Raw genomic sequence first — 235,485 nt, 5'->3', positions numbered from 1 at the left:
ATGAGCCAGGACGTGCCCAGCCGCAACATGAGCCAGGACGTGCCCAGCCGCAACATGAGCCAGGACGTGCCCAGCCGCAACATGAGCCAGGACGTGCCCAGCCGCAACATGAGCCAGGACGTGCCCAGCCGCAACATGAGCCAGGACGTGCCCAGCCGCAACATGAGCCAGGACGTGCCCAGCCGCAACATGAGCCAGGACGTGCCCAGCCGCAACATGAGCCAGGACGTGCCCAGCCGCAACATGAGCCAGGACGTGCCCAGCCGCAACATGAGCCAGGACGTGCCCAGCCGCAACATGAGCCAGGACGTGCCCAGCCGCAACATGAGCCAGGACGTGCCCAGCCGCAACATGAGCCAGGACGTGCCCAGCCGCAACATGAGCCAGGACGTGCCCAGCCGCAACATGAGCCAGGACGTGCCCAGCCGCAACATGAGCCAGGACGTGCCCAGCCGCAACATGAGCCAGGACGTGCCCAGCCGCAACATGAGCCAGGACGTGCCCAGCCGCAACATGAGCCAGGACGTGCCCAGCCGCAACATGAGCCAGGACGTGCCCAGCCGCAACATGAGCCAGGACGTGCCCAGCCGCAACATGAGCCAGGACGTGCCCAGCCGCAACATGAGCCAGGACGTGCCCAGCCGCAACATGAGCCAGGACGTGCCCAGCCGCAACATGAGCCAGGACGTGCCCAGCCGCAACATGAGCCAGGACGTGCCCAGCCGCAACATGAGCCAGGACGTGCCCAGCCGCAACATGAGCCAGGACGTGCCCAGCCGCAACATGAGCCAGGACGTGCCCAGCCGCAACATGAGCCAGGACGTGCCCAGCCGCAACATGAGCCAGGACGTGCCCAGCCGCAACATGAGCCAGGACGTGCCCAGCCGCAACATGAGCCAGGACGTGCCCAGCCGCAACATGAGCCAGGACGTGCCCAGCCGCAACATGAGCCAGGACGTGCCCAGCCGCAACATGAGCCAGGACGTGCCCAGCCGCAACATGAGCCAGGACGTGCCCAGCCGCAACATGAGCCAGGACGTGCCCAGCCGCAACATGAGCCAGGACGTGCCCAGCCGCAACATGAGCCAGGACGTGCCCAGCCGCAACATGAGCCAGGACGTGCCCAGCCGCAACATGAGCCAGGACGTGCCCAGCCGCAACATGAGCCAGGACGTGCCCAGCCGCAACATGAGCCAGGACGTGCCCAGCCGCAACATGAGCCAGGACGTGCCCAGCCGCAACATGAGCCAGGACGTGCCCAGCCGCAACATGAGCCAGGACGTGCCCAGCCGCAACATGAGCCAGGACGTGCCCAGCCGCAACATGAGCCAGGACGTGCCCAGCCGCAACATGAGCCAGGACGTGCCCAGCCGCAACATGAGCCAGGACGTGCCCAGCCGCAACATGAGCCAGGACGTGCCCAGCCGCAACATGAGCCAGGACGTGCCCAGCCGCAACATGAGCCAGGACGTGCCCAGCCGCAACATGAGCCAGGACGTGCCCAGCCGCAACATGAGCCAGGACGTGCCCAGCCGCAACATGAGCCAGGACGTGCCCAGCCGCAACATGAGCCAGGACGTGCCCAGCCGCAACATGAGCCAGGACGTGCCCAGCCGCAACATGAGCCAGGACGTGCCCAGCCGCAACATGAGCCAGGACGTGCCCAGCCGCAACATGAGCCAGGACGTGCCCAGCCGCAACATGAGCCAGGACGTGCCCAGCCGCAACATGAGCCAGGACGTGCCCAGCCGCAACATGAGCCAGGACGTGCCCAGCCGCAACATGAGCCAGGACGTGCCCAGCCGCAACATGAGCCAGGACGTGCCCAGCCGCAACATGAGCCAGGACGTGCCCAGCCGCAACATGAGCCAGGACGTGCCCAGCCGCAACATGAGCCAGGACGTGCCCAGCCGCAACATGAGCCAGGACGTGCCCAGCCGCAACATGAGCCAGGACGTGCCCAGCCGCAACATGAGCCAGGACGTGCCCAGCCGCAACATGAGCCAGGACGTGCCCAGCCGCAACATGAGCCAGGACGTGCCCAGCCGCAACATGAGCCAGGACGTGCCCAGCCGCAACATGAGCCAGGACGTGCCCAGCCGCAACATGAGCCAGGACGTGCCCAGCCGCAACATGAGCCAGGACGTGCCCAGCCGCAACATGAGCCAGGACGTGCCCAGCCGCAACATGAGCCAGGACGTGCCCAGCCGCAACATGAGCCAGGACGTGCCCAGCCGCAACATGAGCCAGGACGTGCCCAGCCGCAACATGAGCCAGGACGTGCCCAGCCGCAACATGAGCCAGGACGTGCCCAGCCGCAACATGAGCCAGGACGTGCCCAGCCGCAACATGAGCCAGGACGTGCCCAGCCGCAACATGAGCCAGGACGTGCCCAGCCGCAACATGAGCCAGGACGTGCCCAGCCGCAACATGAGCCAGGACGTGCCCAGCCGCAACATGAGCCAGGACGTGCCCAGCCGCAACATGAGCCAGGACGTGCCCAGCCGCAACATGAGCCAGGACGTGCCCAGCCGCAACATGAGCCAGGACGTGCCCAGCCGCAACATGAGCCAGGACGTGCCCAGCCGCAACATGAGCCAGGACGTGCCCAGCCGCAACATGAGCCAGGACGTGCCCAGCCGCAACATGAGCCAGGACGTGCCCAGCCGCAACATGAGCCAGGACGTGCCCAGCCGCAACATGAGCCAGGACGTGCCCAGCCGCAACATGAGCCAGGACGTGCCCAGCCGCAACATGAGCCAGGACGTGCCCAGCCGCAACATGAGCCAGGACGTGCCCAGCCGCAACATGAGCCAGGACGTGCCCAGCCGCAACATGAGCCAGGACGTGCCCAGCCGCAACATGAGCCAGGACGTGCCCAGCCGCAACATGAGCCAGGACGTGCCCAGCCGCAACATGAGCCAGGACGTGCCCAGCCGCAACATGAGCCAGGACGTGCCCAGCCGCAACATGAGCCAGGACGTGCCCAGCCGCAACATGAGCCAGGACGTGCCCAGCCGCAACATGAGCCAGGACGTGCCCAGCCGCAACATGAGCCAGGACGTGCCCAGCCGCAACATGAGCCAGGACGTGCCCAGCCGCAACATGAGCCAGGACGTGCCCAGCCGCAACATGAGCCAGGACGTGCCCAGCCGCAACATGAGCCAGGACGTGCCCAGCCGCAACATGAGCCAGGACGTGCCCAGCCGCAACATGAGCCAGGACGTGCCCAGCCGCAACATGAGCCAGGACGTGCCCAGCCGCAACATGAGCCAGGACGTGCCCAGCCGCAACATGAGCCAGGACGTGCCCAGCCGCAACATGAGCCAGGACGTGCCCAGCCGCAACATGAGCCAGGACGTGCCCAGCCGCAACATGAGCCAGGACGTGCCCAGCCGCAACATGAGCCAGGACGTGCCCAGCCGCAACATGAGCCAGGACGTGCCCAGCCGCAACATGAGCCAGGACGTGCCCAGCCGCAACATGAGCCAGGACGTGCCCAGCCGCAACATGAGCCAGGACGTGCCCAGCCGCAACATGAGCCAGGACGTGCCCAGCCGCAACATGAGCCAGGACGTGCCCAGCCGCAACATGAGCCAGGACGTGCCCAGCCGCAACATGAGCCAGGACGTGCCCAGCCGCAACATGAGCCAGGACGTGCCCAGCCGCAACATGAGCCAGGACGTGCCCAGCCGCAACATGAGCCAGGACGTGCCCAGCCGCAACATGAGCCAGGACGTGCCCAGCCGCAACATGAGCCAGGACGTGCCCAGCCGCAACATGAGCCAGGACGTGCCCAGCCGCAACATGAGCCAGGACGTGCCCAGCCGCAACATGAGCCAGGACGTGCCCAGCCGCAACATGAGCCAGGACGTGCCCAGCCGCAACATGAGCCAGGACGTGCCCAGCCGCAACATGAGCCAGGACGTGCCCAGCCGCAACATGAGCCAGGACGTGCCCAGCCGCAACATGAGCCAGGACGTGCCCAGCCGCAACATGAGCCAGGACGTGCCCAGCCGCAACATGAGCCAGGACGTGCCCAGCCGCAACATGAGCCAGGACGTGCCCAGCCGCAACATGAGCCAGGACGTGCCCAGCCGCAACATGAGCCAGGACGTGCCCAGCCGCAACATGAGCCAGGACGTGCCCAGCCGCAACATGAGCCAGGACGTGCCCAGCCGCAACATGAGCCAGGACGTGCCCAGCCGCAACATGAGCCAGGACGTGCCCAGCCGCAACATGAGCCAGGACGTGCCCAGCCGCAACATGAGCCAGGACGTGCCCAGCCGCAACATGAGCCAGGACGTGCCCAGCCGCAACATGAGCCAGGACGTGCCCAGCCGCAACATGAGCCAGGACGTGCCCAGCCGCAACATGAGCCAGGACGTGCCCAGCCGCAACATGAGCCAGGACGTGCCCAGCCGCAACATGAGCCAGGACGTGCCCAGCCGCAACATGAGCCAGGACGTGCCCAGCCGCAACATGAGCCAGGACGTGCCCAGCCGCAACATGAGCCAGGACGTGCCCAGCCGCAACATGAGCCAGGACGTGCCCAGCCGCAACATGAGCCAGGACGTGCCCAGCCGCAACATGAGCCAGGACGTGCCCAGCCGCAACATGAGCCAGGACGTGCCCAGCCGCAACATGAGCCAGGACGTGCCCAGCCGCAACATGAGCCAGGACGTGCCCAGCCGCAACATGAGCCAGGACGTGCCCAGCCGCAACATGAGCCAGGACGTGCCCAGCCGCAACATGAGCCAGGACGTGCCCAGCCGCAACATGAGCCAGGACGTGCCCAGCCGCAACATGAGCCAGGACGTGCCCAGCCGCAACATGAGCCCGGACGTGCCCAGCCGCAACATGAGCCCGGACGTGCCCAGCCGCAACATGAGCCCGGACGTGCCCAGCCGCAACATGAGCCCGGACGTGCCCAGCCGCAACATGAGCCCTGGTCTGGTGGGTGTTTATGTATGAAGTATCTTGTTGTCTCCAAAGATTTGAAGAGCTTTAATGTTCATATAACTATTCTTGTAATAAACTTTTAAACTAAATATTTGTAACTGTGTGTGTTTTTTTTTTTTTTTTTTTTTAACATGGGTCTCAGGCAGTTTATCCCCACGATGGCGTGGTTTTGGAGCTGGAAACCGGGCTCCAGAGTGTAAAGCTATCAAAACGCATCTCGTACGCTTCCATCTGAATAGCATATAAAGAATACTTCTCCAGCGATGACTTATCTCGATGACAACACGTTGTCGCAGTTTGATGACTTATGCTCCAGTTTTTGCATGACTGTGCGAAGCGCCAGTCTGTCAACAATAGCGTGTAGCCGTCTTGTCTGTAGCGATTAATTGGGTTGCCGTAATAGTTTATGAGAAATTTAGACGCTACTGAGGGGAGTTGTCATTTCCTCAGCAACCTCTGGGGTACCACGTTAACTTTGCAAAATAAAAGATAAAAATCCTATTAAGTATTCATAATCTGAAGTTGCTACTTTAGTTATGGAGTTTTTTGCTTTCGTAAAATAATTACTAATCCACTCAGTCGGCAGAACTGGAGTTTCTAGACAACAAATGTATTTAGTAAGCACACATCTATCAGTCACAGCCCAACTTATTAATGAAATGGAATAAAACATGCAACCTAAGATAAAAAGGTAGGTTGGGTATAAAGATGGAAGCGTTTTGACCCATCAATCCTTTTGTTTGAATAAAAATATTGCACAAGTATATGGTCAGATTGCAATGCTAGGGCAACTTATGGACTGGTAAAGTCGCACGGAAGAGACAGACTATGAGCGTCGATCCTTGGTTGAATGCTGGAATGCTGCACCAGGTCTCCGGTTGGTGGTGTTAGAGTAGACAATATTTGTATTGCACTCTTTGCGTGTTCAATTAACTGAATGGTGAGATTCTGGTGAAGAAGTCCCTTTGCAAAGGTATAGTTATTCAGAAGCTTCTGATCACACAAAATGAAGACACTCAAGCAGTGTTCCGTTCAGATTGTGTGTCCCTCCTTCTCTCGCACACAGTTTTTTATTGAAAAGTGGGTGAATACGAAAAGTCTCCTTTCTCCTCCCATGTGCATGTTCCCATGAGTACAAATCAGATTAGACTTGAACAATAATAAATCAGCCTGTCCTTGGACTCTCTTCGACCGACTGAGACTGGTACTAGCTATACTCCCTTTAGATAATATAGAAAAGAAACTTGTTACCCTTCTCAAAAGAGAACAAAGGACTATAGATTGGCTTAACGTATGAATTAACTGTTGTCTTATATTTATATCTTTATAACTAATATCCAAAACGGTTAAAATATAAATTGAAACTGAAAAACAATGTTAATAATCCAACAGTGGCGAGGTGCACGCGCGGTGTGGAAGCCGCGGCAGGTCCTTGGCTGACGCACGTCCCGGTTGGTGGTGATGTGCTTGTGTGGTTGAGAGGCCGCAGTCAGTTATTTGGGCGCTGCGGGGCCTTGGGCATGCGCAGGGTGGTTGTGAGTTCTTGCTTGATGCGTGCTTTAGGACGCACGTTGTGGCTCAAGTCTGGGGCTCAAAGGAAGAGGCCGCGGTGTCACCCTCAGCGACCACGTTTCTAGTTATGATCAGGAAAAGTTCATGGGGCCAGACGTGGGGTGATGAGCGGAGGGAAGAGAGACAGAAGTTCCTTCACGCACTGGCTTTTAAACTGTGTCCCAGGGGGCCGATGGTTTGGTCCCGCCTCTTCCGTGCGCATGAAGCAGACTTGGTCGACTGAGACCAAGCTTTTGGGGTAGTATTTGATAATTTTTTATCAGAATTGACAAGCCAGATGCTTCATTTATCATTCTGAACACATTTCAAACATTACCGCGATCATAAAATTATTGAATCTGCTAACTTTACTAATTAGCTAAACTTAGGTGGCTACAGAAATTACACACATTATTCATTTGAGATAGACCTACAGGTTGTGTACAAAGATAAACAACAGGAGTCACTTACAATTACATAGAGTCCGTGTATGTCCCGAATTATGTAGACTTCAGATTAATTAGGAGCGGCAGGATTCTTGAAGATAACCGATAGTGACCGCTGGAGGGCACTGTTGTACCATATAACTTCCAAGAGGCATTGTTTAAAAAAAAACCCACATGGTTAATTCCTGTGGATAGACCAGACCATAAAAGATGGTCTGGGGACTGATAAGCAGTCCTCAGACCAAACAGGCTTTCAGGTCTGTCGGAGCTGTGGTATGCGTTTCCTGGGGGTTATAAAACGAAATCCAGTCCCTGCTGGAGGAAAACTCAAAGAGTCATTTTAAACTGAAAACAGAGTTAAGACACGCACACACATTCCCCAGGCAAATAAAATAGAAAAATTGAGGGTGACAGGCAAGATTCGTTACACGTTGTTTTGCACAACCTCGTTAGCTTGCGTACGCAGCAAAATATTTTGCTTCTTTATTCCCATGTTCAACAAGCGGTGTTGTATTTGAATCACTCGCCATTGTCACTTCTCCTGTGTTCGTCATGTTGCTTCGTTGCATGCAAGCCATTTTCTGTAAATTGCAATAAAGTTAAAAAAAAAAAGTGTTCTTTGCAGATTCTTCTTCTCCGCTTTCCGTGGCTGCGCTACAGCGCCACTCCAGACTTGGCATATACATTACAGCCGTTAAACGTCCTCAGCGTCTTTTGGACACTCGTATGTCTTGAAGCGTTTCTGTGTGTACAAGATTTTTTTTGAGGAAAGAAGCCGGATTTGCTTCTGTCTGGACGTGGCCTTAAACCTACGTTCTCTGTGCATCGAAGACATGTCAATGTCCTTGTGCTCAAGACATTAAATTTCCTAATTTTCTTGAAATTGGTTGTTCTTGCCCACTTTCGTCTTCACGGCAGGTTGTGTGTGTGTGTGTGTGTGTGTAGGGGGGTGGGGGGGTTAAAAAAATGTCCACTTGGTGTACAAGAAATATGTAGAAAGCTGTCATGAGAAAAGTAAGTGGTAAGTGGCAGTCGACCCATTGGGTCTGACACTATCTGCAAGCACCACCAGAGACTAACTACGTTAACGGAGTTCTTCTTCAGGTTTCCATAGCATAAAGTTGGCAGTGAAACGTGTAAAATTCATAATCAAACCATCTGCTTTCTCTATAGTGTGTCTTTATTAGGGGTACAAGAGAGCTGTAGCCTATCCCAGTTGACTTTTGGCGAACGCCGGTGAGATGCACCCTGGATTGGTCGCCAGCCAATCACAGGGTCCAAACAGAATAGACACTTTTTTGTCACGAGTCACTTTGTAGTTTGGGTTTTCTTAGAAGGCTTTCGAGCTTGTCCATGATTTGGATTCAATGTTGAAACAACAAAATGGTGAGAATATTCAGGGTAACAACCCTTTTCAAGTTCTATGTTGTGTAATTATAAACTTAAATTTTGCAGCGTCTGTGCAAATGATAAAGTCCAGCCACAATACTCTAAACTAGTTGCGCTTATCCCCTTTTTGTGTTCAGTGTTTTGTTACAATTTAAATGGCAACTAATGTAGACTATTTTGTGTCAGCCAAAGCGGAACTGGATGACCAAGCAAGCCGCAATGTGCGCAACACCCAGCAGCAGAATGTGAGCTCAGGTCACCAGGAGCAGAGAAACCGCCAACTGAACAATTCCTTCAGCCAGAAAGAGCACAACTACAACATGAGCAACGTTCAACAGAATGTCCTCGACCAACAAAGCTACAACATGAGCATGAACAACCAACAGAGTGAGATTCTACCACAAAACGGCAACATGAGCAGCACCTACCAGAATGACAAAATGGATGATGTTGGCGCGCCAGAGGCTGAGTTTGTTGTCAATGTTTGATTTGTGCTGTTTCATCTGTGTGGAAAATAAAGGCATGGAATTCATTATTTTATTTAAAGGCTTTGAATCTGAGGAAAAAGCTGAGTGCGTCAGTACCCAAATTGTTTATACCTTGAATAGTTCATTAGCCTGATCCAAAAATGTGTCTTCAAGCTTTGATTCAAGATGAGGCTTCATGGAAAGAGGTAGAAATACGCTTTTGGGTGTAAAATACACAATTTTAGTGACTAGTTAAAAAAATGTCCACTTGGTGTACAAGAAATATGTAGAAAGCTGACATGCGCCTGAGCTATGGTAACCCATAAGTGCAATGATACAGTAAAACCTGTGGGGGCAGCACAAAGGTTTGACTTAGAGGTCACATAGTGGACCCTGGGCTCTAAATTTGAGACCGCTGTCCTAAGCGCTCTCAGCAAGCAGAGTCACCGCTGGCCTTCACTGTGGTAGTTTTAGTAGCCCAGGAGAGGTGATCATCAATCTGCACGCCCAGAAATCAAATGTAGTGTACTCTCTCCACATGGTTGCTATTTATTTAGAGCGGTGACGGGTCAGCTTTAAGCCACTCTTAAACCAGTTGACTTTTGGCGAACGCCGGTGAGATGCACCCTGGATTGGTCGCCAGCCAATCACAGGGTCCAAACAGAATAGACACATTTTTGTCACGATTCACTTTGTAGTTTGGGTTTTCTTCAGAGGGCCGTTATGATTGTGTAGCACCCACATCAATGTAGGATTGCCTCATATTACATTTACTGTATACAACAAAACAACGAATGAATCTTTCATTTTGGAATCAGAGGCCAGTAAAAACTGTTGCTGTTAAATATCTTTATTTCTCCACTGTGGGATAAAAAAAATAAAGGTGTAAAGGTGTATCTTAATATCTAATTTATTTTAAACTGGGGATTGGTAACCAAAAATTAAGGATAAACACAAGTTGATGCACATAATTTGTTTCAGTGGGCCACATAAAGTGATGTGGTGGGCAAGATCTGGCCCCCAGGCCATGAGCTTGACACCTGTTTTCTACTTTTTAAATTAAAAAATAAAATGAAATACTGAATCCAACAATTCTTAAATGTAACAATTTCTTAGATTCAATGGTTTCTAATGTGAACATTATATAAAATAACCCCCCCCCCCCTCACACACACATATATATCCATATCAATTGAGGTTTACTTTTTGTTTTTGTTGATGTAGCAATGTTGCAGAGGTAGTCCTACAAGTGATGCTAATTAGAGCCAATCAGCACCTGCTTTGGGCACTTGTCACCTACTATAAAAGCTCATGCGGTTAGTCCTTTCAACTGTCCCTGAAGCGATGGCTCCTGTTTGGCTCCTTGTTGTGCTGGCACATGCTGTTTTAATGGACAGAGGTGAGCAACATGTTTTCATTAGTTATTTTTTCATTTCAGTGTGGTTTGTGTATGGAAATGAGTTTGTCTGTCTGCAGGCCTTTGTTTTCCACCTGGACCAGCTGAATCTGATGCAGGCCTTCAAAAAGGTGAGCTAAGTTAGAGCGTTATTTATAAAATAAGTGTTGGATGTTAACTTGTTTTGTTTAAAACAGGTGCACTGCCTGATGTTTCATTTAAGGGGGTTTATGAATATCTCAAGTCTTTGGACTCTGCGTTGATGCAGCAATTTAAGGAAAAATAGGGTGGCTTCAGTTATGTAGTTCAGGGATATATGTATACTTTTTTTTGTTTTTGTTTTTATTTTTTATTTTTTTTAAAGACTGCACATTTTAAGTTAAGAGAAATCACTGCACACAACTAAACATGACTAATTAGACCGCCTTATATCCTTGAAGTTCATTTTAATGCTTGGCACTTTGTAAAGTGGTATCCTTTTGACCAACAGACCAAGACTTACTGGTCACTGAAGAAGTGGAAGTGGCACTTGATGCTGTGCTTAGCCTGGGGAAAGTTTTACACCTGGATGAAACCAAAGGGCTCCAAACTGAGTCAGGCATTCATCACAATATGAGTGACAACAGTGCAGGACACATGAATATGAGCCACGACCAGCCCGTCCGCAACATGAGCCACGGCCAGAATGATGCCTTCAGCCACGGCGACCAGCCCGTCCGCAACATGAGCCACGGCCAGAATGATGCCTTCAGCCACGGCGACCAGCCCGTCCGCAACATGAGCCACGGCCAGAATGATTCCTTCAGCCACGGTCTCCAGGACGGCGACTACCAGAATGATTCCTTCAGCCACAGCCTCCAGAATGATGCCTTCAGCCACGGCCTCCAGGACGGCGACTACCAGAATGATGCCTTCAGCCACGGCCTCCAGGACGGCGACTACCAGAATGATGCCTTCAGCCACGGCCTCCAGGACGACGACGATATGATGGGTTTACAGAAAGATCGAATGGCCCGTGACAACTCTGTGGCTGTTCCTGTATGATGTATTTATTTTGTTGTGTTGAAGAGCTTAAATGTTCCTAACAATTCTCATAATAAACTCTTAAACTTGATACTTGTTTTTTTTGTTTTGTTTGTTTTTGTTTTTTTAAACAATCTGAGTAGCACAGACTAAAAACAGGGCTCTTATACTAAAGTTGCTTGTGCATTCAATACATTTTTTTTTCCTTCTTAATAAAGAGCTCAGTATTGTTCATTCGGAAATGTCAACATCATTGCTCTTTATTTTTTTTGTGCGTGTATTTGTTAGCTCACCAAAAAAACCTATTAGAAAAAATCTCATACCGTTCACCTAAACCGAACACCGCTGTCAAGAGACCCGAGGGGACCAAAGAAAACCAAGGAAGGTGAAATCCAGCACTGACCAGGCACCACCCACCAGAACTCCTCCCCAACCCCAACCTCAACCCCAATCCAGACCCCAACAAATCCAAAAAACAAAATCAGGGAGTCCTCAAGAGACCGAAGGAGAGATTGAGAAAAGGAAGGAAGGACAGACGTAGCCGCGTGAGATCCACAGACACCAGCCTCCACCGATTCAATGACCTGAGGAGGAAACGGATTGTGTCTGAGTTTCGGTAGATGCTGGTGTGGTGGATCTGGCATGCATGAAAATCTCCACCAAAGAGGGGAGCCGTCGACCCCTGCCGGAACAGAGCAAGCGCAACACCTCAGGGCCCCCCAGGCCGCGGCAGTGCCAAAGGAAGACCCCCGGGCCCCGCCAGGGCCACCGGCCGAAGAGCAAACCCAGGAGCAGGAGCGCCCCCCGCCCCAACACGGCCCGCGCCCCCGACCCAACGCAGCAGAACGGGGCACTGCAGGCCCGCCAGGCACCCCACCGGCCCCCAACCCCTGCACCCCCCACGACCCCCCGAAGTTGTAGGGTGAAGACGGTGTGTTTCCTCCCTACCCCACCCCCCAAAGTGTGTTATGTGCCCTATATGTCTATAAAAGTGTATTGTGCAAACCTAGTGTAGTGAGTTAAGAGGAGCGACCAGCGGGGCCCTCCCCAACCGGGCGGGGGCAGGAGGCGCACCGGCCCACCAAGCCCCCACCCACCCCACCGGGACCCCGGCGGGCATATGGGACCCATCCGGCGTGGCGATAGGGCTCGCCCCCCGGATACTGGGTCCCACCCGAGGTGCCAAGACGCCCACTGGAGCGGGGCGGGCACGACATCAAACCCCAGCCACCCCCGCCGGCCCCCGTAGCACCGAGACCCGGGCCATGGATGGAGCCCCGGCCCAGGGGAGGGGAAGGAAGGCGTACCGGGGAGGGGGAAGGGAGGGGGGAAGGAGACGACAAGAAGGGCAGGGGGCAGCGGCAGGGCCGCAGAGAGAGGGGGAGAGGAGGAAGAAGGGTGACGAGGGAGAAGGGACAGGGAGGCGGAGGACGAGCGGGGAGAGGCGAGGAGGGAGCGGCAGCAAGGGGGAGGAAGGGGGAGGGGAGAGGGAACCACCGGGCACCCCGGCGGTCCACAGGCCCCGAACCGCGTCGCCGGGCCCAGAGCGACGGACCGCGCCGGAACGGCGCCGCCCCCGACACCAGGGAAAGCCCCGCAACGCAGCACCCCCCAAGAGACCCAGGGAACGGCCAAGACGCAGCCGCCACCCAGCAGGCAACAGAGGGGCAGACCCGCCCACGCCCAGCCAGGGGGGACAGCACCCACAGAATTAACCCACTGGCATGCCGTGAATCCGAATGTCAACCCCAGGTGCCCATGGGAGGCGAATCCGCTCGATCCCGCTGGCAGCAGCCGGGTTCCTGACTATAGAAACACAACCATTAGTTACAAATTGCCAAATACAGAAACATCAATGCAAGTTATAACGCTGCTGTGGCTCTCGCTAACAGGCAGAATTAAGTATACAAGTTTAGGTTAAAAAATTCTATATACGTAGACCATGTTTCTTTAAATTTTGACATTTGGTTTTTATTTGAGGCAGATGTTTTTTCCATTAAAATATGATTTATGAGGAGGTTAGACCATTGGTCGATATTCAAAGTTTGTTTATTTTTCCAGTTAACAAGAATTGTTTTTTTTGCGATAGTAAGGGCTACAAGTATAGATTGAAATTGTTTATGTGGTAAGTCAGTTGCTGTTAAGTCACCTAGCAAACACAAGTTTGGAGAGAACGGTATCCTACAGTCCAAGACAGCGGAAAGTTTTTCTAAGACTTTAGTCCAGAAACACATAACCGGAGTACATAACCATAAAGCATGAAAATAAGTGTCTGTAGTGTTTTGTAAACACTGGAGACAAATGTCGGAGTCTGAGAGTCCCATTTTCTTCATCATATATTGAGTAATGTATGTTCTGTGAATAATTTTATATTGGATAAGTTGTAAATTTGTGTGTTTTGTCATTTTAAAAACGTTTTCACAAACTTGAATCCAAAAGACAGATTCCGGAGCTATAGACAAGTCTGTTTCCCATTTCGAGATGGGTAAAGATGTTTTATCAGTATATGAAAGTAACTTATATATTTTTGAGAGTTTTTTTGTTGTTGTCGGAGAAAGCTTGGTAATATCTTTAGCTAAAACAGGCGGTTGGAGCGTACCCTGGAGTGTTGGAATTTGTTTCTTTATCATACTTTTAACTTGCAAATAATGTAAAAAGTTTCCGTTTTTTATTTTGTATTTTTGGAGCAAGGATGTATATGATATAAACATATTATCTGAGAAGAGATGGTGGAGATGTGTAATTCCTTTCTGCTCCCACACATTCAAATAAAACGATTGGTTGTTAATTTGAAAGTCGGGGTTATGCCATAGGGGAGAAAGCCCGCAGGGCTCCACTTGGGCTTTTGTCATTTCTAGTGCCTTCCACCAGGCAGTCAGGGTGGCGGAAATCATTGGATTTTTAAAGCAGTTATGTCGCTTAATCGATGTTGTAATAAAGAGTAAATCTAGGAGTCTGAGGTTATTACAATCCTTCTGTTCTAGTTCCAGCCAACAGTTAGTCTCTCTATTGGGTTGTGCCCATAAAATAATATATTGTAGCTGGTTGGCTATATAATAGTGCATAAAATTTGGTGCCTCTAGACCTCCTTTGGATTTATTTTTCTGAAGAGTAGATAGACTAATCTTTGCTTCTTTTTTTTTTTCCAGTAAAATTTTGTAACGGCTGAGTCCAACAACTGGAACCAGTTAGCCGTAGGTTTAAATGGAATCATTGAGAAAAAATTGTTTATTTTGGGTAAAACTTTCATTTTAATAGTGGCTATTCGTCCTATTAGAGAAATAGGAAGATTATTCCAGCGCTCCAAGTCACTATAAATGCTATCCAGAAGTGGAGTGAAATTTAAATTAACTGAATCAGTTAATTTAGGTGAGATTTTTATGCCTAAGTATTTTAAATTACCTATAGGAAATGAGTAGTATGGGTCCTGGCTTGCAGGGTTCCATGAATTTTCTGTAATAGGTAGAAGTGTTGATTTTGTCCAGTTAATAGAATAGTCTGATAACTGTGAGAATTTAGTTATTAAGTTAAATACTTCCCCTAACGAAATAGCAGGCTTTTCTAAATAAGGTAAAATATCATCGGCATATAGATTAATTTTATGTTCTGTTACCCCAGAGTGAATTCCTTGAATCATTCTTTCCTGGCGTATGGCTAATTCAAGCGGTTCAATAAATATTGCAAATAATAAAGGCGATAGTGGGCATTCAATACATGTTTGATGTCACTGTGCTCAGTCAATGCATTGCTTGATGTCCTGTCCAAATCGCTGCTAGGAAGGCTGTGTCCACACGGAATTTGTGTGGGATATCACAATGAATGAGAAGCTGTTGACAAGCTGAGCTGGTTGGAGGGTTAGGCAATGTGGAAGTTTCAGATGGAGCATTTTCTGAAAGCTAAAGGACTTTGGGAGTATGCTAACGCACGTGCAAGCTGCAGATGCCAACGCACAGGCTGAATTCGCAAAACAGAGCAAAGGCCTTACTCCATGATGGTGCTGAAAGTGAGTACTCAATAAGTTGCCAGAGTCCCAAAGGGGCGTGGACAACGCTGAAAGACCATATTGAGAGAGAGATACCTTGGCTAATAAACAGTTTTTGAAGAAAATGTATTTCTGATGTGACATTAAGGAAAGAGATTGTTTGACTGAGCATTTAAAACAAATCTGCAATAGGAGCTGTAATTGAAAAAAAAAGACTAAATTGTAACATTTTTGGGAAGTTTGCCACCAAGTTATGCTACAATGCTAGTGCTAACCACAGTGGTGGTGCATCCGCCATGTCTTCACAATTCCATGCAACTGTTCAGGATAACTCCAGGACAGTGAGAGCAGAAAAAACAAGCACTTGGAGGTGTTACAAATCTGGACAAGGTCATATCAAGTGCGACTGTCCAAACTGGAAACAAAACGCTAAAAAGAAAACTCACAAAGCTAAAAGCATGTGTGAAGATGATTTGTCTGAAAGTGCCTTTGTCATGAAATAAATAGTCAACTGATAAATCACAAGACGAATGGTTGATTGATTCAAGGGCATCAAAGCACATGACATGTAACAAGGGAATATGTCAAGAATACCAGCAGTTCTCAAAAGCTCAGTCTGTGAAACTAGGTGATGGGAGGGTGGTTGACGCCCTTGGAATAGGAAACGTCAACATGAAAATGACTTTCAAAATAAGTGACTTAAAAACCATTACAATGTATGATGTTTTGTATGTTCTGAAGCTATCTGGGAATTGATTCTCAGTTGGAGCAGCTACCAAAAAGGGGTAATACAGTAAAGTTCAAGAACTGCTACATATGTGGATAATATGGAACTCTCCTAGACTTTATCAGTCTGTCACAGAGCTTCACTAGCAACTACTATATGGCACCAGCGCCTGGGACACATCACCAAGTTGAAAGAACTAAAAGATCAGACGCTCATACAAGTCAATTGGAGAAATACGATCCAAATGCAGAATGCAGCTTGTTCAGAGTGATGTCTGTGGTCCCATGCAGACGGAATCTATTGGTGGCGCAAAATATTTTGTGACCTTCATAGATGGTTACTCGAGATGCTGCAAGGTGTACTTCATGAAACAGAAGCGTTAAACAAATTAAAACAATTTGAGAGAACATTCTCAAACGAGTGTGGACAAAGAAACACCCTACGAGAGATGGTATAGGGAAAACCCTGACATTAGTCACATGAAAGTGTTTGGCTGTATTGCTTATGCACATATTCCTGATGAAGACAGACAAACTGGACAAAACCGGAATTAAAAAAACAACTGGATAAACATGGAGAGAGATGACAGCGAAACACAAGATGAGATAAGCTGATGGAACTGTTAGAAGTGACAGGATCAAAAAGGCTCCCAAGAGGTATGGATATGAGTTCGCTGAAACGGTTACTATTGATCATCGTGCCAATATTTGCCATGTGACAGAGCGAGTCACAATGAAAGAAGCAATGATGAGTCCCTATTTCAAGGAATGGCAGGAGGTAGCTGATTTGAATATGAGTCGCTGTTGGAAAATGAAACTTGGGACTTGGTGGGTCAACCAAAAGAAAGAAAGGCAGTAGGAAGTCAAGTATCATAGCAATGGATAAGTGGAGAGATACAAGTGTAGACTTGTCGACAAAGGCTACTCACAGTTGTATGGTACTGACTACTACGAGACTTTTTCACCAGTGGTACGATTCAGTTCTATTACTGTCATTTCCTATCCAAAACAACTTGCATGTGCACCAGATGGATGTTCTAACTGCATTCCTAAATGGACACCTGGAAGAAGAAATCGATATGGAGCAACCAGAGGGATACATCAAACCTGGGCAGGTACACCTGGTATGCAAGTTGAAAAAAAATAATTTATGGACTGAAGCAGTCTCCTCGTTTTTAGAGTAAAGCATTCACTCAGTTCAAACAGAGCACATCCAACTCCTGTGTGTTTGTGAGAAGACAAGAACTTGAGATACTTGCTGTTTGTGTGAATGATCTCATTCTGATAACACAGTCAAATGAGAACATGAATCTGCTAAGAAATTACCCTCAGTGAGCGCTACAAGATGAAAGATATGGGTGAGCTGTCTTATTTTCTAGGCATCTCTGTGATCCAAGACAAAGAAAAGAACTGTATCTTTCTTAATCAGAAGCATTACATTGAAGCCATACTCAACAAATATGGAATGGCAAATCCTGTAGCAACTCCTGCTGACACCAAATTGAGGAAGAGTGATGGTGTCAGTAAGCCGGTGCATCAACAGAACTATCAGTCGATGGTAGGAAGTCTACTGTATGCTGCAATGGCCACGCGAGTTCAACGCAAATCCAGATGTGTCACATCTGACTGCTGTGAAGAGGATATTCCGATACTTGAAGGGGATGGCAAATCTTTCTCTCAAGTATGAGCAGTCATGCACGGATGCTTTGGTCGGATTCTCGGATGCTGACTGGGCTGGAGATCAGGATGATCGTTGCTCGACAACTGGAAACATCTTTCTACTAAGTGGAGGAGCTGTAAACTGGCTTAGCAAGAAGCAGGCAACAATTGCACTTTCAACAGCTGAACCGAATATGTCGCACTTAGTCATGCTGCTCAAGAAGGTATCTGGTTGAGACGATTGCTGAGGGATCTTGGGATGAAGGCAATGTCTACAATAATCTTGGAGGGCAACCAAGGAGCAATTGCAATCGCAAAGAATCCTGTGGAACACTCAAGAACTAAACACATTGACATTCGCTACCACTACATCCGTGAATGTGTCCAGAATGTGCAAATTGAGCTGAAGTACTGTCCAACAAATGACATGAAAGCGGATATATTGACCAAGCCACTTACTAAACAAAGATTTAAAAAATTTAGGAGGGAAATAGGACTATTTCCGGTTAGGGACAGGTGAACTGGTCAAAATAGGCATTGAAATATGTAAAAAAAAGAGTTCCAGAATTTGATTGTGAATGTGAAATATGCCTAGAAATGTATTTTCTTGATTTTTTTTTCAAAGGGAGCACAGCAGTAATTTTATTTAAATCGTCCAGAAAGATGCTATTGTAAAATTAAGTGGGAGTGTTTTTGTACAGTAATTAGGTGGTGTTGTTAATCCATGCTATTGTTAGAAATCGTTTCTTTGATTTCTGCGTGTTCAAAATAAAACTCAAAGTTGAGATCTCGTGAAGAAGTTTTGCCAGCTTTTATTCAGAATTCTGAAGTCACTTTAGAACCTTGCTCAAACAGCATCTGGTCTAGAAGTGTGTCCTCTCTTTCCGCTCTCCCTTAATTATACAAAAACAGTTTACTCCCCCCTGTCATCTTGTTCTGTCAGCAGAGTGAAATACACTACTTGATAATCTTACTTCAGTTCCTATCTTAATCCACTCAAGATGTGGGTAAACAATTGGCCCCCGGCGCCTCCTTGCACCAGGGATTTTTATGGACCGACCTCTGATTGCATTTACAGACATACCCTCATTTAGATTGAATCAGAAACCTTACTTCCCCAGGGAAGAGAACAAAGACTATAGATTGACTAACATATGAATTAACTGTTGTCTTATTATTACACATCTCTAACTAATATCAAAAACGGCTAAAATATAAATTGAAACAGAAAAACAATGTTAATAATCTAACACTATCTATGGATAACGACGTTGCAATGGACATTGAGGTTGCAACTTGCATGTCTTGTTTCCACTGTATGTTGTTGCGCACTTTACAATAAAGAAAGCTAGACGCTGCGCGTTCAATACTAAACACTCAGCAAGTGGAGTCAACCACCAATTATCTGGAGGGAGGGAGCAACCCGGCGAGTAGGAGCTAGTGGGAGCGTTGACCAAAAGTGGCTAGCAAGAACTCACAAGAGTGGCTAACAAGCGGTTAGCGGGAGAAACAAGCTAGCAAGACCAACGCAGAGGCAGCGACGGGAGCCCGAATCGCGGTTCTAAGCGACGACCAGCTGTGGAAGGTAAGCGGTGGTTGACCCAATGGGTCAGACACTAGCTGCAAGCACCACCAGAGGCTAAATACTTTCACACAGTTGTCCTTGGGATATCCGTAGCAGAAAGATGTCGGCGAAACATGTCGGCCTCCTGTAAGGTGTGGCGTAACCTATGTGAAACAATTAGCCATTACTTTAAACTATGATTATATATTTTTTAAATGTACATTGATAAAAATATTTTTGGCATCCTATTGGAATTAATAGTGGGTTTTTAAAATGAATGAATTATGAATTCACGACTATAGGCTGCTAGATAATATTTTCAGAATGTAAAAATAGGGGAAAATTCGGAATATTTCTCATTTATAGCTTAATAAGCCATGAATATACTGGTCCGGCACACTTGAGATCAAATTTGGGTGAATGTGCCTGTGAATTAGTGTCAATTTCGTCAATGAGAACTAAACAAAAATAATTTCGTCAACATACATTTTTCATCAGACTAAAACTAGTCTAGACTAGATTAAAACCCTCATTAATACATTTTACTTAAATTAAATTTACTTCACTGGATAAAAACCGGACAAAAATCTATGGACATTTTAGTTCATGAACAAAAACGAGTCGAAAATTCAATTTTGTAATATCTTGTCGCTGCTAATCTGTCATGTGACACACAATGACACACACCCTTTTAATTCTGAAGATAACGTGTGCAACATGCACAAACACATGGGACAGACAGGAGGTGGATTCATGGTGAAAAGTAAAACAAAAACAAAAAAAGTAAATTATAGTTATAACGTAACATTAATCCAACGGCTCTAATGTTCCAACAATAATATCTATAGCTATTGATGAGTTATTAACATTGTTTTTCAGTTTCAATTTATATTTTAGCCGTTTTGGATTTAGTTATAGCAGTATGGCTCAATGAATAGAATTGTATTCTTATCTGTCTCACTCTCAGAAGAAGGGCAACGGGTTTCTTCCATTTGCTATCTTAAAGGGAGTTTAGTCTAGTACCGGTCTCAGCCGGTCGGAAGAGGGGAGGCACAGGCTGATGTATTGTTTTTCTCTAATCTGATTTGTATTCCTGGGAACTTGCTGAGGGAGGAGACTTTTCGTATTCACCCACTTTTCAATAAATAATGATGTGCCGGAGTAGAGAGGACACACAATCTGAACAGACCACTGTTTGAGAGAGTTCAATTGTTGTCATCAAAAGCTTTTGATACCTTTGCAAAGGGACTTCTTCACCAGAATCTCACCATTCAGTTAATTGAACACGCAAAGAGTAGAATATAAATATTGTCTACCTTAACAAATGGTGATTCCCGACGCTGAATTATAACGAATGGTGACCTCCGCTGTATTCTAACGGATGGTGGTATTTTGACGTGGAGCAAGCTGCGGCGTTCACGGACGGGCGGAACTTCTAGGCCTAAATAAATAAAGTACGGTAAGTGGAGACTTTTATCCACGTAGGGAGGTTCTGTCTGTTTGGGTCCGCTGCAACTGGTTTTTCGTCTTCCAAATTGTCTAAATTTTAAATGAGATCTGTGTGAACAAGTTGTAGTTTGATGTCGTTCTATTGTGAGTTGGGATAATTCCGACGATATTGAACTAAACACGTCGTGGGGTGGTGCATTTTTAAGTGACGTAAATGTAGACCTGAAGAGATAAAGCTTTTTATATACGGGATGAAGTAGTGGATTTAATTTGTTAATTTGTTTTGTTTTTCGTCACGCTACGAAGAATCCTTAGACCATAATATATATTGAATAAAAGGGTTTGCCGGATGACGTAAGAAGTCTTTCTTTTTACTAAGGATCACGAAGATTATGGTATGCGCTCTGCCTTTTTTGGCAGTTTGGCCGATTGGGGACTAGCATCATATTTGCTCATGACTCTTGGTGAGAACGTCCATTTACACGTAATATGTTTTTTGAAAAAGCGCCTGTTTGAAATTGAACAGTATTGAGGGGTCCAGGTTGATTACAGTAATAATTGGATTTGTGTTACTGTATTTGCAATCGAGAGATTACGTGAATTTTATTTTATTTTTTGGCGCTCCTACGATTGTAGTTTTGGGGTCAGGATTACCGTATGAATTCCTTTTGTTCTACGGTTTAATTCGGTAGCGTGTGACAAGTTATTTTGAAAATGAGCGCCTTGCAAAAATTTTGCAATATATGGAGAACAGTTTAGCTCAGCGGGATTGGATAACCGCTGTGTATAAACGAGAGGTCACGCGATTCTTATGTGTGTCTGTTGTGTGGCCATATGTGTTAACCTATTGAACTATTATACTAAAAGTGAGACGTCACTGTATTGATAAATATTAATACTACTTGCGTAGAATAGAAACCGAAAGTAAAAAATAGCCTACAAACAAAATGGAGGGCGATTTCGACCCGGATACAGAATGGTTTGTCCTGAATGCGCTTCCGGTTCATAGTCGGGACTTGTGAGTCGCAGCCATGCGGAAAAAATAAAAAACGTCGATGAAAAACGAAAAAACAAACTATGGATCGATTGTATAAAAAGCTTTCGCTGGACAAAATGGTACGTCAGACTTTTGTATTTTCTTTGTTGGTAATGATGTAGTGGCTGCATTTGATGCTAAAATGACTCCAGCATTTGTGGAGCAGTTTACGGGTGATTTGTTCGAAGTTAACCCGTTTACTGAAATCACCGTACAAAACTGCGGTTTAAATGCCATAAGATTTGTAGACAACGAATTGGTAGAATAAAACCGTTTATTATTTTCTAATGATTAAAGAGTGTGTGCGTATGTATTTGAGTGTGTGACCTAGCTTCTAAAAGGTGGGAGCTATTATTGTGATTGTGAGTGAGAAATGTGCATATGGTGGTTTTGTTTGTTTTTCTTCAATATCTTTAACTAAGTTTGGTGTTGTTTTTGTGTGAGATGAAACTGTTGTGATAGTGGCGTTTGTTTTATTAATGGGAATGTGGTAAAATAGGTTTTGCGATGTATAATGTTAAGATCCCCCCCCCCCCTCGTTTCTAGGTTAGAAGAAAAGGAGGGGGCTGTGGGTTAGAGCATAATGTGTCCTTGTAATGGGACTTTTTCTTTGTCAAAATGGTAAGAGAGGAATGATAAACAATAAAAAATAAGTAATAGTATTTGAAAGATATTGTTGAGTTTTTGTAGAAGAATATTAAATTAGTGTTTTATTTTTTATTTTTATTTTTTTTTAGTGACTGAGCCAATAGTCTTTACACTTTAATGATTGATGAAGATGGTTAATTTGTTAACTTTCCCTTTTCGGGACAAATGAATAAAGAATAATGATAAAATAATGGTATTTTGTTTGAGCTGTGTTGAGTTGACATAATTATGCCTACATCTGTACAGCTGTGGCTAGAAGTAAGATAGTTGAATAAGAAGTTATAAATGTTTTTGAAATTGACATAATGATAATGATTTTTAATATTTGTTTTTTCTCTGAGTGTGTCATTTCAGAAACTGATGTTTGAGTTCCAAGGCAGATGAGGGTTTGATGGCCTTCACTGATTACAAACTGCGAACGGGATGCGCCCCAGCTGCTGATACGTTGTATTTGCAAGTATTGCTAGTAGCTATTTTGAAGGGGTATTTAAAAAGAAAAAGAAAAAAAAAGGCTGTTTTTTTACGAAACATTTTTGAGAAAGCAGGAAGTGAACTATCTTGCTGTGATCCCATTTCCTCAGTCTGGCATTGTAGTGCATTGGATCAGCCGGGTGCATTCGTTGGTCGAGGTGAGCGCCTGGAAGGACCGAAAATGTGTCATCGGGTCCACATTGCAGACAGCGTCTGAATGGATGTGGCAGAGATCAAAGGTCAAAAGCCGCAGAGCAACAGTCTTCTCCTCCTGTGCCTAAAAAAACATGATGCTCAACTTCCACAATGCCCAGTGACTGTGTACAAGCCTCATTACAGAGATGTCTCCTCTCATCGAACTTTGTCTGACACAGCCCCGCCCTGAACATTGACTTTTGAAAGCTGGTGGTCTGACTGGGATGCGACCCTTCAATCAGTGAAATGCTGCACGGTATATGCAAGGCATTTTTAATGTGTTGAATGGGGAACTGTGATCTATAGCAAGATATTTCAGGAAATTGAAAACGACATATGTAAATTTGAAATGAGGGATTGAGAAAATTTATTTCAATCTATAGCTTACTAAATTTTTGCCTATATTTTTGGGAGAATCAGTTTCTGAATTGGTACAATGGGAATTTTATTAATATGATATGATACGATATACTTTTATTTTCCCCGTGAGGAACTTTTTCCTGGACTTTGTCCAGCTGCAGCTACAATATAGGAAAAATAATAGAATAAAATGAGTAGTAACAAGTAAAAGACTAACTAAGAGTTTGATGGTTAATTTTAGATTTATTTTTTTTCACAGCACTGTGATTTATGAATCCCAGAAATATTTTGTGTGCTGTGTTTTTTATGAGCCCCACTAATATGTAAAAGAGGTGAAGTTGTTTGTTTGTTGCAGTTTGAAGATAATTTTTAGTTTGATTAAATCTAGGAAATGGTAGATATTTGTAAGTTTTGTGTAATTCGTATCCTGAATTAGATTAATATGGTTACCTCTATTTTTTATGGCCCCAAAGTCATCATATATTAGTGTCTTAAATTGTATCTGCTTGTGCTCTTATTTATTGTGTTTTGTAGCTCTTTTGTTTACCTCATAGCCTGATTTAGAGGGTTGTGTTATTTACGACGTCTTTTGAGTTATGAGGTCTCTATTTTATCCTCCCTTGATCTTGATGTGTTTGAAAAAATCAGATCTTTGTCAAAATGAGGGAGTTTATGTTTAAGAAATTAACCAATGTAGACGAATTAGTAGATTAAAAAAAAATGAAAAGGTTTTGAAGTGATAATCCACAGTTTGAATATGAAGAAATCTACCAGAGGAAATCGAGCAAAGTAAGTCTGAAGCAAGCAAGGACAATAATGCATATTCGCCGGATGAAGGTAATTATATTATATTATATCTTTTATTTTAGAAAAATGGAATGTTTGGAGCCCAGTGTTTGCAAAAGAGTATATATAATATGAATATATGTGATTCCTTTCAGGATGGTGAAAGGCACAGTTATGCAAATTTAGAACAAATTTAGTCGTGGTAAAAAATTACCTATTATTGAACAAAACCTATTTGAAAAATAAATATTTACAAGCTCTGTCTTATATTAATGAATGAGCGAATGTCATTCAACTCAATCAAAGGCTGGGCTCTATTTTAATGTCACAAAAATAGATCTTTTCCTGTTCCAACAGCACAGGACCTACGGATCTTAACCAAATAACATTTACTAATCCCAACTAACAAAACTATCAGGGTTTTTCCTCCAAATAAAATTTATATGGGTTTATGAGAAGACTAAAAACATATTCCGCTCTCAGGTTGATAACGGAAAGGAGAGACGAAATTCCACAACTGGTCTACAAGGCTGCCGGCTATCTCATCAACTGATGATCATCAATCTTATCACCTCCGACCTGGGAGCCACGTCAGCTGACCCAGTGTTCGGTTCTGGAGCGGCCGTTTGGACATCGTTTTGACATCATTCAACGGATCAAGTCAAGTGCCTTTTCCTGGGCAATCATCACGAGAATCACATTTGCAGGCAATCTATTCTGGGGATCTGCAAAAAGCTGACAACGTCATCTTCTCATTCAACAAAGAACTTCATCACGAGATGGCTTCAAAGAACACATATTTGTCTGCCGATACATTGCGGCACTTTTTAATGAACAACATTTTATGTTAAGCCTCACATATGCTATGCTTATTCCACTAAAAATCTTTTAAATGTATCAAATTGTTTTTTAATGTCATATGATTGCTAAACTACCTCCTCTCCTGCTAAAGGGATGTTTTAATGATAATTATTTCCACCACACAACCATTGAGAAAAAAAAAATGTTTTAATGTGTTGAGCTCTCATGAGCTCAAATGAGGGAATGATGAGTTATTAACATTGTTTTTCAGTTTCAATTTATATTTTAGCCGTTTTGGATTTAGTTATAGCAGTATGGCTCAATGAATAGAATTGTATTCTTATCTGTCTCACTCTCAGAAGAAGGGCAACGGGTTTCTTCCATTTGCTATCTTAAAGGGAGTTTAGTCTAGTACCGGTCTCAGCCGGTCGGAAGAGGGGAGGCACAGGCTGATGTATTGTTTTTCTCTAATCTGATTTGTATTCCTGGGAACTTGCTGAGGGAGGAGACTTTTCGTATTCACCCACTTTTCAATAAATAATGATGTGCCGGAGTAGAGAGGACACACAATCTGAACAGACCACTGTTTGAGAGAGTTCAATTGTTGTCATCAAAAGCTTTTGATACCTTTGCAAAGGGACTTCTTCACCAGAATCTCACCATTCAGTTAATTGAACACGCAAAGAGTAGAAAATAAATATTTGCTACTCTAACACTATCTAATGCTGGCTAGCTTACTAGCTCATAGCATGGAGCCATAGTAGCCACTTATTGATATACTGTAATTGTGTGTCAAGCTGTTTTCATCAAAAATATGAGAGAAAAAGTTATGTGAAATGGTTTTAGATACGAAATGTTCAACATAATCTGCTGACCAAAAAAATAATACAGGGGTTAAGTGATTGTCCTGACTAAAACTAGATTAAAACGTTGACAGTTTTTGTTGACTAAAACTATAGACAAATACAATTATGTTTTGTTTGACTAAAATAAAGACTAAAATGCTAGATTTATAGTTGACTAAAAATGGACTAATTAAAAACGGGATGAGGTTGACTATGATAAAAACTTACATGCTTGATTGAAACTGGGCTAAAACTAAGATTGAATTAAAAAATGGCGGACAAAATTAACACTACTGCGAACAATAGCTCTGCTTATAGAAAAATATTTGTTTACATGTTTTTTTTTACGTCTCTTTTTTCAAATTATTATTTTTGTTTTTATTTTTTGTAGCTGTGCTGATCCTCTCCTTTGTCATACAGAAAATTGTGGATCTGCAGGCGCGGGGCTAAAATGGTGTTAGGTATAGCACCGTCATAAATTTGCATTGCCCCTATATAGACCCTCCAAGCATTGTATTTTACATTTTAAAATACTTTGATTCAAAACATGAAGAAGTTCATAAGTAGCCATTGTGTTCCAATCCAATCCTTGCTTCCATGTTTTTGCGGCACCGGTACGTTTGGGAGGGGGGCTGGGGGTTGTATTTATATCAGTTTAATATCGAACAGACTTGCAATGTGTATTATGCCGTCACTGACCCCCCCCCCCCCGATAACTTTGTAACACAAGTGAAGTGATGAAAATCAAGTTTTTTTGTTTTTTTTTAAACAGTTTTCCTCTTTAGCAGGGGAGTTTATAGTGTGACAATTTATTTAATTTGAGTGTAAGTGTATTTACTTTTAATATATATATTATATAAAACATGTTACATACATAACCACAAATAACTCAATATAGACTTGAATCCATACAATTTGAGGTTGACTTTTTTAAATATTGTAACGATATTGCAGTAGCACACCTGGCGCTATTTAGAGGCAATTAGCTTCAGATGTGTGGTCACTTGCCACCTGCTATAAAAGCTCACGTTAACAGATGTCTTCACAACTGCTCACTGACACAATGGCTGCTGTTTTGCTCGTTGTTCTGCTGGTGCATGCATCCATGATGAACCCAGGTGATATTAACCTTTTGAAACCAAATTTGTGTGAAAAACAGAATGTCTGTATCCTGTTCATGCTGAACTAAATGTGTTTGTCTGCAGGGCTTTGTGTTCCTCTTCCTGGCACTGAACATGATGACTCCAATTCTGGGTTAACGGTTAATCTCGGTGAACACAATTTATTGTTGAATTGAGTCGTTTTCTGATAATAAATTATTATTATTATTATAAATTATTTGCTACAGATGAATTTCCACAAGATTCTTCACTTGGGGAGGTATTTCACCTTCTCCAGGCTTTGAATTTGATGTTGAAGATGCATACTAAAGGTAAAGTGGAGTGAAATCAGCTTTCTAGTCCTGTTTGTTACTTTTTTAGAATGTAAGGGAAATGGTAATGTACTGAATAACTTAATTTTTTTTATTATTAAATTCAGATTGCCCAACAATGATTAATTAATTTTGAAATGACAAATCGATGCAGGTTCAGAAAATATTAATGCAACTAAATAACACTATTTAAATTGCCACATTTTTTTTAAAGGCCAAATGTCTATTTTAGTAATCTGTAAAATGAAGATTGAATGAGGCTTCTGGTGCTTTTTTAATTTTTTTTATAAAGGTCACTACTATGATGACTCTTTAAGAAATGACCATCACAATGCCAACATGAGTGAGGACCTGCATAGCGACGACTTCAGAAATGACAATCAGAGCACCAACGGGAGTAACGAGGACTACCAGAACGACTCCAACCATGATGATCAGAGCTCCAACATGAGCAACGACCTCCAAAATGACATGAGTGACAACATGAACCATGACGATATGGTCAGCAATGACCAGCACAGCGGCAACATGACAAAGAGGCACCAGAGTCAATCTTTACCCCCAAGCAGCAGCTACCTGAAAGAAAAAATGGATGATATGGACTCGCCGGACGACATGTCTGTTATGAATGTTTGAAGTGTACAGTTTTTATGCTGTCTGGAAAATAAAAGTGGAATTCATAAAGTTTTTGAGATTTTGACTTTTATACAGGTGCATAATAGCATTGAACAATCTAAAATCATGCTGATATAGATTTATATATATTTTTGATGATTTTGTTACATGACTGCTTTTTGTTAACACTGGGACAGCCAGTATGACATTCTTTGAGATTTTGTCTGACCCTAAATTCCACTGGGCGCCAAATACCAGCAAGCTAAGCTTACTGTTAAGTCACTTCAGGATCATCGTGATCACATGAAATTGATCTTTACATTGAGCAGACACCTTTTTAGAAAGCCTTGCGGACTGTGTCAAATGTATTATTTTTTGTATATGTTGTGGGCCGCTGGAAAATAGCTGGTGGGCTGCAGATGGACTCTAGGCCATAGTGTGGGCACCCCTGATTTGTACTCACATTCTCACCTATGGCCAATGTAGGGCCCTTTAATAAACTTACCATGTATATTTTTGAATTTTGTCTGAGCTCCTGGAGAAAATTTGTTTACAAAAAAAAGTAATAATTCAATGTACTTGAAAGAGGAAAAAAAAAACCTTCTTTGAAATGTATTTAATGCAAGTACAAAAGTAGATTTTTATTTTTTGCTGTCACTTTCATTGATAAGAATTCTCTTAAAGGCCATGTAAGGTGAATGTCGGGCTTGATCTCAAGATTTTCTTGCATTGCATTGAGGGTTGGTTGAAAAAAGATAATCATCCTGTTTTGTCAATGTAAAAAGTAAAAAATAAACCACAGAGACTTGAAAATCTACTCATGTATAGTGAGAAAATATCTGTTCTTTTTACTTTTTATTTACATTTACATTACATTGCTTGAGAAAGCCCATTGAAATATAAGCATGAGGAGAAGATGCAAAATCCACACTGGAGTGCCCAACTTCACTGTGAGGTAGACATACCAACCACCAGATGGCGCTACCTCAATTCTAATCATGAATCACAACAATATATACACATTATTCAGTTTACTCCCAAAATGTGATCATATACACTCAAAGATGCATACAATAACCAAAATCAGGATTAACTTGGATTTGCCATCAATCAAGGGTGACTTAAAAAAAAATAATAATAATAATATTTTGCAGTGCAGTACACCTGTGGCTAATTAGTAGCATTAGAGTCAATTAGCAGCAACTGTGGTCACTTGCCACCCACTATAAAAGCTCCTGTTGTCTGTCCTCTTTACAACTGTTACTGTAGCAATGGCTTTTCTTTGGCTCGTAGTCATGCTGGCGCATGCAGTATTCATGGACAGAGGTATTTTATTATTATTATTATTATTATTATTATTATTATTATTATTATTATTTTTTTTTTTTTTTTAAACCAACATGTTTATGTGCCCAAAAACTGAAATGTGTTTGTGTGCCTGCAGGCCTTTGTGTTCCTGTCAATGCTGAACTAGATGAAAAAGGTTTGGCAGCTTAGGTCAGAACATTATTAATAAATTTAATTTATATCTTTATTACAACATCGATTAAGCGCCATAACTGCTTTAAAAATCCAATGATTTCCGCCACCCTGACTGCCTGGTGGAAGGCACTAGAAATGACAAAAGCCCAAGTGGAGCCCAGCGGGCTTTCTCCCCTATGGCATAACCCCGACTTTCAAATTAACAACCAATCGTTTTATTTGAATGTGTGGGAGCAGAAAGGAATTACACATCTCCACCATCTCTTCTCAGATAATATGTTTATATCATATACATCCTTGCTCCAAAAATATAAAATAAAAAACGGAAACTTTTTACATTATTTGCAAGTTAAAAGTATGATAAAGAAACAAATTCCAACACTCCAGGGTACGCTCCAACCGCCTGTTTTAGCTAAAGATATTATCAAGCTTTCTCCGACAACAACAAAAAAACTCTCAAAAATATATAAGTTACTTTCATATACTGATAAAACATCTTTACCCATCTCGAAATGGGAAACAGACTTGTCTATAGCTCCGGAATCTGTCTTTTGGATTCAAGTTTGTGAAAATGTTTTTAAAATGACAAAACACACAAATTTACAACTTATCCAATATAAAATTATTCACAGAACATACATTACTCAATATATGATGAAGAAAATGGGACTCTCAGACTCCGACATTTGTCTCCAGTGTTTACAAAACACTACAGACACTTATTTTCATGCTTTATGGTTATGTACTCCGGTTATGTGTTTCTGGACTAAAGTCTTAGAAAAACTTTCCGCTGTCTTGGACTGTAGGATACCGTTCTCTCCAAACTTGTGTTTGCTAGGTGACTTAACAACAATTGACTTACCACATAAACAATTTCAATCTATACTTGTAGCCCTTACTATCGCAAAAAAAACAATTCTTGTTAACTGGAAAAATAAACAAACTTTGAATATCGACCAATGGTCTAACCTCCTCATAAATCATATTTTAATGGAAAAAATATCTGCCTCAAATAAAAACCAAATGTCAAAATTTAAAGAAACATGGTCTACGTATATAGAATTTTTTAACCTAAACTTGGATTTTAATTCTGCCTGTTAGCGAGAGCCACAGCAGCGTTATAACTTGCATTGATGTTTCTGTATTAGGCAATTTGTAACTAATGGTTGTGTTTCTATAGTCAGGAACCCGGCTGCTGCCAGCGGGATCGAGCGGATTCACCTCCGATGGGCACCAGGGGTTGATATTCGGATTCACGGCATGCCAGTGGGTTAATTCTGTGGGTGCTGTCCCCCCTGGCGGGGAGTGGGCGGGTCTGCCCCTCTGTTGGCTGCTGGGTGGCGGCTGCGTCTTGGCCGTTCCCTGGGTCTCTTGGGGGGTGCTGCGTTGCGGGGCTTTCCCTGGTGTCGGGGGCGGCGCCGTTCCGGCGCGGTCCGTCGCTCTGGGCCCGGCGACGCGGTTCGGGGCCTGTGGACCGCCGGGGTGCCCGGTGGTTCCCTCTCCCCTCCCCCTTCCTCCCCCTTGCTGCCTCTCCCTCCTCGCCTCTCCCCGCCCGTCCTCCGCCTCCCTGTCCCCTCTCCCTCGTCGCCCTTCCTCCTCCTCTCCCCCTCTCCTTGCGTCCCTGCCGCTGCCCCCTGCCCTTCTTGTCGTCCCCTTCCCTCCTCCCTTCCCCTTCCCCGGTACGCCTTCCTTCCCCTCCCCTGGGCCGGGGGCTCCATCCATGGCCCGGGTCTCGGTGCTATGGGGGCCGGCGGGGGTGGCTGGGGTTTGGTGTCGTGCCCGCCCCGCTCCGGTGGGCGTCCTGACACCTCGGGCGGGACCCAGTATCCGGGGGGCGAGCCCTATCGCCCCGCCGGACGGGTCCCATATGCCCGCCGGGGTCCTGGTGGGGTGGGTAGGGGATTGGTGGGCCGGTGCGCCTCCTGCCCCCGCCCGGTTGGGGAGGGCCCCGCTGGTCACACCTGTTAACTCACTACACTAGGTTTGCACAATACACTTTTATAGACATATAGGGCACATAACACACTTTGGGGGGTGGGGTAGGGTGGAAACACCGTCTTCACCCTACAACTCCCCTCCAATTTTAATACACCACACAACTTGTGGGTGGGGGGCTTGTGGGGGTGCCATCGGTTGGGGGCCGCAGTATAGAGCAGTGCCCTGTCCATGTCGCCACCCCGCCCTATCTATTTTTTTTAATGCACCACATACACTCAGCAACATGCTTGGGTGGCGGGTGGATCGGAGCGTGGGAATATCATTTCCATCGGCTCCGGTTCACCTGCTCCTAATTTTAATGCACCACACACACACACTTGTATATACACTGGGTGGGGTCACATTCACGGTTTAGGGGTAGAGTTCGCCAGTCCGCGAGCTGGCGGACTCAGTAACAGGGGTTAATTTTCACAAAGAACGCTGGGGTGACGACCGGGGCCTTCCCCCGCTGGGCCTGGGGTTCGGGGGTGTCGGCCGCCCTCCGGTGCCCCCATCTCCCCCTTCTGCCCCCGGTGTTCCGTCCTTCCACACGGCGGGGGGTGGGGTGGGCGCGGCTGCCCTCTCCGCTCCGCTGTCCGGCCCCTCTTCGGCGCCGGTGCCTGGGTGCGGGTGGTCCCCGGGGGCTGGGGGTCGGGGGTTGGGGGGCTGCCGGTTGGTCGGGGGGGGGGCGGCTTTGTTGGGGGGGGGCGGTGGTGGGGGTTGCGGGGTGGGGGGTGCTGGGGGATTGGGGGCGTGGGGGCGGCTGGGGCTGGGTTGGGGTGGGTGGCGGGGGTGGATGGGGGGCGGGGGGTAGTGGGGGGGCGGGGGTTGGGGGCCGGTGGGGTGCCTGGTGGGCCTGCAGTGCCCCGTCCTGCTGCGTTGGGCCGGGGGCGCGGGCCGTGTTGGGGCGGGGGGCGCTCCTGCTCCTGGGTTTGCTCTCCGGCCGGTGGCCCTGGCGGGGCCCGGGGGTCGTCCTTTGGCGCTGCCGCGGCCTGGGGGGCCCTGAGGTGTTGCGCTTGCTCTGTTCCGGCGGGGGTCGACGGCTCCCCTCTTTGGTGGAGATTTTCATGCATGCCAGATCCACCACACCAGCATCTACCGAAACTCAGACACAATCTGTTTCCTCCTCAGGTTATTGAATCGGTGGAGGCTGGTGTCTGCGGATCTCACGCGGCTTCGTCTGTCCTTCATTCCTTTTCTCGGTCTCTCCTTTGGTCTCTTGAGGCCTCCCTGATTTTATGTTTTTTGGATTTGTTGGGGTCTGGATGCTTCTTGGGCTGGGGAGGAGTTCTGGGGGGGGGGGGGTGTCTGGTCGGTGCTGGATTTCACCTTCCTTGGTTTTCTTCGGTCCCCTCGCGTCTCCTGGTGTTCGGTTTAGGTGAACGGTATGAGATTTTTTTCTAATAGGTTTTCTGGTGAGCTAACAAATACACGCACGCACGCACATACACATACTCACCCACACACACAAAAAAAAAAATAATAATATATATATATATATATATATGTATATATATATGTATAAAAAAAAAAAAAAAGAGCAATGATGATGACATTTCCGAATGAACAATACTGAGCTCTAAGAAGAGAAAAAAAAAGAATTTTTTTAAAATAAATTTAAGTCCGTTTATAATTTAAGACTCAATTTATTTGCAGATGTCTCCTTTAAAGAAGATTCACTGAAGAAGGCTTTCGAGCTTGTCCATGATTTGGATTCAATGTTGAAACAACAAAATGGTGAGAATATTCAGGGTAACAACCCTTTTCAAGTTCTATGTTGTGTAATTATAAACTTAAATTTTGCAGCGTCTGTGCAAATGATAAAGTCCAGCCACAATACTCTAAACTAGTTGCGCTTATCCCCTTTTTGTGTTCAGTGTTTTGTTACAATTTAAATGGCAACTAATGTAGACTATTTTGTGTCAGCCAAAGCGGAACTGGATGACCAAGCAAGCCGCAATGTGCGCAACACCCAGCAGCAGAATGTGAGCTCAGGTCACCAGGAGCAGAGAAACCGCCAACTGAACAATTCCTTCAGCCAGAAAGAGCACAACTACAACATGAGCAACGTTCAACAGAATGTCCTTGACCAACAAAACTACAACATGAGCATGAACAACCAACAGAGTGAGATTCTACCACAAAACGGCAACATGAGCAGCACCTACCAGAATGACAAAATGGATGATGTTGGCGCGCCAGAGGCTGAGTTTGTTGTCAATGTTTGATTTGTGCTGTTTCATCTGTGTGGAAAATAAAGGCATGGAATTCATTATTTTATTTAAAGGCTTTGAATCTGAGGAAAAAGCTGAGTGCGTCAGTACCCAAATTGTTTATACCTTGAATAGTTCATTAGCCTGATCCAAAAATGTGTCTTCAAGCTTTGATTCAAGATGAGGCTTCATGGAAAGAGGTAGAAATACGCTTTTGGGTGTAAAATACACAATTTTAGTGACTAGTTAAAAAAATGTCCACTTGGTGTACAAGAAATATGTAGAAAGCTGTCATGCGCCTGAGCTATGGTAACCCATAAGTGCAATGATACAGTAAAACCTGTGGGGGCAGCACAAAGGTTTGACTTAGAGGTCACATAGTGGACCCTGGGCTCTAAATTTGAGACCGCTGTCCTAAGCGCTCTCAGCAAGCAGAGTCACCGCTGGCCTTCACTGTGGTAGTTTTAGTAGCCCAGGAGAGGTGATCATCAATCTGCACGCCCAGAAATCAAATGTAGTGTACTCTCTCCACATGGTTGCTATTTATTTAGAGCGGTGACGGGTCAGCTTTAAGCCACTCTTAAACCAGTTGACTTTTGGCGAACGCCGGTGAGATGCACCCTGGATTGGTCGCCAGCCAATCACAGGGTCCAAACAGAATAGACACATTTTTGTCACGATTCACTTTGTAGTTTGGGTTTTCTTCAGAGGGCCGTTATGATTGTGTAGCACCCACATCAATGTAGGATTGCCTCATATTACATTTACTGTATACAACAAAACAACGAATGAATCTTTCGTTTTGGAATCAGAGGCCAGTAAAAACTGTTGCTGTTAAATATCTTTATTTCTCCACTGTGGGATAAAAAAAATAAAGGTGTAAAGGTGTATCTTAATATCTAATTTATTTTAAACTGGGGATTGGTAACCAAAAATTAAGGATAAACACAAGTTGATGCACATAATTTGTTTCAGTGGGCCACATAAAGTGATGTGGTGGGCAAGATCTGGCCCCCAGGCCATGAGCTTGACACCTGTTTTCTACTTTTTAAATTAAAAAATAAAATGAAATACTGAATCCAACAATTCTTAAATGTAACAATTTCTTAGATTCAATGGTTTCTAATGTGAACATTATATAAAATAAACACCCCCCCCCTCACACACACATATATATCCATATCAATTGAGGTTTATTTTTTGTTTTTGTTGATGTAGCAATGTTGCAGAGGTAGTCCTACAAGTGATGCTAATTAGAGCCAATCAGCACCTGCTTTGGGCACTTGTCACCTACTATAAAAGCTCATGCGGTTAGTCCTTTCAACTGTCCCTGAAGCGATGGCTCCTGTTTGGCTCCTTGTTGTGCTGGCACATGCTGTTTTAATGGACAGAGGTGAGCAACATGTTTTCATTAGTTATTTTTTAATTTCAGTGTGGTTTGTGTATGGAAATGAGTTTGTCTGTCTGCAGGCCTTTGTTTTCCACCTGGGCCAGCTGAATCTGAAGCAGGCCTTCAAAAAGGTGAGCTAAGTTAGAGCGTTATTTATAAAATAAGTGTTGGATGTTAACTTGTTTTGTTTAAAACAGGTGCACTGCCTGATGTTTCATTTAAGGGGGTTTATGAACTTCTCAAGTCTTTGGACTCTGCGTTGATGCAAGGTGAGGAAAAATAGGGTGGCTTCAGTTATGTAGTTCAGGGATATACTTAAGTTTTTTTCTTTTATTTTTTTTTAAAGACTGCACATTTTAAGTTAAGAGAAATCACTGCACACAACTAAACATGACTAATTAGACCGCCTTATATCCTTGAAGTTAATTTTAATGCTTGGCACTTTGTAAAGTGGTATCCTTTTGACCAACAGACCAAGACCTACTGGTCACTGAAGAAGTGGAAGTGGAACTTGATGCTGTGCTTAGCCTGGGTAAAGTTTTACACCTGGATGAAACCAAAGGGCTCCAAACTGAGTCAGGCATTCATCACAATATGAGTGACAACAGTGCAGGACACATGAATATGAGCCACGACCAGCCCGTCCGCAACATGAGCCACGGCCAGCATGATGCCTTCAGCCACGGCGACCAGCCCGTCCGCAACATGAGCCACGGCCAGAATGATGCCTTCAGCCACGGCGACCAGCCCGTCCGCAACATGAGCCACGGCCAGAATGATGCCTTCAGCCACGGCGACCAGCCCGTCCGCAACATGAGCCACGGCCAGAATGATGCCTTCAGCCACGGCGACCAGCCCGTCCGCAACATGAGCCACGGCCAGAATGATGTCTTCAGCCACGGCGACCAGCCCGTCCGCAACATGAGCCACGGCCAGAACGATGCCTTCAGCCACGGCGACCAGCCCGTCCGCAACATGAGCCACGGCGACCAGCCCGTCCGCAACATGAGCCACGGCCAGAACGATGCCTTCAGCCACGGCGACCAGCCCGTCCGCAACATGAGCCACGGCCAGAACGATGCCTTCAGCCACGGCGACCAGCCCGTCCGCAACATGAGCCACGGCCAGAACGATGCCTTCAGCCACGGCGACCAGCCCGTCCGCAACATGAGCCACGGCCAGAACGATGCCTTCAGCCACGGCGACCAGCCCGTCCGCAACATGAGCCACGGCCAGAACGATGCCTTACGCCACGGCGACCAGCCCGTCCGCAACATGAGCCACGGCCAGAACGATGCCTTTAGCCACGGCGACCAGCCCGTCCGCAACATGAGCGACGGCCAGCATGATGCCTTTAGCCACAGCGACCAGCCCGTCCGCAACATGAGCCACGGCCAGAATGATGCCTTCAGCCACGGCTTCCAGGCCAGCGACGACCAGAATGATGCCTTCAGCCACGGCGACCAGCCCGTCCGCAACATGAGCCACGGCCAGCATGATGCCTTCAGCCACGGCCTCCAGGACGGCGACTACCAGAATGATGCCTTCAGCCACGGCCTCCAGGACGACGACTACCAGAATGATGCCTTCAGCCACGGCCTCCAGGACGACGACTATATGATGGGTTTACAGAAAGATCGAATGGCCCCTGACAACTCTGTGGCTGTTACTATATGAAGTATTTATTTTGTTGTGTTGAAGAGCTTAAATGTTCCTAACAATTCTCGTAATAAACTCTTAAACTTGATACTTTTTTTTTTCTTCTTTTTTTTTTTTTTAAACAAACAATCTGAGTAGCACAAACTAAAAACCAGGGCTCTTATACTAAAGTTGCTTGTGCATTCAATACATGTTTGATGTCACTGTGCTCAGTCAATGCATTGCTTGATGTCCTGTCCAAAACGCTGCTAGGAAGGCTGTGTCCACACGGAATTTGTGTGGGATATCACAATGAATGAAAAGCTGTTGACAAGCTGAGCTGGTTGGAGGGTTAGGCAATTTCTAAAAGCTAAAGGACTTTGGGCGTATGCTAACGAACGTGCACGCTGCAGATGCCAACGCACAGGCTGAGATCACAAAACTGAGAGCAAAGGCCTTTCTCCATGATGGCCTGAAAGTGAGTACTTAATAAGTTGCCAGACTCCCAAAGGGGTGTGGACAACGCTGAAAGACCATATTGAGAGAGAGATACCTTTGCTAATACACAGTTTTTGAAGAAAAATATATTTCTGATGTGAAATTAAGGAAAGAGATTGTTTGACTGAGCATTTAAAACAAATGGAGCTAACTGATCAGCTATCTGCAATAGGAGCTGTAATTGAAAAAAAAAAGAAGACCAAATTGTAACATTTTTGGGAAGTTTGCCACCAAGTTATGCTACAATGCTAGTGCTAACCACAGTGGTGGTGCATCCGCCATGTCTTCACAATTCCATGCAACTGTTCAGGATAACTCCAGGACAGTGGGATCAGAAAAAAACAAGCACTTGGAGGTGTTACAAATCTGGACAAGGTCATATCAAGCGCGACTGTCCAAACTGGAAACAAAAAGCTAAAAAGAAAACTCACAAAGCTAAAAGCATGATGTGTGAAGATGGTTTGTCTGAAAGTGCCTTTGTCATGAAAGAAATAGTCAACTGATAAATCACAAGACGGATATGTCAAGAATACCAGCAGTTCTCAAAAGCTCAGTCTGTGAAACTAGGTGATGGGAGGGTGGTTGACGCCCTTGGAATAGGAAACGTCAACATGAAAATGACTTTCAAAATAAGTGACTTAAAAACCATTACAATGTATGATGTTTTGTATGTTCTGAAGCTATCTGGGAATTGATTCTCAGTTGGAGCAGCTACCAAAAAGGGGTAATACAGTAAAGTTCAAGAACTGCTACATATGTGGATAATATGGAACTCTCCTAGACTTTATCAGTCTGTCACAGAGCTTCACTAGCAACTACTATATGGCACCAGCGCCTGGGACACATCACCAAGTTGAAAGAACTAAAAGATCAGACGCTCATACAAGTCAATTGGAGAAATACGATCCAAATGCAGAATGCAGCTTGTTCAGAGTGATGTCTGTGGTCCCATGCAGACGGAATCTATTGGTGGCGCAAAATATTTTGTGACCTTCATAGATGGTTACTCGAGATGCTGCAAGGTGTACTTCATGAAACAGAAGCGTTAAACAAATTAAAAAAATTTGAGAGAACATTCTCAAACGAGTGTGGACAAAGAAACACCCTACGAGAGATGGTATAGGGAAAAACCTGACATTAGTCACATGAAAGTGTTTGGCTGTATTGCTTATGCACATATTCCTGATGAAGACAGACAAACTGGACAAAACCGGAATTAAAAAAACAACTGGATAAACATGGAGAGAGATGACAGCGAAACACAAGATGAGATAAGCTGATGGAACTGTTAGAAGTAACAGGATCAAAAAGGCTCTCAAGAGGTATGGATATGAGTTCGCTGAAATGGTTACTATTGATCATAATGCCAATATTTGTCATGTGATAGAGCAAGTCACAATGAAAGAAGCAATGATGAGTCACTATTTCAAGGAATGGCAGGAGGTAGCTGATTTGAATATGAGTCGCTGTTGGAAAATGAAACTTGGGACTTGGTGGGTCAACCAAAAGAAAGAAAGGCAGTAGGAAGTCAAGTATCATAGCAATGGATAAGTGGAGAGATACAAGTGTAGACTTGTCGACAAAGGCTACTCACAGTTGTATGGTACTGACTACTACGAGAATTTTAGTGACTAGTTAATATTCTAGGATTTAACAAACTGCATCATACCCTTTTGAACTTATTGTGGAGTAGATCTTTTCCTCCGTGTGTTCGATTTCTTTCTGTTGGTGAGAATGTTGTTTATCTGAATACAGATCAATGAACAGTTCCTTCGAAGCTTTTATTTCTACAGAATATTCCGGGCACAAGTTAGTTACAGACAATGGCTGTAGCCTCTCACAAAGGCGAAGATTACAGAAGACTTACAATATTCTTATATGATCTTGAAGGGCGGTACCACACAGTTTCCAGTAAACAGCTCACAAAGTTAACCGGACCTACACGATAACATTCAAGGACACTATTCAAAGCCCATTTGAGGAATAGAGGTTATTCAGTCATGACTGTACCTGGCAGAAATTGCGATAACACTCACAAGGATGCATCCGCAGAACAAAGCTCTACTGAGGAAATGAGGAAATTAAAACAGTTATGACTAAATCTGGGCAGAAGATACATTTCAATCCCCCTTTCAGACTCGAAAGAGTCCGACACATAAAATGAACAAAATTGAAAAAAAGGTACTTGCATCGTCGCAGACGGCTGGCGCAACATTAAGCAAGGGTTGTGTGGAAAGATTGGACATCACTTCATCTATCATCTTATCAGTAGAATAAGAAGCAAAAGCACGCAACAATGAAACATCCCTTTAGCAGTGAGAGAAGGTTGTTTAGCAGTATGTGGCATTAAAGAACAATTTGATTCATTGAAAGATTTTGCAGTGGAGTAAGCATATGTGTTCCACATGTTGATAGTTAAGGGATGTCCCCTGTCCATGGGGTGCCAGGGAGTTTGCGCAGAATCAATACTTCGCTTAGTACGATGTGTTGTGGTTACGTTCAAGGTTGTACTGAGGGGCTTCCAAGAGATACCAGATTGGCATAAAAGTCAATATGAGAAAGAGTGTCATGATGTAGCAGCAGATGGAGATGCGTTCCCACTTCGAAGCCATCTCGAGATGATGTTCCTGGGTTGCTGCTGGAGGGTGCTGTCAGCTTCTGTAGGACCTTAGGGTAGACTGCCTGGTCCCACGATGAGTCACCGGGATTATTCTGCCCGTATACCGTGAACTCAACCTTTAATAGAACGACGTCAGTGGGAGCCGGTTTGCTTCTCGGTTGTTGTTGGGTGATTGCCTGGTGCAGGGACAATGGCTCCAGCCGGTGTCCTTGCCGGCCGGGTGGAGGAGATGTGATACCACGTATCACCTTTTCCGTGCAGGCGAACTGCAAAAGATGTCCTCTCCGTCACCTTGTGGGGTCTTGTCCACCTGGGCTCAGACCATTTTCGTTGAATTACTTTCAACCATACATATTCACAATCATTTATTTCTGAAGGAGCATCTGGTTGTTTTTTTGTTAGCTGGGAGAAAGTAAATGTTAGTTGTTTGAGTTCTGGAGGCCCTGGAACGTGCGTCTCTTCCAATGGAGCTGTTGGAGCCGGAAATGGTCTGTTGGTGTGAGTCCAGCCTTTGGCTGAGTTTAGTGACATTCGCACATTCATTAATGCAACAGGAAGAGCTTGTAGCCAATTCAAATTTGATGAGGCCAGTGCCTTAGCCAATTTTTCTTTAATATTTCTATTAATTCGCTCAACCTGTCCTTGGGATTGGGGATGATACACTGAACCAAATGTGTGTTTTACTCCAAATGCCTTTTTTTACTGCTTGTAGATGTTTGTTTTTGAAATGGGTTCCATTGTCTGATCTAATTTTTCTAGGGAACCCATGTGATGGTATGTAATGATTAATCAAATGTGTTACTACGATATTTTCTGTTTCTGGTTTACAGGGATATGCCTCTGGCCATCCTGAAAATGAATCCACTATTACCAGCAAATATCTGTATCCTGATACTGGTTTTATCATGTCAGTGAAATCCATCGAAACCACCTGACCAGGAGCAATCACATCCGGATCATGAGTGCCCTGGGGAGGTTTAGATGTAGGCATACTGTTATACCTGTTGCAAACACTGCAGTCCTGCAGTTCACTTTTAACAATTGATCCCGTGAAAGGATGCCACCAGGTGTGTAGTCGTCTCAGTATTTCTTTCACACCTACATGGCATGTTACATGGGCTTCAGAAATTAGATTTTTCAATTGTTTCTGAGATGGAATGCATTTACTTTCTTTTCTCCATATACCTGCTTCATCTTTTTGTCCCCCTTTGGACATCCACACACTTTTTCTTCTGGACTGGCTAACTCCTGCCACAGTTTAACTGTGTCTGTGGTTACTTCTTGTCCTTCCACTAATCCACTTTCGCTCACCATCAATTGTAATGTTGGGCTGTAGCCCGCCGCTTCCTTTGCCGCTTTGTCTGCTGAATAATTTCCTGCTGACACAAAATCATTATTTTTTGAGTGTCCTTTACATTTTATCACAGCTACTTTAGGCAGTAGTAAGGCGTCTTTTAACGCAAAGATGTCTTGATGGTCTTTAATAGGTGTCCCTGTTGCAGTCATGAAGTCATTTCTTTGCCATTCTGCCATGCCGGTGTGCACAATTACATGTGCATACGCAGAGTCAGTGTAAATGTTTACAGTCTTTCCTTGTGCTAACTTCAGTGCAGTTGTTATGGCCACTATTTCTGCTCGTTGAGCTGACTGTGGCCCTGTGAGTCTCTCTGCCACTATCGTGTCAAAGTTTGTTCCTATCATTTGTGTTACAGCAAAACCTGATTGGAGTCCTTTGTCGCCTTTAAAACAACAGCCGTCCGTAAATAACGTCAAGTCTGGGTCGTCCAGTGTTGTGTCGTAAAGGTCTTTTCTCAGTTAGTTTTCTTCCAGAATTCGCTGAGTGCAGCAATGGGGTTGTCCTTCTAACAGGCCTTCTGCCTGCCATGTTAATTCCTTTATGTATAAACAAAATGTGGGGTTGTAGTTAGACCTATCAATTTTGCAAAGAACCCCTGCTTTTAGTAATCCTTCAATAGTTACTGAGATGCCAATTTGTCCTTCTTCCTTCATGGGGTACTGTGGTACCCAAATGGAGTCGGGTTTCATTTTAAAAGTTACTTGAGTAACATTACATAGGCCTACATCAGTAGGGTCAGTAGACCACAGTGTAGTAGGTAAGGATTGCAACATGTCACCAGCAAGCTCGCTGTCAGATGTTTCTCTTCCATGATGTCGGTCCAAAAGTTGGTGTTCCAAAACAGACATAGATGCGAATAAATCTGATTTAATCCAATAGGCATCAAGAAATTTGGTATACAGCAAGTCTGTATGTAAAGAGGGTTGCCAATCAGTTGCTTGTGTGCAAGACAGGACGAATGGACCCAAATCTTTCGCCGTGTGCTGGGATGACACCATCAGTGAAACATGAGGATGACACGGAGGCATAGATGGATCAGGTGGATTTGCCATCCTATACCATTGTGATTGTTCTTCAGTCAGAACAACTGAATAAGCCACACCAGGTTTGCCTGCAAACAGATCACCTACACGCAACTCCTAGGTGTTGCCATCAATTAGTTGGAACGCTTCACTGTACATCTCATCACCATATCTGTCATAGAAAAGAGTGCAATGCATACAGTCAGATACCATATCATACGATCTGAGATTACGAACCCAAGAAGACCAAAGAGTCCAAAAATTCTCAACATCCCTACATCCGGAGGAATCAGTGTCAATCTTTGCCCAGTAGTTCCTGCAGACCTTGGCATTTGGATTCAGGGCCCCATCATTGCGGAAACTGTCCATCAGATGGCGGCAGGAACTGCTGGTTTGGCACAGGCGGATACTGCTGCTGGGTTGGAGCTTCGCGCTGTGGGGCGTTCTGTGTTTGCGGTGAGGGGCAAGCACGTCCACTCGGCTGGTTGTAGCCGCGCCCTTCTTGCTGACGCCTGCCTCCTCTGCCTCTCCAGCCTTGTGGGCGTTGACGACAGTCATGAGCCCAGTGTCCAGTGCAGCCACAGTTGTAGCACTGGTTCCGGCCCGCCGAAGCCTTGTTCCAGTCGGGCTGTGGATTCCGACCCATGAATGGACCTGACTGATACATAATACACTCAGACATAACAGTTGGTGACAAGTTAACAGTAGAAGCCGTTTCTTCAAGTTTTGTAATTGCTTGATTGCTAATTGTGAATCAGTATTCCTATGTTTTTCTGTTTTTGACTCTTTTTCTTTAGCATACCTCCTCAGGTGGTGTTTCAGATGAGACAGCCACCGGGTGTGGTCTGCACCGGGAAGATCAGGATTCACCTCCATGGCCTGCACAACAGCCTTTGGGACACCTTTCAGCACCGCTGCTCTAAAAACTTGCGAATATAGCGCAGAGTCAGTCGGCAAGTGTCCAGTTTTCAATGAATATTCTACAAGGGCATGGTCAATGAATGCCGCAGCCTCCTCGTCAGCTTTTGGAGCGAACACCAAGTATGAAATGACAAGCTCAAGAATAGGAAACAGTTAGTCAAGCGCTGAAAAAAGTGGCAGGTAATTATCTCGTGAGAGGGCCTCACCATCCATTAAAGAGGACATCCCTGAATTTTTCATCAACATTTCTAGTTGTGTCAAGAGCGCGCGCACATCCTCTGCGGTTAAAATCTGCCCTGTAGCCGCTCTCTGCACAGATCTCAACCTATTTTCACCCCCCGCCTGCATTGGGGGAAGTTTCTGCATCAACACACTTAAGTCAGAGGGTAAGTAAGGTTTATAAACCATGGCAGAGTTTCCTGTAGCGGGGTCAACTTTTGCCATCATTGGGGCTTGAAAAATTGTCTGAGAACGCGTCACTGATCTTTGAGGAGTACTGTCTGAGAGACGTCCAGTCATGCTTATGTCTTGAGTTTGGTCAAGTGCAGAATCAGGGCGTGTCCCTGTCACTGTCTGAACTGCACATATCTGCAATGTGATAGCTGTTCACCAATAAAATAGAAGTTTCTTCAGTCATTTCCTGCTCTCGTTGCCTAAACAATTCATCTTGTTCAGCCTTCAATATACGGTTTTGTTCCGTTAGTTCATCGTCTGCAGCTTTTTCAAAGCGTGTAAAAATTGCACGCCATTTGCTGCGAATTAACTGGGGTACTTCAGAGTGTCTAGTCAGTTCCAAGCCGAAAGCTCTTGCTTGGTTCAGTTTCTCCTGTGGCCCTTCATTCATATGCAATACTTTGTCAAAATTTTCCTCCAATTGTCTCAGAGAGGCGGTTACGCCTGCTCCCAAGCCGTCAGCTGCAGCTTGTACCAAAGATTCTCGCAGCTGAGGGCTACTTTCAGAACTTTTACCATTCCAGTCAACATGAGGCTTCCCCCATTTACAGTTAATATGGGGGCTTGCATATTTTGCAGCATCTGAAGAGCATCCCCATATGGGGACTCAGTAAATGGGTTAACGGGCGCAAACACACTTTCCCTGGACGGCTCGGCATACGGCAGCGGTGCAGTTGGCGGCATAGTCACACTCATATTTGCTTCTTTCTCTTTTCCTGCTTCTCTCACATCCTTCCTAGACTGTTTCAATGCACTACCCATTGCCATCCTTCTAGTCTTAGCCATCATCTTATCTACTTTTCTACAGTTTTCTCTGACTTTTCTTCCTCTTAGAGACAACCTATTTGTCCTTTGTACTTTTTTTCAAACAACTTTCTTTTCTTCACGCATGCTTGTTCCACCTCTTTCATCAATGACACCAAACAAGCGGCGGTTGACAATGAAGGAAACCATCCACCCTCACAACAAGTTTTCATCCAGTTATTCAACAATTCTTTCTCTCCTTCTCTATCTTTTTCAGCCCACCCCCCCCCCCCCCCCCAACATACTTCACACGCATTTTTTTTTACGTGTTCACTCAACAACATGTTCTGACCATGGTTTGGAAGAACACGTAGGTCAAACCATTCGGTTTTGCGGTCAAATTCTCCCTCCATTTCTATATTATTTATTTATTTACTTCCTTCCTTATTTATTTATTATAATTATTTATTATTTTATTTTTGTTACTTCATTGACATATTTTGTGGTACCACAGGTATACACATAGGCCTTCTCTTTTTCCTTATTCAAAGACACTTGCTTATTCCCAAACAAAAGTGTCCGAGCCTTAATTTCTCAGAAGTGGTCAAACTATTCCTCTTAATTCAAAAGCACTTGACTAAAACCAAATTAAAGCACTCAAACCCTAATTTATCAAAACCACTCAAACTTCTTATTCTCTTATTTCTCTTCACTCAGTTATTTCTTATGCGCTTATTTCTTCGTAATGTTACCTCATAAACAAGGATTTCAGTTTCTAAGATTCTAAAATAGAACGAAACAACCTTGTTTTTTAATGTCTTAGTAAAATCCAAAAACAAGGATTTCCTGTTTCTAGGATTCCATAATGGAACGAAACAACCTTGTGTTTCAGATTTACTCATATCTGTTCACTTAGATTTCATATACAATTTAGTCACAAATTAAATTACACGAAAACAGGTCTCAGAGTAGTCAACAGACAGAAAATCAACTAGGAGGATAAATGTCCTCTTACCTTTAATTACTTTGGCGCCAGATGTTCTGTCTGTTGACCAACAACTCAGCCCGAAATCACGTCGGGGTCACCAATTGTTGTGGAGTAGATCTTTTCCTCCGCGTGTTCGTTTTCTTTCGGGTAGTGAGAATGTTTGTTATCTGAATACAGGCTGGAGATCGATGAACAGTTCCTTCGAAGCTTTTATTTCTACAGAATATTCCGGGCACAAGTGAGTTACAGACAATGGCTGTAGCCTCTCACAAGTGCGAAGATTACAGAGGATTTACAATATTCTTATACTATCTTGAAGGGCGGTACCACACAGTTTCCAGTAAAAAGCTCACAAAGTTAACCGGACCTACACGATAACATTCAAGGACACTATTCAGACACCGAACAAAGCCCATTTGAGGAATAGAGGAGGTTATTCAGTCATAACTGCACCTGGCAGAAATTGTGATAACACTCACAAGGATACATCCGCAGAACAAAGCTCTACTGAGGAAATTAGGAAATTAAAACAGTTATGACTAAATCTGGGCAGAAGATACAATTTATTCTCTCCTGTTTTGACTTGTTTCGCTTTCAAATGTTACTGCTTGAACTATAACAAACCCCATGTAATTAGGGTCAATTTTATTGGAGACCCTACACACCATGGCATACATAACATGTATCAAAGTGCAAAATATAATTTCATCCATTTTAACTAAATTCTGCACACACAAAATATAGGACACTAATAAACTACAATACATTACAAAGGTGAATTTTGAAATGAGACAAATCGGGTATATTAATTTGTTGATTACTGTATTTTATCCATATACATCTTAAAATAAAGCAATTCATGACAAATTAATTGTCCATCTATTTTCTATAGCACTTGCCCTCAGTAGGTTTGTGGGTGAGCTGGAGCCAATCTATGATACCTTTTGGACAAGGTAGACTCCGGATGAGTCACCAGCCAATTGCAGGATACAGAAAAATAAGCATTTACACTCACATTCTCTACTTAAGCAGAATTATAGATACTTGTGTGAAGAAAGAAAAGAAAAGAAAGAGAAAGACTGGTAAAAGTAGAAGTACTAATTCAATGTCTATACTTAAAATAGGTAAAAAGTACATACTCTGAAATGTATTTACTGCAAGTAAAAAAGTTTAAATACATTTTCACCATTAGTTATATTTTTTCTTTGTGACAATTCTCTTAAATAAGGCCATGGATTATCTATCTATCTATCTATCTATCTATCTATCTATCTATCTATCTATCTATCTATCTATCTATCTATCTATCTATCTATCTATCTATCTATCTATCTATCTATCTATCTATCTATCTATCTATCTATCTATCTATCTATCTATCTATCTATCTATCTATCTATCTTCACTGAGAATATATATAGTTGTACATTTTTCAACTTCTTTCCAAATTTTTATCAAGTTCAAAAGGGATTTAACATGGATTTAAATCCACATTAATCTAGGGTGGCATTTAAATAAATAAATAAATAAATAAAGGTATTTATGTTGGAGTTGTACGGCAGGTGTTAATTAGTAGAATAAGAGCTAATTAGGAGCAGCCATGGTCACTTGCCACCTTTTATAAAAACTCACGTTGTCTGTCATCTTTGTAACTGTTACTGAAGCAATGGCTGCTCTTTGGCTCTTGGTTGTTCTGAGTAATGTGTTTTTGATGGACACAGGTAAATAGATGTTGTTTTTTGGGAAACCCAATTTTTTTTTTAATCAATATGTTTGTTTTCCAAAAGCTGAAAATTGTTTGTGTCTGCAGGACTTTGTGTTCCAGTTGATGTTAAACAAGTTGAGTCCAATGCTTGGTTAAAAAAAGGTATGTCGAGTCGGAATGTTTGATCAATTTAAGTATGTTTGTCATTTAAGACTTGATTTATTTGCTACAGATGTCTTCCTCAGTGATGATTCACTTCAGCAGTCTTTTGAACTTGTCCAGGCTTTGGATTTTGTGTTAAAACTACACCATAAAGGTGAGACTATTCAGGGTAACAACCCTTTCCAAGTTTTAAGCTGTATTTTCACATGGCTAAATGGAAATTAGAATTTTGCAAGGTATTTACAAAAAAAAGAAGGCAAATGGTCTAAACTAATTTTCTTGACATTTCTTCACCACAGAAGCTCTATCACCCATCTGCCAGTCACTGACCTAAATTTAAGATGGCAGTTGTTTGACATGAATGCTACAGTCCACCTTTTTTATATTCATTTCCAGTGTTGTACTATTTAATTTGAATAGCAGCTAATGTGGATTATTTTGTGTGAAGCTAAAGTGGAACAGGATGACCGAGCAAGCAACATCCAGCAGCAGAATGTGAGCTCAAGCCACCAACAGCAAAGCTACAACATGAGCAGCAGCCAACTGAATGTCAACCAACAGCATGGTAACATGAGCAACGTCCAACAGAATGTCCTTGATCAACAACGCTACAACATGAGCATGAACGGCCAACAGAGTGAGATTCTACTCCCCAGCAACATGAGCAGCTACCACAATGACAAAATGGATGATGTTGGTGGCTGGCGAGCCCTTTTTGTGAAGGTTTGATTGTACAGTTTGCTATGTTTCATCTGTCTGGAAAATAAATAAATTAAAAGTATGACTTGGTGTTTTAAGTACTTCAAAGGATACAAGCTGCTTGTAACTCTGTACACAAATGTATCTTTGTAGCTTGAACCTGTCATTTATTGGCCTGATCAAAAGATGTAGCTCTGTCTGCTAGTGATGGATAAATGAAGCTTCATGAAGCACTTGTTTTTTGATTCGCTGGATGGCACTCTTGCTTTAAAGCTAATTTAATGAATTTCCACTGCACTAGTCTTTCTATTTAAACCAAGAGAACCATCTACAGGAGTAAAATATTGCAAGTGCTTCATTCTGATCACAAATTAAGCTTGGGTTTTGGAGTGGTTCCATGGCAAAAGCTACAAATATGCTCTAACTCAACAATTCACATTGTAGGATTCAATGAGAATCTGCATAATGGCCTCTTGTAATCCTGTTTTAGTTTTAAAGTGCTATATAAAGAGTTTCACTTAAATGTACTGTGCTTGAACTGTAATGTACTCTATGTACTTCTACAGTGTGTATACTCATGTCAAAGTGCATAATGTAATTCCATCCATCTATTCTAACAAATCGAATTCTACAAATGGAGATTTACTATTGAAACTTCTACAAATATATTTTTCCAATTAAAATGGTCAAAGTCACAATATTGTGTCCTGATGGACAAAATTGGGCATATTCATCTGCTGATTGCTGTATTTTTATCTATATAAATCTTACAATAAAATTTTGGGTGTAAAATTGACAATCCATCTCTTTTCTGTTGTGCTTGCCCTCACTAGATTTGTGGCTGAACTAGCGCTGATCTAAGATAACTTTGGCCCATTGCAGGGTAGAGATAGCGTGTATAAACATTCCACTCACATTCTCACCGCCAAGACCAATGTAGTAGGCCGTTTAATGAATTTAATAATTTACTATTTATGTTTTTGAAATGTGGGAGGAAGTCTATGTATTCGGAGTAAACAACAGTTAGCAAAACATGCTCAGTATTTAACTCTTTGACCGGCAAAAACTTTTAATAACGTTTAGTAAAATCCAAATGAGCACCGCCAAAGACGTTAAAAGACGTTCACTATGTTTTTTTTTTTGTTTGTTTTTTTGAAATGGGTGAAGGAAAGCCTTGTAGGAAAGTATCAAGCAGGTCGAGTTAGTATAATGACTATTTTTGGGCACTAGATGGCAGCGATGACTCTCTTTGGACAAGATCGGATAGGCGTTAGTAGAAGACGTGAGGCGGAGCTAGAGCGTTGAGGGGAGAATGGCTGAGAAAGCGAAAATGGCGACCGGTTGCAAGCAGCTCACGCTTGAGCATTTTTTTCAAAGACGAAAAGCATCGACCAATGCTAAAGAGCACATTAATGATGATGATGGTGACTCCGAGTTTGACGCCGAAGTTGGAAGCATTGACGCGGCGGCTTCGATCGCGTCGTAAAGCCTCACCGGCTAGCGATGCTAACGGCGGAAAACGAGCACTTCTGCACAGGCGGACGTTCAATCGTACGATGAAGAGTACCCCGAGTCCAATGCATATTCATCGGAGGAGTGGGTACAGTCTGATCACGGAGAAGACAATGGTTCTGGACTACGATGCCACCATGAGTGGAGTGGATAAGATGGATCAGAACATCTCTTACCACCCGGTATAGGAACTGAAGGACATGAGGAAGCCAGACGTAACACCAGTATCATGATCCTGAGAGTAGACTTGATGACAACATGGCCAAACACACACTGCAGTATATACCTGCTACTCCCCGGAAAAAAAGGCCGGCAAGAAAGTGCACGTGAAGGGACAATCGCAGTGAAACTAATCTGTGGTGCAAATCCTGCTGCGTCCCCTTGCACGCAGGGGAGTTTTACACAATATACCTCACAAAAAGAAAAACTGTGTAGTTGAAACATCCACACAATTGTAAATAGTACCACAGTTGCACACATTTGTAAATAGTTTGCCAAATTGATTTGTCAATTTGTTACACTGTTGATTGTAAATAAACGTATTTTGCTATCAAAAAACACTTTTTCATTGTTGATGGTAGTGTTTTACAGAAGTAAAGCACTGTTTAGGTGTTTGTGGCATCATTCATGGAAAAAAAGGTGTCAAATTCACTAGAGTGCATGAAATAATATCGTTTCACAAAAAGCTTGATTTCTCCGTATTTTGGTCCAAAACAGAGCATTTGAATGAAACTAACCTATTTTCTATTGTTGATTACTGAAAAACGGAATAAGGTAGAAACAAACTTTCTTTTTCTGATGAAAGATGAGAGTTCAATCTTTCATTTGGTAGTATCTGTGTTTCCATAGTCCAAACACAAACATTTTTGTGGACCTTGAAAGATCAGTCAAAATGCTGGCACCCACATATCCTCTTTTCTGAAAATGCTTGGCAGTCAAAGAGTTAAGCAGAATTATGGATACTTTTGTAAAAAACAAACAATCAAAAAGACTCATAGAAGGACTAATTCAATGTTTATACTTAAAATAGTAAAAACGTATATAGACTAAAATGTACTTTCAGGTTTTTTGGGTGGGTGGGGTGGGGGGTTATTTCGACCCCCAAGTTCCCAATCAAGACAATTTTCTTGCATCATGTTCTCAACTGTTGTGGTTGGAAAAATAATTACCCTATTTTGACAAAGTAAAAAGTAAAAATAAATACTCAAGTAAAAGAAAGACATGAAAAATCTTCTAACCTCTAGGTGGTGCTGCCGCAATGATAAACATGAATCACAAAAAATATGTAATTTTCAGTTTTCTTCCCAATTTGTGTCAAATACAGAATCCAAGGTGCATAAATCACCAAAAGGTGCTTAACTTGCACTTGAATCCATAGAGTGACATTGTTTTCATATGCTAGTATATATGGTATAGTTGCAAAGCAGGTGTTAATTAGTAGAATAAGAGCCTATTAGCAGCTGCTGTGGTCCCTTGCCACCTGCTATAAAAACTCGTTGTGTCTGTCCACTTGACAACTGTTACTGAAGCAATGGCTCCTCTTTGGATTGTGGTTGGTCTGGTGCATGCTGTCTTGCTGGGCAGAGGTAAGCATCAACTTTTTTTGAAGCCAAAATGTTTGTGTCTTCAAAAGCTGACTTTTGTCTGTGTGCCTACAGGCCTGTGTGTTCCTGCTGGAGCTAAACAAGATGAATCCAATGCTGGACTAAAAAAAGATATGGCAGGTCAAAAAGGTATTGATGAATTTGTTTTGATTTCCTTATTTGCTACAGATTTCTCCTAATAATGGTTCACTAAAGAAGGCTTTTTAACTTGTCCGGTCTTTGTATTCCTGTTTGAAATTTACTGAAGAAAAAAAAAAAGTGGCAGTTCAGGGTCACTGCCCTTAAAGTTCTATGCTGCTTTTTCATGAATAAGTAGAAACTTGAATTTTGCAGGGTCTTTTACAAAACAACAAATTGAAGGCAAATGTTGTCACAATCTTTTTAAATGTCTATTTGAATACAGATGGGGGAAATCCAGGTCCAGAAAGTTATAAACCCTGTCAGTTTTGCTATAGCCACAGACTATTGTGTAATTTGAATGATAACTAATGTGAATTATTTTGTGACGCAAAACCAGTAGCCAAAGTGGGACTTGATGACCAAGCAAGCCACAATGTGAGCAACACACAGCAGCAGAATGTCACTTCCAGCCACCAAGAGCAGATCAACGGCCAACTGAACAATTCCTTCAGCCAGCAAGAGCACAGCTACAACATGAGCAACGTCCAACAGAATGTCATCGACCAACAAAACTACAACATGAACAGCCAACAGAATGAGATTCTACCACCGAGCGGCAACATGAGCAGCTACCAGAATGACAAAATGGATGATGTTGGCTCGCCAGAGGCCGACTTCGTTGTCAATGTTTGATTTGTGCCGTTTGCTATAGATGTTGTGATGTCTAATCTCTGCCTGGAAAATAAATAAGTGAAATTCAATAACTTTTTATTTTTATTTTATTTTATTTTTACACTGACTTTTAAAAAGGTGCATTGAAATGAATACTTGGTGGGGACAATCCCTGGAAACTAAGTCTTGAGTACTAGTGTTTTTTTTCACTGAAAAGTCTTTGATGTGGGGAAAAAAATCTAAAAGGTGCATCAGTACACAAATGAATCCTTATAGCTCAAATCTGTAACTCATTCACTCCCAGCCATTTTCACTTAAGCAACCCCCTTCGCTCCTGGCTGTTACACTGGCGTTTGCAAGGTCCACAGAAAATAGTGTTATTAAACATGGAATCTACCAAAAAAAGATTAGTTACTTGCAGCATTGTAATATAGCTAAGTTTTATTATTCACAAACCTGTTGAATAATGGCAAGCTCTTGTTGCAACATGGCCCTGGCTGATCTTTTACTCTGCTGCCACCTGCTGGCCGTTTTCTGTAATTACCATTGCTTAAGCAACCTCTTCAGGTCAGAAGTGGTATTAAAGCTTTTTGTAAGATCTAGCACAAAAAAAAAAAGTTTTGGGGTTTGAATGAGGTAATTGGCCTGCTAGAGAAAGACAAATGATGCTTCATGAAGCACTTGTGATATTTTTTGACTCTTCTAGATGGCACTCTTGATTTAAAGAGGAAATTTAATCACTTTCTGTTACACTAGTCTTTAAAGCAAGAGCACCATCTGGATGAGTAAAAATATCAAGTGCTTGAAGAAGCTTAATTTTCCTATCATTTTGTTTCTTTGAATTAAGTTTGGGTTTTAGAGTGGTTAAATGACAAAAGCTACAACTACACTAATCTACTGGAAGGAAATGCCACATGCTAATACCGACAAGTTCATGTCTAATGTTTATATTTTCAATCAATCAATCATCCAAAGGTCAATTTTGACAAATTCAGAAAACTGTTCTGAGACTACATCAGGTGCAATCATTTGTCGATTATTGCATTTTATCCATATTACAATCAAATGTGGTGTTATGGTGGGAATCTGACTTACATTTCAGATGTCGCAGGTTCAATTCCAGGCCCCAACCTTCCTGTGTGGAGTTTGCATCTCTGCCTCCGGTTTCCTCACACATAAAAAAACAAAACAAAAAACATGCTAGGTTAATTGAACACTCTGAATTATCGTTCTTCTATGTGTAATTGGCTGGCAACCACTTGCCAGTTAATTGAAGGTGATGAGTTATTAACATTGTTTTTCAGTTTCAATTTATATTTTAGCCGTTTTGGATTTAGTTATAGCAGTATGGCTCAATGAATAGAATTGTATCTGTCTCACTCTCAGAAGAAGGGCAACAAGTTCTTCCACTGCTATCTTGAAGGGAGTCTGGTACCGGTCTCTGTCGGAAGAGGGGAGGCACAGGCTGATTATTGTTTTTCTCTAATCTGATTTATACCCATGGGAACAGAAGGGGGGATTTTCTTGTATTCACTGAGTTGTAAACAAATGTACTGTGGGCTGATGGGAGGAGACTTTTCGTATTCACCCACTTTTCAATAAATAATGATGTGCCGGAGTAGAGAGACACACAATCTGATAGAACACGCTTTGAGTGTCGTCAATTGTTGTCATCAGAAGCTTCTGTTTTAATGATACCTTTGCAAAGGGACTTCTTCACCAGAATCTCACCATTCAGTTAATTGAACACGCAAAGAGTACAATACTTAATATTGTCTACTCTAACAAAGGGTAGCCATAAATAACCATTTATTACATTGATCACAGTCTCACCTATGGCCTGTAGGCCCTTTAATGAACAAGTCAATGTTTTTGAGTCTGAGTTCTAAGTACAAAAGTTTAATTGAATTTTTACAATTTTGGTTTTAGTTGTATTCGCCCTTTGATTACAAAAATTAAACAAGGCAATCGATGAGGAATATTTCGCTGCTCTAAATTCATCTTTCCCCAAAATATTACAGCTCTCAGTGTTTTATGTGTGCTCTTGACCCTAATTTGACAAAGTAAAAATAGATATTGAAGTACACCACAGACACCTGAAAAATCGATTTCCCTTTCTCAGAAAGCCCATTTAAATGCAAGCATGAGGAGAAGATGCAAACTCCACATTGGAAGTGGTCTGAGTGACTGACTTCACTATGAGGCATACATGCTAACCACTAGATGGTGCTACCTCAATGATAATCACGGATCACAAAATATACATTTTCCGTTTTCTTCCTGATTTGTTTCAAATGCAGAATCCAAGGTGCAAACAATAACCAAAAAGGGGCTTAACTTGGATTTGAATCTATATTATTATTATTATTATTAATTCATTAATTATTATTATTATTTTTTTAAATAGGCTTATGGTATGTTGGAGTGGTCAAGACTGCAATTAGAGCCAATTAGCAGCAGCTGTGGCCTCTTGCCACCTGCTGCTATAAAAACTTGTGTTGTCTGTCAGTCCTCATCACAACTGTTACGGAAGCAATGGCTGCTCTTTGGCTCTTGATTGTTCTGGCGCATGCCCTCTTCGCGGACATAGGTAGGTATATATATTTTTTGCCTGGGTGAGAGAAGCCCAAAATTGTGTTGAAACCAAAATGTTTGTCTTTTCAAATGCGGCAATTTCTTTGTGCCTGCAGGCCTTTGTGTTCCTGTTGATGCTAAACAAGAGTCCAATGCTGGGCTTAAAAAAGGTATGGTAGGTCCGAGCATTGATAAATTTAAGTCTCTGCTTGTGAGTTGTAAAACTTTATTTATTTGCTATAGATGTCTCTCACGATGATTCTCTCAAGAAGGCTTTTAAACTTCTCCATTCTTTTGATTCAATGCTGAGACAACATAAAGGTGAGAATATTCAGGGTAGCAACCCTTTTCAAGTTTTGTTTTCACGTGAATAATTAGAAACTTGAATTTTGCATGGTTCTTACAAAATAAGGTGAGAGCTGGGGTCCATTAAGTTAAACCCTGTCAGTTTGGCTTTCGCCACAGGTGTTTCTACTCAACAATAGAACCTATCCACCAATGTGCCATTTTCTGGCATAGTTTTGAAATCACTGCTATAGTATGTTAATTGGAATGGCAACTAATGTGGAGTTCTTGTGTGAAGCAAAACCAGCAGCTAAAGTGGAACTTGATGACCAAGCAAGCCACAACGTGAGCAACATCCAGCAGCAGAATGTCATCTCCAGCCAACCGAACAATTTCTTCAGCAACCAGCAGAGCTACAACATGAGCAATGACCTCAGCCAACAGTTGACCAATGGGCAACAGGAGAGCTACAACATGAGCAATGCCCTCAGCCAACAGTTGACCAATGGGCAACAGCAAAGCTACAACATGAGCAATGCCCTCAGCCAACAGTTGACCAATGGGCAACAGCAAAGCTACAACATGAGCAACAACCCAGCAGCTCAAGTGGATTTTGATGACTACGCAAGCCACAATGTGAGCAACAGCCAGCAGAGCAGCGGCCAACTGAACAATTTATTCACCCAACAGCGCTACATGAGCAATGGCCAACAGAATGCCTTAAGCCACCAGGAGAGCTACAACATGAGCAACGGCCAACAGGTTGTCGTCAGCCAACAGAATCCTATGAACCACAACCTGAGCAGCAACTTTCTGAATGACTTCATGGATGACTCTGCAGAAGTGTATACTGTCAATGTTTGAATGTGCTTGGCGTGATGGCTATAGAATGATTAAATACATGGAAATAATCCGTTTGTGTATACTTCTTTCAAAACTGTCTCCCCAGGTTCTTAAGTAGGTGTATCTTTTTAATTCAGTCGGCCAAAACAAGTGACACTACTATATCTGTGCTTCTGACTTTACCACTTTGCACCCTTGGTGGTGGTAGAAAAACAATTTTATGTTTTTCCGTGTTCACAATGTTGATTATCAAACTCAGACAATGAGATCGGTGAAATCAGGATTTATTTCACATAAGCTTATGGAGTTGCAGCCAAAATGCTGCCATTTCCCCCCACATGTGTGCCCTTCCTCCTCTGAGCAAGTCACCAATATCATTTCGTAATTCTTCAAACCCCTCCCAGTCTTCTTCGTCCAATCCTCAGCCGTTCTTCTCCTTCCCAGACAGATACATCAATACACTCACCAAACTTCCCCCTCCTACAATGTTTTCAGAGCAGACCTAGATGTCCCTTCCCCCTGACCACAATGATGTTTTGCAAATATAAGAATTTGAGTTCGTTTTTCAAAGCAGACCTGCTGATGCCTAGTTTAAACAAAGAAATCTAATTAACACATTCACTCTGCTCTCAGTACTGTGAAGAGAAAACCCCCTCTTCACCTTAAATTCCCCCACAGACATACTGAGTAAATTAAAGCAATTTTGTCCACTTCTAATTAGTAATATAAATCAAACATTTATAATTAATTTCAGTGGTTACACAATTCCAGAAGACTGTTACTTTTTCCGCACTCTGCTACAGATAACTTGCTGTATGCTCAAAATGTTTTTTGTAAAATGCTTTGCAACTAACTAGTCAACCATGTTTCATTGGGCGAATATGTATCCTCACCTGTGCAGCTTAACTTTCACTGCCATTGACGGCTATAGAGTATTGACAAAAATTTGCACTATTTCTATTAACATTTTTTTCCCCCACTTTGGTTAAGAGTATGATAACTTGGAAAAAACAATATTGTACAGTTAAAACAGATATAAAATTTGATTAATTGTGTGACAATGATTCCCCATTCCTGGTCCTCAAATTGGGATGGTAATGCAGGTTTTAGAGGTTTCTGTCCTCCAACACATCTGACTCAGACAATCAGCAAGGTGTGCAGAAATCTTATCACAATCCTGATCTTTAGAATCAGGAGTGAAGATGGAAACATCTCAAACCTGGAGGACTGAAGTTCTTGAACAGGATAGGGGAAAGCTGCTCTATAAGGTTAATCAATCTTAAACCCATCAGAGATATGGGAAGTTTGCTCTGGCCCTCCTCGGTCATCTTGTAGCCCTGGCGTTCCTCGTCATGTTGTGGCTCTGGGATTTGCTCTGGCCCTCTGTTGTCATATCTCACACACACACAGGGAACTCTATCTACTGTACCATCTTCGCTAAATCCATGCCAGCAATATGCAAGACAATACATTTTCACTAGATGGCAGAAGCTACAAAAAACAGCATAGCCTTACGTTGTAAATCAGGTCACTATTAGTTATTGACAACCAATTGGCTGTAATTAGCAACAGCTGTACCACTGCACTGCAGCGTTAACAAAAACAAAAAAAAATCCCAGGTCTGTCTGTATGGATTTCAATGCGGAACTTTTTTGTGTGCAGCTGCGGGCAAGCGATTAAGATGATCGCCTCCCACCACGTGGACCCAAGTTCAAATCACCAACCAAAAAGGACAACAAAAAAAAAAGGTCAACTTGACTATGCTTAAGAGCTGAACTGTTGCATTGATGCAATTGAAAAAAAATATTTTAAATAGAGCATAAGCACTATAATTTGACAATGATGAATTAAAAAAAATTGACTTAAGTTGAAACCAAACCAAAGTATACCATGACTATACAAGTATTAGATGTGCATATTTTAACACCAAAACATCACAAAGCATTATTTTATTCTAATGGGGAAAAAAGACAATTCAGTCTATATTAGTCCATGATTTTTTGTTTTTTCAAATCAGCATGCGAGTCTTGCATTGCACCTGTCATTACCTTAATGACAAATGAGCTTGAAAAACATCCATGTAAAGGACTATAGTATGTTTAATCATGTTTAGTCAAGTCAGAATATCCATGTACACATTTAAAAGCGATACACATGTTATCCATGAATGCATTTAAAATGTCCTGCACAGTATCGACTTTTTGGGATAAAGATCTAATTTGGTGTGTTCAAGTACATCACAAGTATCTATAGCCATCAATTTGTCAATTTTCAACCTGTCAGACACTCATCCCCGCACCAATGTCATATTCATAACATTAAAGTGTAGAAGCTGCATAAGACCCAAGCTAAAACAGGGGTGTCCTCAGTGTAAAACAATGTTCATGTGACAATGATTCCCCAAAGCTGGAGAATCATGCAGGTTTTAGAGGTTTCTGTCCTCCTACACACCTGACTCATACAATCAACAAGGTGTGCAGAAACCTTATAATCCTGATCTTTAGAATCAGGAGTGATGACAAACATCTCAAACCTGGAGGACTCCACCTCTTGAACAGGATTTGGGAAGTCTGCTCTACAAGGTCAACAAATCTTCTGTCCAGAGATATGGAAAGTTTCCTACTACAATTTTGACAAGTGAGTTTTATTAAATAAAAAGTTACTCAGAAGATAAAATTTGAGCCATTTTATTCAGTTGATATAGACACTTCAAACATTAACTACCAACACAACATCTGCAGAGTCATCCTCCATTATGTCACTCAGTTTGAGACCCTCATCACTCTGGTGTTTGTTGCTTTGCTGATAACTGACGCTGTGCTCCGTGAACCATGAATCAAAGCTCTGGCCTTTGCCCCGGCCGTCCTCGGTCATGTTGTGGCTCTGGCCTTTGCCCCGGCCGTCCTCGGTCATGTTGTGGCTCTGGCCTTTGCCCCGGCCGTCCTCGGTCATGTTGTGGCTCTGGCCTTTGCCCCGGCCGTCCTCGGTCATGTTGTGGCTCTGGCCTTTGCCCCGGCCGTCCTCGGTCATGTTGTGGCTCTGGCCTTTGCCCCGGCCGTCCTCGGTCATGTTGTGGCTCTGGCCTTTGCCCCGGCCGTCCTCGGTCATGTTGTGGCTCTGGCCTTTGCCCCGGCCGTCCTCGGTCATGTTGTGGCTCTGGCCTTTGCCCCGGCCGTCCTCGGTCATGTTGTGGCTCTGGCTGTCGCTCTGGCGCTCCTTTGTCATGTTGTGGATCTGAGCATTGCTTTGGGCCTCCTCGGTCATGTGGCTCTGGCGCTCCTTTGTCAGGTTGTGGCTCTGAGCTTTGCTCTGGTGGTCCTCCGTCATGTTGTGGTTTTCATGGTCATGGCTGAAGGAGTCCTTTTTGTCATCAGTGTCCACTTTTTGGGTTGAACGTTTGACTTCATCCCACCCTAAATCAAAGTCTACATTAGTTGCACATTAAGAAAATACAGAGAATGCAACAATAGTTAAGTTTAAATAAAACATGCTTTATCTTTAAGAAATAAGACTTCCTCAGTTACTTTGAGCATTCAGTCTTTATCTAGTGAGAATTTGTTTTGGTTCAGAGACCATGTTAGCCAGCAAGGGGACTGGGGGGAGTTGTCATGGCTCATCTGTCTGCCTAACAAAGTCAATATTACAGCGTTAACTGCAGAGCAGGGATGTCAAACTGCAGCTGATTCCAATTAAAAGACTCATTAGGCTGATTATGAATCAGCTGTGTCAAAGAAGGGAAATATCCAAAACCTGCAGGACTCTGGCCCTTGAGGACTGGATCTCACCATCCCTGCTGTAGACAATTTTGTCTTGTGTTACTATGAAATATTTGATTGACGGTCTAGTCATACTGTTATGCTATTTGAATATAAAATAAGCAGTATCTTACCACTTTGGTAGTTTTTACAGAATAACATTTTTGAGAACCAAGTCACATTATTTTTTAGTCATGTTCTAAAGTAACCAGTGCTCAAGTGAAGGATTTAGGCTACTTTACCCACCTGTTGAAACACCCAAAAAGTTTCATGTTAACACTAAACAGGACAGATTTCCCATCATGTAAAGCAATTTGATTAGTTGAGATCAATAACACACACGCATAATAAAACATGCCTTGGCTCAATCTTAATCAGAAAAGAGTCACTCTAATGTTCTTACCTTTAGTTTGTTGCTTTAACATTGCATCCAAAGACTGGAGAAGTTCAAAAGTCTTTTTGAGTGAAACATCATTGGCAGAGACATCTATAGGAAATGGGAAAATAAATGATTACAGAAAATCTCACTCAAAGATCATGTTCTCAACTGGCACACCTGTTTTAAGCACATTGGATCCAGCTTGTGTTGCACCAACTGAAAAACAAAGGACTCACTTGAGCTTTTGGTGAAAAAACATTCAATTTCTAACGCAAATTTAATAATAATAATAATAATAATAATAATAATAATAATAATAATAATCCACATTACCTCCACCCATCAAGAGTGCATTCACCAGAACAACCAAGAGCCAAACAGTAGCCATCGCTTCCATGACAGTTGCGAGAAGGATGGATTAGATTAGCTTTTAAAGCAGGTAACAACTGCAGCTAATTGGCTGTAATTAGCAACAGCTGTACCACTGCAATGTAGCTTTCTTTTTTTCTTTTTTCTTTTTTTTAAATGTCCAGGTCTGTCTGAATGGTCAATGCTGAGCTTCTTTGTGGGCAAATGGTTAAGATGATTACCTCCCACCAGCGGGAGCCAAGTTCAAGTCAGCAACCATCTGAAAAAAAAAAAGAAGAAAAAAGAAGAAAAAAAAAAAGGTCAACTTGACAAAGCTTGACAGCCTGTGAAAAAACTGAGTTGTATTAAAGCAATTGAAAATAGACTTTTAAAATGCATTCTAAGCATTTTAATTTGACATGAATAAAAAGAAAATCACACACAGATTATATATATATATATATATATATATATATATATATATATATATATATATATATATATATATATATATATTGTTAGAAATCATTCCTTTGATTTCCTGCGTGTTCAAATAAAACTCAAAGTTGAGATCTCGTGAAGAAGTTTCTGGCCAGCTTTTATTATTCAGAAATTTCCGAAGCCTATTTGGATCCTTGCTCAATCAGCAGTGACCGCAAAGTGTGCCTCTTGCTCCCTGCTCTTGCACACTTATACAAAAACAGTGTTTAGAAATAATACTCCCCCCCTGTCATCTTATCCTGTCAGCAGAGGGAAATACACAACTTAGAATCCTACTCTGTTCCTATCTCAGTCCACTCCAGATGTGGGTAAACAATTGGTCCCCGGCACCTCCTTGCACCAGGAAATTTATGGACAGACCTCTGCTTGCACTTTCAAACATCCCCTCATTTAGATAACTCAGAAACCTTACTAGACATTTCTTTCCCAGGGAAGAGAACAAAGGACTATAGATTGACTAATAAATGAATTAACTGTTTTCTTATTATTACACAGCTCTAACTAATATCAAAAACGGTTACAATATAAATTGAAATAGAAAAACAACAATGTTAATAATCTAACAATATATATATATATATATATATATATATATATATATATATATATATATATATATGAAAATAATAATTTTCAATCAGCACATAAGTCTTGTATTGCAGCTCTCTTTACCCAAATTAAAAATAATGAGTTTGAAAAGCATCCATGTAAAAGATGTAAAGTATGTTTAATCAAAATTTTAGTCAAGTCAGAATATGCATATACACATTTAAAAGCGATCAGCATACAATTCATGAAAATTACTTACACGGCATAGACTTGTTTTTTTAGAGTTAATTGCATGGGGCGGTGTGGATCAGTGGTAGAGTAGTAATCTCCCAACCAGGAGGTTGTGTGTTCTATGCCATGACATTCTGACTGTGTCGAAGTATCCTTGAGCAAGATACCCGGTACATGCATGTTGTTGGAATGTGAGAGGAAGCCCAAGAAAACCACAAGTAGCAAAAGTACTCACATTCTGTACAAGTATTTGTGCTAGACTGGTAAAAGAAACAAGTACTGATTTAACTGTACTTTATTGACAACCATGAATCACAAAAATGTTCCCCATTTCCTTACATTCTTTTATCAAATGCGGATTACAAGGTGTGACCATATGTTTATTTCAAGGGCTTAAATAAAAGACTAAACATTATTTACCCAAAATTAGTTCAACATATGTTTAAATCCACATCAATTGAGGTTGACATTTTTTTTCACCCATGTAGTAACTAGCACAGCTGGTGCTAATTAAAGTCAATTATCAGCAGCTGCGGTCGCTTGTCACCTGTTATAAAAGCTCATGTTGTATGTTGTTCTTTACACCTGTTACTGAGAAGATGGCGGCTCTTTGGCTCTTGGTTGTGGTGCAGGCTGTCTTCATGGGCAGAGGTACTATATATATATATATATATATATATATAGTAAATATGCATCTGTTTTAATAAATCTGAGTTTTTGTGTCTCCAGATGCTTAAATCGTGTTTGTTTGCAGGTCTTTGCGTTCCACGTGGTGCTGCACAAGGTGAATGTAATACTTTGCCAAAAAATAAAAAAGTGCAAAGGGCGCAAGTGCTGATTAAATGTATATTGAGACTTGTTGTATTTGCTACAGATATGCTTCATGATGTTTCACCCAAGTTTTGGGAACTTTTTGAGTCTTTGGATGCCATTTTGAAGCAACATGCTGAACGAGGTGCAAACTTTATTTATTTTTGGTCAATTTGTATCAATTCACTCACATTTACTGCATAACTTTTCTGTATGAACTTGTGGCAAAGTAGTTTTAAACTAAGTACTGCGAGTTTGCAATGGCTCAAAAGTAAGTATTTCAAAAATCATGGTAGGAGGACTCAACCTGAGTACCCTCTAACACACTTATTTTACAGTTATGCTACTTTTTAATGAATGCCTTTTTTTTGTTTCCTTTTTGTACAATGTGCAGCAAAAGTTGAACTCGGGGACCAGGGCAGCCACAACGTGAGCCACGACCAGGGCAGCCACAACGTGAGCCACGACCAGGGCAGCCACAACGTGAGCCACGACCAGGGCAGCCACAACGTGAGCCACGACCAGGGCAGCCACAACGTGAGCCACGACCAGGGCAGCCACAACGTGAGCCACGACCAGGGCAGCCACAACGTGAGCCACGACCAGGGCAGCCACAACGTGAGCCACGACCAGGGCAGCCACAACGTGAGCCACGACCAGGGCAGCCACAACGTGAGCCACGACCAGGGCAGCCACAACGTGAGCCACGACCAGGGCAGCCACAACGTGAGCCACGACCAGGGCAGCCACAACGTGAGCCACGACCAGGGCAGCCACAACGTGAGCCACGACCAGGGCAGCCACAACGTGAGCCACGACCAGGGCAGCCACAACGTGAGCCACGACCAGGGCAGCCACAACGTGAGCCACGACCAGGGCAGCCACAACGTGAGCCACGACCAGGGCAGCCACAACGTGAGCCACGACCAGGGCAGCCACAACGTGAGCCACGACCAGGGCAGCCACAACGTGAGCCACGACCAGGGCAGCCACAACGTGAGCCACGACCAGGGCAGCCACAACGTGAGCCACGACCAGGGCAGCCACAACGTGAGCCACGACCAGGGCAGCCACAACGTGAGCCACGACCAGGGCAGCCACAACGTGAGCCACGACCAGGGCAGCCACAACGTGAGCCACGACCAGGGCAGCCACAACGTGAGCCACGACCAGGGCAGCCACAACGTGAGCCACGACCAGGGCAGCCACAACGTGAGCCACGACCAGGGCAGCCACAACGTGAGCCACGACCAGGGCAGCCACAACGTGAGCCACGACCAGGGCAGCCACAACGTGAGCCACGACCAGGGCAGCCACAACGTGAGCCACGACCAGGGCAGCCACAACGTGAGCCACGACCAGGGCAGCCACAACGTGAGCCACGACCAGGGCAGCCACATGCAGAATGATTCCTTCAGCCACATTCCCCAGATTGATGAGAGTGACGATGTCTCAGACTTCCTGAATGATAGAATGGTGGACGACGTGGCAGATGTTGTGACAGTGAATATTTGACATGTGCTCTTGTCTTGATGGCTGCAGCTTTAATAAAGGCATGGTTGTGTTCAACCTTGCATTTGATTAATTTATCTGACAATTGAAAAAAAATTTTTATTTTTTTTTTATAACCTTGTTACTTTCTTAGGGAGTGGTGGACATAAGTCACACATAATATACAGGTTGTTTCTGTAGAAACTTTTTGTGTGTGACTTTAGTGGTAGCCTGCTAAAGTGCTGCCCCTAAAATACTAGGCTTTAAGGTTGTTGTTTTTTTGGTGCTCTAATCACTTGGCATGATTGCATGGTCTCCACTTCTTACAAATGCATTGCATCTTGGCTTGATTAATGTAATGCATTATATTTTGGCCAGCCAGTCCACACTTAAGCTTAACTAGTTTGGAAAAATGCTACTGCTCACTGGTGCATGTAAAAGGACCCTATAACTCCAAGAATAGCCTCTCTTCACTCCATGTCAAGATTCTTTTAGTTTTAAAATCTTTAACTGGTCTTGCTTCACTGTACCTGCTCAATAACTCTGGTCGGTGGACCAGACATGACTGGAGGTGCCGAGGACTAAGCGGAGGCTCTATGACTTTTGACTCTGCATGAAATTTGTCATTGTTTAGTGTTTTTAACCCCAAGATGGCAAAGCAAAACCTACTTTAGAACTTTCTCTTTCATGCTGTCAGGAATATTTTGACAGAGTAAGGAATATGACGTTTTCAAATGTAAGGAGCAAAAGTAAAAAATTATTCAAAACGCATATATTGTTTTGTTTTTTTTAATCCTTGATAACAGTTTCTCTTTTGCACAGATGACCTGCCTGAAGAGATTAAAGGCAAACAAGAAAATTAAAAGCCTTGAAATAAATACTGTAAAATAGAATATGTGATAGTTACCTAAAGTATTTACAAAATATATTACATCATAGCATATGATGAATAAACGGTTGTAACGAATATTGCCCGTCACCCTAATTTTTTTCCTTTTATTGGCCTTTTGAAACATTTCCCCCTGGGGAATGTGTGTCCTCAAACTAACCAGAGACAGTTCAAAAATATATCACATTCTTTTGAATTTCCCTCCAGCAGGGGCCTGGATTTTGTTTTTACAACACACAGGAAACACATACCTCAGCGCTTACAAACCAGAAAGCCGGTTTAGAAAGCAAACTAGCGATAAGACTGCTTATCAGCCCCCAGACCATCTTTTATGGTCTGGTCTATCCACAGGAATCAGCCATGTGTTCTTGGAAACAACGCCCCTTGGAAGTTCAATGGCACAACAGTGCCCTCCAGCGGTTATCCTCAAGAATCCTGCCGCTCCTAATTAATCTGAAATCTACATAATTCTGGCCATAAACGGTCTCTATGCACTTGACTGACATCAAGTGACTTCTGTTGTTTATCTTTGTACACAACCTGTATGTCTATCTCAAATGAATGATGGTGTAACTTCTGTAGCCACCTAAGTTTAGCTAATTAGTAATGTTAGATTATTAACATTGTTTTTCTGTTTCAATTTATATTTTTCAAAGTGTTTTTGATTTTAGTTAGATATGTTACAACTGTTCCCCATATGTTAGTTAATCTATAGTTTTTGTTATTTTCCTTGAGGAAGTAAGGTTTCTGTGTCCATTCAAATCAGGGGTGTTGGGAACTGCAGATCAAAGGGCGTTCATAAATATCCCTGGAGCCCAGGAATTGAAGTAAGATAAAAATGAGAGGTGTCTGACCAAATGGCCGTCTGCGTGAATCCCTGGTGCCAGGAGGCTCCGGGAGCCAATTGTTTACCCACATCTGTTGTGGACTAAAAGAACTGAATGGAAGATAACCTAATTGTATTTCACTCTGCTGACAGGACAAGATGAAAGGGGGGGCACAATCTCTTCCTCAAAGGCTGTACTCTGTGTGGGGTTTTATGGGGGCTGGCAGAAAGTGTCACATGGGTTGCTCTATGTCTGTAGGGACAAAAGGTACTTCTTTGTCAATGAAGGGGGAGGGAACTGTTTTTGTATAAATGTATGCGTGTACTTTGAGATGGTTACATTTTCTTGGACCAGAGCTGTTTGAGCCAGGTTCTAAAGATGTCTTTCAGACTCTGAAATCAAGCTAGCAAACTTCTCCACGAGACTTCAACTTTGAATTTTATTTGAACACGCAGAAATCAAAGAAATGATTTCCAACAGTAAGCTTAGCGGATTCAATAACTTTATCGCGGTAATGTTTGAAATGTGCTCAGAATGATAAATGAAGCATCTGGCTTGTCAATTCGGATAAAAAAATTATCAAATGCTATCCCAAAAGCTTCGTGTCAGTTGACCAAGTCTGCTTCAGCGCACGGAAGCGGCGGGACTACTGCCCGACCCCCTGGGACACAGTTTAAAAGCCAGCGCGCAAAGGAACTTCTCTCTCTTTTCTCCCTCTTTGCTCTTCCTGCCCTATGAACTTCTCCTGACCATCACTAAGAAACGTGGTCGCCGAACACGCTGAGAGCGACCACGCGGCTTCTTTCTTTGAGCCCCAGAGTTGAGTCACAAAGCACGCATCAAGCAAGGACTCGCAATCAATCTGCACGTCCCAAAATGCGCGTCTGCTCCTGCCGAGAGCCGACCCACTGACCTTCCGCTCTCTGAACCCTGCAGCGCCCCGCCAACCCGGTCCCACGACGGCTGTAAGGCACCGAGCCGCTGCGCGCCAGCGACCCATTTCTGTTTCAGCCGTGCGCCTGAGACGCCCCACAGTGCCCAAACCAACTGGCTGAGGCCTCTCAACCGCGCAAGCACATCACCACCAACCGGGACTTGTGCCAGCCAAGGACCTGCCGCGGCCTCCACGCTGTGCGTGCACCTCGCCAACAACCGGAGACCTGCAGCGGCCTCTCAGTCGTGCGCCCATTACCATCATCCAGAGAGTCCAGTGCAGCATTCCAGTTTTCTTCAACTGAGGATCGACGCTCGCCGAGTGTCTCTCTCTCTCCTGTACAACTAAACCAGTCCGTAAGTTGCGCCTTTATTGCAATCTGACCACATACTACTGGTGCAAAGCTTTGATTCAAATATAAAAAGTAAAAAGTACAGGTCAAAACGCTTCCATCTCTATTCCCCATCTACCTTTTTCCTCTACCTTTTTTTCCATCTGAATTAGTTAGGTTGCATGTTTTCTTTTTATCTTTGATTCGTTAGTCTGTGACTGATATATGTGTGTGTTTACTAAATACATTTGTTGTCTAGAAATTCAATTTCTGCCGAATAATTTGTGTTTACAGAGTGGATTAGTAATTCTCTTATTAAAGCAAAGAACCCAAATGATTAACTAAAGTAGCAACGTCAGATTATGAATACTTGATAATGGGATTTTTATCGTTTATTTTTCTCCTGCAAACAAGCAAAGTCAACGTGGTGCCCCCAGAGGTTGCTGAGGAAATTACAACTCCCCTCAGTACCGTCTAAAATTTGCGTTTGCCATTACGGCAACCCAAATAATCGCTACACGGTTCATATCATAACACAATAATTCAGTATAGATCCAGTACTTTAAAAAATAAAAGAAAAAAGTATTTGTACTGCGTTTCTTCCCACTCCCGGAGAAAACCAAGGAAACCATAAAAGCATGGTTAGAAAAAAACGAACTTCATACAGGAGGTTGCCTGAATTGCTATCTGACCCAGCATCTTGACTGCGAGGTAGACATAATAACCACTAGCATACTGTGCTGCCTTGATGACAATCATGAATCACAAAAAGACAACTTTTGTTTCATTTCATTATTTTATCAAATGCAGAATCAAAGTTGTGACTATATGTTTATTCCAATGGCTTGAAAAAAGTTCTTAACATTATATAAATGTGTAACAATTATAGACCAGTCACCCTCAAATTTTTTTCTTCCTTCCCTTAACATTTCACTCTTGGAAATATGCGCTTAGTCAACCTAGGGTGGGGGGAGATGCCTCCGCTCTTTCCTTTTCTACCTAAGCCAGAGACAGTCCAAAAGAGATTACACTCTTTTGAAGTCAACCACAGGCCATGTCATCAGGATGTGAATGTTTGTTTTTCACCAGCCAGAACCACGACTTTATGGCACCAAAGTATTTTATCGGAAAGCTTCATCTTCACCCCTGCTGATATTGCAGACTGGCAGTCTGCAACCTCTTGTAAAAGTCATAAAACAACATGGGCCAAAAGGTCAGTTGGAATCCTGGTCAGTACATTCCAGCCTTCTTGGAGGTTACACGTGACCAGAGCGCCTTCAAGTGGTTACGATCGGAACTACCCTCACATGAAACACCTACAATCCACAAAACAATCTTACACATTTCACATAAGAAATTCATCACATACAAGTGAACTTACGCACAACTGAATGTTTCACATCATGTTTATGTATGAAAAAGGAATGTCATGTATATTTCAACAGGAATGATAATGGTAAATCAAGAGATTATTTAGTTACTCCAGAAAGAACGAAATTATCTCATAATACGTTATTAGTTGATATGTGTAACGATAACATGTTTTGCTTGGAAGAACTTGACCTGCCAGCCTGACCAAATTTAATTCTTAATCATTATTCTTTAAATCATTTGGAGTTTAAAAGTCTCTAACTTGGGTTGAGCCAAAAGAGGGGACGGCACACCCCCTTTGATGGACCAACCGCACAACTTTAAAACAGCCGGCGCGACCTTTATTCAGCGCTCTCGTTTCCGGCCCTCTACCCCTGCTTCATTCGCCTTTTTCACCCCGTCTGACCCAGAACTGACAAAAGGACTCCCCTGTGCCATGCCATGTGGTTAAGAAACGTGGCATGGGCAGCCGCAACCTGAGCCACGACCAGCCCAGCCGCAACCTGAGCCACGACCAGCCCAGCCGCAACCTGAGCCACGACCAGCCCAGCCGCAACCTGAGCCACGACCAGTCCAGTCTTTGGATGCCATTGTGCAGCAACATGGTAAACAAGGTGAGGAACATTTGGGCAAACGTTGTTTTCTATTCTATTTCCCCGCCAACATTTTAACTTAACCATGGCTTGTGTTTTACAATTTATATAAATAAAATACCTGTAAAAATTTTTATCACAACTCTATTTACTCAAATTTACATGGCGTGAAAAATCTAAGCTTTCTTAATTCTGTGGTGCAAGCTGCAGCCCGGGGGCCATATTTGGCCCACCGTCCATTTTTTTTTTTTTTAAGCAGCTTGCGCATATACGTTTTAATTTTTTGTAAAAAAAATTAATTCATTTGGGGGGGCGGGCGGCAAAGCCATATTAGAAATTTAAAATGGAGCAATTTGAATGGTCCAAGATTAGATTCAGCTGCTGCACACTGGAGGGGTGGATCTATTTAAATGGGATATAGGGCCCCTGGCCATCCCAAAACCCATTTCACCACAAAAAGCTTCATATTTTGGGTAATTGGTACGTTCATGTAAAATTAAGTGGGCCTCAGCCTTGCATCTTTATATTTTTCTGTATGTGGCCCACAGAGGAAAAAGTTTGGGGCAGCCACGACGTGAGCCACAACTAGGGCAGCCATGACGTGAGCCACGACCAGGGCAGCCACATGCAGAATGATGCCTTCAGCCATGAAATATGGAGCTTGAAATTGAGCAAGGACCACCAGAACGACACAATGAGCCACAACTCCCAGAATGATGAAAATCTTGAAGACCGTGACGATGTCTCAGACTTCCTGAATGACAGAATGCTAGATGACGACGTGGCAGATGTGTCAGTGAATGTTTAATGTGTGCTCTTGTCTTGGTTGCTGAATTTGATGACTTGACCTTTAAACCCCCCCCCCCCCCCCCCACTTGCTGTCGACGGCAGATGACATAACCTGTGCTGAAAAAATGGATTACGACCAAGCTGTGATTGGTCGTAAGCTATTTCCTTAGCACAGGTGATGTTGGCAGAAAAATTTAAAGTATTGATCATGAAAACTATTAATGAGGTTATCACAATTATAGACAAAGTATCTTGATGTTAAAAATGGAACTAGTCAGTCCAGTAGCCTACAATAAACTTGAGCTGCTGTCAAAACTTTTCTTTCCCGATTCATTTATTTGATCAACAGAAATGCAGATAAAAGGAACGTTCCTCCCCCTGGGCAAACAAGCCAATCAAATGCGTAAGGTGAAGCAACATGCACTGTGACCAGCCGGCCCACAACGTGGACCGCGACACCCAGGATGATGCCTTCAGCCATGAACCATGGGGTTTGAACTTGAGCAAGGGGCACCGGAATGATGAAAATCTACTCTGGTCACGTGTACATTAAAATACAACAGGGTAGTTCCAGAATTGAGGACAATTTGTCCCATCAAATTTTAAATCACCCATATAGAAACTGTTAGTATTTTGAGTAAATTTACTTGCCCAGATACTGAAGAGGGTCTTCTGCCCAGATTTAGTCATAACTGTTAATTTCCTTATTTCCTTAGTAGAGCTTTGTGAGTGTTATCGCAATTTCTGCCAGGTGCCGTCATGACTGGGGGACCTCCTCTATTTCCACATCAATGGGCCAGTGGCTGTGGTTGAAGTCAATGTGTTTGAATGATGTCTTTGAAGTCTTATCTCATGTCCGGTGAACTCCGGGTGGGCTGTTTGCTGGGGGCTTTGTGGCACCGCCCTTCATGAGAGTATAAGAATGTTGTGTCTGTAATCTTGGCATTTGTGAGAAGCTGCAGCCATTGTCTGTAACTCACTTGTGCCTGGAATATTCTGTAGAAATAAAAGCTTTGAAGTAACTGTTCATCGGTCTCCAGCCTGTATTCGGATAAGCAACATTCTCACTACCCGAAAGAAAACGAACACGAGGAGGAAAAGATCTGCCTCCTAACAATACCAATCTAAAAGCTTATTTTTAAATGCCTAAAATCTCACGCACTCCCTAAAAATGAGTTTCTCTTCCCAACTGACCACATTTTAAATCTCAAAATTTGAAATAATGTTTTTTGTGTCATAGTCTGTCAGAATATTGCTCACATATTAATTTTTGCACCACAGTTGGATGATTAAATCAAATTTTCTCGAGTATGAGATGATGAAAAAGTAAATCTTTAATCCAATGTGGTACTATAGGAGGAGATTTATCTTTCCATTTCAAAATAAATAAGTGGTGTGATTGCAAGGTTGATAAGGTGATAACTCTTTTGCACCCTGGCAGGTAGTCCAAAACCTTCAGATCCAACCCAGCACCATCAGTGGATTCATGGGTAATTTTTACCCCAAGTACAACAGAAAGCGTATTATAAATACTATGCCAATAATGTTGTATCCTGGGGCAAAACAAAAATCTTGACAATATGTTCTATGAAGCCACTCTAGTCTAAATATGGTATACTGGTTATTATTGCGTTAGTGGAATATGAATTAAATAGCAAAATCCAGCAGTTTTGATCAATATTAGAAGGCGGCCATTTTGCCACTTGCTGTCGAGTGAAAGTGGCATCACAGTTGCTCAGGTCTCAGGTAACAACCAATCACAGCTCAGCTTCAGAAAACAGGTGAGCCGTGATTGGTCGTGGTCTCCGAGACGCCACCCTGGAGAGAGGTTCCGGGCATGTCCCATCGGTGGGAGGCCCCCGGGGACGACACAGAACACGCTGGAGAGATTATGTCTTTTGGCTGGCCTGGGAATGTCTTGGGATCTGGATGAAGTGACTGGGGAGAGGGAAGTCTGGGCTTCCCTGCTAATGCTGCTGCCACCGTGACCCGACCTTGGATGGATGGATAATTCTATCCTGTTTTAGCCATTTCATTACCAATTTTGATGTGTGTTTGGGGTCATTGCCCTGTTGGAACATCCAATTGCGTTCAAGACCCAACCTTTGGGCTGATGATTTTAGTTCATCTTGAAGAATTTGAAGGTAATTCTTCTACTGCATTATACCATTTACTTTCTGTCAAGTACCAAGTCAGGTCAATAGTCAGGTTTCCATCCAATTGTTTAGAATTTTTAAAGCAAATTTACTGAAAATGCGCAAAACTTTTGTCTGTTTCCATCTGTTCTTCTGTTGCGAATATTGAGAGGGACTCCGCCGCTGTAGGTGGCGGTATACACCATAGAGATGCGATCCACCAGTAGTTTAAAAGAAGAAGAAGAACATGCGATCCACCAGTAGTTTAAAAGAAGAAGAAGAACAGGAAGCGACGGCACCGTGCAATGACATATGAGTTTGTTTTTGTAATTTTTAATAAACTGTAGCGTTTCTTTGCTGTTTTACATCTAAAATTGCATAAATATCTGCTTCTTCAATTCCAAAAACGATTTCTCTTTCGTCATCCCACAAAAATATACATTAACATCCGACATTGCTTCTTTTTTTTTCACCTGACAAAATCTTTGTTCATTTTAAAAATAATAATAATACTAAAATTGACTGTTCACAAGAAAACAGGTTAACAATCTTTGGAGATTACACAAATGAAGCATCATAGGAGAAAAACATACAAGATATTTGACAATTTACTGCTTTTCTTACTGTTGATTAATTTTATAGCTTTGAAAATGGATTTCAACTCCAGAAGGAAACACACAAATCTGGGGTAAGACTTGGACATTTTTTGTTTGTGAATAAAAAACTTAGGATAAGGAATAACAAAATAAAATACATATTCAAAATTATTGTCTTCTGTGTTACTATAGTAGCAAACTACATCTTTTAGATTAAGATCGTAAGGGGTTTTAGAGGCTTTAAAGAAGAAAGCTACTAAGGCCCCGTCCACACGAAAGCCAGTTTCAATGTATCCTCACATGTTTCTTACCGTTCAGGCCGTTCGTCAACACGATGGCACGGCTTCGGAGTTTGACTTTTGAAACCGGGCTCCAGAGTGGAAAGATTTCAAAATGCCTGGACACCTTTTTTTAAAATTATTATTATTATTACTTTTTTTTTTTTGCCACTCACACAAACACGCACACATACGAACACGGTCTTTCAGGCGGGGATCAAACCCACGCCAACCTGTAGGCAAGTGACAGTACCACTCCGCCACCTCGAGCCCCCGTCTGGACACCATATGCAGGATACTCCTCCAGTGATGACGTAATGGTCGCAGGTCGGCGACGTGTCACAGATTGATGACGTATGCGTCTCGCGTGACTGCGCGCGAACCACCAGTCTGCCAACAACAATGGCAGCTAGCCGTGTCGTAGTCGTTTTGCGCAACCTCCTTAGCTTGCTTATTCTTTTGCAGCAAAATATTTTGCTTCTTTATTCCCACGTTCAAGAAGCGGTGTTGTACTTGAATCAGCCACCATTGTCACTTCTACTGTGTTCGTCTTTTTCATGTTGTTTTGATACATGCAAAGCCATGTTTGTTCTGTAGATTGCAATAAAGTTAGAAAAAAAAAGTGTTTGTCTTTTTCGCTGATTCTTCTTCTACGCTTTCCGTTAACTCCCTGTGGCTGTGCTACAGCGCCCCTTCAGACTTGGCATATACATTACAGCCGTTAAACGTCCTCAGTGTCTTCTTTTGGACACACGAAAGTCTTTAAATGCTTCTGTGTGTACGAGATTTGTTGAAGGAACGAAGCCGGCTTTGCTTCCGTCTGGACGGAGCCTAAATCACACCAAAATTGTTTAGTGATTTCACAATCAAAAAATTAATGAGATACTGTTTCAACTTAATTTTCACAAAAAGAAAAAAGGTTGCTAATATCGACAAATTTGGATATAAAATAATTAGTAGGATGTATGTTATGCAAAATATTAAGATGCACTACTTTGACTTTATTAGTAATACAATATTTCCTCTAGGCACAATTTTGTTCTTTTTTTGTAGAATCTGGCGTATGTTTATAATTACGCTTTGTGTCTCTTAATTCAATTCCATCAAACTTCAGAACAGGAACAGTTCTATCATATTTTAAATGGTTTGCTATAGGTTGAATCAGGCCATTAGGAATTACACGTACTACTAAATTAAAGGTCTTGAAAGGAACTGGAAAATTATGTACAGACATGAATTGTTCATAAAACAGCATATTACCAGATTCATCAAATAAATTGCAAACGTGATTTATTCCTTTTTCATACCAAGTATAAAGGAATACAGATTTGTTTCTGACAAGTATATTAGAATTGTTCCAAAAGAAAGTTTTGGGGGGTGAAAAATTGTGGACAAAAGCCAAAACCCAAGCAAGGGCTTGTTGATGAAAATGTAATAACTTGATAGGCAGTTTGTTTGGCAAAAAATTACACTGAAGAAGAAAATCCAGTCCTCCAAATTTGTTGAAAATATAATTAGGAATAAAATACCAGATTGAATATTGTCCGACCTTGCAAACGTACGCGTGACGTAATATTCGGTCAAAACGTGCGACGTGTATCCGGTCTTGTCAGCGTTTATTTGCAAAACCTGTTTCAATAGTCAAAATTTGCATGTTCCTTTTTATTTGATACACTTCAAACTCCACCCCTTCCGAGCTATAAAACTTTTTTTTGTGAATTTTGGACCCTTTATCAAATTTCTAGTGTTTCCATTCAGTTTTATTTTCGCATTTCTTGAAAATTAGAATAAAAATAAGTGGATAGAAACCCAACTAGTGTTATGTTTTTTCAGATCCATGCTTAGCTCTTGACATTCCCATTGTAGTGTTTGTATTCTATGATCCCTATTAAAATGGCCTCAGAGCTGTAGTCACCCATAATCACAAGTTAATAAGGGGCCATGCTTTCTTTTCATTGACAACTTTTTAAGTCACCAATATTGCTCATTTATATTGCTGTATGTATATTTTTGACCCAGCAGATTTGGTCCCTTTTTAACCCACAAGTTAAAAGAAACAACCTTAATTTTAATGACAAAGTACCTGTATTATGTGTCCCAATCACTATCATAGAAAAAGAGTTATAGAAATAACAGGGAATTAAAGAAAGCCATGTTCTCTACAAGAGTATGTAAACTTGATCACAACTGAACATTTAACTCTATTCCCGTTCTTTTGGAAAACTGATATCAAGTCCATAACAGATACATAGCCTTCTACCATGCAAGAAAGTTTATAGTTATTGGGTTCTGTGCATGTAGCGGGACTCTCATTCTATATATGAATTTTTTTAAACAAGTGTTGCCACAGTCATGACAGCAATAAAATAAAATTAGGTTAGTGCCAGGACAAGTAAAATCATACGTTTAAGGGTCATTTAAAATTTTATGGGACTTAAATTGTCCTAAATTCTAAAATGATCCTTTTGTTTTGTTCATGTACACAACTTGAATTTGTACAAGTACCGCCATCCCCTTTAAGTAAAAGAAAGACAATCAATTACATGAAATCTAGCACTTCCATGACTTTATTAATAATTCAGCCACTCTGACAAGAACACACATCAAATATTCACTGACACGAGGGCCGGCACGTCCTGGCTCATGTTGTGGGCCGGCACGTCCTGGCTCATGTTGTGGGCCGGCACGTCCTGGCTCATGTTGTGGGCCGGCACGTCCTGGCTCATGTTGTGGGCCGGCACGTCCTGGCTCATGTTGTGGGCCGGCACGTCCTGGCTCATGTTGTGGGCCGGCACGTCCTGGCTCATGTTGTGGGCCGGCACGTCCTGGCTCATGTTGTGGGCCGGCACGTCCTGGCTCATGTTGTGGGCCGGCACGTCCTGGCTCATGTTGTGGGCCGGCACGTCCTGGCTCATGTTGTGGGCCGGCACGTCCTGGCTCATGTTGTGGGCCGGCACGTCCTGGCTCATGTTGTGGGCCGGCACGTCCTGGCTCATGTTGTGGGCCGGCACGTCCTGGCTCATGTTGTGGGCCGGCACGTCCTGGCTCATGTTGTGGGCCGGCACGTCCTGGCTCATGTTGTGGGCCGGCACGTCCTGGCTCATGTTGTGGGCCGGCACGTCCTGGCTCATGTTGTGGGCCGGCACGTCCTGGCTCATGTTGTGGGCCGGCACGTCCTGGCTCATGTTGTGGGCCGGCACGTCCTGGCTCATGTCGTCCTTGGCTGCCAGTTGAAATTCATAAAAAAAAAAAAAATTGCAGTTCAGATTTAAAAATAAAATAGGGCACGAGAGAAGCGTTATCCAACACTTAACTTGAGTATCTCAAAGAAAACTTCGCACATGCTAGTTTTATGGATTAATGGTTAAACAAATTTGGTTTGGTTTAGACTTGACTCAGTCACATTTCAATCCAACATGACCATCTCAATTAAACAGAACCAAGCAGTCTAATGGCCATTTTTACCCTCACCTTTATTTTGCAGCTTCAACACAGAATTCAAAGCCTGCAGAAGTTCAAAAGCCTCCTCAAGTGAAACATCATTGGATGTCACATCTGTAGAAAATACAAGTCTTAGTTATTACAAACAGAGATTTGATTAATCAAATGTTGTTACCTAGCACGGCTCCCGTTTTAAGCCCAGCACTGGATTCATCTTGTAAAGCGCCAGCTAGAAAACAAAGGCCTCATTTCAACATTTGGGGAAATAAACGTTCATTTTAAAAACCAAACAAACATACAAATTGTTACCCATTTACCTGTATCCGTCAAGAGCGCATGCGCCAGCACAACCAAGAGCCAACCAGCAGCCATCATGTCAGTGACAGTTGTGAAGAGCACAGACCGCATGAGCATTTAGAGCAGGTGACAGGTGACCACAGCTGCTGCTAATTGGCTATAATTAGCACCAGAGGCACCTGCTATAAAAGCACATACGGTCAGAGCACATAACAACTGTCCTTGAAATGTTGGCTGCTTTTTGGCTCTTGGTTGTGCTGGTGCATGCACTCTTGATGGACACAGGTAGTGGTTAACAATATGTGTTAAATTATTTTTGTGTTTGCAATTAATGTTTATTTCCCCCAAATGCTAAAAGGAGGTCTTTGTTTTCCAGCTGATGCTACATCAGATGAATCCAATGCTGGGCTTAAAAAGGAAGCTGTGCTAGGTAACATTTGATTAATCAAATCTCTGTTTGTGATAACGAAGACTTGTAATTTCTACAGATGTGAAATCCAATGATGTTTCACTTGAGGGCGCTTTTGAACTTCTGCATGCTTTGAATTCTGTAATGAAGCTGCAAAATAAAGGTGAGGAAAAAATTGGGGTTTTGGCCATTGGACTGCCTGGTTCCGTTTGATTGAAATGGTCATGTTGGATTGAAAGGCAAGCCTAAACCAAAACAAATTTGTGCAATAATTCATGCATAAATCTAGCATGTGCAAAGTTTTCTTGAAGATACTTAAGTGTTTCATCAAAAATGTTGACAATTTATTCAAAACTTCAGAAAGTAAAATGTAGTATTATGCCAACAGGCGGATGGACACAGCACATTTTAATAGTTCTGCATAGTGGTTGGAAATCATGACTGTAGTGACCTGTTTTTAAATTATCTGAAAGGCAACTTTTTTTTCCCAACTGGCAGCCAAGAATGATGCTATGGAGGACCACCACGCCAGCGGCAACGTGAGCCACGAGGACCACCCCCACGCCAGCGGCAACGTGAGCCACGAGGACCACCCCCACGCCAGCGGCAACGTGAGCCACGAGGACCACCCCCACGCCAGCGGCAACGTGAGCCACGAGGACCACCCCCACGCCAGCGGCAACGTGAGCCACGAGGACCACCCCCACGCCAGCGGCAACGTGAGCCACGAGGACCACCCCCACGCCAGCGGCAACGTGAGCCACGAGGACCACCCCCACGCCAGCGGCAACGTGAGCCACGAGGACCACCCCCACGCCAGCGGCAACGTGAGCCACGAGGACCACCCCCACGCCAGCGGCAACGTGAGCCACGAGGACCACCCCCACGCCAGCGGCAACGTGAGCCACGAGGACCACCCCCACGCCAGCGGCAACGTGAGCCACGAGGACCACCCCCACGCCAGCGGCAACGTGAGCCACGAGGACCACCCCCACGCCAGCGGCAACGTGAGCCACGAGGACCACCCCCACGCCAGCGGCAACGTGAGCCACGAGGACCACCCCCACGCCAGCGGCAACGTGAGCCACGAGGACCACCCCCACGCCAGCGGCAACGTGAGCCACGAGGACCACCCCCACGCCAGCGGCAACGTGAGCCACGAGGACCACCCCCACGCCAGCGGCAACGTGAGCCACGAGGACCACCCCCACGCCAGCGGCAACGTGAGCCACGAGGACCACCCCCACGCCAGCGGCAACGTGAGCCACGAGGACCACCCCCACGCCAGCGGCAACGTGAGCCACGAGGACCACCCCCACGCCAGCGGCAACGTGAGCCACGAGGACCACCCCCACGCCAGCGGCAACGTGAGCCACGAGGACCACCCCCACGCCAGCGGCAACGTGAGCCACGAGGACCACCCCCACGCCAGCGGCAACGTGAGCCACGAGGACCACCCCCACGCCAGCGGCAACGTGAGCCACGAGGACCACCCCCACGCCAGCGGCAACGTGAGCCACGAGGACCACCCCCACGCCAGCGGCAACGTGAGCCACGAGGACCACCCCCACGCCAGCGGCAACGTGAGCCACGAGGACCACCCCCACGCCAGCGGCAACGTGAGCCACGAGGACCACCCCCACGCCAGCGGCAACGTGAGCCACGAGGACCACCCCCACGCCAGCGGCAACGTGAGCCACGAGGACCACCCCCACGCCAGCGGCAACGTGAGCCACGAGGACCACCCCCACGCCAGCGGCAACGTGAGCCACGAGGACCACCCCCACGCCAGCGGCAACGTGAGCCACGAGGACCACCCCCACGCCAGCGGCAACGTGAGCCACGAGGACCACCCCCACGCCAGCGGCAACGTGAGCCACGAGGACCACCCCCACGCCAGCGGCAACGTGAGCCACGAGGACCACCCCCACGCCAGCGGCAACGTGAGCCACGAGGACCACCCCCACGCCAGCGGCAACGTGAGCCACGAGGACCACCCCCACGCCAGCGGCAACGTGAGCCACGAGGACCACCCCCACGCCAGCGGCAACGTGAGCCACGAGGACCACCCCCACGCCAGCGGCAACGTGAGCCACGAGGACCACCCCCACGCCAGCGGCAACGTGAGCCACGAGGACCACCCCCACGCCAGCGGCAACGTGAGCCACGAGGACCACCCCCACGCCAGCGGCAACGTGAGCCACGAGGACCACCCCCACGCCAGCGGCAACGTGAGCCACGAGGACCACCCCCACGCCAGCGGCAACGTGAGCCACGAGGACCACCCCCACGCCAGCGGCAACGTGAGCCACGAGGACCACCCCCACGCCAGCGGCAACGTGAGCCACGAGGACCACCCCCACGCCAGCGGCAACGTGAGCCACGAGGACCACCCCCACGCCTGGTTCCGTTTGATTGAAATGGTCATGTTGGATTGAAAGGCAAGCCTAAACCAAAACAAATTTGTGCAATAATTCATGCATAAATCTAGCATGTGCAAAGTTTTCTTGAAGATACTTAAGTGTTTCATCAAAAATGTTGACAATTTATTCAAAACTTCAGAAAGTAAAATGTAGTATTATGCCAACAGGCGGATGGACACAGCACATTTTAATAGTTCTGCATAGTGGTTGGAAATCATGACTGTAGTGACCTGTTTTTAAATTATCTGAAAGGCAACTTTTTTTTCCCAACTGGCAGCCAAGAATGATGCTATGGAGGACCACCACGCCAGCGGCAACGTGAGCCACGAGGACCACCCCCACGCCAGCGGCAACGTGAGCCACGAGGACCACCCCCATGCCAGCGGCAACGTGAGCCACGAGGACCACCCCCACGCCAGCGGCAACGTGAGCCACGAGGACCACCCCCACGCCAGCGGCAACGTGAGCCACGAGGACCACCCCCACGCCAGCGGCAACGTGAGCCACGAGGACCACCCCCACGCCAGCGGCAACGTGAGCCACGAGGACCACCCCCACGCCAGCGGCAACGTGAGCCACGAGGACCACCCCCACGCCAGCGGCAACGTGAGCCACGAGGACCACCCCCACGCCAGCGGCAACGTGAGCCACGAGGACCACCCCCACGCCAGCGGCAACGTGAGCCACGAGGACCACCCCCACGCCAGCGGCAACGTGAGCCACGAGGACCACCCCCACGCCAGCGGCAACGTGAGCCACGAGGACCACCCCCACGCCAGCGGCAACGTGAGCCACGAGGACCACCCCCACGCCAGCGGCAACGTGAGCCACGAGGACCACCCCCACGCCAGCGGCAACGTGAGCCACGAGGACCACCCCCACGCCAGCGGCAACGTGAGCCACGAGGACCACCCCCACGCCAGCGGCAACGTGAGCCACGAGGACCACCCCCACGCCAGCGGCAACGTGAGCCACGAGGACCACCCCCACGCCAGCGGCAACGTGAGCCACGAGGACCACCCCCACGCCAGCGGCAACGTGAGCCACGAGGACCACCCCCACGCCAGCGGCAACGTGAGCCACGAGGACCACCCCCACGCCAGCGGCAACGTGAGCCACGAGGACCACCCCCACGCCAGCGGCAACGTGAGCCACGAGGACCACCCCCACGCCAGCGGCAACGTGAGCCACGAGGACCACCCCCACGCCAGCGGCAACGTGAGCCACGAGGACCACCCCCACGCCAGCGGCAACGTGAGCCACGAGGACCACCCCCACGCCAGCGGCAACGTGAGCCACGAGGACCACCCCCACGCCAGCGGCAACGTGAGCCACGAGGACCACCCCCACGCCAGCGGCAACGTGAGCCACGAGGACCACCCCCACGCCAGCGGCAACGTGAGCCACGAGGACCACCCCCACGCCAGCGGCAACGTGAGCCACGAGGACCACCCCCACGCCAGCGGCAACGTGAGCCACGAGGACCACCCCCACGCCAGCGGCAACGTGAGCCACGAGGACCACCCCCACGCCAGCGGCAACGTGAGCCACGAGGACCACCCCCACGCCAGCGGCAACGTGAGCCACGAGGACCACCCCCACGCCAGCGGCAACGTGAGCCACGAGGACCACCCCCACGCCAGCGGCAACGTGAGCCACGAGGACCAGGCAGATGTGTCACATTTTATGAAACTATTTGACTTATTGAGCCATTTTCAGCATTAATTTCCTTTACTGCTTGTCCTCACAAGGGATGCGGGGTACCATTTTCAGCAATAAAGTTAATATTTTGTCCAAAATTTGATGACCGTTAACGCCCCCACACACATACTTGCTGTCGACTGAAAATGACATCACCTGTGCTGAGGAAATGAATTACGAACAAGCTGTGATATGTTAGCTATTTCCGTAGCACAGGTGATGTTGACAGAAAAATTTAAAGTATTGATCATGAAAAATTAAAATTAGATTATCACAATTATAGACACAGTATCTAGATGTTAAAACTAGCTTGAGACAAGTGTCTACTTTTCTTTTCTGATTCATTTATTTGATCATCCTCAACCGAAATGCAGATAAAATTCCTCCCCCTGGGCAAACAAGCCAATCAAAGGCGTAAGGTGCCAGTGGTGTGGGCGGCTGGGGCTGGGTTGGGGTGGATGGTGGGGTTGTGGGGGGAGCGGGGCTGTGGACCGGTGGGGTGCCTGGCAGGCCTGCAGTGCCCTGTCCTGCTGCATTGGGTTGGGGTGCGGGCCGTGTCGGGGTGGGGGGCGCTCCTGCTCCTGGGTTTGCTCTCCGGCCGGTGGCCCTGGTGGGGCCCGGGGGTCGTCTTTTGGCGCTGCCGCGGCCTGGGGGGCCCTGAGGTGTGTTGCACTTGCTGTGTCCTGGCGGGGGTCGACGGCTCCCCTCTTTGGTGGAGATTTTCATGCATGCCAGATCCATGCATGGATCCGCCAGGGCCACCGGCCGGAGAGCAAACCCAGGAGCAGGAGCTCCCTCCACCCCAACACGGCCCGCGCCCCCAACCCAACTCATTAGAACGGGGCACCGCAGGCCCGCCAGGCACCCCACCGGCCCCCAACTCCCGCCATCCACCCCAACCCAGCCCCAGGCACCCCCCTTCCCCCAACAAAGCCCCGACCCCACCCCGACCAACCGGCAGCCCCCCAACCACCGACCCCCAGCCCCCGGGGACCACCCGCACCCAGGCACCGGCGCCGACGAGGGGCCGGACAGCGGAGCGGAGAGGGCAGCAGCGCCCACCCCACCCCCGGCCGGAACGTGAACACCCTGGGAAGAGGCCCATATATATTCATATCATATATAATCTTTTGCAAACACTGGGCTCCAAACATTACATTTTTCAATTGTTTCTGAGATAAAAGATATAATATAATATAATTACCTTCATTCGGCGATATGCTTCATCTATTGTCTCCTCTTCAAACTTACTTTTTTGTTTCCACAGCTTGATCCTCTTTTGTAGATTTCTCACATTCAGACTGTGGATTATCACTTCAAAACCTTTTTATTTTTGAATCTACTAATTCGTCTACATTAATTAATTTCTTAAACATGAACTATCCTGTGTACACACCCTCCTTTTGACAAAGATACATTCCAGATCTTTTCAAACACGTATGGTATATCAAAGAGAGGACACACCAAGACTCCGTAGCTCATAAATAAGGAATACCAGACTATAGCTTTCCGCAAAAGACGTCGTAAATAACACAAGCCTTTAAATCAGGCGATTGTGAGGTAAACGAGAGAGCTTCAGGTCATTGCAATTAAAATGAGCACATACAGAAACAATTTGAGACACTGGTATGTGAGGACTTTGTGGACATGAAAAAATAGAGGTAACCACATTAATCTAATTCAGGACACAAATTACACAAAACCTACAAATATCTACATTCTCAACGAGTAAAACAAACGTTTTATAATCAAAAGCAACAAAAAATGACAATACTCCTAGATTTAAGCAAACCGAAAATTATTCTCAAAATGCTAATCAACCACACCTCCTCTACAGATTAGTGGGGCTTGTAAAAGCACAGCAAAATACATTACAAAGAGTAACATCTGTGGGATTCATAAATCACAGTGCTGTGAGAAAAATCAAAAATTAACCAGCAAACTCGCTGTTATTCGTTAAATTCCCATTGCACCAATTCAGAAACTGATTCTCCCAAGAAAATAGGCACAAATTTAGTAGGCTAAACCCAATAATAAAATAGAGTAATTAAGATTGAAATACATTTTCCCAATCATCCCATTTCAAATTCACAAATGTTGTTTTCAATTTCCTGAAATACCTTGCTATAGATCACATTTCCCCATCCGACACATTAAAAATGCCTTGCATACAACCAGTGTACCATATCAAAGACCGAAGTGTCGCATCCCAGTCGGACCACAAGCTTTGAGTAGTCAATGTTCAGTCCTGGCCAGCAGATGGCAGGGCGGCGGAAATGTCAGGCAATGTTCAAAGCAGGCATTGAGATGTTCACTAGAGTCAAAACAGCCGTAGGGGAGATGTCTCTGTAACGAGGCTTGCACACAGTCACTGGGCATTGTGGAATTTGAGCACCATGATTGTCGGTCACAGGGGAATGACTTTGCTGCGGCGTGAAGCTCTTTGACCTCTGCCACGTCGACCCAGACGCTGGAGGTTGCTGTCTGCAATCGTGGACCCGATGACACATTTCGGCCCTCCCAGGAGGCCACCTGACCAATGAATGCACCCGCCTGATCCAATTCACTTCAAACGACAGACCGAGGAAGATGGGATCATAGCAAGATAATTCACTTCCTGCTTTCTCAAAAATGTTTCAACTATACCATAGCTTGTTTTTTGGGAATGCCCTTCAAAATAGCTACTAGAAATACTTGCAAATACAACGTATCAGATGCTGGGGCGCATCCCGTTCGCAGATTGCCATCAAACCCCCATCTGCTTTGGAACTTAAGCATCAGTTTCTGAAATGACACACTCAGAGAAAAAACAAATATTAAAAATCATTATTATTATTTCGACTTCAAAAACATTTTTAACTTCTCATTCAACTATCTTAAATCTAGCCACAGCTGTACAGATGTAGGTATAATTATGGTAACTGAATATAGCTCAATACAAAATGCTATTATTTTTCATTATTCTGTATTCATTTGCCTAGAAAAGAGAAAGTTAACAAGTTTATTTTCTGTATCAAAAGTAGTATAGTGTAAAAGACTTTCTATTCAGTCACTAAATAAAATCGAATCTAATATTTTTCTACAAGAACTCAGCAATATCCTTCAAATACTGTTATCTATTTTTATTTTTTATCATTCTTCTCTTACCTAGAAAAGAGAAAAACTTCCATCACGAGGACACATTATACTCTAACTCCTATCTCACACACACACAGTCCCCCCTCCCCTTTTTTTAGAGACAAGGGGGGAGCGGAAAAATAAAAAATCTTAGCATTATCACATCGCAAAACCTATTTTACCACATTCCCATTCGAAAAACAAACGCCATTATCACACCAGTCTCATCTTACTCAAAAACAACACCAAACATACAGTTAAAGATATTGAAGAAAAACAAACAAAATATCAATACGCACATTTCACACTCACAATCACAACCCACCAGGGTATTCCCCACCTTTGGTACCTAGGTCTCACACAATTACACAACAATTCTCTCAACTGCTCAAACTTTTGCAAGCACATACGCACACACTTTATTAATTTAAAAATAATAAACGGGTTTGTTCTGTCAATTCGTCGTCTGCAAATCTTGCAGCATTTGAACCGCAGTTTTGTACGGTGATTCAGTAAACGGGTTAATAGCTTCCAACATATCTCCCGTGAGCGGCTAAACATATGCATGCGGAGCCGTTATATTAGCATCAAAATCAGCCACTGTATCATCACCAGCTTCCATCAAAGCCCCCCGAGCGATTTTAGCGGAACTGCCCAAAGCCAACATTCTAGCATTTCTCATCATTCGATCCACATTTTTACAATTTTGTCCGACTCTTCTACCATTCAAAGAAAATACAAAAGTCCCTCGTACCATTTTGTCCAGCGACAGCCGTTAATTCAATCAATTAAAAAAAAAATCATTTTTCGCCGATGTTGTTCGGCATGGCTCCGACTGCAACCTCGGAACATTCTTAACTTGTGCATCCAAGAATAAGTTCCGACTATGAACCGGAAGCACTTTTAGGTCAAACCATTCGGTGTCGCGGTCAAAACCGCCCTCCATTATTTATTTTAATTATTCACCACTTCAGTTAATATTCTATTCAAGTCGTATTAATATTTATCAATGCAGTGACGTCTCATTTGTAGTATGATAGTACAATAGGTTAAATTTATTCGACAACGTTACTCGTTCCTCACCTCAAAAAACAAAATAATTTCATAAGAACAACACAGACGCCCACAAAAACGTACACACATAACAGACATTGAACATACATAAATAACGAATCACGTGATCTCTCGATCGAACAAACAGCGGTACAAACCCAATCCCCGCTGCATCAACCTGTCCACCCTCAATACTGCTTAATTTTAGCAGGGCGCGCATATTTAAAATAACTCATCACGTGCTAGCGGACTCTCGTCAGAGGTAAAATCAAACACTCTGGAGTGGTCCTGTCCCAAAAGAACTGCTAAAGCAGGCGCACTACCATAACCTCTAAAATTCCTAGTGGAAGAAAAAATCTCCGCGTCACTCCATAGCCCTTCAAAATTTATTAAATAACTGTTATGGTCTAGCGATTCCCTCGTAGCGGAATGGAATAAAACAAAATAAAAAACGCTACTTCAACCTGTGGTCAAAAAATGCTTCTTCAGCCGCGCATAACTTCCGGGCCAGCACTTCCGTGCTCCACCCCACGTATGTGTACAGTTCAATGTCGTAGTAAAAATCCCAAATCATGGACTCCGCGTCCCTCTGTTAATTGAACGACATCAAACTACAACTTGTTCACACAGACCTCATGTAAAAATTTAGACAATTTAGAAGACAAAAATCAGTTGCAGCGGTCCCAAACAGACAGAACTTCCCTACGTGGATAAAAGTCTCCACTTACCGTAATTAATCATTTAGGCGCCTAGAAGTTCCACCCGTCCGTGAACGCCGCAGCTCGCAATCGACAAGAACATCCGGGGTCACCATTTGTTAGAAATAATTTCTTTGATTTCATGCGTGTTCAAAATAAAACTCAAAGTTGAGATCTCGTGAAGAAGTTTCCTGCCAGATTTTATTATTCAGATATTTCCGAAGCCACTTTGGATCCTTGCTCAATCAGCAGTGACCGCAAAGTGTGCCTCTCGCTCTCTGCTCTTGTACACTTATACAAAAACAGTGTTTAGAAAAAATACTCCCCCCCTGTCATCCTGTTCTGTCAGCAGAGTGAAATACACAACTTGATAATCCTACTCCGTTCCTATCTCAGTCCACTCCAGATGTGGGTAAACAATTGGTCCCCGGCACCTTCTTGCACCAGGAAATTTATGGACAAACCTCTGCTTGCACTTTCAAACATCCCCTCATTTAGATAACTCAGAAACCTTACTAGACATTTCTTTCCCAGAGAGGAGAACAAAGAACTATATATTGACTAACATATGAATTAACTGTTGTCTTATTATTACACAGCTCTAACTAATATCAAAAATGATTAAAATATAAGTTGAAACAGAAAAACAATGTTAATAATCTAACAATATGTAAACTTGATCACAACTGAACATTTAACTCTATACCCGTTCTTTTGGAAAACTGATATCAAGTCCATATCAGATTCATAGCCTTCTACCATGCTAGAAATGTTATGGTTATTGGGTTCCGTGCATGTTGCGGGACTCTCATTCTATATCTGAATTTTTTTTAAACAAGTGTTGCCACAGTCACGAGAGCAATAAAATACAAAAGGAATAAATAAAATAAATTAAGATTAAAATAAAGTAAATTCATACGTTTAAGGGTCATTTAAAATTGTATGGGACTTAAATTGTCCTAAATTCTGAAACGATCCTTTTGTTTTGTTAATGTACACAACTAGTACCGCTATCTCTTTTATTAAGTAAAAGAAAGAAAGTCAATTACATGAAATCTAGCACTTCCATGACTTTATTAATGCTTCAGCCACTCTGACAAGAAGACACATCAAATATTCACTGACACAAGGGCCGGCACGTCGTGGCTCATGTTGTGGGCCGGCACGTCGTGGCTCATGTTGTGGGCCGGCACGTCGTGGCTCATGTCATCCTTGGCTGCCAGTTGAAATTCATTAAAAAAAAAATTACAAAAAAGAAAGAAAAAACATTTGCAGTTCAGATAAAAAACAAATATAAATATATATATTTATTTTTTATAAAGAACTCAGTATTGTTCATTCGGAAATGTCATCATCATTGCTCTTTATTTTAAATTTTATATATATATATATATATATATATATATATATATATATATATATATATATATATATATATCTCAGCGGAGCGGATTGGGCAGCCGCGCCCACCCTACCCCCCGCTGCGTGGAGGGACGGAACACCGGGGCAGAAGGGGAGATGGGGGCACCGGAGGACGGCCGACACCCCCGAACCCCAGGCCCAGCGGGGGAAGGCCCCGGTCGTCACCCCAGCGTTCTTTGTGAAAGTTAACCCCTGTTACTGAGTCCGCCAGCTCGCCACCCGCCTCCCAAGCATGTTACTGAGTGTATGTGGTGCATTAAAAAAAAAATAGATAGGGGGGGGGGACACGGACAGGGGACCGCAGCACTGCTCTATACCGCGGTCCCCAACCGATGGCACCCCCACAAGCCACCCCCCCCCCCCAGTTGTGTGGTGCATTACAATTGGTGAGTTGTAGGGTGAAGACGGTGTTTCCACCCTACCCCACCCCCCAAAGTGTGTTATGTGCCCTATATGTCTATAAAAGTGTATTGTGCAAACCTAGTGTAGTGAGTTAAGAGGAGCGACCAGCGGGGCCCTCCCCAACCGGGCGGGGGCAGGAGGCGCACCCGCCCACCAAACCCCCACCCACCCCACCGGGCATATGGGACCAGCCCGGCGGGGCGATAGGGCTCGCCCCCCGGATACTGGGGCCCGCCCGAGGTGCCAGGACGCCCACCGGAGCGGGGCGGGCACAACATCAAACCCAAGCCACCCCCGCCGGCCCCCGGAGCACCGAGACCCGGGCCATGGATGGAGCCCCCGGCCCAGGGGAGGGGAAGGAAGGCGTACCGGGGAGGGGGAAGGAGACGACAAGAAGGGCAGGGGGCAGCGGCAGGGCCGCAGAGAGAGGGGGAGAGGAGGAGGAAGGGTGACGAGGGAGAAGGGACAGGGAGGCGGAGGACGGGCGGGGAGAGGCGAGGAGGGAGAGGCAGCAAGGGGGAGGAGAGAGGGAACCACCGGGCACCCCGGCGGCCCACAGGCCCCGAACCGCGTCGCCGGGCCCAGAGTGACGGACCGCGCCGGAACGGCGCCGCCCCAGACACCAGGGAATGCCCCGCAACGCAGCACCCCCCAAGAGACCCAGGGAACGGCCAAGACGCAGCCGCCACCCAGCAGCCAACAGAGGGGCAGACCCGCCCACGCCCAGCCAGGGGGGACAGCACCCACAGAATTAACCCACTGGCATGCCATGAATCCGAATATCAACCCCTGGTGCCCATCAGAGGCGAATCCGCTCGATTCCCGCTGGCAGCTGCCGGGTTCCTGACTATAAAAACACAACCATTAGTTACAAATTGCCAAATACAGAAACTTCAATGCAAGTTATCACGCTGCTGTGGCTCTCGCTAACAGGCAGAATTAAGTAACCAGGTTTAGGTTAAAAAATTCTATATACGTAGACCATGTTTCTTTAAATTTTGACATTTGGTTTTTATTTGAGGCAGATATTTTTTCCATTAAAATGTGATTTATGAGGAGGTTAGACCATTGGTCGATATTCAGAGTTTGTTTATTTTTCCAGTTAACAAGAATTGTTTTTTTTGCGATAGTAAGGGCCACAAGTATAGATTGAAATTGTTTATGTGGTAAGTCCGTTGTTGTTAAGTCACCTAGCAAACACAAGTTTGGAGAGAACGGTATCCTACAGTCCAAGACAGCGGAAAGTTTTTCTAAGACTTTAGTCCAGAAACACATAACCGGAGTACATAACTATAAAGCATGAAAATAAGTGTCTGTAGTGTTTTGTAAACACTGGAGACAAATGTCGGAGTCTGAGAGTCCCATTTTCTTCATCATATATTGAGTAATGTATGTTCTGTGAATACTTTTATATTGGATAAGTTGTAAATTTGTGTGTTTTGTCATTTTAAAAACATTTTCACAAACTTGAATCCAAAAGTCAGATTCCGGAGCTATAGACAAGTCTGTTTCCCATTTCGAGATGGGTAAAGGCGTTTTATCAGTATATGAAAGTAACTTATATATTTTTGAGAGTTTTTTTGTTGTTGTCGGAGAAAGCTTGGTAATATCTTTAGCTAAAACAGGCGGTTGGAGCGTACCCTGAAGTGTTGGAATTTGTTTCTTTATCATACTTTTAACTTGCAAATAATGTAAAAAGTTTCCGTTTTTTATTTTGTATTTTTGGAGCAAGGATGTATATGATATAAACATATTATCTGAGAAGAGATGGTGGAGATGTGTAATTCCTTTCTGCTCCCACACATTCAAATAAAACGATTGGTTGTTAATTTGAAAGTCGGGGTTATGCCATAGGGGAGAAAGCCCGCAGGGCTCCACTTGGGCTTTTGTCATTTCTAGTGCCTTCCACCAGGCAGTCAGGGTGGCGGAAATCATTGGATTTTTAAAGCAGTTATGTCGCTTAATCAATGTTGTAATAAAGAGTAAATCAAGGAGTCTGAGGTTATTACAATCCTTCTGTTCTAGTTCCAGCCAACAGTTAGTATCTCTATTGGGTTGTGCCCATAAAATAATATATTTTAGCTGGTTGGCTATATAGTAGTGCATAAAATTTGGTGCCTCTAGACCTCCTTTGGATTTATTTTTCTGAAGAGTAGATAGACTAATCTTTGCTTCTTTTTTTTTATTCCAGTAAAATTTTGTAACGGCTGAGTCCAACAACTGGAACCAGTTAGCCGTAGGTTTAAATGGAATCATTGAGAAAAAAATAGTTTATTTTGGGTAAAACTTTCATTTTAATAGTGGCTATTCGTCCTATTAGAGAAATAGGAAGATTATTCCAGCGCTCCAAGTCACTATAAATGCTATCCAGAAGTTGAGTGAAATTTAAATTAATTAAATCAGTTAATTTAGGTGAGATTTTTATGCCTAAGTATTTTAAATTACCTATAGGAAATGAGTAGTGTGGGTCCTGGCTTGCAGGGTTCCATGAATTTTCTGTAATAGGTAGAAGTGTTGATTTTGTCCAGTTAATAGAATAGTCTGATAACTGTGAGAATTTAGTTATTAAGTTAAATACTTCCCCTAACGAAATAGCAGGCTTTTCTAAATAAGGTAAAATATCATCGGCATATAGATTAATTTTATGTTCTGTTACCCCAGAGTGAATTCCTTGAATCCTTCTTTCCTGGCGTATGGCTAATGCAAGCGGTTCAATAAATATTGCAAATAATAAAGGCGACAGTGGGCATCCTTGTCTTGTGCCTCTCTGTAGAGTAAAACTCTTAGATATAATCCCATTAGTAGTAACAGTATCTTTAGGAGAATCATATAATACTGACACCCAGTGAATAAATGACTTCCCGAAGCCAAATTTATTTAAAACAGCAAAGAGGAAGGACCAGTTAACTTTATCAAAAGCTTTTTCTACATCCAATGATATAATAACTGCCTTTTTATAATGCCGCTGTGACATACTAATAAGGTTAAAGAGCCTTCTAATATTATTAGTAGAGTGACGCTCTTTAATAAAGCCTGTTTGGTCGCTATGAATGATTGTCGGGATTACTGTTTCTAATCTAGATGTAAAAGCCTTAGTGATAATTTTAATATCAGTGTTAATTAGTGAAATCGGACGGTAACTTGATGGAAGGGTGGGGTCTTTTTCTGGCTTTAATAAAAGTTTAATTGCTGCTGTATTCATGTGTGGGCATATGTGACCATTAGTTTTAATTTCTGTTACTACTCTTAAGAATAGTGGAGCAAGCATTGACCAGAAGTGCTTTAAAAATATAGCCGGATAACCATCCAGGCCAGGTGCTTTGCCATACTATCTAGAGCACTGTACAACTCGTTTATAGTAAGTGGTGCATCTAACATATCTTTATATTCAGTAGTTAACTGAGGTATGCCTCAATATGCTCTGGGTTAGGCTTATTAGTTTCTGAGTATAGGTTGTGATAATAATTATAAAAAATTTGATTAATTTCTTCTGGTGATTGTGTACATTCACCAGTTGTCGGCTCCCGTTATAAGCTCAGCATTGGATTCATCTTGTAAAGCGCCAGCTGGAAAACAAAGGACTCATTTCAACATTTGGGGAAATAAACGTTAATTTTAAACACCAAACAAACATACAAATTGTTACCCATTACCTGTGTCCGTCAAGAGCGCGTGCGCCAGCACAACCAAGAGCCAACCAGCAGCCATCATGTCAGTGACAGTTGTGAAGAGCACAGACCGCATGAGCTTTTAGAGCAGGTGACAGGTGACCACAGCTGCTACTAATTGGCTATAATTAGCATCAGAGGCACCTGCTATAAAAGCACATACGGTCTGTGCTCATCACAACTCTCACTGGAATGATGGCTGCTTTTTGGCTCTTGGTTGTGCTGGCGCATGCACTTTTGATGGACACAGGTAGTGGTTAACAATATGTTTTTAATCAATTTTGTGTTTGCAATTAATGTTTATTTCCCCAAATGCTAAAAGGAGGTCTTTGTTTTCCAGCTGATGCTACATCAGATGAATCCAATGCTGGGCTTAAAAAGGAAGCTGTGCTAGGTAAAATTTGATTAATCAAATCTCTGTTTGTGATAACTAAGACTTGTAATTTCTACAGATGTGAAATCCAATGATGTTTCACTTGAGGGTGCTTTTGAACTTCTGCACGCTTTGAATTCTGTAATGAAGCTGCAAAATAAAGGTGAGGAAAAAATTGGGTGTTTGGCCATTGGCCTGCCTGGTTCCGTTTGCTTGAAATGGTCATGTTGGATTGAAAGGCAAGCCTAAACAAACAAATTTGTGCAAGAATTCATGCATAAATCTAGCATGTTCAAGGTTTTCTTGAAGATACTTAAGTTTTTCATCAAAAATGTTGACAATTTATTCAAAACTTCAGGAAGTAGAATGTAGTAATATGCCAACAGGTGGATGGACAGAGATTATTGTACCTTCTGCCAGCTAGTGGAAGCACATTTTATTAGTTCTGCATAGTGGTTGGAAATAATGACTGTCGTGACCTGTTTTTAAATTATCTGAATGGCAACTTTTTTTTCCCAACTGGCAGCCAAGAATGATTCTATGGAGGACCACCACGCCAGCGGCAACGCGAGCCTCGAGGACCACCACGCCAGCGGCAACGCGAGCCTCGAGGACCACCACGCCAGCGGCAACGCGAGCCTCGAGGACCACCACGCCAGCGGCAACGCGAGCCTCGAGGACCACCACGCCAGCGGCAACGCGAGCCTCGAGGACCACCACGCCAGCGGCAACGCGAGCCTCGAGGACCACCACGCCAGCGGCAACGCGAGCCTCGAGGACCACCACGCCAGCGGCAACGCGAGCCTCGAGGACCACCACGCCAGCGGCAACGCGAGCCTCGAGGACCACCACGCCAGCGGCAACGCGAGCCTCGAGGACCACCACGCCAGCGGCAACGCGAGCCTCGAGGACCACCACGCCAGCGGCAACGCGAGCCTCGAGGACCACCACGCCAGCGGCAACGCGAGCCTCGAGGACCACCACGCCAGCGGCAACGCGAGCCTCGAGGACCACCACGCCAGCGGCAACGCGAGCCTCGAGGACCACCACGCCAGCGGCAACGCGAGCCTCGAGGACCACCACGCCAGCGGCAACGCGAGCCTCGAGGACCACCACGCCAGCGGCAACGCGAGCCTCGAGGACCACCACGCCAGCGGCAACGCGAGCCTCGAGGACCACCACGCCAGCGGCAACGCGAGCCTCGAGGACCACCACGCCAGCGGCAACGCGAGCCTCGAGGACCACCACGCCAGCGGCAACGCGAGCCTCGAGGACCACCACGCCAGCGGCAACGCGAGCCTCGAGGACCACCACGCCAGCGGCAACGCGAGCCTCGAGGACCACCACGCCAGCGGCAACGCGAGCCTCGAGGACCACCACGCCAGCGGCAACGCGAGCCTCGAGGACCACCACGCCAGCGGCAACGCGAGCCTCGAGGACCACCACGCCAGCGGCAACGCGAGCCTCGAGGACCACCACGCCAGCGGCAACGCGAGCCTCGAGGACCACCACGCCAGCGGCAACGCGAGCCTCGAGGACCACCACGCCAGCGGCAACGCGAGCCTCGAGGACCACCACGCCAGCGGCAACGCGAGCCTCGAGGACCACCACGCCAGCGGCAACGCGAGCCTCGAGGACCACCACGCCAGCGGCAACGCGAGCCTCGAGGACCACCACGCCAGCGGCAACGCGAGCCTCGAGGACCACCACGCCAGCGGCAACGCGAGCCTCGAGGACCACCACGCCAGCGGCAACGCGAGCCTCGAGGACCACCACGCCAGCGGCAACGCGAGCCTGGAGGACCACCACGCCAGCGGCAACGCGAGCCTGGAGGACCACCACGCCAGCGGCAACGCGAGCCTGGAGGACCACCACGCCAGCGGCAACGCGAGCCTGGAGGACCACCACGCCAGCGGCAACGCGAGCCTGGAGGACCACCACGCCAGCGGCAACGCGAGCCTGGAGGACCACCACGCCAGCGGCAACGCGAGCCTGGAGGACCACCACGCCAGCGGCAACGCGAGCCTGGAGGACCACCACGCCAGCGGCAACGCGAGCCTGGAGGACCACCACGCCAGCGGCAACGCGAGCCTGGAGGACCACCACGCCAGCGGCAACGCGAGCCTGGAGGACCACCACGCCAGCGGCAACGCGAGCCTGGAGGACCACCACGCCAGCGGCAACGCGAGCCTGGAGGACCGTGACGATGTCTCAGACTTCCTGAATGACAGAATGGTAGATGACGACGTGGCAGATGTGTCAGTGAATGTTTAATGTGTGTTCTTGTCTTTGTTGCTGCAGCATTAATAAAGGCTTGGCAGTGTCACGTTTTATGCAACTACCTGACTTATTGAGCAATTTTCAGCATTCATTTATTTTACTGCTTGTCATCACAAGGGATGCGGGGTACCGTTTTCAGCAGTAAAGTTAATATTTTGTCCAGAATTTGATGACTTGACCTTTAACCCACACACACCTGCTGTCGACTGAAAATTACATCACCTGTGCTGAGGAAATGACTTACGAACAAGCTGTGATTGGTCATTAGCTATTTCCTTAGCACAGTTGATATCGACAGAAAAATTAAAAGTATTGATCATTAAAAATTAGGTTATCACAATTATAGACAAAATATCTTGATGTTAAAACTGGCTTGAGACAAGTGTCTACTTTTCTTTTCTGATTCATTTATTTGATCTTTCTCAACCCAAATGCAGATAAAGTTCCTCCCCCTGGGCGAACAAGCCAATCAAAGGCGTAAGATGCCAGTGGTGGCAAATGCCCTATACAGAGATATATATATATATATATATATATATATACACAGGACTGAGTTTATGTTGTTTGTATGCATAAATTAGTTCTGGTTTCCTGGAATGTTTGTGGTGCTTGCTCACAGACAAAAAGAATATTAACTTTAGACCATCTCTTAAAATTAAAAGCAGATATTTGCCTCCTACAAGAAACCCACCTACAAAAATCTGAAGAAAAATTACTTATTGATAAGAATTTTAGCCAAGTGTACTCTGCCCCTTATACCAGTAGACAAAGTGGAGTCTGTATACTCATACATAAAAATTTACTCTTTACTCTAAATAATACAACAGACCTAAAGGGCCGATACATTATTATTCAGGTGACTATATTTAATAAAATATATACATTTGGTAATTTATATGCCCCTAATAATGATGATCTGGCCTTTTTCCATGAATTTTTCTCTAAGATGTTTGAATTAGCAGCGAACTCTTATTATTGGAGGAGACTTTAACAGAGTCTTAAATCCATTAATAGATCGTTCTAATAAAACATGTATAAGGCGATTACAATCTACAAAAGTAATAGGGGAATATATGGATGACTTTGGCCTCGTTGACAGCTGGAGACTTAAAAACCCAAATAAGAAGGAATTTACCTTCTTTTCCGCTGTGCACTGGTCTTTTTCAAGAATTAATTTTTTTCTTACAAATAACGCTATTGCTGATAAAACTGTTACAAAAATACATCCTAATTTGACAAAATTATAAGAAAAGAGTGGGCAGACTTTTTGGAAATAAATGACTCTCCAGGCCTATCTCCATCTCTTCTCTGGGAAGCAGGGAAAGCAGTAATTAGAGGTAAAATTATATCATATTCATCTTATAAAAAGAAACAGGATCAAAAATTTCTGGCTAATGCTTGCTCCACTATTCTTAAGAGTAGTAACAGAAATTAAAACTAATGGTCCTGGGGGGCCCTGAGGTGTTGCGCTTGCTCTGTCCTGGCAGGGGTCGACGGCTCCCCTCTTTGGTGGAGATTTTCATGCATGCCAGATCCACCACACCAGCATCTATCGAAACTCAGACACAATCTGCTTCTTCCTCAGGTCATTGAATCGGTGGAGGCTGGTGTCTGTGGATCTCACTCTGCTTCGTTTGTCCTTCCTTCCTTTCCTCAGTCTCTCCTTTGGTCTCTTGAGGTCTCCCTGATTTTTTGGATTTGTTGGAATTTAGATGTTTCTGGGGTTGGTGAAGAACTCTGGTTGGTGGCCCGGTGGGTGGTGTCTGGTCGATGCTGGATTTCACTTTCCTTTGTTTTCTTTGGTCCCCTCGGGTCTCCTGACGGCGATGTTCGGTTTGGGTGAACAGTATGGGATTTTTTCTAATAGGTTTTTGGTGAGCTAACGAATACACACACACACTCGCACGCACGCACATACACATACTCACCCACATAAAAAAAAAAGAGCAATGATGATGACATTACCGAATGAACAATACTGAGCTCTTTAAAAAAAAAAAGGCGTAAGGTGAAGCAACATGCGCTGTGACCAGCCGGCGCACAACATGAACTGCGACACCCAGGATGATGCCTTCAGCCATGAACCATGGGGTTTGAACTTGAGCAAGGGGCACCAGAATGATGAAAATCTACTCGGGTCACGTGTACATTAAAAAACAAAAGGGTAGTTCCAGAATTGACAATTTGTCCCATCAAATTTTAAATAACCCACATAGAAACTGTTAGTATTTTGAGTAAATTTAGTTGCCCAGATACTGAAGAGGGTCTTCTGCCCAGATTTAGTCATAACTGTTTTAATTTCCTTTCTTCAGTAGAGCTTTGTGAGAGTTATCGCAATTTCTGCCAGGTGCCGTCATAACTGGGGGACCTCCTCTATTTCCACATCAATGGGCCATTGTCTGTGGTTGAAGTCAATGTGTTTGAATGATGTCTTTGAAGTCTTATCTCATGTCCGGTGAACTCCGGGTGGGCTGTTTGCTGGGGGCTTTATGGTACCGCCCTTCATGATAGTATATGAATGTTGTAAGTGTCTGTAATCTTGGCATTTGTGAGAAGCTGCAGCCATTGTCTGTAACTCACTTGTGTACTCACTGTAGAAATAAAAGCTTCGAAGTAACTGTTCATCGATCTCCAGCCTGTATTCGGATAGCCAACATTCTCACTACCCGAAAGAAAACGAACATGCGGAGGAAAATATCTGCCTCCTAACAATACCAATCTAAAAGCTTATTTTTAAATGCCTAAAATCTCACGTACTCCCTAAAAATCAGTTTCTCTTCCCAACTGCCCTCCAACTGACCAAATTTGAAATCTCAAAATTTGAAAGAATTCTTTTGGTGTCATAGTCTGTAAGAATATTGCTCACATATTCATTCTTGCACCACTGTTGAATGATTAAAAAAATGTCAAAGAATGCTCCCACACCCGATGAAACTTTCACAACCACACATCAAATTTTCTCAAGTATGAGATGATGAAAAAGTAAATCTTTAATCCAATGTGGTACTATAGGAGGAGATTTACCTTTCCATTTCAAAATAAATAAGTGCCATGATTGCAAGGTTGAGAAGGCGATAACTCTTTTGCACCCTGGCAGGTAGTCCAAAACCTTCAGATCCAACCCAGCACCATCAGTGGATTCATGGGTAATTTTTACACCAAGTACAACAGAAAGCGTATTATAAATACCATGCCGATAATGTTGTATCCTGGGGCAAAACAAATCTTGACAATATGTTCTATGAAGCCAGTCTAGTCTAAATATGGTATACTGGTTATTATTGCGTTAGTGGAATATGAATTAAATAGCAAAATCCAGCAGTTTTGATCAATATCAGAAGGCGGCCATTTTGCCACTTGAGTGAAAGTGGCATCACAGTTGCTCAGGTCTCAGGTAACAACCAATCACAGCTCTGCTTCAGAAAACAGGTGAGCCGTGATTGGTCATGGTCTCCGAGACGCCACCCTGGAGAGAGGTTCCGGGCATGTCCCATCGGTGGGAGGCCCCCGGGGACGACACAGAACACGCTGGAGAGATTATGTCTTTCGGCTGGCCTGGGAATGTCTTGGGATCCCGCTGGAGGAGCTGGATGAAGTGACTGGGGAGAGGGAAGTCTGGGCTTCCCTGCTAATGCTGCTGCCACCGTGACCTGACCTTGGATAAATGGCAGAAAATGGATGGATGGATAATTCTATCCTGTTTTAGCCATTTCATTACCAATTTTGATGTGTGTTTGGGGTCATTGCCCTGTTGGAACATCCAATTGCGTTCAAGACCCAACCTTTGGGCTGATGATTTTAGTTCACCTTGAAGAATTTGAAGGTAATTTTTCAACTGCATTATACCATTTACTTTCCGTCAAGCACCAAGTCAAGTCAATAGTCAGGTTTCCATCCAATTGTTTAGAATTTTTGAAATTTACTGAAAATGCGCAAAACTTTTGCCCGTTTCCATCTGTTCTTCTGTTGTGAAAATTGAGAGGGGACTCCGCCGCTGTAGGTGCCGGCACCATAGAGATGTGATCCACCAGTAGTTTAAAAGAAGAAGAAGAACAGGAAGCGACGGCACCGTGAAATGACGTATGAGTTTGTTTTTGTAATTTTTAATAAACTGTAGCGTTTCTTTGCTGTTTTACATCTAAATTGCATAAATATCTGCTTCTTCAATTCCAAAAACAATTTCTTTTTCGTCATCCCCCAAACATACATTATCATCCGACATTGCTTTTTTTTTTTTCACCTGACAAAATCTTTGTTCATTTTAAAAATAATAATAATACTAAAATTGACTTTTCACAAGAAAACCGGTTAACAATCTTTGGAGATTACACAAATGAAGCATCATAGGAGAAAAACATACAAGAGATTTGACAATTTACTGCTTTTCTTACTGTTGATAAATTTTATAGCTTTGAAAATGGAGTTCAATTCCAGAAGGAAACACACAAATCTGGGGTACGACTTGGACATTTTTTGTTTGTGAATAAAAAAATTTTAAGTATAAGGAATAACAAAATGAAATACATATTCAAAATTATTGTCTTCTGTGTTACTATAGTAGCAAACTACATCTTTTAGATTAAGATCGTAAGGGGTTTTAGAGGCTTTAAAGAAGAAAGCTACTAAGGCCCCGTCCAACACGAAAGCCAGTTTCAATGTATCCTCACATGTTTCTTACCGTTCAGGCCGTTCGTCAACACGATGGCGCGGTTTCGGAGTTTGACTTTTGAAACCGGGCTCCAGAGTAGAAAGATTTCAAAATGCCTGGACACCTTTTTTAAAATTATTATTATTATATATTTTTTTTTTTTGCTCTCACACAAACACGCACACATACAAACAAACACGGTCTATCAGGCGGGGATCAAACCCACGCCAACCTGTAGGCAAGTGACAGTACTACTCCGCCACCTGGAGCCCCCGTCTGAACACCATATGCAGGATACTCCTCCAGTGATGACGTAATGGTCGCAGGTCGGCGACATGTCACAGATTGATGACGTATGCGTCTCACGTGACTGCGCGCGAACCACCAGTCTGCCAACAACAATGGCAGCTAGCCGTGTCGTAGTCGTTTTGCGCAACCTCCTTAGCTTGCTTATTCTTTTGCAGCAAAATATTTTGCTTCTTTATTCCCACGATCAAGAAGCGGTGTTGTACTTGAATCAGCCGCCATTGTCACTTCTACTGTGTTCATCTTTTTCATGTTGTTTTGATACATGCAAAGCCATGTTTGTTCTGTAGATTGCAATAAAGTTAGAAAAGAAAGTGTTTGTCTTTTTTCGCTGATTCTTCTTCTACGCTTTCCGTTAACTCCCTGTGGCTGCGCAACAGCACCACTTCAGACTTGGCATATACATTACAGCTGTTAAACGTCCTGAGCGTCTTCTTTTGGACACACGGAAGTCTTGAAATGCTTCTATGTGTACGAGATTTGTTGAAGGAACGAAGCTGGCTTTGCTTCCGTCTCGACGGAGCCTAAATCACACCAAAATTGTTTAGTGATCTCACAATCAAAAAATTAATGAGATACTGTTTCAACTTCATTTTCACAAAAAGAAAAAAGGTTGCTAATATCGACAAATTTGGATATCAAATAATTAGTAGGATGTTTGTTATGCAAAATATTAAGATGCACTACTTTGACTTTATTAGTAATACAATATTTCCTCTAGGCACAATTTTGTTCTTTTTTTGTAGAATCTGGCGTATGTTTATTATTACGCTTTGTGTCTCTTAATTCAATTCCATCAAACTTCAGAACAGGAACAGTTCTATCATATTTTAAATGGTTTGCTATAAGTTGAATCAGGCCATTAGGAATTACACGTACTACTAAATTAAAGGTCTTGAAAGGAACTGGAAAATTATGTACAGACATGAATTGTTCATAAAACAGCATATTACCAGATTCATCAAATAAATTGCAAACGTGATTTATTCCTTTTTCATACCAAGTATAAAGGAATACAGATTTGTTTCTGACAAGTATATTAGAATTGTTCCAAAGGAAAGTTTTGGGGGGTGAAAAATTGTGGACAAAAGCCAAAACCCAAGCAAGGGCTTGTTGATGAAAATGTAATAACTTGATAGGCAGTTTGTTTGGCAAAAAATTACACTGAAGAAGAAAATCCAGTCCTCCAATTTTGTTGAAAATATAATTAGGAATAAAATACCAGATTGAATATCGTCCGACCTTGCAAACGTACGCGTGACGTAATATTCGGTCAAAACGTGCGACGTGTATCCGGTCTTGTCAGCGTTTATTTGCAAAACCTGTTTCCATAGTCAAAATTTGCATGTTCCTTTTTATTTGATACACTTCAAACTCCACCCCTTCCGAGCTATAAAACTTTTTTTTTTCGAATTTTGGACCCTTTATCAAATTTCTAGTGTTTCCATTCAGTTTTATTTTGGCATTTATTGAAAATTAGAATAATAAGTGGATAGAAACCCAACAAGTGTTATGTTTTTTCAGATCCATGCTTAGCTCTTGACATTCCCATTGTAGTGTTTGTATTCTATGATCCCTATTAAAATGGCCTCAGAGCTGTTGTCACCCATAATCACAAGTTAATAAGGGGCCATGCTTTCATTTCATTGACAACTTTCTAAGTCACCAATATTGCTCATTTATATTGCTGTATGCATATTTTTGAACCAGCAGATATGGTCCCTTTTTAACCCACAAGTTAAAAGAAACAAACTTAATTTTAATGACAAAGTACCTGTATTATGTGTCCCAATCATTATCATAGAAAAAGAGTTATAGAAATAACAAGGAATTAAAGACAGCAATGTTCTCTACAAGAGTATGTAAACTTGATCACAACTGAACATTTAACTCTATACCCGTTCTTTTGGAAAACTGATATCAAGTCCATATCAGATTCATAGCCTTCTAACATGCAAGAAAGTTTATGGTTATTGGGTTCTGTGCATGTTGCAGGACTCTCATTCTATATTAAAATTTTTTTTAAACAAGTGTTGCCACAGTCATGAGAGCAATAAAATAAAATAAATTAAGATTAAAATTAGGTTAGTGCCAGGACAAGTAAATTCATACGTTTAAGCGTCATTTAAAATTTTATGGGACTAAAACGATCCTTTTGTTTTGTTAATGTACACAACTTTAATTTGTACAAGTACCACCATCCCCTTTATTAAGTAAAAGAAAGACAATCAATTACATGAAATCTAGCACTTCCATGACTTTATTAATGCTTCAGCCACTCTGACAAGAACACACATTAAATATTCACTGACACGAGGGCCGGCCCGTCCTGGCTCATGTTGTGGGCCGGCCCGTCCTGGCTCATGTTGTGGGCCGGCCCGTCCTGGCTCATGTTGTGGGCCGGCCCGTCCTGGCTCATGTTGTGGGCCGGCCCGTCCTGGCTCATGTTGTGGGCCGGCCCGTCCTGGCTCATGTTGTGGGCCGGCCCGTCCTGGCTCATGTTGTGGGCCGGCCCGTCCTGGCTCATGTTGTGGGCCGGCCCGTCCTGGCTCATGTTGTGGGCCGGCCCGTCCTGGCTCATGTTGTGGGCCGGCCCGTCCTGGCTCATGTTGTGGGCCGGCCCGTCCTGGCTCATGTTGTGGGCCGGCCCGTCCTGGCTCATGTTGTGGGCCGGCCCGTCCTGGCTCATGTTGTGGGCCGGCCCGTCCTGGCTCATGTTGTGGGCCGGCCCGTCCTGGCTCATGTTGTGGGCCGGCCCGTCCTGGCTCATGTTGTGGGCCGGCCCGTCCTGGCTCATGTTGTGGGCCGGCCCGTCCTGGCTCATGTTGTGGGCCGGCCCGTCCTGGCTCATGTTGTGGGCCGGCCCGTCCTGGCTCATGTTGTGGGCCGGCCCGTCCTGGCTCATGTTGTGGGCCGGCCCGTCCTGGCTCATGTTGTGGGCCGGCCCGTCCTGGCTCATGTTGTGGGCCGGCCCGTCCTGGCTCATGTTGTGGGCCGGCCCGTCCTGGCTCATGTTGTGGGCCGGCCCGTCCTGGCTCATGTTGTGGGCCGGCACGTCCTGGCTCATGTTGTGGGCCGGCACGTCCTGGCTCATGTTGTGGGCCGGCACGTCCTGGCTCATGTTGTGGGCCGGCACGTCCTGGCTCATGTTGTGGGCCGGCACGTCCTGGCTCATGTTGTGGGCCGGCACGTCCTGGCTCATGTTGTGGGCCGGCACGTCCTGGCTCATGTTGTGGGCCGGCACGTCCTGGCTCATGTTGTGGGCCGGCACGTCCTGGCTCATGTTGTGGGCCGGCACGTCCTGGCTCATGTTGTGGGCCGGCACGTCCTGGCTCATGTTGTGGGCCGGCACGTCCTGGCTCATGTTGTGGGCCGGCACGTCCTGGCTCATGTTGTGGGCCGGCACGTCCTGGCTCATGTTGTGGGCCGGCACGTCCTGGCTCATGTTGTGGGCCGGCACGTCCTGGCTCATGTTGTGGGCCGGCACGTCCTGGCTCATGTTGTGGGCCGGCACGTCCTGGCTCATGTTGTGGGCCGGCACGTCCTGGCTCATGTTGTGGGCCGGCACGTCCTGGCTCATGTTGTGGGCCGGCACGTCCTGGCTCATGTTGTGGGCCGGCACGTCCTGGCTCATGTTGTGGGCCGGCACGTCCTGGCTCATGTCATCCTTGACTGCCAGTTGAAATTAATTTAAAAAAAATAAAAATAAAAAATAAAAAAAAGTTAAAGTTCAGATTTTAAAAAACAAAACAGGGCACTAGAGAAACATTATCCAACACTTAACTTGAGTATCTCAAAGAAAACTTTGCACATGCTAGTTTTATGCATTAATGGTTAAACAAATTTGGTTTGGTTTGGTTTAGACTTTCAATCCAACATGACCATTTCAATTAAACAGAACCAAGCAGTCTAATGGCCATTTTTACACTCACCTTTATTTTGCAGCTTCAACACAGAATTCAAAGCCTGCAGAAGTTTAAAAGCCTCCTCAAGTGAATCATCATTGGATGTCACATCTGTAGAAAATACAAGTCTTAGTTATTACAAACAGAGATTTGATTAATCAAATGTTGTTACCTAGCACGGCTCCCGTTTTAAGCCCAGCATTGGATTCGTCTTGTAAAGCGCCAGCTAGAAAACAAAGGCCTCATTTCAACATTTGGGGAAATAAACGTTAATTTTAAACACCAAACAAACATACAAATTGTTACCCTTTACCTGTGTCCGTCAAGAGCCCATGCGCCAGCACAACCAAGAGCCAACCAGCAGCCATCATTTCAGTGACAGTTGTGAAGAGCACAGACCGCATGAGCTTTTAGAGCAGGTGACAGGTGACCACAGCTGCTGCTAATTGGCTATAATTAGCACCAGAGGCACCTGCTATAAAAGCACATATGGTCTGTGCTCATCACAACTCTCACTGAAATGATGGCTGCGTTTTGGCTCTTGGTTGTGCTGGCGCATGCACTCTTGATGGACACAGGTAGTGGTTAACAATATATTTTTAATTGATTTTGTGTTTGCAATTAATGTTTATTTCCCCAAATGCTAAAAGGAATTCTTTGTTTTCCAGCTGATGCTACATCAGATGAATCCAATGCTGGGCTTAAAAAGGAAGCTGTGCTAGGTAACATTTGATTAATCAAATCTCTGTTTGTGATAACTAAGACTTGTAATTTCTACAGATGTGAAATCCAATGATGTTTCACTTGAGGGCGCTTTTGAACTTCTGCACGCTTTGAATTCTGTAATGAAGCTGCAAAATAAAGGTGAGGAAAAAATTGGGGTTTTGGCCATTGGGCTGCCTGGTTCCGTTAGCTTGAAATGGTCATGTTGGATTGAAAGGCAAGCTTAAACTAAAACAAATTTGTGCAAGAATTCATACATAAATCTAGCATGTGCAAGGTTTTCTTGAAGATACTTAAGTTTTTCATCAAAAATGTTGACAATTTATTCAAAACTTCAGGAAGTAGAATGTAGTAATATGCCAACAGGTGGATGGACACAGATTATTGTACCTTCTGCCAGCTAGTGGAAGCACATTTTATTAGTTCTGCATAGTGGTTGGAAATAATGACTGTCGTGACCTGTTTTTAAATTATCTGAATGGCAACTTTTTTTTCCCAACTGGCAGCCAAGAATGATGCTATGGAGGACCACCACGCCAGCGGCAACGCGAGCCTCGAGGACCACCACGCCAGCGGCAACGCGAGCCTCGAGGACCACCACGCCAGCGGCAACGCGAGCCTCGAGGACCACCACGCCAGCGGCAACGCGAGCCTCGAGGACCACCACGCCAGCGGCAACGCGAGCCTCGAGGACCACCACGCCAGCGGCAACGCGAGCCTCGAGGACCACCACGCCAGCGGCAACGCGAGCCTCGAGGACCACCACGCCAGCGGCAACGCGAGCCTCGAGGACCACCACGCCAGCGGCAACGCGAGCCTCGAGGACCACCACGCCAGCGGCAACGCGAGCCTCGAGGACCACCACGCCAGCGGCAACGCGAGCCTCGAGGACCACCACGCCAGCGGCAACGCGAGCCTCGAGGACCACCACGCCAGCGGCAACGCGAGCCTCGAGGACCACCACGCCAGCGGCAACGCGAGCCTCGAGGACCACCACGCCAGCGGCAACGCGAGCCTCGAGGACCACCACGCCAGCGGCAACGCGAGCCTCGAGGACCACCACGCCAGCGGCAACGCGAGCCTCGAGGACCACCACGCCAGCGGCAACGCGAGCCTCGAGGACCACCACGCCAGCGGCAACGCGAGCCTCGAGGACCACCACGCCAGCGGCAACGCGAGCCTCGAGGACCACCACGCCAGCGGCAACGCGAGCCTGGAGGACCACCACGCCAGCGGCAACGCGAGCCTGGAGGACCACCACGCCAGCGGCAACGCGAGCCTGGAGGACCACCACGCCAGCGGCAACGCGAGCCTGGAGGACCACCACGCCAGCGGCAACGCGAGCCTGGAGGACCACCACGCCAGCGGCAACGCGAGCCTGGAGGACCACCACGCCAGCGGCAACGCGAGCCTGGAGGACCACCACGCCAGCGGCAACGCGAGCCTGGAGGACCACCACGCCAGCGGCAACGCGAGCCTGGAGGACCACCACGCCAGCGGCAACGCGAGCCTGGAGGACCACCACGCCAGCGGCAACGCGAGCCTGGAGGACCACCACGCCAGCGGCAACGCGAGCCTGGAGGACCACCACGCCAGCGGCAACGCGAGCCTGGAGGACCACCACGCCAGCGGCAACGCGAGCCTGGAGGACCACCACGCCAGCGGCAACGCGAGCCTGGAGGACCACCACGCCAGCGGCAACGCGAGCCTGGAGGACCACCACGCCAGCGGCAACGCGAGCCTGGAGGACCACCACGCCAGCGGCAACGCGAGCCTGGAGGACCACCACGCCAGCGGCAACGCGAGCCTGGAGGACCACCACGCCAGCGGCAACGCGAGCCTGGAGGACCGTGACGATGTCTCAGACTTCCTGAATGACAGAATGGTAGATGACGACGTGGCAGATGTGTCAGTGAATGTTTAATGTGTGTTCTTGTCTTTGTTGCTGCAGCATTAATAAAGGCTTGGCAGTGTCACGTTTTATGCAACTACCTGACTTATTGAGCAATTTTCAGCATTCATTTATTTTACTGCTTGTCATCACAAGGGATGCGGGGTACCGTTTTCAGCAGTAAAGTTAATATTTTGTCCAGAATTTGATGACTTGACCTTTAACCCACACACACCTGCTGTCGACTGAAAATTACATCACCTGTGCTGAGGAAATGACTTACGAACAAGCTGTGATTGGTCATTAGCTATTTCCTTAGCACAGTTGATATCGACAGAAAAATTAAAAGTATTGATCATTAAAAATTAGGTTATCACAATTATAGACAAAATATCTTGATGTTAAAACTGGCTTGAGACAAGTGACTACTTTTCTTTTCTGATTCATTTATTTGATCTTTCTCAACCCAAATGCAGATAAAGTTCCTCCCCCTGGGCGAACAAGCCAATCAAAGGCGTAAGATGCCAGTGGTGGCAAATGGCCTATACAGAGATATATATATATATATATATATATACACAGGACTGAGTTTATGTTGTTTGTATGCATAAATTAGTTCTGGTTTCCTGGAATGTTTGTGGTGCTTGCTCACAGGCAAAAAGAATATTAACTTTAGACCATCTCTTAAAATTAAAAGCAGATATTTGCCTCCTACAAGAAACCCACCTACAAAAATCTGAAGAAAAATTACTTATTGATAAGAATTTTAGCCAAGTGTACTCTGCCCCTTATACCAGTAGACAAAGTGGAGTCTGTATACTCATACATAAAAATTTACTCTTTACTCTAAATAATACAACAGACCTAAATGGCTGATACATTATTATTCAGGTGACTATATTTAATAAAATATATACATTTGGTAATTTATATGCCCCTAATAATGATGATCTGGCCTTTTTCCATGAATTTTTCTCTAAGATGTTTGAATTAGCAGCGAACTCTTATTATTGGAGGAGACTTTAACAGAGTCTTAAATCCATTAATAGATCGTTCTAATAAAACATGTATAAGGCGATTACAATCTACAAAAGTAATAGGGGAATATATGGATGACTTTGGCCTCGTTGACAGCTGGAGACTTAAAAACCCAAATAAGAAGGAATTTACCTTCTTTTCCGCTGTGCACTGGTCTTTTTCAAGAATTAATTTTTTTCTTACAAATAACGCTATTGCTGATAAAACTGTTACAAAAATACATCCTAATTTGACAAAATTATAAGAAAAGAGTGGGCAGACTTTTTGGAAATAAATGACTCTCCAGGCCTATCTCCATCTCTTCTCTGGGAAGCAGGGAAAGCAGTAATTAGAGGTAAAATTATATCATATTCATCTTATAAAAAGAAACAGGATCAAAAATTTCTGGCTAATGCTTGCTCCACTATTCTTAAGAGTAGTAACAGAAATTAAAACTAATGGTCCTGGGGGGCCCTGAGGTGTTGCGCTTGCTCTGTCCTGGCAGGGGTCGACGGCTCCCCTCTTTGGTGGAGATTTTCATGCATGCCAGATCCACCACACCAGCATCTATCGAAACTCAGACACAATCTGCTTCTTCCTCAGGTCATTGAATCGGTGGAGGCTGGTGTCTGTGGATCTCACTCTGCTTCGTTTGTCCTTCCTTCCTTTCCTCAGTCTCTCCTTTGGTCTCTTGAGGTCTCCCTGATTTTTTGGATTTGTTGGAATTTAGATGTTTCTGGGGTTGGTGAAGAACTCTGGTTGGTGGCCCGGTGGGTGGTGTCTGGTCGATGCTGGATTTCACTTTCCTTTGTTTTCTTTGGTCCCCTCGGGTCTCCTGACGGCGATGTTCGGTTTGGGTGAACAGTATGGGATTTTTTCTAATAGGTTTTTGGTGAGCTAACGAATACACACACACACTCGCACGCACGCACATACACATACTCACCCACATAAAAAAAAAAGAGCAATGATGATGACATTACCGAATGAACAATACTGAGCTCTTTAAAAAAAAAAAGGCGTAAGGTGAAGCAACATGCGCTGTGACCAGCCGGCGCACAACATGAACTGCGACACCCAGGATGATGCCTTCAGCCATGAACCATGGGGTTTGAACTTGAGCAAGGGGCACCAGAATGATGAAAATCTACTCGGGTCACGTGTACATTAAAAAACAAAAGGGTAGTTCCAGAATTGACAATTTGTCCCATCAAATTTTAAATAACCCACATAGAAACTGTTAGTATTTTGAGTAAATTTAGTTGCCCAGATACTGAAGAGGGTCTTCTGCCCAGATTTAGTCATAACTGTTTTAATTTCCTTTCTTCAGTAGAGCTTTGTGAGAGTTATCGCAATTTCTGCCAGGTGCCGTCATAACTGGGGGACCTCCTCTATTTCCACATCAATGGGCCATTGTCTGTGGTTGAAGTCAATGTGTTTGAATGATGTCTTTGAAGTCTTATCTCATGTCCGGTGAACTCCGGGTGGGCTGTTTGCTGGGGGCTTTATGGTACCGCCCTTCATGATAGTATATGAATGTTGTAAGTGTCTGTAATCTTGGCATTTGTGAGAAGCTGCAGCCATTGTCTGTAACTCACTTGTGTACTCACTGTAGAAATAAAAGCTTCGAAGTAACTGTTCATCGATCTCCAGCCTGTATTCGGATAGCCAACATTCTCACTACCCGAAAGAAAACGAACATGCGGAGGAAAATATCTGCCTCCTAACAATACCAATCTAAAAGCTTATTTTTAAATGCCTAAAATCTCACGTACTCCCTAAAAATCAGTTTCTCTTCCCAACTGCCCTCCAACTGACCAAATTTGAAATCTCAAAATTTGAAAGAATTCTTTTGGTGTCATAGTCTGTAAGAATATTGCTCACATATTCATTCTTGCACCACTGTTGAATGATTAAAAAAATGTCAAAGAATGCTCCCACACCCGATGAAACTTTCACAACCACACATCAAATTTTCTCAAGTATGAGATGATGAAAAAGTAAATCTTTAATCCAATGTGGTACTATAGGAGGAGATTTACCTTTCCATTTCAAAATAAATAAGTGCCATGATTGCAAGGTTGAGAAGGCGATAACTCTTTTGCACCCTGGCAGGTAGTCCAAAACCTTCAGATCCAACCCAGCACCATCAGTGGATTCATGGGTAATTTTTACACCAAGTACAACAGAAAGCGTATTATAAATACCATGCCGATAATGTTGTATCCTGGGGCAAAACAAATCTTGACAATATGTTCTATGAAGCCAGTCTAGTCTAAATATGGTATACTGGTTATTATTGCGTTAGTGGAATATGAATTAAATAGCAAAATCCAGCAGTTTTGATCAATATCAGAAGGCGGCCATTTTGCCACTTGAGTGAAAGTGGCATCACAGTTGCTCAGGTCTCAGGTAACAACCAATCACAGCTCTGCTTCAGAAAACAGGTGAGCCGTGATTGGTCATGGTCTCCGAGACGCCACCCTGGAGAGAGGTTCCGGGCATGTCCCATCGGTGGGAGGCCCCCGGGGACGACACAGAACACGCTGGAGAGATTATGTCTTTCGGCTGGCCTGGGAATGTCTTGGGATCCCGCTGGAGGAGCTGGATGAAGTGACTGGGGAGAGGGAAGTCTGGGCTTCCCTGCTAATGCTGCTGCCACCGTGACCTGACCTTGGATAAATGGCAGAAAATGGATGGATGGATAATTCTATCCTGTTTTAGCCATTTCATTACCAATTTTGATGTGTGTTTGGGGTCATTGCCCTGTTGGAACATCCAATTGCGTTCAAGACCCAACCTTTGGGCTGATGATTTTAGTTCACCTTGAAGAATTTGAAGGTAATTTTTCAACTGCATTATACCATTTACTTTCCGTCAAGCACCAAGTCAAGTCAATAGTCAGGTTTCCATCCAATTGTTTAGAATTTTTGAAATTTACTGAAAATGCGCAAAACTTTTGCCCGTTTCCATCTGTTCTTCTGTTGTGAAAATTGAGAGGGGACTCCGCCGCTGTAGGTGCCGGCACCATAGAGATGTGATCCACCAGTAGTTTAAAAGAAGAAGAAGAACAGGAAGCGACGGCACCGTGAAATGACGTATGAGTTTGTTTTTGTAATTTTTAATAAACTGTAGCGTTTCTTTGCTGTTTTACATCTAAATTGCATAAATATCTGCTTCTTCAATTCCAAAAACAATTTCTTTTTCGTCATCCCCCAAACATACATTATCATCCGACATTGCTTTTTTTTTTTTCACCTGACAAAATCTTTGTTCATTTTAAAAATAATAATAATACTAAAATTGACTTTTCACAAGAAAACCGGTTAACAATCTTTGGAGATTACACAAATGAAGCATCATAGGAGAAAAACATACAAGAGATTTGACAATTTACTGCTTTTCTTACTGTTGATAAATTTTATAGCTTTGAAAATGGAGTTCAATTCCAGAAGGAAACACACAAATCTGGGGTACGACTTGGACATTTTTTGTTTGTGAATAAAAAAATTTTAAGTATAAGGAATAACAAAATGAAATACATATTCAAAATTATTGTCTTCTGTGTTACTATAGTAGCAAACTACATCTTTTAGATTAAGATCGTAAGGGGTTTTAGAGGCTTTAAAGAAGAAAGCTACTAAGGCCCCGTCCAACACGAAAGCCAGTTTCAATGTATCCTCACATGTTTCTTACCGTTCAGGCCGTTCGTCAACACGATGGCGCGGTTTCGGAGTTTGACTTTTGAAACCGGGCTCCAGAGTAGAAAGATTTCAAAATGCCTGGACACCTTTTTTAAAATTATTATTATTATATATTTTTTTTTTTTGCTCTCACACAAACACGCACACATACAAACAAACACGGTCTATCAGGCGGGGATCAAACCCACGCCAACCTGTAGGCAAGTGACAGTACTACTCCGCCACCTGGAGCCCCCGTCTGAACACCATATGCAGGATACTCCTCCAGTGATGACGTAATGGTCGCAGGTCGGCGACATGTCACAGATTGATGACGTATGCGTCTCACGTGACTGCGCGCGAACCACCAGTCTGCCAACAACAATGGCAGCTAGCCGTGTCGTAGTCGTTTTGCGCAACCTCCTTAGCTTGCTTATTCTTTTGCAGCAAAATATTTTGCTTCTTTATTCCCACGATCAAGAAGCGGTGTTGTACTTGAATCAGCCGCCATTGTCACTTCTACTGTGTTCATCTTTTTCATGTTGTTTTGATACATGCAAAGCCATGTTTGTTCTGTAGATTGCAATAAAGTTAGAAAAGAAAGTGTTTGTCTTTTTTCGCTGATTCTTCTTCTACGCTTTCCGTTAACTCCCTGTGGCTGCGCAACAGCACCACTTCAGACTTGGCATATACATTACAGCTGTTAAACGTCCTGAGCGTCTTCTTTTGGACACACGGAAGTCTTGAAATGCTTCTATGTGTACGAGATTTGTTGAAGGAACGAAGCTGGCTTTGCTTCCGTCTCGACGGAGCCTAAATCACACCAAAATTGTTTAGTGATCTCACAATCAAAAAATTAATGAGATACTGTTTCAACTTCATTTTCACAAAAAGAAAAAAGGTTGCTAATATCGACAAATTTGGATATCAAATAATTAGTAGGATGTTTGTTATGCAAAATATTAAGATGCACTACTTTGACTTTATTAGTAATACAATATTTCCTCTAGGCACAATTTTGTTCTTTTTTTGTAGAATCTGGCGTATGTTTATTATTACGCTTTGTGTCTCTTAATTCAATTCCATCAAACTTCAGAACAGGAACAGTTCTATCATATTTTAAATGGTTTGCTATAAGTTGAATCAGGCCATTAGGAATTACACGTACTACTAAATTAAAGGTCTTGAAAGGAACTGGAAAATTATGTACAGACATGAATTGTTCATAAAACAGCATATTACCAGATTCATCAAATAAATTGCAAACGTGATTTATTCCTTTTTCATACCAAGTATAAAGGAATACAGATTTGTTTCTGACAAGTATATTAGAATTGTTCCAAAGGAAAGTTTTGGGGGGTGAAAAATTGTGGACAAAAGCCAAAACCCAAGCAAGGGCTTGTTGATGAAAATGTAATAACTTGATAGGCAGTTTGTTTGGCAAAAAATTACACTGAAGAAGAAAATCCAGTCCTCCAATTTTGTTGAAAATATAATTAGGAATAAAATACCAGATTGAATATCGTCCGACCTTGCAAACGTACGCGTGACGTAATATTCGGTCAAAACGTGCGACGTGTATCCGGTCTTGTCAGCGTTTATTTGCAAAACCTGTTTCCATAGTCAAAATTTGCATGTTCCTTTTTATTTGATACACTTCAAACTCCACCCCTTCCGAGCTATAAAACTTTTTTTTTTCGAATTTTGGACCCTTTATCAAATTTCTAGTGTTTCCATTCAGTTTTATTTTGGCATTTATTGAAAATTAGAATAATAAGTGGATAGAAACCCAACAAGTGTTATGTTTTTTCAGATCCATGCTTAGCTCTTGACATTCCCATTGTAGTGTTTGTATTCTATGATCCCTATTAAAATGGCCTCAGAGCTGTTGTCACCCATAATCACAAGTTAATAAGGGGCCATGCTTTCATTTCATTGACAACTTTCTAAGTCACCAATATTGCTCATTTATATTGCTGTATGCATATTTTTGAACCAGCAGATATGGTCCCTTTTTAACCCACAAGTTAAAAGAAACAAACTTAATTTTAATGACAAAGTACCTGTATTATGTGTCCCAATCATTATCATAGAAAAAGAGTTATAGAAATAACAAGGAATTAAAGACAGCAATGTTCTCTACAAGAGTATGTAAACTTGATCACAACTGAACATTTAACTCTATACCCGTTCTTTTGGAAAACTGATATCAAGTCCATATCAGATTCATAGCCTTCTAACATGCAAGAAAGTTTATGGTTATTGGGTTCTGTGCATGTTGCAGGACTCTCATTCTATATTAAAATTTTTTTTAAACAAGTGTTGCCACAGTCATGAGAGCAATAAAATAAAATAAATTAAGATTAAAATTAGGTTAGTGCCAGGACAAGTAAATTCATACGTTTAAGCGTCATTTAAAATTTTATGGGACTAAAACGATCCTTTTGTTTTGTTAATGTACACAACTTTAATTTGTACAAGTACCACCATCCCCTTTATTAAGTAAAAGAAAGACAATCAATTACATGAAATCTAGCACTTCCATGACTTTATTAATGCTTCAGCCACTCTGACAAGAACACACATTAAATATTCACTGACACGAGGGCCGGCCCGTCCTGGCTCATGTTGTGGGCCGGCCCGTCCTGGCTCATGTTGTGGGCCGGCCCGTCCTGGCTCATGTTGTGGGCCGGCCCGTCCTGGCTCATGTTGTGGGCCGGCCCGTCCTGGCTCATGTTGTGGGCCGGCCCGTCCTGGCTCATGTTGTGGGCCGGCCCGTCCTGGCTCATGTTGTGGGCCGGCCCGTCCTGGCTCATGTTGTGGGCCGGCCCGTCCTGGCTCATGTTGTGGGCCGGCCCGTCCTGGCTCATGTTGTGGGCCGGCCCGTCCTGGCTCATGTTGTGGGCCGGCCCGTCCTGGCTCATGTTGTGGGCCGGCCCGTCCTGGCTCATGTTGTGGGCCGGCCCGTCCTGGCTCATGTTGTGGGCCGGCCCGTCCTGGCTCATGTTGTGGGCCGGCCCGTCCTGGCTCATGTTGTGGGCCGGCCCGTCCTGGCTCATGTTGTGGGCCGGCCCGTCCTGGCTCATGTTGTGGGCCGGCCCGTCCTGGCTCATGTTGTGGGCCGGCCCGTCCTGGCTCATGTTGTGGGCCGGCCCGTCCTGGCTCATGTTGTGGGCCGGCCCGTCCTGGCTCATGTTGTGGGCCGGCCCGTCCTGGCTCATGTTGTGGGCCGGCCCGTCCTGGCTCATGTTGTGGGCCGGCACGTCCTGGCTCATGTTGTGGGCCGGCACGTCCTGGCTCATGTTGTGGGCCGGCACGTCCTGGCTCATGTTGTGGGCCGGCCCGTCCTGGCTCATGTTGTGGGCCGGCCCGTCCTGGCTCATGTTGTGGGCCGGCCCGTCCTGGCTCATGTTGTGGGCCGGCCCGTCCTGGCTCATGTTGTGGGCCGGCCCGTCCTGGCTCATGTTGTGGGCCGGCCCGTCCTGGCTCATGTTGTGGGCCGGCCCGTCCTGGCTCATGTTGTGGGCCGGCACGTCCTGGCTCATGTTGTGGGCCGGCACGTCCTGGCTCATGTTGTGGGCCGGCACGTCCTGGCTCATGTTGTGGGCCGGCACGTCCTGGCTCATGTTGTGGGCCGGCACGTCCTGGCTCATGTTGTGGGCCGGCACGTCCTGGCTCATGTTGTGGGCCGGCACGTCCTGGCTCATGTTGTGGGCCGGCACGTCCTGGCTCATGTTGTGGGCCGGCACGTCCTGGCTCATGTTGTGGGCCGGCACGTCCTGGCTCATGTTGTGGGCCGGCACGTCCTGGCTCATGTTGTGGGCCGGCACGTCCTGGCTCATGTTGTGGGCCGGCACGTCCTGGCTCATGTTGTGGGCCGGCACGTCCTGGCTCATGTTGTGGGCCGGCACGTCCTGGCTCATGTTGTGGGCCGGCACGTCCTGGCTCATGTTGTGGGCCGGCACGTCCTGGCTCATGTTGTGGGCCGGCACGTCCTGGCTCATGTTGTGGGCCGGCACGTCCTGGCTCATGTTGTGGGCCGGCACGTCCTGGCTCATGTTGTGGGCCGGCACGTCCTGGCTCATGTTGTGGGCCGGCACGTCCTGGGCCGGCACGTCGTGGCTCATGTCATCCTTGACTGCCAGTTGAAATTAATTTAAAAAAAATAAAAATAAAAAATAAAAAAAAGTTAAAGTTCAGATTTTAAAAAACAAAACATGGCACTAGAGAAACATTATCCAACACTTAACTTGAGTATCTCAAAGAAAACTTTGCACATGCTAGTTTTATGCATTAATGGTTAAACAAATTTGGTTTAGACTTTCAATCCAACATGACCATTTCAATTAAACAGAACCAAGCAGTCTAATGGCCATTTTTACACTCACCTTTATTTTGCAGCTTCAACACAGAATTCAAAGCCTGCAGAAGTTTAAAAGCCTCCTCAAGTGAATCATCATTGGATGTCACATCTGTAGAAAATACAAGTCTTAGTTATTACAAACAGAGATTTGATTAATCAAATGTTGTTACCTAGCACGGCTCCCGTTTTAAGCCCAGCATTGGATTCGTCTTGTAAAGCGCCAGCTAGAAAACAAAGGCCTCATTTCAACATTTGGGGAAATAAACGTTAATTTTAAACACCAAACAAACATACAAATTGTTACCCTTTACCTGTGTCCGTCAAGAGCCCATGCGCCAGCACAACCAAGAGCCAACCAGCAGCCATCATTTCAGTGACAGTTGTGAAGAGCACAGACCGCATGAGCTTTTAGAGCAGGTGACAGGTGACCACAGCTGCTGCTAATTGGCTATAATTAGCACCAGAGGCACCTGCTATAAAAGCACATATGGTCTGTGCTCATCACAACTCTCACTGAAATGATGGCTGCGTTTTGGCTCTTGGTTGTGCTGGCGCATGCACTCTTGATGGACACAGGTAGTGGTTAACAATATATTTTTAATCGATTTTGTGTTTGCAATTAATGTTTATTTCCCCAAATGCTAAAAGGAATTCTTTGTTTTCCAGCTGATGCTACATCAGATGAATCCAATGCTGGGCTTAAAAAGGAAGCTGTGCTAGGTAACATTTGATTAATCAAATCTCTGTTTGTGATAACTAAGACTTGTAATTTCTACAGATGTGAAATCCAATGATGTTTCACTTGAGGGCGCTTTTGAACTTCTGCACGCTTTGAATTCTGTAATGAAGCTGCAAAATAAAGGTGAGGAAAAAATTGGGGTTTTGGCCATTGGGCTGCCTGGTTCCGTTAGCTTGAAATGGTCATGTTGGATTGAAAGGCAAGCTTAAACTAAAACAAATTTGTGCAAGAATTCATACATAAATCTAGCATGTGCAAGGTTTTCTTGAAGATACTTAAGTTTTTCATCAAAAATGTTGACAATTTATTCAAAACTTCAGGAAGTAGAATGTAGTAATATGCCAACAGGTGGATGGACACAGATTATTGTACCTTCTGCCAGCTAGTGGAAGCACATTTTATTAGTTCTGCATAGTGGTTGGAAATAATGACTGTCGTGACCTGTTTTTAAATTATCTGAATGGCAACTTTTTTTTCCCAACTGGCAGCCAAGAATGATGCTATGGAGGACCACCACGCCAGCGGCAACGCGAGCCTCGAGGACCACCACGCCAGCGGCAACGCGAGCCTCGAGGACCACCACGCCAGCGGCAACGCGAGCCTCGAGGACCACCACGCCAGCGGCAACGCGAGCCTCGAGGACCACCACGCCAGCGGCAACGCGAGCCTCGAGGACCACCACGCCAGCGGCAACGCGAGCCTCGAGGACCACCACGCCAGCGGCAACGCGAGCCTCGAGGACCACCACGCCAGCGGCAACGCGAGCCTCGAGGACCACCACGCCAGCGGCAACGCGAGCCTCGAGGACCACCACGCCAGCGGCAACGCGAGCCTCGAGGACCACCGCGCCAGCGGCAACGCGAGCCTCGAGGACCACAGCGCCAGCGGCAACGCGAGCCTCGAGGACCACCACGCCAGCGGCAACGCGAGCCTCGAGGACCACCACGCCAGCGGCAACGCGAGCCTCGAGGACCACCACGCCAGCGGCAACGCGAGCCTCGAGGACCACCACGCCAGCGGCAACGCGAGCCTCGAGGACCACCACGCCAGCGGCAACGCGAGCCTCGAGGACCACCACGCCAGCGGCAACGCGAGCCTCGAGGACCACCACGCCAGCGGCAACGCGAGCCTCGAGGACCACCACGCCAGCGGCAACGCGAGCCTCGAGGACCACCACGCCAGCGGCAACGCGAGCCTCGAGGACCACCACGCCAGCGGCAACGCGAGCCTCGAGGACCACCACGCCAGCGGCAACGCGAGCCTCGAGGACCACCACGCCAGCGGCAACGCGAGCCTCGAGGACCACCACGCCAGCGGCAACGCGAGCCTCGAGGACCACCACGCCAGCGGCAACGCGAGCCTCGAGGACCACCACGCCAGCGGCAACGCGAGCCTCGAGGACCACCACGCCAGCGGCAACGCGAGCCTCGAGGACCACCACGCCAGCGGCAACGCGAGCCTCGAGGACCACCACGCCAGCGGCAACGCGAGCCTCGAGGACCACCACGCCAGCGGCAACGCGAGCCTCGAGGACCACCACGCCAGCGGCAACGCGAGCCTCGAGGACCACCACGCCAGCGGCAACGCGAGCCTCGAGGACCACCACGCCAGCGGCAACGCGAGCCTCGAGGACCACCACGCCAGCGGCAACGCGAGCCTCGAGGACCACCACGCCAGCGGCAACGCGAGCCTCGAGGACCACCACGCCAGCGGCAACGCGAGCCTCGAGGACCACCACGCCAGCGGCAACGCGAGCCTCGAGGACCACCACGCCAGCGGCAACGCGAGCCTCGAGGACCACCACGCCAGCGGCAACGCGAGCCTCGAGGACCACCACGCCAGCGGCAACGCGAGCCTCGAGGACCACCACGCCAGCGGCAACGCGAGCCTCGAGGACCACCACGCCAGCGGCAACGCGAGCCTCGAGGACCACCACGCCAGCGGCAACGCGAGCCTCGAGGACCACCACGCCAGCGGCAACGCGAGCCTCGAGGACCACCACGCCAGCGGCAACGCGAGCCTCGAGGACCACCACGCCAGCGGCAACGCGAGCCTCGAGGACCACCACGCCAGCGGCAACGCGAGCCTCGAGGACCACCACGCCAGCGGCAACGCGAGCCTCGAGGACCACCACGCCAGCGGCAACGCGAGCCTCGAGGACCACCACGCCAGCGGCAACGCGAGCCTCGAGGACCACCACGCCAGCGGCAACGCGAGCCTCGAGGACCACCACGCCAGCGGCAACGCGAGCCTCGAGGACCACCACGCCAGCGGCAACGCGAGCCTCGAGGACCACCACGCCAGCGGCAACGCGAGCCTCGAAAATGAAATTCTTGAAGACCGTGACGATGTCTCAGACTTCCTGAATGACAGAATGGTAGATGATGACGTGGCAGATGTGTCAGTGAATGTTTAATGTGTGCTCTTGTCTTTGTTGCTGCAGCATTAATAAAGGCTTGGCAGTGTCACGTTTTATGCAACTACCTGACTTATTGAGCAATTTTCAGCATTAATTTATTTTACTGCTTGTCCTCACAAGGGATGCGGGGTACCATTTTCAGCAGTAAAGTTAATATTTTGTCCAGAATTTGATGACTTGACCTTTAACCCACACACACCTGCTGTCGACTGAAAATGACATCACCTGTGCTGAGGAAATGACTTACGAACAAGCTGTGATTGGTCGTTAGCTATTTCCTTAGCACAGGTGATGTTGAAAGAAAACTTTTAAGTGTTAACCTAATTTTAATTTTTCATGATCAACACAATTATTTCACAGTATCTAGATGTTAAAACTGGCTTGAGACAAGAGTCTACTTTTCTTTTCTGATTCATTTATTTGATCATCCTCAACCGAAATGCAGATAAAGTTCCTCGCCCTGGGCGAACAAGCCAATCAAAGGTGTAAGGTGCCAGTGGTGGGGGCGGCTGGGGCTGGGTTGGGGTGCCTGGCGGGCCTGCAGTGCTCTGTCCTGCTGCATTGGGTTTGGGTGCGGGCTGTGTTGGGGTGGGGGGCGCTCCTGCTCCTGGGTTTGCTCTCCTGGCGGGGCCCGGGGGTCGTCCTTTGACGCTGCCACGGCCAGGGGTCCCTGAGGTGTTGCACTTGCTCTGTCCTGGCAGGGGTCGACTGCTCCCCTCTTTGGTGGAAATTTTCATGCGTGCCAGATCCACCACACCAGCATCTATTGAAACTTAGACACAATCTGCTTCTTCCTCAGGTCATTGAATCGGTGGAGGCTGGTGTCTGTGGATCTCACTCTTTTTTGTTTGTCCTTCCTTCCTTTCCTCAGTCTCTCCTTTGGTCTCTTGAGGTCTCTCTGATTTTTTGGATTTGTTGGAATTTAGATGTTTCTGAGGTTGGTGAAGAACTCTGGTTGGTGGCCCGGTGGGTGGTGTCTGGTCAGTGCTGGATTTCACTTTCCTTTGTTTTCTTTGGTCCCCTCGGGTCTCCTGACGGCGGTTTTCGGTTTAGGTGAACGGTATGGGATTTTTTCTAATAGGTTTTTGGTGAGCTAACGAATGCACGCACGCACGCACGCACATACACATACTCACCCACATACAAAAAAAAACAAAAAAAATGAAAAAAGAGCAATGATGACATTACCGAATGAACAATACTGAGCTCTTAAGAGAAAAGAAAAAAAAAGTAATACAATTTTTCCTCTAGGCACAATTGTTTTCTTTTTTTGTAGAATCTGGCGTATGTTTATTATTACGCTTTGTGTCTCTTAATTCAATTCCATCAAACTTCAGAACAGGAGCTGTTAAAACAGTTCTATCATATTTGAAATGGTTTGCTATAAGTTGAATCAGGTCATTAGGAATAGCACGTACTACTAAATTAAAGGTCTTAAAAGGAACTGGAAAATTATGTACAGACATGAATTGTTCATAAGACAGCATATTACCAGATTCATCAAATAAATTGCAAACGTGATTTATTCCTTTTTCATACCAAGTATAAAGGAATACAGAATTGTTCCAAAGGAAAGTTTTGGGGGGTGAAAAATTGTGGACAAAAGCCAAAACCCAAGCAAGGGCTTGTTGATGAAAATGTAATAACTTGATAGGCAGTTTGTTTGGCAAAAAATTAAACTGAAGAAGAAAATCCAGTCCTCCAATTTTGTTGAAAATATAATTAGGAATAAAATACCAGATTGAATATCGTCCGACATTGCAAACGTACGCGTGACGTAATATCCGGTCAAAACATGCGACGTGTATCCGGTCTTGTCGGCGTTTATTTGCAAAACCTGTTTCCATAGTCAAAATTTGCATGTTCCTTTTTTTTTGATACACTTCAAACTCCACCCCCTCCGAGCTATAAAACTTTTTTTTTGCGAATTTTGGGCCCTTTATCAAATTTCTAGTGTTTCCATTCAGTTTTATTTTCGCATTTCTTGAAAATTAGAATAAAAATAAGTGGATAGAAACCCAACTCGTGTTATGTTTTTTCAGATCCATGCTGAGCTCTTTTGACATTCCCATTGTAGTGTTTGTATTCTATGATCCCTATTAAAATTGTCTCAGAGCTGTAGTCACCCATAATCACAAGTTAAGGGGCCATGCTTACAACCGGGCACTGGATCAGCTGACGTTGTTTTCCCAGTCGGAGGTGGTGAGATTGCTGAGCCTGGGACGGATCCGGCAGCCTTGTAGACCAGATGTGGAATGTCGTCTCCCCCTCCTTTTAACTCTCCCTCACCTCCTGAGAGCGAAACATGTTCATTTAGTCACTCAGAAACTCACATAAATTTTATTTGGAGAAAAAAAACACCTGATAGTTTTTGTTAGTTGGGATTAGTAAATGTTATTTGATTAAGATCCGTAGGTCCTGCGCTGTTGGAACAGGAAAATATCTATTCTTGTGACATTGAAATAGAGCCCAGCCTTTGATTGAGTTGAATGACATTCACCCATTCATTAATACAACAGACAGAGCTTGTAAATATCTATTTTTCAAATGGGTTTCATATAGTAGGTAATGTTTTACCACATATTTACTGTTCTAAATTTGCATGAATGTGAATCTCAACCCAGGGAAATCACTCCGGCCGGAACGTAAACACCCTGGGAAGAGGCTCATATATATTCATATCATATATAATCTTTTGCAAACACTGGGCTCCAAACATTACATTTTTCAATTGTTTCTCAGATAAAAGATATAATATAATATAATTACCTTCTTTTGGCGATATGCTTCATCTATTGTCTCCTCTTAAAACTTACTTTTTTGTTTCCACAGCTTGATCCTCTTTTGTAGATTTCTCACATTCAGACTGTGGATTATCACTTCAAAACCTTTTTATTTTTGAATCTACTAATTCGTCTACATTAATTAATTTCTTAAACATGAACTATCCTGTGTACACACCCTCCTTTTGACAAAGATACATTCCAGATCTTTTCAAACACGTATGGTATATCAAAGAGAGGACACACCAAGACTCCGTAGCTCATAAATAAGGAATACCAGACTATAGCTTTCCGCAAAAGACGTCGTAAATAACACAAGCCTTTAAATCAGGCGATTGTGAGGTAAACGAGAGAGCTTCAGGTCATTGCAATTAAAATGAGCACATACAGAAACAATTTGAGACACTGGTATGTGAGGACTTTGTGGACATGAAAAAATAGAGGTAACCACATTAATCTAATTCAGGACACAAATTACACAAAACCTACAAATATCTACATTCTCAACGAGTAAAACAAACGTTTTATAATCAAAAGCAACAAAAAATGACAATACTCCTAGATTTAAGCAAACCGAAAATTATTCTCAAAATGCTAATCAACCACACCTCCTCTACAGATTAGTGGGGCTTGTAAAAGCACAGCAAAATACATTACAAAGAGTAACATCTGTGGGATTCATAAATCACAGTGCTGTGAGAAAAATCAAAAATTAACCAGCAAACTCGCTGTTATTCGTTAAATTCCCATTGCACCAATTCAGAAACTGATTCTCCCAAGAAAATAGGCACAAATTTAGTAGGCTAAACCCAATAATAAAATAGAGTAATTAAGATTGAAATAAATTTTCCCAATCATCCCATTTCAAATTCACATATGTTGTTTTCAATTTCCTGAAATACCTTGCTATAGATCACATTTCCCCATCCGACACATTAAAAATGCCTTGCATACAACCAGTGTACCATATCAAAGACCGAAGTGTCGCATCCCAGTCGGACCACAAGCTTTGAGTAGTCAATTTTCAGTCCTGGCCAGCAGATGGCAGAGCGGCGGAAATGTCAGGCAATGTTCAAAGCAGGCATTGAGATGTTCACTAGAGTCAAAACAGCCGTAGGGGAGATGTCTCTGTAACGAGGCTTGCACACAGTCACTGGGCATTGTGGAATTTGAGCACCATGATTGTCGGTCACAGGGGAATGACTTTGCTGCGGCGTGAAGCTCTTTGACCTCTGCCACGTCGACCCAGACGCTGGAGGTTGCTGTCTGCAATCGTGGACCCGATGACACATTTCGGCCCTCCCAGGAGGTCACCTGACCAATGAATGCACCCGCCTGATCGAATACACTTCAAACGACAGACCGAGGAAGATGGGATCATAGCAAGATAATTCACTTCCTGCTTTCTCAAAAATGTTTCAACTATACCATAGCTTGTTTTTTGGGAATGCCCTTCAAAATAGCTACTAGAAATACTTGCAAATACAACGTATCAGCAGCTGGGGCGCATCCCGTTCGCAGATTGCCATCAAACCCCCATCTGCTTTGGAACTTAAGCATCAGTTTCTGAAATGACACACTCAGAGAAAAAACAAATATTAAAAATCATTATTATTATTTCGACTTCAAAAACATTTTTAACTTCTCATTCAATTATCTTAAATCTAGCCACAGCTCTACAGATGTAGGTATAATTATGGTAACTCAATATAGCTCAATACAAAATGCTATTATTTTTCATTATTCTGTATTCATTTGCCTAGAAAAGAGAAAGTTAACAAGTTTAGTTTCTGTATTAAAAGTAGTATAGTGTAAAAGACTTTCTATTCAGTCACTAAAAAAATCTAATCTAATATTTTTCTACAAGAACTCAGCAATATCCTTCAAATACTGTTATCTATTTTTATTTTTTATCATTCTTCTCTTACCTAGAAAAGAGAAAAACTTCCATCACGAGGACACATTATACTCTAACTCCTATCTCACACACACACAGCCCCCCCCCCCCTTTTTTTAGAGACAAAGGGGGGGAGCGGAAAAAGAAAAAATCTTAGCATTATCACATCGCAAAACCTATTTTACCACATTCCCATTCGAAAAACAAACGCCATTATCACACCAGTCTCATCTTACTCAAAAACAACACCAAACATACAGTTAAAGATATTGAAGAAAAACAAACAAAATATCAATACGCACATTTCACACTCACAATCACAACCCACCAGGGTATTCCCCACCTTTGGTACCTAGGTCTCACACAATTACACAACAATTCTCTCAACTGCTCAAACTTTTGCAAGCACATACGTACACACTTTATTAATTTAAAAATAATAAACGGGTTTGTTCTGTCAATTCGTCGTCTGCAAATCTTGCAGCATTTGAACCGCAGTTGTGTACGGTGATTCAGTAAACGGGTTAATAGCTTCCAACATATCTCCCGTGAGCGGCTAAACATATGCATGCGGAGCCGTTATAATAGCATCAAAATCAGCCACTGTATCATCACCAGCTTCCATCAAAGCCACCCGAGCGATTTTAACGGAACTGCCCAAAGCCAACATTCTAGCATTTCTCATCATTCGATCCACATTTTTATAATTTTGTCCGACTCTTCTACCATTCAAAGAAAATACAAAAGTCCCTCGTACCATTTTGTCCAGCGACAGCCGTTAATTCAATCAATTAAAAGTTTTTTCATTTTTCGCCGATGTTGTTCGGCATGGCTCCGACTGCAACCTCGGAACATTCTTAACTTGTGCATCCAAGAATAAGTTCCGACTATGAACCGGAAGCACTTTTAGGTCAAACCATTCGGTGTCGCGGTCAAAACCGCCCTCCATTATTTATTTTAATTATTCACCACTTCAGTTAATATTCTATTCAAGTCGTATTAATATTTATCAATGCAGTGACGTCTCACTTGTAGTATGATAGTACAATAGGTTAAATTTATTCGATAACATTACTCGTTCCTCACCTCAAAAAACAAAACAATTTCATAAGAACAACACAGACGCCCACAAAAACGTACACACATAACAGACATTGAACATACATAAATAACGAATCACGTGATCTCTCGATCGAACAAACAGCGGTACAAACCCAATCCCCGCTGCGTCAACCTGTCCACCCTCAATACTGCTTAATTTTAGCAGGGCGCGCATTTTTAAAATAACTCATCACGTGCTAGCGGACTCTCGTCAGAGGTAAAATCAAACACTCTGGAGTGGTCCTGTCCCAAAAGAACTGCTAAAGCAGGCGCGCTACCATAACCTCTAAAATTCCTAGTGGAAGGAAAAATCTCCACGTCACTCCATAGCCCTTCAAAATTTATAAAATAACTGTTATGGTCTAGCGATTCCCTCGTAGCGGAATGGAATAAAACAAAATAAAAACCGCTACTTCAACCTGTGGTCAAAAAATGCTTCTTCAGCCGCGCATAACTTCCGGGCCAGCACTTCCGTGCTCCACCCCACGTACGTGTACAGTTCAATGTCGTAGTAAAAATCTCAAATCATGGACTCCGCGTCCCTCTGTTAATTGAACGACATCAAACTACAACTTCTTCACACAGACCTCATGTAAAAATTTAGACAATTTAGAAGACGAAAATCAGTTGCAGCGGTCCCAAACAGACAGAACTTTCCTACGTGGATAAAAGTCTCCACTGACCGTAATTAATTATTTAGGCGCCTAGAAGTTCCGCCCGTCCGTGAACGCCGCAGCTCGCAATCAACAAGAACATCCGGGGTCACCATTTGTTAGAAATCATTTCTCTGATTTCCTGCGTGTTCAGAATAAAACTCAAAGTTGAGATCTCGTGAAGAAGTTTCTTGCCAGATTTTATTATTCAGAAATTTCCGAAGCCACTTTGGATCCTTGCTCAATCAGCAGTGACCGCAAAGTGTGCCTCTCGCTCTCTGCTCTTGCACACTTATACAAAAACAGTGTTTAGAAAAAATACTCCCCCCCTGTCATCCTGTTCTGTCAGCAGAGTGAAATACACAACTTGATAATCCTACTCCGTTCCTATCTCAGTCCACTCCAGATGTGGGTAAACAATTGATCCCCGGCAACTTCTTGCACCAGGAAATTTATGGACAAACCTCTGCTTGCACTTTCAAACATCCCCTCATTTAGATAACTCAGAAACCTTACTAGACATTTCTTTCCCAGAGATGAGAACAAAGGACTATAGATTGACTAACATATGAATTAACTGTTGTCTTATTATTACACAGTTCTAACTAATATCAAAAATGATTAAAATATAAATTGAAACAGAAAAACAATGTTAATAATCTAACAATATGTAAACTTGATCACAACTGAACATATAACTCTATACCCGTTCTTTTGGAAAACTGATATCAAGTCCATATCAGATTCATAGCCTTCTACCATGCTAGAAATGTTATGGTTATTGGGTTCCGTGCATGTTGCGGGACTCTCATTCTATATTTGAATTTTTTTTTTAAACAAGTGTTGCCACAGTCACGAGAGCAATAAAATACAAAAAGAATAAATAAAATAAATTAAGATTAAAATTAGTTTAGTGCCAGGACAAGTAAATTCATACGTTTAAGGGTCATTTAAAATTGTATGGGACTTAAATTGTCCTAAATTCTGAAACGATCCTTTTGTTTTGTTAATGTACACAACTTGAATTTGTACAAGTACCGCTATCTCTTTTATTAAGTAAAAGAAAGAAAGTCAATTACATGAAATCTAGCACTTCCATGACTTTATTAATGCTTCAGCCACTCTGACAAGAAGACACATCAAATATTCACTGACACAAGGGCCGGCACGTCGTGGCTCATATTGTGGGCCGGCACGTCGTGGCTCATATTGTGGGCCGGCACGTCATGGCTCGGCACGTCGTGGCTCATGTTGTGGGCCGGCACGTCGTGGCTCATGTTGTGGGCCGGCACGTCGTGGCTCATGTTGTGGGCCGGCACGTCGTGGCTCATGTCATCCTTGGCTGCCAGTTGAAATTCATAAAAAAAAAAAATTACAAAAAAGAAAGAAAAAAAAATTGCAGTTCAGATAAAAAACAAACAAAAACAGGGCACTAGAGAAGCGTTATCCAACACTTAACTTGAGTATCTCAAAGAAAATTTTGCACATGCTAGTTTTATGCATTAATGGTTAAACAAATTTGGTTTGGTTTAGACTTTCAATCCAACATGACCATTTCAATTAAACAGACCAAAGCAGTCTAATGGCCATTTTCACCCTCACCTTTATTTTGCAGCTTCAACACAGAATTCAAAGCCTGCAGAAGTTTAAAAGCCTCCTCAAGTGAATCATCATTGGATGTCACATCTGTAGAAAATACAAGTCTTAGTTATTACAAACAGAGATTTGATTAATCAAATGTTATATATATATAAATATAATATATATATAATATATATATAATATATATATAATATATATATAATATATATATAAATATAAATATATAATATAATATAATATAATATATAATATAATATAATATATAATATAATATAATATATATAAATAATATATATAAATAATAATATAATATATATAAATAATAATATAATATATATAAATAATAATATAATATATATAAATAATAATATAATATATATAAATAATAATATAATATATATAAATAATAATATAATATATATATATAATAATATAATATATATATATAATAATATAATATATATATATAATAATATAATATATATATTATATATATAATATATATATATTATATATATAATATATATATAATATATATATATAATATATATATATTATATATATATAATATATATATATATATATATATATATATTATATATATATATATATATATATATATATATATATATATATATATATTATATATATATATATATATATATATATATATATATATTATATATATATATATATCCCCAACCGATGGCACCCCCAACAGAATTAACCCACTGGCATGCGGTGAATCCGAATATCAACCCCTGGTGCCCATCAGAGGCGAATCCGCTCGATCCCGCTGGCAGCAGCCGGGTTCCTGACTATAAAAACACAACCATTAGTTACAAATTGCCAAATACAGAAACTTCAATGCAAGTTATCACGCTGCTGTGGCTCTCGCTAACAGGCAGAATTAAGTAACCAGGTTTAGGTTAAAAAATTCTATATACGTAGACCATGTTTCTTTAAATTTTGACATTTGGTTTTTATTTAAGGCAGATATTTTTTCCATTAAAATGTGATTTATGAGGAGGTTAGACCATTGGTCGATATTCAGAGTTTGTTTATTTTTCCAGTTAACAAGAATTGTTTTTTTTGCGATAGTAAGGGCTACAAGTATAGATTGAAATTGTTTATGTGGTAAGTCAGTTGTTGTTAAGTCACCTAGCAAACACAAGTTTGGAGAGAACGGTATCCTACAGTCCAAGACAGCGGAAAGTTTTTCTAAGACTTTAGTCCAGAAACACATAACCGGAGTACATAACCATAAAGCATGAAAATAAGTGTCTGTAGTGTTTTGTAAACATGGGAGACAAATGTCGGAGTCTGAGAGTCCCATTTTCTTCATCATATATTGAGTAATGTATGTTCTGTGAATAATTTTATATTGGATAAGTTGTAAATTTGTGTGTTTTGTCATTTTAAAAACGTTTTCACAAACTTGAATCCAAAAGTCAGATTCCGGAGCTATAGACAAGTCTGTTTCCCATTTCGAGATGGGTAAAGATGTTTTATCAGTATATGAAAGTAACTTATATATTTTTGAGAGTTTTTTTGTTGTTGTCGGAGAAAGCTTGGTAATATCTTTAGCTAAAACAGGCGGTTGGAGCGTACCCTGAAGTGTTGGAATTGGTTGTTAATTTGAAAGTCGGGGTTATGCCATAGGGGAGAAAGCCCGCAGGGCTCCACTTGGGCTTTTGTCATTTCTAGTGCCTTCCACCAGGCAGTCAGGGTGGCGGAAATCATTGGATTTTTAAAGCAGTTATGTCGCTTAATCGATATTGTAATAAAGAGTAAATCTAGGAGTCTGAGGTTATTACAATCCTTCTGTTCTAGTTCCAGCCAACAGTTAGTATCTCTATTGGGTTGTGCCCATAAAATAATATATTGTAGCTGGTTGGCTATATAGTAGTGCATAAAATTTGGTGCCTCTCGACCTCCTTTGGATTTATTTTTCTGAAGAGTAGATAGACTAATCTTTGCTTTTTTTTTATTCCAGTAAAATTTTGTAACGGCTGAGTCTAAAAACTGGAACCAGTTAGCCGTAGGTTTAAATGGAATCATTGAGAAAAAAATAGTTTATTTTGGGTAAAACTTTCATTTTAATAGTGGTTATTCGTCCTATTAGAGAAATAGGAAGATTATTCCAGCGCTCCAAGTCACTATAAATGCTATCCAGAAGTGGAGTAAAGTTTAAATTAATTAAATCAGTTAATTTAGGTGAGATTTTTATGCCTAAGTATTTTAAATTACCTATAGGAAATGAGTAGTGTGGGTCCTGGCTTGCAGTGTTCCATGAATTTTCTGTAATAGGTAGAAGTGTTGATTTTGACCAGTTAATAGAATAGTCTGATAACTGTGAGAATTTAGTTATTAAGTTAAATACTTCCCCTAACGAAATAGCAGGCTTTTCTAAATAAGGTAAAATATCATCGGCATATAGATTAATTTTATGTTCTGTTACCCCAGAGTGAATTCCTTGAATCCTTCTTTCCTGGCGTATGGCTAATGCAAGCGGTTCAATAAATATTGCAAATAATAAAGGCGACAGTGGGCATCCCTGTCTTGTGCCTCTCTGTAGAGTAAAACTCTTAGATATAATCCAATTAGTAGTAACAGTATCTTTAGGAGAATCATATAATACTGACACCCAGTGAATAAATGACTTCCCAAAATCAAATTTATTTAAAACAGCAAAGAGGAAGGACCAGTTAACTTTATCAAAAGCTTTTTCTGCATCCAATGATATAATAACTGCCTTTTTATCATGCCGCTGTCACATACTAATAAGGTTAAAGAGCCTTCTAATATTATTAGTAGAGTGACGCTCTTTAATAAAGCCTGTTTGGTCGCTATGAATGATTGTCGGGATTACTGTTTCTAATCTAGATGTAAAAGCCTTAGTGATAATTTTAATATCAGTGTTAATTAGTGAAATCGGACGGTAACTTGATGGAAGGGTGGGGTCTTTTTCTGGCTTTAATAAAAGTTTAATTGCTGCTGTATTCATGTGTGGGCGTATGTGACCATTGGTTTTAATTTCTGTTACTACTCTTAAGAATAGTGGAGCAAGCATTGACCAGAAGTGCTTTAAAAATATAGCCGGATAACCATCCAGGCCAGGTGCTTTGCCATACTATCTAGAGCACTGTACAACTCGTTTATAGTAAGTGGTGCATCTAACATATCTTTATATTCAGTAGTTAACTGAGGTATATTTAAGATACTGAGGAATGCCTCAATATGCTCTGGGTTAGGCTTATTAGTTTCTGAGTATAGGTTGTGATAATAATTATAAAAAAATTGATTAATTTCTTCTGGTGATTGTGTACATTCACCAGTTGTCGGCTCCCGTTTTAAGCTCAGCATTGGATTCATCTTGTAAAGCGCCAGCTGGAAAACAAAGGCCTCATTTCAACATTTGGGGAAATAAACGTTAATTTTAAACACCAAACAAACATACAAATTGTTACCCATTTACCTGTGTCCGTCAAGAGCGCATGCGCCAACACAACCAAGAGCCAACCAGCAGCCATCATTTCAGTGACAGTTGTGAAGAGCACAGACCGCATGAGCTTTTAGAGCAGGTGACAGGTGACCACAGCTGCTACTAATTGGCTATAATTAGCATCAGAGGCACCTGCTATAAAAGCACATACGGTCTGTGCTCATCACAACTCTCACTGGAATGATGGCTGCTTTTTGGCTCTTGGTTGTGCTGGCGTATGCACTTTTGATGGACACAGGTAGTGGTTAACAATATGTTTTTAATCAATTTTGTGTTTGCAATTAATGTTTATTTCCCCAAATGCTAAAAGGAGGTCTTTGTTTTCCAGCTGATGCTACATCAGATGAATCCAATGCTGGCCTTAAAAAGGAAGCTGTGCTAGGTAACATTTGATTAATCAAATCTCTGTTTGTGATAACGAAGACTTGTAATTTCTACAGATGTGAAATCCAATGATGTTTCACTTGAGGGCGCTTTTGAACTTCTGCACGCTTTGAATTCTGTAATGAAGCTGCAAAATAAAGGTGAGGAAAAAATTGGGTGTTTGGCCATTGGCCTGCCTGGTTCCGTTTGCTTGAAATGGTCATGTTGGATTGAAAGGCAAGCCTAAACAAACAAATTTGTGCAAGAATTCATGCATAAATCTAGCATGTGCAAGGTTTTCTTGAAGATACTTAAGTTTTTCATCAAAAATGTTGACAATTTATTCAAAACTTCAGGAAGTAGAATGTAGTAATATGCCAAAAGGCGGATGGACACAGATTATTGTACCTTCTGCCAGCTAGTGGAAGCACATTTTATTAGTTCTGCATAGTGGTTGGAAATGACTGTTGTGACCTGTTTTTAAATTATCTGAATGGCAACTTTTTTTTCCCAACTGGCAGCCAAGAATGATGCTATGGAGGACCACCACGCCAGCGGCAACGCGAGCCTCGAGGACCACCACGCCAGCGGCAACGCGAGCCTCGAGGACCACCACGCCAGCGGCAACGCGAGCCTCGAGGACCACCACGCCAGCGGCAACGCGAGCCTCGAGGACCACCACGCCAGCGGCAACGCGAGCCTCGAGGACCACCACGCCAGCGGCAACGCGAGCCTCGAGGACCACCACGCCAGCGGCAACGCGAGCCTCGAGGACCACCACGCCAGCGGCAACGCGAGCCTCGAGGACCACCACGCCAGCGGCAACGCGAGCCTCGAGGACCACCACGCCAGCGGCAACGCGAGCCTCGAGGACCACCACGCCAGCGGCAACGCGAGCCTCGAGGACCACCACGCCAGCGGCAACGCGAGCCTCGAGGACCACCACGCCAGCGGCAACGCGAGCCTCGAGGACCACCACGCCAGCGGCAACGCGAGCCTCGAGGACCACCACGCCAGCGGCAACGCGAGCCTCGAGGACCACCACGCCAGCGGCAACGCGAGCCTCGAGGACCACCACGCCAGCGGCAACGCGAGCCTCGAGGACCACCACGCCAGCGGCAACGCGAGCCTCGAGGACCACCACGCCAGCGGCAACGCGAGCCTCGAGGACCACCACGCCAGCGGCAACGCGAGCCTCGAGGACCACCACGCCAGCGGCAACGCGAGCCTCGAGGACCACCACGCCAGCGGCAACGCGAGCCTCGAGGACCACCACGCCAGCGGCAACGCGAGCCTCGAGGACCACCACGCCAGCGGCAACGCGAGCCTCGAGGACCACCACGCCAGCGGCAACGCGAGCCTCGAGGACCACCACGCCAGCGGCAACGCGAGCCTCGAGGACCACCACGCCAGCGGCAACGCGAGCCTCGAGGACCACCACGCCAGCGGCAACGCGAGCCTCGAGGACCACCACGCCAGCGGCAACGCGAGCCTCGAGGACCACCACGCCAGCGGCAACGCGAGCCTCGAGGACCACCACGCCAGCGGCAACGCGAGCCTCGAGGACCACCACGCCAGCGGCAACGCGAGCCTCGAGGACCACCACGCCAGCGGCAACGCGAGCCTCGAGGACCACCACGCCAGCGGCAACGCGAGCCTCGAGGACCACCACGCCAGCGGCAACGCGAGCCTCGAGGACCACCACGCCAGCGGCAACGCGAGCCTCGAGGACCACCACGCCAGCGGCAACGCGAGCCTCGAGGACCACCACGCCAGCGGCAACGCGAGCCTCGAGGACCACCACGCCAGCGGCAACGCGAGCCTCGAGGACCACCACGCCAGCGGCAACGCGAGCCTCGAGGACCACCACGCCAGCGGCAACGCGAGCCTCGAGGACCACCACGCCAGCGGCAACGCGAGCCTCGAGGACCACCACGCCAGCGGCAACGCGAGCCTCGAGGACCACCACGCCAGCGGCAACGCGAGCCTCGAGGACCACCACGCCAGCGGCAACGCGAGCCTCGAGGACCACCACGCCAGCGGCAACGCGAGCCTCGAGGACCACCACGCCAGCGGCAACGCGAGCCTCGAGGACCACCACGCCAGCGGCAACGCGAGCCTCGAGGACCACCACGCCAGCGGCAACGCGAGCCTCGAGGACCACCACGCCAGCGGCAACGCGAGCCTCGAGGACCACCACGCCAGCGGCAACGCGAGCCTCGAGGACCACCACGCCAGCGGCAACGCGAGCCTCGAGGACCACCACGCCAGCGGCAACGCGAGCCTCGAGGACCACCACGCCAGCGGCAACGCGAGCCTCGAGGACCACCACGCCAGCGGCAACGCGAGCCTCGAGGACCACCACGCCAGCGGCAACGCGAGCCTCGAGGACCACCACGCCAGCGGCAACGCGAGCCTCGAGGACCACCACGCCAGCGGCAACGCGAGCCTCGAGGACCACCACGCCAGCGGCAACGCGAGCCTCGAGGACCACCACGCCAGCGGCAACGCGAGCCTCGAGGACCACCACGCCAGCGGCAACGCGAGCCTCGAGGACCACCACGCCAGCGGCAACGCGAGCCTCGAGGACCACCACGCCAGCGGCAACGCGAGCCTCGAGGACCACCACGCCAGCGGCAACGCGAGCCTCGAGGACCACCACGCCAGCGGCAACGCGAGCCTCGAGGACCACCACGCCAGCGGCAACGCGAGCCTCGAGGACCACCACGCCAGCGGCAACGCGAGCCTCGAGGACCACCACGCCAGCGGCAACGCGAGCCTCGAGGACCACCACGCCAGCGGCAACGCGAGCCTCGAGGACCACCACGCCAGCGGCAACGCGAGCCTCGAGGACCACCACGCCAGCGGCAACGCGAGCCTCGAGGACCACCACGCCAGCGGCAACGCGAGCCTCGAGGACCACCACGCCAGCGGCAACGCGAGCCTCGAGGACCACCACGCCAGCGGCAACGCGAGCCTCGAGGACCACCACGCCAGCGGCAACGCGAGCCTCGAGGACCACCACGCCAGCGGCAACGCGAGCCTCGAGGACCACCACGCCAGCGGCAACGCGAGCCTCGAGGACCACCACGCCAGCGGCAACGCGAGCCTCGAGGACCACCACGCCAGCGGCAACGCGAGCCTCGAGGACCACCACGCCAGCGGCAACGCGAGCCTCGAGGACCACCACGCCAGCGGCAACGCGAGCCTCGAGGACCACCACGCCAGCGGCAACGCGAGCCTCGAGGACCACCACGCCAGCGGCAACGCGAGCCTCGAGGACCACCACGCCAGCGGCAACGCGAGCCTCGAGGACCACCACGCCAGCGGCAACGCGAGCCTCGAGGACCACCACGCCAGCGGCAACGCGAGCCTCGAGGACCACCACGCCAGCGGCAACGCGAGCCTCGAGGACCACCACGCCAGCGGCAACGCGAGCCTCGAGGACCACCACGCCAGCGGCAACGCGAGCCTCGAGGACCACCACGCCAGCGGCAACGCGAGCCTCGAGGACCACCACGCCAGCGGCAACGCGAGCCTCGAGGACCACCACGCCAGCGGCAACGCGAGCCTCGAGGACCACCACGCCAGCGGCAACGCGAGCCTCGAGGACCACCACGCCAGCGGCAACGCGAGCCTCGAGGACCACCACGCCAGCGGCAACGCGAGCCTCGAGGACCACCACGCCAGCGGCAACGCGAGCCTCGAAAATGAAAATCTTGAAGACCGTGACGATGTCTCAGACTTCCTGAATGACAGAATGGTAGATGATGACGTGGCAGATGTGTCAGTGAATGTTTAATGTGTGCTCTTGTCTTGGTTGCTGCAGCATTAATAAAGGTTTTGCAGTGTGTCACGTTTTATGCAACTACCTGACTTATTGAACCATTTTCAGCATTCATTTCCTTTACTGCTTGTCCTCACAAGGGAGGTGGGGTACCATTTTCAGCAGTAAAGTTAATATTTTGTCCTGAATTTGATGACTTGACCTTTAACCACACACACTTGCCGTCGACTGAAAATGACATCACTTGTGCTGAGGAAATGACTTACGAACAAGCTGTGATTGGTCGTTTGCTATTTCCTTAGCACAGTTGATGTTGACAGAAAAATTTAATGTATTAATAATGAAAAAAATTTATTAAGTTTATCACAATTATAGAAAAAATATCTTTATGTTAAAACTGGCTTGAGAGAAGTCTTTTCTTTTCTGATTCATTTATTTGTTCTTTCTCAACCGAAATGCAGATAAAGTTCCTCCTCCTGGGCGAACAAGCCAATCAAAGGCGTAAGGTGCCAATGGTGGCAAATGGCCTATACAGAGATATATATATATACACAGGACTGAGTTTATATTGTTTGTATGCATAAATTAGTTCTGGTTTCCTGGAATGTTTGTGGTGCTTGCTCACAGGCAAAAAGAATATTAACTTTAGACCATCTCTTAAAATTAAAAGCAGTTATTTGCCTCCTACAAGAAACCCACCTACAAAAATCTAAAGAAAAATTACTTGATAAGAATCTTAGCCAAGTGTACTCTGCCCCTTATAACAGTAGACAAAGGGGAGTCTGTATACTCATACATAAGAATTTACTCTTTACTCTAAATAATACAATAAAAGACCCAGAGAGCCGATACATTATTATTCAGGTGACTATATTTAATAAAATATATTCATTTGGTAATTTATATGACCCTAATAATGATGATCCGGCCTTTTTTCCATGAATTTTTCTCTAAGCTGTTTGAATTAGCAGCGAACTCTACTATTATTATTGGAGGAGACTTTAACACAGTCTTAAATCCATTAATAGATCGTTCTAATAAAACATGTATAAGGCGATTACAATCTACAAAAGTAATAGGGGAATATATGGATGACTTTGGCCTCGTCGACAGCTGGAGACTTAAAAACCCAAATAAGAAGGAATTTACCTTCTTTTCAGCTGTGCACTGGTCTTTTTAAAGAATTAATTTTTTTCTTACAAATAACTCTATTGCTGATAAAACTGTTACAAAAATACATCCTATTATTATTAGCGACCATGCACCAGTCTCCCTTTCCCTACAAGTTGATTATACCTTTAAACCACCACCGACATGACGTTTTAACATCTCACTGCTAAACGACGCAGAATTTGACAAAATTATAAGAAAAGAGTGGGCAGACTTTTTGGAAATAAATGACTCTCCAGGCCTATCTCCATCTCTTCTCTGGGAAGCAGGGAAAGCAGTAATTAGAGGTAAAATTATATCATATTCATCTTATAAAAAGAAACAGGATCAAAAATTTCTGGCTAATGCTTGCTCCACTATTCTCAAGAGTAGTAACAGAAATTAAAACTAATGGTCACATACGCCCACACATGAATACAGCAGCAATTAAACTTTTATTAAAGCCAGAAAAAGATCCCACTCTTCCATCAAGTTACCGTCCGATTTCACTAATTAACACTGATATTAGTGTGGGCCGCCGGGGTGCCCCGTGGTTCCCTCTCCCCTCCCCCTTCCTCCCCCTTGCTGCCTCTCCCTCCTCGCCTCTCCCCGCCCGTCCTCCGCCTCCCTGTCCCTTCTCCCTCGTCACCCTTCCTCCTCCTCTCCCCCTCTCTCTGCGGCCCTGCCGCTGCCCCTTGCCCTTCTTGTCGTCTCCTTCCCCCCTCCCTTCCCCCTCCCCGGTATGCCTTCTTCCCCTCCCCTGGGCCGGGGGCTCCATCCGTGGCCCGGGTCTCGGCGCTCCGGGGGCCGGGGGGGGGGGGGGGGGGGTTGGTGTTGTGCCCGCCCCGTTCCGGTGGGCGTCCTGGCGTTATTGGGGGGGGGGGGGGGGGGTTTGCGGGGTAGGGGTGTGCTGGTGGCGGGGGGTGTTTGGGGGCTTGGGGGCCTGGGGAAGGCTGGGGCTGGGTTGGGGTGGATGGCGGGGTGGGTGGGGGGCGGGGGGTTGTGGGAGCAGCGGGGGCTGTGGACCGGTGGGGTGCCTGGCGGGCCTGCAGTGCTTCATCCTGCTGCGTTGGGTTGGGGGCGCGGGCCGTGTTGGGGTGGGGGGCGCTCCTGCTCCTGGGTTTGCTCTCCGGCCGGTGGCCATGGCGGGGCCCGGCGGTCGTCCTTTGGCGCTGCCGCGGCCTGGGGGGCCCTGAGGTGTTGCGCTTGCTCTGTCCTGGCAGGGGTCGACGGCTCCCCTCTTTGGTGGAGATTTTCATGCATGCCAGATCCACCACACCAGCATCTATCGAAACTCAGACACAATCTGCTTCTTCCTCAGGTCATTGAATCGGTGGAGGCTGGTGTCTGTGGATCTCACTCTGCTTCGTTTGTCCTTCCTTCCTTTCCTCAGTCTCTCCTTTGGTCTCTTGAGGTCTCCCTGATTTTTTGGATTTGTTGGAATTTAGATGTTTCTGGGGTTGGTGAAGAACTCTGGTTGGTGGCCCGGTGGGTGGTGTCTGGTCGATGCTGGATTTCACTTTCCTTTGTTTTCTTTGGTCCCCTCGGGTCTCCTGACGGCGATGTTCGGTTTGGGTGAACAGTATGGGATTTTTTCTAATAGGTTTTTGGTGAGCTAACGAATACACACACACACTCGCACGCACGCACGCACGCACATACACATACTCACCCACATAAAAAAAAAAAAGAGCAATGATGATGACATTACCGAATGAACATTACTGAGCTCTTTAAAAAAAAAAAGGCGTAAGGTGAAGCAACATGCGCTGTGACCAGCCGGCGCACAACATGAACTGCGACACCCAGGATGATGCCTTCAGCCATGAACCATGGGGTTTGAACTTGAGCAAGGGGCACCAGAATGATGAAAATCTACTCGGGTCACGTGTACATTAAAAAACAAAAGGTTAGTTCCAGAATTGACAATTTGTCCCATCAAATTTTAAATAACCCACATAGAAACTGTTAGTATTTTGAGTAAATTTAGTTGCCCAGATACTGAAGAGGGTCTTCTGCCCAGATTTAGTCATAACTGTTTTAATTTCCTTTCTTCAGTAGAGCTTTGTGAGTGTTATCGCAATTTCTGCCAGGTGCCGTCATAACTGGGGGACCTCCTCTATTTCCACATCAATGGGCCATTGTCTGTGGTTGAAGTCAATGTGTTTGAATGATGTCTTTGAAGTCTTATCTCATGTCCGGTGAACTCCGGGTGGGCTGTTTGCTGGGGGCTTTATGGTACCGCCCTTCATGATAGTATATGAATGTTGTAAGTGTCTGTAATCTTAGCATTTGTGAGAAGCTGCAGCCATTGTCTGTAACTCACTTGTGTACTCACTGTAGAAATAAAAGCTTCGAAGTAACTGTTCATCGATCTCCAGCCTGTATTTGGATAGCCAACATTCTCACTACCCGAAAGAAAACGAACATGCGGAGGAAAAGATCTGCCTCCTAACAATACCAATCTAAAAGCTTATTTTTAAATGCCTAAAATCTCACGCACTCCCTAAAAATCCCAACTGCCCTCCAACTGACCAAATTTGAAATCTCAAAATTTGAAAGAATTCTTTTGGTGTCATAGTCTGTAAGAATATTGCTCACATATTCATTCTTTCACCACTGTTGAATGATTAAAAAAATGTCAAAGAATGCTCCCACACCCGATGAAACTTTCACAACCACACATCAAATTTTCTCAAGTATGAGATGATGAAAAAGTAAATCTTTAATCCAATGTGGTACTATAGGAGGAGATTTATCTTTCCATTTCAAAATAAATAAGTGCCGTGATTGCAAGGTTGAGAAGGCGATAACTCTTTTGCACCCTGGCAGGTAGTCCAAAACCTTCAGATCCAACCCAGCACCATCAGTGGATTCATGGGTAATTTTTACCCAAGTACAACAGAAAGCGTATTATAAATACCATGCCGATAATGTTGTATCCTGGGGCAAAACAAATCTTGACAATATGTTCTATGAAGCCAGTCTAGTCTAAATATGGTATACTGGTTATTATTGCGTTAGTGGAATATGAATTAAATAGCAAAATCCAGCAGTTTTGATCAATATCAGAAGGCGGCCATTTTGCCACTTGCTGTCGAGTGAAAGTGGCATCACAGTTGCTCAGGTCTCAGGTAACAACCAATCACAGCTCAGCTTCAGAAAACAGGTGAGCCGTGATTGGTCGTGGTCTCCGAGACGCCACCCTGGAGAGAGGTTCCGGGCATGTCCCATCGGTGGGAGGCCCCCGGGGACGACACAGAACACGCTGGAGAGATTATGTCTTTCGGCTGGCCTGGGAATGTCTTGGGATCCCGCTGGAGGAGCTGGATGAAGTGACTGGGGAGAGGGAAGTCTGGGCTTCCCTGCTAATGCTGCTGCCACCGTGACCTGACCTTGGATGAATGGCAGAAAATGGATGGATGGATAATTCTATCATGTTTTAGCCATTTCATTACCAATTTTGATGTGTGTTTGGGGTCATTGCCCTGTTGGAACATCCAATTGCGTTCAAGACCCAACCTTTGGGCTGATGATTTTAGTTCACCTTGAAGAATTTGAAGGTAATTCTTCAACTGCATTATACCATTTACTTTCTGTCAAGCACCAAGTCAAGTCAATAGTCAGGTTTCCATCCAATTGTTTAGAATTTTTGAAATTTACTGGAAATGCGCAAAACTTTTGCCCGTTTCCATCTGTTCTTCTGTTGTGAATATTGAGAGGGGACTCCGCCGCTGTAGGTGCCGGTATACACCATAGAGATGTGATCCACCAGTAGTTTAAAAGAAGAAGAAGAACAGGAAGCGACGGCACCGTGAAATGACGTATGAGTTTGTTTTTGTAATTTTTAATAAACTGTAGCGTTTCTTTGCTGTTTTACATCTAAATTGCATAAATATCTGCTTCTTCAATTCCAAAAACAATTTCTTTTTCGCCATCCCCCAAACATACATTATCATCCGACATTGCTTTTTTTTTTTTTTCACCTGACAAAATCTTTGTTCATTTTAAAAATAATAATAATACTAAAATTGACTTTTCACAAGAAAACCGGTTAACAATCTTTGGAGATTACACAAATGAAGCATCATAGGAGAAAAACATACAAGAGATTTGACAATTTACTGCTTTTCTTACTGTTGATAAATTTTATAGCTTTGAAAATGGATTTCATTTGGATTCAATTCCAGAAGGAAACACACAAATCTGGGGTAAGACTTGGAAATTTTTTGTTTGTGAATAAAAAACTTTTAAGTATAAGGAATAAGAAAATGAAATACTGTCTTCTGTGTTACTATATTAGCAAACTACATCTTTTAGATTAAGATCATAAGGGGTTTTAGAGGCTTTAAAGAAGAAAGCTACTAAGGCCCCATCCACACGAAAGCCAGTTTCAATGTATCCTCACATGTTTCTTACCGTTCAGGCCGTTCGTCAACACGATGGCGCGGTTTCGGAGTTTGACTTTTGAAACCAGGCTCCAGAGTAGAAAGATTTCAAAATAACTGGACACCTTTTTTAAAATTATTATTATTATTATTTATTTTTTTTTGCACTCACACAAACACGCACACATACAAACACGGTCTCTCAGGCGGGGATCAAACCCACGCCAACCTGTAGGCAAGTGACAGTACCACTCCGCCACCTGGAGCCCCCGTCTGGACACCATATGCAGGATACTCCTCCAGTGATGACGTAATGGTCGCAGGTCGGCGACGTGTCACAGATTGATGACGTATGCGTCTCGCGTGACTGCGCGCGAACCACCAGTCTGCCAACAACAATGGCAGCTAGCCGTGTCGTAGTCGTTTTGCGCAACCTCCTTAGCTTGCTTATTCTTTTACAGCAAAATATTTTGCTTCTTTATTCCCACGTTCAAGAAGCGGTGTTGTACTTGAATCAGCCACCATTGTCACTTCTACTGTGTTCATCTTTTTCATGTTGTTTTGATACATGCAAAGCCATGTTTGTTCTGTAGATTGCAATAAAGTTAGAAAAGAAAGTGTTTGTCTTTTTCGCTGATTCTTCTTCTACGCTTTCCGTTAACTCCCTGTGGCTGCGCAACAGAGCCACTTCAGACTTGGCATATACATTACAGCCGTTAAACGTCCTGAGCGTCTTCTTTTGGACACACGAAAGTCTTGAAATGCTTCTATGTGTACGAGATTTGTTGAAGGAACGAAGCCGGCTTTGCTTCCGTCTGGACGGAGCCTAAATCACACCAAAATTGTTTAGTGATCTCACAATCAAAAAATTAATGAGATACTGTTTCAACTTTCATTTCATTTTCACAAAAAGAAAAAAGGTTGCTAATATCAACAAATTTGGATATCAAATAATTAGTAGGATGTATGTTATGCAAAATATTAAGATGCACTACTTTGACTTTATTAGTAATACAATATTTCCTCTAGGCACAATTTTGTTCTTTTTTTGTAGAATCTGGCGTATGTTTATTATTACGCTTTGTGTCTCTTAATTCAATTCCATCAAACTTCAGAACAGGAACAGTTCTATCATATTTTAAATGGTTTGCTATAAGTTGAATCAGGTCATTAGGAATAGCACGTACTACTAAATTAAAGGTCTTGAAAGGAACTGGAAAACTATGTACAGACATGAATTGTTCATAAGACAGCATATTACCAGATTCATCAAATAAATTGCAAACGTGATTTATTCCTTTTTCATACCAAGTATAAAGGAATACAGATTTGTTTCTGACAAGTATATTAGAATTGTTCCAAAGGAAAGTTTTGGGGGGTGAAAAATTGTGGACAAAAGCCAAAACCCAAGCAAGGGCTTGTTGATGAAAATGTAATAACTTGATAGGCAGTTTGTTTGGCAAAAAATTACACTGAAGAAGAAAATCCAGTCCTCCAATTTTGTTTAAAATATAATTAGGAATAAAATACCAGATTGAATATCGTCCGACATTGCAAACGTACGCGTGACGTAATATCCGGTCAAAACGTGCAACGTGTATCCGGTCTTGTCTGCGTTTATTCGCAAAACCTGTTTCCATAGTCAAAATTTGCATGTTCCTTTTTTTTTGATACACTTCAAACTCCACCCCTTCCGAGCTATAAAACTTTTTTTTGCGAATTTTTGACCCTTTATCAAATTTCTAGTGTTTCCATTCAGTTTTATTTTCGCATTTCTTGAAAATTTGAATAAAAATGAGTGGATAGAAACCCAACTAGTGTTATGTTTTTTCAGATCCATGCTTAGCTCTTGACATTCCCATTGTAGTGTTTGTATTCTATGATCCCTATTAAAATGGCCTCAGAGCTGTAGTCACCCATAATCACAAGTTAATAAGGGGCCATGCTTTCTTTTCATTGACAACTTTTTAAGTCACCAATATTGCTGTATGTATATTTTTGACCCAGCAGATTTAGTCCCTTTTTAACCCACAAGTTAAAAGAAACAACCTTAATTTTAATGACAAAGTACCTGTATTATGTGTCCCAATCACTATCATAGAAAAAGAGTTATAGAAATAACAGGGAATTAAAGAAAGCCATGTTCTCTACAAGAGTATGTAAACTTGATCACAACTGAACATTTAACTCTATACCCGTTCTTTTGGAAAACTGATATCAAGTCCATATCAGATACATAGCCTTCTACCATGCAAGAAAGTTTATGGTTATTGGGTTCTGTGCATGTAGCGGGACTCTTATTCTATATATGAAATTTTTTAAACAAGTGTTGCCAGTCATGACAGCAATAAAATAAAATTAGGTTAGTGCCAGGACAAGTAAAATCATACGTTTAAGGGTCATTTAAAATTTTATGGGACTTAAATTATCCTAAATTCTAAAATGATCCTTTTGTTTTGTTCATGTACACAACTTTAATTTGTACAAGTACCGCCATCCCCTTTAAGTAAAAGAAAGACAATCAATTACATGAAATCTAGCACTTCCATGACTTTAATGCTTCAGCAAATCTGACAAGAACACACATTAAATATTCACTGACACGAGGGCCGGCACGTCCTGGCTCATGTTGAGGGCCGGCACGTCCTGGCTCATGTTGAGGGCCGGCACGTCCTGGCTCATGTTGAGGGCCGGCACGTCCTGGCTCATGTTGAGGGCCGGCACGTCCTGGCTCATGTTGAGGGCCGGCACGTCCTGGCTCATGTTGAGGGCCGGCACGTCCTGGCTCATGTTGAGGGCCGGCACGTCCTGGCTCATGTTGAGGGCCGGCACGTCCTGGCTCATGTTGAGGGCCGGCACGTCCTGGCTCATGTTGAGGGCCGGCACGTCCTGGCTCATGTTGAGGGCCGGCACGTCCTGGCTCATGTTGAGGGCCGGCACGTCCTGGCTCATGTTGAGGGCCGGCACGTCCTGGCTCATGTTGAGGGCCGGCACGTCCTGGCTCATGTTGAGGGCCGGCACGTCCTGGCTCATGTTGAGGGCCGGCACGTCCTGGCTCATGTTGAGGGCCGGCACGTCCTGGCTCATGTTGAGGGCCGGCACGTCCTGGCTCATGTTGAGGGCCGGCACGTCCTGGCTCATGTTGAGGGCCGGCACGTCCTGGCTCATGTTGAGGGCCGGCACGTCCTGGCTCATGTTGAGGGCCGGCACGTCCTGGCTCATGTTGAGGGCCGGCACGTCCTGGCTCATGTTGAGGGCCGGCACGTCCTGGCTCATGTTGAGGGCCGGCACGTCCTGGCTCATGTTGAGGGCCGGCACGTCCTGGCTCATGTTGAGGGCCGGCACGTCCTGGCTCATGTTGAGGGCCGGCACGTCCTGGCTCATGTTGAGGGCCGGCACGTCCTGGCTCATGTTGAGGGCCGGCACGTCCTGGCTCATGTTGAGGGCCGGCACGTCCTGGCTCATGTTGAGGGCCGGCACGTCCTGGCTCATGTTGAGGGCCGGCACGTCCTGGCTCATGTTGAGGGCCGGCACGTCCTGGCTCATGTTGAGGGCCGGCACGTCCTGGCTCATGTTGAGGGCCGGCACGTCCTGGCTCATGTTGAGGGCCGGCACGTCCTGGCTCATGTTGAGGGCCGGCACGTCCTGGCTCATGTTGAGGGCCGGCACGTCCTGGCTCATGTTGAGGGCCGGCACGTCCTGGCTCATGTTGAGGGCCGGCACGTCCTGGCTCATGTTGAGGGCCGGCACGTCCTGGCTCATGTTGAGGGCCGGCACGTCCTGGCTCATGTTGAGGGCCGGCACGTCCTGGCTCATGTTGAGGGCCGGCACGTCCTGGCTCATGTTGAGGGCCGGCACGTCCTGGCTCATGTTGAGGGCCGGCACGTCCTGGCTCATGTTGAGGGCCGGCACGTCCTGGCTCATGTTGAGGGCCGGCACGTCCTGGCTCATGTTGAGGGCCGGCACGTCCTGGCTCATGTTGAGGGCCGGCACGTCCTGGCTCATGTTGAGGGCCGGCACGTCCTGGCTCATGTTGAGGGCCGGCACGTCCTGGCTCATGTTGAGGGCCGGCACGTCCTGGCTCATGTTGAGGGCCGGCACGTCCTGGCTCATGTTGAGGGCCGGCACGTCCTGGCTCATGTTGAGGGCCGGCACGTCCTGGCTCATGTTGAGGGCCGGCACGTCCTGGCTCATGTTGAGGGCCGGCACGTCCTGGCTCATGTTGAGGGCCGGCACGTCCTGGCTCATGTTGAGGGCCGGCACGTCCTGGCTCATGTTGAGGGCCGGCACGTCCTGGCTCATGTTGAGGGCCGGCACGTCCTGGCTCATGTTGAGGGCCGGCACGTCCTGGCTCATGTTGAGGGCCGGCACGTCCTGGCTCATGTTGAGGGCCGGCACGTCCTGGCTCATGTTGAGGGCCGGCACGTCCTGGCTCATGTTGAGGGCCGGCACGTCCTGGCTCATGTTGAGGGCCGGCACGTCCTGGCTCATGTTGAGGGCCGGCACGTCCTGGCTCATGTTGAGGGCCGGCACGTCCTGGCTCATGTTGAGGGCCGGCACGTCCTGGCTCATGTCGTCCTTGGCTGCCAGTTGAAATTCATAAAAAAAAAAAAAATTGCAGTTCAGATTTAAAAATAAAATAAAACAGGGCACGAGAGAAGCGTTATACAACACTTAACTTGAATATCTCTAAGAAAACTTCGCACATGCTAGTTTTATGGATTAATGGTTAAACAAATTTGGTTTGGTTTAGACTTGACTCAGTCACATTTCAATCCAACATGACCATCTCAATTAAACAGAACCAAGCAGTCTAATGGCCATTTTTACCCTCACCTTTATTTTGCAGCTTCAACACAGAATTCAAAGCCTGCAGAAGTTCAAAAGCCTCCTCAAGTGAAACATCATTGGATGTCACATCTGTAGAAAATACAATTCTTAGTTATTACAAACAGAGATTTGATTAATCAAATGTTGTTACCTAGCACGGCTCCCGTTTTAAGCCCAGCATTGGATTCATCTTGTAATGCGCCAGCTAGAAAACAAAGGCCTCATTTCAACATTTGGGGAAATAAACTTTAATTTTAAACACCAAACAAACATACAAATTGTTACCCATTTACCTGTATCCGTCAAGAGCGCATTCGCCAGCACAACCAAGAGCCAACCAGCAGCCATCATTTCAGTGACAGTTGTGAAGAGCACAGCCCGCATGAGCTTTTAGAGCAGGTGACAGGTGACCACAGCTGCTGCTAATTGGCTATAATTAGCACCAGAGGCACCTGCTATAAAAGCACATACGGTCAGCGCACATCACAACTGTCCTTGAAATGATGGCTGCTTTTTGGCTTTTGGTTGTGCTGGTGCATGCACTCTTGATGGATACAGGTAGTGGTTAACAATATGTGTTAAATTATTTTTGTGTTTGCAATTAATGTTTATTTCCCCAAATGCTAAAAGGAGGTCTTTGTTTTCCAGCTGATGCTACATCAGATGAATCCAATGCTGGGCTTAAAAAGGAAGCTGTGCTAGGTAACATTTGATTAATCAAATCTCTGTTTGTGATAACTAAGACTTGTAATTTCTACAGATGTGAAATCCAATGATGTTTCACTTGAGGGCGCTTTTGAACTTCTGCACGCTTTGAATTCTGTAATGAAGCTGCAAAATAAAGGTGAGGAAAAAATTGGGGTTTTGGCCATTGGACTGCCTGGTTCCGTTTGATTGAAATGGTCCTGTTGGATTGAAAGGCAAGCCTAAACCAAAACAAATTTGTGCAATAATTCATGCATAAATCTAGCATGTGCAAGGTTTTCTTGAAGATACTTAAGTGTTTCATCAAAAATGTTGACAATTTATTCAAAACTTTAGAAAGTAAAATGGAGTATTATGCCAACAGGCGGATGGACACAGGTAATTTTAATAGTTCTGCATAGTGGTTGGAAATCATGACTGTAGTGACCTGTTTTTAAATTATCTGAAAGGCAACTTTTTTTTTCCCAACTGGCAGCCAAGAATGATGCTATGGAGGACCACCACGCCAGCGGCAACGCGAGCCTCGAGGACCACCACCACGCCAGCGGCAACGCGAGCCACGAGGACCACCCCCACGCCAGCGGCAACGCGAGCCACGGGGACCACCCCCACGCCAGCGGCAACGCGAGCCACGGGGACCACCCCCACGCCAGCGGCAACGCGAGCCACGGGGACCACCCCCACGCCAGCGGCAACGCGAGCCACGGGGACCACCCCCACGCCAGCGGCAACGCGAGCCACGGGGACCACCCCCACGCCAGCGGCAACGCGAGCCACGGGGACCACCCCCACGCCAGCGGCAACGCGAGCCACGGGGACCACCCCCACGCCAGCGGCAACGCGAGCCACGGGGACCACCCCCACGCCAGCGGCAACGCGAGCCACGGGGACCACCCCCACGCCAGCGGCAACGCGAGCCACGGGGACCACCCCCACGCCAGCGGCAACGCGAGCCACGGGGACCACCCCCACGCCAGCGGCAACGCGAGCCACGGGGACCACCCCCACGCCAGCGGCAACGCGAGCCACGGGGACCACCCCCACGCCAGCGGCAACGCGAGCCACGGGGACCACCCCCACGCCAGCGGCAACGCGAGCCACGGGGACCACCCCCACGCCAGCGGCAACGCGAGCCACGGGGACCACCCCCACGCCAGCGCAACGCGAGCCACGGGGACCACCCCCACGCCAGCGGCAACGCGAGCCACGGGGACCACCCCCACGCCAGCGGCAACGCGAGCCACGGGGACCACCCCCACGCCAGCGGCAACGCGAGCCACGGGGACCACCCCCACGCCAGCGGCAACGCGAGCCACGGGGACCACCCCCACGCCAGCGGCAACGCGAGCCACGGGGACCACCCCCACGCCAGCGGCAACGCGAGCCACGGGGACCACCCCCACGCCAGCGGCAACGCGAGCCACGGGGACCACCCCCACGCCAGCGGCAACGCGAGCCACGGGGACCACCCCCACGCCAGCGGCAACGCGAGCCACGGGGACCACCCCCACGCCAGCGGCAACGCGAGCCACGGGGACCACCCCCACGCCAGCGGCAACGCGAGCCACGGGGACCACCCCCACGCCAGCGGCAACGCGAGCCACGGGGACCACCCCCACGCCAGCGGCAACGCGAGCCACGGGGACCACCCCCACGCCAGCGGCAACGCGAGCCACGGGGACCACCCCCACGCCAGCGGCAACGCGAGCCACGGGGACCACCCCCACGCCAGCGGCAACGCCAGCGGCAACGCGAGCCACGGGGACCACCCCCACGCCAGCGGCAACGCCAGCGGCAACGCGAGCCACGGGGACCACCCCCACGCCAGCGGCAACGCCAGCGGCAACGCCAGCGGCAACGCCAGCCACGGGGACCACCCCCACGCCAGCGGCAACGCCAGCGGCAACGCCAGCCACGGGGACCACCCCCACGCCAGCGGCAACGCCAGCGGCAACGCCAGCCACGGGGACCACCCCCACGCCAGCGGCAACGCCAGCGGCAACGCCAGCCACGGGGACCACCCCCACGCCAGCGGCAACGCCAGCGGCAACGCCAGCCACGGGGACCACCCCCACGCCAGCGGCAACGCCAGCGGCAACGCCAGCCACGGGGACCACCCCCACGCCAGCGGCAACGCCAGCGGCAACGCCAGCCACGGGGACCACCCCCACGCCAGCGGCAACGCCAGCGGCAACGCCAGCCACGGGGACCACCCCCACGCCAGCGGCAACGCCAGCGGCAACGCCAGCCACGGGGACCACCCCCACGCCAGCGGCAACGCCAGCGGCAACGCCAGCCACGGGGACCACCCCCACGCCAGCGGCAACGCCAGCGGCAACGCCAGCCACGGGGACCACCCCCACGCCAGCGGCAACGCCAGCGGCAACGCCAGCCACGGGGACCACCCCCACGCCAGCGGCAACGCCAGCGGCAACGCCAGCCACGGGGACCACCCCCACGCCAGCGGCAACGCCAGCGGCAACGCCAGCCACGGGGACCACCCCCACGCCAGCGGCAACGCCAGCGGCAACGCCAGCCACGGGGACCACCCCCACGCCAGCGGCAACGCCAGCGGCAACGCCAGCCACGGGGACCACCCCCACGCCAGCGGCAACGCCAGCGGCAACGCCAGCCACGGGGACCACCCCCACGCCAGCGGCAACGCCAGCGGCAACGCCAGCCACGGGGACCACCCCCTCGCCAGCGGCAACGCCAGCGGCAACGCCAGCCACGGGGACCACCCCCACGCCAGCGGCAACGCCAGCGGCAACGCCAGCCACGGGGACCACCCCCACGCCAGCGGCAACGCCAGCGGCAACGCCAGCCACGGGGACCACCCCCACGCCAGCGGCAACGCCAGCGGCAACGCCAGCCACGGGGACCACCCCCACGCCAGCGGCAACGCCAGCGGCAACGCCAGCCACGGGGACCACCCCCACGCCAGCGGCAACGCCAGCGGCAACGCCAGCCACGGGGACCACCCCCACGCCAGCGGCAACGCCAGCCACGGGGACCACCCCCACGCCAGCGGCAACGCCAGCCACGGGGACCACCCCCACGCCAGCGGCAACGGCAGCCACGGGGACCACCCCCACGCCAGCGGCAACGGCAGCCACGGGGACCACCCCCACGCCAGCGGCAACGGCAGCCACGGGGACCACCCCCACGCCAGCGGCAACGCGAGCCACGGGGACCACCCCCACGCCAGCGGCAACGCGAGCCACGGGGACCACCCCCACGCCAGCGGCAACGCGAGCCACGGGGACCACCCCCACGCCAGCGCAACGCGAGCCACGGGGACCACCCCCACGCCAGCGGCAACGCGAGCCACGGGGACCACCCCCACGCCAGCGGCAACGCGAGCCACGGGGACCACCCCCACGCCAGCGGCAACGCGAGCCACGGGGACCACCCCCACGCCAGCGGCAACGCGAGCCACGGGGACCACCCCCACGCCAGCGGCAACGCGAGCCACGGGGACCACCCCCACGCCAGCGGCAACGCGAGCCACGGGGACCACCCCCACGCCAGCGGCAACGCGAGCCACGGGGACCACCCCCACGCCAGCGGCAACGCGAGCCCACGGGGACCACCCCCACGCCAGCGGCAACGCGAGCCACGGGGACCACCCCCACGCCAGCGGCAACGCGAGCCACGGGGACCACCCCCACGCCAGCGGCAACGCGAGCCACGGGGACCACCCCCACGCCAGCGGCAACGCGAGCCACGGGGACCACCCCAGCCAGCCACGCCAGCGGCAACGCGAGCCACGGGGACCACCCCCACGCCAGCGGCAACGCCAGCGGCAACGCGAGCCACGGGGACCACCCCCACGCCAGCGGCAACGCAGCGGCAACGCGAGCCACGGGGACCACCCCCACGCCAGCGGCAACGCCAGCGGCAACGCGAGCCACGGGGACCACCCCCACGCCAGCGGCAACGCCAGCGGCAACGCCAGCCACGGGGACCACCCCCACGCCAGCGGCAACGCCAGCGGCAACGCCAGCCACGGGGACCACCCCCCACGCCAGCGGCAACGCCAGCGGCAACGCCAGCCACGGGGACCACCCCCACGCCAGCGGCAACGCCAGCGGCAACGCCAGCCACGGGACCACCCCCACGCCAGCGGCAACGCCAGCGGCAACGCCAGCCACGGGGACCACCCCCACGCCAGCGGCAACGCCAGCGGCAACGCCAGCCACGGGGACCACCCCCACGCCAGCGGCAACGCCAGCGGCAACGCCAGCCACGGGGACCACCCCCACGCCAGCGGCAACGCCAGCGGCAACCGCCAGCCACGGGGACCACCCCCACGCCAGCGGCAACGCCAGCGGCAACGCCAGCCACGGGGACCACCCCCACGCCAGCGGCAACGCCAGCGGCAACGCCAGCCACGGGGACCACCCCCACGCCAGCGGCAACGCCAGCGGCCAACGCCAGCGGCAACGCCAGCGGCAACGCCAGCCACGGGGACCACCCCCCACGCCAGCGGCAACGCCAGCGGCAACGCCAGCCACGGGGACCACCCCCACGCCAGCGGCAACGCCAGCGGCAACGCCAGCCACGGGGACCACCCCCACGCCAGCGGCAACGCCAGCGGCAACGCCAGCCACGGGGACCACCCCCACGCCAGCGGCAACGCCAGCGGCAACGCCAGCCACGGGGACCACCCCCACGCCAGCGGCAACGCCAGCGGCAACGCCAGCCACGGGGACCACCCCCACGCCAGCGGCAACGCCAGCGGCAACGCCAGCCACGGGGACCACCCCCACGCCCAGCGGCAACGCCAGCGGCAACGCCAGCCACGGGGACCACCCCCACGCCAGCGGCAACGCCAGCGGCAACGCCAGCCACGGGGACCACCCCCACGCCAGCGGCAACGCCAGCGGCAACGCCAGCCACGGGGACCACCCCCCACGCCAGCGGCAACGCCAGCGGCAACGCCAGCCACGGGGACCACCCCCACGCCAGCGGCAACGCCAGCGGCAACGCCAGCCACGGGGACCACCCCCACGCCAGCGGCAACGCCAGCGGCAACGCCAGCCACGGGGACCACCCCCACGCCAGCGGCAACGCCAGCGGCAACGCCAGCCACGGGGGACCACCCCCCACGCCAGCGGCAACGCCAGCGGCAACGCCAGCCACGGGGACCACCCCCCACGCCAGCGGCAACGCCAGCGGCAACGCCAGCCACGGGGACCACCCCCACCCAGCGGCACGCCAGCGCAACGCCAGCCACGGGGACCACCCCCACGCCAGCGGCAACGCCACGCGCAACGCCAGCCACGGGGACCACCCCCACGCCAGCGGCAACGCCAGCCACGGGGACCACCCCCACGCCAGGCGGCAACGGCAGCCACGGGGACCACCCCCACGCCAGCGCAACGGGCAGCCACGGGGACCACCCCCACGCCAGCGGCAACGGCAGCCACGGGGACCACCCCCACGCCAGCGGCAACGGCAGCCACGGGGACCACCCCCACGCCAGCGGGCAACGGCAGCCACGGGGACCACCCCCACGCCAGCGGCAACGGCAGCCACGGGGACCACCCCCACGCCAGCGGCAACGGCAGCCACGGGGACCACCCCCACGCCAGCGCAACGGCAGCCACGGGGACCACCCCCACGCCAGCGGCAACGCCAGCGGCAACGCAGCCACGGGGACCACCCCCACGCCAGCGGCAACGCCAGCGGCAACGGCAGCCACGGGGACCACCCCCACGCCAGCGGCAACGCCAGCGGCAACGCCAGCCACGGGGACCACCCCCACGCCAGCGGCAACGCCAGCGGCAACGCCAGCCACGGGGGACCACCCCCACGCCAGCGGCAACGCCAGCGGCAACGCCAGCCACGGGGACCACCCCCACGCCAGCGGCAACGCCAGCGGCAACGCCAGCCACGGGGACCACCCCCACGCCAGCGGCAACGCCAGCCACGGGGACCACCCCCACGCCAGCGGCAACGCCAGCCACGGGGGACCACCCCCACGCCAGCGGCAACGCCAGCCACGGGGACCACCCCCACGCCAGCGGCAACGCCAGCCACGGGGACCACCCCCACGCCAGCGGCAACGCCAGCCACGGGGACCACCCCCACGCCAGCGGCAACGCCAGCCACGGGGGACCACCCCCACGCCAGCGGCAACGGCAGCCACGGGGACCACCCCCACGCCAGCGGCAACGGCAGCCACGGGGACCACCCCCACGCCAGCGGCAACGGCAGCCACGGGGACCACCCCCACGCCAGCGGCAACGGCAGCCACGGGGACCACCCCCACGCCAGCGGCAACGGCAGCCACGGGGACCACCCCCACGCCAGCGGCAACGGCAGCCACGGGGACCACCCCCACGCCAGCGGCAACGGCAGCCACGGGGACCACCCCCACGCCAGCGGCAACGGCAGCCACGGGGACCACCCCCACGCCAGCGGCAACGGCAGCCACGGGGACCACCCCCACGCCAGCGGCAACGGCAGCCACGGGGACCACCCCCACGCCAGCGGCAACGGCAGCCACGGGGACCACCCCCACGCCAGCGGCAACGGCAGCCACGGGGACCACCCCCACGCCAGCGGCAACGGCAGCCACGGGGACCACCCCCACGCCAGCGGCAACGGCAGCCACGGGGACCACCCCCACGCCAGCGGCAACGCCAGCCACGGGGACCACCCCCACGCCAGCGGCAACGCCAGCCACGGGGACCACCCCCACGCCAGCGGCAACGCCAGCCACGGGGACCACCTTAACTGCTTGTCCCCACAAGGGATGCGGGCAGTTGGGAAAGGGGGGGGGGGTAGTACAATTTTTAGCAGTAAAGTTAATATTTTCCAGAATTTGATTACTTGACCTTTAACCCCCCCCCCCCACACACACACACACACACACACACACACTTGCTGTCGGCAGATGACATCACCTGTTCTGAGGCTTATGAACAAGCTGTGATTGGTCGTTAGCTATTTCCTTAGCACAGGTGATGTTGACAGAAAAATTAAAAGTATTGATCATGAATAATAAAAATTAGGTTATCACAATTATAGACAAAGTATCTTGATGTTAAAAATGGCTTGAGAAAAGTGTATTTTTAAACTAGTCAGTCCAGTAGCCTACATTAATCTTGAGCTGCTGTCAAAACTTTTCTTTTCTGATTCATTTATTTGCTCATCCTCAACCGAAATGCAGATAAAGTTCCTCCCCCTGGGCAAACAAGCTAATCAAAGGCGTAAGGTGAAGCAACATGTGCTTGACCAGCTGGTGCACAACATGAACTGTGACACCCAGGATGATGCCTTCAGCCATGAACCATGGGGTTTGAACTTCAGCAAGGGGCACCAGAATGATAAATCGACTCTGGTCATGTGTACATTAAAAAAAAGGGTAGTTCCAGAATTGACAATTTGTCCCATCAAATTTTAAATAACCCACATAGAAACTGTTAGTATTTTGAGTAAATTTACTTGCCCAGCTACTGAAGAGGGTGTTCAGCCCAGATTTAGTCATAACGGTTTCAATTTCCATATTTCCTTAGTAGAGCTTTGTGAGTGTTATTGCAATTTCTGCCAGGTGCCATCATGACTGGGGGACCTCTATTTCCACATCAATGGGCCAGTGTCTGTGGTTGAAGTCAGTGTTTGAATGATGTCTTTGAATTCTTATCTCATGTCCGGTGAACTCCGGGTGGGCTGTTTGCTGGGGGCTTTGTGGCACCGCCCTTCATGATAGTATAAGAATGTTGTGTCTGTAATCTTGCCATTTGTGAGAAGCTGCAGCCATTGTCTGTAACTCACTTGTGCCCGGAATATTCTGTAGAAATAAAAGCTTCGAAGTAACTGTTCATCGATCACCAGCCTGTATTCGGATAACCAACATTCTCACTACCCGAAAGAAAACGAACACGCGGAGAAAAAGATCTGCCTCCTAACAATTGGTGACTCCCGACGTGATTTCGGGCTGAGGTGTTGATCAACAGACAGAACATCTGGCGCCAAAGTAATAAAAGGTAAGAGGACATTTATCCTCCTTGTTGATTTTCTGTCTGTTGAATAATCCGAGACCTGTTTTCAAGTCATTTAATTTGTAACTAAATTGTATATAAGATCTAAGTGAACAGATATTAGTACATCTAAAACGCAAGGTTGTTTCGTTCCATTACGGAATCCTAGAAACAAGAAATCCTTGTTTTTTGATTTTACTAAGACATTAAATATACAAGGTGGTTTCGTTCTATTTTACAATCCTAGAAACTGAAGTCCTTGTATATGGGGTAACATTACGAAGAAATAAGTGCATGAGAAATAAGAGAATAAGAAGTTCGAGTGGTTTTGTTTGGTCCTAGTCAAGCACTTTTGAAATGAGAGGAATAGTTCGACCACTTCTGAGAAATTAAGGCTCAGACACTTTTGTTTGGGAATAAGCAAGTGTCTTTGAATAAGGGGGAAAAAAGGGCCTATGTGTAACTGTGGTACCACAATAAGATGTCAATGAAGTAATAAAAATAAAATAATAAATAATAATAATAAATAAGGAAGTAAGTAAATAAATAAATAATATAGAAATGGAGGGAGAATTTGACCGCGAAACTGAATGGTTTGACCTACGTGTTCTTCCAAACCATGTTCAGAACATGTTGTTGAGTGAACAGGTAAAAAATGCGTGTGAAGTATGTGTGTGTGGGGGGGTGGGTGGGGGGCTGAAAAAGATAAAGAAGGAGAGAAAGATTTGTTGAATAACTGGATGAAAACTTGTTGTGAGGGTGGATGGTTTCCTTCATTGTCACCCGCCGCTTGTTTGGTGTCATTGATGAAAGAGGTGGAACAAGCATGTGTGAAGAAAATAAAATTGTTGGAAAAAGAAGTAGAAAGGACAAATAGGTTGTCTCCAAAAGGAAGAAAAGTCAGAGTAAACTGTAGAAAAGTAGATAAGATGATGGCTAATGATAGAGTGATGGCAATGGGTAGTGCATTGAAACAGTCTGGGAAGGATGTTAGAGAAGCAAGGAAAGAGAAAGAAGCAAATATGAGTGTGACTATGCCGCCAAATGCACCGCCGCCGTATGCCGAGCCGCCCAGGGAAAATATGTTTGAGCCCGTTAACACAGTTACTGAGTCCCCATATGGGGATGCTCTTCAGATGCTGCAAAATATGCAAGCACCCATATTAACTGTAAATGGGGGAAGCTTCAATGTTGACTGGAATGGTGAAAGTTCAGAAAGTAGCCCTCGGCTACGAGAATCTTTGGTACAAGCTGCGGCTGACGGCCTGGCAGCAGGCGTAACCGCCTCTGTGAGACAATTGGAGGAAAAATTGGATAAAGTATTGCATATGAATGAAGGGCCACAGGAGAAACTGAACCAAGCGAGAGCTTTCGGCTTGGAACTGACTAGACACTCTGAATTACCCCAGCTAATTGGCAGCAAATGGCGTGCAATTCTTAAACGCTTTGAAAAAGCTGCAGTTAATGAACTAACGGAACAAAACCGTATATTGAAGGCTGAACAAGATGAATTGTTTAGGCAACGGGAGCGGGAAATGACTAAAGAAACTTCTAGTGCATTGGTGAATAGCTATCACATTGCACATTTTCAAAATCAGCTGGCTGACCTAAAATGTGCAGTTCAGACAGTGACAGGCACACGCCCTGATTCTACACTTGACCAAACTCAAGAAATAAGCATGACCGGACGTTTCTCAGACAGTACTCCCCGAAGATCAGTGACGCGTTCTCAGACAATTTTTCAAGCCCCAATGATGGCAAAAGTTGACCCCGCTACAGGAAACTCTGCCATGGTTTATAAACCTTACTTGCCCTCTGACTTAAGTGTGTTGATGCAGAAACTTCCCCCAATGCAGGCGGGGGGTGAAAATTGGTTGAGATCTGTGCAGAGAGCGGCTACAGGGCAGATTTTAACCGCAGGGGATGTGCGCGCGCTCTTGACACAGGCGTGCCCTCTTTCTCAACTAGAAGTGTTGATGAAAAATTCAGGGATGTCCTCTTTAATGGATGGTGAAGCCCTCTCACGAGATAATTACCTGACACTGTTTTCAGCGCTTGACTCACTGTTTCCTATTCCTGAGCTTGTCATTTCAGACTTGGTGTTCGCTCCAAAAGCTGACGAGGAGGCTGCGGCATTCATTGACCAAGCCCTTGTAGAATATTCTTTGAAAACTGGACACTTGCCGACTGACTTTGCGCTATATTCGCAAGTTTTTAGAGCAGCGGTGCTGAAAGGTGTCCCAAAGTCTGTTGTGCAGGCCATGGAGGGGAATCCTGATCTTCCCGGTGCAGACCTTACCCGGTGGCTGTCTCATCTGAAACACCACCTGAGGAGTTATGCTAAAGAAAAAGAGTCAAAAACAGAAAAACATAGGAATACTGAATTACAATTAGCAATTATGCAATTACAAAACTTGAAGAAACAAGAGGAGAATATTGCTCCTCCGGCTTCTACTGTTAACTTGTCACCATCTGTTATGTCTAAGTGTATTATGTATCAGTCAGGTCCATTCATGGACCGGAACCAGTGCTACAACTGTGGCCGCACTGGACACTGGGCTCATGACTGTCGTCAACGCCCACGAGGCTGGAGAGGCAGAGGAGGTAGGCGTCAACAAGAAGGGCGCGGCTACAACCAGCCGAGGGGACGTGGTTACCCCTCACCACAAACACAGAACGCTCCACAGCGCCAAGCTCCACCCCAGCAGCAGTATCCGCCTGTGCCAAACCAGCAGTTCCTGCCGCCATCTGGTGGACAGTTTCCACAATGATGGGGCCCTGAATTCACATGCCAAGGTCTGCAGGAACCTATGATTGAACTGTTTGTAGGAGGAACTTCTTTACCATTTATGGTTGACACTGGAGCTCGTCACTCCACCATTATGACATTGCCACCTGATAGTTCCCTCACCGCCGAAAGCATTTCATTAGTTGGATTCAAGGGAGAAGAAATTATCCTGCATATGACAACTCCTGTACACACCCAGTGTTTCACACAAACTTTGCTTCACTCCTTTGTGTACGCACCAAACTGTCCAGTGAATCTTTTAGGAAGAGATCTTCTCATAAGGACTGCTCCGTTGATCCAGTGTAGCCCGGACGGGCTCACTCTTCAGTTTCCAGATGGACATACTTATTACTGCGCTGGTGACTCCGCCTCCAACGTCTCCACCCAATTTCCAGTGGTGCCTCAACACGCCATGACCTGCGCCACTGCTGACATCTACTGGGCAAAGATTGACACTGGTTCCTCCGGCTGGAGGGATGCTGAGAATTTTTGGTCTTCTTGGGTTCGTAATCTCAGATCGTATGTATTGGTATCTGACTGTATGCATTGCACCCTTTTCTATGACAGATATGGTGATGATATGTACAGTGAAGCGTTCCGACCAATTGATGACAACGCCTGGGAGTTGCGTGTGGGTGATCTGTTTGCAGGCAAACCCGGTGTGGCTTATTCAGTTGCTCTGACTGAAGAACAATCACAATGGTATAGGATGGCAAATCCACCTGATCCATCTATGCCTCCGTGTCATCCTCATGTTTCACTGATGGTGTCATCACAGCACACGGCGAAAGATTTGGGTCCATTTGTCCTGTCTTGCTCACAAGCAACTGATTGGCAACCCTCTTTACATACACTCTTGCTGTATTCCAAATCTCTTGATGCCTATTGGATTAAATTTGATTTATTCGCATCCATGTCTGTTTTAGAACACCAATTTTTGGACCGACATCATGGAAGAGAAATATCTGACAGCGAGCTTGCTGGTGACATGTTGCAATCCTTACCTACTACACTGTGGTCTACTGACCCTACTTATGTGGGCCTATGTAATGTTACTCCAGTAACTTTTAAAATGAAACCCGACTCCATTTGGGTACCACAGTACCCCATGAAGGAAGAAGGACGAATTGGCATCTCAGTAACTATTGAAGGGTTACTTAAAGCAGGGGTTATTTGCAAAATTGATAGGTCTAACTACAATACTCCTATTCTCCCAGTAGAAAATAAAATTACTGGTCAATTTCGAATGGTACATGATCTAAGAGCTATTAATGCTGTAGTTATGACACCTACCCTGCCGGTGCCCAATCCTCACTCGACTCTGTCACAAATCACTCCATCACACACTCATTTTACCTGCATTGATCTTGCTAATGCATTCTTTTGTATTCCTCTTGACCCGTCTATGCAGAAGTATTTTGCATTTACGTGGAATAATGAGTGTTACTCCTACACCCGTCTTCCTCAAGGTTTTGTGTTGTCTCCTGGACATTTTAATGATTACCTTTGACAGTTGCTGTCACCTCTACAACTTCCTCCGGATGTTCTTTTGGTGCAGTATGTGGACGACTTACTACTAGCTGCACCATCCGAGGCGTCCTACCTTCAAGCTACACAGCTCCTTTTGAGCCATCTGGCTTCAGTAGGTTTGAAGTGCTCTAGAGACAAACTCCAAATTGCCCGACCTCAGGTTTCTTTCCTGGGTTGTCTCGTCTCGAGACATGGAACAGACATCATGTTCCGGATTTTGCGGAATTGATTCATTCTCTCAGACAATTAGTTAATGAAAAAGGAATGAGAAACCTATAACGTATTCTTTTTTGGACTCCAGCCGCTGAAATCTCTTTTGTTCTGCTTAAACAGTTCTTGTCATCAGCTGCGGCTCTTGTCATCCCTGACTACAACAAGATGTTCTTTCTGGATGTTTCTCAAAAAAACAGCAGTGTTTCTGCTGTTCTTTATCAGAAGGGGGAGATAGGTGAAAGACATGTTTGCCTTTATGCATCAACGCCTCTTGAAAAATATGAACGTCATCGTCTTTGTGCAGCCTTTGCTTCAGCATTAGCTCGCCTGATTCAGAAAACATCTCATATTGTAATACATCACCCGCTGACTACGTACATCACACAGTACAGTGCAGTACGTAACCAGCCTAGCATTTACTATTACAGGGGGACGACAGAGAAAGATTGAATCAGTCCTGACACAACCCCACATTTTGTTTATACATGAAGGAATTAACATGGCAGAAGGCCTGTTGGAAGGACAACCCCATTAATGCACTCAGCGAATTTTGGAAGAAAACTCACTGAGAAAATACCTTTACGACACACCACTGGACGACCCAGACTTGACGTTATTTACGGACGGCTGTTGTTTTAAAGGCGACAAAGGACTCCAATCAGGTTTTGCTGTAACACAAATGATAGGAACAAATTTTGACACAATAGAGGCAGAGAGACTCACAGGGCCACAGTCAGCTCAACGAGCAGAAATAGTGGCTGTAACAACTGCACTGAAGTTAGCACAAGGAAAGACTGTGAACATTTACACTTCCTCCGCGTATGCACATGTAGTTGTGCACACCGCCATGGCAGAATGGCAAAGAAATTACTTCATGACTGCAACAGGGACACCTGTTAAACACCATCAAGACATCTTTGCGTTAAAAGTCGCCTTACTACTGCCTCAAGCAGTAGCTGTGATCAAATGTAAAGGACACTCAAAAAAGAATGATTTTGTGTCAGTAGGAAATTATTCGCCAGACAAAGTGGCAAAGGAAGCGGCGGGCTACAGCCCAACATTAAAATTGATGGTGAGCGAAAGTGAATTAGGAGAAGGACAAGAAGTAACCACAGAAACAGTTAAGTTGTGGCAGGAAAAAGCAAGTCCAGAAGAAAAGAGTGTGTGGATGTTCAAAGGGGGACAAAAAGATGAAGCAGGTATATGGCGGAAAGAAGATAAATTGAAACAATTGAAAAATCTCATTTCTGTAGCACATGGAATATGCCATGTTGGTGTAGAAGAAACACTGAGACGACTACACACCTGGTGGCATCCTTTCATGAGACAAATTGTTAAAAGTGAACTGCAGGACTGCAGTGTTTGCAGCAGGTATAACAGTATGCCTACATCTAAACCTCCCCAGGGCACTCACGATCTGGGCATGACTGCTCCTGGTCAGGTGGTTTCGATGGATTTCACTGACATGATAAAACCAGTGTCAGGATACAGATATTTGCTGGTAATAGTGGATTCCTTTTCAGGATTGCCAGAGGCATATCTCTGCAAATCTGAAACAGCAAATATCGTGATAAAACATCTGATTAATCATTACATACCATCACATGGGTTCCCTAAAAAAATTAGATCAGACAATGGAACCCATTTCAAAAACAAACATTTACAAGCGGTAGAAAAATCATTGGTTGCTAAAACACACATTTGGTTCAGTGTATCATCCCCAATTCCAAGGACAGGTTGAGCGAATGAATAGAAATATTAAAGAAAAATTGCCTAAACCACTGGCCTCATCAAATTTGAATTGGCTACAAGCTCTTCCTGTTGCATTAATGAATGTGCGAATGTCACTAAACTCACACCAACAGACCATTTCTGGCTCCAACCGCTCCATTGGAAGAGATGCACGTTCCAGGGCCTCCAGAACTCAAACAACTAACATTTACTTTCTCCCAGCTAACAAAAAAACAACCAGATGCTCCTTCAGAAATAAATGAGTGTGAATATGTATGGTTGAAAGTAATTAAATGAAAATGGTCTAAGCCCAAGTGGACAGGACCCCACATGGTGACGGAGAGGACATATTTTGCAGTTCGCCTGCACGGAAAAGGTGATACGTGGTATCACATCTCCTCCACCCGACCGGCAAGGACACTGGCTGGAGCCATTGTCCCTGCACCAGGCAATCACCCGACAACAACCGAGAAGCAAGCCGGCTCCCACTGACATCATTCAACAAAGGTTGAGTTCACGGTATACGGGCAGAATAATCCCGGTGACTCATCCTGGGACCAGGTAGTCTACACTAAGGTCCCGAAGAAGATGACAGCGCCCTCCAGCAGCAACCCAAGAACATCATCTCGAAATGGCTTCGAAGTGGGAACGCATCTCCATCTGCTGCTACATCACGACACCCTTTCTCATATTGACTTTTATGCCAATCTGGTATCTCTGGAAGCTGCTCAGTACAACCTTGAACGTAACGACAACACATCGTATAAAGCGAAGTATTGATTCTCCACACACTCCCTGGCTCATATCCTGGATTTATAATAACTCAATAACCGTGACGGTGGCCCCAAACACGAACACCTCTTTTAAAATTCCCATTAGGTCTTTGAAGGGATTTAGGAACACTGTGCAGAATAAAGGGGAAGACTGGGTAGAATACTGGTGGTATTTGACAGGACATGTTTTACGGCTAGACTGGAGTGCTTTTATAACTACCCAGGACGGAAGTCACTGGCCACCGGGAACTAGTGAGGAGGCTATTTTCTTTAGCAAAAGGGTATCACTGAGTAACCTAGGAGATCAACTCGAATTGACCTTTGCCCTTCCCGATGGCAAAATACGACCGCCTAATGCAACTCTATATACTGCTATGGACATGGTCCACTGGATCCGACCCCTATTTTCCCATTGTGGTTTGTGTCAATAAGACTATGGGTAACTTAGAACAACCAAAAATGACTAATTACATGAAGGTGACCGGGGTAAGAGCTGTAAGCATACCGCTCGATGGTGTAGATGAGTGGTTCCGTGTTACGACAGGGTTGTTCGGCAGCAGTAACAATTGGCTACTGTTGGCTGAAGAAGCGGCCCGTGCCACTAACGAAAACTGTGTGGTATACGTAGGACCACGACCTCTATTACGAGTAATCCCGGCTAAAATAGAGGATCAATGTGTAATGGAGCTTATGAATAAAACTGTCCCCAATGCCAATTGCTCTAAATGGGACAAGGTGTATCCCCTAGTAAAATGGCAGAAGAACAAACCAATATTTTCAAACAAAGTTGCAGATGGTAATTTCTCATGTATTAAAATGTCAGGAACAGGAGAACAATTGGGAGAACTAAACCACATCACTCAATGCATTTCGACAATAGACGTGGGACAGACGTTCCAACCTCAATCTAGAGGGGACATATGGTGGTGGTGTGCCGATAACAGAATATTTGATAAGCTGCCCTTGAATAGAACAGGATATTGTGCTCTCATCACCCTCCTACTGCCAGTACAAATCAACCCCACCTCTGTTGACAACCTTTTGAAATTGATTGATAATTGGGAACCGTTATACCCCCTTCTTTCCGAAGAGCCAAACGGTCCTCTTGGCAAGAGCAGAATGTTCCCACCTACATTGATGCAATTGGAGTACCAAGAGGTGTGCCTGATGAGTACAAATTAGTTGATCAAGTACTCTCAGGGTTTGAATCTACAATTTGCTGGTGGTGCACCATTAACAAAAACGTAGACAGAATTAATTATGTACATTATAACGTACAGAGGCTGGGAAATTGGACTCAAAGTGGTTTTGAGGCTGTACACGGCCAGCTGGCTGCCACATCTTTGATTTTATTCCAAAACCGAATTGCACTAGATATGTTGTTGGCAGAGAAGGGCGGAGTCTGCTCAATGTTTGGAGATCAGTGTTGCACCTTCATTCCTAACAACACTGCGCCCGATGGAAGTTTGACTATTGCAATTGAAGGGCTGCGTACACTCAATATGAAAATGAAAGAACATTCAGGAGTGGATACTTCTGTATGGGATAATTGGATGGATGTGTTCGGGCGCTATAAAACCTTAGTTTGCTGTATTTTGATATCTATCGCTGTATTTGCTGCTTTGCTAACTACATGCGGGTGTTGCTGTATTCCATGTATTTGTTCCCTTTGCCAAAGAATTATTACCACTGCTATTGAAAAACAGGATATACAAAATGAGTCTTCTTATATGATGGTTGAGTCTATCGCTCCCCCAAAGAAGCCCACTGTTGAGGCATCCGACGAAGAGGACGAATATCCCGCTGGGATTTTTCTCTGAAATGTTTATCTGCTTGTGTCGGACTCTTTTGAGTCCGAAAGAGGAATTGAAGAGGGTCTTCTGCCCAGATTTAGTCATATTTGTTTTAATTTCCTTATTTTCTCAGTAGAGCTTTGTGAGTGTTATCGCAATTTCTGCCAGGTGCCGTCATGACTGGGGGACCTCTATTTCCACATCAATGGGCCATTGTCTGTGGTTAAAGTCAATGTGTTTGAATGATGTCTTTGAAGTCTTATCGCATGTCCGGTGAACTCCGGGTGGTCTGTTTCCTGGGGGCTTTGTGGTACCGCCCTTCATGATAGTATAAAAATGTTGTAAATGTCTGTAATCTGAAAAAGTACATCTTTAATCCAATGTGGTACTATAGGAGAAGAGTTATCTTTCCATTTCAAAATAAATAAGTGGTGTGATTGCAAGGTTGAGAAGGCGATAACTCTTTTGCACCCTGGCAGGTAGTCCAAAACCCTCAGATCCAACCCCGAAAAGCACCATCAATGGATTCATGGGTAAAGGGCTATGCTTTGAATTTCATTTTATTGACAACTTTCTAAGTCACCAATATTGCTAATTTATATTGCTGTATGTATATTTTTGACCCAGCAGATTTGGTCCCTTTTTAACCCACAAGTTAAAAGAAACCAACTTTATTTTAATGACAAAGTACCTGTATTATGTGTCCCAATCACTATCATAGAAAAAGAGTTATAAAAATAACAGGGAATTACAGACAGCCATGTTCTCTACAAGTGTATGTAAACTTTATCACAATTGAACATTTAACTCTATACCCGTTCTTTTGGAAAACTGATATCAAGTCCATATCAGATTCATAGCCTTCTACCATGCTAGAAATGTTATGGTTATTGGGTTCCGTACATGTTGCGGGACTCTCATTCTATATTTGAAATTTTTTAAACAAGTGTTGCCACAGTCATGAGATCAACAAAATACAAAAGGAATAAATAAAATAAATTAAGATTAAAATTAGGTTAGTGCCAGGACAAGTAATTTCATACGTTTAAGGGTAATTTAAAATTTTATGGGAGTTAAATTGTCCTCAATTCTGAAACGATCCTTTTGTTTTGTTAATGTACACAACTTGAATTTGTACAAGTACCACCATCCCTTTTATGAAGTAAAAGAAAGACAATCAATTACATGAAATCTAGCACTTCCATGACTTTAATGCTTCAGCAAATCTGACAAGAACACACATTAAATATTCACTGACACGAGGGCCGGCACGTCGTGGCTCATGTTGTGGGCCGGCACGTCGTGGCTCATGTTGTGGGCCGGCACGTCGTGGCTCATGTTGTGGGCCGGCACGTCGTGGCTCATGTTGTGGGCCGGCACGTCGTGGCTCATGTTGTGGGCCGGCACGTCGTGGCTCATGTTGTGGGCCGGCACGTCGTGGCTCATGTTGTGGGCCGGCACGTCGTGGCTCATGTTGTGGGCCGGCACGTCGTGGCTCATGTTGTGGGCCGGCACGTCGTGGCTCATGTTGTGGGCCGGCACGTCGTGGCTCATGTTGTGGGCCGGCACGTCGTGGCTCATGTTGTGGGCCGGCACGTCGTGGCTCATGTTGTGGGCCGGCACGTCGTGGCTCATGTTGTGGGCCGGCACGTCGTGGCTCATGTTGTGGGCCGGCACGTCGTGGCTCATGTTGTGGGCCGGCACGTCGTGGCTCATGTTGTGGGCCGGCACGTCGTGGCTCATGTTGTGGGCCGGCACGTCGTGGCTCATGTTGTGGGCCGGCACGTCGTGGCTCATGTTGTGGGCCGGCACGTCGTGGCTCATGTTGTGGGCCGGCACGTCGTGGCTCATGTTGTGGGCCGGCACGTCGTGGCTCATGTTGTGGGCCGGCACGTCGTGGCTCATGTTGTGGGCCGGCACGTCGTGGCTCATGTTGTGGGCCGGCACGTCGTGGCTCATGTTGTGGGCCGGCACGTCGTGGCTCATGTTGTGGGCCGGCACGTCGTGGCTCATGTTGTGGGCCGGCACGTCGTGGCTCATGTTGTGGGCCGGCACGTCGTGGCTCATGTTGTGGGCCGGCACGTCGTGGCTCATGTTGTGGGCCGGCACGTCGTGGCTCATGTTGTGGGCCGGCACGTCGTGGCTCATGTTGTGGGCCGGCACGTCGTGGCTCATGTTGTGGGCCGGCACGTCGTGGCTCATGTTGTGGGCCGGCACGTCGTGGCTCATGTTGTGGGCCGGCACGTCGTGGCTCATGTTGTGGGCCGGCACGTCGTGGCTCATGTTGTGGGCCGGCACGTCGTGGCTCATGTTGTGGGCCGGCACGTCGTGGCTCATGTTGTGGGCCGGCACGTCGTGGCTCATGTTGTGGGCCGGCACGTCGTGGCTCATGTTGTGGGCCGGCACGTCGTGGCTCATGTTGTGGGCCGGCACGTCGTGGCTCATGTTGTGGGCCGGCACGTCGTGGCTCATGTTGTGGGCCGGCACGTCGTGGCTCATGTTGTGGGCCGGCACGTCGTGGCTCATGTTGTGGGCCGGCACGTCGTGGCTCATGTTGTGGGCCGGCACGTCGTGGCTCATGTTGTGGGCCGGCACGTCGTGGCTCATGTTGTGGGCCGGCACGTCGTGGCTCATGTTGTGGGCCGGCACGTCGTGGCTCATGTTGTGGGCCGGCACGTCGTGGCTCATGTTGTGGGCCGGCACGTCGTGGCTCATGTTGTGGGCCGGCACGTCGTGGCTCATGTTGTGGGCCGGCACGTCGTGGCTCATGTTGTGGGCCGGCACGTCGTGGCTCATGTTGTGGGCCGGCACGTCGTGGCTCATGTTGTGGGCCGGCACGTCGTGGCTCATGTTGTGGGCCGGCACGTCGTGGCTCATGTTGTGGGCCGGCACGTCGTGGCTCATGTTGTGGGCCGGCACGTCGTGGCTCATGTTGTGGGCCGGCACGTCGTGGCTCATGTTGTGGGCCGGCACGTCGTGGCTCATGTTGTGGGCCGGCACGTCGTGGCTCATGTTGTGGGCCGGCACGTCGTGGCTCATGTTGTGGGCCGGCACGTCGTGGCTCATGTTGTGGGCCGGCACGTCGTGGCTCATGTTGTGGGCCGGCACGTCGTGGCTCATGTTGTGGGCCGGCACGTCGTGGCTCATGTTGTGGGCCGGCACGTCGTGGCTCATGTTGTGGGCCGGCACGTCGTGGCTCATGTTGTGGGCCGGCACGTCGTGGCTCATGTTGTGGGCCGGCACGTCGTGGCTCATGTTGTGGGCCGGCACGTCGTGGCTCATGTTGTGGGCCGGCACGTCGTGGCTCATGTTGTGGGCCGGCACGTCGTGGCTCATGTTGTGGGCCGGCACGTCGTGGCTCATGTTGTGGGCCGGCACGTCGTGGCTCATGTTGTGGGCCGGCACGTCGTGGCTCATGTTGTGGGCCGGCACGTCGTGGCTCATGTTGTGGGCCGGCACGTCGTGGCTCATGTTGTGGGCCGGCACGTCGTGGCTCATGTTGTGGGCCGGCACGTCGTGGCTCATGTTGTGGGCCGGCACGTCGTGGCTCATGTTGTGGGCCGGCACGTCGTGGCTCATGTTGTGGGCCGGCACGTCGTGGCTCATGTTGTGGGCCGGCACGTCGTGGCTCATGTTGTGGGCCGGCACGTCGTGGCTCATGTTGTGGGCCGGCACGTCGTGGCTCATGTTGTGGGCCGGCACGTCGTGGCTCATGTTGTGGGCCGGCACGTCGTGGCTCATGTTGTGGGCCGGCACGTCGTGGCTCATGTTGTGGGCCGGCACGTCGTGGCTCATGTTGTGGGCCGGCACGTCGTGGCTCATGTTGTGGGCCGGCACGTCGTGGGCCGGCACGTCGTGGCTCATGTCATCCTTGACTGCCAGTTGAAATTAATTTTAAAAAAATAAAAATAAAAAATAAAAAAAAGTTAAAGTTCAGATTTTAAAAAACAAAACAGGGCACTAGAGAAACATTATCCAACACTTAACTTTAGTATCTCAAAGAAAACTTTGCACATGCTAGTTTTATGCATTAATGGTTAAACAAATTTGGCTTGGTTTAGACTTGACTCAGTCACATTTCAATCCAACATGACCATTTCAAATAAACAGAACCAAGCAGTCTAATGGCCATTTTTACCCTCACCTTTATTTTGCAGCTTCAACACAGAATTCAAAGCCTGCAGAAGTTCAAAAGCCTCCTCAAGTGAAACATCATTGGATGTCACATCTGTAGAAAATACAAGTCTTAGTTTTTACAAACAGAGATTTGATTAATCAAATGTTGTTACCTAGCACGGCTCCCTTTTTAAGCCCAGCTTTGGATTCATCTTGTGTAGCGCCAGCTGGAAAACAAAGGCCTCATTTTAGCATTTGGAGAAATAAATGTTAATTTTAAACACCAAACAAACATACAAATTGTTACCCATTTACCTGTGTCCATCAAGAGCGCATGCGCCAGCACAACCAAGAGCCAACCAGCAGCCATCATTTCAGTGACAGTTGTGAAGAGCACAGACCGCATGAGCTTTTAGAGCAGGTGACAGGTGACCACAGCTGCTGCTAATTGGCTATAATTAGCACCAGAGGCACCTGCTATAAAAGCACATACGGTCTGTGCTCATCACAACTCTCACTGAAATGATGGCTGCTTTTTAGCTCTTGGTTGTGCTGGCGCGTGCACTGTTGATGGACACAGGTAGTGGTTCACAATATGTTTTTAATCAATTTTGTGTTTGCAATTAATGTTTATTTCCCCAAATGCTAAAAGGAGGTCTTTGTTTTCCAGCTGATGCTACATCAGATGAATCCAATGCTGGGCTTAAAAAGGAAGCTGTGCTAGGTAACATTTGATTGATCAAATCTCTGTGATAACTAATACTTACAGTACAGATGTGAAATCCAATAATGTTTCACTTGAGGGAGCTTTTGAACTTCTGCATGCTTTGAATTCTGTAATGAAGCTGCAAAATAAAGGTGAGGGAAAAAATGGGGTTTTGGCCATTGGACTGCCTGGTTCCGTTTGATTGAAATAGTCATGTTGGATTGAAAGGCAAGCATAAACCAAAACAAATTTGTGCAAGGTTTTCTTGAAGATACTTAAGTCAGGAGCGGCAACATGAGCCAGGAGGACCACCCCGCCAGTGCTGGGAAATTGAGAGTGATGGTATGGAGGCTGATGTGTGCACTTGTCTTGGTTGCTGCAACATTAATAAAGGCATGGAAGTGCATTAAGTTTTATACAACTACCTATGTCCGACTTTCTTCAAACTTGTTTTTTTGAGTGAGTCAAAACACTTGCAGTCAGTCGGGTAGCCTCCAAAATTGATGAACTGTAGAAACATCTGAGTGGTTTGTTCACTTGAAGTGACTAATCAGTGGTAAAGTCAGTAACACTGACCTTGCAAAAAACTACTTTGGTTTTAGTTAGAAAGTCCCAACATTGTTTACTGCTACCCTAACAACTTAATGACTGAAAAGACTAAGTCCTTGCATGGTCTCCATTTCTGCTTCAGTGGCTGGCCATAAAATGTATTATCTACTGCTTATCTGGTGTTTGTTGCAGGTGCAGCAGCTCCAGCAAGGAAGCCCTGACTTCCCTCTCCCCGGCCATCTCGGCTAGCCCCTTCAGCAGGATCCCAAGATGTTCCCAGGCTAGCCGAGAGATATTATTTCCCCCCCACCCCCGCTCCGATCCACCTGCTTCCCAGAAACACATCGGACAAATACAGTCTGCATCACAATAGACTCAAAGTCAAGAGTGAGATCATTTAGTAATTCAATGGGTTTAAAAGGACTAAATGTGATGTAAATTAAAAAAATATCTCAGTGTACTGAAATGTGATGTGTAAGTTCATAATATTTAGATAGACTTTTTATGATTATTAATATAGTTTATGTAGCTGTTTCATTGGTACCGCTGGTGCTAATTATAGCCAATTAGCAGCAGCTGTGGTCACCTTTCACCTGCTATAAAAGCTTATGTTGTCTGTGCTCTTCACAACTGTCACTGAAATGATGGCTGCTGGTTGGTTCCTGGTTGTGCTGGCGCCTGTGCTCTTGACGGACACAGGTAAATGGGTAACAATTTGTTTGTTTGGTGTTTAAAATTTTATGTTAGTTTCTAGGGATGGCCAAAATGGAACATTGAAATTATCAAATTATTTGAAACTATTGATTCACAAAAACAATTTGATCTTTTGGAACGTTTGGAACATCTCCCCACAACGAACTGGTGGCCAGTTGTAAAATATTGCAATCATACAGAGCAGTGTTTCCAGCTCCCCAGTAAGGAAATTAACTATTGGCTGTAATTGTAATGAACGCCATAAGAGAGATAATATCATGGTAAAGAAAAACTGAACCCCCCACCCCATCAAAGGTTTAGAAGTACAAATGAGCTTTTTGTTGCTGATACTTTGTTTTTAATTTTGTCTCTTAACATGACCTAAATACTTTGAAACCCCTAGTACTATCACATTTAATCAAAAACCTGTAGGCTATGTTTCAAAGGCTTTTTTGTTTTATTTAATTTCTTTATTTTGCGACGGGGCATCTTAAGTTTTGACAAAGTATTAAAGAGGAAAAAGAATGACCTGCAAAAACATGATGCCTGGATGCCTATTCTCATCCCATTGTGCGGATGAGTTACCACTGAACCAACCTCCGCATAAAAGATAATTGATGACATTTTATTATGTAAATCAATAAAACAGCAGCCAGGGCAATTTTTACGAAGTATACTTAGGTTGGATTTACTTCAGATTTAAGACATTTTAATATAGTGCAATTTCCGCAAGTGCTGAAATGAGGCCTTTGTTTTCCAGCTGGCGCTACACAAGATGAATCTAATGCCAGGTTTAAAAAGGGAGCTGTGCTAGGTAACGACATTTTAATAATCAAATCTCTGTTTGTAATGATAAAGACTTGACTTTTTTTTTTTTTTTTTACTTCAGCAGGCTTTGAATTGTGTTGAAGCTGCAAAATAAAGGTGAGGGAAAAATTGGTTGTTTGGCCACTCGACTGCCTGGTTCCGTTGGATTGAAATGTGACTGCCTGAGACAAGTCTAAACCAAAACAAATTTGTACAAGAATTAATGTTTTATTTTTGTCTATATACTTTACCTTTCAGTGTTCACTTTAAATATTCTATTACAGTATTGCTGTACATCCGTTGCTACAGAAGGAAGGTCAGTTGATTGAGAATTGTACTTTTACTTAACTACGCAATACCTCACGGCTTCCTGAAAATGTATCAAATTTGGGTTTAAAGGGTTAGCCAACCCACACATTTTCTTTACAATAATATGTTGTGTATATGGGCCTCAACTAGTCTTAACACGGCATTCTAATTAACCTTCCGATTGTGGAATATTAGTTAAGCGGCAAAATTAACCTTTTTTTTTTTCCATCTCGGGGCAACTATTTTGCCATTTGCTGTCAACTGAAATAAAATGACATCGCAGTTGCTCAGCTAATGACCAATCAATCATGGTTTCACAAAAGAGAGATGAGCCATGATTGGTCATGATCTGAACAAGTGTGATGTCATTTTAAGAGGGCAGTAAATAGTATACGTAATAGTACTAGTGATGGGAAAATGAAGCTTCATGAAGCACTTGTGATATTTTTTGACTCCTAGATGGCACTCTTGGTTGAAAGATGCAGTGGAAATGTAATCAATTTCCTTTGCACTAGCCTTCATATTTAAACCAAGAGCACCATCTAGGGGAGTCAAATATCACAAGTGCTTCATGAAGCTTCGTTTTCCCATCACTAGTAAATAGCATCTCCCTGAGATGGATAAAAATGGGTGGATTTTGCGGCTTAACACATATTCCTCAAACGCAACATTAATCCATGTTTAGAGTTTAGACTAGCGAGACCGCATAGAACATATTATTGTAAGGATTTTTGGGGGTTTGACTTCCCGCTTAACTAAAATAGGCCAAGATTTCACAAGTAGGTACACTTACGACTAAATTGAGAAAATAATTATTTCAATACTCGTACTGTCTTAATATTTTATTGTTTATGTCAAATAAGTGCCTTGGCTCAACTGCATTTGAAAAACACTGATTTAATCATTACACGTCTAAACAAAAGCTTGAGTTATTTTAGTAAAGTCGTATATGATCAGTGACGTGCAGTGAGCTCTAGGTTTGGGTCGGCAGGCGCAAATTGAAACGTACACGGCAATTACAAATTTGTGTCGGCAGGCGAGTGTACAACGTATCCTTGGGTGACCATATTTTCATTTCCCCCCAAAAAAGAGGACACTCAACCTGACCTCGAGGTACTTGATACTCAGATACAAGATGCCATACATTCAAACTATTTTAACATATGCCTCCTCTGTATGGGTAGAAAATAAAACAAAAAAACATTACTCTCTTTTGAAGTCTTACTCTATTTTTTTTTTTAACTCCGCAATTTTTTATTACTTCTTACGGGGTTCGTAACCATCGCCTCCAGTGCGGCAGCTCAACATGCCACTCAGCTAAAGTTCTGGGCCACCGTCACAGCCGGTGCGCTCTGCCAGCCACAGTGCACTCCGCCTCCCATTTGCCGCACAATGAAAAACTGACAATTTCAAACCCGCCTGGAAAGAATGTAATAAAGTGAATATCTCCCTGTAAAACACCCTAATTCCTCACAAAATCAAGCTAGCATCATGTAAAGTGTAACAGCCAGCTAATCGAAGCACATCCACAAAGTCCTTTTGTACCATTCTTTGTGAAAAGTACAAATAATTCTTTATCCCTTAGTTTGCAGAAGATCCGTTAGCTCAGGCATTGGTCTCCCATCCTTCAAAAGATGATGTTTTCCCTCAAAAGAAAGGCATGAAAATAGTTTCATATTCTCCAGAGTGGCTTCATCTTACCGCCTTGCTGTACACTAAGTGCGTTTTGAATTCACGAATGCACTGTGCAAACGTACATTTGCATAGGAATAATACAGCGACGTAAAAAGGCTGCGTAGCGATCTGCCTATTTGCGTAAAATACTTTTCTACTGGGAAAGTGACTACGCATTCGCGGGAACACACCGCAGACAGGGCTGGGAAAAGCACAGTAGCGGTGTGCCTTCAGGAGGATAATTTTTGCAGCATTTGTGCCTGCAGGCCAGATGAAGTAATGAGTCATTTTTAATTGAGGTATGAAAATCACCAAATGTTGTCACTTTTAAACCTATAATGTAGTGTAGGCTTTCTGAAAGGAAAGAAATAATTAAAATAAATAGAAAAAGCCAAACGGTTTCAACTTTCATTTTAGCCTGTGGAAGGCAGTGCCTACCCTGATCGTACGTCCTGTCACTGTATATCATGTACATGTTTCATAATTTATATCCAATCATACATTGGAGGTCAGCTCATGTATAAAGTTAACTCTATAAACAACTAGGACCTTTACAATGCATTTCAGATTAAGTAGCTATCTAAGTAGCATGGTGGACTGGTGCAGTGTCTATTAATAACCACAGTCAACGTTAAGTTTTTCTGTTTTTTTTTAATCTATACAAAGAAACGACAATGTTCAAGTAAAAAAACAACCCCCCCAACTAATATTACAACAGCAACCAAAAAAAATCGTGTTTTGCATGACTCGGATAATTTTGACAAAATAGTAACATTGAAAAAGAGGCTGTGATTCCTAAGCAAAAAAAAAAACACATCAAAATGACTCAAACTAATCCAACTTAAAGATTCCACAACAGTCCTTCGTTTCTAAAATGATGTGGCGGGAGAGGTCAATCTGTGGTGTTGCGCCGGTACCAGAAACGGGCCCTGAAGTCATCACTGCAAGTCATGAAACCAGGATTGGTGGGAGAGTGGACAATGCAGCGGACTATGTTGTTGTGTCCCAGAGAAAGCAGGTTTTTCCTCTCCGCTGTACGCGAATCCCAGCAGCACAGGCTGATGGTGCGCTCGTCAGGAAGAAGAATGTAGTCCTCCGTGTGGTTGAACACGCCCTGCGTGCGATGCATCTGACGACCGCTCAGGCCGGCGCCTGCAACGCCAAACACATTTGAGATGATGAAGTTGTTTTTTTTTACATAATTGAAAATGCAAACATTTTCTGTGGGGGTAGGCTGTGGAGTTTAAACTATTAAACAAATGTTAAAAATCACACATCATCTTCACCTGTGTATTTCACCAACATTCGGCCTGTTGAAATTTCCCACAATTTGACCACTGAATCTTTCCCACTGGAAAGGATGTACTTGGAGTTCTTTGTAAAGACGGCTGAGCACACCTCTGCTCCATCATGAGCCTTGTCAAAGGTGGTCACACAGCGATTGGAGACGCCATCCCACAGTTTAATGCTGCCATCCTTGCTGCAGCTGACGTAACTGTTGGCTGAATGGTTGTAGCCAACGCCGCTAATGGTGTCTGTGTGCTGGTCCCCGGGGTTGCAGGACACAAAACATTGAAAGGTGTTGACATCATAAAGACGCAAGGTGGGGTGCTGTGTTCCAACGAGAAGGAAGTCTCCAGATGGATGAAACGAGATGGAACGCAGCATTTCTGCCTCCTAAAGGGGAGAGTGATTTGTTTAAAATAAAAACAATGTCAGGAAATTAAACTAATATGTTGGTTCAGAGGCATACAAAAATATTGTTGGGCAACAAAAGTGGTGTCAAAATGTCCGGTAAGCACGAGGCGTGTCAGGCGACTTTTTTTTTTTATCGTAATTAATCACATTATTTCAATAGTTTTTTTTCACGATTAATCGCATACTTTATATTTGTTCTAAATGTACAATAAATAGTTCAATAAAATATTTTACACAATTTCATAATTCATAAAATGTAATTAAGTTGTACTGGGGGAAAAAAATGTGTGATATTGATTTGTGTTGGTCATAATTCTGCCACTAGACGGCATAATTGCATTTGTAAAATGCATTTTTCTTTTCATATTAAGAGCTATCCAATCTTTAACATGAAGTAACTTGTGAAATTCTGCACATTTTTAAAATTGTAAAATACAACTTGACCCCAAATCAAATGTATGCAGTTTTATTAAATTTATTACTGCTAAATTTTGACATGGACGAGTCTGCTGCGTTGGGACTGGAATTCCCCCAGTACATGCTTTCCAAGTAAGGGGCGGCCATTAATCGCGTGATAATTTTTTTTTGTGGCATTAAAGGAACTTTAAATTAACTAAAAAAATAACACACTCATTTTGAGTAAGAACATCTTTAAGAGGAAATGTTTTTGTCTGACCTGTACGTATTTAAAGGCTCGTTTTGCTGAGGGCTTTGAGTAGTCAAAAAGTTTGAGGGTGTAATCTCTTGCGCCAGAGGCAAGGATTTGTTCAGTTGGGTGAAATGCCAGGCAGGTGACTTCATCGACGTGGTCATACAGTGTTCGAATCACAGGGTGATTTTCCATGTTTTGCTGAGCTGTTTCATTCATCATAATCTGTAAGAAAGAAAAAAAAAACCATTAAGACTTTCTTAACATGCGCTAGCTTGTGCTACCTGCTTTACCTCAATAGGCATAGCACTTTTAGCCAGCATACGCTCAGTGTCCAGTATCTTTATGGAAGCATCAGCAGAGCCTGTGGCGATGAGCTGGCCATCCCGACTATATGTGGCAATGCGACAGGGTCCCTTATGGGAGGTAACGTAGCATGTCTCATACTCAGATGCTTCTGGAGACATTGTCTGGACATCGGCATCAAATTCCAGATCAATTCCCACACCAGGCGCTACTGTATCAGAGCGTCCAATGGCATACTGCACAGCACTGTCATCGTTCTCCATACCTGTAACACAAAGGAAATATCTGATCATTAGCGGACATACAACAAAAAACATCAGCTTAATAAAATATCGAGAAACAACTTACCAAGTTTTACCAGCTGTACAAGCTGTTCTGATGGTGTAACCACGTTTTGAGGTTTAATTTCATTGACCAAACTGTTGGCGATGTTGGTGTATCCATCGTAGAGTAGCTGGCTTATGATGAGTTTATACAGATGCTGCCGATCTTTCAATGTTGGTTTGGGTCGATACATCTTCTATTACGGACCAAATCAAAGCCGAGAACGTACCCAACTAACGTAAACCACTGCAGGGAAAAGTTGAATTGTTCAGTGAAATAAATTCACTTTTATTACGCACAAAAATATTCCTGAAAGGAATAAATACCTGAACGTAGTATTGTTAGCTTTGCAGCTTGACTTCAACCAGGGCGAATCACTTGGACTTGCTAGGTTTACCTGTAAAACGAAATGGCCAAAATAATTGCATTTGTGGTAACATAGTATTGCTTTATTCTTAACGGCAGAAGTAGATATACATATTAGGTCACTAAACCATGAAATGTTTCACACCTTTGAACTGTTTTTCAAGCGTGGTAGTCGGCGCCGTAGTTGTTGTTTTCTCCTTCTCCGACAATTTCCGGCATTTTGGCGGACTACTGCCATCTACCGGTGAACGTTACGGCTTTCAATTTTAGACCTTTTTATATTCTTGAATATACAGTACTTAAACCACAAAAAATGGGTGTTAATTGCAACTAAATAATTTTTTAGGACATCATGGCGGGCACGTGAGTAGTTTATATTTCAAAAAGTACATTTAGACAATACAATGAAAGGATTGTATTATATTGCCAAGTATTTTAAATTCAACTAAACTTTATTTATAGAGAAGTTTAAAACAACCATTGGCGCATACAAAGTGCTGTACATGGAGTCAAAATTCGTCATACAATAACAAAGACAGTTAAAACAATGCAGTAATAAAATAAAAACAGCAAATGCCATAAAATGCTGAGTCAAAACCCAAAACATGTTTAAATGACATCACAGCTCACCTGTTTTCTGAATTTAGTCATGTGACATTCACAAGTTGAGCATTTATGCACTGTGATGTCATTTTCAGTGGACAGCAAGTGGCAAAATGGCTCCCCCATCAGAATATTGTATTTCAAGACATATACAACTGCGATTGGCTGGCAACCAGTTCATGGTGTACTGCCTGAAGCCAGCTGGGATAGGCTCCAGCGCCCCCCCGCGACCCTTGTGAGGACAAGCGGTTAAGAAAATGGATGGATGAAGACATATACAAGTACATAAGAAACAATGAAGACAATGTAATGGTAAATTATATTTATTTTTAAAACATTGGAGCTCACTGCATTATATAAAATTCATTTAATGTAAGATATTGTCATAATACACATTTTCTACATTAATGCCCCCATCTCTCACACACACACACAGACTTTTATTGAGATATTTCCCATGATGATCAAGCCCATGCCACCTGAAGCATATTTTCCACAGTCAGCAGTTTTTCTCTCGGTTTTCCAATTGATTCTCCCCTCTTCACCTCCATACTGTCGATCTTTTCCCAATCCGAGAAGGTCACAGGCTTTACTCCTTTGGGAGATGACCAAACAATGGACTTTGAGCAATCACATAATATATACAATGTGCAGTTTTAACCCACCCAATTAATCTAGTAAAGCAAAAAAAAAAAAAACAGTTCTTAGTATTTATTGTATTAAGTGTTTTCTCATGTATTACAACTTTGAAATCAAAGCAGCAGGAAGGTACCTCTTTTTTCAAGTAGAGTTCTAATACTTAGTGCCCCAGACTTAGCAGCAGACATGTCCAAGTCCCCTGAATCCATGTCTTCCATTAGGGATCTTGCAGTGTCAAAACTATTATTCAGAGTGGTGGCGATCACACCAGTTGGGCCTGTCTTAAGCCACCCGCTACAGTATAGACCTAAAAAGGAAGCAACAGTGTTGACAAATGTTTACTTATACCAGATTTGTGCTGTTTTCTTTTTGGGTACCTGGAGCTTGTTGAACGCGGCCCATTTGGTTCGGGACTATCGCTTTGCCAGAGTCAAACGGTACCGACGGGTCAATGGCGAGGCTCTTGTAGCCAATGCTGCTAATGACAAGGCCACAGGTCACATCCTCTACCTCGTCAGTGAGCACCGCACGAGCAGCCTCACCTGAACCCTGGTTACATGCAGGCAGACAAATAAAATACAACATGTCAATTTAGCAATCAATGTCTCAAAATCTACCTCCAGCTTGTTGACTGCCAGTCGGATAGCGGCTGTCCTGGTGCCGTCGGGATTGGGAAGGACCAGGACGGGGCTCCGGAAGAATCGAAGTCCCCAACTACGCGAGGATTTGCTTCTTCTTTCACGCTCCTCTTCCGCTGGAAGCTCGACGGCTGTCTTTAACATCAACTCTGTGAGACGTTTTCTTGGTCTTGGTAAATCTGAAATGGCAAAGACACTTACACTTCTATTTGGGTAATTGAAAATGGCCTTGTAAATGGATTGTTTACAAAAACAGTCATACATAAGCACACAATTGTTAAGTGGAATTAAAACGATCTAAAATCTTAAATATAAATCTGAAAAGTGTGGTGTGCATTTGTATTCAGCCCTTTTTGTGGTATTATCTTGAGCGATGGGAAAAAGACAAATGCAACGTATTGATGCAATGTTAAGACAGGGACGTGTGTGAGTCACACCAACAAATCTTCATTTCCTGTAGGGGTGTGCAAGCTGAGAAAGTTATCACCCCCTAAGCAACACACTATTACTCAGCCCTGTTGTTATTTCTCTGGCAAGGTCAGTGGAACAAGGACAAATAACGGGGGGCAACTTCTCTTTCTCACATACACAAGACAACTTTTTAACTACAGAACATAAGAGGCAGGCAGGAGGCAAGTCTTTAAAGATAGATGTAGATGTAGCCAATGAAAGAGACAAGTGAGTGCATAATAAAAAGGATCCCTTGAAATTATTTCAATGACTTCTCACCTGGAAGAGCCTCAGGGACACCCACAAAATCACCTGGCAGCATCTCAGGTCTGGTGCCTGGTAGCTTCACCATTTCTCGAAGCTCCTGCATTAATCACAATAAAATATGCATGTGTGAATGTCAACCTTGCTTCTTGTGTTTCTTTTTCTACAACGATTTTTTTCACATTTGTTTTTTCTGACGGTGTATAGATGTCCTTGCTGCCTCTCACAGGTCAAAGTTGGTACTGGATCAGATATCTGGTTTTGGGGGTGGAGACTCATGATTGTACAGTCGGTGAGGTGTTCTGAGTTCTGAGTCATTTCCAGTCACTGATCTGAATATATGACTGAATAGCCGATAGGCCGCCATATTGCCAAAACGTTTGTTGGCATACGATCCTATACATTTAAAGTATCAAAATTAGAGAATATTTGAAACAGTACTTAGTAGAAACAGCATGATTTAAGGTGTTTTAAATTTGTTAAAACATAAACAAGAGGACTTCAGACATTTCACAACATGCCTTAAATACATGTATGAATGATATGCTTGATGATGTTTACAGGAGGAAACTTGTATATTTTTTTATTTAAATATTATAACTATAATTCAACAAAAGATGCCTCTGCCAAATCTAATACAGGGGTCTAAGGAATTGAGTAATAAAAGAAAAAGGGGGTCTTCAAAGCAGCACATACTTGTGACTGCTTTTATTTTTTTCCACTTGCTAAAAAATACTGACCACAACAGTTCCATATTGCAGCTTTAAAGATGCAGTGGAAATTTAATTAATTTCCATTCCACTAGCCTTTTTATTTAAACCAAGAGCACCATCTCGAGGAGTAAAAAAAAAAATCGCAAGTTCTTCATAAAGTTTAATTTTCCTATCACTACATTTAATATAAATGTCACATCTGTCTCAATTGTAGCCTTTCATCATGCACAGGTAGCGATTTGATTATTTGTATTATTTTCATTACATCCTCATCAGTTGTAGTAGTTATCTGATACTCACAGACCTTGATAGTGCACGCAACCTGCATGGGTCCCCTCCTGCCGACTATCAGCACCCTACGGACCTTGCTCCCCATCAGCGCTTCAAGGGCAGGTTGAGTGATGTCGGTTTTCTGCAGATAACCATGTTTACATTTGCAACAACAGCAGGAAAACGGGATTCCAAGTTGGTTAGCCATCCACGTACCTTTAAAATGTCCGCCGGCGACAGTAATATCCGTGCTATGTCCAAAGCCACATTGCCTTGTCCCAGAATGACTGCTGTTTCACAACTCAGGTCCGGGCTCAGCTGAATGGGAAAAGAACATTGTTTACAAACTGAAGGTAAAGAAGCAAAAGGAGGAGAAAGAAGCTTTATGAAGAGACATACCTCTCGACAGCTTGGCAGTCCATTGTACCAGCCTACAAAGTCTTTGGCGGAATGCACACCAGCCAGGTCTTCTCCGGGTATCCCCATCCTCCTGTTTCCCTCTGCCCCGTAGCTCTATTATAACACATAAAATACATTAGGAAAATATTGCTTGCTCATAGCTAGTTTTGAATGTAAGCATCTTACCAGTATTACTGCATGGTACGCTTGCTGCAGCTCTTGAACGCTCACATCCTTCCCAATGTTCACGTTTCCATAGAAACTACAGCGTGCATGTTTGGCCGTCTGCGTGAACGTGTTGATGACGTTCTGAGATTTCAGTAAAACAAGAAAAACAAAAAACAAATCAAGTTAATATTTTTCTTAAACATTATCTAAATGTTAACCCCAATTTTGTAATGTTTCAAAAATATTGTACATTATCCTTGAGGTATTTTGACCAAATCATGTCTCAGAAAAAAGGGCCAATAAACTGCTATGCATAATTTCCTTTAGGGTTCACCTTCACTTCTGGATGATCAGGAGCAACCCCAAACCTGACAAGGCCAAAAGGGACGGGTAGTTGCTCGTAAATGTCCACTTCAACATCTTGACGGGCCTGGGAGGAAAAGCAAAGATCTAATCACACCGTGCTTTGAAAAAGTATCTGCCCCTACCTTGCATCAGATTTTTTTCCCCTGACAAATTTATCTCACTTAAATGTTTCAGATAACTGAAAAACTTGGTGTTTGGGGTTGCCCCACAGATACAGTGTCTTGCAAAAGTATTAGCATCCCTTGAACGTTAAGTGGAACACAATCGGGAATTAAACGAAACTTATATGATTTTTTTTTTAACAGTAAGAAACAAACAAACAAAAAGTAGGACATGCTGAATCATTCACCCCCCTTTTCTCTCAGTGCAGACAACGGACTCCAGAAGTTCCCTGATGATTTCTCACCTAAATGACTGGTGATGATAAATAGAGTCCAGCTGTGTGATATTTTATATCTTTCTTTAGGTTTGAAGCCTGAAATGTGGCAAAGGGTCAACAGGTTCAAGTCGGCTCGCACTGTATCTTTCTGACTGAAAGTCAAGCTAGGTGGTAGTCATTTAGAGCTAAAAATTACCATTTAAGCCACTTAATCTAGTGTTTACATAATCAATCTACCTTTGTGAAATTACATGTAATGGTAAATTGACTATGAGAACCAGATTTTGCCACCCTGCAGTATGTGTGACGGCTGTGACGTCATGAAAAAGTGAAGTATGTGTGTTTACCTTGATCAAGTGCTGTGCTGTGTAGAATCCTGCTGGTCCACTCCCAACAACACACACCTTTGGCCTACATGAGGAAAATGCTGCCTCTCCTACAGGCAATACAAAAAAATACCTTGTCACAATTTATCATTTCACAAAAACGCTAAGAAATGGACAGCAGCTAAGTTCGAAAGCTAATAATAATAATTAGATAAAAGTGACTCACCGCGTCGATTTATCCATCTACTCCTTCTCCACGTCCACAATGTGAAACCGCTAAAAATATTTTTCATGCCAGGCATTTTGGATTTTACTGTCTTGAGATAAACGGTGTGGCTGTCTCAAGTATTCCAGGTAGGTAAATCCTCAGAGCAGCCCCCTCTGCTTTGGACAGACGAAAGGGACCGAGAGCAAAAGCCAAGGGGGGGGGAACGTGGTCGGTTTCCTCCTCTACTTGGTTAATGATGTAGATAGAGCACAGCGACGCAATGTTTTATTGAAACACTTATTAACTTAGTCTGTTACATTATGAAAGCAGCATCTAGTTATCTTGCGCTTCCATGATGTGTAGCAACAAAAGTAGTCCGACAGAAAAAGCACAGAGGTTCCCCCTGGACTATTTTAATGAACTGTTGAAATAAAACTAAGAAATAATGTTGGGGATTCTAACTTTTCTTGCGTTACCATTCACCCGTGTAGGTTGATTCTGCTAAGAAAAAAATACAAAATAAGTTAAAATCAACAATTAAAATGGTGATCATTCGTTGAAATGCATTATTTATAGTTAACGGTGTTGCTGTTAAATATGTATTTTAGTTTAAAGTACAAAAAAAAATCTATTTTGAAATTGTAAAATTGTATTTATTTATTACATGCCACCTGTGTAATATTTAATGGCCGTTTTATTGACTAATTTGTATGTACTATATATTTTTTAACTTTATTTTACGTTTACATCACAATAGCGGTTTTGCTCAGTGAAAGGAAGCTCACCGTTCATTGAAAAGCATTGGACTTTGGATCGTTGTAATTTGATTTGTGAGAATTATTTTGATTTCAAAATGTGATGAAATATCGTTTGACTACTCTAACAATCTGCCTGGTTTGTATGCTAGTCACAGGCAAAAGCAATAAAATACGCCATTTGTTTTCATCGTGTAATGAGAAGCTTGCATTGCGGAAATATTATAAATGTCTGGATGTTCAGAATTGTCCATACTGTACCCCCCCCCCCCCCCCCCAAATCCACAACATTTTAACGTTGATAACAAACATTCATGGCTAAAGTGTCATTGTGATATACACACTCAGGATCTTTCTCTTTCTTGGTTTAATTTGCACATTTCTACCAAGAAATTTGAGGTTCAACAGCAAAGATGTGAACATTTTATTTATTTAATGTGGTCTGTAGTCACAGTGGTTTAAGTTGAATAACTAAAGAACGCTTGCGCTGGTAATTTTCATGTTAAAATTTCACACGTGACATACCAGACATACAAGCCAGGATGTGGTAGCTCAAACATGTACAAGACTGCAAAATGCAAGCAAGCAAAAGAGATGTGTTGACATATTTGCAGGGCATGTTTCTTTGTGCAAGATGCAGAATGACCTCCTGCTAACCTCAAGCGTCTACTCATGAAGGCCCCCCAAATAACTCATGTATCTGAAGTATACAGCATTTTCAGTGCATGGACAATGATGCTCCCTGGGTTGCAGCTGATCATGTATCTTGTTAGTCCTATTAGTTCTGGTCGCTTTTGAACTTTTTGGTCTGAAGTGCTTTTTAAACTACAGGAGCACAAAGAAAACACATCCAGTTAAAATTGCATTATTATACCGCAAACAACCAAAACACTTCATGGTAATAATTCAACTTATTTTGTATCGCATAATCACTGCTCCTGCAACCATTGGGACACTTAATAATGTCACAATTAAAACAATCAAGGTGTTATCCAAAACATTGCTGCATTGTTTGACATCTGTGAGGGAAAAGTGTTGGATTTATTAACTTGAAACGACAAACTAATTATTGTTTGAAAACAACTTTTGTACCTCTGACAATGATAAGGGTCTCATTGCTGAGAAGGCTTTCCTCCGCGAAATCATCCAATCTGAGGAAGAGCCATTTGCAGTAATACAAGCTGGTGTCTTCTAGCTTCAGTGGAAAAACCTTGATAGTGAAGCCGTGGCCTTTGATGGTGTGGCGGAAATGGGTGATGTGAATTCGGCCGTCGAATTCTGCAGATGTTGTCGTCTTGCTAAACAAACCTCTACTCAAGGACAGGTACAGCACATTTCTTTGGCCGTGAAAATGTCTGTTTAGATAGACTCCCACTGGATTGGATAACGTAGTGGAGCATGTTATCTCAGAGAAGGAGTCGACACTTGCAACTGATGTGTGTGGAGGATCCTGTAATACTGCAAAGGAGATATTTATTTGTATGGTTTTTTTTTAATGACAGTTTAGGCTATATTTACAGTTCCTTTTCACCTAAGCCACACGTGACAGGCCGTGATTGCCATGGATGCCTGCTTGTACAGTAAAATTGACTGTACATAAAAGGGTGTAATATCAAAACTTGATAATGACCAATCACGGTTCACCTGTTTTCTGAAGCACAGCTGTGATTGGTTGTTACCTGAGCCCTGAGCAACTGATGCCATCACGGACTTACTATACATATGAATGGACTGTCATTGCCGCTTAATCGCCGTTAGGAGACATGACGCCACCGGCGGCCATCTTATGTTGCCACACAAGGCTACTTGAATACAACCTCTACGGCAAAAATGCTTCCATGTACGAAATACAGTTGTACAAATAAGTCTGTGAGTAGCTACTTTGCTACTACTATGCTGTTTTTTAACTTTTCATGTAACTTTTTAAGACGTACTAATGACCCTAAAAGCTCCTTGAACTACATCTTACAATTTTGAGTATCAGGCCTATTCCAGGTCTTGTTTCAAAGTATCAGTACAACGATTTTTCTTTGGCTGTTTTACAATCAGCAACTACAAATTTGAAATCAGAAGAATAGACAATTGCTATTAATTGTATGCAATTTTAAAGCTGCTGAATGCAGGAAATTAAATTTTGAATCGCTATGCCACGTGGCTGAAAAATGAAACTGCACACTTTCTTTTCACGTACACAATGCACACTTGACGTCACATCCGCAGACAGAGGGCAGGAAATTCAAACCCAAATTCAGTTTTGCTTGAAAACTATTGGCCAGAGGCTTACAGGAATACCCATTGAGAACAGCTAAGGTGTTGATCTACTAATTACAAAGTGTTTCAGACATAAATGGTAAAAAAAAAAGGTTATTGTAAAGATATTTTGGGCCAAATTCCTCCATAGGGCAGCTCTTAGGAAAATGCTATATATATGGTGTTGGTATTGTTAACTACTCAAGAGTTTAAATCTCTTACTTGGTATCTCTGAAACGTTTTTTTTTTTTAATTGAACATCCCAAATAAAAAAAATCTAATATTTTTCTAATCTTAATAGGTTCAATAAAAAAGTTTTAAGACATTTCAACAAAATTACCAGTTGGAATTTGTATTTATTTATTTTTCATTTTGACAGTATGACCCCCCCTCACCCCCCTATGTTGAAAATGAGTATCAGCTCCAAATATCAGTTGTGAGCGTCCTGGACTACTAATCGGTATTGGCCCTGAAAACAAACAAACCGGAAAATACAACAGTTGATGTAGGTCTACCTTTTACCAACAAACAAAAGTAATCAATTTACATATAAATCACATATTGAATGAAGAAATTTGACAATGTTAACATTTAATTTTTATGCTAAGTGAAAACATTAACTTGCCAGAAAATGACTATCTTTAATAACGAAACAACCCAAAACGTTCCCTCACCTGACCAGGTATTCACCTCACAGTAAAAGAGCAATCCAAGTGCAAAGCTCCACCAGTTAGCTTGCATCCTTGCAACAAGGGCCGCTTGTAGGTTTGGATGCAGCAACTACAGACTAAACTACTTGACTCTCACGCGTATGCTTAAATGAAGCTCTGTGGGTCACAAAGGAAATGTGTACCACACAGCTATCGTAACATGACTCAGCTCGTAATGCTGCAAATTCTTTCCTCACGTTCTTTCATCATTTCCTGCGAAAGATACATTCGCCCCAAAAAGTCACAAAAAAATATATGGCAAGGGTTTTAATAATTTGGGGCTCTGCTGTACTGTATTTATTGAATGACAATGAAGTGTTGAGTATACAATGTAAAGTCTCTGAATTGAAAATGACCCAACGAAAAAACCCTCACCTTTGTCAGCCTTTTTTTTTAAGTGCTCAACTGAACAAGTTGATCACTCTGTTGCATAGTTATTCTTGTGACACTGCTGCTGTATGTTTTCAGCAAAGACAACAAATGTACAAGCAGCCATCATTTTGCACTGATTTTGATTTGGGGAAAAAAAAAGTCTTTAATGTGCGTTGGGTACCCACAAGATCAGTTCATTGACTCCCAGCGTGCTAAAAGTAGTTTTAGTCGACTTATTGCTTGGCAACAACAAACAGATCACATTTGCTACCTCACGTTACAGATCTTTACGTGGACTTGTGTCGTTTCTGCGTTTCCAAAGCAGACATCGCCCTCCAGCGGACAAATGGAAGAACTGCATCTGCGGAGTCTGGCTCTTGATTTGATCAAAGGTATTGAATGGTCCTTCATTCTTCTTCATGTCCCCTCCACCTCACCATTGCATGTGTGGTGGCTGTAAGGGCGTCTGACTCTGACTCCTGTACTGGGTGTGCAGTAACTTGCAGGTGGGCTGGGAATCCTGGCCCTGAAGCCAATCTTGATAAAGGGTCTGCAGAGTCGGGTTGAGCTCCGGGAGGGTGACAGGCAGGCTGCCGTAGACCTCCTCCATCTGCTGGACCAGTTGTTTATCTACGCGACCTGCCGCATCATTCTCGGCTTGACCGCGGCCGCTCAAGCACCCTGGAAGAAACATAAGGGAGTGTTTCATGATTTCAAAAGGTTCCCCATAAATGAGCATTGTGTATCATTTGTTCCTTCCATTTTCCATTGGCAAGAAAGACAAAACAAAAAGTGCCTGATTATTTTTCTGATTTATTGAAAGAAAATGTCAGACTTAATTCTTTACAGTTCGTTCAGGCATCAGGTATCAGTAAATCTAATTTAATGCCGTTTTGAATGTAATTCACAACTAATTTAATGCCCATGTTGTACTGCATATACATACATGCACACATATATACATACATACATATAAGCATATACTCTTTATATATTAGGGCTGTCAGTCGATTACAATTTTTAATTGTAATTAATGGCATGATTTCCATCATTAACTCATTCACTGCCATTGACGGCTATAAACGTCAAAAATTAATTTGAAGTATTTCTATTAGTTTAACATTTTTTCCACTTTTGTTAACAACAGTATGAAAACCTAGATTTTATTAATTGCACATTTACAACAAATATGAAATTTGTGATTAATCGCGAGTTAACTAGTGACGTCATGCGATTAATTATGATTAAAAACTTTAATTATCTGACGCTCCAAATTGTTAATGTTTTCTTTTTCTTTTTTTATTCATTCACTGACATTGACGGCTATAAACGTCAAAAATTAATTTGAACTATTTCTTTTAGTTTAACATTTTTCCCCACTTTTGATAATGAGTATGAAAACCTAGAATTTTTTTATTGTTCATTTAGAACAGATATAAAATTTGTGATTAATCGTGAGTTAACTAGTGAAGTCATGCGATTAATTACAATACAAATATTTAATCGCCTCTTGCCCCTAATTTTCAATAATCTTTTTTAAAATAAATGTATGGCGGTGAATGAGTTAATTCACGGGTAAATGTATGGTAATTTTTTTTCAGGTTTTCATATATGGTTGTTAATTAACATAAAAGTGGATAAATATGGCATTGGTTACCAAATACAAATGTGATTGTATTTTTTAGTTCACTGATAAAGTAATTTTATAGTAATTCATAACGTTATTTAAACTAAACTGTAATGATCCCCGAGCGCGGCCCCTACTGCTGTTCACCGCTCCCTCAGTGGATGGGTCAAATGCGGAGAACGAATTTCATCCCACTCCGATGGGTGTGACAATCAGTGGTACTTTAACCTTTAAACCGTCAAAAGGAGTGTGAAACATTGAGTCAGAGAGTTGTGCTGAGGTAATTTTTCTGTCACTGGATGGCATTAGTGTTTCATGGTGGACGTTGGTGACAGAAACAGTACATTTTTCTTTTGAAATGCAGAGCATTTGATATTTGGAACATGAAGCGTCTCGTGGACTGCAGGCCATTTTGTTAGTAGTCACGAGTATCCACAAATATTATTTTTTTCCCTAATCACATTCCCCTCCCCAAAGAAACTGTGGAGTATGCGGGGTCTGCACACTCTACTATAAAGGGAAGATAAAAGTCAGCTGGGCATTGGTGGAGCATGCATGATGTAGAAGAAGCTTTAATTAGCAAGAAGCTTTAATATTAGCTTTTTAAACGGCACAATGCACCTTTAAAGCTTCAATTTCAGCAACATCCATTTAATGACTTTTAATGCTTTTTAATGCCTCGCGGAAACCCGGTTAATACTCAGTGGTTCCTTCGTAATTTCTGTTAACTTTGTATTTTGGCAAAGAAATGTTATATGGTGATGTTATGTTGAATGACTGTATTGTATCACAGATGCAATGTTACCTCCTGGACAGGACAGCACTTCCACCAGCTGGTAAGGCACTCGTCCCTTCCTCATGCGGTGCACCAGCGTCTGGATGTTCCTGAAACCATAAACGGCCGCAAACTGCAGCAGCGTTTCGCCATCGCGCTCTAGCGTCACCTCCTGAAAGTCACGGTTCCTGCAAAACAAACATAATGACGCGTGTTTGCGTGGAACGATAAAGTAGACCTCAACTTATGTCATCGCATCTCACCTGAGGGTCTTGTATGTGATCTCGTGGACGTCCAGTCCAAAAAGCTCCTTGGCAGCGTGCTTGAACACATGTTCCAGGAAACCGTCTGAACCGCGACCTTCGTGCCGAACCAGGGCCACATCCCCACTTTCTCCAAGCCTGCAATAGCAATTGGGGAAATTAGATAGAATACTGTACATATATTCAACTGAGGGGCCAACTACTCACACATGGTCCAATGAAGCAGAGTCCAGGTCCTCAGCTGATACTTTCTTCTGTTGCATTAGGTGGTAAATTTCCCCTGGAACACCACGCGAATACATATATGAATCTTTCTGAACACACATTTAAAAAAAATAATAATTTCCACTCTACTATGTTTTATGAAAATAAATGTGTATCCTTGGAATGAAAGAGGGGATGGAGGTATTTGTGGTATTTGGGCAATAAACACAAACAATGACCCAAGCGCAATGGTCAACATGACCTCTGGAACAAAAACAATACAGCAACTGGTATTTTATTTGGCTCCCGCCGGCCGTTTACAAGATAAGAAGTATTGAACCTGAGGTGAGGACACAGTCCACATCCCTGCTCTCCAGCAGACTGTTGTAAAACTCTTCTCGGACAGCCTCCAACTTTTTGTCAAAGCAGGGAGCCACCACCATATGGTACACTTTGTCCGCAGTTAGTTTCTGTTGGTAGAAAAGGAAAAAAAGAAAAAAAAGAAAAAGAGATTCATCTGATTCAAACAAGATATTTTTTAATAGGGGTGTGAATTGCCTAGTATCTGGCGATACGATTCGTATCACGATTCATAGGTCACGATTCGATTCGATACCGATTAATCCCAATACGAATCTATAAATTGATTATTATTGGGATTATTATTTTTTTACTCAAATTTAGAAAATACTAATCAGTAAACTTGTACATGTACATTGTAAGATTTGTATGAAAATGTATTTATCTGAAACTTCAGGCTTATAACTGAGCCACTGCATTTAACAAACAAGTTGCAGTCTGTTTCATGTTTGAACAGCACTGAAATAAAATGTTAAGGCTTAATGTTCCATTAATATAACATTCTTCCATGCTTAATGTGTGAATCCTAACCCTAAGTAAAACGTTTTGTTGAATATTCCCATAAAAAAAGTATGTTTAAAAATCGATTCGGCCGCATATCGAATCGATTCGAGAATTGCACGCTGTAATATCACGATATATTGCCGAATCTATTTTTTCTAACGCCCCTAATTTTTAATATTTTGTTTTGTCCAGCTTTCTGGTAACAGTTTATGTACTGATCTGTAAATTATTGTTTGTGCTTAATTCAGGAGAAGTTAATGATGAAGAGATGAGCTCTCTTGGGCCACACTTAAAAGCTACCTCAATACAAAATGTCCTTTCTTTGGAATAAGCGGCCACACTACGTTAGGAGACCCAATAGGTATCAGACCTCTAATAACAAAGTTCACTCTAACATATAATACCGTACAGCAGGGGTGTCAAACATACAGACCACGGGCCAGAACTGAGGGGGTCCAATCTTGTCCATTGAGGACATAACACAAACTGCAGTTTTACACTAAAAGTAACTGTTGTGGCTAAGTTTGTCCACTGGAGGGCGCACCACTTAAATGACATTCTGAATTTTGGCTGTTATTCAGGATTTGATGTAAAAAAAAAATTGCGCTAATTTTTGTTTAGAAATTCCAGGCTTAATTTTAATTATTTATTTTCAGAACGTATTTTTAATTACTTGCACAGACAAAACTAAAGGAAATATTTTGTCCTGCCATTATCATATCATTAATATAACATCATATATACTTCCACAGAACTCACTAACCTGCTGTTTGGAGAAATAGTCTTTAACTAGACATCCCATAATTTGCTGTGGAGACCTTGCTGTGCAGATGTGAGGTGTGACCAAACTCCCGAGGACACGCTCTGAATAGCGAATCCAACCTGTAGATAAGTACAAACACACAATTTATTGCAACACTTTTTTTAAATTTATTGTTATTTTACAAGTTTCAGTACAAGTGCATCTCCATTCCAGATTTTCCAAACTCCCTGACCTAACCTGTCTAAAATTGTACAAAGGAATGAATGGATAGCTGTCAGACTGTTCCAAATCGCTTACTGTCCCCTGTGCTGAAGAAGGGAGTGGTGGAAGACAAGCTCTCTATCTATCACCACCAGCAATGCCACTCTTAACTGCACTGTTGCTAAAAATGTGCATCACATTCAATTTGAAAAGTTCATTTCAGTAGTTTAATACAAGAAATGAAATTTGTGTTACATTCACTTAAAACACGGGAACATAATATTTTTAGCAGGCCAGTTCCAACCTATTTTCCCATATTAAAAATAATTTTGATAGTTTCTTAGCCATTGTTCTAAAAAAGACAATGAAAAAAAAGAAAAAAACTATGAAAATTTGTACTCTGTATATTTCACTTTTTGATTTGAGCTACTATGGTAATAAAAACTATAAAATAAGTGTTCCATGATGTTTTAATCAATTTAGGTGGAACTGTACAAAAATAACAATTACGTATATTTTTTTTTAATGAAATTAACATTTCAAGGTTCATGGTGGGCCAAGAATGGAGGTGAAGAAGAGTTTGACCTGGGCAAGAGGAGGTAAACATGGGCAAGGCGTGGGAGTCATGGTGCCTCCTGCGATACCTCTGAATAAATTCCTTTTGACTCTCTATGATGCTAAATCCTGCTGCCAGGGTGGTGTCAAACACAAACTGCACCCCTGCATGGAAAATGGAATAATTGAGAAACAAGGGGATACAAGGATGAGACAGGTTGGCTAAAACATGAACATCGAAATGTAAGAACAGTTTCTTCCCCATGGCCATATGGATGAATTTACATCGCATGGTTCAAGTGACACAGGTCTATTCTCAAGGTGGACATGTATTACAAAACCATTGACTGCTGAAGTACATAACCTGTTTTACTGCCTACACTTCTCCTCTCACCAATAAATCTATTTGCTCTAGCAAAGTTGAGTTTTTAGGACGCCGTCTGAAACATCACAGTGGTTTTGATGCGTTAAGGTGTCAATAATAATAATAATAATAACAATAATAATAATAATCCATCAGATTTATATAGAACTTCGTCAGCCAATCGGAGGAGTTCCCCGAGGAGCAGACGGAATAAAACGGTGGAGGAGATATGTTGAAAAATAACCAAGTTCCTCTATATGTACTGTTTTACACTCATTTGAAGACGTTTTTTAAATCAAGACTTTCTATCTATAGACAACATCGCACAAAAAACATTCTCCAAAAGAGTGTTTTTTTCCTGACATAAAAAAATCTCAATTTCTTCAAAACATAACGTCCAATTTCTAATTTCTTGTTGCGTTGTAATAAGATTGAAGTAGCCGTTCCGACCAGACTCCGCATTCGGACACTGTCATTTTTGGCAACTCTAATTACATTGTCAAGGTAAAAACATGGTAAATGATATCCAGTTGCACATGCTCACCCAGGCTCTTGAGAAAACCGCAAAGTTTACCGGCAGCCTCAACGATGTCCACGCCAAACTTGACGGCGAAAAAAGGGAGCGATTGCGGACACACTGATGCCACCAAAAGCCTGTGCTTTGTCGCGTCACATTTCTGATGAGGAAAGAGATATTTCTTGCCCAAAGTGCTCACACAGGCGCGAAGAATTTGACCGTACCTTGTTGAGAGCCAAAACCCGCTCCATCTCCTCTAAGTTCTGTTGAGAGATCTTCAGGCTCTCCTCCTCAGACATACAGCCATCGCAGGATAGACAAGCACTTAGCAACAACTGTAATCCCTCATTTTCCTGACGGAACGAAGACAAACAAACGTCTTGTACATAATCGTGTTTTTGTTTTGACTACTTAGAAATAAGGCTTTACCTGTCCATTGACTTGTTCTCTCTCTTGGTGTGAGCTGTCATCGCCATCGTTCTGTTTCTTGTTGCACTGTTGAGCGAGCGAGCAATATTTACAATGACATGCTATCAGGTTATTTATGTAGAAGAAAAATCCAAGAAATTGTACCTGCTTGGTGCAGTTCTCACATTTTTCCTTACGTCTCCCGATGCTGACCTCAGACATTTTGTTAATCAGTTATCTGTAAATAAGAGGGCGATAAATTCAGACGCCAGCACTTTGCAAGAACACTAACATCCCCACGTAAAATGTTCTTTGAACAATGCAAGTTTATGACGAATTGCCACCATGTTGCTGTTTTTGTTTAACTTGGCTCCACCCTCCTCAGACTGGGCCAACGTTCTCAAACTCCACAAGTACAGTACCGTTATGATAATTACTCATTACAAAGAAACAACTAAAATCAAATACATTATTTTACAGGCGAATGAACTCTATAAAAGCAAAGGCATGACGATACTGCACAGTATTTTAAGTCTCCCATTTTTACATATACTTATCATTGTGGGGGTAATTTAAGAGAACGATTGTAGGACAAGACCATTTGATTAAAGAAACTCACCTTGTGGATTCTGTGGCAAATCTCGTGTTAACCTTAAAAGCAAAAGCACCAGAAAACGGCGAAGAGACTCATAGCACCATTGGAGAGCTACCGGTACTGCAGCAAGATCACAGCAGAGGTAACCCCACAATCACCCTGACTCAATAATCCTACTAATATGCGGGGACAAAAGTGAGTATATAAGCAGTCGTCGGCACTACCCGCGTAGGACTCTAAGTGTTTTTTTAAAGGAATTGGCGTTTCTCAAACCGAACCTTTTTATATCTATGGACATCCGACTCCATTGTCACTCGGTAAGGTGAACAACAGTACACAACAGCGCATGCGTACCACGCAGAACCCGGCCCGGAAGTATGAACACAAGAAAAGTTTTTTTTAATAGCATTTTTTAAATAAAAATGATATCCTTACAATATTAGAGTTATTAAAAAATATATTTTTATATGATACAATAGCATTTTGTTTTAAAGCGACGAAAGACAAGAAGTACAAAGAAGAAAAAAACGAAAGTCTAAATTATGCGGAGTTTTCTGCCAATTTTAAATATTTTTATATTATATTATATATAAGGTACAATTTTCGAGTTGTATTATGATGAAAACTACGTGTGCATTTTATAAATAAATGCTTTTATTTTGAATCCTAGCGGAAGCAAATCCATCCAATCAGCCCACACTTATCCAGGAAGGGTGGTCCACGAGTCGAACTTCCTTATCTATTCATCAAGTACAATATATCCCGCACCTTCTCATTTGAACATTTATTTACACAAAAACCCACGTATAAGGATACATTTAAGGTAAGGTATTTGGCATTATTTGAGGCAAAGGGAGTTAACCGTATTCTTCCAGCAACAGCAACTTGTTTACTTCTTGTGCTTCCTGACACATCTTATTATTTTCAAACCTCAAAATGGTAAGATTGGGGGAAAAAACTGTCAGCATACAGTGAGTGCTGCCATATTTGCTATTGAGATGTGTAAAAAAAAATGTTTTCTAGATACCGTACATGACAAAAATATGGGTGAGATTAAGCACAGTAAAAGTGATCAGCAGTATCACTAGCACAAATGCAATGGTATGCGAACACACCTGACTTGCATGCAGGTAGTATTGGTTCAGTTCCCTCTCAGTGTAAATGCTTAGCAACAATCTACTCTATTATTGTGAAAATCTAGTTTGAACAACAACAACAAAAAGTGTTTGTCCCTCTGTTTAGATGGGATACATGGTAGTAGAGGAGCGCAGCTCTACGATGCTGCACCTGAAAAGAAACCCCGGCATTCGTTCTTGGTCACTTTGTATTGGTAAATATTTTTATTTAGTTAAATGAATTAGTCAGTAAAAATAACACAAAGTGTGTATTTTTCTTTAGGAATGGCAGCTATTGGGTTGGCAGCTGCCTATTACAGCTCAGGTATAAAATCTTGGTTTTATCACATTGCCTGACATACAGTCTTTATATCTTTGATTTATGCCTTATTTGACATGTTTTTGTTGTTGTTGTTTTTTTTACACAGATAGCATCTTCTGGAAGCTTTTCTATGTCACCGGCTGTCTGTTTGTAGCCATTCAGAACATGGAAGAATGGGAGGAGGCAATGTTTGACAAAACTAACAATGTGATTCAACTCAAGACCATTAGCTTGTACACTTTAGTTCTGACGTTATGGAAAAGGGGGCAAGAGAAAGGTAAGTAACGACAGAAGTTTAGTTATCTGCTTGTGAGCGCACAAATCCAAATCCATAGTGAATGTTTTGTCTTTCTTCGCTCTAGTTGTTTTGGACTTAAGGCATCTCCATGATGTCTGCGTCCAAGAAGAAAGGGTCCGATATTTGGGGAAAGGCTACCTCGTGATGTTGCGTCTGGCTACAGGTTTCTCCTACCCCATGACTCAGAGTGCCACACTTGGGGGGCGAAGGTAGATCCCTACAATAAACACTCTAATACAGTATACCTCTTAAGTTGAACTCCCTGAGGTCATACAAATTGGGCAAGAGGCTGGGTACCTATGGAGTTTTATTATCTCCGTGCTTTCATGGGTTTTCTCGCACTTTAGGTTAATTGAAGAATCTAAATTCTCCGCAGGTGAAAATGTGAATGGTTGTATATACAGTGGTGCCTTGAGATGAGTCAACCTACTTCTGTTTCTCAAGATAAAAGCCGTTACTCAACCCCCTTTTTATTTTATTTTTATTTTTTACTTATAAGCAAAAAGTTAATATGGGATACAAACCTTTGCAACAGATATTTGAACTCGGTTAATAATTTATCTTCTGTGTAAAAAAGGCCTGTATTATACTGCCCCCAGATGGCCAAGTTCACATACTGGAAGTAGCCACACACTTACAAGGAAATATTGATGATGCAAAAGCTGTGTAATTGTTTACATTTTATGTACATATTTTACTACAACGTTTTTGTTTAAGATATTATAAAGTGCTATGTGCCTTATTGAAAAACATTTTTTGGGGCTTTTTTTGTACGATAGGGACACACACACGCACATCTATCTATCTATCTATCTATCTATCTATCTGTATATATGTATATATATATATATATATATATATATATATATATATATATATATATATATATATATATATATATATAACATTTAGAGAGGGGGGTAATATTCTGAGAGAAAAAAGGCTCACAAATTTACAAGGACAAACATGAATAAGGACCCCCCCCCCCCCACACACACACACACACAAATTTACAAGAAATAAAAGAAGAAAAAATTATAATTTATTGAGTTCTTCCACCGTAGGCATTTTGTACTTCTCGCAAGTTTTGAGTTTTTTTCTTGCAAATCTGCAAGTTTATTTCTCTTAAATTTGTAAGTTTTTTCTCTCACAAATTTGCCACTTTGTAATGTTGCAAATTTTCTAGTTTTTACTTGTAATTTTTCTCTCTCGCAAATTTGCCACTTTGTAATGTTGCAAATATTCAAAAATTTTCTCTCGTAAATTTGTGATTTTCTCGGAATATTACCCACCTCTCTAAAAAAAAAAATATGTATACGTGGCCCTAATACATCGTTGTTTTGAGTTACAAGCATTCTCATGAAAATAATTAAGCTTTTATCTAAAGGCACCATACCCTGCTGGGGGCACATACAACACATTAAAAGAAAATGTTTGAGTTGACTTCCTCTTAACTCAAATTGTGTGTGATATCATCAGTGTCACTGAAACTTGGTTCAAAGTTTTAAATTCCAGGATTATGATGATTATGCTAAACAGTTGTAAAAAGTTACCTCAAAATGTGAGAAGATCTACTTTAATGCTTTTTTCCCCCATGTGATCCTCATCAGTGACGTGGAGGCTGTAGCTGCACTGCTTAAGCGCTTTTTGGGGATGGATGAGCGGCGAGAGAAGAAAGAAATTCCTGAGTACACTGAGGAGGAAGCTTTTGAATTTTTGGATAACAGCAGCGATTCAGAGGATGAAGAAGAAAAACCTTGACCTTTTATGTGACATCTTCATCTACTTTGAAATTAAGTTTGGGATGATGCCACTATTGAGGGATGGTGGTTGAGTTTACAATTTTTTCTTTGCATGGTATGATCACTTACAAAAAAACTTTGAACTACAAGATTTTAGTGGCATTTTAGGAAATATTCTTACTGTAGTGTGGCTTGGGAATATGGTTACTTTCATTTTACATGGTTAAAAAGAGCGTCACGATTGAATTACTATAGAAAACACTCCAGATTACAGATGTACTGTGCCTTCCTACTGAACACTGGTATTTATGATGTATGCCAACTGAAAGGGCTTTTTGCAGTTCGTTGTACCACCCACATTTTGTTTTATATACACACACCCACACACATGGCAATCAGGATGAACTCTTGTACAAACAGTAATCATTATCAACCATGAAGAATTTCCATGATTTAACCCAAAGTAAATTATGTGATAATTTCACTTGCCTGTTGGTGGTCTTTAGCAAACCAAAGATGTGTGTATTTTTGTCTGACCAAGTCCAAACGAGCAAACAAGTTACTTCAGACCACTTGAAAATAATTTTTTCCATTGTTGGATTTTATTCGTGTTTACATTTTGTGGAATTCTGTTTTGTATTCAAAAACCAAATTGTGCTTGTATGTTGTCTTTATTAAAACGCAACTTGCATTATGTGCAACGAGAAAACACTCGGATGGAAAATAATTCTATGTCTCTAGCTCCATCTCCATCTCCATCATGCATGCTCTGGTGTCATCTAACATCCTCTGAAGGGGGGCAGTCACTGGGCTAACATGTTCCTCTATCCACTCCTCAGCTGTTGAAATTGGATAAAGAAGAAGCATCTCCTCTCTTACAACATCCACCTTCTTTTGCAGCAGATCCAGATACCTTGGGAGACAAGGTCATATATAGTATTAGTGAGAACGAGGGGTGTCAGGTAATTAATTTTTTTAATCGTAATGAATTGCATGACTTCAATAGTTGTCTCACAATTAATCGCAAATTTAATATCTGTTGTAAATGTACAATAAAATATTTTTCTAAGTTTTATATTCTTGTTAACATAAAAGTGGGAAAAAAATGTTAAATAGACATATGGCTGCATCATTTAGTCATTGATACAGTAATTTCATAATACATAAAATTGAGTTAGTTAAAAAGATGTGTGATATTGATTTGTGTTTGTCATTTTCTGCCACAAGATGGCATAATTGCATTTGTAAAACGGTGACAGCTCTGCATTTTTCTTTTCAGATTAAGAGCTATCCAATCTTTAACATCAAGTAACTTGTGAAGTTCTGCACATTTTTAAAATGGTATAATACAACTTGACTCCAGTCTCCACAAGTATATTATTATTATTATTATTATACATGTCTGCATTGCGACTGGAATTCCCCCAGTACAGGCTTTCCAAGTAAGGGGCGGTCATTAATCGGGCGTTAAAAAAATTAGTGGCGTTGAAAAAACTTTAAATTAACGCACTCATTTTGACACTCCTAGTGAGAACACATTTCACATGCACGAAAAGGAGTCAAAAAGTGTAACATGACGTGTTTGCTCACTTTGATGCTTCACAATGAATCTGCACAATGTTGAGAGGGTTTGACATCCTTCTTGATCGGTGGTAAGGACTGAAATATCCTCGTACATACCTAAGGTGACATACAGACTTCAGTTGTTAATCTTAAATACAGTCAACTACAAAACTTTTCACAAAGCATCTTCTTATATTGTAAATATGCTGCGGTCAGAAACTATTTGATATATGAATATTATAAATTTGCCCCATGTTGTTGGAGTGATTGATGGCACCTATGAGTTATGATTTCATTATATTAAAGGAGATGTATTACACATTTGGGCTTCATCACTCATGTCCCTAACCATACTCACACATTTTTCTCAAAAGACCTTATATCTTCAACATCAAGAAGTGAATCCAGTTCCACAATCGCCGCTGCTAGTCTCCTTCCCGGGAACAGGGTGGCATCACCAAATGTACTAAACATGGCATGAGACAAAGAGTGAAAAGGGAATCAGCTTGTATGTTTTGATTGAAACAAAACAAAAAAGTTCAGGGCCTCACCTTCCCATGGCATTCACCTCCACAGAGGAGACCCCCAACATTTTAGTCACATTGTTTTGAGCCTCGGGACTAAACCGGCCATGGATGAGTGTTTGCAGACTAGCCGCTAGTGACGGAAGACCCACAGGCATGAGCTCACACAGCACTGAAAAGTGGCTATACCTGAGATTGGGGAAACACAAGTGTGTTTTTTGCATATGCGTAGATGAGGTTATACTGCCATAAATGTCACGTGACATAAACACGGTCTCACCTTTGCCAGCCTGTTATGGCGATACCCCTAATGTTTATGCCAGGGGACACCGATGCAGCCACTTTTAACCATTGCAAATGGTTATCTACATGTCTCTGTGTTTCGGGTACGTTGGTGTAAATATTGGTGGAACCTTTAAAGGAGCTGGCTGCCCACATATCTTGCATACCAGCACTGTAGTACTTCTCCAGCGACGACACTAAACAAGAAAGTTTAGATTCATCGTTAAAATCCACGGCTGTATACCATAATGTATTCAGAAGGACTACGAATTGTCACAATCACAACATTGTTACACAGTACCAGTTGTTGAGTTAGAAAATAGCAAAATGACAGTTCATACCAGTATTCCGGACATCCAGATTAGGGCTGTAATCCCACAGCATTGGTTGGACTAGTCCTGCAATCCCACTCGCTGGGTCAAGGAGAGCAAAGCGAACACAGATATGTTACACATTCAATTTTATTACGTTCTACGTAAACAGGAAGTCAATTTAAAAAAAATAAAATAATATGTTCAATGCAGCCCCATTAGTCTAAACATGGCATTCTGATTAAGATCACATTTGTGGAATATGAATTAAACAGTAAAATCCGCCTGTTTTTTATCCATCACAGGGGGCGGCCATTTTACCTCTTGGTGTCACTGAAAAATACATAACAGTCGCTCAGGGCTTAGGTAACGATCATTCACAGCTCATCTTGCAAATGTCAACATGGCAAACTAAAAAAAAATTAGGTGAGTTGTAATTGATCGTTATCACGGATTTATATATCAAGTATGTAAATCATATGTGTCCATGGTCGTTATCAGTGCCCTGAGCAACTGGGATGCCATTTTCAGTCGACAGCAAGTGACAAAAATGACAGAGATGGATAAAAATGGTGGATTATGCTTTTTAATTTATATTCCACCAACGCAGTAATAATCAGAATCCTGTGTTTAGACAAGTAGGGGCACGACATACAACATATTATTGTATATACATTTTTTGTGTCGACTCCCTTTAAAAAAAATGACTTCTTTATACAATATACATTTTGTGTTTATAATATTATTAGTAATATGGCATGCCGGTTTTTCATTATGGAGACTATTAAAAAAGTGAATTTAGATTTTTTTTCTAAAATAGTGAACATGAAAAATGATGCACTATAAAACATTTACTATTCCAGCATTAATAATTTTATTGGAGTAAAACAATGTCAATATGATGGTGTATAGACAGAAACATGAAATGTTTTCTGTAATTACCAATGCTGTCAATTTAAGGCAAACGTCTTAAATTCGTGAAGCACACAAGAGACATATATTATGTTCTTTATCTATTTTAGAATAGTTTTACTTCGATTTCTCTTTATTTTCATATACGAATTGGAGTTGTTATATTTCCCACTCATTTCATTACAAATTATTTATACACTTATATTTTTGTGACCTTTCCTCAAAACCTTACTTCATTATGTTTAACACCTGACACAAAACTACTTTTCATGTTGAATTCCTTAAAGATGCAAATTCCTACTAACCTTTCAACGTGTCCTCACTTGTATACCTCATCATATCATCCCACATGATGATAGTCATATGAGGCCACACCTCCTTGATGTACTTTGCCACGGATGTGACATGACTCAGGAAAAGTTCTTCCACGTTGCGTCCGGGTGAAGCCAACCACTGTTTTGACAGCTCACCCTCACCCAACATGTACACCTTAAGTAAAAAGTATGGCCGTGAGATCATTGCCAAAAGAACAAAAAATAGAATGTGTTGTTTACATTACCTCATCTGCACCTATATGCAGTGTGTTTAGACCAGGATGCAACTCCACCACCTGCCTTAGCATTCCCTTCACAAGCTCAAGTCCTTCTTCCAAATGGGGATTGAGCGTGCCCAAACAGTGTGGCACTTCTCTCAGACTCGACATGGATTTATGCTTCAACACAAACTACAAAATGGAGGAAAACATGGAATATAAAAGCAGTTATGCAGTCTGTATTCCAACAATTAAATGTCCGTCATACCTCCTTATGGCCAAAGGTCTGCACAAGTGGTATGATCTCCATGTTCTTAGATTTGGCAAATTTCTGTATGGATAATATTTGATCCCGGCTGAAAATACATGGCACAGTAATACATCTAAACTCCACAAGTAAATCCATACAGAAGTTAGCATAATCCAGTTGAACCTGTATGCAGGTTGTGCTGTGGCCTGGAGAAGCTTCAGCTCTCCCTCATAAGGAAACATGTCTTCATATTCCACGAGCAGACCATCGGCACCCAGACGAGAAAATAATTCTATGAGCTGCAGGAGGAGTTGAAAAAGAAAATCTTATAACGGTTTTACTCGTAGTACATTATTTGCATATGAGACATACCTGGTGCATGTATTCCAATTTCGGAGGGGCACCTTTCAAATCCAAGTGAACAACTTTCTTTCCGTTGGGCCATGGTGCATTATTCATCCTGTTTTGTGTTGTATTTCGGTATCTATTAACAGAAGTAAAACTGAAGGGTTTTTGTTTTCACGCTTGTGAATAATCACTTACCAGCACCGCGAAGCCCTGAAGTACGCACGTAAAAAGGAATAAGTATGTCAAGATTTACTGTTGTATAGCGTGTATCAGACAACGAATTATAAAAGTGAAGCAGTAAAGAAATTGCAGCATATCCGCATAACTAGGTGACGTTAGTCTTCATTGCCTACATATTGTCCAATCATACAGTCGCTTTCTTTTCATCCAAGCCAATCATGATGTCGGATACGCACTAACCCGGAAATAAAAAAATATATTTGGGTGCTAGTGGCGCGGTGTGTGTAGTATGGTTAGCAGGGACGAAATCTTTGCATGACTGTTTATTTTTTCAAACTACACGGCAGGCTAGAATTTTAATGGCGCCAGTCCGACAGAGAAGTGCGAAAGGCCTGCATTCGACTGAGATTGGGAAGAAAATCAAAAGGTGAGCAACCAAACGATTTTCAGCTTGAGTATGCATTGAAAGGGATTTATTTCCAAAGTACAATCAGCATGACAACCCTGACAGATGAATGACTTAAATCTAACTTTTCTTATCTTATAAAAGTTTGTCTAATTATTACCATACACAACCAGTGCGTTTTCACTTATTGCTGTTGCCTTTTTAAGGGTATAGTATACAAAATATAAAATATGTTTTTCCTCTCACAATGCGTCAGCCAACTACTCAAGATAGTACAATGCAATTATTTTGAAATAAATGCGAAATATAATTTTTTTCCTACTTGATGTTGATCCAAAATATCACACACAAAAAGTAGTTCCGAATTGATTAGATATTTCAAGTTTCCACATTCCTGTCGGCGATAGAAATTACATCAGCAGCTATCAACTTATTCAGCTTGGGCGACTTTGATTTTTACAAGGGCTGCAAGCGTTGTATCCATACTGCTTAAGGGCAGGACTTTTAAGGGACAGTGTGCAGATTATTATTATTGTTGTACATCCAGTGACCTAAACTCACGTGAATTTTGAAGCGTTGCTTTAGAGAGACCATACTTCGCAAGCCTACCACTAATTACTACGTTTGTTAAGTTTGTCCCCTAGACCTACGATTTTTTTTTTTAAGTACATTGATGTGATGAACATATTTTTTTTGCATAGTATTGAAATAGTGGGGTTTTAAAATGAATGAACATTTGAAAATCTAATATTTCTACACATTGTCCCTTTTAACTAGCATGCATTCATTATTTGAATTTAGGATGGATGGAAGTTTCATAGACAGAAAATTTCACCTTGAGTCATAATTGTATGATTTGTATTATTGCTTGTACTAGGTTAGGTCCTTCCATGTCAATTCACACACATCCCCAGAACCTCTCCAGTGACACCTTATCCTAATTATGGCCCTTTAAAGTATGGGTGCCACGCTCACTTTTGGGATCTGGGAACTGCACACTAAATTTTGGGCCACATTTGGAGGCCCTCACCTATCGATGTATTCTGGTCCCGTCTATCAGAATTTGTACATAAAAAAATAACATAAATGCACTAGAGATCACCTCTTTAAAAGTGGATTTCTTTTAATGACACAATAACCCAAGCCCCCCCAACACACGCACACACATTTTGGGGTTCCATATCTTGCCAAATGTTTGGTGGTGTTGCCAGTTAAACTAATTTATCATCATATTTGGGAACTCTACTATGTATTTAAGAGTTTCAAGGCATTCATGCCTTTGTTGGGGGTACAGGTAGGCTCCAAGTACAGACAAAATTACCATTTCGGATCCCCTGCTTCAGGCCACTAGATGGCCATGTGGGCACATGATAATGGCAATGAGCTTTTTATCGCGTCAGCAGTCACCTTTCATCAACGTTTTGAGCCAGTAAAAATATTGATTGTCCAACTTCTTCACTTAGAACTCAGCATTTGCATATGGTACTCTTTTTGGATATTTTTTTTAAAAAGTCCAGAAAGTTTGTCAACTGAAGTTTTAACTGCATATTCAACAAAAAATGTTTGAGCTAGTGGGCTCAAACTTCAGATTTTTTCATTTGACATCATATAGAATAAGGCAAATTAAAGAGGTGTTACTTGGAGTGTGTGTGTGACTAGACATGGAATGACCCACTATCATTGTAGAGACCTCAAATAGAACAATTAATAGCTCTTGTAAATGTGAGTAACTTTTTTTTTTTTAAACACTTATTTGAATGGTTTGTATATCTGATCCCTCTTCACCAGGGGTAATGCACTGCGACAGGGCACTGCCTGGTGGAGTTCCAGAGGGCTAACCGCTTTGTTGCTGGTTACTCTTTGTTTGTGTGGGGCAGCTACTTGGTTGTATGTCACTTCTTTGGATAGTGACATAACAGAAACTTTGGTCAGCCAACGTGACCATGTGTCCCCAGAGCCCAGGGTTTACATCGTTCAGTGCTCAGAAGACTATGAGAACTACAAACGCTACCCAGGTGAGGCTTAACTCATTCACTCCCAGCCATTTTCACTGAAGCAACCCCCTTCACTCCCGGCTGTTTTACTGGAATTTGACTGATTTTGCAAGGCCCACAGAATATTGTGTTCTATTGCTATAAAAACATGAAACCTACCAAAATAAAGATTAAAGTATCTTCTTTCATCAGTTTCCTTTTTGCAGCAATTAGCATTAGAATATAGCTAAGTTTCATCATTATTCACAAATCTATTTAGAATTCTGAGTAATTGAGTTTTTTTCCCAACATGGCCCTGGTTCAGTTCCTATGCTATGCTGCCACCTGCTGGCCGTTTGTGTAATAACTACCTTCAACCATTCTTTGCAATTGAAAGGCTGCATCAAAGCCTTCTGAATGCTCTAGCATAAAAAAACATTAAAAATGTGTAAATACGTCTTTGGGACACTTAAAACATTTAAAATAGAATGTATTTATACATTTTTGGGAGCAAATGAGTTAATATAAAATAATTGTAGTCATTATGACAACATATGAATTTTGTTTTTGTCTTTTATAAAACATGTGTTTGATGTGATTTCTCTATCAATTTTCTGGATAGCTCTCGAACACACAAGCCAACCAATGTTACTGCTTCAGTTCATACTGTGTTTTTAAATGAAATTGACACACACAAAATCCCCAAACAAACGTGGCACAAGCTCCATGTGGAACTGATAACAATAGATTTTCAGGCATACTGTTGCTTCAAAGATGTAGGTGGATGAAACCGTAATAAGTGATGTGACTGCAAGGCAAAATGACTTGCATTCCAAAACAAGTGCATGCTGTAAAATAAACAAAATGTTACACAGCCTAAGTATAATGATTTATTTTAGAATAAAACATTTGACAAGTGTACAGTATTTTTTTTACCATTGCAAATTCGATTTATTAGGGATGATCAATGCCACTTTTCTTTCCCCAGACCGATACCAGTACGACTACTAAACTTTTTAATAGTCACCGGCACTAGCACTTATGATACATAACGTTTTTATAAAAACAATGACGGATAGTATTAAAGAATATTTAGAAGAAGGCTGGTGGCACTGAGTGTGGGCTGAGCTGAAAATTTATTCTGTAAAATTATCAGTAAAATTACCAGTTGTACAAAACTGATTGTTGAGATAAGTAGAAAATAACGGAACCCGAATATCCGGTACCGGCCCAGTCCGCGCCCCAGGCGCATTGCGAAGCGCATTTGCGCTGATCGCTAGTGCGACGATGCTAAAGCTAATTTGAATACTATAATGACCCAATTTCAAAGGCATAGTTCGAAAAGCTGGATCGTTGAAATTGTGTACTTTATTGTCAATGCCAAAGCCTGTCCTATATATACAGGAAATGCATCTTTGATATTTTTTTAATGACAGCATTAATGAAACTCAGTAACTCTGTTTTCGTCGTAGGCTACGTGCCTTAACGTCGCCGTAAAGGCAGTCGGTTTCCAGAATCATTGTTTGGGGCAATGCATCTAATTAATGACGTTATAGACTGTATTATTACATTTAAACAAACTTCAGGTTGTGTGTAAAATAGTGACAGCCATGCTTCTGACTTTCTACCGGCATTAAATGACATTATTATAACAGGTGCATGACAGAAAATTTGAATATCGAGGTAAAAGCCCGTTTATTTCAATAATTTGTATTAAAAAATGAAACCTTTTTGTTATTAGTTCACCACACACAAAAGTGAAATTTTAGAAGCTGTTATTAGTTTACATTTTGATGATGATGGCAGAAAGACAGGAACATTTTAAAAAATCCAGTGTTTCACAACTTTTTTATATTTCCTGTTACCAACAAGAAAGGGGCTGGTTTTTTTGCACTTATGACAGGAAGGTGGTGTGGTTTGGAGGTGATCATTCTTTGGCACAGTTCAGTTGATATTGTACCGGAAGTATATAGCTTTGATATTTAATTCCCTTGTGAAAATAAATAAAATGTAACATTTACTTTAATCTGAAAAGAGGAGTCGGGACCACTGGGCAACAGACCAGTACGTTTCCCCTTAGTTTCGCACAGACGTCTTTTTACATAATCATCAAAATGTAAATAAAAAAAAAAAGATTTGAGATTTTTCACTTTCTGTGTGGTGATTGGTGAACTAGGCTATATATAAAAGTTTATTTAAAAAAAAAAAAAATTACTGAGAGAAATTGACTTTACCTTGATAACCTATATTTTTGAGCATGCACCGTTCATGCCTTTTACCTATGGGTGGAAAAAAAAGAATATTTTTCCAAAAAACTCACAATTTCTCAACTCATCTTTGCTTATATAACACGTTCACAAAAGCTTTTAACAAAACGCTTTACAGAACATACAGTATAACAAACAATTAACAATAACACAACAGAAAATATAACATAACACATTGACAATAATACAATCATAAGTAACAACCATTCCTATAGGACTGTTAAGAAAATCGATTTGGCAATATATCGCAATATTACAGCGCACAATTCTCGTATCGATTCAATATACAGCCAAATAGATTTTTAAAGATCCATTTTTGATGGAAACGCAAGGTACTAGGCAATTCACATCCCTAATTTCTATATTCGCTACGTTTTTGAAGCGGTTATTGAAGGAGGACAGATTCAGTCGTCTTTCACTAGTGGATCAGAGACGCTTTGATCACATAAAAACGAAGTTTCTGACCAACAGCTCTTTATATAATTTACATTGCATCACACATCTTCTGCAAAACAATTTACAACAGTATTCTATGGCAGTATTTAACAATGAAGAACTTTAGATTTTTTTCAGGCTATATACAGTGTTTTCATTGATTTTTGTGAATATTTATGTTACTTAAATGTCTCCTATTACGCCATAATGACATATGTTTGAGCTACAGACTGGTCTAGCACTGCCAACTACTACAGCTATCAGAATGAGAAAGTAAGAAAAAAACAAAAAATAATGAGAAAAGGTGCTTACTAAAACAGTCAGAATGGGATTTTTTAAAAATTGTATTTCATATATGGTGATTTGTGCCACATATGTCATCCTGGAATACAGGTATGTAATTATTTAAATGGTTCACTGCGTTTTCTGACAACAAACCAAGAAGGCAATAAAACAAAATTATTTGGGGAATGCCGACCTTAACAAATCATTTGTGAATCTGGTGGGCTGTGTTTTTTAAGTTTCCCCAGTGAACACTAGAGGGCATCACGTTTGTTAAGGTGAAAACCGTTGACTTTCCCGCAATACTAATGACGCCCTGGTGCACTGCTGTATGACAGACGTGACTAACGAGTGTTAAAAGAAAAAAAAAAAAACGCCTAATGTCTGTCAACGAGTCTAATGTTGCAGCTGCTTCACCTTGACACCCGCTGTGGTGTTGTCACTGGCTTTCCAGGAGATGTTCTCTCACCTTGGTTTTGCCACATTATAAATTCAACCTTGAATACAAACTCCCACTTGCCTCTTCTCCCTCACTAATGTTCAGTTCCGGTGTAATAGTTGAATGAATCACAACTTTTCCTGAAATATTTGTGTTGTGCACCTCACATCTGCCTGCTTCCTGAACAGTTAACAGTTTGCTGATATGTAGCCAAGGGAATAATGTAAATTGTAATTTGCTCAGCACGGCGCACACCTCTATTCTAATAGACACCATGCGTCATACAATTTCTCACCAGGTGTGTGGTTGATTTAAATAAAATAAATAAATAAAAATAGCACCTTCCCAAATGGATTCCCATTTTTTGCCCCTCAGGAAATGGTGATGTAATTACTGACTAAAAATGTTGTAACAGCAAATGAAATGAAGATTTTCTTTCTTTGCTGTATGTAAATAAGCTACAATTATTTTTCATTTCCTCGCTGTGTTTGTCTCCCTCATAAGGATGCACCCCTCAAAAGTGTGGGCGTGCTGTCGCGGACGACGTGGTGACAAGGGAGGAATCTCAGGTCCTCAAGAGGTAAATACTGCCAAACAGAGAACAATCTGTCTGGTTTTTATGTCTCCCTGGTGTTCAATTTTTTTGCCATTTACTTTCACTGTTTTGATGGGACACGTAAATCACTTTTTTATAATGTTTTTTTTGACACAGGCTGGCTGAGAGGGGACTTCAACTGGCTGGATCAGAGGGAGGAGTGAGTATATTGCCCAATAAAACTAGAGTAACTTTAAATATTGCATAGTCATCATTCCTCTCCACTAATTTTTCATGTTGCTCTCATGAATGATGTTCTTGGAACACATTCCAAAATTGCTAATACCTGGTTGGAAACACAATATGGTTTACCCTAAGTATGTCCATAGATGTTTTTAGACATTTCTCTACATTCCTGGATTATGATCCCTAAAAAAACAAACAATTTTAACTGAAACCTGGCACCAGCTGGCAGGAGATTAAAGGCTCTAAGACTAAAATGTTTAGGAGCTATACTATAACTCTGTCAAGGAAATAATCTACATTTTTAGGGTATCTGGTTGCCAAAGTCAGATTTGTAGGCACCTACGGTAGTCTTGTCAGCCATGTCCTAGATACATAGCTATCGCTTTCTCTCTGTTCCAGTCGAGCCTTGTTCTCAGCCACCGATATTTATCAAGTAGCAACACGAAAAAAGCACCTCCAAAAACATCAATGTCCTAATAGTGCTGACATTAAGTAGTAAAGGGCAGGGGGGAATGTTTTGCAACAATTTGCCATGCATCATCTGAAAGTTTTCAATGCCAAATAAATGTTGTTTGTTTTAACCTTAAAAGGCCTCCATCTTGGACCTGCACTCAGGAGCATTGTCAATGGGGTCGCAATTTGTCAACATTTACAGGTGGGACATAAGTGCCAACATAAGAAATTGTTCCTAGTGAGTTTTTTCGCTGTATTGTTCTGCTTGAATGTCTTGTGCAATATGGAATGTAACATTTGCCCAAATATATTATCTCCAGTAGTCATCAATCTTGCTTTTATGCTGTTTCCTTTGAGATTTCTTCTCCAGGTTGTTACCCAACATACGTTTGCCATAAACTGACAGTAAACCTGATTCTTATTGGAATCATCTGCTCCTGTCTTACATTCTTCCACCATATATGTGCATCTTTAATTCATCTCAGATTCCTCCCATCACATTCAATATGGTAGGTGATTGATGTCGGATAATCTCTAGGTGATTTTAACCGTAATTGCGTTCCAACACCTCGCCCATTACAGAAGAGGTTTCTCAGATCAAGCAGTTGGACATGAATAATTGCTATGTACTGAGCCGAGAAAGCAGCCGTCTCATGGCTGACATTCTTGAATGTGATGTTCCCACATCCTCTCCTCTTTTACATAACTGTGTTTGTGTCCCCCATTCTTTAATGTGATCTCTTACTGGATGTGTGTGCATCTGGTAAACTCATTCCAGATATTTTGGGGAACAGATCCAGGATGTGTTCACAGAAAAGGATTTCCAACTTTACAGGTAAACAATTACGCACCGTCGCGATAACTGGTTGATTTATTGTAATTTAATCAATTACATTTCTGGCTTTCAGGTTTTAAATGTACATGAATAATTTCTTAGACAAAGGCAAATACCTTCCATGCCAGTTTTATTTAAGTCAACATTTATTGAGGACTAAATGAATGAGCATCCATCTCCTTGTTTCCCTTCTATAGTATAAAAACACCCTTTAATGGGATTAAAAATCAACTGCAAGCAGTCTTAAAAGGACAAATAAATGAATTATTGTCCTATATTGACTTAAAAGGGAAGTTTGCAGTTTTCAAGTTGCTAGCAAGATTTGAATGTAGCCTCAAATTACCCCCCAGGTGTCCCATTGGGATCATCGCTTATTCACATTGGAAAGTTGCAAACATGAAATGTTATGAGTTTGATTTTGCATTTTTTTTTGAATGTTTAGTTCAATTCAAATCGTAAGAGAAGTGATAAACTTACTTGACGACCGGGTGAGATTAGTAATGTTGGCAGTGTGTTTTCCGAGTCCAGAGAGAGATGATTTTTCAGAAAAATCTATATATGTGACATTTTTTGCCAACTCCCCTTTTAAAGTGGAAGTCAACCTTAAACATTTCTTGACAATAATGTGTTATATGTGACCTCACTAGTCTAAACATGACATTCTGATTAATATTACATTTATGGAATAAGAGTTATGAAGCAAAATCCAGCCATTTTTATCCATCCCGGGGGTTGGCCATTTGGCCACTTGCTGTCGACTGAAGATGACATCACATTTGCATAGTGCTCAGGCAATGACCAATCGCAGCTGAGCTGAGGATAAAAATGGCAGGATTTCATAACTCATATTCCACTAACACAATATTAACCAGAATACCATATTTAGACCAGTGGGACTGCATAGAATATATTATTGTCAAAAAATATATTTTGGGGTTGAATTTCTTTTTAAATAAAAGTTTACCGTAGAGACCAAACCTTGACCATGCGGCCTTAACGTATATCATATTGTTTTTATCTTTAGAGATGTACGCAAGCGAATCCAGACAGTGATTGCCGAGACGTTTGGTTTAGATCAAACACTGATGTACCTCACCAAGCCCACCTTCTTCTCCAGGATCAACTCTACAATTGCTATGACCCAGCATGATGAGTACTGGCACCCGCACATAGATAAGGTATTAATGATTGATGGTCAAATGTGTACGTAATGTTGGGTCTGAAAGAGAATGACATTTTGGATATTCATACGAAAGCAGCAATACAATCTATCTCCATAAACTGGCTGGTTTTATTAATTTGCATAAATGTGGATAAGACTTTTAATAACTTTTGGAAGGACTTTCTTCCTTGCATGGCAATTTACCGTATATGCCAATGATTTTGGCAGTGAGTCGACTGAGAGCATTTGAGACGTACCTCATGACCTGCAAACACACTTGAATCGTGTTGGAGAGGTTGGCCGCCCTCCCCTGTAGTAAAACGGCCCGTGTCCTGCTATTTTTATATTTTACGGTCTTCGTCTATTCTAATTGAATTTATTTCCCAGAACCTATACCTTAGCACGTACTTCTCCAGGCTGCAGAGGTTCAAGCTTGAGAATTCACTTAAACCTCCATTATTTAAAATACATAAGGACATGGATAATCTTGGAGGACCATACTGTGTTGAACATATTTTCAACTAGAAATACATATTTTTAGTGAGACAATTTTACAGAGCTCCTGTATGATGTACATTATGATGGGGTAGGCAAGTATAAGCTCTTGCTTCAGCCTACTCCTTTTGGGCTTCAACACAATGTACTGACTACTGTACAGGTATTTCTGGACTACAAGGCGCACCTGACTATAAGCCGCGCTAGCTAAATTTGGGGAATACTACACATGTAAACCGCACCCGGCGGTAAGCCGCAGAGATTTTTTAATTTATCATGCCCAAATAAAGTAAACAATTTTTGGATTAATTCAGACAGTTTTTAAAGACTCGGATTAACGGCTATTGAAAAGTGTTCAGATTATTATTATTATAATTTTTTTTTTTTAACTCTTTGACTGCCATAAACGTTATAAAACGTTTAGCATAAACCTAGGGAAGGGCGCCGAGGACGTTAAAAGACGTCCCCTATGTTTTTTTTTTTTTTTTTTCAAAAACGGGTGCAGGAAAGCCTTGGGCAGCTGTGCTGAAAGTATCAGGTAGATATGATTAGTCAAAGACTCGTTTTGGCCCCTAGAGGGCAGCGATGACTCTCTTTGCACAAGGTTGGATGGGCCGCCCACCGTGGGCGTCAGTAGAAGACGTGAGGCGGAGCTAGAGTGTTGAGGAGACAATGGCTGGTTCAAGCCATTGTGGCTTGACCAAGCAACCGGTTGCAAGCAACTCACGCTTGAGCATTTTTTTCAAAGACGTAAAGCATCAATCAATACTAAAAAGCGCATTGATGTCGACGATGATGATGACTCCGAGCTTGACGCCAAAGTTGGAAGCCTTGACGTGTTTACGATCACGTAGTAAGCCTCACCGGCTAAGCGCGGCTAGCGCGGCTAGCGCTGCTAAGGCCGGAAAACGCGCACAATAGCCGGCCGGGTACTTCTACACAATCGGACATTCGATCGGGCGATGGAGAGTTGGCATCGACCAATGCAGATTGATGATGATGATGATGATGATGACTCCGAGCTTGACGCCAAAGTTGGAAGCCTTGACGTGTTTACGATCACGTAGTAAGCCTCACCGGCTAAGCGCGGCTAGCGCTGCTAAGGCCGGAAAACGCGCACAATAGCCGGCCGGGTACTTCTGCACAAGCGGACATTCGATCGGACGATGGAGAGTAGTCGAAAAGCATCGACCAATGCACATTGATGATGATGATGATGGTCACTCCCGAGGTTGACGCCGGAGTTGGAAGCATTGACGCGGCCGTTATTCTCTCGTCATAAAGCCTCACCGGCTAGCGCTGCTAACGCCGGAAAACGCGGAGCTGCACAAGCGGACATTCGATCGGACAATGAAGAGTACCCCGAGTCCAATGCATATTCATCGGAGGAGCGGGTACAGTCTGATCACGGAGAAGACACTGTTTCTGGACTACGATGCCACCATGAATGGAGTGGATAAAATGGATCAGAACATCTACCACTCGGTATAGCAACCGAAGGACATGAGGAAGCCACAACGTAACATCACCGTAACGTAACCGTAGCATGATCCTGATATTAGACTTTATGGCAACACACACTGCAGTATATACTTGCTATTCCCCGGAAAAAACGGCCTGCAAGAAAGTGGAGCTTTTGCACGCGAAGAGGCAATCTGTTGTGCAAATCCTGTTGCGTCTCTTTGCACGCAGGAGAGTGTTACAAAAAGAAAAACTGTCGTTGAAACATCCACATATTTGTAAATAGCACCACAGTTGCACACATTTGTAAATAGTTTGCCAAATTGTTGTCAAATTGTTACACTGTTGAATGTAAATAAACGTATTTTGCTATCAAAAAACACTTTTTCATTCTTGGTGGTAGTGTTTTATAGAAGTAAAGCACTATTTAGGTGTTTGTGGCATCATTCATGGACAAAAAGAAGTGTAAAATTCACTAGAATGCATGAAATAATATCGTTTCACTAAAAGCTTGATTTCTCCGTATTTTGGTCCAAAACAGGCGAAATTGGGTCAAACTAACCATTTTCTATTGTTGATTACTAAAGAACGGAATAAGGTAGAAACAAACTTTTTTTTTCTGATGAAAGATGAAAGTCCAATCTTTCCTTTGGTAGTACGTGCGTTTCCATAGTCCATACAGAACATTTTCTGTGGACCTTGAAAGATCAGTCAAAATGCTTAAATCGGCTGGCACTGACGGCATCCCTTTTCTGAAAACGTCTGGCAGTCAAAGAGTTAATGATGGCATTTTTAAGCAGGTTTGACCGTAAGCATACATATGTGTACATACAAGGTGGACTGAGATACTAGGACATGTTATATATGCAACCCTGAACCCTCGTCAGCTGCAGTATAACTTGCAGAATATGATGACGTCACGCATATCAGTGGTTCCAATTTCAGAAATTGATGTAAATTTTTGTAAAATGTTCACCCAATATTTGGTCAAACTCCAAATTGTACAACTTGTTTAGGGTGCTTAAACAATGTTTCACTGTACTGTATGTTTGCATAATTAGAGCCTTTTGTCACAGCAAATTATATTTGGTATTGTCAAATTTTAAGAACTTCCAACATAATACCTTTGGAAGCAAAATGTGTGTATTGGCATCCTACTTTATAATGATACTGAATATTGTTATTATAAAACTGAAACAGAGTGAGATTAGATACATTTTACAATTCATATAATGTTATTTAATGGACGTTTCCTTTTCCATTGCCCTTTGGCATATTTGCAGTGCCGTATTGGTTTTGCGTGGCTATATCAATATTTGTCATCTCATTTACTGCTGTAGGATGTCAACGTCTGGAAAAAAATTGAGCCAGGAAGGATTTGTCTCTCTGTGGTATGTGTTTCTGCACTCTGCAGACATTTGCAGGGTGGGGGGATTGTAATTGACTAACCCCACCCTCATGAAAATGTAAATGGGGTTTCACATTTTTGATAGCAAATTTCCTTCCCATCGATCACACAGCAATTAACGTGTCATAGCACAAAATGGATTTTGCTCATTTTCAAAGTGTATTTTTTCCATAGCAAGGATTGGGAAAGTTGTTTGGTTACTCTAATGAAACAGTTGGATTAAGCGTGGGTTGATTTAATAGAAAATAAATGTTTCTGTGTTACCGTCTCCAACACTACATTCGTGTAGCAACAGAGCTAACACCATTCGCAATACATCAAAAATAATATAAAGAATAAAGGGTTCTTAGATGTTCTTATATCACCCTACAATATGTATCTTTATATTGCACAGCTCTACTTCCTACTTTTCAATTATCACAGTCCTCTTTAGAACAAGGAAGTGCTCAAGGTCAAAAATTATGTTTCCACCAAGCATTTTGATTTTCATTATCAGAGATGTGAAGGATACCGACATAACAAACTTTATGTTCCCAGGTTGCAGCCCTGTGGGGTGTAAGCCTGTTAGATCAATGTTGGACAGAGTTCAGCAGCTCTCCCTTAGTATATCCTCCAATTTAAAAAAAAATATATTTATTCTGCTCTAACAGGCGCTTGGGTAAAGGTTTCTGTTTTAGTTTAGGTGTGTGTGGTGTCTGTAAATTCCTGTGTGGGACAGAACAGTCTGATTTTATTGTAGTGGCAAAGGTCTAGATGAGAACAGAAACATGGTGAGTGCTTTCATTGTGCCAATAATTGTCTCAGTAAGATGATATGCACATGTGTTGGGTCTGATGGTACCAAAACAAATTAGAAAATCAAAATCTACATTGCCCACGAGGTCAAATTTGGCCCCTATAAATTCTACTACTCAAATAACAAAGACCTTTTTTTCTTTTTCTTTTTCTTTTTTTTACAAATTTAACTTCAAAAGTCCAGAGTGCCACTTCTGACCCCTGCATGGGGTCATCTAGTGGATGAATATTGCACTTACATGAGCCAAAGTGGTGGTGACAAGATGGCTGGCAACATGCCAATTTTGTTGAGCTGGAAATCAATCCAAACAAAACCATCTTCTCAGCAAACCATCAGATGGTAAAAATCTTTTTTTTTGTTAATCCCATTCATATCATGTTGCAGAATGCCTAGGAGTATGTTTTATATATATATTTTTGATAAATTAGCAACTCTGAGCTAGTTTTAAAAAAAGGGTTCAAATTGAAAAAACATATTTTGGTGTTCAGTGAACTTATAGCAGTCATTTAATGTATAATTCATAATTTTCCAAAGAAGGCTAGGGTTCTTGGGTTCTCCAGGGTTAAGACAAAATGTGCTGTGTTATAAAACGTTCTCTGCTCTTTGCCTGGATCTCATTAAATCCTCAGGAAAAGGAAATAACATAACACCTTTTATTTAATTTTTTTTAAGTGATGCTGAAAATTCCTTTCCCTTTTTTCTAGGTCACCTATGGTTCGTTTGACTACACATCCCTTCTGTACCTTTCTGACTATGGCTCAGACTTCACTGGAGGAAGATTTATCTTCATGGACCAAAATGGCAATAGGACCGTAGAACCAAAGGCAGGTAAATAACAGCTGTTCATTTAAAAAAAAAAAAAAAAAAAAAAAACTCAAGACAAAGTAGTAATTGCCAATCAGTATTTAAATTCACGCTCTGATAAATGTGCACCATCAGTATTAACACCTGTAACTTATAGCTTTGTTTACTTAAGTTCATTAAAGCCACACTTAACCCAAGTAATGTATGGTAGAGGATTTCATCTCAGGCAGGATTAAAATGATAATCAACTATTGTTTATTAGGGAAACTCAAGGTGATTATAGCTGGCAATAGAGTAGCAACGTGAGTGTTATCTCTCTAAATGGGATGTACTGATGTACTGATTCATATGCTTTAGAGGTGCAGGGGATTAGGGTAAACCGTTTTATTGCATGTCAGAGAATGAGAGGCATAATAATCGTTTCGGGATTTTGGCATCTTGTATGCTTAGCAGTATTAACATGAACAGAACATGCAAATATGCCGGATTTCTATTAATTACATTGCACTGAATTGGCATGAGAATAGACTGACCAGAGACTGCAGTTCTTGATGTGATCTCAGCAGCGTTTTTAAAGGCGGACTCGCATTAAGGTCAAGTTGCCCAGTGCTGTGTTGAAGCAGTTCCCCTCACTCTGCTGTACATCACAGACCCAAACTCAATCTATGCTGCTTTCATCCGCGCCCAAGTATTTATGTACATCATGACTACAACTTTCTTAACTTTTGTTAATGAATTATTATTTTTTTGTCGTTCCCAGGCACACTATGTAGGTACATGGTATGGCATGTACTTATACAGGTCTGCCAAAAGTCTGTATTTTACGGGCCAAGTTTGCTTGTGCATTGTATGACTTGCGGCCCCTTAGAATCGACTTCTTTGTTCTTTTCGTAAGAATTTATTTTACTGCCATCTTTATACTTTTTATTGTATCAATATTGAACATGTTTTACACTTTTTTTCTTTTTCTTAAAATACAAATTAAGTTGATGTCATTTTAAACTAGCCGAAATAGTAACAGTAACAAGCCTGGCACAGTCTGCATGAACCCGAATTATTTAAATATAATAAAAATTTGTCTTAAATTAGGGGTATCAGACGATTTAAAAAATTTACTTGTAATTAATCGCATGACTTCAATAATTAACTCACAATAAATCACACATTTTATATATGTTCTAAATAAATATGTACTGTACAATAACACATTTTTTTCATACTCATGTTAACATAAAAGTGGAAAACATGTTAAACTTGTAGAATTATGGCTGCATCATTTATACAGTAATTTCATTAAAACATTTTTTTTAAAAAGATGTACTTTACTTTAAAAACAATTGTGATATTTATATGTGTTGAAGTCATTTCTCTACCACTAGATGGCCTAATTGCATTTGTAAGACGTTGGCAACAGCTCAGTGCATTTACTTTTCATATTAAGAGCTATCTAATCTTTAACATGAAGTAACTTGTGAAATTCTGCACGTTTTTAAAATTGTAAAATACAACTTGCACCCAGTCTTCACAAATATATGCATTATTATTAAATGTATTACTCCTAAATTTTGACGTGGACGTGTCTGCTGCGTTGCGACTGGAATTTCCCAAGTACAGGCTTTCCAGTTATGGGGTGGTCATTAATTGCGCGATAAAAAAAAAAATGGTGGTGTTAAAGGAACTTTAACTCAAAATTAACACACTCATTTTGATACCCCTCGTCTTAATATATTTATATACTTCAATTTAATGTAATCCTTGTTCAGTACGGCCTCTTGCTAAAATGTTTATCTCCAAAAGACATGATCATACTGTGAGTAATAATCATACACACCAATTGACACATCACTCACATCCATAACTAACTAAATTAGTGATAAGGTTGACTGTTTTCCTCGCGGAGTTTCTGTATTGCTGGAGTTATGTATCACAGACACACTCCTCAAAGATAATCCTCCATTTCTAAAGAGAGCTGCCTGCCACCTCCTCGAGAACGTTCTCTAAAATATCACGTTGCCAGGGATAACTGCTGGTGCCAATGACTGAGTCAATGTCAACCCAGAGTGTTTTTATTTCTTCTTGACATTTGAAAGCTTTACTAGTCATTATCTTGGGAAGCAAAATGTATGTAAAGCGTAGCTGCTTTTCTATCAAGCAATCATCACTACTGGAAGAATATTTTTGCCAGTCGATCATCCCATCTCTTCATTCTCAATAAATCTCGAATTCCAGTTCACTTGGTTTTACGTTTGAATCACTTGATTGAGTGGCTGGACTTAAAAAGGTATCCTTCATACTTTTAAGATCAGAAGCAGGAACTGTGCGCATCTTTGGCTGCAGATCAAGTGCATCGTGAGTGTTGTGAGTGAAGCATGCAAGTGGTGTATGCAATATAATAAGATATTGGCTCAGCAATGGGGTATTTTGGTTCACTTATTGCTATTTATAGTTTTACAAAATGTGATTTTCAGTTTGAGTATACTTGGCCCTGAGTTTTTTTTTTTTTTTTTTTTTTTTTTTTTTAAGAGACCTTTTGTCGACAATATTCCTAAATTGGTGTGATGACATGCCTGTTGAATTGTCTCCTTAGACAGCTGTATGAATAGTGTAGTAGCTTGCATCAGTGAAGTGAGAACATTAATAAAGAAGTAGGACACACGGATCCAAAACCTTGTGATGATTTAAACAAAAAAAATCAGATGACACCTGTCTTTTTAAAAGTCCACTTGGCTGCTTTTGAATTCTCAGCAGAGATAAAGAACCCATTTGGAATCACAATCTGACAGAACTGTCAAATAATCCAATCATTGAGGCTTGACACTTTTATTTAGAGAGGTGATAAAACACCACACACACCAGGGATGTGCAGAATGGGGGCCATGGGTGCCTGGACACATAAATCTTTATTTTTTTATTTTTTATTTCAGCACATGCTTTTTTGCAAAAGTCTTGTCTGTGGTCTTATAACATTTTAGTCAACCCGCATGGATTTTTTTCCCAGGAATATTTAAAATATTTTTTTAAGGTGTTTTTATTTTCATGGAAAATACTGTATATATGGATTGTTAGTAAACATTTTTGGAAGATTTTTTTGGGTTCATAAATAAATTTATAATGTGCCAATTAGTATTTTGTTCTCAATAATTGCCTACAATTAAGGTTTTTGAGAAAGTCTTTGTATCTTATTTCCAGCCTAAAAGAAAACTCAACCTGTTTATGATATCAGTGTTCATTGTCTTAAACGCTGGCCTCACCATTTCCATAAAAGGAGCTCTCGATTTGTATACACAACTGTTCATTAGTGAGCTATAAATTTGCGTTGAATGGCCACAAATAAGCATTTTGCGCACGTTATATTTATATTGTTTCTAAAAAAAAAGATATATATATTTTTTTCCCGATGTGCCTGCTTTTCAACTTGCAGCAGCATGGACTGTGGTTGACTGTCATGTTTTGACTTTGTGGGGGGTTGATTTGAATGGCCTGGGTGATTATTACCTTGAGATAATCATGTCTCTTTGCTATGACTAAGATACAATTAAAACTCCAGGAAAAATCAGGCTTCCGGAGGAAGCAAAAGTGAAGACACTAATATTGTGTTCGAACTGAGGAGAGTTTGGGGGATGAGTTTTCAGAGAAAGTTTCCCGGATGGGGTAAGGGCTGGGAAGAAATTACCTCACTGACTCATTGCCCATTGCCTTTGTATTCGGGATGTTCGATACCACTTTTTTCATACCGATACCAGTAGGAAAAAATTGTCTTCCAAAAAACAATGACAGATCATTTTAAAGAGAGACTTAAATATAGCATTTTCCTTAAAATTGCACGAAATTAATGGCAATTTTCTATCCTTGTAATTTGTAGTTCCTGATCGTAAAACGGCCACAAGATGACGACCGATACTGGTATTTGTTGTATTGAAAATGCTTCACTTTAGTACAGTTTTTTCAGTTTGTTTTTTTAATTGATTTTTTAGGAATGTTTTATACTAGTACAAGTAACTCAATACCAAGTACCGATACCGCTAGTACTTTTGAAATTTCACCCAAAAACAATACCAGATATTTTTAAAGAAAGACATATGTATCCCAATATAGCATTTTCCTCAATATTTCATTAAATTAAAAGCAATTTTCAATTCTGATTTGTAATTTCTAGTTCTAGATCATAAAATGGCCACACGATCGAATACTGATTGATACTCTGAAATAAGACGAGGTATTGCCCAGATAAGATACCTGGTATCAATACTCGCCCATTCCCACTTTGTATTTTTGTCTGTGTAAATCTTCCTGGTCGGTTGTTGATTGATCAAATATGGGTGATGGAGAACTCCTTCTTCTGTAGTTTATTGGCCACAGTGCGACGAAAGTCTTTATTTTTTTATTTTTACGAAAGTATTTGCAGGTGCACACTCGTCACCTCCCTTTGGCCTCTTGCAGTCGTACCTGCATTTGGACCTTAGCCAAGATCAGACAGTGATCTATTCAGGAGTCTGTACCTGGCGTAGCACGGGCAACATAACGAGGACACCTGGGAGGTCTCCACGCTTTATGATGATATCATCTGTCAGGTTGCCAGGGTTTAAAACGAGGGTACATCCATGATGTATTGGACTTGGACTTCTGCTGGAAGATGGTGTAGGTTATGGTCAGGCTCAACGCTTAGTTCAGATATTTACATTGTTTAATAAATAAACTAATGCTAAAGAACATAGCAGACACGAACAAATGAATCAATTTGCCTTTTTTTTACAAGAAATTGTGTGCCTGCTTTCCCAACTTATTGACTTTATATGGGGTTGCCAGATTACAACTATAAAGATCACAGTGTGAAAGAACTGGCCTCGAGAAAAATATCTATTCATAGAACACTTAGGGCACCCTGGTGGGAGGAGCGTTTGCAATTGATTGCTTAATGTTTGTACACCATCTCTGTCTGCTGAAGATGTCAACCAAAAGGCACGAATCACAGCAAAGTATCTTATTGATTGTTTAAATCACCCATCATGTCAATAGGACTGCTCAGAGGCCAAACACAGAGTACAGGTTAGATGAAATATCTTCAAGTGAAGCGGTTTTCTTCCTGCCAAGTCCTCAGCTCCTCGGTATTTAGTTCCTTTTCTAATTTATGTTCAAGATGAAAAAGTTAATTTTCTCACATCATAAAGTCTTCCACGCTTGCACGAATGCCTCTGGCCACATTTTCTTTCCTGCATCCCGCTGTGGTAGGTCATAGCAGAGGCTGGAAACTATTCTGGCTGGTTCAAGGTGAACCCTGCAAACTGGACATTGGACTGAATGCCAGTCTGCAGCAGAATGATTGTGAATGGGACATTGGGTCTGAATTGATCCCATGTCATCTGAATGAAAGTCATCTTTGTGAACCACTACACTTTCAATGGCCCTGAACTAATATCCTTCGACAAATATTGTGGGACACTGAAGCAGCAAAGCCATTAAAGCCAAGATAGGCCATTAAAAACGCTTCGGGAATTAATTTCTTTTTGCTGAGTCAACTTTATGCCAAAGTGCAAGCACACCTGTCTTTTGGGATGGAGAGTGTGATTTCATTGGATAGATTGTTACCCCTAAACAATTAAGGTGTTTTGCCCAGGCAGCAAACAAAACAACAATGAGTCACATTCTGTTTAGCCTCTTGTTTACGTTACACCATTATACAGCATTTCAGAAGTCAAATAGTTCTTATATATCTGTTTTTAAATGCAGCAATAGATTTGAGATGTAAATTTTGCAGAAGACTTCTATTAGGCTCAAATGAATTGCACTATTTGCTGCAGTTTCTTGAAATATGACCACTTAACAAGATTTGAAAGTTTCACAACACTGAAGTACAGCTAAAGTTGAACACCCAACAATTTAGAGTTCACCCAAAATGTCAAAGCGGGGGGCTGTGGACCGGTGGGGTGCCTGGCGGGCCTGCAGTGCCCCATCCTGCTGCGTTGGGTTGGGGGCGCGGGCCGGGTTGGGGTGGGAGGCGCTCCTGCTCCTGGGTTTGCTCTCCGACCGGTGGCCCTGGTGGGGCCCGGGGGTCGTCCTTTGGCGCTGCCGCGGCCTGGGGGGCCCTGAGGTGTTGCGCTTGCTCTGTCCTGGCAGGGGTCGACGGCTCCCCTCTTTGGTGGAGATTTTCAAGCATGCCAGATCCACCACACCAGCATCTATTGAAACTCAGACACAATCTGCTTCTTCCTCAGGTCATTGAATCGGTGGAGGCTGGTGTCTGTGGATCTCACTCTTTTTTGTTTGTCCTTCCTTCCTTTCCTCAGTCTCTCCTTTGGTCTCTTGAGGTCTCCCTGATTTGTTGGAATTTAGATGTTTCTGGGGTTGGTGAAGAACTCTGGTTGGTGGCCCGGTGGGCGGTGTCTGGTCGGTGCTGGATTTCACTTTCCTTTGTTTTCTTTGGTCCTTCCTCGGGTCTCCTGACGGCGGTGTTCGGTTTAGGTGAACGGTATGGGATTTTTTTTAATAGGTTTTTGGTGAACTAACGAATACACACGCACACGCACATACACATACTCACCCACATAAAAAAAAAGAAGAGCAATGATGATGACATTACCGAATGAACAATACTGAGCTCTTTAAGAATAATTTTTTTTTTTTTTTTTTTTTTTTTTTAAATAAAATATGCCTAAATCTCTTGTATTACTGGCTCGAGTTTCTGTTTCCAACGTCCTGAGAGTTTTATTAGGTCTATCCCATATCAGACCTTACTCCTGAGAGGATCTTTTTATTATCAGTGTGTGTAATTGCAATTGATTTAAAAAAAAATTCCTTGTGTGGACTATTCAAAATATAAACAGTGCTTTAGGTCATTGTTCGCCTTCAAAATGAGGACGTTGCCTCTGAGACCATGTGTACCATAAATCAAAGGCTAGTAGGCTTAATCGATCCCTTTTCACACAGTAAGAAGCAGGTTTTATATAAACTCTAAAAGAAGCAGTGGACTGACTTAATTGTCCATTTATTGGGATGCAAGCGATTTCCCTCTTGAAATGGCTTTGTTTCATCATCATTATTCTTGGGCCAATCAAGCCAACATTTTGGGGGCTTTTTGCCGTGGCCAACTGAATTTGCCGTGTTCATCCTGATGAAAATGTACATTAACAAAATAAATAAATAAATAATAATTAAATTTTTTATTAATTCATTTTTCCTTTCGGACATGTTATTATAACAGCTTCCAACACATCATAAACTCATTACAGCATCCGAAAAGAAAAACGTCTAATGGGACGAAGTCAAGGCTGTGACAGCGGTTGGCTCTGTAGTTTTGAAAATTCTGCCTCACAGCCATTTTCATGCAACCGCTTAACTAGACCAGGTGAGGGCAATACATTTTCCAAATTGATCATGTGAGTAGCTGGAGAAATTGTCACACTGTTAACACTTAATTGAAGTTAATGTGAATTCAGTGTCGTTCTAGTAAATTGTTTTGTTTTAACAAGGAGCTAGTAATCTATATATATCTCTCTATATACATATGTTTTAAATTTAATTTTCATGTTAAAATTACGCACAGCGCCTTGCAAAGATATAACAATTTATTTATTTTTTTGGGTGAAGAATCAACACCAAGTGGGAACAATTGTGAATTGGAATGAAATTTATACAGTGTGTTAAGATTTTATTTTACAAATAAAAACTGAAAAATAGTACGTGTTTACACCCTTTTCTCTCAGTGCAGCCAATTTGCTCCAAAAGTTCACTGATCATTTCTGAATGTGTGTAATCTAGTCTATTATTTGTAAAATAAAATAAAATTAAACAAAATAAAATAAAAAGTTTAAACTATCATATATTTTTGGTTCCATGTTGCAGTTGTCCCACTTGGTGTAGAATATTCCCCCTCAAAATATAATTTTATTTCTTTGTTTGAAGCCTGAAATGTGGCAAAAGGTCAAAAAGTTCCAGGGGGCTAATACTTTCGCAAGGCACTGTGTATACAAGGGAGAACTTGTTTGACTTTGGAATGCATACTTTGTGACACCTGTCCTGGAACTTTTATGACATACCTTGGAGACATAGTAACATTATGGGGATGGCTAGTGTGACATGACGACGTGTCCAAGTTGCTTCAGCGTGTGCTGCTGCTAAGGTCAAAACAATGGAACCGGTCATGTTTTTCACTATGATTTTTTTATTTTGCCGACTTCCCAAAAGGGTTTGCACTCTTGCAACTCAAACAGAGTTGAAAACATTTTTGTCCTGGCAGGTGGAAGTCTGAAAACAAAGTACAGCCTTCACCGAAAATATCAGGTAGAGATGAGTATCTTGCTAACATATGGTTGTTGTTAAGCTAACTTTACTGTACTTTTTTTTTTTTTTTTTACTTGCTTTATTAGAATGAGTACCTACAGTTAGTTAACTGCAGCTTCAGCTGCTGTCAAAACAGAAATTATGTCTATTTATTTTTACGCCAATCTCTTTATCAATCTTGGCCTTTGTCTGACCTTTTTTAATTTTCAGATTTTAACTTTTCATGGATGTACAGTGGTACCTCGAAGTTTGAACATAATTGGTTCCTGCGAAGTGTTCAAAGTCCGAATTGTTCAATCTCCGAAACCTTTTTTCCCATAGGAAATAATGTAAAAGCAATTAATCCGTAACCAAGCTCCAAAAACAGAAAATTACTATTGTAATTTCTATTTATGTTTTTTACATTTATACCCTGTACAGTATTTAAACAATAAAAAATACCTTACCTTTTTTGTTGTAGTGTGATGGCATCAGTGGATGATAAATGCAATGTTAATGCTAGCTTTAGTTCAGTGCTGAGTTAGTGTATTTTACATTGGGCATATTGTTAGACTACTTAGCGGTCCTTGCATGCGTTGTTTAACGTCAGGCACATTGTTAAACAGCTAAGTCCTCGTGCCAGTATTTACATGTGCGATAATCTCCTTCCTAATTCCACCGTGGTTTGTAGCACTCTGTCTTTCTTTGCTGCAACTGGCACTGTTGTCTTTCTTTGGGCCCACGGCGAAGAAAATTGTCGTGGAAAAATCAAAATGCACTCGCAAGTATGAAGCACCTCCGGGAGTATTCACAATCTGACTGGAAATGAGCAGTGCATCGTCTCACCTACCGCAACGTGAGCATTCAGCATTGCTCGGCTTTGCTTGGCTACCTGTTTTCAAGGTATGTTCGGTTTAGCTTGCTTTGCTTGGGTGTTCAAACTCAGAAAATTAGTTCAAACTCCGAGGCATTTTTTACTCTGATTTTTTTGGTTGAAGTCCGAATTGTACGAGTTCCGAGACGTTCAAACTCCGAGGTTCCACTGTAATTGATTTGGTGGAAAAAACACACAAAATAACTTGTCACACTAATATTGTATTTGTTCATTATTATTTTTGTGCGTAAAATGTAAGTTTTACTGCCGAATGCCTTCCATTATATAATCAAATTTTTTGAATGCATCTTTGACTATTCTGTGAAAATACTTCTAAAATAGGCTTTTGAATGGCTAAAATCCATAATTGAAAAACAAATAGTAGTTTATCAGGACAGGTCTTGATGAAGAAGCTTTGCAAAAAATATCAGACACGTTTGTGTTGTCATTGTGTATGAAATATTCTTTCTGCCCCCAGGCTTGTGATTTGGGGATTTTTTATGAGCAAACGGCAAAAAAAGAGTACACAAAGCACACTGTTGTTGAGTTTCCCTCTCTGACAGCAGCCTGCTTGGTGGTTCCACAGATGAAATGGTATCTGATGATTGCATCTTTGAGGTGAAATAGAATGCAGCCAGAAAGAAGACCATAATTCAGGCAGCAGAGTCAGAGGACATTTTTTTCTCAAACTTGAAGAAGTTACTGACTTACTGAAACTAAAGCAGGCCCACAACTACTGGCATCAGATTTAGGGCAACCTCTCCCCTTCCTCCCCCTTACCGCCTCTCCCTTCTTGCCTCTCCCGGTCCCTTCTCCCTCGTCACCCTTCCTCCTCCTCCCCCCTTTCCCTGCTGCCCTGCCCGCCGCCCTTTGCCTTTCTTGTCATCTCCTCCCCCCGTCCTGTCCCCCTCCCCTGGCCCGGGTCTGCTGATTTTCTCTCCTCCCTGACAAAAGCAACAATTTGCAACTTTATATTCACAAATTGTAACTAAATCTAAATAATGACTTTATTCACAAAAATCATGACGTGAATACTGTAGTCACTTATTTAATACTGTATTGACTTTACTCGTGTATTTTATTCTTAGTAAAAAATGTACATTCATCTCATAAAACTACTCTCATTAAAAACTAAAATTTTGTAAATTATGGTTATTATTTCCTAAAATATAACTTTTTTTCCCCTAAATGGTGACTTTATTTTCATAAATGACTTTAATGGTATAAAATATGACTTTTTTCTGATTAATAATAACGTTATGCATATAAATAACTTTACACTCATAGACATGACTTTACACTCATAACCTCTTCCTTTATTCTTGTAAATAATGACTTTAATCTCGAAATCTGCGATTATGTTTAATACCAATACTAGCAAGCTATGGCTAGCCCCTGGCACTAGCCTGCACTTAAATGTAGTTCTCCTGATTAGAGAGATTCATTTTACCGCATCAGTGTCAGCTATTTCCTCTTCTTTTCGTCCAGATGAAAGCGGTGGAAAGATATAGTTTTATTGACATTGTTTCTGTTATTACAACACGGGTGACGGGACACAGGACTGCACCATTACATCGAGAGTTGTTTGGACACGGAAGCGACGTGTTTGGCTATGATGACGTAGCCACTAGCCATCCCCATAGAGCTGCACTTTATCACCAATCACAAAAATGCATGTCTACAGTGTACATTCCTTTTTCTGCATTCTTCTAACATTATGAGCACCAACTGCAAACTCATACCATCCGTTCCTAGTTGAGACTCACGAGTTATCACCAGGGCAAAGCCCCCTCTCTCCTCCACAGTGCAGGAAATGAGAATGTTGACGCTGTCATAAAAACTTTGCGAGAGTCCGTCAGAGACTGTTGATAGGCCACATGTGGCCCATGGGCCGTTCTTTACCCAAGTGTATACTAGGCCAGTGGTCCTCAAACTTTTTTTACACCAATTACCAGCTAAAAAGTACATCCAAGTACCACCATCATGACGAACGCAAAAATACTGTAGCAAAGGCGGGAGAGTTCAGCAAAAACAAGAGGCTTTAATCCTAAAAGTATATTTAATATTATTGTAAGCCACTGTAACGTAATGCAAATTTGAATACTGCTTAAATATAGGGGGGGGGGGATAAATAAATATAGGAAACAAATCTATTTAAACAATGATTCAATTAAAATGCATTATTTATTTATATTTATTTATTCTTGTTTACTAATACTTAGGGTTTAAGTAGATTGGGTTTTGCATACACATCAAGGAATTATTTTATATTTCCTTTTAGAGGTGATTAAATATTTAAGCGTGTTACAATAAACTAATTATTTTTGTGCTGTAGTATGTAATGTACAGTCAACAGTCATATGTTGGCATGATTTTCCTCCTTCTACAAATGCCCTAAATAGCGTTATTGTCCGCAATTGTCTTTACTAATCTTCTGAGCGAAGTGTGCTGTATCTGCCGTTTTTTTTTTTTTTTTTACTGAGCTAGCGGTAGCACATTATTCACAAAGATTAGATTAAGCTATTGTGTTGTTATCTAAAGCTTTGCAGCTAATTAAGCACTCGAAAATGCCTCCCTTTCAATTCAATCAATTTGCTAATTGGACCGTAACACATTACACAAGGGATATTATTGTGTCAGATTTCACATTGCACTTTCATGAAATTGTTAGAGACTTACCTTTACTACAACTATAGTTAGAGTACAGCAGGCATATTCACATACCGGTAAGCGATACCTCTCAAGCAAAACTCTAACCAAACACTCAACTAATATGACAAAGGGCAAATAGGACAAAGTGGTAAACTATTACTTTATTATCAGTTCAGAGTCGCACAAAAAGTTCTAATGCAAGTCCAGTTTTTCAGTCATTTTCAATCTCTGAGTAATGAGTCACTGTACACAGCAGACATGGTACACATCAACACAACACTCAGGATTTTCCTTTAAAGAAAAAACTAAGTTTGACAAATAATCAATAGGTCATTTATAAGTTCAATATTTAAAAGATGCAAACCATACCATGCTCATGAAAATCAAATCAAATCAGTCAGCCAAAGCAAGTGGGTATCCAGTCACATTTCCATTTTTAGCTGTTTGTTGCTCCAACGTCTTGCTGCCTTTTGTGTAGCTCCAGTCGAAATGTGAAAGCTCTTTTACAGTCTAGTAATAGTTGCAAACAATGTTTGTGTAGGAATTTCAGGCAATTTTCCAGAGACATTTTTCATAAGAAGTCAAGTTTAGGAATTTTGCTAATATATTTTTAAATGATAAATAATTATAATTAATTAATAAGTCATGAAGTTAAGCAAACATCAACAATTTTATTTATTTATTTATTTTTAATGGAAGAGTAATTTACGCTCTGATGTCTGGAAAACTACCAAACATCTATATTACTCTAAGGTAAGTAATGTTTGCTCAGTTAAAGAAAAATGGATTTCTGATTTGACTTTTGCTTACTGCAAGTGTATGCATTAGAAATGAGATTCATGGCTGTGAATGTTGAGGAAGGAAGTGACATTTCAACCGAAATCCCCTAAGGCATTTCTAATGATATCCCCATATCCTGGAGTGTTGGTGCCTACAGCACACTAATGGTCAAGCTTAATAGATGGTGGTGTTGTATATTAGCCTTTGAATATGAATAAGGCCAATGCATTACTTTTTAATGCTGAACAGATATTTTTAAGTTTTTTTTTTTTTTAATACAAAGCCATTAACTTCTATTCCCAAACTGTCAAAATTAAAAACATTTTCATCCCATTACCTTACGTCTCTCTCTCTCTCTCTCTCTCTCTCTCTCTCTCTCTCTCTCTCTCTCTCTCTCTCTCTCTCTCTCTCTCTCTCTCTCTCTCTCTCATTCTCCTTGTCCAGGCCGAGTGTCTTTTTTTTCCTCCGGCTCCGAGAACCTCCACCGTGTGGAGAAGGTGACTTGGGGTACCCGATACGCCATCACGGTGTCCTTTACGTGCGACCCTACACAAGCCATCTCCGACCCTGCTCTGCCTTGAGGCAGCCGTGGGCGATGAGGTGGACATCAGTCCTCCGTCTTAGTCCAGGCCTGCAGAGTGCAATCGGTGGAGGGGAAGGATGAAGGATGAGGTGGGAGAAGAGGAAATGTCTTTGATGGTACAGTTTTAGAAAAAAAAACTAATTTAGTTTAGTTAGGGTGTTAAGGTTCTGCACAGGTTTCCACATCAGATCATTCAAGGCGGACATCACGAGGTTGCCTGTGTGTGTGTGTGTGTGTGTGTGTGAGATTTTAATATTTAATGAAGAGCTGACAAGCACCTACTACAAACAGGACAAAAGAACTCAGGAGTAAAACCGTCTTTGCCAGGAGTGCTTACGCTTACTAACCGAATCCCTGTTGTTTATAATAATGTGCTCATCTGTTTAATGTCCCTTATTGCTAGTGATGGGAAAACGAAGCTTCATGAAGCACTTGTGATATTTTTTGACTCCCCTAGATGGTGCGCTTGGTTTAAATATGAAGGCTAGTGCAAAGGAAATTGATTACATTTCCACTGCATCTTTCAACCAAGAGTGCCATCTAGAGGAGTCAAAAAAAGTGCTTCATGAAGCTTCATTTTCCCATCACTACTTATTGCCCCAGTTTATCCATTTATAAACCTTATTGAGCTGCATCTGCATCTAACCCAGGTGTTTGTTGACTAATGTATTGGCTAAATCATTATTTGCAGCACATATGCAAAACAAAGCTTTTTATACCGTGTTTATTATTATTTTTTTTGATCTATCAGATAGGCACTCGCTGTGGCTTTTTGTGTGTGTGTGTGTGATAGAATTAACCGGTTTTCAATGCACATTGTATCAAATTCGATAACAGTTAAGATTCCTTTCGAATGTTTTCACTGTCATGGCATGATATTTCAATTACTGTATTGTCTATGGAATTAAGCTTTTCTCTCTGAGTGATTTTGTTAAAGCCCCCCAAAATTTACCCAGCAATGATGGAGGTATTTTTTCTTCTTATTCGTAATTCGGGGTTGTCCAAGCTATGGCTTGGGGGCCATTTGTGTTATATATGTTTGGACAAGCCTGATGTAATTTATAATGTTATGTTTATGCAGGAGTTAAAGTATATATTTTTTACAAATATAAACCAATATCTCCTGTTTTTTCCTCTCAGAAATTAGCTCCAATTTGCATTCACAATTTCACATCTATATTTAATGATAACCCCCCCTCCCCTTCCTTTTTTAATAAATCTGTCCTTTTTCTGCATGATGCCTGCCTGTGTTCAATACCATTTTCACTGGGGGTATTTTTATATTGTACTGGACCCCCGCATACTCGTGGTTCGGCAGTCATGGATTTGTGAGGGTATTTTTTGTTGTAGTTTTTTTGAGGGGTGAGGGCTTTTTGGCGTCCCCTGTGTATATAGGGTTCACTGTCCTGCTTGTCTTTGTAAGTTTGCATTTAGCTTTTCATCCATTTTTACACACTATGAAATAAAGTGATTACATTTTTAGGAAGTTACCAAAGATTGAATTTTGTTTGTTTGTTTTTCATGTATATTCTTTTGGAACAGTGAATCTCCGTCATGTCTCTGTGACAATTATGGTTGCCATTGTTTTTAAATGTGTTCTCTGTATGGCCTCTCATCCCCCCCCCCCCCCCCCCCCACGTTGTCTGGCTTAATTTGAAACCAAGAGTGTTTATCTGTGCACTTGAAGATCTTTGAATATTGGTTGAGATTTGAAGCTATGCACATTTAAAATTCAGCTGGTGTTCTTTCAACCCAAGGTGTTCTATTTTATAAACTGATAGTGATTGTCATAAAAAAAAAAAAAGTTCAGTTTCTCCACTGTAGTGTTTTGTTGAAATTTCTCAGATGCTTATTGAGTTATCTGTAGTTTTATTTAACACTAAAATAAAGAGGAAAACAAAAACTTCTGCTATGATATGAAATTGCAATGAGATACTCCTTGCAGAATGTGAAGCAATACAATGCAAGTGTCACGAAAATAGTTTCCCCCCCCACACCTTTATGCTCTGTCAGTGTACACAAAGCACTAAGGGATAGGTTGTTATGAATTTATTCATGAGTTTGCAGCACTTGACGTGTGCACACTCTAAACGTTAAAGTGTACCCAGGACATTGGATTTTTAAAACGTCATTTATCTAGTAGTGGTAAACAAGTTGAATGAGGGGTGAAACTGTAGATCATCGTTGCCTTGGTAACGCCTTACATCCAATTATGTTAAAATAATTATTGCAAGTACGGCTATGTCCTTTTCCATCAACTTAGCCTTGCAGAAAATCTTCCCCAAAGCCATATTACCAAGTTTATTAGGTGCAACCGTACATTTTGTTACCAGGTTTGATGGGAAAATAATATTCTAATTGGTAGAACACACTTCTGCCCAGACATTTTCCCCATCGCTTATTTCAATCTTATTTGAATTTAAATAGGGACCTTCTCCGTATGCTTGTGTTTTAGATTGAAGAATTATTCACTGAGAAATCAAGTACAGGTAAAAAAAAAGAAAAGACAGTAGCTATCTTCCATTTTCTATGGATGAAGATGACATTTAGCATTAGTGTTATAAATTGTAAGCCCAAGCAAATATAACATCACATTTCAACTTGTTGCCATTTTTGCAAACAAAGGAAACTCATAGGGTTCCACAGGTCATTAAAAAGTATTAAAGTCATTCATGGATTTTGCTAAAAATGCCGCAAATAGCGATAAAAGGCATTAAATAGCAAATACGATGTCCAAAGGCAGTAACAATTAAATACAATTGATGTAAAAACTAGTGATGCGCCGAATATTCGGCCACCGAAAAAAATTAATAAATTCAAGCCAAAAGAATATAGCTGAATTAAAAAAAAACTGCTGCAAGCAAGCGTCTGTTTGAATTAAACAGCGAACGCGGGGTGAGTGTCCGCCTTTTCTTCTCGCCGGCTTTTCACCACGTGGGTCTGTCGCAGCAGCTCCCAGGGTCATTGCGCACCCCGGAGGAGAGGGGCGTCGCTTGTTGTACAACATTTAAGTGGGTTGTGTACTGCAGTACAGGTGTGAGCCACTATTTCTCCCGCAGCACCTTCCCTTTTTTTAATTATTATTTTATATAAGAGCCCCTCGAACGTTTCCACTTTTTCACCGGCATCCCGGTGGCCGTGCTAAATACTTTAGCGAATGCTAGCACTATTGCTATCAACAGTTTTAAACACGGAAACACTTACCGCTATCTCCGGGTAGCGACAGACCTGTACAGAAAGAACGCTGTGTGGCTTTGCAGTCCGTTCCCGAAGCTGATTAGCTTACATACAAATGTATGTATTTATTTTTAAACTTTGGTCAATATGTGAATGTGCGGATTTTAAGTGCGTCGCACCTTGTCCTGCCACACGCATCCGTGCCCGCTTATGCGAACTACATTGACTATCAAGTGCCATCGTACCGCCAGAAAATGCTCAACCCTCGTTTGGTGTTTAATGTACCATTAGCCAACATGTCTGCGGTGTGGGCACATTTTAATTTATATTGTGCTTGTTTAAAATGCCAGTGCTAAATAAATATTTTATAATAATATTATAATTATAATAAATGCAATGATAGTAAAAATTTGCTTTTTTTTTTTTCGCGTTTCATTTTTTGGCCAAGCATTTTTCATTTTCGGTTTCGGCCAACCATTTTCATTTCTGTGCATCCCTAGTAAAAACATTGTTGTTTATGCTTTATTTTACATACAACATTGTGCAAAAAAGTAACTATGACACAATTAGTGGGGACTGGTGACTAGTTTACAATAAACAAAGTGGCTTGGAGTCATCGAGTTGCTTCGTGTTTCAAATACTAATTGCTCTGAATTTGAAAATAAAAATGAAGTGTTTCAGTCACCAATGTCCAACATGAAACACTATTGCCATCTAGTGGCAGAAAATTGCAAATCTATGACTCAGTGTTTCAGATTCCTTTGAAGTGTTTAAGTATACCTTTTCAACTTCAAATAACTTACTCACTATTAAATTACTGTATCATTGAACTAATAGATACAACCACATTTGTATTTGGTAACCATACATGTACATTTTTATGTTAACAATAGTATGAAAAACTTATAACGCGATTTATCGTTCCACTCCACCTGTCTGTTCTGTGTCCTAGCATTGTGATGCCAAAAATAACAGATGGCTGTTTGAGCCGATAATTCGTTAATAAGGCTGATTAAAGGAAACAAGCTTCTTTCATCAAAATCATATGAGCCCTCCATAAAACATGAGACACATTTGAGCATTACTTGATCTTTCAAAAAGAACATCTTGAACAGAATGTGTTCCGGGTTATTTGTTGCCTAAGTCGTTCGATGTTACATCACTATAGCAAACTTTTCTCAAGTTTTGGTCTTGTTTGTTAATAACTAGGTATAAATAAATATTGCTATAAGGTATAGATCAGTTTCTGGAGCATATTTCCCTACCGACCGATGATGATTAGGTTTGATAGTTTTAGTGTCCAGTGTCGTTATGTATGGTGCTGGCTTCAATATGTGGTAATACAACATGATTGCGTTTCACAAAAAAAAACATGCTTTAATATATTTATTTTTTTCACGCATGTATAAAACATCCACTATCATAACACAACAAAGGGTTTGAAGCAAACAACAAAACCACCATCTATTATTTCCTTGCATAAAAAAATTAACATTCAAGGACGCCACAAAACTGTCGAACAGCAAACCAACATTAAGTGCAATAATTCCTTTTGTGCATTTTTTCATAAAAAAAAAAAAAAAACTAACTCACTCACAATTTTATTGTCATTGAAGTACTATGTTGGACCTGCCTATCATTCCAAATCCGTAAAAAACTATTAGACTTATTAATGTTATATAGGGCAATATATGACCCAGTGTAAGCACAACTAAGACATGTCTGCCATCTAGTGGTGAATGGTGATATTACAAAATAAATCAACAGTCGATGCATATTTGCAGTTCAGCACCCAGAAATGTGCATATTTGCGGATAATATATATATATATATATATATATATATATATATAGTTTATCTGGCGTTTTTCCCCTCATTTACTTCCAATTTTCAGTGAAAATCCTATATTGAATGTTTATCAGCATTTTCTGATTAATTATTTGGGTTTGTTAAAAAATTACCAATTGCCCGTCGCTGATATATGCCAAGTATTTACTTGCCCAAATTTTGCTATGCTATAATGACTTCATCAGCAGTGAATCCTCCGCAAGTTTGTTGCCTGACTTGCATTTGAAAAGTTCAGGATCATCTTTAGCCTCCTCTGCTTTACTTGTGTGTGTTTTTTTCTTCCTCATTTGAGATGTAAAAACATAGACTCCATTTCCAACTGATTTGGGAAAGTAGGCATCATCACACCAACTTTGTTTGGAAAACAAGTTTAGTGGCCTAAAGCCGCAACAACTTGTTGACACTATGCTTCAAGTGCGGTTTGTTCTCACCTCCCACATCACTTAAGCGTCCCCATGACGAGCGTCTCTGACGTGAATTCGAACTGGTTGCTGGACGATGCAGACTTGCCCCAAGAGTACAAGCTGGGCGGCCGCTGCTTAAACGATGACGTGTACCTGTAGAAGCTCCTGTTTTGTTGTTGTTTTTGATTTGTCAAACAACAACAGGGTTGAGACAGAAAAACAAACACAATTGTGAATGTGCATGTGGGTGTGCACGTACATAGTAATTAACATAGATGATAGTGTCAGGGACTTGTATGTACACGTTTGAAAAATATGGTGATCACCGATCAGGGGATGTCACGTTTCTCAACTGTGGGTTTGTGAAGCTCTCAAGTCTAGTGTACTTACTGTAACCAAATTGTTTGGTGCGTCGGGGGCGCCCAGTGAGGCGCAGTGCGGTTATGCTAAATTCCCAAACATGGTACACTAGACTTGCCCCGGCACGATAATGAAGAAGTCAACGTATGCAGTGTTTCACTAGTAGTACTAGTACAGGGGTCAGCAACATTTACTGTCAAAGGAGCCATTTAAGGCCAAATAAATAAATAAAAATGTGTCTGCTGCCGCAAAGCCCTTTGAACATTGTGATGAATGAAACAAAGCCTTATTGTTGGTCTAATGTAGTGAGGGCCCAAGAGCTGCATCATAACAGAAAATATGCAACATCCAATACTTTGATATTCATTTTCTTTTACCTTTTGTCTTTTGGTTTTGGATTATTATTATTTTTTATTTTAATTTTTTGGGGTAATTTATCAGAATTCGGTTTTCATACATTTTTAGACTTTTCTGCCTTTCTGTCAAATTTCTGATATTTTGGGCAATTTTATACACATATGGTTATTTTCAACCTCTCCTTCATTTTTTGGACATTTTATGGCTTGTTATTGTTGTAGTTTTTTAAAAAACTTTTTTATTGCCTTTTTTTTAATTTCGGAAACGTGTTGTAAATTTTGGGGGATTTCTTCTTGAAAGTTTTTTTTCAGCTTTTTTTTCTTAAAAAATGAATGAATTTAGTGCACATTATATGTTAATTTTCTACCTTTTCTTTCTGGACATTTTATGGTTACTTATGAAAGTTTTCTTTTCTGCCTTTTTAAAAATAAAATTTCTGCCTTTTTTGTTGTTGCAGTTTTATGTACATTACATTTGTACACATGTTATGTTTTTCTTCTTTTATGGACATTTTTGGTCACTTTTTTAAAAAAAATTTAGGGTTAGAAAACAAAACAAAACCTTTTTCATTTACCTTTTATCTCTTTTTCTGAAAAATTCTAAATTTGGACATTTTTTGAATACTGTACTAAATTAGTCATTTGTAATCTAAATTGTTAATTTATTCAAATAATATTGTATCTAAGAAATTTTAATAAATATGTAAAAACTATATGTATTTTCTATTATTATTAATATATTTTTTTAGAGATCCACAGGGAGCCACAGGAGATGGACTAAAGAGCCACAGGTTGCAGACCCCTGTACTAGTAGTATGCAGATGCCAGTGAATGTAGTTTTTTCTCACTAGTAACACACTGTACAGTTGTTCCACTAGTGCGCAGAAATGTTACTCCCTCATTGTCCCATTTACAAGGAACAGATACAAGGACTATAGTTTATTTTTGTTGTATGGAATCTGTTCCCGTCAACTCTATATGAGAACCAAAATGCTGCCACTATCAATGAGGTAAACCATCATTCTGCTGAAATTTCAAAACAAACCCACCAGGTAGATAGCAAAAACAAGAAGTTTGGACAAATCAACTGTTTGCAGCATTTTTAAAAGACCTGGAACACCACAGAAAACAACTGAAGTGGATGACCAAAGAATGTTTTAACCGGTGAAGAAAAAGCAACGAGCAAGCAGAAACTGAAGACAGTTGAGGTCTGTTGTGGTGGTGAGAATTGTGTCAATGTCCCAATATTTAGGGACCTGACTGTATATGGTCTCTCTATTGCAAGAAATAAATATACTGAGCACGGGAATTAAAAACCATATTATATACACTGCAGCATGGAGGCTTTGGGGAATGCAAGAGCTTGTTGGGTAGTGCAACATTGCAGGACTCTGTTATACTGTAAATCCACTAGAAGCCTGAAGCTGAGTCATACAAGATATTGATTCAAGTTGTCCACATGACAGTTCTATCTGCTCTGATAATAAAAGTGAGAGTAGTGGTCAAAATGAAGAGAAGAAACAAACGGAAAAAGTTTAATGTCAGTGAAAGTGAAGTGAAATAAATGTAGCAACTATAAGGATGTGCAGTACAACTTGACCAAATGGAGGAACTAATCCTCATTCTGGGCCATCACAGCAACAAGTTTTGCATCTTTTCTGCCAGAAACATGCGAACGTCAACTTTATTAATCTGCACGTTCCATATCAACATAATTTGCATGCACTGATTTCCTGCATGGACTCCAATGAGTGTTTTATGCTTCCGCCATGTAGAGCGTGCGCCTCGCCTGCGCTGTATTTGAAGGGAATTAGAGGAGCCGATTGGACTGGCCACGAATCAAGTCTGCTGTGTTCACTCCCACAATGGCGCAAATGTCAATTTCTACTTGTGTACATTTACGCTACTTGCGCTTGGGACGAAAATACGGCCATAAATGTCATTGAAGCGTTGTATAGTCAACATGTAGACCAGTCTAGACCGAGATTATAATAGTTTTTGATATTTCCTTATAGCTAGTTTTTATGTCCTTGGTTTTAAGTCGTTTTAGAGAATATTTGTTAGTAAAAAAAAGTTTTTTATAATATTACATTTGAGTAGTTTTAATTAGTTTTAGTATTAGTTTTAGTTTATTAGGGATGTTTGATACCGCCTTTTTTCAACTGATACCGATACCACTAACGATACCACTTTTTCAAGTATCGATACCACGAGTACTTTTGATACATAAAAAATTCCCAATTTCCCAGCCACAAGATCGGCCGCCGTCGCAAGTACTAATATAAGGCTGATATTGGCCTGATACCAGGTATCGGCAAACGCTCATCTCTATTTTTGTTTTGTTTTTTCAATATGTTGAGTATTTGTCCAGTGCAATATATAAAAAAGGCAAGTAAACTACAATTTCTAAACGACTTTTTTACCTTCTTTCTTCTGCATGATCGTACAGTAATACCGAAATAAATGCATTTTTTTTAAAATCAAGTTTGAAAGCTCATGTATACAATTAATTCACAAAGACGAAAAGGAAAATCATTTGTGCTACAATTATATAGTTTTAGTTAGCGTTATAAATGTAAAATGTAGTTTCATTTCCTTATTATTTTTAGCTCTCTTATATTTTTTGTTTTTTTTGTTCTGTTCGTGTTTGTTAACTAATAACCTGGGTCAGACTGCATAGTCAGAACATTTTTTTTTTTTTTTTTTTATGGTGGTAGCCTATACATTGAATCCGAAGTGTTGCTATACATACTTGTGTCTGTTCTTCAGGTACTCCCTGTAGTTCTTGGTGAGGAGAGTGTAGAGGAAAGGGTTAATGCAGCTGTTGCTGTAGGTGAGGCTGGCCACCAGGTAGTTGATGCAGGTGTGCGTCCTCGAGGCCAGGCTCAGCGGCTTTCTGTGGTACAGCGGCAACAGCTGCCAGATCCAAAAGGGCAGGAAACACGCCCAGAAGACCAAGACGATGGTGAAGATCATGAGGAGAACCTTTTGTTTGGGCGAGCGCTTGCCTCCTTTGCTGATGACCGAGTTGCGCTGGGACTCCAAGTAGGTGCGCGCCAGCTTGACGTACAGGTATCCGATAATGAGGCCCGGCGCCATGATGCTGGTGCCGAACAGGACCGTCACGTAGACTTTGTAGGCGAGGGGCGCCCACGTGGGCGCGCACATCCTCTTGACGCCCCCGTCGGGCGATACGGCGCTCGTCTGGGCCACCATGACCATCATGGGCACGGTGAGGAGCAAGGAGAGGAGCCACACGCCCCAGGCCAGAGCCTTGCGGTAACTCTTGGAGCGGCGCACCGTGTCCAGCGGCTTGGTGACGGCCAGGTAGCGCTCGGAGCACATGACGGTGAGCGTGAAGATGCTGGCGTGCATGGTGAGCAGGTCGAGGCTGAGCAGGACGCGGCAGCCCACGTCGCCGAAGTACCAATCCTTCAGGAAGTAGGTGGACACCACGAACGGGATGGTGGACAGGTAGAGCAGGTCCGCCAGCGCCAGGTTGATGATGGAGATGTACATGGACGTGGCGAAGCGGATGGAGTGACACATAACCACCAGCGTGTACACGTTCCCGGACACCCCGACCACGTATACGACGGACAGGAGGGTCCCAAAAGTAGAGGTGATGACGAGTTCCTCATCGGCTGTCGGCGGATCTGTATTGAAAAAAGACTTATTCGTCATCCTCGCCTTTCTTTCCTTTCCTTTTCCTTTTTCATAAATAAAAGCGCCCTTCTCGTCGCCGGAGAAGTTTTTGGAAAGATGCGCGCGTTCACGCAGGCTGTGTCTCCCGTCGCTATCAGCCTGCGAGATAGCAGCAGCTCGCACACTGCAGTTTTGCTCTTGACGTCATCACCGTAAAGATCTGGAAACAATTCCACACTCGTTGGCCACAACGTTAGGCACACATGCACTGCCTAAGCACAAAAGCTGCACTAAACCATGTAACCTTGAGAGGTTACTCACAATAAAGTGACCCAACAATAAAAGTACTGCAAATGAAAATAAAATGTAAAAAAAAACCCTTGTACTTTTTTAAATGATAGTTTTCAGTGGTTCCAAATAGCCTATAAAACATGATGCATCCGATATTTTTGAAAGCAAATTTGAAACCGGAAGTAATGGAAAATAGGAGAAACAAATATTTAAGTGTACAGTTATTGTTCAATTTATAACAATAAGGTAAAAAAAAAAACTAACTCTAAATTGTCCAGAGATTGAACGGCAACCAATCTCGGGTTTACTCCGCCTCTCATCTGGGATAGGTTCCATTCGCTAATGAAGACGAGCCATTAAAATAAATTATTTTAAGTACAATGCATGCCATG

At 43.8% G+C, this 235,485-nt stretch overlaps 12 protein-coding genes and 3 pseudogenes across 17 annotated transcripts; 9 read left to right on the top strand and 6 right to left on the bottom strand.

Annotated features, from left to right (window-relative positions):
* The first annotated feature begins 34,813 nt into the window (after positions 1-34,813).
* Positions 34,814-36,542, top strand: LOC147157102 (uncharacterized). The gene is made up of 4 exons (XM_086065191.1): positions 34,814-34,868; positions 34,946-34,996; positions 35,063-35,134; positions 35,338-36,542. The coding sequence occupies exons 1-4, from the start codon at positions 34,814-34,816 to the stop codon at positions 36,540-36,542; spliced, it is 1,383 nt and encodes a 460-aa protein (XP_085921317.1).
* A 5,575-nt stretch (positions 36,543-42,117) lies between these two features.
* On the bottom strand, positions 42,118-43,765 carry LOC147157101 (uncharacterized; annotated as a pseudogene).
* A 10,350-nt stretch (positions 43,766-54,115) lies between these two features.
* LOC147157100 (uncharacterized) lies at positions 54,116-55,303 on the top strand. Its single transcript, XM_086065190.1, has 4 exons — positions 54,116-54,170; positions 54,271-54,324; positions 54,398-54,475; positions 54,738-55,303. The coding sequence occupies exons 1-4, from the start codon at positions 54,116-54,118 to the stop codon at positions 55,301-55,303; spliced, it is 753 nt and encodes a 250-aa protein (XP_085921316.1).
* A 6,341-nt stretch (positions 55,304-61,644) lies between these two features.
* Positions 61,645-68,869, top strand: LOC147157099 (uncharacterized). The gene is made up of 6 exons (XM_086065189.1): positions 61,645-61,696; positions 61,800-61,829; positions 62,250-62,284; positions 62,543-63,175; positions 68,151-68,312; positions 68,840-68,869. The coding sequence occupies exons 1-6, from the start codon at positions 61,645-61,647 to the stop codon at positions 68,867-68,869; spliced, it is 942 nt and encodes a 313-aa protein (XP_085921315.1).
* Positions 68,870-102,733: 33,864 nt separating this feature from the next.
* Positions 102,734-114,353, top strand: LOC147157098 (uncharacterized). Its single transcript, XM_086065188.1, has 5 exons — positions 102,734-102,810; positions 102,901-102,954; positions 103,013-103,096; positions 103,462-103,629; positions 114,235-114,353. Exons 1-5 carry the CDS (start codon positions 102,753-102,755, stop codon positions 114,351-114,353), a joined length of 483 nt encoding a protein of 160 aa, XP_085921314.1. The 5' UTR covers positions 102,734-102,752.
* Positions 114,354-114,408: 55 nt separating this feature from the next.
* Positions 114,409-154,629, top strand: LOC147157097 (uncharacterized; annotated as a pseudogene).
* Positions 154,630-154,631: 2 nt separating this feature from the next.
* LOC147157096 (uncharacterized) lies at positions 154,632-157,308 on the top strand. The gene is made up of 2 exons (XM_086065187.1): positions 154,632-155,909; positions 157,282-157,308. Exons 1-2 carry the CDS (start codon positions 154,632-154,634, stop codon positions 157,306-157,308), a joined length of 1,305 nt encoding a protein of 434 aa, XP_085921313.1.
* Positions 157,309-158,714: 1,406 nt separating this feature from the next.
* Positions 158,715-160,975, top strand: LOC147157095 (uncharacterized; annotated as a pseudogene).
* Positions 160,976-170,134: 9,159 nt separating this feature from the next.
* Positions 170,135-173,080, bottom strand: cstf1 (cleavage stimulation factor, 3' pre-RNA, subunit 1). The gene is made up of 7 exons (XM_086064540.1): positions 172,992-173,080; positions 172,807-172,877; positions 172,505-172,726; positions 172,144-172,421; positions 171,878-172,075; positions 170,790-171,180; positions 170,135-170,655 (listed from the first exon to the last, which is right to left on the bottom strand). The coding sequence occupies exons 3-7, from the start codon at positions 172,671-172,673 to the stop codon at positions 170,396-170,398; spliced, it is 1,296 nt and encodes a 431-aa protein (XP_085920666.1). The 5' UTR covers positions 172,674-172,726; positions 172,807-172,877; positions 172,992-173,080; the 3' UTR covers positions 170,135-170,395.
* A 676-nt stretch (positions 173,081-173,756) lies between these two features.
* Positions 173,757-178,635, bottom strand: fdxr (ferredoxin reductase). The gene is made up of 12 exons (XM_086064472.1): positions 178,288-178,635; positions 178,083-178,171; positions 177,325-177,420; positions 177,009-177,131; positions 176,823-176,936; positions 176,640-176,741; positions 176,458-176,565; positions 175,456-175,540; positions 174,706-174,905; positions 174,466-174,637; positions 174,222-174,395; positions 173,757-174,044 (listed from the first exon to the last, which is right to left on the bottom strand). Exons 1-12 carry the CDS (start codon positions 178,361-178,363, stop codon positions 173,914-173,916), a joined length of 1,470 nt encoding a protein of 489 aa, XP_085920598.1. The 5' UTR covers positions 178,364-178,635; the 3' UTR covers positions 173,757-173,913.
* Positions 178,636-182,565: 3,930 nt separating this feature from the next.
* narf (nuclear prelamin A recognition factor) lies at positions 182,566-189,839 on the bottom strand. Of its 2 annotated transcripts, none has more exons than XM_086064505.1 (12): positions 189,517-189,839; positions 189,063-189,135; positions 188,919-188,984; positions 188,714-188,842; positions 188,517-188,649; positions 187,639-187,773; positions 186,853-186,971; positions 185,566-185,695; positions 185,229-185,301; positions 185,022-185,159; positions 184,789-184,946; positions 182,566-183,037 (listed from the first exon to the last, which is right to left on the bottom strand). In XM_086064505.1, the coding sequence occupies exons 2-12, from the start codon at positions 189,117-189,119 to the stop codon at positions 182,790-182,792; spliced, it is 1,386 nt and encodes a 461-aa protein (XP_085920631.1). In that variant the 5' UTR covers positions 189,120-189,135; positions 189,517-189,839; the 3' UTR covers positions 182,566-182,789. The 2 variants fall into 2 exon arrangements, with proteins under 2 accessions (XP_085920631.1, XP_085920632.1); XM_086064506.1 differs by having other exon boundaries at positions 189,083-189,135.
* Positions 189,290-193,678, top strand: cybc1 (cytochrome b-245 chaperone 1). Of its 2 annotated transcripts, none has more exons than XM_086064507.1 (6): positions 189,290-189,634; positions 190,735-190,822; positions 190,891-190,932; positions 191,036-191,206; positions 191,292-191,436; positions 192,838-193,678. In XM_086064507.1, the coding sequence occupies exons 2-6, from the start codon at positions 190,735-190,737 to the stop codon at positions 192,986-192,988; spliced, it is 597 nt and encodes a 198-aa protein (XP_085920633.1). In that variant the 5' UTR covers positions 189,290-189,634; the 3' UTR covers positions 192,989-193,678. The 2 variants fall into 2 exon arrangements, with proteins under 2 accessions (XP_085920633.1, XP_085920634.1); XM_086064508.1 differs by lacking the exon at positions 189,290-189,634 and adding an exon at positions 190,192-190,315.
* On the bottom strand, positions 193,550-198,036 carry hexd (hexosaminidase d). 3 transcript variants are annotated; one of them, XM_086064502.1, is made up of 12 exons: positions 197,887-198,036; positions 197,716-197,827; positions 197,527-197,642; positions 197,362-197,449; positions 197,121-197,285; positions 196,867-197,050; positions 195,680-195,751; positions 195,337-195,535; positions 195,084-195,245; positions 194,891-194,998; positions 194,560-194,649; positions 193,550-193,882 (listed from the first exon to the last, which is right to left on the bottom strand). In XM_086064502.1, the coding sequence occupies exons 2-12, from the start codon at positions 197,800-197,802 to the stop codon at positions 193,699-193,701; spliced, it is 1,455 nt and encodes a 484-aa protein (XP_085920628.1). In that variant the 5' UTR covers positions 197,803-197,827; positions 197,887-198,036; the 3' UTR covers positions 193,550-193,698. The 3 variants fall into 3 exon arrangements, with proteins under 3 accessions (XP_085920628.1, XP_085920629.1, XP_085920630.1); XM_086064503.1 differs by having other exon boundaries at positions 197,716-197,803; positions 197,887-198,027; XM_086064504.1 differs by having other exon boundaries at positions 197,716-198,027.
* A 96-nt stretch (positions 198,037-198,132) lies between these two features.
* Positions 198,133-226,509, top strand: ogfod3 (2-oxoglutarate and iron dependent oxygenase domain containing 3). Of its 2 annotated transcripts, none has more exons than XM_086065178.1 (9): positions 198,133-198,298; positions 200,066-200,292; positions 204,178-204,253; positions 204,386-204,428; positions 205,045-205,109; positions 205,686-205,742; positions 206,767-206,920; positions 211,768-211,887; positions 224,874-226,509. In XM_086065178.1, exons 1-9 carry the CDS (start codon positions 198,231-198,233, stop codon positions 224,928-224,930), a joined length of 867 nt encoding a protein of 288 aa, XP_085921304.1. In that variant the 5' UTR covers positions 198,133-198,230; the 3' UTR covers positions 224,931-226,509. The 2 variants fall into 2 exon arrangements, with proteins under 2 accessions (XP_085921304.1, XP_085921303.1); XM_086065177.1 differs by having other exon boundaries at positions 211,768-211,891.
* Positions 226,510-230,360: 3,851 nt separating this feature from the next.
* Positions 230,361-234,974, bottom strand: LOC147157088 (urotensin-2 receptor). Its single transcript, XM_086064622.1, has 2 exons — positions 233,910-234,974; positions 230,361-230,606 (listed from the first exon to the last, which is right to left on the bottom strand). The coding sequence occupies exons 1-2, from the start codon at positions 234,839-234,841 to the stop codon at positions 230,477-230,479; spliced, it is 1,062 nt and encodes a 353-aa protein (XP_085920748.1). The 5' UTR covers positions 234,842-234,974; the 3' UTR covers positions 230,361-230,476.
* Between the last annotated feature and the right edge of the window lie 511 nt (positions 234,975-235,485).

Source organism: Leptonotus elevatus, chromosome 20 (genome assembly GCF_054856555.1).
Source record: "Leptonotus elevatus isolate MCC_2025b chromosome 20, RoL_Lele_1.0, whole genome shotgun sequence".
NCBI lineage: Eukaryota > Metazoa > Chordata > Actinopteri > Syngnathiformes > Syngnathidae > Leptonotus > Leptonotus elevatus.
The sequence above is the reverse complement of the archived record's forward strand: the minus strand, read 5'-3'. Positions and strand labels throughout refer to the sequence as shown.

What these genes read in the sequence shown, in the direction of transcription:
- LOC147157102 (XM_086065191.1), top strand. Translation starts at nt 34,814, where the DNA reads ATGGCTCCTGTTTGGCTCCTTGTTGTGCTGGCACATGCTGTTTTAATG. An exon ending in TGCTGTTTTAATGGACAGAG is followed by an intron (nt 34,869 to 34,945) that starts GTGAGCAACATG and finishes GTCTGTCTGCAG; the next exon opens with GCCTTTGTTTTCCACCTGGG. An exon ending in TGAAGCAGGCCTTCAAAAAG is followed by an intron (nt 34,997 to 35,062) that starts GTGAGCTAAGTT and finishes TGTTTAAAACAG; the next exon opens with GTGCACTGCCTGATGTTTCA.
- LOC147157100 (XM_086065190.1), top strand. Translation starts at nt 54,116, where the DNA reads ATGGCTGCTCTTTGGCTCTTGATTGTTCTGGCGCATGCCCTCTTCGCG. An exon ending in TGCCCTCTTCGCGGACATAG is followed by an intron (nt 54,171 to 54,270) that starts GTAGGTATATAT and finishes TTGTGCCTGCAG; the next exon opens with GCCTTTGTGTTCCTGTTGAT. An exon ending in CAATGCTGGGCTTAAAAAAG is followed by an intron (nt 54,325 to 54,397) that starts GTATGGTAGGTC and finishes TATTTGCTATAG; the next exon opens with ATGTCTCTCACGATGATTCT.
- LOC147157099 (XM_086065189.1), top strand. Translation starts at nt 61,645, where the DNA reads ATGGCGGCTCTTTGGCTCTTGGTTGTGGTGCAGGCTGTCTTCATGGGC. An exon ending in ACGACCAGGGCAGCCACAAC is followed by an intron (nt 63,176 to 68,150) that starts GTGAGCCACGAC and finishes CATGTGGTTAAG; the next exon opens with AAACGTGGCATGGGCAGCCG. An exon ending in GCAGCAACATGGTAAACAAG is followed by an intron (nt 68,313 to 68,839) that starts GTGAGGAACATT and finishes TGTGGCCCACAG; the next exon opens with AGGAAAAAGTTTGGGGCAGC.
- LOC147157098 (XM_086065188.1), top strand. Translation starts at nt 102,753, where the DNA reads ATGATGGCTGCGTTTTGGCTCTTGGTTGTGCTGGCGCATGCACTCTTG. An exon ending in TGCACTCTTGATGGACACAG is followed by an intron (nt 102,811 to 102,900) that starts GTAGTGGTTAAC and finishes TTTGTTTTCCAG; the next exon opens with CTGATGCTACATCAGATGAA. An exon ending in TAAAAAGGAAGCTGTGCTAG is followed by an intron (nt 102,955 to 103,012) that starts GTAACATTTGAT and finishes TAATTTCTACAG; the next exon opens with ATGTGAAATCCAATGATGTT.
- LOC147157096 (XM_086065187.1), top strand. Translation starts at nt 154,632, where the DNA reads ATGATTGAACTGTTTGTAGGAGGAACTTCTTTACCATTTATGGTTGAC. An exon ending in TTATGACACCTACCCTGCCG is followed by an intron (nt 155,910 to 157,281) that starts GTGCCCAATCCT and finishes TTGCGTTAAAAG; the next exon opens with TCGCCTTACTACTGCCTCAA.
- cstf1 (XM_086064540.1), bottom strand. Translation starts at nt 172,673, where the DNA reads ATGTATCGACCCAAACCAACATTGAAAGATCGGCAGCATCTGTATAAA. An exon ending in TGTACAGCTGGTAAAACTTG is followed by an intron (nt 172,422 to 172,504) that starts GTAAGTTGTTTC and finishes TTTGTGTTACAG; the next exon opens with GTATGGAGAACGATGACAGT. An exon ending in AAAGTGCTATGCCTATTGAG is followed by an intron (nt 172,076 to 172,143) that starts GTAAAGCAGGTA and finishes TCTTTCTTACAG; the next exon opens with ATTATGATGAATGAAACAGC.
- fdxr (XM_086064472.1), bottom strand. Translation starts at nt 178,363, where the DNA reads ATGCCTGGCATGAAAAATATTTTTAGCGGTTTCACATTGTGGACGTGG. An exon ending in CGCCGGCGGACATTTTAAAG is followed by an intron (nt 176,566 to 176,639) that starts GTACGTGGATGG and finishes GGTTATCTGCAG; the next exon opens with AAAACCGACATCACTCAACC. An exon ending in AACTCTACTTGAAAAAAGAG is followed by an intron (nt 174,045 to 174,221) that starts GTACCTTCCTGC and finishes CATCTCCCAAAG; the next exon opens with GAGTAAAGCCTGTGACCTTC.
- narf (XM_086064505.1), bottom strand. Translation starts at nt 189,119, where the DNA reads ATGTCTGAGGTCAGCATCGGGAGACGTAAGGAAAAATGTGAGAACTGC. An exon ending in GGGTTTTGGCTCTCAACAAG is followed by an intron (nt 188,650 to 188,713) that starts GTACGGTCAAAT and finishes TTTCCTCATCAG; the next exon opens with AAATGTGACGCGACAAAGCA. An exon ending in GTTTACCTCCTCTTGCCCAG is followed by an intron (nt 186,972 to 187,638) that starts GTCAAACTCTTC and finishes ACTTATCTACAG; the next exon opens with GTTGGATTCGCTATTCAGAG.
- cybc1 (XM_086064507.1), top strand. Translation starts at nt 190,735, where the DNA reads ATGGGATACATGGTAGTAGAGGAGCGCAGCTCTACGATGCTGCACCTG. An exon ending in AGCTGCCTATTACAGCTCAG is followed by an intron (nt 190,933 to 191,035) that starts GTATAAAATCTT and finishes TTTTTTACACAG; the next exon opens with ATAGCATCTTCTGGAAGCTT. An exon ending in GAAAAGGGGGCAAGAGAAAG is followed by an intron (nt 191,207 to 191,291) that starts GTAAGTAACGAC and finishes TCTTCGCTCTAG; the next exon opens with TTGTTTTGGACTTAAGGCAT.
- hexd (XM_086064502.1), bottom strand. Translation starts at nt 197,802, where the DNA reads ATGAATAATGCACCATGGCCCAACGGAAAGAAAGTTGTTCACTTGGAT. An exon ending in AATTGGAATACATGCACCAG is followed by an intron (nt 197,643 to 197,715) that starts GTATGTCTCATA and finishes CTCCTCCTGCAG; the next exon opens with CTCATAGAATTATTTTCTCG. An exon ending in AAGTGAGGACACGTTGAAAG is followed by an intron (nt 195,752 to 196,866) that starts GTTAGTAGGAAT and finishes TCCTTGACCCAG; the next exon opens with CGAGTGGGATTGCAGGACTA.
- ogfod3 (XM_086065177.1), top strand. Translation starts at nt 198,231, where the DNA reads ATGGCGCCAGTCCGACAGAGAAGTGCGAAAGGCCTGCATTCGACTGAG. An exon ending in GAATCTCAGGTCCTCAAGAG is followed by an intron (nt 204,254 to 204,385) that starts GTAAATACTGCC and finishes TTTTTGACACAG; the next exon opens with GCTGGCTGAGAGGGGACTTC. An exon ending in GGCACCCGCACATAGATAAG is followed by an intron (nt 206,921 to 211,767) that starts GTATTAATGATT and finishes CCTTTTTTCTAG; the next exon opens with GTCACCTATGGTTCGTTTGA.
- LOC147157088 (XM_086064622.1), bottom strand. Translation starts at nt 234,841, where the DNA reads ATGACGAATAAGTCTTTTTTCAATACAGATCCGCCGACAGCCGATGAG. An exon ending in TACCTGAAGAACAGACACAA is followed by an intron (nt 230,607 to 233,909) that starts GTATGTATAGCA and finishes ACAACAAAACAG; the next exon opens with GAGCTTCTACAGGTACACGT.